The 236,223-nt window shown below is 41.8% G+C and overlaps 1 protein-coding gene and 1 long non-coding RNA gene across 6 annotated transcripts; one reads left to right on the top strand and one right to left on the bottom strand.

The window, feature by feature from the left end:
• Window positions 1-1,682: 1,682 nt before the first annotated feature.
• On the bottom strand, window positions 1,683-4,330 carry LOC306669589. The gene is made up of 4 exons (XR_013766162.1): window positions 4,043-4,330; window positions 2,670-2,726; window positions 1,936-2,041; window positions 1,683-1,834 (listed from the first exon to the last, which is right to left on the bottom strand). It is a non-coding gene; the product is annotated as an uncharacterized lncRNA (long non-coding RNA).
• Window positions 4,331-4,690: 360 nt separating this feature from the next.
• TMEM131L (transmembrane 131 like) lies at window positions 4,691-171,780 on the top strand. 5 transcript variants are annotated; one of them, XM_079153409.1, is made up of 35 exons: window positions 4,691-4,891; window positions 5,534-5,604; window positions 13,445-13,488; window positions 82,958-83,026; window positions 87,444-87,567; window positions 88,704-88,820; window positions 89,914-90,024; window positions 110,012-110,089; window positions 110,404-110,557; window positions 112,037-112,095; window positions 112,399-112,507; window positions 114,612-114,708; window positions 115,200-115,353; window positions 115,914-116,084; window positions 117,395-117,464; window positions 118,504-118,621; window positions 120,200-120,341; window positions 121,709-121,818; window positions 123,028-123,172; window positions 125,906-126,033; window positions 127,685-127,827; window positions 130,848-131,034; window positions 131,263-131,448; window positions 132,179-132,328; window positions 132,703-133,331; window positions 140,570-140,718; window positions 149,081-149,205; window positions 152,188-152,354; window positions 155,647-155,832; window positions 159,863-159,941; window positions 161,194-161,276; window positions 168,324-168,444; window positions 169,421-169,512; window positions 170,598-170,737; window positions 171,365-171,780. In XM_079153409.1, exons 1-35 carry the CDS (start codon window positions 4,768-4,770, stop codon window positions 171,638-171,640), a joined length of 4,908 nt encoding a protein of 1,635 aa, XP_079009535.1. In that variant the 5' UTR covers window positions 4,691-4,767; the 3' UTR covers window positions 171,641-171,780. The 5 variants fall into 5 exon arrangements, with proteins under 5 accessions (XP_079009535.1, XP_079009537.1, XP_079009536.1 ...); XM_079153411.1 differs by having other exon boundaries at window positions 123,028-123,100; XM_079153410.1 differs by having other exon boundaries at window positions 114,615-114,708.
• The last annotated feature ends 64,443 nt before the right edge of the window (window positions 171,781-236,223 follow it).

Below are 236,223 nucleotides of genomic sequence, written 5' to 3' on the forward strand. Positions count from 1 at the left end.
TTTAATTGATATAAATCAATGTATGATAATTGATATATTTGCACATGTAAACTAAGTATTAGTTTCTTACTGATCTCTCATGAACAAGAGGTTCATTGTTTACTTTCATTTCTGTTTTAGTTGACTATTTTCTTTCACTTGGGATTATTTTCGCTACAAATAACAGGAAACTTGGAGGGGTAAGAAGGGGTTACTTTTGCTTATAAAACAGGCTGTCTAAAGGTAGATAGTCTACAATATTATAATTCCAGCAAAGACTCAGACTTTTTCTGTTTTTCCACTCCACCATCTTCAGCATGTAACTTTCTTCATGAGGTTTGCATGGCAGCTGCCAAACCTCTGGACATCACGTCTGGGTTCCAGCAGGAAGGACACAGAGCAAAAGATCTAGTTAAGTCTATTCCTTTTCACCAGGAAATGAACAGCTTTTCTTGGAGTCAATCCTGTAGAAGTCTGCTTATATCTCACTGACCAGAACGAGGCCAGACAACATGCCAGGGTGCAAGGGAAGCTGGGAAGGTGACCTTTTTAAATTTTTTTTGATTGATTCATTTAATTATGTTTATTTATTTTTATTTTTTGTCATACTGGAAATTGAACCCAGGGCTTCATGAATGCTAGGCAAGCACTGTACTACAGAGCTACATCCCTGGCCTTAATCATAGTTAAACATTTAGTAGGATCACATGCCAGTCATCTTGTATAAATCACATAGAAACCTCCCTTTAAAATATTTTTGGTCTTTTAAGTTTTTAAAATGCTATTAATTTAAAATTTTAGTCAACTTAATTTTAATTCATATACTAAATTTTACTATTTTTATTGTACAGTTTTTTTTTTTTTTTTTTTTTTTTTGTTTCGGGTATTGGGTATCAAACCCAGGGCTGCTTAACCACTGAGCCACATCCCCACTCCTTTTTATATTTTATTTAGAAACAGGGTCTTGCTAAGTTGCTTAGAACCTCACTAAGTTGCTGAGGCTGGTTTAGAATGTGAGATCCACCAGCCTCAGCCTCCTGAGCATTGGGATTATAGGCGTGTGCCACTGTGCCTGGTTTGTACAGTTTTGAGTTTTATAAAAAACATAGAAAAAGGTGACTTTTAACTGTGAATACTCCTGCTCTCCCTCAAATCACTTGATCATCCTATAATGGTAAAGGACAATTATTTAACACAACAGGGTAGGCTGAGAAAGGAGAGAATCCTTATCCATTGCATCTAAGTGAGGCTTCATGAGATGATATGGAATAAAGTTATAGAAAGGTCCCTATCAGTCAAGGGGGCGGTTTGCATCTCATGACCGTTAATTGTTAGTTTCTGCCTTGCTTAAGACCCATCCCTTCTGGGCATTTCCTCCTGGCCACTGATGAGGCTTGAGTGGTGGTAGCTTTAATGAAACACTTGGTTTTGTTGTTTTCACTGGGGGGAGGACCAAAATGGAGGGCCAGATGGGCCAACAGACAGCTGTTACATATATATTTTCATTAATTATTCCCATTTCCAGAATGCCTGAGTGATAAATGATATGATAATGAATAGGTAATTCAAGAACTTCAATCATCAGTATCCAATGGACCATATTAATGAAAGGTTTGGCATGCTTCCACAGTGAGAATAAATGATATCATTTCAAGCATTTATTGAACACCTAATACCAAATGCATACCATACATTATCTCATTTAATCTTTGCAACCACCTTGTGACCTGCCATGTGGAATCATCTCTGGATTATAGATAGGTGATTTGAGCTTAATACTTCATAGTCAATTTTTGTAGGATGTGTTGAGACATAACTCACATTTGTAGACTTGCTTCATTTTCATCTGTAGTATCTGTACTCAAAACAAAAACAAAACCCCCACCTTTAATGGCCAAATCAACCCTCGCTTTTAAATATGCAAGATGTTAATCTTTATTTTTTAATCTACTTTACCTGTGTATGTGTGTGTGTGTTTGACTGCAGTGCTAGGACTTGAACTCAGGGCCTGGTTCATACTAGGCAAACACTCTTCCACTGAGTTACATCCCAGTCACCCTCCCTTTTAAAAAAAAATAGCTCATTTGGATCTAACTTTAAAAATTGAGATACTCAAAATCAAATAAAAAATATGAAAATAATATTGACACACTCTACTATCACTCTAGTGCTTCTTCCACACTTTGGTTCTGTGTATATAATTTTCATATTGAATTAATTCATCTAAAAATTTTCAGAAGCATTATCTTACATAGATATTTATACATAACTTGTCACTAAAATGAACTCTATAATTTGGATATTTTCACCCATTCTGGGCTTCAGTTTTTTATTCCATAAAATGAGGTGGCTGGGCTATTAAATGATATCCCCACATTATCCAGATTTAAGTCTGTGACAATATCTACTATTGAATAATAGAATATTTGGAATCTGAATAATAGAAACAGCACAAATACATAGAGAAGTCTTCTCCTTTGGAGAACAAGCTTACTCCAAAACATGGAAGCTGCTTAATGGGCCATAACTTTCCTGTTGTTCATGAGTCAGCATGAAAAATACCTCCAGAGAAGGCTAAGTAGGTCAGATTTATCTAAGAAGACAGCTGTGTAATCCTGTATCCCTCTGCAACCCCACGGCACTGCAGATACATGCTTCTGGCTTTGTGAACAACAGTCAAATAGCATTACCCATTTTGTGAAGTTCATGAAACCACAACTTGAAAAACTCAGGCTGGCGTTGAAAACCTTCAGTAAAACAAATAAGAGCAGATTTCAATATGGTCCACAGCAATGTTACTCTTAAGTCATTCTCACTGATACTGTGATACATATTAGTGTGGGAAAGACTTTATTAGTAAAATAATTTAAAAATCAGTAAAAATGTTTTACATCACTACTTTTTATTAAAACTGTTTAATAAAATCTGTTAGGCTGCCACTGTTTGATTGCTTTCCTTTCTTGGTCATAAGTCTTAAAATCACACATAGTAAATAAGAAGGCTTATGAGAACTTTCATTTAGAAACAAACTTGGAAGGTGCAGTTACCACCTAATATGGCTGTGCACTATTCTTTTTCTTCTTCCTTCTTTCTTTTTTACCGTGTTGGGGATCAAACCCAAGGCCTCACACATGCTGGGTGAGCACTGTACCAGTGCAAATATTCTTGTCATTAGAGGCCCACACCCAGCCCAGTGCAAATATTCTTGTCATTAGAGGCCACTTTAATACAGTGGGGAGCCTTCAGAGTTAAAGGGGCAAAACCTGCAGAAGCGAAATGATAAAGGAAAACCAAACAAAAACACACACACTGGGATGGGACCAGAAAGCCTTGCTAAGAATGATGTCAGCAGAAAACATAGAAAAAGGCAAGGGATACTTGGAGGAGTTCAAGTTGGATGATGCAAAGTGACTTTCCACATGGGCAATTTGTATATATGCTTATCTCCTCAAATATGAAGTCGGGCAGAGAAATTAGGCGGTTTAAGTTTGTTGAGAGTTACATCCAAACAAGGTGTTAAGACTGGGTTCACAGTACTATATTATAGAAAGAGGATCCATAATTCACTGTTTCACTCCAGCGTCTGTCCTGCTATGCGACCACCAGTTTTCCAAAGTCTAGACTGTAAGGCACCAGAAGCAATTAAATAGAGGATCAATGTAAGTGGACAGGTGTGCCCCATCACTTCCCCTCTTTAAACCACAGAGCTCATATTCTCTGAATTTCATACAAGCTACCCTGGAAATAGCAAATGAACTCCAAAGACATTGCATGTTGCACAAATCCATTCCTTAATAGGCCCTTGTTTGTAACATCACTGGCAAAGATATATTAAAAGAGATCTCAGATTTTAGACTTTATGGTTATAGACATACAAAAACAGGACTAGAAAATATATTTCCAAGTTAAATATTATCCTATTAATGTTAGAAACAGGCAAGCTAGGAAGTCGTCGACCTCAACCATGATTCTGAAGAGGATGAATGAATTTTGCAATCTGATTCCCAAAAGGATTCTGCAGGGTCTCTGAAACTCTAACTACCCCAGGAAGAGACTTTCCCACCTGTCACGACCTGGACGGTCTCCACCAAGGGTGCCAGGCGCACCACCGCCACGCGGCGCTGAGGTCAGCCTCTCGGGTCTTGGGATTGCTCTTTTTATTCTAAATTACAGACTTTGCAGTCACCGGATATCCTCGCTGCATAACTGGCAGTAGCCATGTGGCTGCACTCGCGTTTCCTGACAACCACTGCATTATTTCCACTAATATCCTGTGTAGGGCGTCTCTCGCCGGTGACTTCTTATTCCCAGCACCGCCGCCGCCCCCCGTCCCGCGGGTACTCCCCCGACCGCTGCCGCCAACAAAGGGGAAACCACCCGAAAGTTCGTGAGAACGCCCTCGGCGACACTGGGCCGGCGAGTCCTCCGACGACTCTGGGCACCCGGCCCCCGCAGACCCGGCGCTGCGGGCCGGCCCGCGGCCACGTGCTGCGCGCCGGGGCGGGGCGCCCGCGGCGGCCGCGTGCGTTCGCATTGTCCACGTCCCCCCGCGCCCCGCCGCGTTCCGTCCCCCCCCCATCTGTGGCGCACACGCGCTCCGAGCGAGCGGCGCGCCTCGGGCTGGAGCGGCGGCGGCGGCGGCGGCGGCGGGGGCGGCGCGGCGCGGCGCTGGGCGGGGCGGGGCGGCGCGCGGGGGCGGGCCCGGGGGCGAGGCGGCCGCGGCGCCAGCGAGCGAGCGAGCAAGCGAACGGCGAGCGCGGCGAGCACTGAGAGGAGCGCGAGCACAGCATGGCGGGGCTCCGACGCCCGCAGCCCGGCTGCTACTGCCGCACCGCCGCGGCCGTGAACCTCCTGCTGGGCGTCTTCCAGGTCCTGCTGCCCTGCTGTCGCCCGGGAGGGGCTCAGGGACAAGGTCAGCCTCGCGCCGCCGGGCTCGCTCTCCCTCTCCACCCCGCCCCCCCTTCTCTTTCTTTTAGGGAACTGTTGAAATCTATAAGAGGACTCGGGAGGAGAGGAAAGGGGCAGCAGCGGGACGGAAAGCTGTTGCGGTTCTCCGAGCACAGCGTCCCCTCCCGCGCCCCGGGTCCGGCCGGAGCGCTGGGAGGCACTGGGCTCGGGGACCGCTAGCCGCGCGCGCCCCGGAGCCTTTGTGCGCGGGCCCCTGCGCCCCGGGCGCAGCCCCCGCTTTGTGTGGCGCGCGCTGGTGCCCCGCCGCGGCCAGGCTTCCTGCAGCTTTGTTCCCCGAAGCCTGGCTGCCTGGGGACCGCAACCCAGATGGTCGGGCCGCGCAGCCCCGAATGCCTGGCGGGGTGGCCTCGTCCCCCCTGCGCTAGTGCCCGGACCTGCACGCCCTCGTCTTTCGGTCTGGGGGACCGCCGGCTCACGCCCCGACTATTGTGTTTTCATCCTCGCTTCGCCCCTCGGGTGGCCTCGGTTCTGAGAAGGAAAAGGAGACTGTTTTGGGGGGGCGGCTGGCACTGGGGACGGGAGGGGAAACAGGAAGCGTTTCTTTCCGTGCATTAAGAACGCGGTGTGTTTTTTGGTGTCGGTGCAGCGATCGAGCCCTTGCCGAACGTGGTGGAGCTGTGGCAGGCAGAAGAAGGGGAACTCCTGCTGCCCACTCAGGTGAGGACCAGGTGACAGGACGGGGGTGGGCGTGCGAGGGAGGAGAGGCCCGGAGGCCGCTGGCCCGCCAGCGGCACAGGCGCTCGGGCCACTTTGCAAGGCAAATAAACAGTGGGGCCGAGCCTGAACACCTGGCAACGGTGGCCCTCCCGGTCACCTCCCGCGCCATGTGACAGGCTGAGTCAGGCCGGCCCCAAGTTCAGAAGGTGGGAGCCTGGCCACCTCAGCAGCGGCCAGCGACTGCTGCGCCCGGGAAGGGCGGGCTCCTCCCCGACCAGTGGTCCCTGTGGACGAGGGACCTCGCCCTGGATCTACACTGCGTCTCTCTAATCGAGCTGGTGCGGTGAGGATGGCAAGTGGCTGGAAGGGTGAAGACCACAGAACTATTGATTTCATAAATATTAGTGGTGCCTCCCATTAGCATTAAGTAGTTTTGGGATGAAGATGTGACTTTAAAGGATTGTAATCTTGGATTTTTTCCAAGTGCCTTTAATTCCTGTTAGACTCCACCCACTTATGAACTTGAATTTCAGGTTTTCTTTTTTCCCCCTATATGATGACTGCATGTGGAAAAATAATTACTGACATTTTATTGGAAATTCGTAGCACCATGGATTTCCTGCTGCTACACATAAAGTATTGTGAAGCTTTGGTGTTGATTTTAAGGTTTAGCTTGTATAAGAAATTCTCACTGCAAAAGTACACATTTAAACATAATACTGTTGACTGTTTTTCACCAGCAGCAGTAATGACCAAAATGCATTTTCAAGGGTGTGTGTTGAATGATAAGAATATTCAGCTTATGTATGGCAAGGTTCATAACTTCCCATATGGGTGGCAGCATTAAAAACAATGTATAGCTATAACCTCACTTGGAAGCTGTGCAGTTTTAGATTTCAGCGTACTCCTCTCTATGTGAAGCATTGAGAAAGCTGGTTTTGAGATATTTGGAATATTCATTTTGACCAGGGCTAATGAATAACAGCTTGAAGGGAGAGAGGTGATTTTAGAGGAAAAATTTCCTGGACCTTTCCTGAATGCCAGCAGACTGCATGAGACCATTCCTTTGAGAAAAAACCCCATCAGCAAATCATCTTTCCTTCTACTGAATATTTACTCCCAAGTGGATTCCCCCCATTATAAATAATACATGTGTTGTAAAATACAGAAAGAGAAAAGACAGCAAAGTAGGAATCATTCATAATCCTAACTGAGAAAAGTACACTGAACACTTGATGAATTTACTTTAAAAATATGTTTATGACTATCAGAGTTGTTCAACAGTGGCAGGAGTGACATTTGGGTCCAGAGAATTCTTTGTTGTGGGGGGCTGTCCTCACCATTGTAGGATGTTGGGCATCATCCCTGGTCTTTGCCCCTGAATGCCAGTGGCTCTCTAAGTTCCCCCTTGAACCCACTAGCTCTTTGTTTTTGTCTTTTTGAGACAAGGTTTCCCTATTGTTGCCCAGGCTGGCCGGGAACTGGACTCAAGCAATCCTTCTGCCTCAACCTCCTAAGTAGTTGGGACTATAGGTGTGTGCCACTGCACCTGGCTCAACTTCCTAGTTTTAACAATTGAGAATGTCATCTTGGCCAAGAAGCCTTGGTGTCTGTGTGCATTCGAATTTTTACTGTGTTGTAGCCTCTGCCTCTAATGGTTAAGGTTGGAAGCCAACGCAGAATAAAAGGGAAGTAAATTATAGACCCTCATTTGTTAATGGTGTTAGTTGTAGTCGCTGTGCCCAGAGTTGGAATGTTAACATCTATGATAAAATTAATTATTTATAGGCTCAAAGGTTGTTTTATAAAAATGCTTACTTTCTGGTTGGATTTTGTTTGTCAATAGTTTGTTTTGATTAAAAAAAAAAACTTAGAATTGAGAAGCTCTCTTTCTGGAATACTCATCATATAGGCGTTTATAGCTGAGCTATTTTTATCAAAGCTGTAATGAAAGTGAAACTGGTATTTGAAATAATTTTCTAAATACTTCATCTCTAGCTATGTGTATGCCTTTTAGAAATGATCTTACTCTGCATGTGCCTGGGCAGGGGTAAGGAATATATGTATATCTCTGCTGCAGAGAGTTTGGGAGGAACTTATTTTTAAGGAAATAGAAATGTTTTGAATTTTCTTTGAAAAAGTTCTCCCTTGAGTGTCCTAGAGAGTATGTTGAAAAGGGAATGTTTATAGGTGTTATTTAAATTTGAGGGTTTTCTGCTTAATTACCTAGTAGATTGAGTTTCTTTCATTTAAGAGGCTTAAAGATGGCTTTGGAACATGAGAGTTACAGAGATAGGTGACATAGGAACATCAGAGGCAGTGACATTCCATAAACATGATGTTTGCCAACACTGTTTATACAGTTGTTTGTTTTAGAAGTGTTTCCTGTTGATTGTTTTCTTTTTCTTTTCCTGATACAGTTACGATTAAGAACTTGAATCATCATTAATAAAACCAAATATAATGATTGAATTGTCAGGAACTGTCAGACCCTCTGATGAGGCCTCCTGGGTATGAATCCTGGCTTTTCCCCTTTCTACCTCTGTTAACTTTGTGTGTATATGTACATGTGTGCACACTGGGGATTGAACCCAGAGCCTTGTACTTCTTATACTTTTTCTCTCCCGCTGAGCTACATCTTCAGCCTCAGTTAACCTCTTTGTTCTCCATTTTCTTACCTGCAAAATGTGTATGTGTGGGGTGATGGTGTTGATTTCAGAGGTTTGTAATGATTATGTGCCTTGAACTTAGCACCTGATGTAGGTTACCTAGCATTTTGGTGGTCTCTTCAGTTGGCCCATAGACTTGGTCATTATAGAACATAAACAATTTCCTTGCTTTGAAGGGGCTGAACCAGTTTGGATAACTTAGCACTTGTGTTCTGTGATTATATAGATAAGTTATATTGTCATCTTTTTTTGCAGTGTTGAGAATTGAATCTAGGGTCTTGCACGTGCTAGGCAAGTGCTGTACCACTGAGCTACACCCTCAGCCCTATTAAAAAGGTGATTTTAATTCTTGGGTTTACAGAATTTTTTTTCTCTTGATTATACTTTAGCACACTGAATCTAAAGTGGTGATGGTGTTGGAACCAAATAAGTATTTTCATTAGCTTCTTTGTCGAGGCAGGTATGCTGTGTGTAAGATACAGTTTGTACACCTTCTTGTGTGTACAAACAAACCTTCCCTGAGGCCAGAATAGTGTGTGATTTCCTATGATCCACACAGGTTCTGGCCTTCAGGACCTTCTGCCGGGTGACCTTCTCTGACCTTGTCTTTTGCTCTGGTTACTCCTCTGGACTCTCCCCGCAGCTTGACCGTTGCCTGAGTGAGCCCAGCACCTTATCTGCTGAATGAATGAATGCTACTGCTCTGCTAGTGGCTCAGGGCTAGTTCTTCATGATACCTAACTTGCAATGGCATTGACATAACTCCCCTCCCCACCCCCTTGGGTGCTGGGATAGAATACAGGACCTCATGCATGCTAGGCAAGGGCTCTACCATTGAGCTCCACCTCTAGCTTCATCATTTCAAACCTTTGAGTTGCTTTAGTGTCTTTCTTGAGTATCTGAATTTTTTCCTTTGTCTTGTGTGTGCCTCGTACCCCACTGGGTTCTCATTAAGAGGGTCTGGAGGCCAGGCATGGTGGTGCATGCCAGTAATCCCAGCGACTTGGGAGGCTGAGGCAGAAGGATTGTGAGTTCAAAGCCAGCCTCAGCAACTTATTGAGGCCCTGTCTCTAAATGAAATATGAAAAAGATCTGGGGATGTCGTTCAGTGGCTAAGTGCCCCTGGGTTCAATTCCAGGTATCACCCCCCCCCCCCCCAAAACCAAAAAAAAAAAAAAAAAGGGTCTGGAGGCTGCTGAATTTTGGGATCGTGTTGTGGCCAGTGTTGTGCAAACAATAGGCATTCAGTAGTTAGCCCAAGAAGCCTTCCTAGTGGAGGAGAGGCAGCTGTCAGTATCTTGCCTCCCACATTTGTGAGTTCTGATGGTGGCAGGCGAAATGCCCTAAGTATAGATTTCCTATTATCAATATCAGTTATCTATTATTTATTTTTGGCACTGGAGATTGAACCCAGGAGTGCTTTAATCACTGACATCCCCACTCCTTTTTATTTTTATTTTGAGACGGGATCTCACTGAGTTGCAGAGGGCATTGCTCAGTTGCTGAGTCTGACCCCGAACATTGGGATCCTCCTGTCTCAGCCTCCCCAGTTACAGGTGTGTGCCACTGTAAGCTCCTATTACAGTGTTAATATTTTTTTGTCAGTCCTCTCAGTAAGAAGGGTAGCCTAGAACCTTTTTTTCTAACCCATTGAGGCTTGTGTGTGAAGACTCACTGCTGATTCCCTGTTGCTGGTTAGGGATGCAGAGGTGAAGAAGGTGCTGAGGAGGAGCAACTGTCCTGACACAGGAAGCAACTGGGTCTGGGCTGGGTCGACTCAGTGCTTTACTTAGTCCTGTTTGTTCTTTGAGCAAACACTGACCATTGGCCTGGCCCTGCCGAACCCCTGGGATCCAGTGATGAATAAGAAAAGCTCTGCCTTTAAAAAGACTATGTCTTGTTGCTTTTCTCCCCTTTTAAGTCTTAAGGGTATAGATAACGGAAATTGGTAGAAAGTGAAACAGGAAATGGTAAACTGAACATTTGGGTTCTTTTTATTATTTCAGGTACTGTGTTATGTAATAACATCTTACTCCACTCAGTGAATCATTGACTAGTATTTGGAAATCTTTTGTCATCGAGGTTTATTTTTAGTTTCATGTACTTCCACTATAAACATTGGAAAAATAATAACTAATGGGCTGACAACTATTGACATCCTTTAAGCACTGTATGAGTAGTAGCTCATATCTGTACACTAAAAACTATGAAATATGACCTGTTTATACAGATGAGGAAAGTGAGGCATGGAGCAATAAGAAAGTGGCAGTGGTGGGATTTGAACTGATGAAGCTCTAGCTGCAGAGCCTGCGTCTCAGCTGCTGAAATAACTGCTTTAGTACACTCTGACCAGAGAACCAGAGTTCAAGTGATGAAGTTCATGTACCAGAGAAAATTTTCTGTGGTGCTGGGGATGGAATGCATGCTGGTCAAGTGCTCCAGCACTGAACTATTTTATTTTAATTAATTTTTTAACGTGGTGCTGAGGATAAAACCCAGTGCCTCACACGTGCGAGGCAAGCACTCTACCACTGAGCTGCAACCCAGCCCTCACATACTGTTTTGATGTTCATGATGTTTACAGGAATAGTCACTTCCACTAGTGTCTGACAGCAGGGCTGTGCTTGGCCTTGCAGGCATTTGTCGAGTTTGTGTTGTGTGCCATGCACTGTTGTGGGTGCAGGGGTGTGTTAGAGTTAGGAAAACACCTGCTGTTGTGAAGCTTGCAGTCTAAGTGGAGCCTGTGATGATAAACAGAACCTAGGATAGCAGGGTATGATGTTGCACCCTGTAATCCCAGTGACTTGGGAGGCTGGGGCAGGAGGATAGCAAGTTTGAGGCCAGCTTGGGTAACTTAGCAAGACCCTGTCTCAGAATTAAAAAAACACTTATGCACATAGCTTGGTTGTGAAGCACTAGTGGGTTCAGTCCCTAGGACTGAAAAAAACAAAACCCAAACCAAAAGGACTGACTGGGGATCTAGCTCAATGCTAGAGAACTTGTCTAGCATGAGTGGGGCCCTAGGTTTGATCCCCAGCACTGGAGGGGGGAAAAAAAGCTATAAATGATTTAGTCTCTTCAAAGAGCATAAATTTTACTGTGGTGGGAAGATGAGGTGGTGCTGTGAGTTGCAGGTTTAATTTAAGAGGTTGAAGTATGCCACTTTGAGGAGGAGGTACTTGAGGCAGCCCTGGAAAGCGGTGAGGGAGTTGAAATAGACAGTGCAAGGGCCCTGAGGCACAGTCAGGAGGGATGTGGGGGGGGGGGGAGGAGGATTACAGGATTGGGGCCTTACCCTTTGAGAGCTTGGTGTTGTCAGTGAGAACTGAGACTGGTAACACCCTGAGACAGCTTTCAAGTGCAGAAATGTAGGAACTGAGAGAGTAGCCCAGTGTGTATTTCAGGGGCTTTCCTAAAGCTTAGGACAGGAGGGAGCCTCTTAGAGATCCGTGATGGTAAATATACGTGACAGGAGCCTGCCCAGGAACCTCGCATGGTAGACAGTGCAGTTCTGTTTCTACAGTGGCCTTTTACGTTGTGACCCAGCCTGCTGAAATTGGTGGTAGGGGTGGGAGATGGCGGTTAAGGCCTGTGGCTGACCTCTGTGAAAGATCTTGGAGAGGGCTGGGGGTGTAGCTCAGAGGTGGAGTGTTTGCCCTGCATGTATGAGGCCCTGGGTTGGAATCCTGGTACTGCAAAAAGCAAACATAAAAACAGAGCTTGGAGCATGTCTGACTAGCAGGAGAGAGCCATTGTAAGTTCTGGAGCAGGGATTAACAAGGCAGGTGAGTGCTGGGTTCATACTGTGGGTGATAAGCAGTGATTGACATGGAGGGAGACAGTGGTCTTTGGTGATGCCCAGAATTGGTTGGAGGCAGCATCCATAAAGCATGGCAGAAAGCCCTGTCTCTGGGCAGTCCAGGCTGGGGTGCTGATGGTGTGGGCTACATTGCTTATGAAGGGTGGAGAAGAAATGAACAGGTCTGAGGCTGTTGTTGAAGGGGAACGGAGGGGAACTGTGCAAGGTGACCCTAAGGTTTGGCCCCTGGGGTCAAGTAAAGTGATGGTGCCCTCAGCAGGTGCGGGGGGTGGGGGGAGTTGTCAGTCAGCTGCTTTTCCTACTGGTGCATGAGATGAGGGCTTCTGAGGAGCCCTACCTCCTGTAGGCCTTGGAAATGGGACTGTGAGTGCTCAAGTAAGCCATGCTGCAAGTCTTGTGGGATCCCAGCCGTGCGCTGGGCACTGGGCTTGGTGCTGTGCCAAGCAAAACCGCATGAGTTTGAGGCTGTGGAAAGATGGGCATCCACCAGTACCTCCAGGTGTGGAGTGAGAAGTTGGAGCAGCAAATAGGGGTTTGGGCTCTGTGGTTACAACCCTTGGTTAACATGCGGTGGGATCTGGTGCAGAGGAGTCTGGGTCCAGAGCCTGGGTGAAGGGAGAAGAGGCCAGGGAGGCAGAAGTGCCCAGAGGAGGGTTGGAGAGAAGCTGCTGTGACCCCAAGGGCCAGGACCCCTGAAGCTGGCAGCAGCGAGTTTGCAGAAAATGCTATGCCTAGAGCTGTCCGTCCAGAGGAGCAGTGTGCCTCCTTTAGTGAGACCTGACCTTTTGTTTCCATTTCAGTCACCCTTTCTTTTTACCCTCACATATGTTAATGAGGTCAGATTTCTTCCTGGTAAGTCTGGCAGCTGATTTCGGAAGAGCTTTGGATTGTGGTATTTATGTCACTTATCAAATTATCAGCCTTTTTACAATGATGTCAGAATATATCAGGTATTCATTAAGAAGATTCTGAGCTCAACAGAATGCATTTTCTGTATTTGGGGACTTAATTAGCATTAAACTTTATATCTAGTGTGATTAAATTTAAATGTGAATTCAAGTGTTGAAGAGAAGTGATGTCTAATGTTGAGTTTACATTTAAGTCATGGTTTTTGAATGGGTAGAAACTATTGACTTACAGTGAATTTCTAAGGGACCACTTTGCAGTTTATGCCCTTTTAAATTTTTGTCATTATAGTGTTGGTCTTTAAAAAAATACCTATGGAATATTTGTGCCGGTGACTCTTGTAGACATTCATTACAAGATCACCCTGTGAGAGTTGAAGAACCACATCTTTTGGTGACTTTGTGTTCCTTTGAAACAGCAGTTAAAGCATTTTCTTTTTCAATAGGGTGAGTCTGAAGAAGATGTGGAGGAACCTTCTCAAGAACAGAGGTATGATGTATCAAAATGCATTCTACTGTCATGTATAACTAATTAGAACAAATTAAAAAAAGACAATAAATATTCAGAGACATTAAAAAAGAAAAAATAGAGGTAAGGAAAAGGGAGCAAATAGTTGCATGCCAAATTTCTTCGCCCTCTCTGGATGCTCTGTGAATTCATTTATGTATGCATGTGTACGTATTTTAACGTTATCTTTAATGTACCTGTTTGGCCTTTGTGGTGTCTAACAGTTAATATGACTTTGTTTTTAAAAAAGGTGGTACAGAAGGCCATTGGAAAAGCCCTTTGCCTTTGCCATACACCAACTTCACGTTTCCCAGGGCAGGCTGACGCCCTCCCCCTTCTTCACAAACACCTACTGAGGTCAGGCACTGCTGGGTGCTGAACATTAACATGTTGAGCTAGACCTGCTCTGGGTGTAATGGGGAAGTCAGACATTACTGTAAGCAAAATAATTGTGCTTATGAAAAGAACTGTCAGGCATTAGGTTCTTGTGGTCGCATTCAGTCAGGTGAGGCTCCTCTCAGGAAGTGACATTCCAGCTGACTGGAGGAAAGAGGAACAGCCACCTAACAGGCAGAGGGACTAGTGCTTGGGGCAGCAGGAATAGTAGGCACAAAGGCCTTGAGGTTGGAAGTGTGGCAGGAATCCCAGGACCTTTGGGGAAAGTTGGTGTTGGTTTGTAGGTTAGTGAAAAGAGGTGTACAACTTGAGGCCTCAACAAGGAGCTTGGGTTTTATTAAGTGTGGTATGAGTTCTTAAACGATTTTAAGCAGGGAGCTATCAAATGAAAAGAAATGTAAATTACATATTTAGGAGAATACCTTGGGGCAAACTTGATTAGTTGGGAAAGTGTAGGATTCTGGTCTCTGGAGGTACATGAAGACTAAGTGGTACGAAGGCATGAGGGTAATTTTCAAAGAATTGTTTTCCAGATGCCCAGATAGTGTTCTGAAATCAGTACGTCTGAGGTTGCAAGTTTTCATTTTCCATGTCAACTTTCACAATCTCACTTCTTTACTTTCTAAAATAAAGGCCTGACTCTCACCCAATCCTAATCCTGTTTGTTTCATCTTGGGCAAACAAAGGGACGTTTTGAAATTACTCTAGTTAAGACAAATTCTTTTGAAACTCTGGTTGTTTCCAGATCCTTGCTTTAAACAAAATTGCAGGAGGACTCTGTCAACTTGGCAGCTGATGGAACATCAAAAGTTGATAGGTCACTGTGTGGTTTTTGGAGTGTAGGTATTGGGCATTGCTGTAACAAAACTCGTTCCATTCACATCTGTTTATGTGAACAAGCTTTTTCAGTACTTAGCATTAAAAAAAAAGCACAGTAAAAACAAGATTGAATTGATGTTAACTAAACCTGTCTCATTCTAGCAGCAAATAATGTTCATATGAACCAATTAGGGAGAAAAGACACTTGTGTCATCTCATTAAAAGATGCAGGTCCTTTGTTCCTTCCTTCCTGTCCTGGGAATTGAACTCAAGGCCTCCCACATGCCAAGTGGGTGCTCTACCATTGAGCAACACCTCCAGCCCCAAGGAGTCATTTTCAGTAAGATTGTATTTATGTTTAATTACCTTTAAAATTTATTGGTTTGATCAGTTATATATTAATAAAAATCATAATGATAATTCAGAAAAAATTTTCAAAACTCAGATCCTGTGATTATAGGACTTTTCAGTATAATTCCATTGTTCTGTTGCAAAAGTGCAAAAGACTTTGGGTATAGTTTTTTTTTTTTTTTTCTTTTTTCCTTTTTTTCCTAGGAATTGAACTCAGGGCCTCATATGTGCTAGGCAAGTACTATATAGGGTCTGGATAAAGTTGCTCAGGTTAGCCTAAAATTTGTAATCCTCCTGCTTCAGCTTCATGAGTAGTTTGGATTACAGGTCTGTGGCACTGTACCCAGCTGTGTATATTGTTACAGTTCTTTGGGGGAAATGGAATGAAAATGGAAGCAACATAAAATGTCCAGATATAAAGAGCCTCTTTGTATATTTCAAAAAATGGAGAATGGTGGATATCATTGTAATGCTATTTAGATTCCATTGAATATATTTTAAAAGTGGTTATGAGTTTTATTAAAAATATCAGTACAGTATGACAGGTTATATTTTTGTAACCATTAAACTCATAAAATTTTAAACGTGGGACCACTTCAAATCCTTTTTGGATCTATGGAACAAAACCAGGTGACAGATGCTGCGGGTGGTTCAGGCTAGAGTGGTGATGGTGGGGTGGAGGGAGATGGGAAGTTATTTTGGGATGGGACGTGCTCATGACTGTTTGAATCAGTTGTGGAATGTGCGGGAAAGAGAGAGAGAGGGTTTCTAGACTTTGGCTGGAGCATCTGTGGAGGTGATGCCTGTGAAGGGAAAGGATTTAGTGGGAGGGAAATCAGGAACTTCGCTTGGTTGTCTCCTAAGAATCTCAGACTTGATGTGACTCGTCCACGTGGAGGTGGCAGGTGGGCAGCGGATGGTGTGAGTCTGGCCCTCTGGAGACCTGGCATGCAGACCCAGGTGTGGGTGTGCCCAACTGGATTGCCTGGCTGTGTGTGCCTTGGCGTTTGTTCTCTTTTGTGGATGTAGTTCTTTCCTCTTTCCCGGGAGGAGGGCTGGCATGTTAACCCAGGGCCTCACCTGTGCTGAACACACCTCTACCACTGAGCTACAGACCAGCCTTCTTTTTTCTTAATTAGAACTAGTTTCTTTTTCTTTTTCTTTTTTAGATGTTAATGGACCTTTATTTTATTTATTTATTTATATGGGTGCTGTGACTCCAACTCAGTGCCTCACACATGCTAGGCAAGCACACTGCCACTGAGCCAGAATCCCAGCCCCTAGAACTAATTTCTTTTTGTTGATTTTCTAGTGAGCTTAAAGGTTATTAGTAGATTTCAGCCTAACTGGTCTTTTGACATAGCCTCAGATAATCAGAAGGTGTGTGAGTGAGGAGGGAGCCTCCTATCAATGATTTAGAATAGTAGCTTTCAAGCTCTTTGTACTGACATTAAGACATTTTCCCTCATGACTGTGCTTACAGGCGCGCGCATGTGTGCATGTATGGATCTGTGAATATGTACGTGTACATAATCTGTATATTTACTTAAAAATGAATTAAAGTTTCACAAAATAGCATGCACCTTTATTGTCTGCAGTGTACTCTGTTATTCTATTGTGTTTTATTTCTTTAAAAACAATGTTGAGGGGCTGGGGTTGTGGCTCAGTGGTAGAGCGCTTGCCTGGCAGCATGTGTGAGCAGCATTGGGTTCAATCCTCAGCACTACGTGAAAAATAAAGAACTAAAATAAAGGTATTGTGTTCATATACAACTAAAACAAAAAGCATTGTTGAGGATCGCAGCCTGAGCAACTTAGTGAGACCCTGTCTCAAAATAGAAAATAAATGAAAGGACTGGGAGATAGCTCAGTGGCACAGCACTCTGGGTTTGGTCCTCAGAACCCCCCCCCCCCATGTTGGTTGCCACTTCTTGATTTATTTATTGGTAATAACTTTATTGGGGTATAATTCACATGTCTTGCAGTCCACCCTTTTTAACTGCTCATTCACAGAGTTGAAAACACATCACAGTCAAATTTAGAAAAATTTTTTCCCCAAAGAAATGCCTTATACTTCAGGCATTTTCCATCTTCTCCCCCTTGATTTGAAAACTCAGTAGACGGTGGTTTGTAGTTTGATCAACCCTACTTTATGTTTTATCTTCTTGATTTCACATATTCGTGTATTTTCCTGTTATTTTTGTCCTTCGCTACTTTCCTTTTGACTTGACTTCTGTGCTTCTTTGGTTCTTTTGACTTTTCGGGTTCTGCATCTGTCCCTGATGTGTAAAGGCAAGATGGTGACCTGACTGGGATGCTGCTGTTAGAAAACTTTCCTTATGTTCATTTTCTGAAAAATGCAAATTCTAGAGCTCTAAGAATTATCTGAGTGTAATGTTTTGTGATTGCTAAGTTAGTCACCAAGTACTTACTACTTATTTACCTTCTATTGCAGAGTTGAGATTTTTTTTGTCTAACTTTTTTGGAGGAGGATACTGGGATTGAACCTCAGGGACACTTTACCACTGAGCCACATCTTCTGCTCTTTTTACTAAGTTGCTTAGGGCCTCACTAAGTGCTTAGGGCCTTGCTAAGTGCCACCACACCTGGCACTGTTAATTAAATTTTAAAATTTCCCCAAAATTCACTTAGTGTTTGTGCTACTTTTAAAATAACCTTCTGCTTTAGAATAGAAGTAGATTTACAGGAAAGTTACAAAGATTATATAGAGAGCTCTGGTATGCTCTCAGTTTACCCTGTTGTTAATGTCTTATGTTACTTTGGTACATTTATCATCAGTGATAAACTAACGTTAGTACATTATTGAACTGAACTCCACACTCGTCTTCATTTTCACGTGTGTGCCTGATGTCATTTTTGGAGGCAGGTCATCAGGTGGAGTTAAGTTTCACCTACACAAATTATTTGAAATTCAGAATGGAGAGTTTTCTGTTCTCTTATTTAGGTAATCATTCATTTATATCACGGTGAACTTGTAGATATGAATACTTTGGTTTACAATTGTTTTTTAGCAAAATCCCAAAGTTCCTGGTCTGTTGATAGGATCTTGCACTTCCAGACCTGAACTCGTGCTTCTGGGGTTCTGAACCATGTTACTTTTGGTTGCCTTGTCTCCTTAGTCTCTTGGCTGTTAGTTTGTCAACCTTTCCTTGTCTTAGATGACCCTGAAAGTTTTGAGAAGTACTGGTCAGGTGTTATGTAATATGTTCTTCAGTCTGGGTTCTTGTGGTATCTTTCTCATGGTTACATCAGGGTGATGGGTTTGGGGGAGGGAGACCACATAGATAGGTTGCTGTTGTCATCCCAGCATGTCAGAGGTGTGTACTATCAGCAGGACTTATCATTTTGGTATTGACCTTTGTCATCTGACCAAGGTCCTTTTTGGAGTCAAATCATTAAGTGAAACTAAACCACATATGAACACAGTTTTTGAAATTCTTCTGTATGGGAAATTTATTTAATCCCTCTTATTTACATAGTCATTTATTTATTTTACTATGGACTTGTGAATATTTCTAATCTAATATAAGATTTGCCCTGTTACTTGTCCTTAGTCTTATTTATGAAGTCATTAGTATTTCCTTGTACCTTTTTAAAACTTTTTTTATGATATTTTTGATTTTAAGAACGACCTGACAGTGTCAGCTTTTAATGACAGTCAGTGGAGCCACCATTTATCAATCAAACAAGATAAATTGTTTCTCCAAGGACTCCTATAGAGAAGCCACTGCTCACTAGGAACTAGAGAATTAAATCTTATAATAATAATAAATCTGAAAAACAGTTTCAGTTGTTCCCCCTAACCTCAAAGTATGGGTGGTTCTGATGTATCAATGCAGAGAATCTGGTGTCTGTGCTGCACACCCCTGGGGTCTACCTAAGGTGAACCAGACCCAGATCACTGCCAAACCTGGGTATAGGCTTCTAGGGCAGCCAGCATACCTGTTACCTCAAACAGCTTGGGAAGGCTTTCAGGGTCCTTGGCCTACTAAAGACTTTGTTTATATTATCTTGACTTCATAGTCTGTGGATACATGTAATTGTATTTGGTTGAAAGCCAGGAAAAGCACTATTTTAAAAACTTCCCTCTTTCCTCCCCATCCCCCCTTTCTCCTGGGTGTTCTCAAATATCAGCAGTAATCTATTCCTTTGCTGAGAAAGATTACTGTTGGCAATTCAGTGATGAGAGCAAATGAGCGCTGACTTCAGCTCTGCCCTGTGGGAAGCGAGGCTGCTCTCTGATAAACCTTTTTGGAGGGGGTAATATTTATTAGAATATGAAAAGTTTAAGTATTGGCAAAATATGAATAGTGTATTATTTCAGCTTTGAAAATGTTAAGAAAATCACAAATACTGACCAGCTAGGTACAGTATCTGGGAACGCTTTTTGCCATGTTTCTGTGGTGCTGAGGATGAACCCAGGGCCTTGTGCATGCTAGGCTTCTGCTCTGCCACACCCTCGCTGCTTTCATTTGTTTTTAAAATGTACTTTTATTAGGAACGGCAGCAAAATAAGTTCTGAAACAGTGTAAGGTCAGTTAAAGGCAAATCCTGAGTCAGAACCTGAAGGGACTCTGGTGGACCTTTCAGTGACATGCTGAAAGATACACTTGGAGGCAGCAATGACTTAATTTTTTTTTTTTCAATATTTTTAGTTGTAGATGGACACAATTATTTTATTTATTTGCTTTTATGTGGTGCTGAGGATCAAACCCTGGTGCCTCAAACGTGCTAGGCAAGCACTCTGCCACTGAGCTACAGCCCCAGCCCTAAGCAATGACTCAATCTTGAGGGAAGCTTCCTTTTGGCAAGAAAGTTGCTTGGAGCCCCCACAGGGAATGGAACTGTTTTTCATTGTTCTTTGTTCTCCTTCAAAAATTTAAGTTCCTTATCCCTTGATGGAACCTGACACTTAACTGTCCCCAGGGTTTCATTGGGGACCATCTTCTTTTCCCACTCTGTCATCTCCCTGAACGATCTCACCTGTTTGGTTGGCTGGCTTTCTCTCTTTATTCTCTCTCTCCACTCCCCTTCCCCTCTCTTTGCCCTTCCCCTTCCCCTTCTCGTGGCCAGGGTTTTCAGTTGCCAACTCAGATCTCCCTATGGCTTTCAGGTGCCTCAAAATGAATGTGCCCTGAGTCGAGCTCCTGGACCTCCTGGTCCCCAAACACAGCCCCTCCTGGTGTATGATGGCCTCAGCTCCCTTGACTGCTTTCATACCCTTCCCATGCCTAGGAGTCACTAGATGTGACTGGTCTTCAGATGATCTCCTGCTTCCTCTGTGTAGCTACCCCAGCCAGTTCTCCGTGGTCCCACCCTAGTGGTGTATCTAAAACATACATCCTTTCCTGTCCTTAAAAAAAAAAAAAACAGTCTTTTGTGAACCATGTTAATTATGGGATACAGTACAGACTCCTGAGCATGCATAGAAGTCTTTTTGTGATTGAGGTCCTGGGCCTGTCTTCTGCTCCCTCCCCCATTGTCACTTCCTGTCAGTCATATAGTCTTTGTATGCCTCTCTCTGCCAAAACACTCTTCTCCATCCTGCCTACTTTTATTCTGCTGTACATAGTCTTGGCACTTGCCTTGGCACAAGACCCTTAACTCCTCTAGAGATTGCCTTTCTCAGGATACCAAAGGTCCCATCTGAGTCTCCTTCAGCTGTGTTCCCCAGCAAAGACGTGCTGAACGCAGGAATGAAGCTCATGCTATTAAAGTCAATTTCACGTTGATTACTTGCTATGTTTCATGTGTTCTCCGTATCCAAGACTGCAGGCTATATTGCCATTGAAACTATGGCACTAATATTAGTATTAGAGGTTGTGGTTTTTCAATTGAGTTATGGTAGTTGGCGTGTTTTTAAAGAGAATGGGTATTAGCTCCGTTCGTGTGTAGCCCCATGGAACCTTTTGCAGGGTTGCGTGGGCCCTGAGAGGTTTGCAGAATGAATGCATTCACTCATGCCATGCAGTGCTCTAACAATATAATGTGAATTTTGACTGCAATCAATTTTATAATTTAGGTTTTTCCTTCATACAATACAGGCTTTTAAACAAGGTTTATGGTATATATTAAAATTGTTCTCCAGATACAAAAACCTTTTTTAAAACTTCAAAAAAAAAAAAACAAGGTTGCGAAATTTTAGCAAAGCTTTCAACATTTATTTATGTAATTATTTAACCTTCAATTGAAATAAATTAGAAAAATAGTACCTTATGATCCAAAACCTTTCATTGAAATTTGTAACTGCTCTAGACATATCTTTTTATAGACCTTGCAGAGGTGAAGTTTGTGTCCGTCTGTATTTTTATATTGAAAAGGATATATAAACCAGTAACTCCATATCAAAGAATTTTTAATCCTTTAAGAATTTTAAAGCATTAGTCTAGAAGAAAAATGGACAAAAACTTCACTAAGGTCAGCACTACAGAATTAAAAATGTGGAATTGCAGTCTGGAGAGGCTGACTTTTGTAGGTAAATGTGGTGACTCCAGTTCCAACCAGAACTGCGATATTGCCTACTTCAGACCGAGATTACCTTTTGGAGAAGTGAGGGAGCTCAAGGCTGAAAGGCCTAATCTGCTCCCCATGCCACTCATTATTTACTGCTACCCATCACAATATTTTAACTGCAAAATAACTTCATCTAACCCATTGAGTCAGATGTGCATTCTGAAGAAAGACCTGGGTGGATTCAGCAACTCGGGAAGACATGCCGTTGGAAGTCCCAGCACATGAATGAAAGACTGTGAGAAACTTTTTCAGACAAGAGCAATATTCTAAGCAAGAGAAAGATCTGGGTGTGTTGCCCCTGGGAACCTAACTTAAATTTCTTCAGGAAAGCCCATGGCTAGATGGGTGAACTGACATTTGGTCCTTTTAGGCTGCTTTGACGTGATAGCATTATGCTTTGGCTTGCTCTCTATTCACCTATCACAGTGGGTCCCTGACAACTGACGGTCTTTTTAGCTGTGTCACAACATAGCAGCAGCGGTATTGACTGAGTTCTGTGGAGGTGTTCTAAGTGCATTATGACACCAGGCTTCTCATTGTGGGAAGTGGTGGCACAGCTTGGGATTTCAACATTCAGAGGACAAATAAGATTTCCCAAGGCAGTATCCTCTGTCTAGGAACCATGGGTATTAAGATAATGGGGTCTTCTGGGAGCTTGTTACTTGTTTTAAATGAATTGTTATCGAATTATTAATTTGTTGTTAAGAGTCTTCCACATGTGAAATATGACTCTAGGGTGATTGTGACCCTGCCCCCAATGTAACAAAAGAATGTTGTCACTTTGCAAGTAATTGCTATGATAGTGTAGACAGAATCTCACAGGTGTTGTGCTCCATGAATGTGTTTTTAGAAACCATTGTTTTAGATTGCCATTGCAACCTGTTTGACATGAAAGTTCTGTCTGCTTCTTATAGTTTTCAGTGTTATACAAAAATAGTGGGTTGTAGTTTTAAAACTACAGAAAACAAATAAGCATGATAATTCTTCAAAATTCAAATTAAATTTATTGAAGATTTTTAATCATTTAAAAATAACTCATGGGGGTGGACTGGGCTTGTGGCTCAGTGGTAGAGTGCTTGCCTGGCATGTGTGAAGCACTGGGTTCGATCCTCAGCACCACATAAAAATGAATAAATAAAATAAAGGTATTATGTCCCTCTACAACTAAAAAATATAAATTAAAAAAAAAAAAAAAAAAAAAACCTCATAGGTTGTTCCTTCTTACTATTTTCCAGGTGGTCATAGTTGATTCTTGGCATTGTCTCCTTTATCCTAGTTTTAGAAAACATGGGTTTAGGGCCATGAGTTTTTCTTCTCTCCAGTCCTTGTTTTTGTCCAGTTTGTACAAGTATTTCATTCAGAAGACTTGGCTCAGAATGACACACGACTGATGAGTTAGAATTCTCCTGTAGGAAAGATGATTTGCTTCCTGTGAAATGTCCAAAGACACTCACTACTCTTGTATGGGAGTGTGTGTGTTTATGTGTATATATACATTTTTTTCCTCTTCTTTTTTTGGTACTGTGGATTGAACCCACGGAGGGGTGCTCATCCTCAGCACTTTTTATATTTTATTTTGAAACAGGGTCTTGCTAGGAGTTGCCTAGGCTGGCCTGGAACTTGTGATCCCCCTGCCTCAGCCTCCCGAGTCACTAGGATCATAGGCATGGGCCTCTGTGCCCTGCCTTACTGCTGGATTTGGAGGTAGTTCCCAGAGCATAGCTTCAGTGAAAGCAAAGTCATTGTGTGTGGCCTTCCAAGTAAACAATTTTGAAAACATACATAGTGGGAAATTTATTGATAACATTCCTTGTACAACATTTAACTTTCAGGGTTATACTGCTTTGTGGATGTTGCTTCCTTTTGCTGCCCCTAAGTTATTTACCACAGGAAGAGTTCAGTTTGAATTGCAATCCAGTCTTCAGTTGATAATTATGACATATCTATGTAGCATGAGTTTTTGGTGAAGTAATTCTTCTGGGATCATGATTAATCTTTATCTCTTCAAATCAAGCCATGTTTAAATCCACTTAATCCATTAAAATTGGATTTAAGTAATTTCCTGGTATTTATACTTTATGGTTTACATAGTACTTTCACATGCATTATCCTTAAATAACTGGGTGGATATGTGGTAATATTCCCATTTTATAGGTGAGGAGATAAGTTCATAAAGATTAAAAAGTTTATTTAAGTTTTTAGAGCTGTGAAAGGACAAACAGGTACATGATCCTAGGAATCTTATGTGTATACTTGTCTACCTTGGTGGTGTTTGACAGTGAAATAGGTTGGAAACCCATTTTCCCAGTTAGATACATCGACAGTCTGCTTTTTGAAGGATACCAAGTCTAAGATTGATAGGTAGAGACAGTTCTTTATGAGGTCCCAGAATTTTATGATTTCTAGTAAACCCCTGAAAAAAGGAGTGTGGCTCTTGCGTGATAAACCCAGAGATAGATTTTCAGTAATATTTTACTATGTGCTCGGTCATGCCTTTAGTTTTATACTATTTGTAAGTATTGATCATCCATGAACATTCTGTTGTGGAGTTTTAAAATTATCTGGAAAATTTAAACGTGGACTTTTAGGATAACAGTGCTTTGTGGACCACATGCCTGTAATCTGTGCTTAGAAGTTGCTTTTAGTCCTTGGTGAGCTATCCTGTTAGCTCACTTTTCTTTGTGATTCTTTTCAGCAGCAAGTAACAGAAAACCCTGACTCAACTGGCTTGGACAATAAAGAACGCATTATGTCACTTAACAAGAAGCCAGGGGGCAGGGTGGTTCTGGGTTGGTTTGCTCAGCAGGTTAGCGTCAGCTCCAGCTGGGTTCTTTTTACCTGTTTGTTTGGCTGTGCTCAGTGGGCCATTCAGCTCTGCTCAGGGGAGTTGCAGGCTCCATCCAGGAGGGCAGGTTAAAAGACCTCCTCTCTTAACAGCACCCCACAGCAGACTCCCCCTTAAACATCTTCCATGTCAAAAATGGGTCTTTGCTCACTTTGATCCCTCAGGAGTAGGGCAGCTGCTGTGATGAGCTTTGCAGCAGGGGTTAGTCACTGACCACAACCAGGACTTTGCTTAAGTGGGGGAAGGGCACTGTATGGTGCAAGCTGCGTGAGTCACTGGAGCCAAGTGTGGAGTGAGCGGTTTAGGGCAGTGATTCTGGAGTATGGTCCTGGGTCTTGTGGACTCAGCATCACCTGGGAACTTGTCAGACAGGCAAGTTCTCAGACCCCACCCAGACTACTGAGTCAGAAGCTCTGAGGGAGGGGCCCAGCAATATGCATTGAGGACTTAAGGAGCCTTGCGGGGGTTATGATGCAAGCTCAGATTTGAGAGCAGTTGGTCCAGAGTAAGGCATCTGAGGAATCACATTTCAAAATATACTTTTGTTGAAGCTTAAATAGTGGGAGGCAGAAATGGTTTAGTAGGTCAAACAGTGAGGTGGAAATTGGGGGATGGAGATTGTTTTTCAGTTTTACTCACCATCAGTGGCCCAGGATTTTAGAAGATCTAGAACGTGTCTTCATATAGTATCAGGTTGCAGCTGCCTGATCCAGTCTTTCTTTCTTTTTTAAAAAGATGGACACAATACCTTTATTTTTTATGTGGTGCTGAGGATCAAACCCAGTGCCTCTACCACCCAGCCACAACCCCAGCCCCCTGATCCAGTGTTTCTGAAGGAGTTCTGTCATAGTGGGGTGGGGGCCAGGTTCCAGGGCGAGCGTGGTGTTCACCCTCAGGGTCCAGCATGCCCTGGCATGCCTGGTGAGCAGGTGGTTTGGGTTAGGCCATGGCAGGGCAGCATCAGGGGAGAACTGAGGAGATTTCTCAGGGAGAATTCATTCATTATAAGGGAAAGTGAGTCTGGCAGAAAACCTTGGCTGGATAACAGAAAGGCTCAGTTACTGGATGGGAATGGCCATGGTACAGGGGCGCTGTGTGTACCCGGGTCTGTCTCTGTCCCAGCCCCCCCGCGGGCACCAGGCTGAGTTGTGGGCTGTTGGGTGTGAGGGGAAGGGTATTAATGACTTAAGTAAGAACTAAAGAAGTGTTCTAAAAAGATCTGTGAGAAATGGGGTGGGTGAAGTAGTGCAGGAACCACCCGCACTGAAGGGGACTTCCACCTCCCCGCCTCTCCCCACAGTGAGGCCATCAGGGATGGGGGCGGGGAGTAGGGAAGTGGTGCCCAGGGGCAGGGTGAGGCCCAGAGGAGGCAGCTGGGAGCTGTACAGAAGTAATAAAATTGGGACAAGGCCTACATGTGTCACTCAAAGAGGAGAGGGGACTCCCCAACCAAACCACAGACTGGGGATTCCCTGCGGCTCTGTTGTGGTATAGCGGGAACTTTTGCCAAGTGAGGGGGCTGGATGGAGTACGGCAAGAGGAAGAAAACCCGAGTTCAAGTGTGGTGTATTAGTTTCCTGGGCTGATACAAGAGTACCACAAACTGGATGCGTAGAGCAACACACATTTGTTCTCCCTCCATCTGGAGGCCAGAGCCCTGAAGGTGTCATGCTCTTCGGAAACCAGTGGAGAATTCTTCCTTGCCTCAGCCAAGCTTCTGCAGGCCTGTTCAGCCATCAGGGTTTCTTGGCTTGCAGCTTCTCTCTCGGGTCTCTGCTTTTGTCATCCTGTGTCACATGGCCTCCTCCCTGTTTCTGTCTTCGCATGGCCATCTTCTAATAAGGACCCAGTCATATTGGATCAGGCCCATCCTGCCTTAGTGTGGTCTCATCTTAAGTCATGACATCTGTGATCACCTTTTTTCATAAGGCATGAGGGGTTAGGACTTACACATGTCCTTTTGTATATATGAGTGAGGGGAGACCACACTCTTCAAGCTGTAATAGTGAAACATTTGTGAGCCCTCCTGCATGTCCCCTCACCTTTCCCCCTGCCCTTTCCTAACTCCAGAGCTTCTAGGAAATAACTTCTCGGTACTGGGCTGGTGTTCTGAAATGACAAATGCGAAGCTTCATTTCTTAGAGCCGTGCCAGCCAGGCAGCCTCAGCTTTATTCGGCCGGCGCTCAGCTGCACAGCCAGTCCACAGATTTTCTTTCCAGCTCATTGAACCTGGTCTTTTGGTTGAATGGATTGTATTTCTAATTTTTTTTCTTTGTGTTATCTGCAGGAGCATACTCAGGAAAATTGTTTGCATAGACTTCTGAGTGCTAAGGACAAATTAAAAAAAAAAATTTTTTTTTCTTTTTCCTTGTGAGAAGTAAGTGGGAAGCTTAATGAACAAATTGGGCAAAGCCATGAAATACAGTTATGCTCCTTTGATGAGAACATAGAAATGGATGTCAGGCTGTCTGTCTGTGGTGTCTGTATCTTAAACTTGTTGCCTTACTAATTTTTTTTGCATTACTAATTTAACTTAGCCAGTGAGTACTTATGGGTGGATTCTCAGGCCTGGGCAGATCCATGTGCACTTTCCCTGTTTGGCAGGAGAATGCTGTTGTTTCTTGGAAGTGCTTGAATCCAGGAGATGAGTCTCTTTCTGCTTCCATGCATTTTAACTACAGTTATCCAAATGTGTAATAGTGCTGTCCATAGGGAATAGCTGCTATTGTGAATTTAAATACTTATTCTGTAAGTCTACTTTCAGGTGGATAAATGTCACATCCAAATTGCCTGTTAGTTGGACTTTCATGTCACTTAATTAGCAGATTCATGTTTGGGGAAAATCTGATCTGTGATCCTGAAATTGGTTACGGTTGGTGTAATTCGTGGGTAATTAGCTGCCTTCACAGTGACTACTCTAGTCATTAGAGGGTTGGGGTAATTTGAGGTTGAAATGTGAGAGTGAGATGGAGAAAGCACTTGCTCTCTATTCCTTAATCTTTTAATCTATTTAACCTGGGTTGAAAATTAGACTTCATTTTAATTTGAAAGTATGTTTAGGTAGGTGGGAAGGGGTTTCATTAATTCATCGAGTTTGGGCCATAGTTAAAGAAGGAGGACTATCCTAATTACCTACTTGGGCAAATTTAAAGGTATCCTGAGCACACCAAGGGCCCATTAAAGTTGTGTTGCTCTTTATCCAAAGCTAAAATTCTAAATTTAAAAATGAGCCTAAATCGCAAACAAAAGCACAGCAAAAACAAAACTCAGTTCAGAGATGTGTTGTGTGTATTATCCTTGCCAAGTTAAGAGATGCATATGTGGCTCATAGAATAGGGTTGGAGGAAGTACACATATCAGATAGACGGTTTCTTTTGCTGAGCTTAAGGTCCCTGTGTCACTTAAACACACACTGTTTACATTTTCTTTTTATTTCCACTTTTGAACTGGAGATAAAGGGGGAAACTGGAGAAAAAAATGAAATGTTCCAAGAGAGCAAACACCTGTAATACTGACTAAAAGAAGGTGGAGGAGGGGGAAAGTAAGTGGAATAGGAAACTAGCAAAGAAGAGAGAGGAAGAAAACCATGTCGAGAGAGTTTGGATTTCAGGAATTTTTCTTGCCCACACATGCCCTTAGGGATTTTGATCAGGTAGGTGGTAATCATAGTTGTTATTCATATGAAATTTAAGTCACCAGTCCTTTGTATTGTTTTTATAGTGATTCATACAGTTTTGTTTTTTTTTTTTGTCTCTGCAATCATTCGTGTGGTCAGCAAAAATAATTTTTATGTAAGGTTGTGTAGTGATACTTTATTTTGTTATAGTCATTTTATTTCAATTTGTATAGTTTGTGCATTGATTATCTAACATTATTGTTTAATAAAAGCCCTCTCTATATATTTAATCTCTTGGTCTCTGGATTTCTTTTTAGAGGTTGTTTTGTAAAATATGATTTTATTTATTTACTTACTGATACTGGGGATTGAACCCAGGGGTGCTTAATCACTGAGGCACATCTCCAACCCTTTTTATTTTTTATTTTGAGACAGGGTCTCACCAACTTACTTAGGACCTGCTAAGTTGCTGAGACTGGCTTTGAACTTGTGGTCCTCCTGCCTCAGCCTCCGGAGCTGATGGGTTTTACAGGCATGTACCACACACACCTGGCTTATTTATTTTGATTATTGTATATATATATTTTTTGGTGCTGAGGATTGTACCCAGGGCCTTTTGCATTCTAAACATGTGCTATATCATTGAGCTACACCCCCAGCCCTTATTATTTTTGTGGTACTGGGAACCCAGTGGTGTTCTACTGCTGAACTCTCCCCAGCCCTTTTAATTTTTACTTTGAGACAGGGGCCTAAGTTTCCACGGCTGACCTCAGACTCATGATCTTCCTGCTGCAGCCTCCTGAGTAGCTGAGATTACAGACATGCACCACCATGCCTGCCTTTGTTGTTTTTTAAAGCTTTCTTTTGGTTCCCAAAATAGATGGTTGATATCAAACATTTATCATTTATTTATTTTTTAAAAATATTTTAGTGTAGATGGACACAATATCTTTATTTAACTCATTAATTTATTTATGATGTGGTGCTGAGGATGGAACCCAGTGCCTCATACATCCTAGGCAAGCCCTCTACCACTGAGCCACAACCCTAGTCCCTCAAAAAGTTATTTAGGCTTGTTTTGTCAGCCTTTTTGAGACTGTGACCAAAATACCCCACAGGAACAACTGAGAGAAGGGAAAGTTTATTTAGGGCTCATGGTTTCAGAGGTCTCAGCTCATAGATTGTCTACTCTGTTGCTCTGGGCCCAAGTGTAGGCAGCACACCGTGGGGGCAGGGCCCAGTGGAGGGTGGCAGCTCAGCTCATGGTGGGGATGGGGGTGGGATGAGGAGTTGGAGGGTCAGGAGGCAGAGAGTGAGGGATGGGGGAGTGGCCTCAGGGAAGATGCACCTTTCCAGGGCAAGCCCCCTGACCCACCTCCTCCTGCCACGCCCCACCTGCCTACAGTTACCATCAAACCAGAATGGGCCAGTTAGGTCCCAGCTCTCATGATCTAATAATTTCACCTCTGAATAGTCCTCCATTAACAGGAGCTTTTGGGGGATACCTCACATCCACACCAGGCTACTTGATAGTAGGTTAGTTTTCTCTCAACTTTTACAGTATTTTAATTTAATGTCATGCCTAACACTTATTGAACATCTGTGTTTCAACACTGTGCAAAACAGTACCTATGAATTGGTGGTGGAGTATGTTTCTCGTAGGAAATTTAAAGGAATGTCGGTTTTGAGATGTGTGGCGGCTCTGAGCACATGTTCTCTCTACTCTAATGTGGAAGTCTGGTTGGAGGCTTCCGCATACTTCTCGTAACAGTCAACATTTAGCTTTTAGATAGTGTGTGCACGCTCAAGTTCTAGAAAGTTGTCTGTTGTGGCTTCTGGTGGGGAGACCAGGAGGAGCGGGCGGACATGAGCATCTTTCTTCATGCCCACAGGGTTGCCAGGCCCAGCTGCTCCTTCCTGTGTCTTCAGGAATCCACATGCATACAGAATCACCATATGGGTAAAGATGATCAGAATCTGCCCCCTCTTTCCAGAGTTGGAATTTTTTTTTATTATAAGAAGAAGATAATCCTTTTGTAACTTCACCAAAATATATTTTAAAACTAAATTCAAATGTTAAAAATCTTAAGCTAATAGGCTTTGAGCACATTGGTTTTTCTGTGTCCTGCTGACACCTCACCCTTTTTAGTTTGAAGCTGCCTGTCTTGTCTCCTCCCTGCATTTTCCAGAACTCATGAAGCAGATCTCATCTAGAAAACATTGGGGATAATGAAACCAGGATTCTGGGTGTAGAGGACTAATGTTTATCAAGCACTTCACATTTCTGATTATTTTTATAAGTGTTAGTTTATTTAATTCATAGAAACTCCCAGGAGACTATAGCCTCATCTCCATTTTACAATCCTGTTGGGACTCAGGTATAAGTAATTTCTGTTCTCTGGTCTCTCAAGGTTTCAGTTCTTGTCACAGATGAGAAGTCTTAGAGCTGAGACTTGAGCCTGGCTATGTGGCCCCCAAATTTCCTTCCTGGCATTTGCAGGCTAATGTCAGTGGATGTGGTTTGAACATTGCCACTTGCTTCCATTGCTTTCTCCCCTGTGCTGAGAACAGGAGAGAGAAGCAGGATGGGATGCTTCCACTTACTACCTACATCACGGTGTTGCTCATTCATGAAAACTAGGAAAATGCAAGGTTGAGTTACAGAAACTTTCTTCTAAATGTTATTTAAAACAAGAATTGAAAACAAAAATTAGATCTTGGGTGCTGAAGAAAATGTCCATGATGTTGATGGCAACTTCTCTAACATTAGTTAGACCGTAGATAAGGCACTGTCATTAAAGGCTTAGCATTCAGATGTTTTTCTCTTAATTCACCTTCAGTTAAAACATGGATTGCTCTCTTTGACAGCACATATGCTAAAATTGGAACAATTCCGCATAGATGCGGATGGTGCCAGGACATAGGCGTCATGCAAATTCACAAAGCATTCCAGATTTAAAAACAGAGGTAGTTTGTGGAAAAAATTGAATTTATGTATTCCTTGTCTATACTATGACATTTTCCAAATTAATGAAGTTTTAATTAGACTTTTTCAGAAAACATTCTAAATCTTTATTGTATCACATATATAAAACTTTTTAAAAAATCACAGTTTTGTGTCTCAGGGTAGCACAGAAAATATCTCAAATCTACCAAATTGGCCCTGGAGAAAACAAACATTCTGATACAGCAATGAGAAGACCATATAGGGCTGGGAGTGTAGTTCAGGGATAAAATACTAGCTAGCTTGTAGGAGGTCCTGTACTGGGGCGAGTGGGGGTGGAAAGGCAATATAAGGTAATAAGAAACAGGCATTTTTCAGTTTACTAGAAAGACCCTAAAGCATATTGATTAAACTAGTAGGTTATAAAAACTCTGCTCTTTAGGAATGTATATGACTTGAATAGAAGGAACAGGACTTTGGCCACACGTAAAGCAAGGTGTGTACAGAGCTGAGTTTCCAGTTGAGCTCTTCTTAGCTAAATCTTTCCTGGCTTTGTATAATTTCCTGGCTGGGGGCATAGAATGAAAGTGGGAGACTAAGGTGGGTGGGTTGAGGAGTAGTGAGTGGGTCAGAGCCGAACTGCAGGCTGAGTTGAGGTGATACTTGTTAAGGAGGATTAGGGATCAGAGGTTTTAGAAATGAGCCAAGGTCAAAGTTCTTCCTTGCAGAAACCCAGAGTGGTGGTGGGCAGGGCTGTGAAACAGGATGGTAAGGTAAGGCAGTTGTGGTGGTGATTACATAGTGCAGAATATTTTTTCCAACCTCAAGAAAAGGTCATAATCTGAACCTAGAAGATGTGTTTGGAGCCAGACCACCTTGACTTGAATGTGACATCATTCTTACTAGTTTGTGACTTTTAGCAAGTTGCCAAACCTCTCTGTGCCTTAGTTTCCCCCTTTCTAAAATATGGGTATTAATGATACCTACTGTAGTCATGTGTGGTGGCACACGCCTGTAATCCCAGGGACTTGAGAGGCTGAGGTAGGATCATAAGTTTGAGGCCAGCCTGGCAACTTAGCAAGACCCTGTCTCGAAATAAAAAATAAAAAGGGCTGGGAATGTGACTCAGTGGTAAAATACCTACCTTACAAGATTGTATGTAATATGAAGATTAAAGGGGTTAGTGTGTGCAAAGGAAGTTCACTGTGAAGAGTTTCTTAAAGAAATAGGGTGGCTTTTATTAAGCTGTGCATAGAGTGTACCCATCTGTTTATATGGGGCAAAAATTAGGAACAGCTTAAATGTACAATAGTATAGCCAATATATATAAAATAATGTAAAATATTTGTCAGAGAAAGATGTGATTTTGACTTCTTTACAGAAAAAAATTATCTGTGCAGTCTGCAAGAATACATTCCAGAATATTCAGTGTTTTCCTTTGGTATTGAGATGTTACTTTCATTATTTTGTTTTTGCTTATTATGCTGTAGATACATTAAAAAAAAAAAAAAAAGATTTCTTGACACAGAGAAACAATAACTACCCTTAACGCTCCCATATTACAGTCTCTTTGTCCTGAGTACCCCTTCAGTTTAAGGTCCTTTTTTCCAGTTGCAGACCTTGCTGGAGACTGTTTCTCCTGAAGAATGGGAAGTTGTCTTCTTGCAAACAGGAGTGTTGAGGCTCTGGGAAAGGGTAACACCAGGGAAGTTATTCACCTAACAGGAGTTGGGATTGGAGCTCTCATTTGGAGGGTTGGATCCCAAGAGAGCTGACACCTGTGGGCTGGATTAGGGTGACATTCTAGTTCTGGGTGCAGGGGCCACCAGCTGGGCCTGTCTCTGCCAGGTGATTATCTTTAGCTGCTCAGTCCCTGGGAGGTGCGAAGGGGTTCAGGGAAGGACCCTGGCTGTCTGCCCTGCAGTGATGGAACTGTTTCTGTGTGTTAACGAGGATGTGATTGTACCATGCTTAGGGAGTGGATGTCATCCCTGACTGGAAATGAAGTCTGAAGATGAATTCCTAGAGTGCCAGCAGGACCTTCGAATGCCAAGCCAGCCCCACTCCAGGGTGGTGTAACTAGAAGTCAGGAAGGTGGTTGGTTTAAGACAATCCCAGTCTGAGTCAGAGTATCAAACTAGATTAGGCTGTGGATTTAATGGATAGGAATCCTTTAGAAAGGTATCAGATTGTACTTGCTCAAGCATTACTTCAGAAGCTTACCCTAAAAACTACTTTTGAAAAAACAAATCAAAACGTTTTAAAGTCAACCACACTTTTTTTTTCTTTCTGTACGAGCCTGGTGTACAACAGGTAAGTACAGAACCGCTGTGTTACATTGGGGGTAGGGAGGCCACTGGGGCAAAGGGCTGGTTGCCTTTCGTGAACCCGCCCAGGTCTCAGTGTCCTCATCAGGGTGGTCTCACACAGCAGGGAAGGCTAACCCCTGTCCCGAGCCCCACCCACAGAGGGACTCAGCTAGCCCAGATGAGTTCCCTCTTCGTAGGTAAGTATGACCATGTCGTTGTTCCCTTTGGTTTTGTTAACAATTGATTTAGGAATTGAGTGCTCATGAAAATATTTTTGAAGGGAATAAGTTTTTTGTTTTGTTTTTTTAAGACTTTGGAGGACATTTTCCTCACTTCTAAAGGATAGTGGGGGTGTGATGGGGTGGGGGTGATGCAAGGCTGGAGAACCTACGCTGAGATAACATCACTGAGCCACTGACTCAACCTGCCCTGGAGCTCTCTGCTCCGGGGACTCTGGTCACGTGAGTCCCACTAGAGAAATACTCTTATTTACCTGGTTCTGAGTTGGGGTTTATGCTGCTTGAAGCTGACAAGATCCTGTTACACCTGTGTTTAAGCACCTCTCCTCTGGCCACCAAGACAGACCTTTCAGAAACCCGTGATTCAGAACATTTTTGGTCCTTAGAACCCTCCTCTGAGAGTTCATTTGATTGTAGGCCCTACATTTTAATGTTATTCAGACTTATTTTTGTAGTCTGCATCTTGAGCAGAGTGCTTTCCACAGTAGAGCTTGAATCGGGAGGTTTATGGGTCTTGGTGCTGCTTGGTCCTGTTCTGGAAGAGAAAGTCGTCTGGATGTGGAACTTGGAAATTAGTAAGTGACCGCAGTGGTCGCGCATACTTCTATTTTTTCAGAGACTGCTCTTTTCTGCTCTCTGCTCTCATCTCTGCTTGGAAATGTGTATCTCAAAATGAAGAGTTACTTAAATATTTCTCTCTTTTTTTATTTTTCAAAAATAAAGAAGTGAAAGACTAGTACAGTGAATTCCCAGACCATACGCCTCCCAGGTTCACTTTCTGTCAGTGTGTTTGAAACTTGAGGGCAGGAGCCGGTGTGTAGGCCATCTTGAAGTCCCGGGCTGAGGAGGAGAAAGCCTGACGTCGCTCTCTCCCTTTTTGTTTTGTCAGATTCATGGTGCAGTTCCTTTTCAGCCTGCCTGCGACGTCTTGAGGCAGGTGGGAGAAGAAGTAGAAGGATGGAAAATGAGCAGCTTTCTTTATTCACAAACCTTGCTTAGGAGGCATGGACAGAGCCAAGGCTGGCTTTTGAGGAGTCCCTGCCGGGAGCCCTATCCCTGCAGCTCCTCCGGGGAGATCTGAGGGGCCCTCCCCCCTGTGAGCTTTTCCTGAAGGCCCACTTTGGGCAGGAGGCAGAGACTGCAGCTGCGGAGCTTAGGAGGGCCGAGGCCAGCTTCGCCTGCACTCCCACTCATTCCAGGCTCACTGTTTAATTTGAAATCCTGGAACATGTGTTTTAGTGAATTGGTTCATAAAAAAATTTTTTCCCCTTCAGAGTTCTGGAATAGAGGCTGCCCATTCTTCAGTACAATATACATGGCTTAACTGCACTGCATGAGAGAGTGTGTGGGGGCGTGTGTGTTATTTTTGGAGGGGTAGGGAAGGAGGGGGAGAGTACAGTTCTTTTAAGCTCTCTTTTCACAAGAGGCAAACTGTTTTTCCCCTTCATATTTATGCAGAGTGTGAACAATGAGGATGAGATTCTGTGGTCCTTTGGTCCCCAGGGTCTTCTCACTTCTCTGAGTGAGCCTGGGCTTCCCCTTTGCCCTCAGACTTTTCTGTTTCTTTCACTTTGGAAACCAGTCATGAGAAGCAGAAAATCGAGAAGTTGCCATTTAGAAGTTTATGCAGCCTATGCAAAAGAGAACCCATTCCAGACGGCAGTTATATCAGCTTAGAGCTTTTGCCAGCCTTTCTTGGGGAAAAAAAGGAAAAACACCCCTCTGGAATTAAGAGAAACCTCACAACCCTGCACAGGGTAGCCAAATTCACATTTGTAGTCTGAGCGCCTGGAATTGTGGAATGCGGGAAGTTGCCCCTTAGCAGAGCTTCAGAATTAGTTTGTTTTTGTTGTCCTTTTCCTTGAACGTCGCCTTATGGAGAGAACTTGGACAGCTTCTCCTTTTCCAAAACCTCTTATCTGGCTTATCCTAGGCACAGCTCATTGTTCTCTTTTCTTCAGTCTGGGTCAGGCCTGAGCTCACTGTTTCAGGACTCCAAGACAGTGCCTTTGTACTGGTTCTGCACTGGTTCTGGGCCTCCCTGCAAGCGATTCTCAGCTGTCAGCCTACTGAGCTCAGACGTGGACCGGGAGGGAGGGCGAGGGTGGTGGTTTGGATACTGCCCAGTGCCCTGTCCTGGCTGTTGACCTGTAGCGTCACAAACGTGACCATAGCAAAGCCGTAGCACAGAACTTCTGCTGGTGTGCTGGTCTCCTTAGGAGTCTTCCCACTCTGCCAGGGAAGACACGTATTCCTTTAGAACGATGGATCACTTAGCTTCGGCTTGACCCCTTCCTGTGACCAGGAGGTCCTCCTCTCTGACTGGCTTTCCATCATGGAGCCTTTGTTGTGGTTGAGGTGCCCTCTGTTCTGGCTTACCGTCTGCAGCCTTCCACCCCTGTCCACGGTGTGCCTACTGAAACTGCAGAGTCTGTGTAACTGTCCGCCACGGGAGACAGTGCCTCGCTGGTTTGGAGAGTTACCAAATCTCATCTCTTGGTTGCTTTTACCTAATTGATTGGTGAACTTTTCCAAGCTAAATCATTCTTCGTTTCTTTCAGTCCTGTTGTAAGCTTGGTCAGAACTTTTTTTATTTAACATTTGGCCAGCAGTGGGTGGAGTGAGTCTGTTGCCATCTGAATGGTGCCATGTGTAGTGAATTTATTCCTTTTTTTGTTTGGATGCTACTTTTTAAAATGAAACCTAAGACTTCGTTAGTACTTCCAGCAGTTTCTTCCTGCTCGGACCATGTTGATTTTATGGCTAACTAAAAACAAAGACAGATAGCACCCTTAGGCATTCTCTTTTCTCCTTTCCTTTCCTTTTTCTTCTTTTTAACAGGAGCTGCTAAATTCTCTTTTACGGCATACATTTAGGCAATTGAGTACCTTTTAAAAACATATGTATTCACATTGGGTCTGAGGAAAGTTTTATCTTGTTCATTTGGAACCATCTTAGCCTTTTGAGCTAGAAAAAAATAAACACACATATGTGGTTATGCACAGTTGTCCCCCTGCCCCAGTTGTGAAAATTGATCTGGAATGACCACATGACCTAGTCCCTTCTTTCCCAAGACCCTATGTAATGACAGGACAGAAATTTAAAAGACTGAAAAAGCCCTAGTGAAGAAATGTTTGGGAGAGGAGCTCTCAGAGATTTCCAAAAAATTCTGAAAGATGGTAAATGAATGTAGATGGTAACTGATGAAAGAGGCAGAGAACAGCCCACGGCGGAGAGTGAAAGATGAGGAGGATTCCAGGTACCCTGCATAGTGGGTGGAAAGATTCCAGCCTAGGATGTTACGAAATTTCAGAACAAGGGTAAAGACCAGATTCTCAAAGGATTTGGAGGCCAAGGGGTTTCTGTGGGCTTTGGCAGGGTCCCAACCAAGATACCACAGTGGGACATCTGATTGACCACATGGGATTCTTAAGGAAATGGGGCTTACAACATCCACCTCACAAGGTTTTTGCGAACATTAAATGAAAAATTGCATATAAAGCCCCTATTGTGTTTTTTTGGCACACAGTAAGGATCTGTAGGGTGTGTGTAGGTGTAAGACGTATTACAACTGCTGCTTTTCCCATTACTGCTACTGCCGTGGTGGTGGTGAGGTGTTAGTGAGGGTTAGGCTCAGCTTCACGAAACAGAAAACCCAGTAGTACAGGCACCAGAGATGTACCTCTGCATTGTATTTTTCTTTTTGGGGGTGTGTGTACTGGGGATTGAGTCCAGGGGCGATTAAACCGCTGAGCCACATCTCCAGTCCTTTTTTGTATTTTTGTATTTAGAGACAGGGTCTCACTAAGTTGCTTAGTGCCTTGATAAATATGCTGAGGTTGGCCTTGAACCTGTGATCCTCATGCCTCAGCCTCCCAAATCTCTGGGATTATAGGCGTGCACCACCGCGCCCCGCTTGCATTGCTTATTCTGAGACAGCAGTGGGCAGGGACCACCCCTTGAGCATCCAGGTTGTGACTCATTCTGTCTCATTTTGAGATGACCGATCAACCTGCAGGATCATGTTCATTTCCCCTCCAGGAAGGAGGAAGGAGCTGTAGTAGCGTTTGCCCCCTCCCCTTTTCCAGGAAGCTTCATTTCCAGTATTTTTATACACATATTTTAGTTCCAGAACTTAGTTGTACGGTTGCATCTCAGCTGCAGGGCAGGCTGGGAAAGGGTCCAGTCTGTAGCCATGTGTGTAGTTAAGAATATGTTTTTCAGCCGGAGGGCAAAACAGTTCTTGGGTTTGGCATCTAGGCTTCTGTCACAGTGAGCATTTACTTATCCATACACTTGAACCTAAGCTTCCAGAATATAATATTTGTTCTAACCCTTTAAGGGTTAACACCAAGGACCATGAACATATTAACTTACACTTTAGTTTACAAGTGAATTATTATGTGTTGGACTAGGCATTACACCACCGATGCTTTTAATATAGCTCCTGCTGAAAAAGTTCAGCTTAACATTACTTTGAAAAAGATGTACAGAGAAGGAGAAAATTGGAAGTTACTGAGACTGTCTTGAGAGACTGGTATTAGTCAGACATTATCCTGGTATGGAGATAATTCATGCAGATTGCTTTGGCTGTTAGAGGATGCTTACAGTATTTGGTGTTTATAACTTCTTGTTATTTGATCTCTGTGCCCTAAAAGTGCTATAACTCGATTGTCACTCCTAGAAAATCTTGCATCTTAGGTTTTTAACATTATTCCTTTCTGTTAAGGGGATAATTAGGGACTCATGACCCTGTTCCTAGATGTAAACTTTTCTAGAAAGCCAGATACTGCAGAGCCTCATTTTGCTGGGTCATTTTTCTTTCTTTATCTCTTTAAAACTCTTCATGACCATGTTTATTTCTGTTGACCCAAATACTTGAGAGTTATTTTTAGTTGCCAAAACTCAGAGATGTCTAGAGGTTAATCTTAAACTCTATAAACTGTGTGTTAAAACAAACAAAGACATAATTTCAGTTTCTCACACTTAACTCAGAGAGTGTTTTCTCACTTAGGAAATTTCTCAAGAACCTTAACTTTTAGCAGATGCACATGGGCTGTTTCCCATTGCCGTAACTTTCTCGCTTAATTCACTTTTTCCCTTATTCATTTTTATATGTAGAAGAATTTTCACATTTCAGGGATTTGGTTATTTCTTCTTGCTCTTGGAGCAAAACATGGCTCTTTAAAATTGCACATAAACTAGAATAAGATACCCCATATTAGGATAGAATAGGGTAAGGTTAAGTGGCCCAAAATAGACAGCTATTTCAAATAGAGCAAAATGAATAGATTTTGAGTTACTGTCATTTTCAGATGTACTCTTATTTATACTGAGTTTTGTTTAGCACAATAAAGATAGAGCTTTGGAAACCTGTTAGGATATGCTGTTGGATAAACCAAAATATTGTTGTTTTAAAAAAACATGTGTTAAATTAGTGTTTTAATTCCATCTTGTGCCTGGAGCCAGGACAGGAAGTCAGAGATCTGGGTCCTGCAGTTACTAGTGATGTGATTTCGGGCAAGTCATTAACTTTTGCGTTTGTTTCCCCCCAACAAAATCAGGCAAATATCTGCCTTGTTAGCCTCATTGCAAGAATGTAATAATGTTCTGGTTGTGAAAGTGCTTTGAAAATGATTAAGGATCATGAAAACTTGAGTTTGTTAGGTGAAAATCACAGCTGAGACTTAAAACAAATCTTTAAATTAACAAGGAAAGATGAAACTCAGAAAATCTCAGTTTTGAATTTTTCAGTATGTTGTGAAATCTTTGTTTTTCAAATGTATGGGGAGTGCTAAATACATTTATTGTTTGTGTTTTATCCTAAGGAAGAGAAAATGGTCATATTAAAATCATAGTTTTTTTTTGTTAGTCTGAGTTGTACTACAAACTTTCTTACAAAGGATTTTTTTCATTTATCCACAGAACTTGCAAAATATTATACTTCTCTTAACAAAGTTTGAGACTTGTTTCCACCAAAAGTCTTCTTTCACACACTGGTGAGACCTGGAACGTGAGAAGCAGAACACTTGCCCTTTTGCTGCTTCATCTCGTCCACACGCGTGCCATTGTCCAGGGTGGATTTCAGGCTCGCTTTTCCAGAGTAACCAGCTGTGCTGAGTAGTGGCAGGGTTAGGTTTCCAGGGGTCATGTGGGAGGAGAAGATGGGGGGTTGGCTAGGTGCAAACTGTGGGGTGAAGAGTGAGTGTCCGAGAACCTTAGTGGGAAGATAAAGACTACATGCATGTATTTTATATCCTTAAATATTTGCAGTGAAATCTGGTCCCAGATGAACTCCCAAACTAAATCCATTCTTTGATTATAACATATGCGTATGTGAGTTTGTGTATCATTTGTTTATTTATTTATTGTTTTTGGTAGTACTGGGGATTGAACCCAGTTACACTCTCCCACTGAGCTACATCCCAGCCCTTTTTATTTTGAGGCAGAGTCTTGCTAGGTTGCCTAGGCTTGCTTTGAACTTGCCATCCTCCTGCTTTAGCTTCCCAAGTCTCTGGGATCATAGGATAGGTGTGCACCACCACTCCTGGTTTATCTTTTTGTTTTGTACTGGAGATTGAACTTAGGGGCACTCAACCACTGAGCCACATCTCTAGCCCTATTTTTTGTATTTTATTTAGAGACAGGGTCTCACTGAGTTGCATAACACCTCGCTGTTGCTGAGGCTGACTTTGAACTCGTGGTCCTCCCGTCTCAGCCTCCCGAGCCACTAGGATTACAGGCTTGTGCCAGTGTGCCTGGCTAAATTTTTTAAAATTCATTTTTAACCGATACTTAGAAACATAAAACATTATACATATTAGTGGGGTACCATGTAACATTTCAAGACATGCATATTACATAATGTTTAAATCAGATTAAACATATATCTGCCCATATATTTCTCTCTGCCAGAGATCAAAGTATTGACAGGGTTAATTTCTTTTCTTTTTTTTTTTTCAAATGTGTGTGTGTGTGTTTGTAGACCGCACAATACTTTTATTTATTTATTTTTTACTGTGGTGCTAAGGATTGGACCCAACGCCTCACGCGTGCTAGGCAAGCGCTCTAACCACTGGGCTACAACCCCAGCCCCAGGGTTAGTTTCTTCTGAGCACATCTCCTTGGTTCATGAACAGTCATCTCCTCCCTGGGTCTTCACATGGTTCTCCCTCCATACTGTTCCTGGGTCCTAGTATTCTCCTCTTATCAGGAAAGATTCCAGTCCTGCTGGATTAAGGTCCACTCTGCTGACCTCTTCAAACTCAGTCTCCACTTTAAAGATCCTGTCTCCAAACACATTCTGAGATCTGGGGATTAAGACTTCAACATATGGATTTGGGGGAGCACAGTTCCGCCCATAAAATATGCCGAAGGGGCAGTGAAAAATAGGAGTCAGGGTTCTCATTATTCAAGTTCTGATTCTCTTTACAGATGAGTTATAAACACTCGATACATTATGGAATTAGTACTCTAGTTTTGGTTTTCAGCTACAATGTCATAATCCCTAAAATAAGCTGGGCTGAAAAATAGGCAGAATTTGGTAAAAGGGAGGCAGTTTTGGTGCCCGAATGGTGAAAAGGGCACTTGTGGAGTAAGCAGACAGGACTTGGGAAGAGCTGGAGGCATCCATGCATCAGCCGCGAGGAGCGCGTGGCCAGGGTTGCCGAGAGACTGCCTGGCCAGAGGACAGGCCTCAGCCTGTGTCCTGTAAACTCGTGCCCGATTCTGACAGCTTGAAATCTTGCCTGAGAAATTAGAAGTTTTCTATGAAGTAAAAATGATCAGAAAGTGTATGAAATAAAAGACAGCAAAGAAGAAACGACCAATGTGTAATTGAACTGGAAGGAGAAAAATAAAAGGAGTGGCATGGAATAGTCAAGGAAACATTGTGAAACAAAATTATTTTCTACATTTTGGAAGAGGCCACCAGCTACTTGTGAAAAATGACCCAAATGATCAACTCTTAAGTCTAGTAAAACTGTGAGACTTCAGAGATAAAGAAAAAAGTTCCCATGGATTCCTGTCAAAAAAATTGAATAATTTATAAAGGTGAAAGAATCTGGACATGATCATGTATCTCAGAATGGCATGCAGAGCTTGGCAACAATGGAGCAAAGTGTTCCTAAAGTGTTCACAGCTAAGGATTGTGTATTCAGCCAAGCTGACCCTCAGTCATTAGGCCTAGAAAAGAAGTTTACATTAACTCAGGTAATTTTGTATTTTTTTGTTTGCTTGCTTATTTTACTTTGAGGCAGGGTCTCACTAAGTTGCTTAAGGCCCAGCTCAGTTGCTGAGGCTGTCCTTGAATTTGGGATCCTCCTCCCTCAGTCTTCTGAGTCACTGGGATTACAGGTGTGCACCGCCATGCCCAGCTAATTCTGTATCTTTGAGCTTTTATTGAGAAGTCTGTTAGAAGATGAGTGTGTTAGCTTTCAATCGTGACAAAATGTCTGAGATACCAACTTTAAAAGAGGAAAGATTTATTTTGGCTCGTAGTTTTGGAGGGTTTCAGTCTGTGGTCACTTGACTATTTTTGGACCTGTGCAAGGTGGTCCATCAGGTGTGGGGAGCCTGAAGGGAAAAGCTGTTTATCTTTTGGTGGCTGGGAAGCAAAGTAGAGAGGAGAGGCTGGGGTCCCACAGGCCCCTTCCTCTTAAGGCTTCTACCACCTCCCAGTTGTGCCACAGGCTAGTGACTGTGCTTTTATCAGGTGGCCCTTCTTGTGGACACTTATCCAAACCATAGTAGTAAGCTTCAGTCAGCCAGGAAATGATTGGGTAAACTGGCAAAATGACTGATGGTGAGCATTTAATCTAAGATTAAAACAGGAGGGGACCAGTAGGGAAGAAGGGGAAAAGCTTCCCTGTCACTGTAATTGGAAGCTGTTTGCTAGAGCAGTTTGAGTTTTTTGAGTGGCTGCTGAGGGAGACCCCAGCGTACAGGGTGTTTTTTAAGAATTGACACCTGCAGAAGGGAGGGTGCGGACCATGATTGGGTAGAGGGAAAACCTAGATGGGATTAAGGCCTGCGAAGCACATCAGCACCATGGGAGCTTCGGAGTGTTCTTGGCTGGTCAGAGCTGTCCAGCTTTGCACTGAAGTGGCCAGGCGCTTCAGTCTGTCTTCCTCAGTCACTGGAAGTGAACTGCCATTGGCAGGGCCTGTGTGTGTGGGCTGGTGACCCTCTGGAAGGCGGCCAACCCTGAAGGAACTGAGTGGGGGGCGCTGCCAGCTGGCCTCTAAGCAGTGGTCCTAGATCTGCCATGGGAGTGGTACATCCCCACGGCCACCATATGCTTTTTTGTTCGTAGAAGAGATGGTGAAAGTGATAGTTTAGGAAGAGGAATTTCTCCTCATTGCCGTGTACTTTTGTAACTTTATGGCTTCTAAGAATCTTTCGCACATCATCCTTGTCTTTGGATTGTTTTCTACATTGGGAGTCCTGACTTTCCCAGAAGAGAGCACAAAACAAAAATGAAAAAAGAAGAGCCCATTAAGCTACATTGCCCAGATTCTTGTTATTAGGGTATACATGCATGACAAAGTCCTGCCAGTTTGAAGTGAGGCATGTGTTTGGGAGTGAAATGTGAAAGAACAGACATGGTTTGTAGCATGGTGTTGGTGATTGCAGGGCAGCTTCCAGACCTGAGCACAGCTGAAGGAGTTCTAGAGATAATGGGGATGGTAGCTGCTCCCTTACCAGACCAGTTCTATAGGGTGAGTCTGTCCACATCCTAGGGCTGGGTATTAACCTAGTACTGTGCTACAGTAAGTGACTTTAAAGCATGTAGAATAGATTCTGTAGTTGGCACTAATATCCAAGAACCCTGACAAGGTGAAGACCTGAACTGGGATGGACTTAGAAAAACATAAAGACAATAGAAAAGAAATGGGAAGAAAGTTATGTAGCATTACCTCTGGTGACTGGATTTAGGTGTGATGTAGGAATGGGTTTTAGATATTTGGGTGTATGTGAGTAATAGGAAGGTGGACATGGTTTTCAGTCTCTACTTTTCTGCATGTTCTGTTCACTACCATAGTGTTGCATGATTTTAAAAAAGATGGGATACAGGCATGGTGGCCCACACCTGTAATCTCAGAGACTCAGGAGACTGAAGCAGGAGGATCACAAGTTCAAGATTAGCCTCAGTAAGTTAGTGAGGAAATAGTAAAAAGAGCTGGGAGTGGTTAGGCCCCTGCTTCATTACCCAGTACCAAAGAAAGAAAAGGAGAGAGAGAGGGAGGGACTGGGATGTAGCTCTGGGGTAGACCATGTGCTTAGCATGCACAAGACCCTGGGTTCAATAATCCCCAGCACCAAAAAAAAGATAGCTTTAAGGTTTGAGCCTGGAAGACCTGAATAGTTGTGGTGGCCAATTATCCACTTTTCATGTTTGCAATGTACTGGTGTATGGTCTTTTTTTTTTTTTTTTCTGATAGGAAAAGTCACAGTAGTTGATTATGAAGATGTGAAAGACTGGATTGTAGGTTAGGAAATGATGTTCCATCTGAATACTAAGTTCACAACTTTCGTACAGAGTTGCACAGTTCCTGTTGTGTGCCAGGCCGTGTGCTGGGTTCCTTAAGTGTTTTCTCATTTAATGTCACCCACTAAATAGATTCCTGGTACAGGCTGATTAATGATGTACCTCAGGTTTCCTTAATTTGGGGTGTTTTAAGTGCTTCTTGATACAGTGTCACCTGCATAGACCTATACAGCCTGTGACACAACTTGTGATGCTTTTGTTAATAAAACATCCTGGGAAGGGACAGTGACTCAGTGATAGAGCACTTGCCTAGAATCTATGAGGTCTTGGGTCTAATCCCTTGCACCTAAAATAAATAAAATCTTAAAAATTGAAATATATTAACTTCGGATGAACCTACATATTAGAACTATGCATCATCCTTTCACAATTAAAACCTGACTTTAATATTAGGTATTAGTTGGTTCAGTGGCTTCCATCCCTGACCCACACTTTAAAGTCCCTGGGGAGCTTTTAAAAAAACCTCCCGATGCTCCCAGCCCCACCCTGTGTAATTGAATGGGAATACAGGCAGCTGCAGTGGAAACCCGCTGCTTGGGGATTGCTTTTGTAATAGGGTGGCAGCTGCTTTAATGGTGCCCTTGTTTTGATCTTGCTAACTGGAATATGATCTGTCAGGAAAGGGACTGCCGTGTTCATTTGTAAAAGGCCAAGTTCCCATCTTAAGAGAGAAACTCATCTGATGAAGTGAAATGGTCTGGAAACAACCAACACCCCCCCCCCCCCCCCCCCCCCCCCCCGCCTCCCGGGCCCCTTGGTGCTGGGGATTGTGAACTCAAGGCCTAGGATATGCAGTGTTCATTCTGCCCCTGAGCTACACATGTCCCTCAGCCTAACACAAACTTTTGATAGTTACCTCTCACTTGTGAAAGAATACGTGTATGGAATAGACCAAATTAGCATCAGACTTGGGATGATTAAAACAAACAAACAAACTCTGTCCTCTGCTTCTGGGTCATCTCCATCTGCCTTTGAACTTGAGGTCTGTGGTCCACATAGGTGACTTAGAGTGGTGACCTTCAAGCCAGAGGATGCATGTCTGGAGCCACTTGAAGGCTCAAGGGGTGGGCAGGCAGGCAGGCAGGATCAGTTAAAGGGAATCAGTTGCTGATGGTGAGGACCTGAGTGGTAGCAGTCCTAAAATTAATCTTCCTGCAAAATGCCTGTGGCGGGCAGCCTGCCTGCCTGCCTGCTGTGCTCCTTTCACACCTCCTCTTCCAGAATTACCTTTCTTTAAAGGGAACACACCCCTCAGCATCAGGGTGCCTGGAAGGGGTAATTAAAATATTCCTGCAGCTGCGGGGGGGGGGGGGGGGGGGGGAATGACGCTGATGACTGGATAAAGGAGCCTTTCCCAAATGAGTCAATGAGTCTCCCATTCTTTGTTTTCAGTAAAATTTGAAGATGACTTAATTGAGTGGTCAGCTGGTAGATTATTAAACACCCAGGGGTGCATATTACTCTTTGGTGGAAAAAAAATCCTTTTCTTTTTCCATCTACTTATTATGTGAAGACATTTTCTCAGTGCCTACGTTTGTAAGGACTACACAGAACACTAGATTTCATGCTGTGCCTTGTCCTCCTCTAGTAATTAAGTAATGATCTTCAAAAAATGACTAAATTGGAGAGAAAGTCCTGTCTCAGTAAGATATGCATTTCCAAAAAGATTTCACTTATATTTAGTAATTTGGGTGAATTTTGTCTTTAAAATGGTAACTGCATTTAACTCAACTTAGAAGAAATTTATGGTTTAAATACTCATTTCATATTTTTATGGATTTTTATTGCAGAGAAATATGATAGTCTTTAAAGCATAAAAGTAGTAGGATGGAACCCTGGGGTGGGGGGAGTGGAATGGAAAGATGAGATCAAGGAGAGGGAAATGAGGTACAGTTTCCAACTCTTAAAGAGTTTGTTCATTTGTTTTTTTTTTTTAAATGGAATGGAATGTTGGGTGTGGGAAATGGTTATGGCATTTCAACTTATGTCTTAAATGGATCTATTTAAGACATTTGATAGTTTTATTTAAAAGTTTTTACAATATGTCAGAAATTATATTCTTTGCGATCTTTTAAAATTACAAGGTGAAATTTTGAATGTTAACTTAAAAAAATGTGTGAAGGGTTAGGTGGTTTTTCCATATGCTTTTTGGGATTATGAAAAAAAAAAAAAGAACCCTGGGCAAAGCTATCATGAGGGCAAGGGAAAGGAGGAAGATAGTGAGCATTTCTTTCTTTCTTTCTTTAATTAAAATACCTGGAAAGATAATTTGGCTATTTTAAGCCATACCAGTATTTTGACACAGAAGGATAGTTGTCAAAGTTTAATGTGACTTTTCAAAATGGCATGCACTCTTTTTCTAAGATCACTTTTATAGGTCCGGTCCTCATGTGTGAGCTGTTCCTCATGCCATTCCTAACATCTGGATGTCTTCTGCCTCCATCAATTTTAAGGCATTGTTTAGATATACAGATTATTTGCATTATCAGTGGATGTTCACAGTGTTTAACTCGCCAGTCTCTCATGCTCAGGTGCATCTTCATCTTTTGCTGATTTTCTTTTCTCATCTTTTCCTTTGGTTTTGAAGAAGTCTAGAGAGATTGAGATGCCTAAGGAAGGCAATAGAGCCCACGGTAGGTTCGGAAGGAGTCAGGGTCTTCATAGTGGTCTGCCTCGGCTCTGTTGTAGCAAGGTGTTTGAATTTACAGATGCTTTGCACACTCTCCTGTTCATCCAAGGGAAAAGAAGTTGATGTTTGTCTTTTTTTGTTGCCTTTGCCTGAGCACATTTGCATATTCCCTAAAGAAGCTGGACTTGACTGGGTGAAATGCTTATTTCTGTGGGCTCAAGGTCCTTACTGAGTAGACTAGGACTCCCCTTCATGAATTTTTCCCCCTTTGATACTGGGGATTGAACCCAGGGCTTCTTGTATACTAGGCCAGGTGCTCTGCTGCTAAGCTAATTTACCCAGCCCTTTTTATTTTATTTTGTGATAGGGTGTCCTTAAGTTGCCAAGGCTGGCCTCAGACCTGCCATCCTCCTGGAGTTGCAGGGATTAAAGTTGTGCACCACCATGCCCAACTCTGATTTCGTTAGTTGACACCTTAGGTAAGGTATAACCAAGAGGTGATTTATCAATTGAGTCACTGAAGATTGAATAGAGTAGAGGGATTTGGTTTGCTTTCCCCATTTCTTGAGCAGGCCAGGTGTTGGGAATGCAGAATAGCTATTCTTGTTTTCTAACTTTTTCTTCCAGTCCAGTTCTGAGGATGTGGAGGGCTATCTACAGAAGCTGTCATATCATGAAGTATTTATTGATAAATGTAACACTCATGAAATTGGCCTCCATTCAGACATGGCTCCTGCTCAATCCTAGCTTCTGTTCCTCCCATTTCCCATTTATACTGTGGCCCTTTTCTCCATGTTGGTAAATGAAGAGAAAATTGACAAGGATGATGTGTTTGATCCTTCAAAAGAGTGTTGTTTAAATCTCAAAACATTAACAGGTACCCTTGTGAAAATTAATTATTATCATAGTGGCTCTTAAGTATTTTGGCAAAAAATTCCCTCCCTGTAGCCCTGTCTATGTTGTATTATGCTAACTTAACAATTGTGTCAAGAATAATGATAAAAATTCTCAACTCTTGACTTGTTTCTATTCAGAGTTAAGACATAACTGGAATTATAACAGTTTATTTAAACCTATATCATTATTTTCACAACGTAATTTCATTTAAGATAAAGGCCCTGGGCAAACCAGCCCCCATCCCCCGCCCTGGCAAGCAAACCCAGTGCCTCACACATGCCAGGCAAGCTCTCTGCCACTGATCAGGGGGGCCCAGCCCTCATTTTTCAGCCCCTCTCCTATTGTGGATTCTGTTGAGCAGCTTTTTTTGAAGAACCAGTTTCCCCTCAGAGACTTATGCACAGCACAGGTGTTGGAGTTATAAACTTTGGTTTGAATTCAGGCTCAGCCTCTTGCCCTGACCTTGGCTAAATAAATGCCGACAAGCTTTGATTTCCTCCTCTGTAAAGTGAGACTAATAGTACCTTTTCTCGAGGGCTCTTGAGAAGGTCAGTGGCAGAGTGCACATGAAGCATGCCACGTGGAGTCTCCACAGTAGCACCTGTTCCCTCACAGGACTAATGGCTGTCAGGAGTTATTTGCCATGTACTCAGGGCTCTCAGTTGCTTCTCTTCCAGCATCTGTCTCAGCTGAGAAGAGAACTGCCTTTTAAATGATGAGAAACGAGTTGAATGTGTGGTGGTGATAGAAGGGCACATTTAGGCTTTCCAAATGGAAATCATTTTTTTTAATTATAAAGTTTATAATCATAATAGCCAGTTCCATCCCTACTTTGTCCCAGGTACTCTTTAATGTCCTCCACAAATGGTGTCTTATTTAATCATTCTAGTAAAATTGAGAGCTAGGCACCATTACATGGGTACGATTAATCTCCCTATTTTATCATAGGAAACCAGAGTTTGTATTCACTTAAGCATGTCCATCTGATAAGTGTATGCCTGTGTTTTAAAAATTACTTTTAAATGAAAATATGATAGAATATGAAGAAAAATAAAGCCACCATACTGTTTTTAAAGTAATATCTTTATTGAAGTATAACCTACCATTTGTACAGTCATACTAGTTTACCCTTTTAAAAATTTATTTATTTTGGTACAAGAATTGAACCCATGGATGTTTTACCACTGAGTTACATCTCTAACCCTTTTTATTTTTATTTTTTTGAGACAGGGTGTGGCTAAATTTCTTAGGGCCTCACATTTAAATGTGAAGACTGGTTTTGAACTTGAGATCCTCCTGCCTCAGCCTCTCCAGCTGCTGAGATTACAGGTGTGCACCACCATGCCTGGCTTAGTTCACTCTAAGAGTATAATTCAGTGGTGTTTATATTTTATTTTTATTTTGTGCACGTTGTACCACCAAGCTACACCCCCAGCAGTAGTGATGTTTTTGTGGTACTTGGGATTGAATCCAGGTGTGTTTCATCATGGAGCTACATCCACAGCCCTTTTTATTTTTTATTTTTTTGATTTTGAGACAAGTATTTGCTAATTTGCCCAGACTGGCCTTGAACTTGTGATTCTCCTGCCTCAGCCTTCTGAGCAGCTGGGATTATAGACAAGGGCCACTATACCCGTTGTTAGTGGTTTTAGTATATTCATAGTTGTGCAACCATAACCACTAATTTTAGAAGATTTTCATCATCCCATTTAAAAGAAAAACAAACCCTACCCATTAGCACTCACTTCCTACTGCTCCTTATACAGTCCCTGGCAACAACTTTCTGCCTATAGATCTGCCTGTTCTGAAGATTTTACATAAATGAAATCATACAGTAGGTGCCCTTTTGTAACTGGCTTCTTTGGTTTAGCCTAGTGTTCCAGGGTTTACCCACAGGGTGGCATGTGTCCATTTTCCATTCCTCCCTCTTTCCACGTAGCCTTCCACTGCCTGGATATACCGTGTTGTTCAGCCATTCTTCAATTGCTGCACACGTGGGTGGTTCCTAGTTGGGGACTGTTATGAATAATTCTGCTAGGAACATTTTGTATACAGGTTTTTCTGCGGACATATGATTTGGGTTTTATTTGGTATATATGTTAAGAGTGGAACTGCTGGTTCTTATGGAAACTCTGTGTGTAGTACCTTGAGGAACTGCCAATCTTTTCCAAAGTGATTGCAAAGCACTTTACTTTCCCACCAGCAAAGTGTAAGTGTTCTGATTTCTCTACTTCCTCCCTGACCCTCACTAGCTGACCTGTTGTTTATGGCCATGCAGGTGTTTATGGAGTGATATCTTGCTGTGGTTTCAATATGCTTTTCTCTAATTTAGAATATTCACGTTGAGCCTGTTTTCACATCTTACTGGCCACTTATATATGTTCTTTGGAGAAATGTCTGTTCATATCCTTTGCCTACTTTGTAGATTGGATTAATTATATTTTTTATTGTTGAGTCATTACTCAGTGTTTTACTGTATCCTGCCAGAATTAAAAAAAAATTAATATACATGCATGTGCACACTTTCTTTCCTCCTCCTCCTCCTCCTCCCCCTCCCCCTCCTCCCTCTCCCCCTCCTCCCTCTCCCCCTCCTCTTTCTTCTCCTCCTCCTCGTAGTCGTCATCCTCCTCTTCCTTCTTCTCTCTCTCTCTCTCTCTCTTTCTCTCTCTCTCTCTCTCTCTCTCTCATGCTAGGGATTGAACCCTGGATCTTGTGTATGCTATGCATTTATCCTTACCACTGAGTTATACCCCAGCTCCTACTTTATATCTTTTTAAATGGATTATGACACAAAACTTAATGTATTGTGACCATCTTCTTTCCATTCTATATCTCATTAACATCATTTCTAATGAGCACCTTGTGCATTCATTATACAAATGTTCCATAATTCAAAATCTAATTTTTTATACATGAGATTTATTAGGAAGGGGAAAAAGAAACCCTACCATATTGTATTTACATTTTGGATATTTATTCAGTTATATTTTTTGGATACATTACTGGAATTGGAATTGCAGGATCGAAAAAATATGCATATTTTAAGACCTTTGAAAAATATTCCCAAATTGCCCTCCATGATCCATTCTTTTTTATATATATATATATATTTTATTTTATTTATTCACTTACATGCAGTGCTGAGAATCGAACCCAGTGCCTCACACACGCGAGGCAAATGCTCTACCACTGAACCACAACCCCAGCCCCTCAAATTTCCCTCCAGAAGGGCTGTTCCAATGTTGCCTGGATTCAAACACACCTGGATTCAATCCCCAGTACCACAAAAACATCACTATTGGTGGTACAACGTGCACAAAATAAAAATAAAATATAAACACCACTGAACATGCCAATGTCTCAAGGTTGTCAGTTTCCCCAAACTTCCCAGCCCTGAGTACCAGTATTTTTGTTTATTTTCCCTAATTTTAATCCAAGGCCCAATTTACTATTCCATGCTTCTTTTAATTTGCATTTATTTATTAAAATGAAGTTGGTTGAAGACCTTGTTGTTTCTACTATTGGACTTGTTTCCTATGCTGGGAGATTGCTTCCTGAGTTTCCTCCAGATTTCTGCCTGGAACTCCCTTAATCTGGGAAGCATTTCCTTACCTTTCTTCCTCAACAGACACAAATCCCTTCTCTTGTCCTCACCTGCATAGGTTCTTTCTAAGGCCCTGGGAAAATTCCTAGGAATAGTTTTGCCTGATGATGGTTTTTATTAAATATGCAAAAGTAAGGTATATTGTGTATATTTTTCTCTGAAAGCCTGGATCTGCCCTTACCCAGAACTTACTGGCTGCTCCATACAATGATGGATTGAATGGAACCTATTAAGTTTAGTGTCCATTAGCTTGTTAACACTTAGACCAAGAGCTTTTTGCCCATCTGCGGTTCCTAGTAGACTCATGAAAAACAAGAGTGAAACAAATACTCTTGGAAGGTTTTTAACAGACACGATTAATCTCATATGCAGTGTGTGTGTTTATGCAGTCATGTGTTCTCAGACTCTGTTAACCAGAGGTCAGAATATCTATTTTGGTTTGGTCCTGATTTCCTGTGATAACCCAGCGGAGTAACTCAAAGTCTGTGGAGTGTCTTTCTTTCTCTCCTCCCCCCTTTCTATGGAGATTGAACCCAACCCAGGGCCACTTACACTGAGTCACATCCCCTGTCCCCCCCCCCCCCCTTTTTAAATGGGTGTCACTAAGTTGCTGAGGCTGGTTTTCAACTCACAGTCCTCCCACCTCAGCCTCCTCAGCTGCTGGGATTACAGGCATGGAGCCTCTCTCTTAACTCATCCTGTGACTCACCTTTCTTACAGCCTTTACATGGAGTTATGAGTCTTTTGGATCCTCTATCTTATGGTTTGAAAAATTTTCCTATATGAGTGATGAGCCTTCAAGGTGTTCCTAGTTTTCTGTATTTAATGAACTTAAATATGGATGTGTATTTTATAATGGAGTGGGGAAAAAAAAATCCAGTGAACTGTTTTAAATGAAATTTGTGACTTGCTTTTAGTGAGAATAGAGACCTAAAGAATGGGGGTGGATATACAGAGCTTTAATTTGATTCCAGCCAGCTTGATGCTTTGAATTGAGGTCAGGGCCAGCAGGTGTTTGCATTCTTAGCCATTCCCAGAACCAGGCATGCTCTACACTATGATTGCAGGACTGAACACTTTAACATAAAAAGGTCTTCTCTTTTCTGAGTACCTTTTGATAGCACGGTGGGATGCTGTTGAGGGTTTCAAAAGATAGTGTTTTGTGCATAATAGAAAGCTGTGGTAGCCAGAGATAAGGAGGGACTACACTGTAGAACCAAAGAGAAAATAGAACCAGAAGAGGCCAAGCCTGTATACTGAGATCTTTGAAAATAAGAAACAGGCGTAATTAGTTGAAAAACTGTTCATGGAATAGAAAAGCTTGAAAACCTAGTTGAATGCATTATTATTATTTTCCTTGTGTCAATACTAAATCATCCCAGGGAGCAAATATATATAATAGGGGGACGTGTGTGATGTTGCAGGGTGGGGCAGTGTAATAGTGAGACTTGCTGTTACGTGGAAGGGGAACATTAGGTCAGTTGTTGCAGACTTTTCTATTTAAATCCTGTGTGCCAGTTTCTAAAAAATAATGACAGGCTCTTGTATATGTTGGTATATGCCTACTGTAAAAATCAGTAGTCTTAACTGGTATTCAGGCTGCATTTTTAGTATCCCTAGGATATATCAAACCAGTTTTCAACTTTGACTATGTGTCTCTCGGGGACGCACATGCTGATTTCTTAGCTGTGTCCTGAGGGTGCCTCTTTCCTTATGTTCTAGGTCAGTGCAGTCCTTGTCTTAGGATATCTAATTGTTGGAGTGATAAAAACAAAGAGACCTTTTTCCTCTGGCTTATTTGCTGTACCTTTTGAACACCATTTGTGCATTTCCCATGATGGATCTGTAGTCTTTGTGTGTAATACTTTTCTCCCCACCTTCCAGCAGGAACATTCAGCATGTAAAGGACTTGTTAATTGGTGGTGAGACCAAGTAGCCTTAGGGAAAAGGAGAGGTCTCTGTGAGCATTGTAATCACAGAGATTTGGTAGAGGAAGTTCTCTGGGATTTCCACAGCAGTTGTTCTGATGTCATGTGTAAATGTTATCTGTCTGATTGCTTACTTGGGGCCAAGTTTTAAATGAGAGATGCTGGAAAATTATTTACTGACAATAGTAATAATTTATTTTTGAAGCTGAAGATTTTGTACCCAAATCCAGATGGATATGTGTTATGGTGTAGATAAGAGGTGTCCCCAAAAGCTCATGTGTAAAACAGTGCAAGAAAGTTTAGAGGTGAAATGGTTGGGTTTTGAGAGCCTTAACCTAATCAGTACATTAATCCACTGATAGTGATTAACTGGGTAGTTACTATAGGCGGGTTGGGTGTGGCTGGAGGGAGGTGGGTCCTTGAGGAGCATGCCTTTGGAGTTTGTTTTGTTCCTGGTTAGTGGAGTCTCTGCTTCCTGATTACTGCATCCTGCGCTGCTTTCTTTCTCCACATCTCTCCACCATGATATTCTGCCTCACCTCAGACCCAGAGCAACCAAGTTGGTAGGTCTAAGGATTGATCCCTCTGAAACTGAATCCGAAATAAACTTTTCCTCCTTGAAAATTGTTCTTGTCAGGACTTTTGGTCACAGTGGTGAAAAAACCGACTAAAAAAATAGGTCTCTCACTTTTTCTTCAAGCCTCAGCAATTGGTAAGTTTTACTCAAACTTGGGTGACATTAATATAAAAGGAACCAAGCTGGGATCAGAGAGAGACATTTTAAATTGCTGTGGGAGGAGTTTTCACATTCTTGCTTATTAACCAACACGTCTAGAATGTGGAGAAAAACCGAGCAATACTTGAGTTTACATAGGAGGGAATTTATAGGGAAATATAATTTTAAAGCAGATACATGCATTTAGTACATGTAAAATTTTGCTGATTTCAGAGACAGGGTTGAAGGAAAAATGAGACCTGTGGGCAGCAGGGTAAATTAATGCTGTTGCCATCAGAATTGAGATGCTTTGATGAAGAAATTCGCAATGCATTTTTGGGAAGAAGGCCTGGTGCTCCTTTCGTACACAGGACTCTTTGAAGAACCTGCCATATTAAGCATCTGTTGTATGCAAGAAACTGGATCAGATGCTTTGGACAAATAAGGAAGTTTGACAGCCCTTGACTACAGGGAATTTACAAATGCAAATGAAAACCAAACTACCAGGGTGAAGCCCGGTTCATAATAAATGTCAAGTGAATGATACACGCATCAGAACATTGCTCAGGGGAAGAACTTGCCAGAAATTTGCATGTGGGCCTGCAGCAAGGACCTCTTCATGCTGAGACCATTGGATTCCTTTTCTCATCTGGGCTAACTTTAGGGGTCAGGGGCCCTGCAGGCTTTGAACAAACATCGTCCACCTTTCTTGGAGCCAGCTTTACATGAGATTTAGAATTTACCTTAAGATTTTCTTAAATTTTTGTGTATGTTAAAATAAATTTAAAAGTTAGAATGTTCAGTTTGCATACATGTTAAAAATAGGCGACTAGCCTTTAAATATTTTTTTCACATGTTAGATAGCAAACTGGAAAGGCCCTGGTGCAGTTACTTATCAACCTGTCAGGGAAATTCAGGGGGAAGTTTTGAAAAGTGCTGATGGGACATTAGGACAGGCCAGCCCCAAGCTCTGCAGCTTCTGCCCCTCTCCCCCATGACTGGGTGGGTCCAGCAAGGAGAAGTTCCATGTGGAGCACGTCGGGATTCATGACTGGAATGAATTCATAACTAAGTGTGAAAAATTGGAGGACTACTTAAAGTTTGCTTGGAATTAGTCAATGGAAAGGAAAGGGGACCCTTTAGTGGGGGTGTATTTGTTACTTCTTTTTCATTTGGGATTAGCTTTTAAGATGAAACGCCCTAAATTTATAGAGCAGGTTTTCTGTGTGTCTGTTTCGAAGGGAACAAATGGGTTGGTGACTTGGGGTCCACCTGGGAAGCCAGTCTTCTGGGTGTGATTTGGGGGTGGTAGGCATGGGGCATCCACGTGGGGGAGCAGCGCAACCCATGGATTGATGACCCACAGACTCGTGCTGCCGCTCAGCTCCGGGCTTCTTTTCCTCATGTGGAATAAGGACAGTTCTTCCTCTTCTGGGCTTCTGAGGATCCAGATGTGCATCAGGTCATAGATGGCAGGGCTTCGGAGAACAGTTGTGGTGGCAGCTGTGTGGTGGATAATGGGGAAGGAGGGTGGTGGGTGTTTCTCCAGGGCACATTCTGGACCTTGCCTTCAGGCAGAACTCCCAGTACAGGCGTTCACCTTAAATGTGTTAGGAAATTAAGATAGTCTCTCTCTCTCTTTTTAATTCTATAAATGGAATTTAGGGCTTTAAGCATACAAGACAGGTGCTACCTACCACTGAACTATAGCCTCAGCTCCTAGGGAGTCTGTTGTAATTGCTGAAATCATTGTGTATTGCTGGAGAAGGTACGCGTACTGTTAAATATAGTGGGCTCTTGTTCAGATAAAATACATTCCTCAGGACTGTTTAGGTATATGTATATATGTATTTTTGAAATTGGTAAAATACACAGACTATGAGATTTATGATGTTGGTTTTTTTATTTTTTTCTTCAGTACTCGGGATTGAACCCAGGCACTCTACCACTGAGCTGCCTTTCAGCCCTTTTATTTTTTTATTTTGAGACAAGGTCTTGCTAACTTGCCCAGGCTGGTCCCAAACTCGTGATCCTTCTGCATTAGCCTTCTGACTTCCTGGTGTTACAGTTGTGTGTCCCCATGCTTGACCATTTTGATCATTTTTAAAAGTACAGTTCAGTGGCCTTAGGTAAATTCACATTATTGCATGACCATCACTACCATCCTTTTCCAAATTTTTTTCATCTTGCAAAACTGAAACTTTGCCCATAAAAAAAAAAAAAAATCCCCATTCTTCCCACCCCTTCAGCCCCTCCATTCTTCTGTCTCTGAATTTGGGCACTCTAAGTACCTCATCTGAGTGAAATCATAGAGTATTGGTCCTTTTGGAATGGCTGATTTCATTTAGCATGATGTCCTTAAGGTTCTTCCATGTTGGTGTGTGTGTTTTACACTGTAATTGTGCCCTTTAAAAAATTATGTTCTTATTGTAGAAGAAACCTGTTTTGCTGTCAAGAGAATAAAGAGGGCTGGGGTTGTGGCTCAGTGGTACAGTGCTTGCCTGGCATGTGTGAGGCACTGGGTTCAATTCTCAGCACCACATATAAATAATTAAATAGAGGTCCATTGATGACTAAAAAAAAAAAAAAAAAAAAAAATCACACACACACACACATTTAGAAAAAGAATAAAAAGGTTCCATAATTTGCTTGCACAACCTAACTCTTGGTGCCTTGGTGTATGTGCTGCTTCTGAGGCTGCACCTTTAAGTGGAATATTCTAGAGTAAAATCCCATATATATTGGGACCTCTAATTTCTCTGGACACAAGGATGAGCGAGGAATAAGTCTGAGAGCGAGAGGCGAAGTGTGAGTCTGTATCACGCTGTGGCATAGGAGTTGAGGAGAAAGTGGGACCCCTTAGCTGCATTTTATGAAATGGGACATTTCTCACCTTTGAAACTTGACTTGTGGGTTTTGAGTTCCTGTTTTGTGCCCTTTTAATTTCATCTTTCTAGGTTCGTAAGTTTGTAGTGAATAGGTGTGCCAACTTTCATTTTGCACAAATACTAGGAGATGTCTTTTTCCTTCCAAGGCAGGTGCATTGGAGGAGCCTATCAAGTAAGCACCAGGGGGCGAGACAAACCAGGGTGCAAGTAAAGGTAGACGCAATGGCAGGAGACCAGGGCTGGCCCTCTGGGCCCCAGGCTCTGCTCTGCCCGGCTTGGGCCCCTCCTGGCAGCCTGAGCCCCCAGCTCACTTCAGTGCTGCTTCTGCCTCAGCCTTTCATGTTCTGTCCAGTTCTCTCTCCTCCTGTTTGCCTCCACCTGGCAAGATGGAGTTCTCAGAGTAAGAGCCTTCTTGTATCTTTTAATTTTTGTATCTTCAGCTTACAGCTGGGTGTCTTGGTTCTACAGTCTTTCGTAGAAGTTTCTTGGAATGAGTGAATGACAGCCTGCCCAGGAGGTGGTTGCTCTTGTGTCTCATCCTGTGCTGCATCCCATTTCATTTCTCCCTTCTTCCCTCCACCCCATGGCCCCTGCCCCAGGGCCTCACCATCCTCCCACAGACCACTTTCAGTACTGGGCATGCTTGAGGCCCTCCTTGGCTTGCCTGGGGAGCTGGACAAGGCAGAGGAAATCCCCACGGCCTCTGCCAGCCTGCCAGGGCTCGGGTTTTCCCTGGCTTATTCTCATATGTGGATGGTGGGTACTCGTTTTAGGATTTAGGATTGAGTAGATTTTTGTGGCTTAGTTTGTTCACTTAACTATTGTGGAGTAGTCCTATGGTACTGTTTCTTGATTTCTAAAAATAAAATAGAGGCTGTAGGATTACCTGTATTTTTAAATTTGTGCCCTTAGCATTTCATGTCAAAATAAGACCAGAAGTGCAGTTTCCTGTGAATGTGATTCCCAAACGTTTATGTCAGGCATTGGCGAACTGTGTTACTCTAAACTGCCAGAATTGTGTTGCCTTTGAGCTAGAAGTATTTTGGTGAAACTGAGAAATTTCCTAACATCTGGCTCCATTGCTGTCTGTTGAATGAAATTCCTTCTGTAAGACGTTAGACTTATTCTCAGTTAGTCAAAGCTAGAAGTGCGATAGTTGTTTCAGAAATGACATGGAGTTGAAGGAGAAGCATAAGAAACAAAAATTAAAATTCAGGAGAAAAATAGTAGTGTGTCACGTAGGAAGAAACCAGATCTGAGCTGTAAATCTGAAGGTCAGACTTGGAAGAAGAGGGGACCTGTTGAGAAAGAGGAATTGGAGTTTTAGCCTGTGCAGAGGCTGACTTTTGCAATTCGTTCACTGCTTGCTGTTTTGAGGGTGTGTTCACTCTGTATGCCTCTAATTGGCTTCAGATTTTGTAGTTGAATTTTTCTGTGATCATTAATTATATTATTACTGATGGAATTGTAGAGAAAAGTCTGCAGGCAGCTAGTGTTCAAAGAAGGAAAATGGAAAATTAATTTCTGAATCTGTGCCACACCCAGAAAAGACAGTCTGGCCCCCACCTCTGCAGTCCACCTCATAGACGATTCAGAAAGTTGCATTTTGTCTTTTTACCCTGTACTTGGGGTGATGTGATACCTAAGGTTTGGTCCGGTCAGGGAGGACTTAATCAGGACAGAGTGTGTGTTCTGCTTGACTGTCAGTTCTGCCCTTACTTCATGACATAGTTTTCTTGTTACAGAATTCTTGTTTGTTGCAGGAAGATTAGGTAATTCAGAAAGGATTAAAGAGAATCAGTCATCACTGCTCCACTCTACTGAGAACTGATGGACTGGCACTTCTCACTTTAGGTTTGCTGCCCTGTCCTGTGTTTCACTTCTGTCTGACCTTTTCAGTCTGGCCTGTAGAAGGTCTATTGGGAAATTTGGCCTCTGACTGCTATAGAGTATCATCCTCAGAGCTTCATATCTCAGGAGTTCCCTTCCAGTGCATATGGCAGGGAAGGCCTCTGAGTGTCCTGCCTTGGGTCACATGCTAGTCCCTATGTTCAGGATAAGTCTCTTATCAAAAGAAGGACTGTAGCCAAGTACCATGTGTAGGGTGGGCATCCCAAATCTTCTCCTGCAATGCTCTGTGTGCGAGTCAGCTTTTGAATACTGTAGCAGACACCTGAGCTAAGTCAACTTGTAGAGAGAAAAGGGTTATTTTGGCTCATAGTTTTGGAGATTTGGTCCATGACTGATGGGCCCTGTTGATTGGGGCCTGTGCTGGCCCATCATGGCAGGAGCATGTAGTGGAGCAATGTTCTTACCTCATGGCTGAGTCAAGCTGGGGTCCCAATATCCAACTGAAGGGCATGTCCCTAATGACTGGAAGACCTCCCACTAGGCCTACCTGTTAAAGTTTCCACCACCTCTTGTCATCGTTACTGTTACTTTATTTGCTGCCTTTGACTAGGATGTAACCCTTCAATTATAATATAGTTCCCATGGGTAGATGTGACTGTCTGCGTTGTGGCCTCTAGCAGTGTGCTGTGGAGATAAAGCAGCAGCTATCTCTGTGTAATTTCATTGGATGACTCTTTCTTGGAACTACATCACTGTTTTGGATAATGAGACACACTTCATGATGCTAATGTGATAACAGCATACTGGCCAAGTGTTCGACAGGTGTCCCTCTTGGTTCATAGACTGATGTGTCTTCACGTAGAATGATTATTCACTCTCAAGAGTACAAGAGTTAGGCGACCAAATCATGTAGACATGTGTTGGAAAGTTTTATAGGAGTTTTTAATTTTTTTTTAATTTGTAGATGGAACAAACTTTATTTTTATGTGGTGCTGAGGATCGAATCCAGGGCTTCACAAGTGCTGGGCGCATGCACTACCACTGAGCCACAATCACAACCCCAATTTTTAGGGGTTTTTAAAAAAGAATTTTCTTCTGGGTTTCTTAAAACAATGATTCTAAGAGCATCTCTAGGTCCAGCTTTTTTTTTTTTGGGGGGGCGGGTGGTGGTGCTGGGGATCGAACCCAAGGCCTTGTGCTTGCAAGGCAAGCACTCTACCGACTGAGCTATCTCCCCAGCCCCCTTGTTCTTTCTTCATAGGTTGGAACAGCCTCATCAATAAATCCTTTTCCATTTCATTTCTTTTTACTCCTGCTGCCGCCTGAGTTTCAGTAGTTCTCATTGGTTTCCCACCCAGCTCTTCTCTAGAGCTGTGTTCCTCAGACACGAAGGTGCACCATGTGGATCATCTGGGGGTCTTGTTAACTTGGAGCTTCTGAGGTAGGAGGTCAGGTTCTGGCAAACTCCCAGGTGATGTGATGCTTCTGCTGATGGACCCTATTTTGAGTAGGGCATAGAGCATATGTAGGCCAACACTGGTTCCACCTGCCCTCCAGCCTGAGGCATCTTCTGTCACTCACTGCCTTATTATTCACAGGAGGCTCACTCACTGGTCCTGACTTCAGATACTCAGGAGCACTGCATGCTCCTGAGTGCTTCCTCCTTTAGGTCCTGTGTTGGACTAAGAATAAGGCACCCTCCCCACCCTTGGGGACCATGCTCTTTGATGCTGAGGGTGGGATGCTTGTGGACAGTTACTGTCATGTTGTGAAATATAGGGTAATTGAGGTTGATGTGTAGTGCTTCAGAAATGTAGAGGAGGGAGGGATTGTTTTGGTGGAATAAGTTCTGTTAATTAGGGTTTTGTGTCCTGTTTTGTTGAGAGTATTTGTAGGTTCTTGGCTATGTGTCCCTTTTGTTTGGGATAGTGCCCATGACATGGTAGGGTTCAATAAATGCTGGTTGAATGAGGTTATTTGTTTAACCCTGGAAAAGTTGAAGATCCTTTTTCTAGGCCTTAGATTATAATCTTTTAAAATTTGCATGTCTGATATAGTTCATAGGTTGTTGGCTTTTGGTTTATTTAATTATTTTTATTACTACTACTATTGCTATTATCAATACTGGGAATTGAACCCAGGAGCACTTTACTTACTGGGTTACATCCAGAGTAATTTTTCTTTTTCTTTTGGTACCAGGAATTGAGCCCAAGGGTGCTATTACTAAACCAAATATTATTTTTATTTTAGAGACAGGGTCTCACTAAGTTGCTGAGGCTGGCTTTGAAGTTGTGATCCTCCTTCCTCCTGGGTTGCTGGGATTACAGGTGTGCACTGTGCCCAATTTTTTCTTTCTTTCTTTTTGAGACAGGGTCTATCTCCCTAAGACTGAGGCCGGCCTTGAATTTGTGATCTCCTGCCTCAACTTCCAGAGTCTCTGAAATTATAGGTGTGCACTACTAAGCTTGGCCAATTTTTGGGTGAATTATTTTAGATAATGCTTATAACTGAGGGTAGTAAATGAATCTCATGTGGGGAGGTCATTGTTTCCTAATTCTGTTTTTTCTTATGCAGGGCTCAACTGACGGAGCGTATGATCTCTCTTCTCCTGCTTGTTCCTTCTGCATCCTCATATTAGCTTTTCTTCAGAGTTTCATAACTTGTGGCCAACTAGAGATTAGACTATGGGGCCCTTAGAGGCAGCCCCAGGGAGGATAATTGACACGTTCACCTTGCCAAGCCTGGTAGTTGTGGATCCCCAGACCTGCGGTGCAGTACTGCTCATTTGTTAGTTTCTCATGCATTTTTTTTTTTTTTTTATCCTTTGGTACCATGTATTTACAATTTTGAGAAGCTTTGATGGCTGGTCCTGTTTGAGAGTTGTAGCCATGCCGTTAACTGAGCAGCTGCTTTCCTCCATAGCCTGCTCTGCACTTCCTTGCCATGCAGAAAGACATTTCCCGCCATGACCTCAACCTGCGTCTTTGGGACTGTGAGTGGAGAACTGTATAGACACAGACGAATTTTTAAACTGGGAGCAAAATATTGTAGCCTCAGCGTACTTACAGATTTTGGCATAGGAGTATATAAAACAGGTTGCAGCTCATCTCTTCAGGTGGGTTATTTAGTTGTAAAAATGGAAACTTAGGGAAAACCCAACACTCAGAAGCAGAACAGAGATCAGGGCTGTGTTGGAGCTCCTAGCAGTTGGCATTGTGGATGGCGTGGGTTGTGAGACATAAGCTTTACATTTACGTGTGCTTTTCCACTGACTGGAGAACACTGTGTGGCATATTTTAAAATATTGAAAAATATTTAAAAATAGAGTATGCAGTCTGGTTGTAGTAATGTGGCTAAATCATTCCCCTGTGGAAAAGCAGGGGATTTAAACACAGCAAACAACGTGGAATAATGGGAGAAAAACTGTACATTTAAAAGCAGGTAAAGGAGGAAACTGTTTACTTTTGAACTTAAAGAGGAAATAGCTTTTTCACTTCCATTTTCTCTAAAGTTCCTTCTCCTTTCTTGAAAAGGACTGCCTTACTTCCCACAGGTCCCCTGCCTGGCCTGTCTCATAGTGCATTTGTATCAAAGTTGCTTCTTAACAAGCAGAGCAGTTACAGTGACGGACCTCAAGTTTCAGAGCTCCCAAGACTAGGGCGGATAGAAAGGGCGGAGGGCAGAGGGTTTGGGTTGGAGTTGGGGAAGCCAGCCCTTCCCTGAGCATGTGTGCTGGAGAGAGTAGAGCATGGGAGTCGAGAAACATCAGCGGCACGGTGTCTTGTGACTCCGTGTACCGTGGGTCACAGCAGGCTTTGGATTTTTTTGCACCTTTTCTGCAAGGGTAACTGTCATATAGGGTCTGGCTCAGGAGGGGTGTAGCCTGTCCATGAGCAAGGTGAGATCCAGGAGAGCAAGGTGAGATCCAGGAGGTGAGGAAGAACCTTCTGCTGATTCTCCTCCCCCATGTCCAGAGGGCTCCAGAGAGTTTCATGAGTTGTTGTTCTGGAACCATTGGTGACTTCTGGGATGTTTTATACTTAATTTTATCATGGTGCTGTTAAGAAATAACACTTAACAAAGTGTCTGTGAACTTGGACTTTAATTTATAGAAGATGGAAAGATGGAAATGTTCCGTTCTGTATAGTCAGCTGTACTTGGGGTAGTACTTGGGGTAGATTGATTACTTTGAATTTTCTATGTAAGAATTGTATAGAACATACTTCTGAAATGTGGTGGGTGGGTGGAATCCCTTTACTAAAGAAAGTGTAATTTCCACTTAAATTGGCAGGCTTTTGTGGCTGTATCCCTTTCACCTTCAGTATAACTTGAGACACTTGCTCAATGTACATGTTTCCACTTACCGAAAGTGAGTATGTAAAGTGAGTATGAAAGTGTACATGGACTCCTTATTTAGAAACAGATGCTGCTGCCGAGGAGGGCAGTGGATTCAAAGAGGCAAAAAGCCACCCAGGAGAGAAAACACAATCCTTACTGGGAAAAATATCAACGCAGGCACAAATAACAGCCCCAGATCAGGAGGAAAAATAGTTTACTCACAGAAGAAAATAAATTAAGGAATTTAAAGGCATGTGTACATCATCTATCTCATTGTGCTACATTCCTGAATCCCTATGTTAGGAATAATTTAATTTGCTTTAAAGACATCCCTTTATTCCCTACCTGCTCCACACTAACCTGTGGTAGATTTTTGGTATGTGACACATGGCCATGTTTTGAAGGCACATTGTGAATTGTATTAAGTAAGATCCGATTGCAAAGATGGACTCCGTGGGTTGTTTCACAAGATGTTACCATATGTTCATTTTAGGAGACCTCACATGTGCTTTAAAAACAGCAGGTGCCAGGGGTGTAGCTCAGTGGTAGAGTGTTTACCTAGCATGCACAAGACCCTGGGTGTGATCCCCAGCACCACACACACGTGAAGTTAGACAACCATCATTATTTCAAATTGGTGTCAGATACCCCATTCGCAGCATCTGAAATTCTTGCTGTCTCTCTTGTTCTTTTTTTCTTAGATTTCTGCTGTTCTCCTGAGGGATACAGACTCCTATAGTCAGGGGTGACGTTTTATGCTATTTACCCATTCTTCATATCTGATGCTGTGTTGAACGTAGAGTTCAGATAATACTGTGTTAAAAATGCTGGCTGAATTGCAGATCTTGATAATGTAGTTAGAATTTTCCATTGAGGGTTGTGGTAGTGTATTTGAAATATTAATCTCATCACTTCAGTTGAAATAATGTTAACTTGGTGAATGACAGGACTTGGAAAGAGCCAGTTTATGAGCAGAACCCAAAAAAATCTAGACAGGCTGTATTAGCTGAATTAAAGAAAAAGAAATTCACATGTTGTGAGGTACAATACTTGAGTCCGAATTAGCAGTTTTCCCATAGGAAAGGGAAATAGAAAGAAAAAACCTAGAGGAAGTTATGAAGGTGAAGATAGACTTTGGGGTGTTTGCAACTGGTTGAAAAGAAAATGCTGCAGAGGTCTGTGTTGGAGTTGAGATGTCCTGGACTGCTGGATGCGGTTCTGGTGACCACTAACTTATAAGGTATTCAGTGGAGTAGCATCAGAAGCACTTTTAACCCATGCAGGGTCAGCCCCTGGAGCATAGCAAAGAGTGCATGAGTGTCCCAACCAGTCGGCTTGGTGGACATCTGATATGGGACCAACAGTGGCGACAGAGGCAGCACTCAGGTCTTGAACTCAAAACTGACTCAGTTTTGGGATGTTCCTGAGGCCCTCCACCTTCCTGATGTGACAGGGCACTGACACCCCTCATGGGCCAGTTCCTTGTGGTCCTGAGAGTCTTTCATGGAGGCCTAGCGGAACTTTTTCCTTTGAACTTTTCAGTGATCTTGTAAATGCCTAATTCTTTGTATTAAATCCCTTTCTGCTTAAAATAGGTAGTTTGTTTCCTGCAGTATGACCTTCACCAAGGCTGAGGAATTTTAAAATGGGAACAAGCTGTGCTGGAAACAGAAATATCATGAAAGTGTTCTGGAATTTGTAGCAGACAGATGGATAGATCTATGGATGGCATGAATAGATCTGTGGTTCCCAAAGCACATACTTGGACTTTGACTCTCCTGATGGATGCACGTGCAGTGGAGTTGCTCGGGGATGTCTTCCCAGCACATGCATTTTCCAGACCCTGTCTCCAGAGATTCTGATTTGGGAGAAATTATTGGAGCCCTGGAATCTGTGTTTTTAAAAAGCCCTAGTTTTCTCTGAGAGATGGCTAAATCGGATGCCAGTGGACTAAATTATTTTCTAACACTTAAGTAAATGCTTATGAGGACTCAGTTTTAGTAGGGAGAACATGTTGAGCAGCTACATATTTTTCAAGATTCCACTACCTTTTCTTGAATTTAAAGAGATTTTGTCAACACTGCAAACATGTGGCAGTATTTCTGATATGGAGTGTACAGGATTTCCCTCTTTTGTTTATTGTTAGAGGAAGAACATATTTCAAAAATGTTACTGAATAGGGATTAAAAATCAAGTTGCTTGTAATGAGAGTTAAAAGTCCAACTGAATACTTCATTAGTATTGTATAAGTGCAGTGTTTTGTTGTATAAAGTGCTATTAGTATAATTCTTTATCTTTGTTTATAGTTAAAGTAAAACAACAATGGAAATTATTTAAAATATGGAAATGCTTCCTAAGAAGATAGGTCAAGGGATTAGTTGGAGAACTGGTGAGTTCAGAATAATTCAGTAGTAGTGGATTTCACTGAGCTCTGGAGACCTGGTGGTTGAAGGGGTCCATGTCTTGGTGTGGGCTCTTGTTCTGCTTTTCTTTGATTTCCTCACCTCCTTCCCCGCTTCCCCCAACCCCCAACCCCCAGCCTTGATTTCCGCCCCTCTCTTCATCTTCTCCTTTTGGCTTGCTCACAGATGATGAAGGATGTCACAGTGGTTCTTTGGTCTACAGTGCCTGAATGATTGAAATGGATTAGCCCTAGAAGATCCAGAGTCCTTGTTGCAGCAGGGGTTGTGTGTCAAATGAGTCTCCACTGAAGAGCAAGGCTGTTCTTCTGCCGCAGCTGCCAGGCTGCTTGAGATTAGGCAGGATGATTTTGCACTGGGATAATAGGCAGGAATTAACTACAGCTTACAAAGTGCTGCATAATGATGGGAAATGCAGACGGTGCTAATCAAGTACATCTGCATATGGCATTTTCATTATGTGCAGGAGGCGTGTGCACAGAAAGGGATGGAGCCTGTAGAGAAGGCGCATCTGCAGAAATGGCCTCCTCTTTCCTTTCCCACACAGGATCCAGATAGAATGATTGAATTAGGTTGGCATGTGTACTTACTTGCTGTTTTTTTAAAGCTTTATTGAAATGTAATTCACATGCTAGAACAGAGTGCAGTTCAGTCTTATAAAATATATTTTTCAGGTTGTGCAATCACCAATACAGTGTAAATTTAGAAAATTTTTGTCCCTTCTAAAAGAAACTGTTGATTCTTTTATAAAGAAATGTAGTCCCCCCCTTTCTTTCTTTTTTTTTTTTTTTGGTGTTGGGTATTAAACCCCAAGGCCTCACACATGCAAAGCATGTGCTTTATCAGTAGGTGGAAATATATCCCCAGCCCAGTTTACATTATTTAAGAGTTACTTTCTTTCTTAGTGGGATTGCATATTATCTTAGACCGTTTGAAAACTCATCCTGTATCCCAGAAAGCGTTGGTTTTCATGAATAGTCAGAGAATGTATTTTAATGTTCCAGTGGTCCCTGCTTTTCTTATGGACCCAGCCTCATGGTGTTTTACTGGGTTCATCTGCTTACTGGTTGGTACCTTTTCAGCTTCAAGTGACAGATTCCACTGGAGGTCTTGTACCTCTACGCCAGTCACATTTGGCCCTGTTACAGTGAGGGGACTAGTGAGAGTGGGAGGCACATCTGCACAGAGGTGAGGCTGCCCATGAGCTCGCCTGTGTTTTTGTGTAACTGACATATATAAATAATATTAGATTTTTATTTTTTTCCTTCATTCTGGGATTACAAATCTATTCATTAAAACAGTGGGACCCAAAGAACCCTCATGGGTGTGTTGCAGGAACTGGTGTTGCTGATGGAGGATTTGAACCAGGCTCAGACCCTGGGTGCTACTTTCCAGTGGATTCTCCCCAAGCCAAGGGTTAGCAACCTGGACTTCCTTTGAACAGACCAGATCTGCCTGATCTCTTATTTTCCGGCTTAAGTTCTTCCTTAACTTTTAAATGCCTGATTCAGGTCTTATTTTCCTCAGTATGATCCTGTATATTCTCTATTTTTGTTGTTAATTGTCTTGCCATCTTATTAACAATCACTCTTAATTTTGAAAACCATTGCCATGATTAGACCTAGCATTTTTAAAAGGCTCACCAAGAAATGTAACTAACCTCACATCGGTTTTAAAAAATATTCTGTGTCCACTTTCCTTGTTGTTGAAAATTAGATTTGATAAGGTTGAGGGTCGAAATTTGGGAATCCTTTTTCATGATCCTATGGTTTCTGACATGTTTGGATGAGGCTAACTTTATCCTGGATAATTAAAAAAAGAGGTATTCTGAGGGCTGAATTTTGATATGATAAACTCATTTTCTATTTTTGGTACCAGGGATTAAATCCAAGGTGCTTAACCACTGAGCCACATCTCTAGCCACCCCCCCCCCCCCTTTTTTTTTAAAGACAAGGTCTCACTAAGTCGCTTAGGGCCTCACTAAGTTGCTGAGGCTGTCCTTGAATTTGTGATCCTCTTGCTTCAGCCTCCCAAGCTGCTGGAACAACAGGCATGCACCACCGCAACCTGATATGATAAAACATAACACCAGTTTTCTTTTTTCTTCCCCCATTGTGACAGAAATTGGAAAAGGTACCTTTTTTCAAAACTTTTATTTATTTATTTTCATTAACTTTTTTTGACTAACATATTTTTTAAAAAAATTATTTTCACATATATGGTAATAATGTCTGTCTCACAATCTACCTTTCTTCCCTTCCCTACCCACCCCACCTCACCCCTCCTCTTACTTCCCTCTGTACACTCCAAAGTTTCTTTATTCTTCCTTACCCACTCCCCACTATGGATCAGCATCCGCTTATAAGAGAAGACATTCGGCCTTTGGTTTTTTGGGATTGGCTTATTTCACTTAGCATGATACTTTCCACTTCTATCCCTTTACCTGCAAATGCCATAATTTCATTCTTCTTTAAGGCTGAGTAATATTCCATTGTATATTTGTACCACATTTTCTTTATTCATTCATCTGTTGAAGGGCATCTAGGTTGGTTCCATAGGTTCGCTATTGTGAATTGAGCTGTTATAAACATGATGTGGCTGCATCCCTGTAGTATGCTGACTTTAAGTCCTTTGGGTATAAACTGAGGAGTGGAATAGCTGGGTCAAATGGATAACACCAGTTTTCTTTCAACAGACATTACCGAGTTATTGTTCTCTGAATGCTTGGGACCCATTACCAAGCAGAAAGTAGCACCCATTACCAAAATCCCTGTCTAAGTGGACCTTGCAGACTGAGAGGGTGTGGGAACCAGACCAGCAGCAAACCTGAATATCATAACCAAACTTTGTGGTTGTCGGAAGGTGCAGTATGTAGAATGGAAAAAGTTGTGTGTAGGGTTGGGGTGGGGAGGAAGAGCCAGGAAAAAGGATTTGGGGGCAGAGGTTGTAGTTATGAGCAGGAGATTGAGGCACAGGGACGGGAGATTTCACAAACCTTTGAAGGAGGTCAGGGAGTTTGCCAGGAGGCTGTGTGAGTGGGAAGCGTTTCAGGTGCGAACAGCAGCTGCAGAGACCTCGAGGTGGGAACTCATGTTTTCCTGCAGTGTTCACGGAGCAGCCAGCAGACCTGTGGCTGGAGCAGAGTGTCCCAGAGGGTAGGAAATTGAAATGGTGAGGTGCCTGGGAGAGAGTGGTGTGGAGTTCACATAGAACCTTTGAAGGGTACTCATTCCAGGAATTTCGAGCAGAACAGTGACAGGATCTGAAGTAGTCTTAAAAGGCCAGGCTGTTCCTGTTGCGCCTTGGCTTGAAGGGAGACCACTGAGGCCATTGTGGCCTGTAACCAAGGGATAAGAGAAGTGATGGCGCTTGGACTGGTTTGGGTAACTGGACCTGGGAGGATTCTTACTGTTTTGGGTTTTCTTTCTTTTTTTTTGGGTGGTACTGGGGATTGGACCCAGGATGCTCTACCACAAAGCTACATCCTCAGTCCTTTTTTATTTTTATTTTGAGGTAGGGTCTTGCTAAGTTGCCAAGTCTGGCCTCGAACTTGTGATTCTCCTGCTTAAGCCTCTAGAGTCACTAGGATTACATGTGAGTGCCACTGTGTCCTGCTTTGGCTGTTTTGAAAAGAAGGGCTCACAGATTTCCAGTGGATTGGAGGTGGAGTGGGGGCTGGAGAACAGGCAAGAATGACTTAAAGGCTTGACTGTCAGAGAGGACATTGTCGTGGCAGAGTGGGTTTGGGTTAAGAGCAGGAGCTCTCATAGCACAGGGGGCCATGGATGGGCCGCTGGAGGACTGGGACGTCTGAGAGGGCTGGACTGGAGGTGTGCGTTTGGAACGATGTATGAGGCCTAGGAACAGTTTCTCTGGGCAAGAGGAGGGCCCGGGTGCAGCCTGGGCTGTCTGCACTGGGAGTAGAGGAGTAGGGGCCAGAGAAGTAGAGGAGACCGAGAAGCCACTGGGGAGATAGGCGAAATGCAGCAGAATAACAGCATAAGCAAGTATTTTGGAACTGAAACAACTGTTAGCTTTCAGAGAATTTATAAGTGTGGAACTGTGCTATTCAAGTCCATAGAATGAAATAATTATAATCTGCACTTAGGAAGAATGTGTATCTTCCTGTTGCTCTTGAGTTTTTAAAAGCACTTTGAACACTTTTGATATTCCCAGAGACTCTTCTGCACTTCACAGTTTTGGAAAATCCAGCGAAAGGGACATGTTACTGATACTCCTGTCATCCCACATTGCTGTGAATATTTTGGTAATTGCCTTCTCATTTTCCTCTGCACATTTTATTTTAGTTGTAATCAGGTTGTGCACAGCAGTTTGTTTCCTTTTCTTGTCATGGTATTGTTTTTTTCCCATGTTGCTATACTAATCTTCAGTCCTATTGAAGAGCTCTACTGCTTTTGGAATTGGTTGTTATTGATACAAGGATTGGTTGGTTCAAACCATGTCACCACTAGCTGGTGTTCCTTTTCTGGCTGCCTTTGGTGTTTGCGTAGGACGCATGCTGTGCCTTTTCTGGGATGGAGAGTGATGGAAGGAGAGGGGAGGCTTTGAGGAGGTGGACTCTAAAGGAGATCCAGACTGGGGCAGACCTGGCAGTGGGAGGACAGAGGGGCTCTGCCCAGGGCACTCCTGGGCTCCAGGGACCAGCAGGGCCATTCTTTCTTTCAGGCCATCTTCAGCAATTACACTTTAGTGCCTGGAGGGTTTGAAAGAAAAATTACAATTTAAAAGGAAAACCCTTGGTGCATGATTTGCATGTGAGTGGCGTCTATATAATTAAGAACACTTAAATTCTCTGGCAGAATTGAAAGGGAGGCCCCTGCTAACTGTTGCCAGGTCCCATTGGAATATTCAGTTAGTGGCCAATCTGCCACCTTCCCTGACTCCACCCTAATAAATTAGGGGACCCTCTAATTGGACCCTCTTTGGCCTTTCCCTGATTTGCTTCTCCCTGATTTGCTTGTGTCCAGGGATATCAGAATATGAATCCCTCCTGTTGTACTTCTCTGCTGACTTTCCCTCACTCCTTCCCTTCTTCCAGCCAATGGTGAACACTCAGCTGGGCACTTGGCAGGGCTCTTTTTTTTTTTTTTTTTTGGTGCTGGGGATCGAACTCAGGGCCTTGTGCTTGCAAGGCAGGCACTCTACCAGCTGAGCTGTCTCCCCAGCCCGTGGCAGAGCTCCTGACAACACATTTCATCTAATCTTTCCAGTAGATGTAGGGGTCTTACTTCTGTGATAATGGAAACCACAATTCTGATTTTAAGAGCCAGATGATCTCTTGTACCATCTTTGTAGTTAACTCCACATGTGAGTTGGTCCGTGATGGGTCCTTGGAATTTAGCCATATTCATTCTTTCCCTGGGCCCTTTTCTCTCAAGACTGGCAAGGAAGCAAGACAGTTGTCCTGGTTGTTCCTCTTTCTGGTTTACAAGCGTTCTGCAGGGGGACACAGTGTTGAACAACTTCAAATAGAGTTGGAACACAACTGTTTCCCATTTTAAGTTTCCTGTGAGCCACACCAGTCCTGTTTCCAAGGAGGTAATGACTACCAGTAATTGAGGTAGTTCTAAGCAATCTTTGAAAAGTAGAGTAAGTTTTTGCTCCTTGCACTTCCTGCACTGTAAAGTCGAGCGGCCTCTAATTGATGAAGCCTCTTCCAGGACTTTGTTCCTAGAAGGCCAGTTGGGACATCATCTGTGTGTTCCTCTCAGTGTCTCTTCTGCTTCTGGTGTGACCATGTTGGTCTAGAATTCCTTTTACCCTTGGCTCCGGGAAGGGTCTCACAGAGGTCCTTGAATGTCCCTGTGTGTCTGGTCATGAGGCAAAACACTAGATTCTGAAACAGTTGTATACAGGCATTTCTTGTCTGTGTTGCATGAGGCTAAAGCCACCATGGGCCATCACCACAGTAGTGGCTTTTTCCAGGGAAAGGCAGCAGAACTGTGCTTTCCTTGCTTAGAATTTTGTTTACTCTCGGGTTGGAATAATGTTTTGGTCACTGTTGAGGCTTAGCCATTCAGCTTCCTGGTTTGTTGGGAAGCTCTGGTTGCAGATGCCATGAAAGGCATACTGGAACTCACCTCCCCTGGAAGAGGCAGAGGCTGAACGAGGAGCAGTTGGTGTGCAGTGGCTGCTGACAATTTCTGTTAGAAAAGGTTGAGAAACAGTTGGTATTGAGTTTCTTGGTCACATCTCTCCCCCAAGAGATATGTAGCTGCTGGCTCCAGGAAGTGTTCAGGAACCTGGCTCCTTGCAGACCGCTGTGGTCCCTTTCCAGGGCACTGGACCTTGCACCCATGGTGTGTCTGTGGCAGCAGATGGAGGAGGGATGGAGAAGAGGACGCAGGGTTCCTGGAGGCTGCCAGACGATGTTTGTGCTTCCATGCCACTTACCGGAACTTAGGCCCCCGGGGTTGCTCAGAAGTAGGAGCGTCTCAGAAATGTGCCCAGCTACAAATCCCATGTATATGGAAGACGGAGAGGCAGGATAGGATCGAAGGGCCCGAAGGGCAGTCTCTGTCACAGATCCCTGAGAAAGAAAAAATAAAACCTCTACCCTCATGTCTCAAGAGAACATTTTGACACTTCTAAGTTATCTGCCTAGTGCTTCTGACTTGTGTTAAGGAATAGTTTCTTGGCACGTTCTAGGCTGGTTTCTTTAGCATGGGTATCCCTTGGGTTTTGTGTGAGAAAAATCAGCTTTTAAGCCATTCTGACAATGGGATTGTGGCATTGAAGAAGTGAGCTTGTCAGTAGTAAGTCATGCTCTGTGCCTCAGTGCGTTTAGTGGGCAGCTTGAGAGCTGTGTTAAGGAAGCTTCTGCTGTGGTCCGTATGCTGTGCTCTGTCACTGAGCTGCACTCTCCCGCATTCCTTTTTAGGAGATTATGTTCAGAGGGTAGATTTTCCTCCCACCTTTTGAAGAGAGAAGATTGGAACTTTATGAATAATACCATATTGTCCAGGTGTTCTGAGAAACAGGAGTGGCCCCAGCAGTGTGGAACGCCAATCCACATGTTAGAGTGGCGAGAAACTAGAGCAACTGTTGTGAAGCCCAGGACTCCAGGACTCCTCGCTCCCTGCGGTCCACAGGGCTGTGAGGCTGGCCCTGAAGGGAGCGGTGAAAAGGCTTAGAAAAATTTCATTACATTTTTCTGGCAAGATTCCTAACATCCTTTATATTTGTTGTTTTGATATTTTTGCTTATATCTTGATTTTTTAAAACAGTTCAGTGTGTGAATTAATGTTGTTCTCAGACATGAAGTCAAGAAATTATTTCATGTACTTCAGTTTTTATCATATTAGTGTTTTTTTTTTTTTTTTTTTTGGGGGGGGGCAGCTTGTATGTCTTAATTTGAGCTTTTCCTCAGCTCCTTCCTTCAACTTTATCTTAAGAGGGCTTAGCCAGTCTTCTAGACCCTACTCAAATGAAATGTCTTCCAGAGTGCTTTTCCTACCCTACTGTAGAAGTACCGCATGATCTTTTTCTTCCTGGGGATACTAGAAGTAGTGCCTGTGTTCTGCCTTGTGTTGTCTGTGATGCACGTCCCAGCCGTGGAGGCTGTATGTGTGGTACTACATGCACCTCAAAGTTTGGCACTTGTCTTAGTTGTATTTGGATCTTTAATGTCCCCGATTTGGCTATCGTGATATGTTAATTCAGGCAGGCAGAAGTGAATGTCAGTGGGAGTTGGCATTCCTGCTTTTATAATATGAATAGGACCAGCTGTGGAGTTGTTTAAAGGATTTTAAATGAGTTTTTAAAATGGCTGGCTCACTCTTATTGTAATGTCTGCTTTCTGTTAAACAGTAAGGGTACCTGAGACAATCACCTTGCAAAAAGTTTATTTTGGCTTAGTTTTGGAGGTTTCAGCCCACAATTGGTTGACCCCATTGTTTTTTGGCCTGTGGTGAGGCAGTGCATGACAAAACTGATCACCTTGTGGCCAGGACATGAAAAAGAAGAACAGGAGGGACTGGGGAGCTAGTATTCCTTTAATGGCACCAGGCCCAACCTCCTAAAGGTTTCTACTACTTCCCAATAGCGTCACAGACTGGGGACCAAGCCTTCAATACAAGGGACTTTGTGGGGAGGGGGAACATATATCTAATCCTTAGCATTTACTCCCAAGGAACTCAGAGTTGGTTTCTAAATACAGCTACAATATTGTATGAACTTACATTGTTCATCTGTGATCAGGGAGGAAAAAGTTCATTCCTAGTCTTCCTAATGCCCTTATTGTCATGTGATTTTTTTTTTTTTTTTTTTTGTGGTGCTGGGGATTGAACCCAGGGCCTTGTGCTTGCAAGGAAAGCACTCTACCAGCTGAGCTATATCCCCAGCCCTGTCATGTGAATTTCTATACTGGCCTCCCCTTGCGTATGCTCGTCTCTGGAAAACTCTGTTAACACTGCAGACATCTTATACTGAGGGATTTTTCATACTAACTTGCTGTCCTAGAACTGAAAGGAAAGAGAAAATGGATTTCATATTTTGCACATTTTAAAATCATCTTTCCTCAGAAAGGTATCAAATCTTTAAACCACAGAGGAGATACCAGAAGTTGAAGTAAGGAGAAAGTTGGAATAGAAGTTAGGGAAACAAGAGCTTAACTGCTGCTCTCTTCTTTTATAGGTTTTTGCAAAGTTATTTAACCCCTTCACTGAAAGAGTTCTTTACAGACTATGGTGTGAGTAACTGGGTCAAGTTAATGACATATTTTAAAATTCTTCAAATTACAACTACAGTGCATTTTGAATTTAAGTTCCTGATGTTTGGAGTGGAGAGGAGGGGACAGATTTAAATCATACAAAAGTATAAAGTTTCAGGAGAGTCCTCAGCATCTGTTGTCTGCGGAGTTAAAAAAGGCACAGAAGTCAGGGTATCCACAAGGTCTCTGACAGGGTAGATAGCAAGTCACTCTCCAAGATGGGGAGCCCAGTACAGCAAACTCATGGGGGGCTGCATGAGGTGTTGAACTTCATCTTGGATTCCCTCTGAAGGTGCCTGTGGACCTCCTATCCACAGTTGTCGTCTGGTACTGATGGGAACATGAGTCAGGAGCTCAGTGGGGAGTCTAGGCCACAGATGCACAGGCTTGGGAAATGAATCAGTCAAACCACAAAAACCAACTCTGGCTGATTTAAACAGAAAAGAAGTTTATTGAAAAGATATTGGGCAGCTGACAGAGACTCTAGGAAGATTTAAGAACCAAGGCTCAGGAAACAAACAAGCTAAAAGGGTTCTTAGCAGCTAGAGCTATTGCCAGAACGATGCTGTGGAAGTGGGCTGTGCTGGGGGATGCTGCTGCCCTCGCTGCTCACCCGGCTGCACTACTGCTGTGGTTGTCCCCAGGACAGATTCTCCTTCCTCTCTCCTTCCCTGGCTGCCCTGCCTCAGGTGGGTTATTCTCGCCAAGTCTTGGTCATGTGCCAGCACCCTGCAGGTGGGGCTGGTGAGATTTGTACCTGGCTCTTTCCAAATCCAGAAGGGATGTCTGTGGGAACTCCGCCAGGGTAGCCAGGAAGATGCTGACAGCCACAGAATAGCAAATGACTGTGTGGGAAGCATCAAACTATTGGAGGTAGTGAGCCTGCAGGTGGGTGGATGCAGTTGGCCAGAGTAAAAAGAGAATTGAGGCAGAGCCTAGCAGAGGGGAGCATGGCAGAGATTGGCAGCAGAGGAGCTTGAGGGGAGAGGTTTCCTAGAAACCCAGGGAGGGCAGTTCAGGAGAGGAGCCAGTGGGGAGATTAAGGCAGCTCAGTACTTGACTTCACGGCTTGTGGTCATTGATGACCTCAGCATAGCAGTGTGGTGGAGTGAGAAGGCTGGGTGCCAGAGGAGAGAGGAGGCAGTGTAGGCAGGGGTTCCGGGGGTGCGCTCAGATCACACTCGCCCAGCCCGTAGCTGAGAGGGCTTGGGCAAGTTGTTTAAACCCCCAGAGACCCTCTTTACTTATTGGTGAAAATGGGATGGTCGGTCAGTCAGCTTTCTGATGGCTCACAGTGTTAGAGATTTCAGTCCAAGATCTGTGGTCCCAATGCTTGCAGGCTTCTGTTGGTAGTGCCCGGTGGCAAAGATAGGGCAAAGATAGGGAGCGTAGGTGGAACAAACCGCTCACCTCAGGGCCAGGACGTGGAAAAGAGGAAGAGGAGGGGCCTCTCCCCTTCAAGGGCGTATCCCCCATCAACCTAACTTCCTCCCAGAGGCCCCACCTCTTAAAGGATCCACTTCCTCTCAGTAGTGCTACTCAGTTATCAGGTCTTAAACACATGAGCATTTGGGGGACATGCCAGGTCCAAACTGCAGAAGAAGATAAAAGTGTCCACAGAGGTTCTTGCGATAAAGTGCCTGGCTTTATACTCTTAAGTACTCAATACATTTTAACTATGAAGGGAAGAGAGCTTGAAGGAGCAAGAGAAGGTCAAAGGGTCTTTTCTAAAGTGCATGAATCTTTTCAATGTATGATTGTGGGAGAAAGATCAGAATGGGAGATATTGAAAATTTCAGGGAGGGCAGGATAGGGCCTGTGAACTCAGGATCCATTCAGAGGAGTGACTGGCTATGGATTAGTTTTTGTCAGAAGCAGCGTCTCCTCCATGGGACTTAACAGCGGGGAGAAGACCATCAGTAATTTTAGGGACAGGTGGAGAACTTTTATCATATTTAGGAAAGCCTGGCCATCAACACACTGGGCTGCCTTCAAACCCAGGTATGCTGCAAAGTGCCTCCAGCAGACCACTGTTGACATTGCTCCCTTTGATCCGTCTTTCAGTTTGTTTAATTAATGCTTTGACCTTGAGAGCTGAAGCTTTCTACGTTGGAAGAAACTAAGAAAATCAGGTTCTGCCAAATGACTTTTTTATGACATTCCCCAACTCTGTGGAATGGATGGATGGATGGATTGTGGTCCAGGGCTTTGTGCATGCTAGGCAGGTGCTGTAATTGAGCTATTGCCCAATTCCTTTTAAATTTTTTTATCTGGAGACAGTCCCACACTAAGTTATCCAGGTTGATCTCAAAATTGTGATCCTCCTGCCTCAGCTAACTGAGCAAGCTGGAGATTTTAATGGGGAAAAAATACTGTTTTTTGCCTCCATTTTTAAGTGGTTCTTTGCTGCAGGCACAGTAGTTAATGAATACCTCTTTGTTTTTTTCCTATCAACAAACTTCTGGGGAGAAGTAATTTTTAAATTGAAAATAAGAACAAGTATGTGGTACTAAGATTTTGTGATGTAGAGTTTGGTTACTCATAGAGTCGATACTTCATTTCTGACTTTTTTTTTTTTTTTTTTTTAACGGTGCTAGGGATTGAACTACATCCTGGCTTACAACTCACTTCACAAATCATGAAGTTTATTTAGTCTCTTTGTAGTTTAATGAAGACCCTGAAGCTCAGTGCCTTGCCCTGGATCACATGGAGTCTGGACAGGCCTAGTGCAGAGAACCCAAGGGAGGCCTTGCCCTGCAGTCGTCGGTCTAGCTGTGGACTATCCCCAGGCTGGGGTTTTTGTACCTGTGCAGGGATTGATTTGAGACCCACCTGCATAATGCAGAAGATATAATTCCTCTAAGGACTGTGGGATGGCAGCTGAGTCCTAGAAGTACCTGTTTCTTGCTCAGGGGAAGGTTATGAATGACCAAGTAGCCTGATAGAAGTACTTTTTAGAAGAATGGGTGAAAGGGATTTGGGAATGGGTACAGGAGTGCCTACCTTTGTGAAGTCCACAGATTGCTAACAGCATTACTGGCACTGGGATCTCACATACTTGTGACTAATGAGGGCAGCCCAGTAAGCACCTCATTTACATAACATGTCTTTCCTGGGACACTTGAGTCAGACAAGAGCATTATTTTGGCCTGGTCTAGTTTGTTAGCTTTTTTTGAGGCAGAGGGGGTTTGAGAAATGGGTGTGAAAACTCTGATCCTCACAGCCTTTTTGACTGCATTCAGTGGCCAAACCACTGTCTTGGCCTTGAAGAATTATTATTATTATTATTATTATTATTTTTAGTTTTGGGAATACATGCTGCTCTCTCCAGTATTGGAAGTGTTTGTATCTAAAAGGCGGCAGTTAACATATGCTGGGGCATTGAGAGTGATTAAGCAGAACAGTCCATCACAGAATGTGGAAAAGCAGATAGTTCTGCCCTCTCTATGAATGTCCGCTGTTGTGTCCACCCATTGCCAGGCAAGCTATTTTCCACGTGTTCAGAAAAGGTGGACCATCTTCTGATATGGTACTGTGATCTCTGGAAAATGGTTGACCTTCAGGAGTAAAGTCAGCACAGATCCACAGCATAGGAGACTCGTCTCATGGTGGAGCCTCTGTGGTACAGCAGAGCCCTCCTGGCGAGCTTCTGTGGGGGCTCAGGACTGCCTCTGTCCTGCTGCACCTTTCCTCCCATTCACTTCTCCTTACTCCCATGGTGTTTTCCACCCGTGGCCCATCCTTTCCCCAACTTCTGCATCTTCACTCAGGCTGTCAGCTGCACTAGACACGACCTCTGTCCAGTGTCCACCTCTGGTGACTGTTCATTGAGGCCCATCTCATGGACCCGTTCTTCGAAATCTTTGTTGGAGATTGGTGTGACCTGGTGTAGCATGCAAGAGGCTACCACAAAAAGTTGCTGGATTTTTCAGGGGGATTTCACCTCTTCTCTCTCCAGACCTTCTGAGCTTTGAATTTTGCTTATTAGCCTCTAATCCTTGTCCCACATTCTGCATTATAACCCACGGAGAGTGTGTTCTCCTGTAGCTGACCACCTGTCCTAGATCCTCTTGGATGGCTAGGGCCAGTGAGGTTGGGGCTGGAGTTACTGGTTCTGCCATTCACCCTGGAGAGGTGGAGCGTTGCCTTTGAAGTGACCTATTTTTGTCGGGAGCATCTGAATAGCCAGAACAGTTGGTTGTAGTTAATTTGTTTCCATATCTAAGATACAGTACTGATGTTTTTAAAAATGGGTGTGCCTGATATCAACAGATAGTTTAATTTTCCTAGGAATAAGGAGTCTCAGCATACAGATGCTTTTCCAGGGATGTCACATCCATCTAGCCTAATAACACATTCATTCTGCTTAAGAGAGAACTGAAGCCCTAGGTCATGTGGGAGCTCCTGTCATAGCTGGCACCTGACCCTGGTTTTCTTGTTTCCAGAGAAATTTCTTTTGTACTAGATACTTTTTCAAACTGTTTCTTGGTTTTATATGACTAGAGAAAAATGCAGTTCAAGTTTAAGAAAAAAAGTCAGGTGATATTAGATAAATATATTTTCAAAACAGCATGTATAGAATTCCATGTCCTGCTGATGAGAAGCGCAATTCTTTGCAGAAGATGAGCATTTTTAAAATAAGTCCTAGAGGGGGCTGGGGGATGTAGCTCAGGGTGGAGTATGTGCTTAGCCTGCACAAGGCCCTGGGTTCAAAGAAGGACAGGAAGAGAGTGTGGAAGAAAGTCCACACGAACACGAGCTTACATGCTCTCAGGTTACTGTTGATTATGTGTATTTTTATTAGTGCATTTTAATAATACAGAATACTGGGTTTAATTGTGGCATATTCATAGAGGCAAGTAACATACTTTGATCATATACATCCCATTACTGTCCCTTACCCTCCCTGCTCTCCTCCCTCTGATCCTCTTTTTGCTACGTTCTTTTTTTCCTCCCTAGATTCCATGTAGGAGAGAAGACCTGTAATACTTGATTTCCTGTGTCTTATTTCAGTTAACATGATGCTCTCCATGCAGTTCCGTCCATTTTTCTACAGATGACATGGCTTCATTCTTTATGACTGAATATTACCCCGTGGTGTATGTGTAGCACATTTTCTTTATCTAGCCATCTGTTGATGGGCACCAAGGCTCTATCCATAACTTGCCAATTCCATAACTTGGCCATTGTGAATTCGGCTGCTGTAAACATGGGAATGCAGGTATCTTTATAGTTCGCTGACTTTAATTCCGTGGAGTATGCTCAGGAGTGGTGTAGCTGGTATGTGATAGTTCTCTTTCAGTGCATTGAGGCGCCTCCATGCTGATTTCCATAGTGTACTAATTTGTATTCCCACCAACAGTGTGTGGATGTTCTTTTTTTTGGTGCATCCTTGTCAGCATTTGTTGGTTTTTTTTTTTTTTTGTATTCTTGATGGTTGCATTCTGACTGGGTTGAGAACCTGGGTTGTGAACCCAGGGCTTCACGGAAGCTGGCCAGGCACTCTCCCACTGAGCTCCGTCCCAGCCCTCAGTGTCATTTTGATTTGCATTTTCCTGATGGCTAAAGATGTTGAACAATTTTTCATATAATTATTGACCACTCATACTTTTGAGAAGTGTCTGTTCAGTTCATGTGCTCATTTATTGGGTCATTTGTTTTTTGGGTGTTAAGTTTTTTTGGTTCTTTACATATTCTGGATATTAATCCTCTGTCAGAAGAATAGCTGGCAAAGATTTCCCCCATTCCCTGGGTTGTCTCTTTACCCTGTTAATTATTTCCTTTGTTGTGCAGAATCTTTTCAATTTGATGTAGTCCTGTTTGTCAATTCTTGCTACTATTTCCTGAGCTATTTGAATCCTATTCAGGAAGTCATTGTCCGTGTTTATGTCTTAAAGTGTTTCTGCTATGTTTATTGCTCATTTCATTTCTTATCCTATGTGTCTCTCCTGTTAGAGAAGCAAAATTACTCCTCTATTTTTTTAAATAAACATTTCCTTATAATTATAAAGAATGAAAATTAGAATTGTGTGGCATAAATTTATAATTGATTTTTATAAGATGCATACATTTATTTTATGCCACTTCTAAGCATGAAAGAGACCCAGTAGACTGTGACATACCCGAATCATTCAGTATCATTATCATCATTATCATTCTGGGGATTGAACCCAGGGAGTACTTTACCACTGGGCTACATCCCCAGCCCTTTTTATTTTTAAAAAATTTGAGATAGCATCTCCCTAAGTTGCTGAGGGCCTTGTGCTCAGTTGCCCAGGCTGATTTCAAACTTGTGATCTCCCTGCCTCAGCCTCTCAAGTTGCTGGGATTACAGGCGTGTGCCACCGCACCCTGCAGTCATCCATATTATTAAGGATGAATGAAATGTATGAAGGTTGATGTTGACTTTTGAAAAACAGGGACACAGGGAGAGAGTTTCATCCTTCATTGCTCCAGCCCTTGATTGAGACTTGTTATATCTTTGAAGCTGTTGGTTTAGATATGAAAACTGTCATTTCAGACGGTGTAACTTCTTAGCTAGCACTGATATGTGAGGGTGATTTTTTGATGTTCATAGTTAGGTAAATTTCGGCTGTTTGCTGCTTACTTCCTTTTGGAAAGGTCAATCACTGTCACACCTTGGCTCTTATACCATGGCAGTCAGCAGAGAAGACTTCTGTCCCTTAGAGTTTCAGTGATGCACCTTGGGGAAGAGAGGTTCTGGTTTGGGGGACCTGCCCTGGGAGGAAAGTAGGATCCAGGAATCATGGAGAAAACCAAAATACGGACATCATAACATCACACACCCAGACTGAGGTTGCGGCTCAGTGGTAGAGCACTTGCCTAGCATGTTGAGGCACTGGGTTTGATAACTGAAATCAAGGTATTGTGCTCAACTAAAAAAAGAAAAATCACACACCTTCTTAAGTCTTTAGAAGCTACTTGAGAGCATGTGAGTCTGGGAGTGCTCTGCAGGTCAACACCTGTCAATGGTTTTGTCTATAATGACAAATATTTTAACTTACTTAGTGATGTTAAACCTCCTTGTAAAGGCAGGTGAGCTAAAATCTACCGATGAGAAATAAAGAATCTATTCTGTGACTCCTAGGAACAAAAAAAAGGCATAGTTTTATTTTTTCATTTGGGATCCAAAAAATAGCATTTTCTTTGAAGTCAGGGAAATCCAGTCTCTTTCTAAAATAATATTTTAGATTGACCCCAGATGTCTGAATTTTGTCGAGTATGTAAAACTTCCTGATTGTGAGATTTAAAAATTGCTCTGATGTGATGGTTCAGTTTGCGTTTCATTTGTTCTATTCAGAGGTATTTACACTACCCCATTAGGGGCTTCTAAACCAGAGGTCAGCTCCCACAAGAAGCTCAGCTGGCTTCTCCATCTGTCCTCATTGCTTTTCTTGTTAGATGAGTGTCATCCTCTTTGTAATACGATCTAGTATTTATTGCCCTTAACTGTGTGTCAGGCATAAGACAAAGGGAGAATCATCTCATTTTCTCCTCACAGTGACTGTAAGGTAGGTACCACTGTCATCTTTGTTTTTCAGATAACAAGCCTAAGATTTAAGAGATGTTAAGTGACCAGCCCACTCTGGTCTGGAAAGAGATGGCTGTGGGCCTAGATTCCAGGTTTGTCAGGCCTACAGCCCATGCGGTCACCCAGCAGGCTAGGCATGCTTCCCTGGATAGGTCATGCAGTGCTTGAACTTGATACAGCATTCATATTTTCGGCCTCTACAGATCTGGGTTGGAATTTTGGCCCTGCCTCATAGTAGCTGTGTGACCTTGGGTCAGTTACTTAAATTCTCTAAACTTCATTTCTCCACTTGGAAGTAAAGGGTAAAATCTGATGGCAAATTCACTTTTTAGGGTACAGGATGGGAAAGGACTGTCATTAATTGTTTTGCTCATTATTTGTGTAACAGCCTGATCTTTCTGAAGATTTTGCTCGTATGTGAAGCTGCCTGTTTTTCTTTTTCTTCGGGAGTGCCGAGCTCTGGCCAGCTTGGTCTGGAGTGGTGTGCCTGGTGGGCCCTCCGTCCTTTCCTGTGCTCTTCTGGAGGCAGTGTGTGTTACCTTGAGGAGCTTCACACATTTGGATTGTGTGCCTTTAAAAATGTCACAGGGCAGTTGATATTTTCTGTATCTATCTACATACATATGTAATGTTTTAAAAATATGTTTATAGATTGTATATCTTTATTATGTTTTTCTTTTTATGTTTTTGATGTTTTTCTGCTATATTGATTTCTGGCCTTTGATTCTGAAAGAAAATTAAGTCACTATAAGGATTAACAACCGCTGAAAAATGTGACTTGTCATGTGAGATTTTGTGATTGTACTTAAAGATACAAACCTGGTAATAGTTTAGCCTTCCAAGAGCTGGCCTGGCCAAGTCGCTCTGGCCTTTCCCTGCTACAAGTAGTCTAACCCATTTAGAGGCCAATGTCCTCTCTCAAACCCTCCTAATGTGTATACCTTTTCTTGATTCAGGATTTATGAAAATACCATGTTAGTCTGAATTCATCCAGATTGAAGCCTATAAAAAGTTAAATCCATTCCCATTTCTGTCAGAATGCTGACGAGATTTAGACATTTGGTATGAAGTTACAATCACCATAATCTAAGAGCGGCTTAAAATTTGCGACCCTAGAATTATACTAGATTTTGAATAATTCAGTTTTCTCATTTAAAATCTGGTTCAGATTCACCTCTGAGAGTAAAATTATATCTCATGCATCAAGTCACTGGCAGTACCCTTTTTTAACATAGCAGCCAAACTTTAAAATCACAACAAAAGTTAATTCCTCTCTTCTCTTCTTTTTTTTTTTAGTTTCTCAGAAAAACTGTTTAGTGGAAAAGGTTTACATTTTCAGCCATCAGTTCTAGATTTTGGAATACAGTAAGTACCTTTTATTTATAATTAATAAAAACTCATTTGTGCTATTTACTTTCAGTATATCTTTTATATTACATATATGTTAATTGTAAGTATATCAGTAGTATGAAGAGATATTAGTCCTGGAACTTGTTAAAAGGAGTATTTTCATGAAAGGAGAATGTAAGAGTTGCTTTAGCCATTTCTTTAGTTGTTTTTTTTTTTTTCAATGTTGCTGGGGGTGGAACCTGGTGGGCCTTTTGCATGCTACGCAAGTGCTCTACCACTGAATTATACCCTACCTCCTCTTTCTTCAGTTTTTTAAAAAAGTTTATTTTTAATATTCCTTATGATTATACATAGTAGTTGGGTTCATCCCAACAAACTCGGACATTTATGGAAGTTAATTTCTCTTCATGATTGTCCCTTTCCCTCCCAACCCCTGCTTTCTTCAGTTTTTAGTAAAAATATCTTGTACTCTTGTAAAAAATTAAAATTTAGTGAGAACTCAGTGTAAGCCTTCAATTTTCTTAAACAAAATCAGGTTATTTTATAATGAAAAGCTCTCACTATTGATGGTTTCTGAACTCTTTTAAACTATATTCAGGTGTTTTACTTGTTTTGCCTTTGGGACTCCAAGTTGCACTGTGATAACCTTTATTAGGATTAAGATTTGGGACACTCAGCTAAGGGGATGACTGGGTGTAAGCCATAATGATGTATTATGGTGTGTCAAGTTCAGAACCACAAAGTGAAGGAGATGTGATCTGAGGGGTCAGCTGAGGGCCTAACCTAGGACTTTGGAGATATTAAGGAGGAGGCGGGTAAGCTGTGTGGATATGGCACTTTAAGGATTTTTGTTGTCTATGATGAGCAGTTTGAAACTGAAGTGTTACAAAGCTTCCTGGCTGCAGAGTATGGCAGCATTGAGCAGATACAGCTTCAAGTCAGTAGTTTCAAAAGTAGGAGGAATATTTGAGATGTGAGGAGTTTGCTTATTTCAGCAGCCTGGGTTCATCCCTTCATTTCATGAAGAGCTTTCTTGAGGTATGGGCCAGGGCAGGTGGTGAAATGCCATGGCGATAGGTGAGCACCTGGGGCAGGGGTGGTGTGGTCACCTGGGTGCCTGCCTTCATTCACCTGGATACCTTCTCTCCATTGCTTCTGATCATCCGAAGGTTAGAGCTGCCGTGGAGGAGAATGTCCCCGAGACTTACAAATACCTTGTTGATTCTGTGAAAGGAAGAAAAGATAAAATAGTGAAGGAAGTTTGCCGACTTTTCAAGATTCTATGTGTCTGCTTTTAAAAAAAAATTATTATATTTATTCTTATGTAAAGGAATTATTAGAAGTTGAATTTATAGTAATTTAGTTAATAATATAAATAAGCTCACTAATTTCAAATTTTGAGAGAATGCTTTTGTGCAAAGTCTTTACTTTGAAAAAGAAACAGAGGGCTACTTTGAAGAGTATATATTATAGATTGGGAGACATACTAAAATGAATGGTAGTATAGCTATATTACAAGAGCAATTCCAGTTCATAGGATCCTAATCTAATGTATTTAGTCAATAAAAAAGTACCATAGCATGAAGGTTCTATAATCAATGCACATGTGATATGTATAGATTAGCCACACTTGTTTCAATTAACCATATACATTAGTTAATGGTCCTGATAGCTAATAGCATGTTGAAAGTTTAAGGTTTTTGATTTGAAAAGGATTGCCAGTGTTTCGATATTAATCACCTCTAGGTGATGCAGTTACGCGTATGGTTGTATTCTTTTCAACGTGTAATCCTTTCTCTTGACATTTGAGTTTTATATTAATCCTACAGGCAGGCACTCTCTGAATGTATCATTTTCAAGTATCTTTGTATTTGTGCCTGTGCCACAAACGTGTTCCTACATTTGTTACTGAAAAATAATAGTTTGCTCAAGGTCATTTCACTGGAAATGGAGAAATAAGTCTTTTGATTTCAAGCCAGCACTCACTCTGTTATTTTTCATATTAGTAAGATGCAGGCTATGATCATGGGAATACTTTGTTTTGTTGAAGTTAAAAAATTTCATTAAGAACAAACTTCATGGGCTGTGCTGGGGCTGTCGCTCAGTGGCAGAGCGCTTGCCTAGCACATGTGAGGCACTGGGTTTGATCCTTAGCACCTCATAAAAATAAATAAACAAAGGCATCATGTCCACATATGACTACAAAAGAAATTATTAAAAAAAAAGTCTAAATTTGAGCACGTTTAAAGTTAGTCAGATTTTACCTTCTACCAAATAACATAAATTATAGTATTAGAATAAAACTCTAGCTAGAGAGTTCTCTTATTTCTTTACTGCTCTAGTTCTGGTTCTGCTTCTGTTTACTTTGATGTTGATGTTGACCTTGAGCACCCCATCCTTCTTAACAGCTTTGGTTTTCCTCTGGGATGCAAGAGCCAAATGGTGGTAACTCAGTCGCCTTCTGCCTGCTTATTAAGGCTTATTTTCAGGGTTAATATTCTGCTGTTCCCAAGAATTAAAAGTGCTAATCATTCTTAAGGGATTTTAATCATTCTTTTATAGTATTAAATTAATAGAGTATCTTCCAGTTGTCATTAGTGAAGGAAATTCATATCCTCGCAACACTTTTAAAAATAGAATGAAAAATAGAATAAAAATAGCACAGTGGTGGTGAGATTCCAGCCAGCATTCTGTCTGCTGAGGCTTCTGGTAGGTGCAGGCACTAAGTGCTGTAGTGTGACTATTTTGCAGTCTTATTTTCTGATAGGCATTTGTGTTCTTTGAAACCAAAAATCTTGAATTTCAATTATGTGAATAGTATGTAAAGCTTTGAAGATACATGTTAATAATTTTGCTGATGGATACATATTATTTACTTAAAACCTAAAACCATGGAAGTCCTTATTTACTTAATTTAATCTCAGGGAGAAAAACACATATAGGCTTAGTACTCTGAGGTAGGGCTTTCTGAGGTGACTCTTTATGGTAGCATTAAAAAAACTTTTTTAGTTGTATTTTTTTATAACACCAAAAGAATCAAGGTTTCAGTCATACTGATGTTTATTATATATAACTGAAGATAAAGACTTATGTTTTAAAATGCATATTTGATACACTAAAGCTTTCATTAAGACTAGTGATTAAAAATAGTGAAAGCTTGAAAATTTTCAGACTTGATATTAGTAATATAGTATTTTAGAAATCCTATTGTATATGAGATAAACATCAAGCATTTAATTTTTTCTAAAGCACACATTTTTAATATTAGAGAAATTGGAATAAAATCAGAGAAATATGTAAGCATAATGACTATGAGTTTTTTGCTTAGATGAAGTATCATTTTATTTCTGGACCATACTAATGAGAACTGTTTGAGTCTCTGCCACTAAGGGTAATAAAACTGAGAAATGACAGCAGTGAACTTTTTCCTGGCTTTCTGTTATAATCTAATGGAACTGGAGGGAGCTTGGGTAGTGGGAATCAGAGTTAAGTGATTGGAGGGAATGAGGGAGGTGGGTCCAGCGGGTGGGCCAGAGACCAGCTCCTGCCCTCTTGCAGTTCCTTTGTCAAAGCTGATGTTGGAGGTGATGAGCGTTGCTGGAAAAGAACTGGTGAAGACCCTGCTCAGGAGTGGGTTCACTGGGAGACCATAGAAAGTTTTGAAATTATGCATAAACCTTTTTGTTTGTCCATGTTGGAGGAGGGAGGAGCCAAAGCTCTCAGTGGAGTTTTCCAAAAGGCTCATAATTTAAGTGGGTAAGAATCACTACCGTAAAGTGCTGCAGAGTTTTCATTTTTTCAGACTGGCCATAAGTAGCAATTAAATTTTCATTTTATAAGACCTAATAAAATAGTCTCTTTTTGAGTTGACAATACAGTCTCCCCAAAAAAACCTTTTTAAATTTATTACTCAGAAAATAAACGTAATAGGGGTTTTCTTTGAATACTGTTTCTTATCTAAACAGCTTCATTTGAATGAGAGACCCTAGACTGAGAAATGCTAGTATGTACCAAATGTGGTTTTTTTTTTTTTTAACAAGCTTTTAATGACCTAAATGGGTTGAACTCTTCCAACAGAGAAACCAGTGGGGTCTTATTACTGTGGGTTGGCCTGCCATAAAGTTTTGTTTCTGTATTTTTTTAAACTATTGTGAATTGAATATTTTATTACAGATAGAATTTAGTATTTGTTGTTTTTACTTTGTAATGAACATCAACAACTTTTCGTGTTCAACAGTGTGTAGGCTGGGAGTGTAGCTCAGTGGAAGAGCATGTGCTTTGCATGTGTGAAGGCCTGGGTTTCATCTCTAGCATCAAAAAATGTTTTAAAATTATGTGTGTATATATATATAAATATAAATATGTATGTGTATATGTCTAGGAGTGTGGATAACCATGCAATACATTGCCTTTTCTTTTTGTTTATCCTCAGATTCCTAGGGCATCCTGCAGCAAAGATTCTCTATGCTTACAACCCCAGTAGGGATAGTGAGGTGGTGGTGAACTCAGTGTTTACAGCTGCGAGACATTTCCATGTGCCTCCTGTTCATTGCAGGGTGAGTGTTGATGTACTCCTGGAAACTGCGCTGTGGCAGTCTGCCAGCTTCTCTTGCTTTCTTTGGCCTCAAGTTTTAACTTTCTGCTCCCTGTCTCCCCTTTTTCTGCTACCCAGACTTTTTCCTTCTGTGTGTTTGCTTTAGCATGTATTTTTGCAGTTGTTCATTTTCATAGTTTTGGTGGCTCTGGATACTTAGAGTGGAAAAAAAAAAATGTTTAAAGAAACCAGGGAGTAACACAACTTTATCTTGGTTAAAAGAAGTTTGTCTTGAAATTACTACAAATACTGAGACATTTAGTAACATGGATTTATTGTCATGATCTCTCCCACCTCTCAAACCTAAGAAAGTTAGAACTTCTTTCTAAATGTAAGATTAAATGGTAGCAAATGGCTTCTTACAAAGTTCATTTACACTATCACACAAAGCTCAAAACCCCAGTCTTCTAATAATTTTTTTTTAGTCATCTTTAACTTTTTTTTTTTTTTTTGGTACCGGGGATTGAACTCAGGACCACTTGACCACTGAGCCACATCCCCATTCCTATTTTGTATTTTATTTAGAGACAGAGTCTCACTGAGTTGCTTAGCACCTCACTTCTGCTGAGGCTGGCTTTGAACTCTCAATTCTCCTGTCTCAGCCTCCCAAGCTGCTGGGATTACAGCTGACTAATGATCTTTAACTTTTAATGAAGATCCTCATTGCTAGTAAATTTTTACTTATTTGCTTACTCTGCCCAAAATTATGAATTTTTTAAAAAATACAACATACTGGAATTAAAGAAGCACTGAAAGAGAAGTCCAGTGCTTGGTTTATGGCAGTTTGATCAGGCAAACATTGTCCCTGATTTTTATCATGCATTGGTGTGTTGTACATCAGCCATCCTCTGTATTTAAGTAGAGACTAAGCATGTGGATGTGGAAGAGAAGGGAAAGGAGAAATGTTGCTCTAGTCCTTAGTATGTTCTTAGGTTGTTGGACGTTGGTCAGTTTGGATATGCTCAGGGATTTGTGGTACTGATCCATCAGGGATGCAGGATATGCAAATCTCTGTTAACCCAAGTTGTCAAAAGCCTGTGAAAAACAAGTTATCAAAAGAGAGTGTCCCACGTGGCTAATTAGGTACCTTTCTTTCAGGTAATTCCAGCAATGGGGAAAACTTCCTTCAGAATTATTTTCTTCCCTACTGAAGAAGGAAGCATTGAAAGTTCTTTATTTATTAATACCTCTTCATATGGAGTTCTTTCCTATCGTGTAAGTGATTTTTTCCTTTGCCACATAATTTGATTGTCGACTTAACCAATGATTTGGCTATTTTCCAAAAGACTTTTAGAAACTTTGCCACCTGTTTTATGCCATTAAAATACAAGCATATTAATAATGTTAAGTTCCTTGGCCTCCACCCTTCTTGCCTCACTTGCCCCAGTTGACTGCCCTCAGGATATCTACAGAGCTCTAACCCTCCATGGATCTTTGAAGGGCACTGGATGGAAATCCAGACCTAGTTTTCTAATATAGAGCACAACAGGCTCTCACCTCACCAGCAAGTCAGAGGGCAGGAGCTCTGATTATGACTCTGGTGGCTTTGCCTGTCTCCCCTCCTTGGCTCCAGGATATTACAGGTCAGGAGACCTTGGTGTGTGCTTGCAGGTCTGTTCCCACTGAGCATACTGTTCACACCACTGTTGATACCAAGATAACGAGGAAGGCCATGTGAAGAGTCCTGCAGGTGTTCACAGACATGGTTAGGAATGTTCACCTTGAGGGTGGTACCTGTGACATCTTTAACAGGTTGTGGCTTCAGGTGACTCAAGTGCCAAGATCAGTTGTTTTGTGGTTCTCACCAGATTTCATTGAACATGTGATCCCACATCAAAAGAGTTGTCTACTTGTAAAAAGAATTCTACATTCAACTTACACATAACATTAAATATAACACTCATTGTGTTTTTTTTTTTTTTTTTTTCAGGGGGAGGGAGTAGTACTAGGGATTGAACTCAAGGGCACTTAACCCCTGAGCCACATCCCTGGCCCTTTTTATTTTTTATTTTTTATTTCTTTGAGACAGGTCTCATGAAGTTGCTTAGGGCCTCACTAAGTTGCTGAGGTTGGCTTTGAACCTGAGGTCCTCCTGCTTCAGCTGCCCTAGCCTCTGGGATTACAGGGTGGGCCTTGCTCATTGTGTTTTTTGTAGATAAAGATAAACATAATAATAGGATTAATAGTCTTAAAGGCCATGGTGATGAATATAGATTTCCTGTGGGGAGGTATTTTAGTGTTATGGCCAATGTGTTTTTCAAGTGTAACACAGGAGGGCTTCTCTCTCTCTCTCTCTCTCTCTCTGCAGGTTTCTGGAATTGGCACTCGCAGAATCTCTACAGAAGGGTTTGCAGAGCAGCTACCAAATGCTTATTTTCTGCTGCCGCAGGTCCAGAGTATTCAGCTTTCACAAACACAGGTCATTTTTAATAGATTTACTTTGAACAAACTTTGTAACCCTCTCCACTTATGTCTTTAACAGCCAGAGTGTGTATAATTCTATAATTCTTTTCATATAGTTGGCTATAGGGTTTTACTATTTTCTGCTTTTTGAAAAGTCCCGAAATATAGAAATTTATATACACACACACAAACACAAAACATCATACATCATACATAAAGTGTCAGTGGAATGAATCCACATACACTTACCACCACTTTTTTTTTTTTTTTTTTTCTTTTTCTGTTTTTCTGTATCAGGGATTAAACCCAGGTCCTTGCACATGCCTAGACAAATGTTGTACCACTGAGCTACATCCTGAGTCCTACATACATCTTTTTCATGACTGTGTATAGCCCAGGGTTGATATTGTGTAGTTGGCTTAATCATGTTGATGGTCATTTGCAATGTTTCAAGTAATTACTACCATCAAGCCATGTACCTAAGTTTCTTTATTTCCCTTTTGGATCATCTGTTTCCTCGGGGTATATTTCATAGAGAAGAGCAATTCTATAGTTGGACTATGAACTGTTTTATAGACCTTGTTAAATCTTGCTAGTTGCTTTTCAGGAAGACAGCCACCGAGGTCAGCAGTAATGACATGCCTGCAGGGTGTCTTACTGTCTCCTCCCTTGCCTTAGGCCTGCTGGATAGGCTTAGTAGAAGAAACAGTTTTGATATTTTAGTAGGCACTTAATGAAAACTTAAAATTCTTTTAATAAGTATGTCACTAGTAGCTTATAGTGCTGAACACTGTTTCCCTTTGGTTATATTTCCTTGTAAAAATGGGTAACATTTGAAATTGAAAAAAAACTTTGGAAATAATATATTATGAACCTTACTTACCCTTTCTTTTTGATTGGCAAATAAAAACCATTGCTCAGAATCTGTGGTCAGTAATACACAGTACCTGGGGCTTTCAGTCATTCAGCAATTTTATTGAGCCTCTGCAGCATGCCAGGCCTTGGAAGCTTAGGTTCTAGTGGTGGAGACTAACATAATTAATATACCTGCAATATTGTGTCTGGGAGCTTCATAACCAAAGAGATGATTTGTGGGGATTTTAAATTTTTTATTTTAATATTAATAGCATCCTTCCAGGATCTAAGGGAAATTTATTTTTTTCTTGTTTTGAGATGGAGTCTTGCTATGTTACTTAGGCTGCCTCAAACTCCTGGGTTCAAGAGATCCCCTGCCTTAGCCTCATGAGTAGCTAGGGCTATAGGCACATGCCACTGCACTTGGCTTAAGGAATAATTCTTTTAATTTACAGATTTGGATTTGGTTATGCCCTAAAGCCAGGGGGAATGTGTTGAAAGATTATAAGCATTATACATTACAATGTGATTTGCCTTGTTTTCAGAAAATGGTTTGAAAGGGGCTAGAGTAAGTTGAATTTGCGTAATTGGCCACATAGACTTCACCTACTGAACAATCCTTAGCCCTAATCTTCAGCACAGAGAGGTAGCTAAGAATGACCAGGTTTCTCTGGTCCATTTATTTGGACTTGAGTGCCAGGTGTCCTGTGGCAGTGTTTTAAATATTGAAGTGCTCAGATTACCTTAGTTAGTGGGGGTTAATTTAAGACTGTGTGGACTGAAGTGGGACAGGAAGCGGATCCTCAGAGAACTGGAGCAGCCTATCCACTCTGCCTGGCGGATAATTTGCTTCCTGTGATGCCCCCTGCCTTTTCCTGGCCTATTGTAATAGCCTCTTAACTGCTCTGCCAGTGTCTTCTTTGGCCCTGTCTTATGTCTTTCTCCAAGCCATATCTGACACCTGCTTAAAACGTCAAGTGCATTTCTATAAGTCTTGGTGTGGCTGTAAAGCATGTGTGTGGCCTGGCTACCTCTTGCGAGGCTTGCCCCAATTGGGGATTGAACCCAGGGCCCTGGTGCATGCCAGGCATGTGCTGTACCACTGAGCCACCCCTGGGCGCTGGCTGCTGTCTTTTCTGTCCTGCTGCACACCAGTCTCTTATTTTTCAAAGCCTCACATCACACTGGCCATCCTCTGCTGGTGCACATGTGAATTGCCTTCTGCCACAGTCCTTTGTGTGTGCAGTTTCCTCAAGTCTCCTCCCCCCTTTTCTTCACTTTTCCCCTTATTTCATCCTTCCTTTTTCAACTCAGGCTTGAGGTTTTCAGGGATTCTGTGCTCTTACGGTACAGGTACTTTGTTAAACTGCCCTAGAACTGTGTTCCTTGCCCTTAGAAGATTTATCTCCCTTACATAATCACATGCCCACATGTTGTGATTACTGCTCTTTGCTTCACTCCATGGGCCGTCTGATTCAGCATGGGGCTCCCTGAGCCTCACCCAGTAGGCGTTGGTCCCGAGGTCACTCTGGGTATCTATAGGGGAACAGGTTTCTGTTGCTCCCTGCCCTGTGGCCTGCCTTGCTGATGACGTGGCTTTTCTTTATCTGTTTCTGCTTTAGCAGATGCAAGTTGAGCATCCTTAATCGAAAAATCTGAAATCCATAGTGCTTCAAAATCTGAACTTTTTTGAGTGCCAATCTGATGCTACAAGTGGAAAAGTCCACAAAACTCATGTGCACTAAAAATATTGCATGGAATTTTGTAAGGTATATATGAAATGTAAATGAATTCTGTTTTTAGGCTTGGATCTCGTCCCCAAGATATCTCATTGTGGATATGTGAATATTCCAAAATCTGAAAAGAGCCCTAATCTGAAACACATCTGGTCCCAAGCATTTTAGATAAGGGAATTTCAATTTGTTCTGAACTCTTCTTCTTTTTTGCATTTTTATTTATTTTTAACAGCCTTATTGAGATATAATTCACACAACATAAAATTCACCCATTTAAAGACTGCAAGTGGGTTTCAGTATATTTGCAGAGTTGTACAGTTATCACCACTGTCTAACTTTAGAACATTTTCATTGCCTCAGTCCCTGGCAACCACTAATTTATTTTTTGTCTCTGTGGATGTGTCTATCTGGACATTTCATCTAAAGGAAATGTGTGATCTTTTGTGAATAGCTTTCATCCATGTTTTTTCATCCTTTTTATTGTCAAACAGTACCATTGTATGGACATACCATATTGTGTTTAAGCAGTCATCTAGTGGACATTTTGGTTTTTTCTACTGTGGGACTATTACAAATAATTTTACTATGAACTTTTTGTTTGTAAATTCATATGGACCTGTCTTTTGTACTCCCTTGGGTGTATTCCTAGCAGTGGAAGTTTGCTGGGATGTGCATTTTTAGGAACTATCAAACTGTCTTCTAAAGTGCATACATTGTTAAGAATCCCATCAGGAATGTGTGAGGCTTCCACTTTTTCCACAACTTTGCCAGCACTTTTAATCTTCTGATTTTGTTTGTGGTGCTAAGAATTGATCCCAGGGCTTCACACACAGTAGCCAAGCACTCTACCACAGAGCTGCATTCCCAGCACAGATTTTTTTCTTTTTTTTTAACTTTTTAAAATAGTCATTCTAAGGAGCATGAAGCAGGTAGCTCGTGTGGGTTTGATGAGCATTCCCAGTGGCTAACAACATTGACCTTTTCTATGCACCTTTGACCATTTCCTTCTTTGAAGTGTCTGTTCGTATCCTTTGCCCATTTTTTAAATCATGTTGTCTGTGTTGTTGAGAGGTAAGCGTCTTTATCCTGGACACTGGGCTTTTGTCACATATACAGTGTCCAGCCCCTGTTCTCTGGGTGGTGTTTTCATTTTCTAAGTGGTTTTGTTGAAGTTCAAAAGGCTGAAATTTTGATGAAGTTCAATTTCCCTATTTTTTCTTTGGTTACTTTTATTTTTAGTTTTATATCTAGAAAGACCCACGGTTATAAAGATTTACTTCTGTGTTTTCCTGTGAGGATCTTGTAGTTAGCATCTAGGTATATGACCTACTTGGACTTTAAATTTTAGTAAGTAACGTGAGGTAGGGGTCCATATTCGTTGTTTGGCACATGAATATCCAACAGTCACTGTACCGTGTCTGGATAAGAGAATTCTCCCCACCCCCATGATTTTCTGGTGTCCTTTATTGGCCCCATCATCTTTTGCTCCATTCCTAGTTGGAGATTTTGCCCTTCATTTTCCATGGTGCTAGCATCAGTGAGTTAAGTCACTTTTTAAGGCTCACTCTGAGGGACATGCTCTACACCATTGGTCAGTCAGTCAGTCAACAAATAGTTACTGAACATTACTTCTTAAGTATGCCAGTAAATGATAGGGCATAAACACTGCTCTTGTGATGTTATGGTATAGACTGCATTTCCGAATTTGAAGATGAACTCAACTTTTTTGACCAATCTTTCGTTAGAAACTAGTTATTTAAAAATGAGAAGCTAATATTTAAAAAATTTTAAAAAGTCTCTTAGAAAGTAATTATTTCAGTTTCTTTCATTTTAATCATGACAGAGAAAACATAAATATTCTTTTAATTTTAAGACTTACTGTACCTAAAAAGACAAACCTATAAGATTTAAACCTAAAATAATGATGACCTTCTTTAAAAAATTCCTGACTATAATATTCTGCATCTGAACTGCATACATTCAGGTGTTCCTTGGCTAACATGGCTGTTTAGGTTGTCAGCTTTCTTGAGAAAGGGAAGTCTTTATTTTGAATTCTGTCAGTCACGGGGTTCTTTGGTTGAGAACCCATCATCTGGGGTGGGGGGGATAGGTTCAGGAGGACAGAGACCCTGTGGCCTGGGGGCATGGAGGGTGCTCAGTGTGGAATCAACCCTCCTCCAGTGTGTCTGATAGAAAGCCAAGAGTGAGAAGGGTTAGTTAGGAATAAATACATTGTCAGGGATTCTGTATCTTATCTCCTTAGTTCCACTTGAAGAGAAACAACTTTATTTTGTTTAGGAATTAAGTTTGAAGTTGAGAGAAGAAATAAAATTGTTTTATGTGTGTCAGTTGAGTCAAGAAAAAAGCAGTAAGAATGTCATAGTAATTTGAAAGTATTTGCAGTAAAACAGGGGGATTATAGAATTCCTAGGGTTTTTTCCTGGAACATAGGTAAAAAGTGCAGGCTGGTTATGTGTTCAGGTCTGCCTTGCATGTAGTTCTAAGCTGATTTGGATTTTAGTGTATTCACCAAGTATTAAACATTTAAAAATGATCTGACTTAAATATAGTCAGAATGATAAAAAGTATCCCTGAACAGAGTCTGAAAAGTGAAGCCTCCACAATTTTGCAGGTGTTGTTTGACTCTTCCATCCATCAAATACAGATCAGAGAATCACACACAGCAGGAATATTTCATAACACTGTGAGCACGAATTGGAAAATGGCAGATGCGCTTGATGCAGTACATTAAGGATGCATGATTCAAAAGGCATCTTTAAGATGGTTATGAGCTGTTTGAAAACATGAAAGCAGCGTGTGTTGTCAGAATGATCACTGAAGGTATCAGAAGTTTTATTCCTGCAAACCCAGCAGTGTCCCATCATAGGAAATGAAATAAAAAACATTCAGAAAGCAGGTATGTACCTTAGTGCAGTGTTGGATGAGAACTAAAAGGCAATGCAAGGTTCCCATCTTGGTGACTCAAGTGTAAGGAAGCAGAAGCAGGTTCTGGTTAGAAAACAGGGCGATGAGAGGCTGGGACTTGAGGCCAGTGCCTGGAACCTAAGTGCTCGGGGGAAGGCTGTTTATTGCCTGTCCTGCACTCGAGTATCAGCTTCTTAGTGCAGGGGTTTTGTTTTGATCCCTGATTGTCACTTGGTGGGTGCTCAGTTATTGTGCATTGGCATGAATGAGTGGAATTTCTTATATATCCAGGGATAGACATTTTTTTACTGAAAAAGTTTTAAAGCATGAAATATACATAGTTACAAGAAGACTTTAGAGAGATTGTTAGAAAAAGGTATATAAATAAGTCAGGGGGCATTCTCCAACTTGAGGTTCAGTTGCATGAGCACAAAGTTTATGTCCATACCAAAGACAGTGGGACCATATTGAGTTTCTCAGATATGGGGGATTTTCATAGTCCATTCATCATATTTCCTTGGAATTGTTTTCTAAGGTTATAACTGGACGTTCTTTATGTAATTAGAACACCTTGGCTCTATTACCCTTGCAACTTGCTTCAGACTACCTCCTGTGGATATTCAGGATCTACCCAATTAATTCTTTTGTTTCTTAAACTCTTAAAAAATTTGGAGATGTATGGCAAAATCGGGTTTAAATATGCCTAGAAACCATCTTGGATGTTTTTCAGGGATACAGACTGGAGGAAAAATTAATTGCTAGCATGAAGTCAGAAACCTTTCATATCTGAGTGTGTGTGTGAGTTAGGCCTGTGTTCCTTCTGCCAAGCAGCACTGCACTGTTGGAAGTGTAAAGCGAGCCTGTCAAACCCCCCAGTGTGGCGCTTAACCGAAGTCACATTAGGCTTTCCTAATGCATTCTGAAGAGGAAAATGTTCCTTTTGTCCTCCTTTCCTGAAAGAGCATATATATAGAGAAATGGTCAAGTGAAATAAGTCCATTTTATCTTATTATTAAGGAGAAAACATTTTTAATATTTATAATGTCATATAGATTGTGATGAATTCTGCTTTCTTAATATGAATCCTAAATTTAATGTCCCAGTTTTTTTTTTTTTCAGAATAACAATAATTTGTCCATCTTTTAAAATGAACTAGGGTGTCAGTGAATAATTATTAAGAATATGTAATTTTGTTTTGCCGTATGGGCTCATTTTGGTCATTTTCACTTCTGTATCTTAACCCATTTGTATCTCATCTTTTTTTCCTGTTCTGTGTAATTCGTTTTAATGTCTTGCTCTCTTCTGAAAACAAGAATGTATTTGTGACTTGTCTTTGCTCTAAGTTCTTGCTGGCCCCATTAAGAAAAAAAAAAAGAAAGAAAGGAGCCATTGGGTTCAGTGGAGAGGAGAGTGCTTTTCTGTTTGTGGTAGATGTGAATCTGCGATTAGGAGGAAGTAGGTCTGAGTGTTTGAGGCCTTCCTCCCCAGTGCAGGTGTGTTAAGTGGTGCCTTTGGGAGGTGGTTAGGCCAAGGAGGACAGAACTCACCTGAATGAGATTACTGCCCTTAATAAAAGAGGACTGAGGGAGCTTGCTCACAACTTCGGACACATGGAAGGTGTCATCTGTGAGGAACAGGCCACCCACTAGACCCTGAAACTCCTACCACTTTGACTTTGAACTTCCCAGCCTCCAATACTGTGAATGATAAAGTTCTGTTATTTATAAATTACCCAGTCTAGCCAGGTGTGGTGGCTCATGTATTTAAATCCAGCAACTTGGTAGGTTGAGGTAGGAGGATCACAAGTTCAAGGCCAGCCTGGGCAACTTAGCAATACCCTGTCGCAAAATGTAAGTACAAGTTAATCAATCACTTGGACTGGGTGAGTAGTTCGGTGGTGGAGCACCCCTGGGTTAAATCTCCAGTACCTGATCCCCCACTCCAACCACTACCCGCCCCACAAAAATTACCCAGTTTGGAGTATTTTGTTACATCTATATGGACAGAGATGGTAGGGAAACATGAAAAGCTAAGGTTGCTTTTTAAACCTTTTTCTTGGCTCTTTCTGTTTCATTGTTTTAACCTTCATAAAGGGGGAATTCCTGGCCAATGAGAAGTCACTGTTTCAGTGGGTCTAAATGAGAATCAGCAGTTTCTTTGCTTTTGCCGCATCTTGTCACCATTTGTCACCTGGGTTATTCTCTGACCCATTCTTCATTCCACTCCACGTGTCATGCTGCTGTTGCTACTGTCTTCTTAAACACAGCTGGTCATTATTTTCCTGGTCATGGGATAAGCTGGGTCCCCTTTTGGTTTCACAATGAAAATCCAGGCTCCTTAGTATACAGGCCCTTCATAATCTGGGGCCAGCTTCTCTCTCCAGTCTCAGAGCTCCTACCCCTTTCTTCTGAACTCCAGCGTCAAAGGTTTTAATCCTTCCCAGGACATTGTCATCCATTTTTATCAGGTTCACCCTCTGTGAGCTTTTATCCCATTGCGAGTGTCCTTCTAGTTCCACCCTTCAGGACCCAATTCAGATACCAGCTCCTCTGCAACCTCCCCAGGTCCCCAGGCAAGCCTATGCCCTGGTCTTCATGGCATTTGGTCCACACCCTGCTGTAACATTGTGCAGGGTGATTGTCCCGGTCTCCTGCTTTTCCAGTGGGATCTCTGGGTCAAGGGTCTTTTTCATTTTTATAACCTTTATATCAGCTCTGAGTTTAGTACATTGAAGGTCCCAGGAGTTTTAAATAGATAGATGAGTCAGTGGAAATCTGAGTTGAGATTCCCAAATAGCTTATCTACCAGTTGTAACCTCAGAGATTTGTAGAACTTCACCTTTTCACCACATCAATCAGTTTGACCTTCAGCAAATTTACTACCAGGGCAGGTGGCCTTATTCTTATTTTAGAAACCATAGAATGGACTTAAGAGTTTAAGTTACTTGGTAGAGTTCAAGATCAGAGCCAAAGACTGGCAGTGCCAGCTCAGTGTGCTTTTAAGTTCTCCCCAAATGTCATAATGATTTTCCTGTCCATTGATGTAGTCACTCATGATCCAGAAAAGATAAATGCAAGTAAAATGTTTGCAGTATTTTCATTATGGCAGAAATGCCGAGGCATCTTCAAGGCTTAGCATTAGAAAAAGGATTTGATCAATTTGAGTTATTGGCATGGCAGAATATTAAGTAGTTCTTCCAAAGTATAATTATGGTTCCTTCATGGCGATGTTGGACAAGTGGTAGTACGTACACACACACACACACAGACACACACACACAGACATACACACACAGACATATATATGCTGGGCTGTAGCTCTGTTTAGCTGATGAGAAAGCAAAAACTTTTTACTCTTCATGCCTTGTTGGATCTAAACTGTTGCAATTTGTTTTATTTGAGCAAAAGAGAATCTTTGAAATTGCCACAGTCTCAGAATCTGGTATATAGGTTCACTAGCCATAGCTTGCCTGAGAGATTAAAAAAATTTGTTATCTTATTGAAACATTATTATTGTTTAAAATATACTTATCAGACAATGTGGGAAACCTAGAGAAATTTTAAAGTTAGAGGAAAATGTGTGACACACAGTTGTACCCCATGAAGGTGGTTTAGTGTGTGAATATGTAAGAGCGAGAGAGAGAGGGCCTGGCAACCTATTATTGAATTATCTAAAAGAGAGTTTATCTTTTCAAGATTATAAGAAATTATGAGAGTATAAAAAAATGGAAAACCCAGAAAAGTGACAATTAGGCAAGGGTGGAAAAGAAGGGTGGTCAGATTGGACCTGTGCTCAGTTTGTGTCTGTGGGAACACCACACTGAACCCCATAATGTACAATTTATTTATACATACATGCACACACACACACACACATTTATTTATTTATTTATTTATTTATTTATAAAATAAAATAAACCCAAGACCCGTCACACTTGGCAAAGGGTCACCATGAATAATGTTTTGTGGTCTCCTTTTTGTAGTCTTTCTGATTTGTATGGATGAGGAATTCTCTCCCCCTCCTCAGGATCATGTCGCTGGATTGCATAAAGGAGAGATTATCTCTGGGTATTCTGTGTGATACCCAATACCTTTCAGACCAGGAGTCCCTAACCTTTGAAGTTGGTATGGCCTCAGTTTGGAGGGGTGATATCAAACCCTTATGCCTGCCAGGGACAGGTGTTAGGCAGGGCCTGGTAGAGTCTGCAGCCTGGAGCCTGCCAGGTTTGGGGGAGGATGGTATGAATCTTTACCTGCAACTTGCCTTCACAGGTGCTGATTTCTGTCAATTAAATGTGGCAGCCAGGGAGGCAGGCTGTAAAATCAGCGTGAGGAGAAGTGCAAGAGTGTAACTCTTTCAGTCACAGTTTGACAGAGAAGAAATGGAAAGGGGCACTTTTCTTCCTAACAAATAAGTTGCAGAAGTTCAATAGGGTTTGGAGGTGGACAGTAGAGAAGAGGTTAGGGGCCTTTGTAACTGTGTTGTTTGCCTCTTATCTGGCCATAATTAGTTCCCTAGAATGAAGAGTTATTCTCAGTGTGATAGCTGAGAGTCCCTACAGATGTGTGGCATCATAATGTATTGAATAATTTTTTGCACAAGAAAAGAAGTCTTTTGATCTTTTTTACATGAAAATGATAGGCTGTCAAACTCGGGAATATTATTACTATATGTCTGGTGAATATATACTGTTAATTTCCCCCAATCAACCTGCCTCTGAATCTAGCTCTAAAAAAAAAAAAGTCTTTGCTTAAAAAGCTTAAAGTTTATCTTTTTCCCATTTCAGCCTCAAGAGGGAATATTCTATGGAGTAGGAACTTGGGGAGAAGATAGGGAAGAGGAGGGTGGGTGGACAAAGAGAAGATAGCATGGTGAAGGTTCTAGAAAGAAATACCAGGTGTGTGGCTGTGGGTGCCCTTCTTCCCTCTTTCTTCATGTTTTAGTCTCTGAAATCTCTTTACTTTCTCCTTTTTGCTTCTTCAAAGTTAGTTTTCTTGGTTACAGTGACACCAGTTTTCTGGTCCCTTTTTAACTCAATGTTTGTCTTTTTTTTTTTTTCCCTCCTGAGAGAATTGACTAGTTCTTACTGAAAACCTTGAGAGATCTCTGTTGTAGGAAGTACAGGCTGAACATCCTTAATCCAAAAATCTGTAATCTCAAATGTTACAAAAATCTGAAATTTTTGGGATGCTGACATGCCTGTTTTTAGAAAATTTCATCCCTGACAGCATGTGGTAGGTTGCAGTTATGAATGTGGAGACACTACAGCTGTTACATCAAATTACCTTCAGGCTATGTGTATAAAGTGTATTTGAAGCATAAATGAATTTCATGTTTAAACTTGGGTCCCACCCTCAAGATACCATATGTTGCATATATGCAAATATTCCAAAGTCTAAAGAAAATCTGAAATTCCAAACACTTCTTGTCAAAAGCATTTTAGATAAGGGTAAGTTGTGTGTAATACCAAAGCTCTTGTTTTATGTGTATATTTCCTTTACTAGCCTGTAAGTTCTAGCAGGAATCATTCTGTAAGCAATATTTGTTTTCCCGTTACATGGCAGAGTCTGACACTACAATGTTATAAATTGATTGATAATCAAATTCATTAACAAGTTGGTAATTGCATAAATCGATCTTAAAGAAAATACTTATAAACTGAAATTATGAGACAGATCTTTTTTTGACTTCTTGTGAACGTTCATCATATGAGAATATTCTAGAATCTTCTGTTAGAAGACTTAAGGATACCCAATCAATACTTCTCTTCCTGAGTTTTAACCAGTGACTATGTAAGAATCAGCAGTTAGAGAACTAAAACCACCTTTATATTACTGGTGAGCTATATTCTCCTGTTTCAGCTGAGGTAGGAGTCAGTAGTTACTACCTCTCTTCCCCCAGGTTAGACCTTGCATTCCACTGGCAGGGAGGAGGCTTGAGTCTCAAGGAAAAATCCTTAACCCTAGGATGTAGAGAGAAGCAGGAAGGAAACCACCTCTTCCTGCAGCCCCCAGCTCCTTCCTGCAGCACAGGGGCATTGTCTGTCACCCACTAACTAGGAAACCCCTTGCCTCCAGGGACAAAGAAGGCCTGGAACGCTCTGAAATGGATCAGATAAATTTAGTCATAGTCAGCTACAGTGCCATTCATTTCCTTGTCTCTCTTCCCCTCCTAATTTCAGCTATGATATCCAGTACAGCTCATCAGAGCTTTCATGGTAGGATCAAATCCCAGTGTTTAGGTACTCCAGTGAAAATGACCAGCCCTGTAAGGATGCTTCATCATGGTGAGGAATGGAGGTCGTGAATGAGAAGTGGAATCCCAAACCTGACACCTGAGTAATACTCTTGGTGCTGAGTGACCTTGGCCCAGTTACCTAACCTTCTTGTGTTTCAGTTTATCCATAAAAATAGACAATAATAGCACTTCATGATAGGATTGGTGCAGCTAATGAATGAATTAATTCGTACAAAGAGCTTAGAACTAATGCCTGGCTCATAGCTAAATGCATTCATCACAACTTTAGGAAAAGTTTTTAAAAATAAATCCTCTCCTATTATGAAATTCTCAGGGAGTTACTTAAAATTCAGATTCAATTCTCCTGGCAGTACATGAAAGTTCAAGGCTATAGACCCTTATCAGATTATCCTGGCCCATAGTTAACATTCAGATAATGTCGATGTCCTTTCTTGTTTTCTTTGTTGTACCTAGAGAGGTTCTCCACGCCAGGCAGGGGGCAGCTAGGGAGCCTTCCACAAGCTGTATCCTGGGCTCACTCTCACTAGAATGTGTGTGGTTTTCCCAGGATTCCAGAAGTTCTAGTAGCTTAGTTGTAAGACTCTCTGAGCCTCACTTGAATCTAAAATCTTAATAAGACGCCCAGGAATATCAGTGTCGACCTGAAACCCACCAGATTTGGAAAACACACTTCCCTCAGCTCTCCAGGTGCTAATTCTAAGCAACAATTGTTCCCAGAATTTTGAGCTTGTGTATGAGGGAAGGAGAGTATTAGGCTGGTTTTAGCTTCCATTGGTGCTGCTTGTTTAAAGTGCAGGACCTGACACTTGACAGGGAGAGGGCACCATTAGCCAGGAGGCTAGTGTGGGGAAGAACCACCTGTACAGATTTACCCTCTTTCAGGACGCGGCCCCGGGACACTGGCCTTCCCCGAGAGCTTTAGAAAGGTGCACTGGTGACAGTCAGGTTACTTGTTTTTCCTTTCTTCCCTGCACGTGTGGGTTTCTGTTTCTTCCTGAAACCCTTGCTTCTGGCACTCTTGGGCTGAACGGTGTCTGTGCTTCGAGCGTCAGAGCGTCTGAAATGCCTGGGGCTGAGACCTTGACACTGGTGCACGGCGTGGCTTCCATCACTGTGGACTCCAAGAGGCCCTGGAATCTACTTCTTAGGGATGGTGTTTTCCTTTTTATCCCACTTATTTTAGCAGGAGCATTTTCTTCAGCATCCTGGAGGGCGCTGTGAACGCGTGTATTCTTAACGGCTTAGTGGGGAGGGTACTTGGCCCTGTGTGATGGCCATCTTCCTCAAGGGTTGACTGTACCCCTTCTCCGCAGGATGGGTTGGGCCTTTAGGGTTTGCCAGTCCTCCTCTTTACCCTCTGTAAGGAAGGCTCAGTTTAGGGTCAATTTAATCAGCTTCTTGCACTGGTCTTTTTCCTTAAGTTCCTTGGTGGGTTCCTTCCTTTACTTTCTGGTGTATTTTTTTCTTTTATGTGTTTCTTTAGTTTTTTTTTTTTTTTTTTTGTCGGGGAGGGATGAGTTATTCCATGGTGAGAGAGAAAACCATTGCATTCCGGGACTCCTGAGGACAGCTGTTGTTCAAACAGATCCTTTTGTCTTTGCAGCATTGGGTGATCTCACACAGGAGAATCTCGTCTGGCCTGGCACAGTCTGTCTTGCCCCGCTGGGTTCTCCTTTAACATTTTTCCTCTTTACTTGTTTCTTTGTCTTGATTGAGTCCTGATCCCACAGGGTTCCCAAGTATATTTCCTCAGAGCGCAAGCAGTGATTGTGTTTCTGCCTGACATTGCTCTGAGTGGTCTGCGCCTCCTGTCAGGAGCCTGTTGGGTTTATGTCAGCCTTGGTGTAGCTGCCTCAGGTTTTGAAGGTGCAGCTCTTCACTCACTCTTCCTGTGTATGAGTCAGCTCTCTGCCACTGTGACAGATACCTGAGACAAACAGGAGGAGGGAAGATTGATTTTGGCTCATGGTTCCAGGTGGGTCAGTCCACAGTTGCTTGGTCCCATAGCTTTGGGCCTGTGTATGACAAGGCAGCAGATCAAGTGGAGCACACAGCCAAGGAAAGCTGCTCTCCTCCGGGCAGCTGGGAAGCAGAGAGGAGGGGCTTTCAGGGCCCGCCCCCACTCGCCCGACTCCTTCCCCTGGCCAGCTCCTACAGGCCCTTCCACCTCCCAGTAGTGCCACAGGCTGGATGCCTTCGTTCTGGGGCCTTTCAGGACTATTTAAGATCCAAACATAACACAGCAGGAAACTTAAAAGTATGTTTCTCCCTAGGTCATAGGACTGGATCCGAGTTCTGCTGGAAGGGACACTTCTAGTCTGCTGATATCTTTCCTGTCTTCCTTTATTAGCAGGTTTTTAAGGCTCCAATAAGGACAAAGATTTAGCCCCCTCCCCCCTTCAAATACTTTCTCAATTGGAGCTCAGGGTGTCTATCTTTTTTTTTTTTTAAAGTCTGTTTAACCTGACCTTCAAGGTTTCTTTTTCCCTTCAGCTTTCTACTTTTCCCTTTTTTCCCTTTCCTCTTCCCTTTGTGGTGAAATATATACTACCCCAAATTTACCATTTTAACCAATTTTATGTTAGGTGTTAGGTACATTCCTGTTGTACAGGCCTCACCACCGTCCTTCTCCAGACCTCTTTCATCTTGCACACTGTGGCCCCACACCAGTTAAACACTACGCCTCGTTCCCTTGTCCTCCAGCCAGTCTACTTTCTGTCTTTACAGATGGGTCCTTTGTATAAATGGGAACATGTAGTGTTTGTCATAACGTTTTCAGGATTCATCTGTGTTACAGCATGCATTAAAATTTCCTTTCTCTGTAAGGCTGCATGCTACTACAATAGTATGTATATTCTGTTTTCTTTATCCATTATTCATTGATGGACATTTGGGTTTATTCCACCTTTTGGCTATTATGGATAATGCTACTATGAACATGAGTGTACAGATATCTCCTTGAGGCCCTGGGACCACTTTTGAGCAAATATCTAGAAGTACGGTTGCTAAATTATATGGCAATTTTATGTTTAATTTTACTGTTTTCTCCCACAATACCTTTGCTGGCCTCATCCTTGCCTTGGCCATGTCAGCTGAAGTACACGCTGTGCCCATGTTGGTCAGAGTTAGACTTTAGTAGCCTGCATTATAAAGCTTGACCTTTTCCTGAGCCAGAGCCCTGTTTCAGGGCCTGAGCCCGACCTGCAGGATCCACTTGCCATTTGCTTATGGGCAAGCAGCATCCAGTTGTATAAAAATAGCTCCATGCCTTTGAACAGATCCATGGTCGCTGCATGACCTGCCAAGGTCCCACACAGCTATTCTTAACCTGCCCGCCCAGGTCATAGTAATTAAAAACTAGTTATTTTCCCGAGGGTAGGAACCAAGGTGTTGTACGACACGGGTCACTTTCCACCAGAGTCTCATTATCTAAAGGGTTAACTTACTCTCTAGGTTGCTTTTTGTCTGTCACAGTTTCTGGCATATTTCAGTGGGTGGGAAGTGGTGTGCAATAAATGACCCTTCTTTTTTTTTTCCCCTTGGGTCCTGAACCAGTTGTGAAATTACATGAAAAGAAATTGAAGTGTTTCAGGGGGGAAAAATCCCTTTTCTTAGAAACCAAAGGAGTGAGGAAGAGGAGTTTCCTTCTGACAATTTTAATATGGGAAAACATGCTTCCCACATTTGTTGTAAATGCATCACTTGTGAATAATCAAATAAAAATAAAAATCTCCCATTGAGGCGTGTTGGTTTGTGTATGTGGCTCACTAATGCTCATATTGCTGTGAATTCAGTAACTCCATTTTATAGAAGCGGAAGTTTAGTCTTAGAGTGGGAAGGGAATGTCCCCAGGGATTTATGGCTGGGGTTTGACCTTGAATCTGTGTTGACCACAAAGCCACTGCTGCCTTTTCTAAAATGATGTGGATAAGAAAAAATGTTATACATATGCATTAATCCCTTTTTTCCCCTTAAAACTAAAAAGTTGATTCCAGCCAGTTCCTAGTTTTTGCAAATATTTTTATGAGTGGTTCTGGCAACACAGGCAAATTTTGTTTCAGTGGCTAATGTCAGAATAGAAAGGGCGGTGGTGAGACAATCATTGTTTCATATCAGGGCCAAATAACTGTGCAGTGCTCGCTAAAGTTCAGCTGAGCCTGTTTGTCATGCAGGAAGCACTAAATTAGGGGATTGGTTATAGAGCCTGAATGTTATGAGGAAGGGACCTGAAAGCTCTCATTTTATACAGATCTTCGCTGTGCAGACTCCACAGGACACAACCCTGTGTGTGTGGGACAGAATTTGTGCTCCTGTTGAAACAGGTTAGGGAAGAGATTTATGAAGAACTCTAAAATGTAACATTGGGGACTGGCAAGGAGAAAAAAGTATGAGAAAGATTGACTGTAAGGTTGGTGCTTGTCTAAGTAATTCTTTTAGATTTCATAAGTTACATTCCTCAAATAAAAGGTTTTCATATGTGGTTATTACCTTGAAAGCGTGATTCAAGTGCCTTGAGCATTGTGTTTGGAATAATATAGTATAGATTCTTCTATATTTCTATTAGGTTTAGTCTTATTAATACAAGTCATTTAAAATGACTTTCTTCTCCATTTCTTTTTGCACTCAATTCCCCAAATTTGCCAGAGACCACCAGTTCTTACCAAGTGGAGGGAGATGATTTTTTTCTCTTAATATCCAGTTCCCCAAACTCCTACTCCTTCACCCCAAAACAATGGGAGTGTGTGCCTTACAAAAGGGCTTTTAGCATTTGTTCTCTCGTCTGTTGCTTTTTATCTGCATGAGTTTCAATTATGTGTCTCCATGTTGGTGAGTGTTTAGGCCTGTAAGTACCTAGGAGGAGTAGACTTGGTATATGCCTCAGTTTACCCAGACAAAGTCTCAAGTACTGACTTTTGCATGAAAAGATCCGACCCACCCCCTCCTGTTTTCCTACTAACTGGCCCTTGGATCTTTGATAAGTCACTTCCTCGAACTACATTTCCTCCCATCTTCTAAAAAGAAATACTTTCACATACTTTATATGAAGACTATTAAGAGAATATGAACTATTGTGTTAAAGTCGTATGTGAGGTTTCAAAAACAAAATTAGTTTTTTATTTTTTTCTTTCATAATTTGCCCAGGTACACTGTGGATTAGGGGTTGTACTGCTATAGCAGGGTGCTCAGTTGGCTACTCTCAGGGGAACTTGTAATCCTAGTCTCTGTAGTTGCTTCACATGGCTCATGTTTTGTTCATAGTTTCTTTTTAAAGGTTCCATTCTTTTGAGAAAAGCATGAACTTTTAGATTTCTCTTAGAAAATTCAGCACACTGCGAGTGCAATTTGGAGGTGCTAGTACTCCCCCTTGTGGGATTTGAAGATGTACTCTATAGCAAATGAGGTGAAGCCTACGGTGAGCTTCCCTGCCCTGGAAGTCTGGAATTCCAAGTGCTTCAAGATTTGAGACCTTTTGAGCCCCATCGTGACATCATAAGTCAGATGGTTCATTGTATACAAACTTTGTTTCATTAGCAAAATTATTTAAAATATTATATAAAATGACTTCTAGCCATGTATAAAATATGAAACAAGTAAATTTTGTCTTTAGACTTGGGTCCCATCTCCTAGAGATCTCATTATATGTATGGAAATATTCCCAAGTCCCCTGGAAATCCAAAATAGTTTTGGTTCCAAGCATTTTTAGTAGAGTTTATTTTTGTTATGCTTCTAGCTAATGTAAGAATCTTGCTTAAAATGGCACATTATAAATTCATACATGTAAGAAATTCACCAAAATGACAAAATATTAGACTTCAAATCATATCAGATCACTGGAAGTAGAGCTTTTATTCATATTCAAAATCAGAATTTTGAACTTTTACTGTTCTCTCGCTACCCAAAGAATCATTTAAGGGATAAGACATTTGCAAATTTCTTTAAAAGAATCTCAATTATAAGTATATACTTTGATAGCATGCTGATACATTTTTTAAAAACTTTGAATAGTTCAGATCAGAAGTACACCAAATGTCAGGTTTGATGTAATCTATTATAGGTATTTTAAAATGATTTTTAGTTTCTTCTCATTCCCCCACAGTGATTATAACTGCGTGCCAACTATACTGTTCATTTCTAACTGCATGTTGAGTGCCTATTGAGTGAGAGACATCGTGATAAAAGCACAGGCTGGGTGCTTGTGATCTGCAGGGGAGGTGATCCTGACCAGTTTGTCACATTATTATAATGAGGAGTGTTACAGAAGGTCAGGTGAGAGGTGCTGTAGGTGTGGCAGTGCCAGTGCTGTTGTAGTACAAAGCAATTCTAAGCGGTACAGCTGGGTTTCAATAAAACTTTGTTTACAAAAACAGGCAGTGGGCCAGAGTTAACCTGCAGGTATAGTTTGAAAGCCTGGCATCTCCAGTGTATTTAAGAATGAAGACACAAGGATGGCTTTTAAGGGCTTCTGAGGAGGAACGATTAGTCTAACTTGGTTATGGATTTAAAGGTGAAGTGAAGTTGGTGTTCAGATTTCTGGCTTACACAACCATATGAATAATGATACAGGTGATGAATATTGGTGGTAAGATAAGGACATGGCCAAGGTGGCCACTTGGAGTGTGTGAGCGTTGAGGATGTTGGACTCTGGGTGTGCAGAAAGGTCTGAGCTGGAGAAATAAATGCTGGAGGCCTCAGCTTGTCCGAGAGCTCCCCTAGAAGAGAGGAGGGTTCAGAATGGCCTCCAGAATAACTCCAGGGCCTGATGATTGGAGGAGGAGCTGAAGAGAGGGCCAGTGGTTAATGGAATAACGGAGGGAGAAGGCAAAGCAAAAGGGAGAAGCTGCCATTGGATGCGGCTTCTTGTAGATCATTTGTAACTGGTTAAAGCTTTTTCAGAAAGTTATGGACTTTTTTTTGTGGTGTATGTCCTTGGTGGAGGAATTTGGTCACAGAAAGAAAAATTTAAAAAGTTGAGTTCTTAGAATTTTAGGTTTGTTTTATAAATCGTACTATTCTCTTTAAGAAAACTAGCAGATACTAGGAACTTTTGAAAAGTGCCTTTGACTAATGCTTGGTCCTATTTATAGACTTGGTCAAACTATTGTACATAGTTTTATTACATTTTAAAATGTTTGTTTTATTCTTTTCTGTACTTCAACTATCTGAATGACAACTGAAGTAAATTTTTTTTTTCCCCCTTCTGGAGCTGGGGATTGAACCCAAGGACTCACAGATGCTTAACACACATTTTACCACTGATCTATACCCTCAGCCCCTAAAATGTTTTTCTGTATATGTACTTGAATTAGCCTTACAGTCCTGACAAGCTGAACGTGATTCTGAGTTTGCTTCATTATGCGTCTTCGTGGAGTTAGCAGATGTCACACACAGTTACTGTAAGGCAGCCTGGGTTTGGGGACTATGACTTACCTTGCTGAGATTTCCTGATGCTCTGACTGTGCCTTCCAGGTGAAGTACATATAATCACAGTGCCAGAGACATCAAACTTGAGCAAAGAGGAAATCTTACAGGCAGGTTCTTCAGACTCACATGCTGCACTTGCTATTCTGTGTTTGAATGTGTCGTAGCCCTACCCTCCTACCCAGATGGCTGAGTTCCTAGATTGGATTTTTCATTTCCTTTTCTTGAAGATATTTTGGGATCATTCACATGCCTAAGATCTTTGAACCTGACAAAATCCTGCTTTCTTAGAGTTTTGTCACTCCCCTCCATAGCACTTCCACATATTAAAAATGATAGTTTGTGGATATCTTTTATAGTTCCGTCTGACTTGAGGGTCACGGCTTCTAAAGGTTGTTGTACAGATTGAAGGCACACATAAAAACAATTATTTGGCTATTACTGGGTAAATCTATTTTAAACTCCAGTGTTTGAACAACATGTTCAACATGCATTGGAAATGCCTAAGTACAGTGTGTCATTAGAATGTATTCACCTGCTTATTACCATGCTGGGAATTTTCATGTTGCCCAAGGGAAAATTTGTGATTTCCTTTAGAAAGTAAACCCCATGACAGCACTGATTTTTCTGTTTTGTTCACTGTTATATTTCCAGTAAATAGAATAATGCCCAGTATTTAGCAGATGCTCAAATATTTGTTGAATAAATGAATGAATGGTTTCTGAATAAATGATGAATAGTTTATTATTAATGCTGGATTGTGTGTTTTGCATCCTTTCAAGTTCTTTCCCCCCCTTTTTTTCTTTTTAGGCAGAAACCACTAATAGTAGCCTTTTGCAGGTGCAACTGGAATGCAGTTTACATAATAAAGTGTGTCAGCAATTAAAGGTAAAATAAAATATTTAGTATTTCCTCTATCTTCCTTCCTGCCTCTCTGCTTAAAAAACAACAGAAAACCAAAACAGTATGTTCTTTTCTCAGAAATGAAAATGCCATCGCCTTAAGTGCTTTTCTTGTGAGGCATTAAGTAACTCCGTGAGACTTGTCTCTAAATGAAATACAGGATAGGGCTGGGGATGTGGCTCAGTGGTTGAGTGCCCTTGAGTTCAATCCCAGTTGCTTCCCCCACCCCCAAGAAAGAAATTGCAAAGTTCAGATAATTTTTTGAGTTTTCCCTTTTCCCCCTTTTTCTCCAATTGCAGAATTGTTATCTGGAGTCTGATGATGTTTTGCACTTACAAATGAACATAATTATAACAATGGAAAACTCCTCAAAAGAATTTGAAGAAAACACACAAGCTTTGTTAGATCAACTCTCTATTGTTTATGTAGCAACAGATAAATCTGAGACCTCAGGTAAGGTGAAATCTTTAAAAATTTTTATTATGGGGTTGGTGATGTAGTCAGTGGTAAGAGTGTGGGCTGACGGTGCTTGAGACCCTGGGTTCAACCCCAAGCTTTGCCAAAGGGGAAAAGAAATTCATTATAGTATATTTTAATTTAACTTGTATCATCATTTGATAGCATTTACTTATAGACTGTATCATAGCAAACCAAGAGAAAAGAGCCTTTGCTTTAATTAAGAGATGGTGGTAGATGCCCAACTACTCAAGAGACTAAGGCAGAAGGATTGCAAGTTCAAGGCCAGCCTGGACAACTTAGTAATACCCTGTCTTAATAAAAAAGGTTGGGGTTGTAATGCAGTGATAGAACACCCCTATGTTCAATCCCCAGTACCAGGTGTTGCAGGTGGGGGAGATTGTAACAGTAACTGGTTCTTAGTCTTCAGCTGTTAATCAGGCTGTATTTTTTTGAGGGAGGGGCTTAGGTGACCATTGCAAACTGTTCTGAATCTCCTTGTATATGCTTTTTCTTGATGTTTTGCGGATAGTAACCAAATTAAATGGCCATGGTAGTCTAAATATTCATAGCGTTTGAAGTCTTATGTCCCTTTCTTCCAGTATTCCAGTCATGCTGTTTTGTATCTTAATAGTTGGTAGTTGTTTATTCCTGGATGCCTGACAAGTTAGAGTAGAAATTTTGTATTCAGTTCTGTGAATACATACATACTTTTGGATGTATGTGTCCTGTTTATCAGAAACAACCTAATTCATTAGTTTAACTTCTTAAAAACTTAAATTGTGGGATTTATAATTCTTTGGTTATGGTAGTATGTGAGTATATGTATGTATTCATATTTTTTTAAAAATGGTATAAAAATATATAAAAGCATAGCTTTTTATTATTAGCAGTTTTTTTTTTGGGGGGGGTACTGGGGGCTGAACCCAGGACCTCAAGCATTCTGAGCATGTGCTCTACCACTGAGCTGCACCCTCAGTGCTGTTGGCAGTCTCGTCAGTCAAACATCGCTTACCTTTCAGTCTTCAGAATTGGCTATAATAGCGATGGCCAGGTAGACGCTGATGTGAAGAGGGCCTCTGTCCTGCAGGGAACTTTTCTGTTGATAAAGGATAAAAGGAGGCACATGTTTTAAGATGCCAAGAAAAGTTTAATTCTTTCTGAATATAGTTGCCTAAGTAAGGAAATGCAAAGCCTTGCATACAGTTGCTTAGTTTGATCCAGAAGAGCCAAGATGAAATGCAGTATTTCTTTCCTGACTCTTGTTAATCATTTAAAGAGCTGATGGTATTGGGTCAGTCTTTTTGTAAGAATCTTTTTCTTGTAACTTAAAAGAATAACTAAAAGAAAATGGCTTCCAGTTTTGATTTCCATGTTGAAAAAAACATTAAATTTTTTGTTGTAGGAATGATTAATGTGATCGATTATTAAGGTATAGCTCTGTTTTAATCTCATTGTTCTGATTCTTTTGAACAGATGATTCAGCAGTAAATATGTATATATTACATTCAGGAAACAGCGTTATAAGGATACAGGTAATTATAAATGCTTATACAAAGTAGAATTTGAAATTATAAGGATGCATCAAATTGCAGAACATGAAGGTTTTTCAGGACAGATGCAGAAGCAGTTGTACATACTCTCTTTTTCTTTCCTTTAAACCCATTCTTTTGCTTGAAACCTTATTTGGAGGATGGGTTCCAGTACCCCCTCCCTGCTGTTACAGCCACATCTGCTGAGCAGTTGCTAGGTATACTGGTCTCTGCTGTTTACTTATTCTAACAGTGGATTTGGAATGGGTAAATATTCTCCTGGCTAATGTGGACTTGTCGTTACAGGACATATACCATTTCTCACAGAGAGATGCTTTGTCTCTTCAGTTTGAACCAGTACTATTACCTACTTCTGCAACAAACTTTACAAAGATCGCCTCTTTTACTTGCAAAGGTACACATTTAAAAAATACTGGAGAGTGTCTTTTTCTTTTGTTATCTAGTTATTTGCTGGGTAATTTTTTCTGTGCAGTGACTTAAAACTACAGTGGAGGCATGGTTTTAAAGCAAATGGGTTTGATTTTAATAAACCACAGCCCTAATGTTTCTAAGAGGTAGGATCACATAAAAGCTCTTGTTGATGACACCTGTATTCTGCTGTATCGATAGGATTTTGAGTTTAAAGCTTAACTTGGTGATTCGCAGGACCTGGATGTTCATGTTTATTGGAGGGGCCACTTTCACAGGTAGTGCAGTTGTGTTACTCCAGTTTCGCCTTTTTGTGTAGACTGTGATACAGGATGTCTAGTGACATAAGCGCAGTCCTATTCTTTGGGTTCCTAAGATTAAAAAGAGTTCTGAAGTGGGTGCAGTGGGGCACACCTATAATCCCAGTGGCTTGGGAGACTGAGGCAGGAGGATTGAGAGTTCAAAGTCAGCCTCAGCGAAAGTGAGGTGCTAAGCAACTCAGTGAGACCCTGTTTCTAAGTAAAATACAAAAGAGGCCTGGGGATGTGGCTCAGTGGTCTAGTGTCCCCGAGTTCAATCCCTAGTACCCAAAAAATAAAAAATAAAATTTTCTATAAAGGGATTTGAAACATAGGAAAACATGCCCAACCTCACTCATAGTTAAAGAAATGTAGTTTAAAGCAACAAATGAGATATAGCTTATTACTTAGATCAATGAAGATTAAAAGGCCATTAATATTCTGTGTTAATAACTAGGAAAGAACATATTTAAGTTTTAATTGAAATACAAGGTAATACAGGCTGTTTTGGAGGGAAAATTGACAGTCTCTGAATATTTAAAATGCACATATGTGCTCTTCCATCCTTAATTTCAGTTCTAGGAATGTATTCTATGGATAATACTCATCTGTGTATTCAAAACTGTACCTAGACTGCCCGTGACAGTGCACACCTAGAGCCCCAGCTACCTGGAGGCTGAAGTGGGAGCATAGGCTGAGGCCAGCCTAGGCCATAAAGCAAGACCCTCATCTCAAACCATGTCAACAAAAACAAACCTGAACCTACAGAGATGCATGCTCTTTGTGACAACAGAACAACCTAAGCATCCTGTGTTATGTGACTCCTGAGCTCATCTATAGAAGGGTGTACTCTGGAGCTGCTGAGAAGTGTGCACGGATACATATGTGGACACGTAGATTTCTGAGTGTGTCTGCATACTTGCACATACACAGAACCCTTGGAGGGTGCTCAAGAAAGTGCCAGCAGTTGCTTCTCCTAAGAGAATTGCAAAGTCAGGAGCAAAAGTGCACTTTAGAGTCACATTTTTTGTTTGAGTATTTGAATGTCTGTTTTTGAACTCTATGTATAGCTTTAAAAAGGAGAGTTAAGGTTCAACATCGGTGATTTAATATTATGACCTAACTCAAGAAAAGCCTTCAAGTCTTATTTTGATCAGCATTGTTGTGAAGTGCATGCCCACTCTTCACGGTTAAGCTCCTTTTCGCTGTTTTAGATTTATTCCTGTCTTACCCGTGCTCTTCCCTCTAGCCAGTGAGCTTCATTTTTCACTTTTGTCATCTGGCAGACCTAAGGACTTTCCTCTTATTTATGATGAAGACAAATCTTTGTAAATGATATCCACAAGTAATGACCCACCCCCCACCAAAGAAAAAATTAGAGATTGGTTTCGAGAGGGAGAGGGGAGGGATGTAGACACATATCCCAGACAATGGGCAACAAGCCAGTGGATATAGATAGGAGCATTTGAGAAAGCAGCTTACCATATGTATTTGATTCATTATTTTAATGGTGATAGAAAAGTGAATTAAAAGTTGTAAATAAAAACTTGGGCTGAGGTTGTAGCTCAGTGGTAGAGCACTTGCCTAGCATGTGTGAGGCACTGGGTTCGATCTTCAGCACCACATAAAAATAAATAAATAAATAAAAATATTGTGTCCATCAACAACTTAAAAAAATTTTTTTTAAACTTCAAGAAAAAGTTGTAAATAAAAAAGCTATACCTTATTTTTTATTTAGGTTTAATGAAAGAAAAGATATTTATGCTTTTTTTTTTTTTTTTTAATCTATAGCAGCTATGTCATGTGGCAGTGGAATGAAAGAAGATGTGAAGAAATCAAAAAACACTCCAACACTAGAAGCATGCCTCTCCTCTCCAGTGGTACAGGGGTAGGTTCATTCTGCTTTTCTTAAAGTCATATGGGATTTTTCCTCTTCTAGAAGGTCTTCAAAAATATAGCTCAGGTGAGTTGTACAGGTATTTTTCTGGACTTGCCTTGCTTTGCATCCACACTGCTAATAAGCAGGGAGAGGTTTCTTGGCAGAATGGGAAAGAGGAGCTAAGTAATTCATTCTATGAAGTAGCTTCAGAGCCAGGCAGCCAGGTGTGTGGGAAGAAGTGCTCAGATGGTGTTTTCTGAGTACAATTTGGGTCCTGCTTTTTGCCCTTGCAGTCTCTGCAGGCTGCCTTGATCTTGGCCAGGCCACTTCGCCCTGGCCTTCAGGTGCTGCAGGTGTGAGCAGATGTTGAGGAGGTGATTGCTGTGGTCGTTTGCAGTGTCCGTAGTGTTTTGTGGCGCTCCCCCGTTGGCACTTGGAGCTCCCTGGATGCTCCGGTTCTCTGTACTTAGGCCGATGGCATGCATGTCTTCTGTTCCCAGGTATTTCAGAGTGGACCCTTCTGCTGCCCAGTTTCACGTGGAGAGTCAGGAGAACACGTCAAGAGTGTGGTCAATATGGTACCTCAACCATTTTGACCGTAACATTGTGTTAAGGGATGTGTTTGTTTCCAAGGAGGCTAGGCATGTTTTAAAGGTATATTGGTGTTTTGTTTTCTTCTCCTAGTTTTAACCTGTTTCAAACTTCATTCAAAGTCAAAAGACGATGAAATTCATATCTATAAAATTTAATTTTGACTTATTTTAAAAGCAGACCTTTTTCTTTAAAAATTTTTAGAATTACTTTTAGGATCTCTTCTTTTATCTGTTGATCAAGGAACTCAAAATGACCATCATTATATTTTGTAAGAATATTTATTCTTAACTATTACTCAAAAATGTTATAATACATGATTTCTATAGAAAAGATTATATATAGTAAATATAAGTCTTATTTGTGGTAAAATATAGTAGGCTTTTGAAAATGCCATTTGTAAAAACTTCAGGATTACTTTTGTGAGATTTAAAATAGTGGCATATTAAGCAGTACTTGAAACCTATCATTTCTATAAGAAATATTTCAGTCCTTGATCTGGAACTAATTGAGTAAAATTATACTTTCCAAAATATGGAAGAATTTCAGCATCATACTTTGTAGTGATTTGAATCATAATCAGTGTTAGGAAAAGTAATCTTTCTTGCTTCTTTTCTTTTTAGATTCTGAATTTCACTGGCCCTTTATTTCTACCTCCAGGCTGTTGGAATATATTTTCTTTGAAACTTGCTGTTAAAGACATTGCCATAAATCTATTCACCAATATATTTTTGACTACAAACATAGGTGCCATTTTTGCAATACCTCTACAGATTTTCTCAGCACCAACCAAGGTATTGTTTACAGCACTGTTTGTGTTATAATTTTCTTGATAATTATTGTTTCTTTGTACTTATGGTTCTTGGGTTTTATTAACAGGGTTTAAGTTCGTGTTCTGTAAGGCTAAGACATTGAAGGCTATTTTCAGGCCAATCTTAGATGATCAGTTTGTTCAGACTTGGAAATCTTTATTTGGAATAAAGAGTCTATTTTTCACAAAACAATTGATTAATGAAATATAAGAGTATAAATAGATTTTATTTTCATTTGTTTCCAGAAATGTGTTTTTTTTTTTTTTTTTTTTTGTGGTGCCAGGATGAAACTCAGGGCTTTGTCTTGAAATAAATCACATTGGTTTAAGTGTTTTAGTTAGACATCTTTTAAGTGACCTTGAGTTGCTTGTAATCCTTGAATTTCTTTAATGGGCCAAATCTAAAGCCCAAAAGAGTTCACAAGAGAATGTTTTCTAAAATCTGGGCAAATTGTATTTAATTTAGATATCTTAAACATGTCTCATTTTTTTCCTTAATGTTTTATTTCTTTTCATTTAGTTATTATTGCTTCCTTTTGATCCAAGCTATTGTATATAATATTGGGTTCTAATTTTTCACTATGAGACATTCATGCAACCATCTTTATGATTTTTCTCACTTATTGGTGTTGATATTTTATAGTTAGAAGTGCTCATGTTTAGCTGTAAGTGTGAAGATAGGACTTTGCAAATTAAACTCAACACAAATGTAAAGTTGAATTTCATTTATCCATATTTTGAGGAGGGGAGATTTCTTAGAAATTTCCTTAACAAGAGATGCATATGAGCCTGAGTGACCAAGGGAGGGAGCAGGAGGCAGGTTTCAGGTGCGTGAGGAAGTAGCAAATCTGTACTTTCCAGAACTGGGAAGTGGGGCATTAAATACCCTGAGTAGTGAGAAGTTCCTGTAGGTGGATCTACGGTTTCTCAGAGGATTAGAATACAGTTGAAAAACAAACTAAAAAGACAGAAACACTAGGAATGTCCTGAGAGACTACTTTCATCTTTAATTCATGTGATAGCGCTATGACTTGTGGGCCCAGCAGTTGACATTATGGGCCATAATGGTTGTTCAGGTTCCACTGTAGTGGCCCTTCTGGGAGAGATGGCTCTGAGTTCTCAGAACAGATTCAGGGAGAGAGGAAACCAAGACATCACTTTCTAGTTGCTTGACTTGTGGTTAAAGGGAGTTTGCAGAGGTGGAGGCCAGTGTCTGCTTCATATTTTAGTGCATTAGAATTTTTATGTTGAGTGTTGTGTTTTAAGTTATTCATATATTACTTTTCAATCTAGGAAGGGAGTCTGGGTTTTGAAGTGATAGCACATTGTGGCATGCATTATTTCATGGGAAAATCAAAAGCAGGTAAGTATTTTACCCTTAGGCTTTCTGTAGAACTCCAATTTGGGGGAAGTGGGAAGCAGTGAAGGATATTAGCATTTGTAGATGGAATAATATTTTTAAAAGTAATTGTATCATATTCTGTTCTTAGCATAATCACTGACAGATGGCCTGATATTAAGAGTCCTCCAGAGACACACAGGGTACTGTGTAAACAATGCCCTCTTATTCTTTAATAGCTTATGCTTTTTGTAAGGGATTTAAAAAACAATCCTGTTTGATCATCATATCAGCCTTATCACCAGGAAAAATTAAAAAAGTATGATTTTTTTGTAAAAGAGTAGTTTGGAATTGCATTTGCAGACTTAAATTATAGGGTCATTAACATCTTGTAGGCAGTGCTGATCATGGTGTGAGACAGAGGCCATTAGTGTTGATATGGAAGCAGTTTCTGACTTTGGGTTTCATTTATTTATTTTTTTTTGCACTTTAATTTATTAAGATAATTAAGGAGAGTTTTAAAGGATAGACATCTCTTTTGGGAGAGTCCCACCTTTTCTTACTGATCCCCTCTTTAGCCCAGACAGGACAGAACACATGTGTAGGGTGAGGTGAACAAGAGACCAGCTTGTAAACATGCACCCTGTACAGGATCAGCTCCTGGTCCTGGCAGTCTTTTCCCTGGGCACTCTACAGTATCCAGAAAGACTCAGATGATGATGATGAGCATGTACATGGAAACAGTTTTGCATTTTAGATTTAAAACTGTTAAAAATGTTGCAAGTATAATTTTAACTTGTCCCAGGCTGTGTTCATGAACCATGTGTCTTTTATGTTAATGCCTTTACATAATTGATTTAGTTTTGTTTTTTACATGTTTGTTTAATTTGATGTATCATCTGCCATTGAGTTAGAGGGACTTTTAGTAAAGAGGAGAGAAGAGTGCCATTGAATCACTGTACAATCCTCTCAGTTTGAGGAGTTTAACAGTCAGTTCTTGGTATTTGCTAATTGAATCAAACTTTCTGTAAATCTTAAATATTGAATCTGATCTAACTTTTAGAAAATCCTAATTGGAATGGGACCCTTTCTCTGGATTGGTCTACCTGGGATGTGGATTCTGAACTTGCAAATAGCTTGTATGAAAGTTGGAAGAAGTATAAAAATGGCAATGTTTGCAGGTGTGTCTTCATCTTTCCTCTCTTGTTCAGCAGTGGGGGAACCTACTATGTGGTCTTTTTTTGAAATTGTACTCCTGAATTTTCAGTGATTGATGACCTTTTTTCTTTTTTTTAAAACAAGTTTCACACCTTAGAAGAACTACAGGGTTAGTGCAGTGAATACGCACATGGTCCTCTACTTGAGTTTGTTCCCCCATGTTCCCATTTTACCTCCCTCCCCTCCCCTCCCCTCCTCTCTCCTCCCCTTTTCTCCTCTCCATGTACACCTATATTCCTATATTCAGACTTTTTTGCTGAGTCAATGGAAATTGAAGCTGTAAATATCACCATACTCCAGCCCTCAGTATTTTATTGGGAAAATCTTCATATATCATCATACTTCAGTCCTCTCTACTTTATTAGGAAAGTGCTATTATTCTACTTCAACCCTCAGTGTTTTATTAGGAATTTAGTTCCTAAGGAGGATATTCACTTAACCATTCTATACCTAACACACTCAGCTTTGACATAATTGTGTTGTCTTATAGGCAGTCCATACTGAAATTACCCTGATTGACCCACCAACACTGTTTTTTCTTTCTTATAGTCCAGGTCCATTTAAGGACCGTGCGTTGCATCTGACTGTCTTGTTTTTTGTAGTCTTAGACTAGTGCCCACCTGTGTTCAATTTTCATGTTGACAAGTTTTTTTCAATCCAGGCCACTTGTAAGAGGAGTTTTTATGCTTGGTTCCTCAAGTTTACATTCAGGTTAAACATTTTTAGCAAGAATATGAATTATCTGGTTGGTCTTGTATGTTATTGTGTCATATCAGGAGGTATGTAAATGTTAATTGGTCTCTTTTGCCTGGTAGGTTGAATTGTTTGGTTTAGGTGATGTGGGACAGGGGTCTCCACGTTTGGCACCTTTTTCCTTTGCAGTTAATAAATAAGCTGTGTTGTGATAGTTTGATATCATTTGCACTTGCCGTTCCCTAAGAAGGTTTCATTCCAGGGTTTTAGCTTTCCTGGAACCTCATTGTCCGAGTCAGTTGTTAGACTGATGGCTGAGGAATGGTGATGTTTCCATGTATTTATTCTACATTTATTGTCAGATATTGTTTTTAAAAAAAAGAGCTTTTTTTTTTTTTTTTGAGTGTCACTACAGTTTCGTTAGCATGTTGTACTCTAGTTACTGTCATTATTATTGCTGTTATTTTTTGAATTGCTGTCATTGTTATTTTTGATGGTCAGTTGTGTCAAATTTGGCATGGGGGCCCTTCAGGATGGCTTGTGTGTCTTTTTGCTGTTATCACCGTTCTTTGAGCTCTTCTTGCTTTCCATTGGAACAGAACATTCTAGGTTGTGTTTTGGGGGGATTGCTGGGAATTGAGGCCATGGCCTCACGCCTGCTAAGCACCCGCTCTGTTGCAGAGCTGTGCCCTCGGTCTCTGTAGAGAGTCAGTCTTACATGTCCCGCTCCCCAAACCTAGCACAAGCCTTTTTCCCCAGAAGTCTTTGTTCCTTTTAGTGGGAGTGGTATTGAATGATTTTCCTTTTTTAATGTCAAAATTATTTTCCATAATAATTTCTTTACACAGGAGGAATGTTTTAGGAATGATGCGTTTTGCCCACTCGAAGAAACCCAAGGAGTCAGAATCCTTTGTTTCCTTTTTGCCTCGTTTGGTTGCGGAGCCTGGCCTTGTGTTAAACTTCAGCGCAACTGCCCTTAGGAACAGTGTGGTGAGGATAGTGTGTTCTTTCCGTCTCTTTGCCAGTGACACCACAACTCTTGGGTTTTCAGAACACCAGAGTGTTCCACCTGGAGATGTTTCAGAACCAAAATTAATTTAAAGTCAACACGTATGCCTTTAGGGTACTTTGAGTAGGTCCCTAAAGAACAAGAGGAGTGAAATTTCAGGGAGGCAGAAAATGCATTGAACACATAGATTTTGGATTGAATATGAACTTCCTACATAAAATGTTTGAGTTAAAGCATTCAGCTACTGAGAACAGAGCTGACACAGGACTTGGTTTCATAACGAGAAGCTCCAAGGAAGTCCAGAGTGAACCAGGCTGCTCTGTGATGACGGTGGGGACTAGGCTTTGCCCCCGTTTCCTTTTGTCCTTAGTGTGTTACCCTCCTTCCTTGCATATGCTACCTTCTATCTATCCAGGGTGTCAGGAAGTGGAGCAAAGGGAAAGAGGTGCCACCAGCAGACTTCCCATCATGCCTCATGGCCAGGAACTGCCATCACACATGCTCAGTGGGTGCTCGTCAAGTTCTTGGGGATGACAGCCTGACTGCTTTTGCTTTTCCTTTTCACTTTTTGTTTGAAGTAATTTCTCCCTAGAGAAAAGTTACAGCACCAAGAACCCCCAGTGGCTCTTTGCTAAGATTAATCAGTAATGTTTGCCACCCTTGCTTGGTCGTTCCCTCTCTTTCCACATGTATGTATTTTGAGAGGATTAGACAGAGGCCCCCTGTATGAGTATTTTCTTACATAACCAGAGTATAATTATCAGAATCATAAAATGAAATAGTAATGATAATGTTACCTACTGTACAGTCTGTATTCTGGTTTTTCTGATGAGCTTACTATCACAATTGACGGTGACTTCTCCCCTCCTGGCTCATGATGCACCCCAGGATCTTATGGCACTGTCATTTTTGTTTGAATCTTTTCTAATATTCTCAGCATGTCTTTGCCTTTCATGACATAGCATTTTTAAAATTTTCTTTCCCCTTTGGTGCTGGGGATCAGACCTTTGCAAAACATGCGCTCTACCACTGGGCTACACCCTCAGCCCGGATGGACATTTTTAAAAAAATATTTTTGTAGTCGTACATGGAGAGTATGCCTTTATTTTATTTGTTTACTTTTTTATGTGGCACTAAGGATCAAATCCAGTGCTCCACATGCACTAGGCAAGCGCTCTGCCCCTGAGCTACAGCCCAGCCCACATGTGGACATTTTCTTGAAATGTTCTGGCCATTTATTTCTAAGCTGCCCCTCCGTTTGAGCGTGTGTAGTTGCGATTAGATTGAGGGATGTCTTAGGAGGGTGCTGTGTCCCTCGCTGTGTTGACCCTCCTTTCCTTGCTTCTAGGTGAAGTACTTTGTGGTGAGGAACCCATCCTCTCTGCCTGTCTCCTTGCAGCTCCTGCCTCTCTCCTTGTACCCGAAACCAGAAGCCGCAGGGCGTCTGCTGCACAGATGGTAGGAGGACCCTCTGGTGGGTGGTTTGGGAGACACCCTGAGGACTCAGAATTGTTGAAAAGCCTGTGCTGCTTTCTCCTGGGCTCTGGATGTGGACATAGGCACTGTGAACCCGTCAACCTGTGTACCTGGGGTGCCAGGCGCCTGGTCAGGTGTTCAGTGGGTGTTCCTGGCTATGGGTGTTACCTGACACCTTCACCATCACTGCCTTGGGCCTACAGTCCAACAGAGCATTCTTGATTTGGGGAACCTTTATCATTATGCTTTTTCATGAATACGGAATCTAATCACGATGATCTCTGGGTAACTCAAGAATGAGTTTAAAGCGGGGGCAGTGGCACACCCACAATCACAGCTGCTCAGGAGGTTGGGGAAGCAGGATGGAGAATTCCAGGCCAGTCCGGGCTACTAACCAAGACCCTGATTCAAAATAAAATAAAAGGGCCATGGATGTAGAGAGTGGTAGAGTATTTGCCTAGCATGCACAAGGCCTGAGTTTCAATCCCTAGTACCACAAAAAGAAAACAGAAATTTAGTGTTTTTGTATATTCTAGTCTGGAGTTAAACAAAATGAGAGAATGACAGTATTCATTCCTATCTGTTACATCTTGTTTTCACATAATCACAATTTTATGTAGACTTTTAGTTACTTTTGGTTTAGGAAGATGTGCTGCGATTTCTCAACTTCAGCACTGTTGACATTTTGGACCAGATGATCCTTTGTTGGAGGAAGATCTGCTTGTAGAGTGAAGGCTGTTCAGCAGTCTCCTAGCTTCTACCCACTAAAGGGCTTCCCCAGCCACAGCATCCAAAATGTCTGCAGACATTGCCAAATGTTTTGCGGGGGATGAAATTGCCTTCAGTTGAGAATCACTTCCTTTTGGGCTTCATAGCTCTGAACCATTTGGAAAAAAAATAAATAGCTTCATACTTAGCGCTTTTGTCCCCATATGTTTATTTACTGCCAAGGAACATGCCAAAGTCACTCACTGAATAAGATTTATTGAGCACTTAGAGTATACCAAGTATGGGTGGGTGTGGAATGGGGCCGAGACAGGGTAGTGACAGGATAGGATGAGTTGTTTATGTGCACACAGGTGCCGTCCCTGTATGTAAGCATGCACATGTGCATAAGCATGCATTGTTGATGTATTCTTCATTGGCAAATCTCAGTGCTATTTTAAACTTTTTTTTTTCTTTGCTTTGTAGGTTTGGCACTGATTTGCAGATGATTAATTTCACAACTGGTGAATTCCAGCTCACCAAAGCTTGCCCTTACCGGGTAGGATGGCATGTTCAACAGAAAAAAAGATTGTTGACAAACTGGCCACAGAAGCGTGTGGCCTGCGTCTTGGTGTTTGAATGTCTTACATACTGTGTGTGGCTCTCTTATTTTTATTCTCTAGTCATGAAAGATGCATAGCAGGTTTTTCCAATTAACTTGCTTAGTAGAGTCAGATTCATGTTAGTCTGTAAATCTTTTATGATTTAGATTCACGTGAATGAAGAAATAACAATGGAGTCAGCTATGTAGAAAACCATAAAACTTGAGACCACAGAATTTAGGATCTTGGCCCTCTTAAAATTTTTTTTTTTTTTTTTTTTTTTAGGGCAAGATAAGGTAAAGGCAAATACATTTTTAAACTCTTCTCTTACTAAACTTTCTTAACGTTTTTTAGCAAGTCACCCAATTTCTTTGATACTCATCTCATTTATAAAGGGATGTCTAGTCTTAGGGGGCAGTCATGAGGTCTTTTCAGATACTTAGAAGTAGGAGTAAAAATTTCATGTGGCAAGGGCATCATTTGCTTGGAAACTCAGCAGCCTGATTTCTTACTTTTCACTCAGTAGTTCTGAATACCGCTGAGTCTTGGTTTCACAGGTATTGTATGTTTGAAATCAGTTCAGAAGTGGAGCATCTGTTACCAAAAGATTGCACACACACACGTGCACACACACACACACACTTAAATATCTTAGGTATTTTCTTCTTTTTTTCTTCCCTTTAAAAGCAAACGGTTGCTCTAGCTTAACTGGAATAATAGGAGGAGGATCACAGATGACCTATGAGAGTTCAAACAAAATAAATGAAAGCATATTTTCAAGAGCATTTTTGACAGAGACTTATTAATAGTAGTAAACACATGAAGTGGTCTAGGCAGCACTGCCAGAGTTGGAACCTGCACTAGGATATGTCTTTTTCTCCTTGGGAAGCCCTCTCTGTTTCTGTCATTCTCTACCAGGAAGTGTCCCAGGTACTGGGGGCAGTTAGTCCAAAATACTAAGTGATATTTTGCCATACTGGTGTTAAATTATATGTAGTTTGAAATTGAAAAAAATAATGCCAATTTCTTTTATATTTGAATATTCTATTCATATTTGAATATGTAGTATAACTCAGTTGGAAACTGCAGCTGTACGGACTTTTCCCAAAAATATCACACCTTGCTGGGGTGGGGCAGGAGGATCACAGGTTTGAGGCCAGCCTTAGCAACTCAGCAAAACCCTTAGCCAGTTGGTGAGGCCCTCTCTGAAAATAAAAAATAAAAACGACTGGGGATGAAGCTCAGTGGTAAAGTGCTAATGAGTCCAATCACCAATACCAAAAAAGAATAAAAGAGAATATCACACTTTTGCAATAAGGAAAAATTTGACCACTGTAAACTTGCTGAATTGACAAAAAGAATAGTATCAGTGCCGTGAAGACACTTAAAAAATTTAATTCAAAATTGTTAAAACTCTTTGTGGGGTAAAGATGGACTCTTCTTATATTGTAATTTTGTTGGTTTGCTTTAGAAATACAGTTCTTTTGATTAATTTCATTATATCCCAGTATCCTACATATAGGGCACCTAGAAATACCTAAATTGAGCAAGTTTTTATAAGTGTTCTGTGTGAAGGATCCTGGGACTTAATGGGTTGAGTGTGTGGAATTGGACACTGAGGCTTCTGCATCCTGGTTCTTCCATGCTTTACCTGTGTACCTTGCTTGGACAAATTATTTAACTTCTCTGAGCCTCATATTTCATACTCACAATGAATGTTTGGAGATTTCCTGTCAGGTTTATAAAAAAAATGGATTGCTTGGTATTTGTATATTTTCTTAAATCGTCCAATACCTGGCACACAAAAAGCATTTATTTAAATGGTGTTGTAATTACTATAAATTTAATGCCAGAAGTCAGCAACATTTTTGTTTAGTGTTTAAATTCTGTGTATAAAGCAGGGTTTTCTGCTCCATGGAGTTCGTAATTCTAATGAATAAATCAAATGCCATCACCATCTATTCTTCCAGATAGCATGGGAAATGATAGCAAGACTTGACCACACATTTAAAAATTGAAAACATAGGAAACAGAAATATTACTGCAGCTTCTATGAGGACAACTCTAAAAAAGTTTTTAGAGAGAAGGCAGCAGGAAGATAAAGAAGTAAATCTTGAATATTAAAATTTAGAACATGAGATTATCCAGAAAAAGAAATCTTAGAGAAAGTAGAAGAGGATGTGAATAAATAAAGATCTTTCTCTTATTTGGAGAGAATATAAAAAGATGGTTTCTATGTGTAAACTTTTAAGTACAGTATTAAGATCTCTTAGGTTGTCCAGCAGAGGGTGGATGGTCTTTTCAGATTGCTCTAGTGTTCAGGCAGACATTCTGGATAGTTTTCGGATCAGTGTTTTACATTTGAAGCATCTCTGTATAGAGGCTTCTAACCTCAACTCCCATCCAAGTCAGGAAGCAGAGCCCCTTCCCAGCGTGGGTGTCAGCTTGTCCAACAGCCTCTGCCTGACAGCTTAGGAACTATTTTATTCATGTCGACTCATCAGGATAAACAAGTTCAGATAGGTGGATGAGGGCCTTGGAGGGCAGCTTAGGTAGAGTGCTTACCTCACATGTGTAGTGCCCTGCGTTCATCCCCCAGTGCACCACACACACACACTCTCATGCACACAGTTGATGATGATGGTCAGATCTGGATATGAAAGCAAAAGCAGTCATGTCTGCTCCATGATGCATGTGATGAAGATGGAAACTTGCTGTGCGGGACGATAGAGTTGTTTAATTCTGTTGTTGGTGATTTGCAGGGTGTGCATTCTGAGGAACCCAGGTCTGGCACCCTCCACTTGCACTTGCAGCCTTTGGAAATGAAAAGGGTTGGTGTAGTCTTCACACCAGCTGACTATGGAAAGGTTTCCTCACTCATACTGATCCGGTAGGTGTGTCCCCGTCACAGGGTGTCTCGCTGACTCAGTCTTTCTAACAAGTGATTGACAGACACTTCTCAGGCATTCTGTAGAGGTGAGGTTGTGCTGCAGGATAGAAAGCAGCAGTAGCAAGGGAGAGGGGCCACTGAGGTTGAACACTTAATACCTGGTACCTCAGTTGCCCTCTCCTAATAGAGAGAGTGTGCTTGTGTCTCTGAGGGGCTAGTGCATTTCACTCAGCATCTCGTCCCGTGCAGAACTCACACACACACACAAACACACACAGAGATAGACTGTTCTGTCTTTAGCATAGAAAATGACTGAAACATTGCCCTCCATCTTTCCCTCAACAGTATTTGAATGTAAACCACTTACTCTCTGCATCCCTAAAGGACAACAGAAGATGTTTCACGGAGTGCCTTAGCTCTTGTTCCTCCTCTAAAATGTCAGTTTTGCTAACTGATTTAAGCAGCTAAATCTGTTTCGTCTTAAATTTTCTTATCTTCAAATAGTCTTTATGAAAGTCTTCTTTCAAAAATTTACAGTAAATAACAGATCTGTGTTAGAGCTCTCTGTATTGGTGAGAAGCTGAACACAAATGTGACTTTGAATAAATGACATTTGAATACTTTTTAGTTTTTCTAGTATCAGATCAACTGGCAAAAAAATAAAATCTTATTTAGAACTTCCCTTAAGGTTTGTTCTTCTGCAAATGAATGTTACTAAAAAGAAAATGTGCTAAAATAACTTGAGTTTGTTCTTTTAACTCTTAACTAGGATTCCTTCATGCTGTGTTGACTTATGTCAGTTTTAAACTAACTTGTGTTGAAGAGAAGTGTAGAGATAAACTTTACTGTCCTGGACTCAAAAATAAAGTCTAAAAATTTCTCGTAGAAGTTCTTTTACTTTGAGTGGTTTCTATATTGATAGACAATGTTTTCCCATTAATAGTATCAATCATCTAAGGGCTCATCACTTTAAGTCTTTTAAATGGTTAAACACATTAAAATATTTCAGTGTTATTTTGCATAATTAGAAAAATAAAAGTTTTTCCTCCTTTCTGTGGCATCTACATTATACTGGCTTGCCATTCAGTGTGCATAATTTAAACATCATTTTCAGTTAAGTTTTTCATTCTAGAAATTAGGATTTCAATTAATGAAAAAGCAAACACTCATTACTATTTGACAAGTAGGAATTTGACTTTGATATATGCTGTTCGTGGGGTGAAATTTTAAATCACGGAATCAAAAGAAACAATGGCATCTATTTCTAGAATCATCTCTAAGGCAGAATGTTGTATTGTTTCACCCTGAAAACAGTTTTTGTCATTTTGTCTAAATTTGTCTGTATTTGTGTCTGCCAATTTATTTCTTCGAATTTTTTCCCTTGGATATCTGATCACTACCCTGGTACCTGTTATTACAAACATCGGAGGTTCCATTTGTGGCTGGTAACTGAGGGTAATCATGATTGCTCACCCACTCCTGCTGTGGTCAGCTTACGTGGGCTCTGCTGACCTTGGCAGTTTCCTGTGCCTGGGACCCACCCTTATTCTGTGAGATGGCAGGGGCTGCCATGCTCTTTGATTCTTTTTGAGTGCACTGTACATGGTGACTTGGAGGTAATGCCTTTTTATTTTATCTCCTTTCACTGTAGGAATAACCTGACTGTTATTGACGTGATTGGCGTAGAAGGATTTGGAGCACGAGAACTACTGAAAGTGGGCGGAAGACTTCCTGGCGCAGGGGGTTCACTTCGATTTAAGGTGCCTGAGTCCACGCTGATGGACTGTCGTCGACGTGAGTTCACATGCTTGGCTTTCTGATGGGAGGCCTGGTGATAAAGCCAGGGTTCTTCTAAAAATGTGTAGTGTAGTGAATTCATTCTGTTGATGAAAATAATTAAATCAGGCCAACATTTGAGGCTGGTACCCTGGGTCAAAACAGTAGCTCTAGGTGTTTAACTTAAATAATGGATATGATAGGTATAGATAGATATCCAGCTTAAATAATAGATACAGAACGGGTGAAGAACATATGATTTAAATAATACTGCTTAATTACCAATATACTTTCAAATATTCAAGATAAACATATGAGGCCCTTAAATTTGGCTAAAGATTAATCAAGCCAGTGATGAATGGAGAGAACCAATAGAACTTTCTGTGATGATGGAAATATTCTGTGCCTGGGTTGCTGGTGAAAGGGAAGGGAAAACCAACTCAAATTCAAGGTCTCCTGCCATATATCCCCACCACAGGTCACTTCTGTGACCTCAGATGGTGTGAGATTTCTGTGCTTCAGCAAGCAAGCATTCTGCATCAGACAATGTCAGGTCCCACAGGTTGAAGGCTCAGCTCCCAAGTCTGTCCCCACTTTAGACCCACAAGACCAGGCTTCTGGAACTTCTGCCTGCCTAGCCACACATGGGGTTTCCACAATACCCTCCTCAGGTTAGAGTAACTTGCTGGAGTGCCTCCCAGAACTCAAGGAAGCCATGCTGTTCTTAATAAAGGATGTTATAATGTATACATTTAAGTGGCCAGTTGAAGAGATGTAGAGCGAGGTCCAGAAGGGTTCTGAGTGCAGGAACTTCTGTCCTTGTGGAGCGGGGGTGCACTGCCCTCCCAACACATTGGTGGTCTTGTTCCCTTCCCCACAGCCTGTGTTCAGCTGTCCAGAAGCTCCCAAAACCCTGTCCTTTTGTGTTTTTGTGGATACTTTGTGGATGTCCATGATTGAAGGCTGGACACTGGTGTCAAAATTGCTTAGACAAAGGGTATGACCTCATGCTAATGGGCAGAATGGGGAAAGCCAGTAAGGCATGTGTGTTCAGCCGCCTCGTTGCCTCTCTGCTCAGCACTCCTCAGGACCCTTCTGGAATGAGGAGGGTCTTAGGACCTACTCTTGGACATGGGTTGTATTAGTACTTTCCTTCATGGCCAGCTCAGAGATAGAAAGGCACAGAAGAGAGAGAAATTCTAGTTTCACTGGCCTTCCTTGAGCAGAGAAGTTATGAGCCAGGATCTGTAGTTTAAAAAAATGGTTATCACAGTAATGTCATGGTGTCATTCAACATAGTAGCGACTAACCATAGGTGGTTAATGAGCCCCTAAAATATAGCTCGTGGGGCCGCCCTTGGTCAGGGGTCCCCTCTTGCCCCTGCAGGAGTTCTGTTCCTGTTCTTATACACTTGAATAAATCCTACTCCTTCCAAAAACTAAACAAGTAAAAATAAAATGTGATTCTTATGACTGATGAAGTCAATTTTAAAACTTATATATTATTTTTTTGGTACTGGGGATTAAACCCAGGGCATTTTAACACTGAACTATATCCCCAGTCCCTTTTATTTTTTATTTTGAGACACGGTCTTTCTAAGTTGCTGAAGCTGGCCCTGAACTTGGTGATCCTCCTGCCTCACCCTCCTGAATTGCTAAGAGGAGAGGCATGTGCCACTGTGCCTGAGAGTTTATTTAATTAAAATTGAATAGCTACATATGTTTAATGGCTATTATATTAGACTACGCATACTTAAAGATATAGGGACTGGGCGTGTAGCTCAGTGGCAAGCACATACTACTGAGTAGTATGTGTGAGGCCCTGTTTAATTTTCAGTGTTCCCCCAGAAAAGAAATGTATTGACATTTTTGCCCTAAAAATTTCTAAATTACTCATTTAAGTTAAATGCCTTAAAACCATTTATTTTGGGGACTTCCTGAATAACTAAAACAAGTCAAACAAACAGTAGATGTAAAGTAGCACATTGTTCCTATTACTTTTTTAAAGTTTGAAAATACTAAAAGCATTTTAGTGTAACAGTATTTTCTACAGAGAAATCTGGTTAATGAAACTGTTGGATAATTTGTAGCACCATTAATGCTTAATTTGAATTGTTTTCTTTAAGAAAACTGTTTTGTAAATGAGCACTGACTTCAGAAAGATTTGCTAACAATTTTGCATTCAAAATTCTTCAGAGTATTCATTTTTCCATTCAGTAATTTAGAATTGACTTTGAATGATTGAATTAAGAAGTGTCAGAAAAATGATGGAACCAGATAAATATTAGTCCTTATGTGGAATAGACTTGATAATTTATAGGTATATTTTAAAACTGTGACTTCTTCAAACTCCAGATATAAAATATGCTCTCGTTTATTTGCAGAGGTTTAATTACATCTTAATATTGTGTTTGCACTGTTTCTAGTAACTAATGTATTTACATAAAAGCACATGTATGTACTTTTACTAGTCCTTGGTTGAGTGTGAGTGAAAATCACAGGGCAAACAGTACGTGATGACTAGAGGTAAATCCAAACTGTTTGGCTCTGAGAATAAACATTTAACCTTATGTTTTTGTTTGTTTTTGGTAGTGGAGATTGAACTCTGGGGCACTTAACTACTGAGCCACATTCCAGCCCTATTTTGTATTGATTTAGAGATAGGGTCTCACTGAGTTGCTTAGCACCTTGCCATTGCTGAGGCTGGCTTTGAACTTGCAATCTTCTTGCCTCAGCCTCCTATACCACTGGGATTACAGGCATGCACTACCACGCCCAACTTAATCTTTAATAATTACATAGGCACCTAGGCTGAATGATCAACTTAAAAAAACATCTTCCATTGTATCCTGGTTACATTAACAGAACCTAGATATAACAGAATCAGAAATTCTGATTCTAGAAATCAGAAATTATACTTGGAGCTTATATTGAACTTTTCTTACATTTAAAAATGTAGGTCATTTTTAATACAGTAAATTATTTTAAATAAATTTCACAGTTCATATACACTAAATAATACTTTTTTGTCTTCATCAGAACTTAAAGACAGCAAGCAGATTTTATCTATTACAAAGAACTTTAAAGTTGAGAATATTGGACCTCTTCCTATAACTGTATCTTCGCTGAAAATCAATGGGTATAATTGTCAAGGTTATGGCTTTGAAGTGCTAGACTGTCATCAGTTTTCCCTGAACCCAAACGCATCCCGTGATATCAGCATTGTGTAAGTGCTGGGTTTTAATTTCATCTCAATTTTGTGGGACTTGAACACTGGAGGTGGGGGTTGGGAGCCTTTCCCATTATTATGACTTCTTTAGTTAATTTTAGAAAAGTATTTGTTTTGTAAAAGTAAGAAATATTATGAGTTTTTTTGTTTGTTTGTTTGTTTGTTTGCTTTGTAATTAAAATTAAATCCTTTACAAGTTCATAAAGGAGAATCACTTGTTACCAGGTTTACACCAGACTTTACCTCTTCCTGGGTCATCCGTGAGCTGACACTCGTAACTGCAGCAGACCTGGAATTCCACTTCACTCTCAATGTGACTCTGCCCCATCACCTCTTGCCCTTGTGTGCAGACGTGGTTCCAGGACCCAGCTGGGAGGAGTCGTTTTGGAGGCTCACAGTCTTCTTCGTCAGGTAGACCGCCACCTTCTCTGCTGTTGTTCTCTCACTGAGCAGTGAAGTCATACAGGCAGTTGCATGGAGATACAAATTGCTTAAGAACAGTTAAACCATAGGAATTGAGTGATTTTTTTTTTTTTTTTTTATTACTGCTTCAATAACTGACATGTGAGGTAGACAAGGTCATAATAAACCAACATAATAAACCAGATAATAAACCAACTATCAGAGATTCAGAGGACTTAGAAGGGTAGTAGTTATGCTCCATATATGTTCATTGGCAGTCATTGTGTAATATTTGAATGCTTATTAGTTTCAGTACAGTGACAATTTGAGATTACAAGACACAAATGACCCTTTTAAAGTGATTTTGTCCTAGAATCACTCTTAAAATTGAACTGTAATGCCAACCTTATAAATTTGCACATTTTTACCTTTAAGAAATATGAGAAATTATGAAGTTATATGCCTCTTGGCATTTGAATACCATGTTGTTCCATCAGTCATTCATCACCCTTTTGTAATAAAGCTAGTCTTTCACTTTTTTTTTTCTTTTTTTAACATGCAGTCTCTATATATTGCCCAGGCTGGTCTCAGACTCCTGGGTACTTTCAGGTGATTGTCCTGCCTAAGCCTTCCATGTAGCTGGGACTACAGGCACTTAGTACCACATCCAGTTTAAACCTGGTCTTTTAAATGCAGTTCAGAACCACACAGTAATGACTGTCACTGCTTTCTTTCTCAGTTTGTCCCTATTGGGTGTGATTTTAATAGCCTTCCAACAAGCACAGTACATTCTTATGGAATTCATGAAAACAAGGCAGAGGCAAAATGCTAGCTCCTCCTCACAACAGAACAACGGTCCAATGGATGTAATCAGCTCCCATTCTCACAAGTAAGAACTTTTGTGTGTGTGTGTGTGTGTGTGTGTCCGGGGAGGGCTGATCCCATCTTTGTTACTGTTCACTCTGATTTTATTTGAAGGTAATATGAATCAGATTCCAAATTTGTTTTCATAGAATTATCTTCCTGTCATTGTATGAGCAGCTGCACCATTTCCTTTCTTCTGAGATGATCTTCACACAAGGGCTTAGTTCATGGGTGTCATCGTTGGCAGAAACCCCACAGGCATTAGAGAAAGGGGAGGTAGAATTCCTTAACACATGCAGTACGTGCATGGTTGCTTCCTCTTCCTCATGGTGCAGAAACAGAGAAGTATTGTTTAATTTGGTTTGCCTTCATGTAAAATGTTTTTCATCTTAAATTCAGAAGCAATTGCAAGAACTTTCTGGACACGTACAGCCCTTCTGATAAAGGCAGGGGAAAAAGCTGCCTTCCAGTGAGCACTCCCCAGAACAGGGTCCAGAATGCTGCCAAGAGGAGCCCAGCCACCTATGGTCACTCTCAGAAGAAGCACAAATGCTCAGTGTACTACAGTAAACATAAAGCCAGCACATCGCTGGCCAGCAGTGCCAGCAGTGCTACTGAGGAGAAACAGACTTTGACCCTGGGCAGCCCTCTGTCTGCTGCTAAAGAGGACGTGTGCACGGATGTCATGGGTGAGAACTGGGTCAGCCTCAAATATGCAAATGGCATGAGTGTCAACCTGCAGAAGAATTTAACCCTCCCCAAAAACTTATTGAATAAAGAGGAAAACACACTGAAAAACACAATTGTTGTCAATAATACTTCTTCAGAATGTAGTCTGAAGGAGGGAATACAGACATGTATGTTTCCTAAGGAAACTGACATTAAAACTTCAGAGAACATAGCTGAGCTCAAGGATCGAGAGCTCTGTCCCCTGAAGACCTCTAAGAAACTACCTGAAAATCCTTTGCCAAGAAACTCACCTCAGTTCCACCAGTCAGACTTGCCAGAAATGTCCAAGAAGCATAATGGTAATCTTTTCCTCCTCCTTAATTCTTCTCTCCTGTTTTCCCCTCATCGTTCTGGATGGGGTTTATTCTCACCTGTGACCTTTAGTTTTAATTGTGGATGTCAGGTTTTCTAGTTCCCACACAGAGTTTTAGCAAAGGTATAAATGTTGAAATGTGACTTGTAAAATGCCAGGTTTTAAAATGAGGCACCAAGGTTTTAGAATGTTGTGGCCAAGAGGTTTTGTTTTTAGTACATAAGTTTAGAGGGGTGTGAATGTCATATTTTATTGTTGGGAGGATATGGACACCTTTTTCTAATTATTTGTTCTTAGCTTCTCAAACTGTTTGCAGAAATTATTCAGTCCATGCAGTGTTTCTGACTAAACTGAACCTCATCAACCCAACCAGCCAGCTGACTAATTTATTTATCACCACTGTCTCATGGTCCCTGGCCTTGGTTCTTCTCCGATAGCATCCATCTGTTAAAAGAAGACAAATGTTCTCATGTAGCAAATAGAGTTAATGGAAGGAAGTACCAGGAAAGCTAAACTACATTAACATTGGCATTATACCTTGGCCGATCCCTTGGCCTCTGGCAGAAGGTCCTGTGTCCCTTTCCCTCTCCTTCTCCTTTGACCATTTTAATATACACATTCTTGTACTTGTTGGGAAAATCTCATTTGCCTGGTCTTAATTTGAAACACGTAACTATAATTAATCATGTTAGCCAGCTTCATGTTATTGCAGTGAAATATCTGAGGCAGTTAACTGAGAAAAGATTTATGTAGCTCAAGGCTCTGGAGCTTCCAGTTTTAGATCAGACGGCCCCGTTGCTTTGGGCCTCTGGTGAACGTGCCAGTGATGGGGAGTGCTTATCAGAGCAGATTGCTCATATCATGAGCCAGGAAGCAAGAAGGATAGTGGGGTCCCATAATTCCTTTTGATTTTTTAAAAAAATATTTTGTAGTTGTAGATAGATGCAATAAATATCTTTATGATTTTTATTGATCGATTTATTTTTATGTGATGCTGAGGATTGAACCCAGTGCCTCACATGTGCTGGGAAAGTGCTTTACCACTGAGCTACAACCCTAGCCCCCATAATCCTTTTAGAGGGCATGTTCCCAGTGACCAGAGGCCCTCCAACTAAGCCTCACTTCCTAAAGGTTCCACCACCTCTCAATAGTGCTAGACCGGGGGACCAAGCCTTTATTTAACACGTGGGCCTTTGGAGAATACTTTATATTCACACAATAGTGATAACTTCATATTTTTCACTACTTGATATTGTAGAGAAAGGTACAGAAAGGTCATGTATTGACTGATTCTGACAAGCTTTATGGATTTGGTGAAAAAAAAAATTGAATTTTGAATGTTTCATAAAAGGACATTTCTAATGTAAAAGAAAGTTGGAGTCTTCCGGAATGTGGTTTAGGCAGCTGTACTTACCCTCTCGGCACCTAATTCTAACCAGCTGGTACTGTTTCCCCTGTCAGCAGGGTGCACATTCAAAGTGGGTGCTTGTCTGCAGGGTCAGCACTGTGTCCTGTGTCCTTCCACCTGCTGTGTGAGTTTGCCCCCAGATAATGCAGTTAACCAGATCTTTAAATCAAACCAGATGACTTGTCTGCAGACACTTTATGGTGGGTAGTTGGGTGCCTGTTATTCTTTTCTGACTCACACCCTCTCTAGGACCTAGACTACAAAACCTTTGTAAAAAGGTGAGATAATGGAGAAAGACCAGTAGGACTCACTCTGTGGGCGTGAGTATGGTCTTTGGCGTAGGCTGACTGTACACACTTGAAATAATCGTTGTTTGAGGGAATCACCCTCCAGAAGTGCTGCTTCTGTGGTCTCTCGGACCCATGGAGTTAAGTCTGGTTGAGCATGCCTGCGTGTTAGATGACTGGGAGGGACCTTCTGCTACATCATAGTTCTTTGAAATGGATGAAATGTAGTGCCAGAGTGGGTCAGAGAATTTGCTTTGTGCTTTAAGTTTCTTCTGTCTGATGTTTGATATTTAATACCAGCAGTTGAGCCACAATTACCGTGTGTAACAACATTTCAGTAGGTGTGAGTAAATTTAATTTAAACGTCTACAAACAGGATTTGCTTATATCGTTGTGGATGGTAAATTTACCCAGAATCCTTCCTGTGCAGATTACTAGTATATTTGTAATGTTTGAAATGAAAAAATTCTCTCGCTTCAAGAATCTTTTAATCAGTTTTTTTCAGTTGAATCAACAACATGTTAAGTGGTATCATGGTGACTGTAGATCAGACCAAGTAAGAGTTGATGAAGGATTTTGTCTTTCCACTGTGTTCAGACCAGCAAATCCAAAGGTGCTAATTCACAGGCCCATGTTTTTCTATAGAATTAATGTGTCAGCAGGAGAATCCTCATAGTGAAGTATATTCATGGACATGGACAGTCAAGTCTGCCTTCTACATCTGTGGGTTCTGCATCCATGGATTTAACCACCTGCACAGTCAGCCAACCATGGATTGAAAATACTGAAAGCTAAAAATACTGCATCTGTACTGAATTCATACAGACCCTTTTCTTGTCATTGTTCCCTAAACAGTGCATTATAAATCTACATAGCACTTACATTGTAGATAATTCAGGGGTGACTTAAACTATGTGGAAGGATATGCATAAATTATGTGCTGTTTTGGGGAACTCGAGCATCCTTGTAGTTTGTTACCCGAGAGGGTCCTGGAACAAATCCCCTATGGATACTTGGGAACAACTGTATTTTGTTGTTTTATGTTTACAGCACTATTAGGAAAATATTAAAGATGCTAGAAAATGAATAAATGACCTGCAATCAATTTACAATGTAAAAATTGTAAAGAGTTCGAAATGTTAAAAATGAATATGGACCGCAAAATCTAGTCAAAGATATAGTTTGAAGGTAGAATTTGTAGTTTCTTGGTAATATTAAGGGTTTGTGGTTCCTTTGCCAAAATTTGAAGGAAAAGTGTAACTCGACAGATGGTAAAGAGTTTTCTAGTGACCATGAAACCACCGTAGTGTGAAAGGTTGCTCAGAATGAGAAAACTGTATATATGAGAACCTTCTGAGCTTTCACTTTCAGCTTTGAGCATTAGTTCTTTTTTTATTTTGGAAAGTATTTTACTTTGTGAAAAGTAAAGATCCAACTCAAGATCCTTTCTAGTATCTGAGGAAAAGAGTTTTGGTCTTTTTGAGCTGAGCTTAGCTGACCTAAGGATCCTAAGTTCAGGTTTCGTCCGTTTCCTGTGTTGTTCAACCGAATTGTAAACGTCCACTCACACTGTTGAAACTGGGTAATGTGCTTGCTACATTTTATCCATTTCTTCCAGGGTGTGAGACTGTTCTGCCGAAGCAATTTTAGTGGTCAGATTGCCTTTGAGGAAGGGGTAGATAAGTGATTTTCTTAACCCGTCAGAACTCCTGGGGGCCCTGGGAGAATTGCACCACCCATTCTGAGGCTCCCCACCCCCACCCCAGAAGAAAATGTTCCAGGTTCTCTATTAATGGCTCTGACTTCATTCTTCTTGTTGAGAAACAGAATATATTCTGAAAAACAGAAGACATGTCTTGTTCTGTGCCTGCACCTTCCCCCTGCTCCTCCTCAGGGGCCTGCAGTACAGCATAAATTTAAATTCCTGATAGAAATGAAGTCTGTGGACCGATTCTCCCAGGCTCTGTTTTCCCATACTTTTTTTCTCCCCCTCTTTTGGCATCAACCTGTCAAACATGATAAACAGCTAAAATCTTCAAAGGTTTGTTACATGTTCCAGAATTTCTTGATCATCTCCCAAGGGGTGAGGCTCTATGTGTAAAGTAAATGATCTTTTGAAATAATATTCAAATATTCAAATATTTATAACTATGATTTTTAATTATATGACTCAAATAATATAGATTTAGAATTATGGCTAAAGGTAGACTGCTCTTGATCTCATCATTACCACATAAAAATAGTTAGCAGATTACCACATTGCTTTTTTCTTATAATACTGTAAAGGAAAGTAGACTTTTCAACTTAATAATGCCTTGGGATCAACAGTATCTGGAAGTTCTTACTGAAGTAGACACCTCCAAAATCTCTGAAATACCTGTATTTGCAGAAATCACAAAAGATATTCTTGTTTACTTTATAGATACCAATAACTTGAAAGGAAGATCCAGTAGAGATCCATTATTCAGCATAGATCAGATTATTAGATTTTAGATAGCAAAACTTTAAGCAAGGTGCTGGCTAGTTTACATGTTCCTTATTCTTCCATTTGCTTTTGCTTTTTGTTACAACTATTTTTTGAAATATGACTGACATATAGAAAACTCTGCATATTTAATGTATACATGAGTGTGTGTGTGTGAGAATTACTGGGGATTGAACCCAGGGCTCACATGCTAGGCAAGTGCTCTACCACTTAGCAGATTTCTCAGCCCTTATCTGTACATCTTGTTGGGCTTGGGAATAAGCATGTGCCCGTGAAATCACCACCACCATGAAGTCCATAAACATCCATTACCTTCCAGAGTTTTTTCCTGCTCCCTTTATTGTTGTTTCTTTCACCATCTTTGATTTTTACCTATAGCAAAAACACTCTTACTGTGTGGTCATGGGAATATTGCAAGCTTAATAGGAAGACATGGATTTGCTCCTTTTAAAAAGTATACACTCAATATTTCCATATTCTTGAATAATTATTATTACAGAATTTCTCAATCACCAAAGAACTTGTTACTAGCATTCATTTTACTGTTCATCCTGATTCTTGACCCTACAGAAAGCATTGTTAGTTTTCTAAGAATCTCTGCCTTGCCACTTTCTTTGGATGGTTTAGTATTGGCTGTTAAATTTGGGTCCTTCTTAAGAAACTCTGGGAACTAATACTTTAGGTGCTGAATTCTTGACATGAAGAAAATGTAAGGAAATCCATTTGCTCAGTGAAATAAGATGCTAGGGAAGTCACAGTACATTTCTTTAAAGGAGGCTTTCTATGTTCTGTTGCATACTCTTGTCTCCCAGAATCCAGAGTGACATCCTTCTTCACAATGGCATTTTCTGTCATGGACCCTGTTTCCCTTGCTTTTGACTATTCCCTTGACTGATTGACAGTGTTGGATATTTTCCTTTGTGGAGGTCTAACAGCCAGTGTGTGTTGTAGAAGGAATTAAATTTGAGACATCATCTCTGCAAAAAAATGACTTTTACTTTTGACACCTGTGAAAAAGTAGTCATGATTCTGCTGGCCTGCAGTTGCATGTTTGTTTCAGAAATGTGCAGCTTACGAGGGAACCTGAAAGCTGTGTCCCCTCTGTCCTTTAAAGATCTGCGCCCCTCTGCGTATGGTCGACTGTCCATCCTGTAGGGACAGAAATTCCTTGTAGAATTCCTTAATTGTCTTTGATTCAGATTGTTTTAGAAATCTGCTATTTAATTTACTGACAGCTATTGACAGTGATCATGTTTCCTTTGGACTTCCCAAGACTCTCTTCATAGCCAAAGGTATGAAGATTCTGTTTTAGGTAATGAGTTTAGCTATAAGATTCACTTTGCTTACTCATGTATTCCTTGCAACATTTAGAGACTATAACTTCAAATTAACTTTTTGTCCTTTAACCATAAAAACCTGTGTCACTTTTCACGGTATGTGCCATTTACTTGCCCATTTTTTATAGTTACATGATATTTATGGAACTTTGAGTTAACAGAGGTATGCTTGCTTTATTAGTGCTATTTGAAAAAACAAAATTGTGTATCTTGCTTTGAGTTTCATTTGAGGTGTCAGAATCAGAGGGGTCTTGACTGCTCCTTTCATCTCTCGAGCTGAGAGATTTGCCTGCCCCAGGCCCCACTTTCTGGTCAGGCATACATCCTCCCAAAGCCTGCTTTGCTGGGAAGCTTTTGCACTGTGGTGTCTGAACTTTCTTAGATTTTCAAGATATCATTAGGGAGTCTCAGTTATGGGGGGAAGTATAGAAGGCATTGAAATACTTTAATTAGAAAACTGAAGCCAGTTACTGTGGCTTTCTGCCTTCAGTGGGAAGTAAGGGCTAGAAGTAGTTCACTTATGAAATCACTTGAAAGAAAAATGGCTGGAAGTATAGCTCAGTGATAGTTCTTGCCTTGCTTGTTTGAGGCTTTGAATTCCATCCCTAGCACAGCCGCTGCAAATGGAAAAGACATGCTTTCAGGTAATGTTCTTACCAGGCCAGATCATCCACTGACTGTTGGTCCCTTGCTTGGCCTACGGGTGCTATTCACTTGCCCAGGGAAAGGGCCTTGTGTGAAATGACTCGTGTCCCTTGGTGGTGACGCTTTTTGCTTATATTTGTATACGTGTATACAGACAGGAAAGGAGATGCCATGTTCCTGTCATCCAATAAGGGACCTGCAACTCTGACTGCTTACATGACATTTCATCTCATTGTACTCTAATTAGTGGTGGAGACATGAACATAACCCAGCCCTTTTCTTGTGTCACCCCAACTTTTTAAAAAATTGATTAAAATATACATACAATGAAATTTCCCACTTTAACTGTTTTTAATTATAAAATTCAGTGGCATTAAGTATATTCACATTGCTGTGCATGTGAACTGTCCATTTTCAGGACTTTTCCATCATCCCAAACAGTAACTGTGCTCACTAAATAACACCATTACTCCCTTTCCCAAACTTCTGGGAACCGGCATTCTACTTTCTCTCCTTTTCAATTGGATGATGCTGGGTCCCTTATACAAGTGGAATCATAAAGCATTAGTTCTTTTGTGACTGGTGCATGTCACTTAGCATAAAGTCTTCAAGGTTCCTCTGTGTTATAGCTTATATCAGAATTTTCACCTTTTTAAAAATCATCCTAAGCAGTTCAACTGTTCAGTTCAGTATGTTAGGTGTACTCACCTTAGGGGATGAATCAGGCCGAACGGTATTCCCTTAAATACGTATGCTGCATTTTCCCCCTCATCCATCAGTGGACATTCCCCCTCTTCACTATTATAGTAATGATGCTGCTGTGAATATTGACCCCCACCCCCACACACAGTTTTTTCCTAGACGACTTTTAATGATTGTAGAACTCTAAATTTAAGTGCATTTTTACCTGTAAACAAAAAATAAGTTTCTGGAGCATCATCGATGTCAAAAATAATCTTTACACCTAAATCTCATTAAGCCAAATGAGATGGCTTGGTGTAGGAAAGAGGAACATGAATGGAAAAAATTAGCTAGAAATTGAATTGTTTTTATTTATTCAAGGGAATAATCAGCAAGTGCCTGTCAAGAACGAAGTAGACAGTTGTGAAACTTTGAAAAAGGTCGACACAAAGTCATCTTCAGAAAAGAAGATTCACAAAGCTTCTAAAGAAGACATATGTTCTGAGAAACAGGACATACCTTCAGTGGAGGTCTGTATTCCTTTTTTTGGTGACTAAAAGGAATATAACTTAATGTTTGGGGTATAGGATGTAAATATTTGTATAAGAAATGTTATTTTCAGTACATTGGAATCTATGTTGGTGAATTTGGTGTGTGTTTTCAGAAAGTTTTTATCTTCTAAACACTATATAGAGGATAGTAAATAATTTTAAGTGAAATTAGGTAACTTTTTCTCCCTCTAAGCAAATGGATTAACTCCTAGGTAGCAAGAGTAAAGTAGGACCAGACCAGGACTCCTTCTGTACAGTTGGTACCAACATCTTTTTTTTTAGGGCATACCTTGTTGGGTCACCTTCTTTCTTTGTCTCTCTGTTTATCATCATATTCTCTCTAAAAAGTTAGAAAAGTATTCACGATATAATAGAAGAAAATTCTCCTGCATTGAGAAAAAGGCTCAATTTTTGTAGGTCAAAAGAGCCCACTGTGCACACAAAGAAAAATTGACTTATAATAATGAACACTGGCACATTTTATGTAAATTTACTGAATATGAAGCATAAAGAGATGTGAAGGCAGGAAAAATCAAGAAACCCAAACTTAAGCTTGCCTCATACTCTCCATAGGAACATCTAGTGCTAAAAAACAGCAGTGAAAATTGGAACAAAGAATAGTGTCTAGCCAAGTTGGCACTCTAATTCAGAGGCAACAGGTAGACATCTGTAAACACAAATGAACTTAAAAGTTTTACTTGAAAAGGCAAGTTAATGAAATTTAGTCAATTGGGATAGAAGTAAAAGTAAAGTCTCAAGATGAAGGTCTTTTGTGAGGTTTCAATCCATTTTATTTCCAGAACTAAGACTAGACAATGACTGTTAAAAATGCAGAGCAGATTGCATATATTAAAACTTCAGCCCCCCCCCCCCAAAATAGTAATTTTGTAAAATATAGGAGGTGGGATTGAGAGGTAGGTGAAAACAAGTTTTTATTTTAATCTTTTCTGGTAGAGAGCCAATACTATTTAAAGTGAAACTTAGATTTTCAAAGTTTAAAAGAACGACTTAAAATATTTTTACAATCCTCCTTTTGAGGATCTTGGTAATCTTAGAACCTCAAGAAGTTACTATATCACATGGAAAAGAAACAATTATTGGCAAGTTGTCAGTTCCTGTGTTCTATTTCAGTTTTCTTATGTTAAATTAATATAAAATTAAGCCTGAAGTTTTTATTTAAAAAGTAATGCATAGTCTCATAATATCTCCACCATCCTTACATATGTTCCTGTAAAACTATTCAATGTTGAGTTTAATGTAATGTCAGTGGGTGACCTTAGTTATTTTGAGGGGGGGAGGTTGGATGACTTCTTTTCTCCTTCACATTCCTCTGTTTTCACTTGAACTTGGTAATAAGCAAGGGTTTTTTCGTTTAAATAAAAATGTAAGTGCTATAAAATGTTAGACATTCTTCAGTAGGCATTTACAGCATGTTAAGAGAGGTGAAATTTTTCCGTAATCAGGCACCAAGATGAACACGTAATAGAGGGCATTTCAGAGATTAAAAAGTCAATTTAGGGCTGGGGTTGTGGCTCAGTAGAAGAGAAAGCTTGCCTAGGATGTGTGAGGCACTGGATTAGAGTCTCAGCACCACATATAAACAGTAAATGCAGATGTTGTGCCCATCTACAGCTAAACAAAAAGAAAAGGAAAGAAATAGTCAACTTAGGCCATAGCAGCCCTGGGAAGCCCCTGGAGGAGGAGGAGGAAACTTGTACAGGTAGTCATGGAAAGGTGGAGGAGGAAGGGTGGGCAGAGGGACCACTGAGCCCCAGAGGTAAGGAACCATGGAGACACAGTGGGGAACAGGTAGTGAGTCATCTGCTACTCAGAGTAATGGCCTGGAAGGTCAGAGTCCCACCAGATGGTGAAGGCCTTTGAATGCTGATGGAGAGTTGAGATTTTATTCCCTCAGTCTCCATGGGAAACACGGGAGGTGGGTGGTGCCTGTAGAGAACTGGGGAACAGTTGCCTGTTATGGAATTTCACAATCATAATTTTTTTTTAAAAAATTATGTTTTTAGTTGTAGATGGACACAAAACCTTTATTTTATTTATTTTTTTATTTATTTATTTGTCTATTTATTTATTTTATGTGGTGCTGAGGATAGAACCCAGTGTCTCTCACACGCCAGGCAAGCGCTCTACCACTGAGCCACAACCCCAGCCCACAATCTTAATTTTTTTTTTTTTTTTTTTTGTGGTGCTGGGGATTTGAACTCAGGGTCTTGTGCTTGTGAAGCAAGCACTCTACCAACCGAGCTATATCCCCAGCCCACAATCATAATTTTTAAAAACACATTTGTACAAAGCCAAAGTTGTTTTAGAGGATTTGGCCTAAGGATTGCCAGTTTTGGACCTTTGCTGCAGATCACAGAGAACTGCTGAAGGTCTGAATTGTGGGGTGGAGGGACAGTGGCTAACCAGTGGCAACAACCTGTAGGCTGTGATCTTCTTTAAAGGTATCAATTGGATATTTTTCAATTCAGTTTCACAAAGACTTGACAGATTGCCTCTTACATAGAACGGATGTGGTGGTTGAGTAAATGCTTGAATGAGCGTGTGAATAATGCATTTTGGAAGATCAGCCTGGGTGTTTGGGAGTGTGTGGTGGAGAGGGAAGAAATGGATATCCGCTTTCTTCTAGCATGGATGCTGTTAACTCTGCTAGGAGACATGATGTTGCCAAGATCTATATTTAGGCAGGAACAGGGATAAAAGGATAGGAAGAGTAGAAGAGAGACATTTAGAGAAGAAACCTTCAGGACTTCTTAGCACTTGGTAGCATAAAGGAGAGGAATCGCTTTTTTTTTTTTTTTTTTTAAACATAGCCATCGGCCACAGCAACCACAAGGTTTAACACCCAGTAACTCGAAGATGAGAAATTAGGATTTATGTAATAAACTTCCTTTCACATCTTTCAGAACAGTGTTGCATTATAGTTAGGAGCATGGACTTCACAGCCAGGATTCCCGGGTTTGAATCCAGCTCGTCATACTCACTCAGTAACTTTGGGCTAGTTACCTAATGTCCCAGCGCCCTCCTATTGTAAAATGAGGATAATAGTTTTCCTGCGTCATGGGGTTGTGAGGATTAAATGAGTTACTATAAGAAGTGCTTAGAATAGCAGGCAGCCAGGTAGTGAGTACCAAAGAAGTGATGGTTACCATAGCGATTGTTAAAACTGAGGTGGATTGCTGGCTTTGGGGGCCAATCATGTAGTAGATGCTGGGCGTGGGGGACTGACTGCCATGACAAGGAGACTGGAGGCTTGAGCTGGGGGAGTTAGCCCTGTGGAGGTTAGGCCCAAATGTTGCCTGGAGTTCTCTGTTGCATGTGTAGCAAGAAGATGGTGGCCTGACTGGACCTCAGGCAGTGTCCAAGTTGCCGATGGGTCATGGGTACAGCTATAGCAGAGGAACAAAGAGCTACGTCAAAAGACGAAGTAGGGCATGCTGTCCAGAGCAGAAGTGAAGATAGGAGAGAACCAGTGAAGTTAAGATTTGAATCTCTCAACCTTTTTGATGTGGCTTCAGAGACTGACCCATTGGCCTGCAAGGAAATGGAAGTCAATGCTGAGATTGTATGCTGGGAGGAAAGGTGGTAACTGATTACTCCAGGGTCCCCGTGGTCTGAGATGGTCCTGAGGAACAGCAGTGCGGCCAGACTTAGCCCTCTAACTTCTGTCCTTTGTTAGGGCAGTTTTCTTAAATTGAAGTGTTGAAGTTTCTGTCTTCCCTGTGCTGCATCTTTGGCGTTACATGCTTGAGGACGTGAGCCCTTACCTTTTCTCTCTCTCCCTGGAGCTGTGACAGTCCTTGCACCCTGTCTCTGAGGCTATGTAATCCCTCCCGCTGCTGGTCTGTGAGCCTGTTATTACAGACATCTGCACCTAACAGTGGCTGCTGGCAGGCAGGAAGGATGCCAGCTTGAGAGATTTAGGGGACTCAGGATAGACTGTGTGGCCCAATGTTAACCAAGGTGGATTTTCTGGTGCACAGTTGGAGGCTGTCCTTTGCCATTTCTGTGTGTGTGTGTGTGTGTCTGACTCACTCCCTTTTTCTTAGAACTGTACTTTAAGGTCCCAAGAGTGTACTTTCCATTTCATTGTTCGTTTAAAGAAAATCATTCTCAGTAAACACATTCCCAAGTGCAGTGCTCAGTGTTTGTTTTTCTTGTACATTCTTAGGGCCTAACTTTGCAGCTTAGAAAATTATATAAATCTGTCTATAGTACATGGAGAACATTCTTCCACATTTATTGGCAAGGAAGGTTGAAGCCCAAGTTTGAGAGCCATAAACTAAATTTTAACCCTAGCTCTGGCTTTTCATTTTCTTTTAAGCAAAATTTTCCCTCTTAGAAAAGTATTCCATGGTTCTTACAGAAACAAAAAAAGAAGGGGGAAACGTCTGTGTAAAATGAACCACTTCTAGAATTTTCTTTCTTCTTTTTAAAAATATTTTTAGTTGTAGATGGACACAATACCTTTATTTTATTTATTTATTTTTATGTAGTGCTGAGAATCGAACCTAGTGCCTCACATGTGCTAGGCAAGTGCTCTCCCACTGAGGCACAACCCCAGCCCCAGAAGTTTATTTCTTTTTTATGCAAATTTCAAAAAAGTTTATTATTTCACTATCATAAAATAAAGGGAATAGCTTTTATTATGTGTATGTTTAATGTCATGATTCTTATTCTCAAGTGGTTGAATATGAAATAGCTTTATTTTTAGTGGGTATATTAACAATCCATCATTTGTGCCATATTTTAAACCATTCTCCTGCAGGTGTATGTTAAGGTTGTGTCCAGTTTTTTTTGACTTCCATAAGTAACTCTGTGATGAGCAATTTTGTTCATAATTCTTGCGTTTATTCCTGATAGATCCTTATTTATGAATGTCAAGAAATAGTTAAAGGATATCAACTCTTTCTCTGGTGGGCTACTGGATTGCCTTACAGAAAGTTGGTACCAGTTTACATTCACGTGTGGTATATGAGAGTGCTGGCTTCATTCTCCTCCCAGTCGCACCAGTTTGCAAAGAAATTTTTTTCTTTCTTTTTTTTTTTTTTTGTACTGGGGATTGAACCTAGGACCTCACGCACACTAAGCTGTGAGCTCTACCACTGAGCTGCACCCCAGCCCCTATTAGGAAAATTGTGGTCATGTGGTAAGTGGGCCATCTTGTTTGGCTTTTCTTTGAATTTTGCTTGCTTGCCTTTTGGTGCTGGATGTTGAGCTCAGGACCTCACGCGCTAATAAGCGTATGCCTACCACTGAGCTACACCTCCAGCTCTAAACAACTGTGTTTGGGTTGTCAAGATTCAATTTGCATCTTATTAGGGAAAGATGAACATTTTCTTTCACTTCATGTTTTGTTAAATTCTGATAAAAAAAATTTAAATACCCAAAATCCTACCACTGCAAAGAAATTCTATAAATTAAGATGTGAATGTCCAACCAGAGGCTGACACTATTACAGTATCCTGCTTCCTGTCATTGCCCAGTATTTGCAAATGTAAACATGCATTATAGACACGTTCGCATTTTCTAAAACCAAAATGGAAAGATGAGCCACAGGCTAGTCTATAATTTGCCTTTTCTAGGAAATATTCTGGGTGAACTCATTTTTTTTCATTTCTGTTCCTTTTGTGAAATGCTGTTTTGTGTGTTTTCCACTTTTCTGTTGAATGTTAGTGATTATTCCTTTGTTTTCTGTAAGAACGTTCTGTATGTCAAGGTTCATCAAACATTGTGTATCAGAATTTTTTCTTAGTTTGCCCTTCTTTCTTTTATTTATTTTTACTTATATAGTGGCTTCAAGAATGCCTTTGTGCAGTCAATCTGTGGTTTCTGCTTGTGCTTTTATAAGAATTTAGGATCTCTTTTCTTCACGCTGACATCCCTTAAATTGTCACCTCTGTCAGGGAGATCACAGAAGTTAGGTAGTTTGTATGGTTTCGTAATGAGGATGATAGCATAGCAGCCTGCTTACTCTGTGCCTCGTAATTGAATCCTTACAACCAGCCACCCTTAGGGAACTCAGGAGCCTGAGGCAGAGAGGCTCAGTGACTTGCCCAAGATGATGCAGCGAGGAGGCAGGGAGCAAGGTTCAAGCTGGCAGTTTGGCCCTCAAGACGGTGATCTGAATTGGTCTCTGTGTGGCTCCTTCTGTTTCCTGGCCAGCCCTGCCTTCCCCATGTGTGCCTTCGCTTCCAGCAAACAGTCTGAATGCCCCGGCTCTGCCTGTCTTTCTGGGCAAGCCTGCAGCTTCGTTTCTCTGGTTTGCTTTCTTGTCACTATCTGCATTTCAGGCCTGTCCTCCTCAGCCTGGCTCCCCTGGGTCCCTCCTCAGTTCCCAGTGCTTAGGTACACTCACCTCTCCAAGAAAAAGGTCATCTGTCAGCTTTTCATTCCTTGCTGCATCCCTCTGCTTTCTTCTCTATACCCTCATTCTGTCCCATTATGGGACTTATGGGCTTTGCTTCTTGGTCGTTCCACTCATTGCCTCTGAGTCCACTTGTCCAGCATGCTTCTCCTCTCCTTGCTGTGAATCTGGTAATGCTCTGATCTACCTCTCAGTCACCCAGAATTTACTTACCCTCCTGCTTGCCCAGGATAACAGTTCCAACCAGATTGAATTGAGAAAGACAGCCCTGTGTCAGAGTGAATGACCACAGACCCACATACACTTAGGAACTGACCCTTTATTTTGTGCCTGACCCTGGAGGGACAAAGGCTCAAGTACTTGGGTTGACAAGCCTTAGTTGACTTTGAACAATCTGGGTAGGAGAGGGACACCCCCCCCCCCCCCAAATCCATAAAGGAGCAGCATGTGAATAAATGGTGCATGTCTGGTGTTGCATATGGGTCACGTGTCCGTCTTTCAAATGTCTGTTGAACATCAAATTTGAGTAGTTAGCACAAGGCCTGTAGGATATGGTTCTGTGTGTTGGACTTGTCAGGATTTTAAAATACCTTGTATCAGGGGGAAAGAAGTTACTGTGTTCCTACTGGGAGGAAAATTAAAATGAGTATAAAGAAGGAAGTAAAAATTCCATAATCTGAGGACATGGTAGTTAAAATTTCACATTATCTCTAGCCCTTGTTTATGCACATTGCTTGAATGAATGGAAGATTCTGATCTCCCAGGCATAGGACATGTAGGGAACATGGGTAGAAAACCCTTTTCCTTTTCTTCTTCCAAGTCCTGTGTCTTAGTCATGTATATGCTAGAACTATGTGAATTCCTTATCTAATCTCTGCACCAACCTTCTGAAAAAGGAGGTAAAATGAGCCAGTCTTTGCTTTTCATGGAAGGTGAGTGTCTAGGACCAGTAGAAAGAGGACTCGTGGATCTAGGGGATGTGCCTCACCCTACGAGGACCTTGGAGGAGGCAGTTTTCTCCTGAAAGGACCGGACACACTGGAACCGTGCTTTTGTTTTTGTTTTTTTAATTTTATAATTTTTTAAGATGTTGATGGACCTTTATTTTATTCATTGATTTATATGCGGTGGTGAGACTCAAACCCAGGGCCTCACACATGCGCTGTACCACTGAGCCACCACCCAGCCTTCGAGCCGTGTTTTTAATCCCTCGGTGCACAGGCTCCCACTGGCTCTCACCTGCTGTCAGCGCCTCTGCTCTAAGGCCAGCGGGTGGAAGGGAAGACGGAGGAGACTTGGGCTACTTTAAAAACAAAAGCCAGGGCATTTGAAAAAAGAAAAAGCACATTTTTTAAAGTATAGACATTTATCTATCACTACTTCTGTATGCTGTATATGCATCGCATGCTGGGTTAGGTTTTTAGAATCGCATTTCAGAAACATAAAGCATATTCTTTATTTACCCAAGAAACTTAAATGAGTTTGGGACCTTCTATTGGGATCTGGCTGTTCTCCTAACATTCATCTATAAACAAAAACAGAAGTACACAACTTACTCCTCAGCTGAGTTTTAATCTGATTTCTCTCTAGTAGTAATTCATGTGAGTTGCACATACCAAATTAACAGGTGGAAGCTGGAGGATTTATTGCTGCTGAAGCCAACAGCAAGCCACCCGTAAATTGCTAGCAGATGTTTTTCCTTTTTAGCCCCCTCAGGAATTTTATAGGCAACAATTCTTTTTTTCTTCTCTTTCTGTGGAGCTGGAGGGAAATGGAGAGAGGAGGGAAATGAAAACAAACTAGAGATTGAGAAACATATGTCTCAGTTGTCACCAGTGCTGGGTCATTTTGAACGCAGATGGAGTTGGTCTTCAAAAGTTAAAGCAAAAACAGTTTTGGGTTTCTCTTCATGTTTAGTTACTTTAAGCCACTGAACATTTTCTTTTTCCTCTTTAGCAAGAGGATCCTTACAGGAAGAAGAAGCTTCAGGAGAAACGAGAAGGAAATGTACAGAATCTAAATTGGAATAAAAATCGAACATGTAGAAAAAACAAGAAGAGGGGCATTGCCCAGGCCTCCAGGTGTGTAATGTTTACAATTTCTTTATGATTTTGGTTTAATTTCTCACTTTATAATCGTGCATTTTGTTGTTTTATTTAAGGTTGGATAGATGATCAAATTAGTGTAGTACTTCAAGATTGAAGTATATTTGTAAAATTAACACATTTTCTCATCATATTTTTTATTAAAAGTACCTTAAAGGGGCTGCCGCTGCCTCCTCTGCCTCCTCCTCCTTTTTATTTATTTATTTATTTATTTATTTATTTGTTTTTAAATAAATAGTGCTGGGGATTTAACCCAGGTGTGCTCTACCACTGAGCTTCTTTCCCATCCTGACACAGGGTCTCACTAAGTTGCCCAGGCTGGCCTTGAACTTGTGATCCTCCTGCCTCGGCCTTCTGAGTAATTGAAGTTACGGATGTACCACCACCACACCTGACTTCAAAAATTTATTTTTAATCTGTCTTTTACAAAATGCTAAAAGCCACGAAAGTTTTAGAGAGAAGGGCTAAGCATTCCTCTGTGCCAAGGCCTTGTTCTGTCTGTGGAGCGTAGGAGCATTTGTGGGACAGGTGCTGGAGAAAACTCTGGACACAGGCAAACCCACCTGTTCCTAGCCTGGCCATGGGCACAGTGAGATGGAATAGTCACCTCCCAGTAACCCTCACTTCACTCCTACATAAAGTAGGTCCTTCCACTGCAGGAAGTGAAGTGCCCAGCTAGCAAGTGACTGCTGATAGCCTCACAGTTGCCAAGGGCAGAGCTGGGATTGAACCTGGGCAGTTTGGCACTGGGTTTTGGAAACCTTGCTTCTTTAAGATGCTTAATTGCCCTGCACTTAAATTTTCTTGTCTGTAACGTAAAGGAGCTGCATCATGGTTTGTGAGAATTCTATATTGCTGTATTGCTGAGGTTTTAGAAATAACCTCCTAAATCTAACATATAAATTTCCCACTTAAAGATTAACAAACAAACAAACAAAACAGGTCAGTTGTATGTGTATACAGACTAACTCCAAATCTACCTGTTTGAGTTCTGATTTCTTCCCCCTCCTGCTGAATGCTGGGATTGAACCCAGGGTCTTGTGCATGCCAGGCAAGTACTCAGGTTCTGATTTCTTGTATCACTCTTCCAGCACCTCACACACGCACGTTGGAGAACCTGTAGCAGACACACACTCCCTTGCCTCGTCCTCCCTAGGCCCCTGGGTGGGCCTTTTCAGGCTCCCCCTTGCATCGAGGATGTCCCCTTCCAGGACCTCAGTTTTATGTAGGAATTTCAGTCCCAGCTCCCCGAAACCTGTCTGCAGCTATCCATGAGTAGGCATTGAAGCTCTTTCCTGACCAGCTTCCCTCTCTTCTTTTTCTTTCGAGTTCTAGCATCTGCAGAGTTCTCTTTAGTGAGCTCAGCTAGGCACTTTGATATTTTTGTTAAATTTTTCACCAGAAGTTGAGCATTTGTGTGGGGAAAAGGCTCCACTTGGTTGCACTTTAATGTGACTGTCACAAGGAACTGACAGGAGAGCCTGTGCTGTGGCAGGGATTGTGGCTGCAGAAGCACGTGTGCCTGCGTGTCTGTCTCTAAGCCTGAGGAGGCTGCCCTGGGGAGCGCAGGGTCCTGGCGCAGCACTGTACGAGCTCCCCAGCGAGGCGACGTGCAGTCCTGGATGATGGACAGGGGCAGCTGTAGGGTTGCTTCCAGGCTCCGGTCCACACCCAGCTGCCAGGGAGCCATCACAGAGTGCAAATAGGAAAGAGTAAACATGCCCAGTATTACTTTGTTAATAACACTGAATTCTAGTTATTGGTAGGTCATTTTCCTTATTTAGCCTAGATTATTTAGACTAAAATTATTTGAAGGCTGAAGAACAGTATTCTGTAGAAAGGAAATGAGACAGACCTTGTTGTGTTTTTACCTATGTATTTTTATAAACGTGATCAACCATGAGGTCATTTTAAAGTAGTCTATTTTCTTGGATATGAATTTATAGCAAGATATGAAAATAGAGTGCAGTTTCACTAATGAAATGTTAGGATACATTTTTAAAAGCAGATTTGTGAGATGCTGAAGAAATAATTGGATTGTTAAAAAATTACTTCCAAGGCATCTGTAGCTGCTTATAAGGTTTTGAGAACGTGATGCTTAAGAAGTAGTAGGTGGTGGTTATTGAGTTGCTTTTGCCTGGGTTCTTGTTTCTGCCCATGTCCTCTTTGTGTCTTGATCAGAAGAACCAGCAAAATTGTCCACTGCACCTCACATATTTGATCTTCTTTCCTGCCATCCTTTGAACCCAACACTAGGTACTGAAATTGGACCGTGCAGGAGGTTCATCTGGTTAATCGCAGAGCATTCTCCATATTTCTGTAACGATGCTTATGAAGCCGTATTATAATTCCTCCCTGGAAGGGTTTATGGTCTAGTAAGAGAGGTTTGTTCAGCTTCATAACCCTTGGGGTGGGGGTGGAGACTGTATTTGCCTTCCTCATAAACACATCACCTCTCTGGACAATGCATAGAATGTAGTGCATGCAACAGATGTTTGCTAGGTGAATGAGTGAGGATGTGTCTAACACGGGTACCTTCTGTTAGACACCAGGCAGCAGGTTCATCTGTAGAAAAACAAGCCAACAGTCCTGAGATCCCTGCTACTTATCAGTTAACCTTGAGTGACCTTGCAGTCTTATTCTTCTCACAGTAAAATTTTAAGTAAAATAAATGACCTACCAATGAATTCTAGTCCAAAAATGGCAACTTAGTTTAAAAATTTGGTGCTGGGGCTCAAACCCAGGGCCTGAAGCATGCTAAACACAAACTCTACCCCTGAACTATGCTCCCAGCCCCCAGATCTCTTTCCCTTCCTTGCTCATCATATTCTCACACAGACCTGAAGAGAGGAGGCCTCAGCTTGTTGGAGGTTCGTGTTTTCCTGAGTGTGATGTCTCATGGGAAGGACATGTGTGTACACATGATAAAATGTGGATGCGTTTGGTTTTTTTTCCCAGACCTTCTGAACAGAGTGAACTGAAGCTTGTGTGCAGTGACTTCGAGAGGTCTGAGCTGGGCAGTGACACTGACGTAAGAAGCTGGTGTATACAGGAAAATGCTGGGGAGATTTGTAAAGCAGACACAGAGATTGTAAGCAGTTCACCTACCGCACAGAGAGAGGCAGGTATGTGATACAAGGAGCTGCAAATGGGGGTTTTGTTGGAAGTTTTATTTCCTGAGGGGTCCAGCAGGAGAGAAGTGCTATTTTGATTGACACTTTACAGACATAATGGCTAAGGCCCACATAGGAGGCCGTAGGGTGGGACTAGAAAGCCAAGATTCTTCTGAACCTGGATGGGCCTCTAGTGTTGCTCCCCTCCCCCACCCCTCAAGCATGGCCATTCTCACCTGTCCTCGTGCATATTGCCACGCGAGCAAGGGTTGCTTGCCGTAGACTGGGACACCCTTGGTGGAAGAAGAGAGTAGCCAAATGAGAGTACCCCTCCCACTCGTGAGCCAGATAGTTTCCACAGAGCCACGACACTGCCCCACCCAAAGGCTGCTAGGTGGACCCTCAAGTGAGAGATACAGGGGCACCCAGTGCCAGGGCCAGGCTAGGATGGAGGACATGGGCCTGGAGCACTGAACCTGGCGTGGGGGTGGGGTATCGGCAGTGGGGGTTGGTAACCCTCTCAGCCCACACCCACCCGGAGGTGAGCCCCACAGTGCGCCCGCAGCCGCCAACGTCAACTGGACTTTTATTTTTTATTTTTTCATTCCTTTAACAGGTATATTGCTTTCTGGTTTTACTGGAGATTCTTCCTACCATGTTTATCAAATACTTTTAAAATTCTTAGTGGACATCTTAATAAAAGAGGGTTAATTAACTGCAAATTAACTGAAATTAATTTCAAATTTGCAGAAATTAACTGCAAATCTCTAGTCCAATAGAATAACCTCAGTTCTTGATTGAAATTGTTTGTTATTTCTAGACTAGAACCATTTTTTTTAGTTTTGCAGTGCTGAGGATAGAACCCAGGACCTTGCACATGTGAGCCAAGCAGTCTTATCACTGAGTTGAGCTCCAGCCTCTAGAACCATTTTTATTTTTTTTTTGGTGGGGAGAATGGCAGGCAAATGCCCTCGTTATTTAAAAATAAGTAAATAAATAAAGTTTTACTTTATTTTAATTTTGGTGCCAGGGATTGAGCCCAGGGCTGCTTAACCACTGAGTCACATCCCCAGCCCTTTTTATTTTTTATTTAGGAACAGGGTCTTGCTGAGTTGCTTAGGGCCTTGCTAAATTACTGAGGCTGGCTTTGAGCTTGCTATCTTCCTGCCTCAGCCTCCTGAGCCTTACTTTTAAATACACAGGTCCTTATCTTCCATGTTATTGTCAGTATAAACCCCACTTAATTACAGAGAATTGAAATAAAGTTTAAAACCTATAATTTAGAAAAAATTAAACATTTACAAAAACCATTTTTTGTACATCTCTTGGTTTCTAAAATATTCTTAGTTCTTCTATTCTTCTGCTATTTGTAGGAAAATTAACATGGCTGGGTGTGGTGTGTATGCTTGTAATCTCAGTGACTTAGGAGGCTGAGGCAGGAGGATTGCAGGTTTGAGGCCAGCCTCAGCAAGACTCTACGCAACATGACGAGACCCTATCTCAAAACAAAAAATAAAAACAACTAGGTATGTGTGACTCAGTGATTAAGCACCCCTGGGTTCAAGTCACAGTACCAAAAAAAAGAAAAAGTTGACATGACTGAACATTACCTGTTCTTTTACCAAAACCATGGTAGTGATGCATGTATACCCAAAGGACTTAAAATCAGCATACTACCGTGATATAGCCACATCAGTGTTCATAGCAGCTCAATTCACAATAGCTAGATTGTGGAACCAACCGAGATGCCCTTCAATTGAAATGGATAAAGAAACTGTGATGTATATACACAATGGAATATTACTCAGCCATAAATAAGAATAAAATTATGGCATTTGCTAGTAAATGAATGAAGTTGGAAAATATCATGTTAAATGAAATAGGCCAAGCCCAAAAAACCAAAAGCTGAATGTTTTCTCTGATAAGTAGACGACAATATATAATGAGGTGGGAGGTAGGGGGGCGGAGAGAAGAATGAAGGAACTTTGGATGGTGTAGAGGAAAATGGGGTGGGAGAATGTGGGGGATGGAAATAGAATGAAACAGGAGTACCCTATGTATATGTATGATTACATGAATGGTGTGAATCTACATTGCGCACAACCATAGAAATAAAAAGTTGTACCCCATTTGTGTACAATGAATTAAAACGCAGCCTGTAAAAATAAAAAATCTAATTAAAAAAGATGTTAAATATATGTTCAACTATGTCTATTATATATATTTAGGTATGTACTTTTTTTAGTAAACGGCAAAGTTTTCATTGTGAACTGAGTAAGACAATCATGGAACCTATTTTTGTATGGTTTTCACCATCCTTAGATAGCAACTAAAATCAGACACATAAAGAACAGGACATGACTTCGATTTTCTTTTAAAACAATATTCTAAACAATAGAGACACAAGATGATTGCTTACCTGGTTTTAATAATATGGCACAAAGCACCTAATCTTGATGTAATAGTTATGCAAAATACATAGATGGATGCTCTTTTTTAAAAAAATATAAACAAGACATGAAAATAGTCAAGTTTCCATTAAATAAAAGTTTAAAAAGATAAGTTTTCCTTTCTATCCCATTTGAAGAAGGGAAATTATCATTTTAAACTTTAAATATTCAAGTTTATTAAACAAATTTTTATATAAGTATTATAAAATGTTCAACTTTCATCAGCTTCAAGGTCTATGTCGAATTTTCAAGTCTGCTAAAACCTGCTGAATTGATTCCAGTCTGGATTCTAAGATTGCAAATTTTTCTTTGTGTCCTCTAACGTTTCTTGTGTTTATTCTTGAGACTGGCTAATGAAAACAGTGCCAATTTGATGAAGTACCTTTAAGTAGTCATCATCTGTAAGCATGATGTCATCACAAGCATCTTCTAGTTTTTAGAGTTCTTTTTTACTTCCGTTTCCTCCTTTAGCTCTGTGATTTTACTGTATTCTGTGCAGATTTGTTTATCTTTTGTTGATCTTCAAAAGTAACATTGACATCTTCTGGAGTGGTTTTTTTTTTTTTTTTTTTTTTTCTTAATGCCATCTTAAGACTGTCCCAGAATGATTTTTAGAGAAAGGTTCTACTTGCTGCTGACTCTTGGCCCCAAATGAGTTCAGTTGTCCTTCCTGTAGGCAGAGTAGACTCGGCTCCTCCCCTGCTGTTCTTTGGGTCCTGTGGTTCGGGTCAGTGAACTTCTTTGTTTTTCTTGCTAACTGAGTCCTGGAGCTCACTCCGACCTTGTTCCTGTTAGAAGCAGCATCAGGTTGAAATCGTGTGAGTGAAACATGGTTTCTGTCTCACCTGCTGCAGATGGTTATTACCAGAAGCCTGAGAAGAAGTGTGCCGACAAGTTCTGCTCGGATTCCAGCTCTGACTGCGGAAGCTCCTCGGGCAGCGTGCGTGCCAGCCGGGGCAGCTGGGGCAGCTGGAGCAGCAGCGGCAGCTCTGATGGCGACCGGAAGCCTGCGGTGGACCCACAGCACTTCCTGCCAGCTGGTGAGTCCCAGGAGTGGCTTCCCTCTGCCCTCTGGTGGGTCCAGCACAGGGTCTAGGTCCGCCTTGAGAGGGCAAGAGCACAGACGGGACTTTGAGTCTTTGCTTTGCTCTGACCTTTATTCACTTTAGTTTTCTTTCCTCCCTCTCCCTCCTCCTTTTCCTCTGAACCATGGTTGTGACTGTTACTTAGCGTCTGTCTTTGAAGCAATTGAAAGAGCTATACATTTTTATGTTTTGTTTATTATGGTAAAATATAGGTAATGCCAAATTCACTACTGTAACCGTGTTTTGTTATTTTGTGGTGCTGGGGCTGAATGCTAGACAATGCTCTACCACTGAGCCACCCCCCAGCTATTACACCTTTTTTTGGGGGTGGGGGGGTGGGTACCAGGGGTTGAACCCAGGAACACTTTAGCACTGAACCACGCCCCCAGCCCTTTTATTTATTTTATTTAGAGACGGGGTCTCACTGAGTTGCTAAGTGCCTCACTCAGTTGCTGAGGCTGGCTTTGAACTCGTGATCTTCCTGTCTCCGGAGTTGCTGGGATTACGGGCGTCTGCCACCACACTGGGCAGATGGCATACCATTTTTAACCGTGAAATGCGGTGGCATTAAGTTTGTTCACATGGTCTTGTGGCCATCCCCGCCCTCCATCTCTGGAATTCTCATTCAGCAGCTCCCGGTTCCTCCCTCCTGGAAGCCCCCAGTTACTCTCTTCTACTGTCTGTCCCTGTCAATTTGACTACTTTAGGTGTCCCATGTGAGTGGGGTCCTACAGTGTCACTGTGTCTTTGTGGCTAGATTATTTCATCCTGCATAAGGTCTTCAAGGCTCATTCATATGTAGCATGAGTCAGAATTTCCTTCCTTTCTAAGGCTTAATATTCTATTGTGTGTATGCACAGTGTTTTATTTATTCATTTCTGAAGTGACAGACACTTGGGTTGCTTCTGCCTTTTGGCTATTGTGAATCATGCTGCTGAGAACACTGGACCTTGTTTATTTTTGAGAAATTTAATAATACAGGAGAGATTGAAGAAACGTGTATTTTTATCATTCAGAACTAATAACTCCTAATTTTTTATATTTGCTCTTGGCATTTTTTTTAAAGGGAAAAAAATGCTCGGTCATCTGTCCACACCCCCCATCCCCAAGAAAGTCACTGTCCACTGTCATGATTTGGTGTGTACTCTGTTTTAAATTTTACATTGGTATATTCATCTGCAGAATATAGTTATTCATTTTTAACAATGTAAATGAAATCCTACTTCAAGACAGCATTCGGTGCCTGCTTTTCCCCATCAGCCTTGTGTTTTATTGTTCATGTCTGTATAAAGATGTATTTCGTTCCTTTCACTGTATTTTCAAAATAGTAAACTTAACCTTTGTAAAAGCAAAAGTCAGGGAGATTCAGTAACATGCATCTGTCTGATGCCTCGCATTTGTCATTCACACTCTCACTGTGCCCATGCACCTTTTGAGCTGGTGGGCGTCCCTGCTCCCATCTTGGAGGTGCATATGAGCTTAAAGAGGTTCTTAGCTTGTTTGGCACCTTGCCATTTCCTGGGCTTGTACCCCTGACTTCTCCCAAAGCCCACTGTACCCATGCCATGGATTTCCTTCCTCATCCTGCTGTCTGCCCTCTTCCTCTTCTCTCTCCTTCCCGAGGGATACCTACAAAAGAAGGTCTAGTCTGAAGGGCAGGGCAGTGGTAGCCGGGGATCCTGGGGGATCCACAGCCTGTGTTGCTCGGCCTCGTTTCCGTGTCCCTCCCCCTCCCCTGAACTTTTTTAGACAGTGTTTTCTTAGTGCCTCACCATAAGATTTTAAAACCACTGATATATGCTTTATCTGTTCATACCAGGTACTGTGCTTTATGCATAAAAAGATGAAATTTTCTTCCAAAAACAAACAAGGCTCCTTACTTGGGGGCAGAATCACCCCATGGGAACACATGGACTAGGTGAAGGGCAGGCACTGGGCATCCCGCTCACGATGGGGATGGTTTTCTTGTGCAGAGGAGGCCTGGTCTGCACAGCTTACAGCCTGCACAGTGTCCATCTGCCACTGAGGCTTGAGGGTTTGCTGGTGATGCTGACATGAGACTTCTAAAATCAGTACTTAGCATTAGGAAAAAGGTTGGAGTAAAGCTTTTGTTTGTAGGGGAGAAAGGTCAATGTTAGAAAAATAATAATTATTAATGATTTATAGTGGCAGAGTATACTGTCTTCTACCAGTTAAGTCTCAAGTTTTCAATTCTGTGACTATTTCAGAGACCCAAGTGCATTAAAATAGTTTGGGAATCATAATTTTCAGCTTGTATTTCCTTTATTATCAGAACAAACGTACAGATGATCCTATAAATAGGACACTGAGACAGTATGTTATCTTTTACATAAATAAGCTATCCTGTGAATAGGGACATCTAACACAGTATACCAGGAGTGACTTTCATGACCTGTTCAACAATTATTTTTGATGGAAAGGAGCAGGACTCTTCAAGGGAGGAGTCTTGCTACAGTTTGGGCCCCATGCTGCTGGCTTCCCAGGGTCTGGGTCTGGCGGTGTGACGCTGTCGCTCAGGTCGCAAGGTATTCGCGTCCCAGTGTTCTCCTCATTGCACGGCGGTTTTTCACTGTCAGTAATTTGAAATTCAGTGCTTTCCTCAAGGTAAAAATGACAACTAGTTCTAGAAAATACTTTCTTGAATGCATTTCCTATGCTCCATTTCAGTTGTATGTGAATATTTTGTCAGTTAAACATTTAATAGAACTTTTGCAGCAAAGTTTGTGCCACTTTTACAATGAACTTAAATATTTTCAAACACTCTAAACATTCACCAGTCTTCTCAAGAGAACAGACATAATTCTCAAGAGAACAGCATAATTACTGCAGAGTTACCATACGTGGTATGTTTGTTGCTCAGTTGAAGTTTTTATAGGTGTTCCAGATTGGGACAATGGGAGGGGATGGGTTAAGTTGTGATGTGATGGCTGGAAAGTGTCCTCAGTGTAATGACTGGTGAGAAAGGTTGAAAAGACAGGCACGGTGCGACCTCAAGAACGGGAAGCTGTACTCCATGTGTGTACAGCGTGTCATGTCTGCCTAAAAAGGACAAAATTTTAGAAATCCATTAAAAAGACAAGTATATATGGAGGATGATCCCAATTTTACATGCATATATATGTGTGTGTATATATATATATGTATGTATATACACATGAAAGAGATACCTAAGTGATCATACCAATAGTATTTGTAGGTAATTTAACTTTTCTTCTTTGAACTTCTATTTCTGGCTGTCTGTCCCTCTGGAGATAGCCTGTATTCTCCCTGAATATGTATCAACTTTCCTAAATAAATCTGTATCTCTGGGGGAAAAAAATTATCATTTCTTTTTATCAATTTACTACAATGGACATATACTACTTTTATAAACTAAGGCAATGAGCACTATAATTACATAGCTAAATTTTTATGTCAGGTAAATAAAACTATTAAAAAAATTACATGATATTATTGATGATTTTAACTTTTCCCATAATGTAACATGTCATTATGACAATATTCCTTTCTTTCTTTTTTTTGGTTTTTTTTTGGGGGGGGGTACCAGAGATTAAACTCGGGGGCACTTAACCACAGAACCACATCCCCAGTTTTTTTTTTTTTTTCTTGTTTTTTTTTTTTTTATTTTTTTTTATTTTTTGAGTCTTACTAAGTTGCTGAGGCTGGCTTTGAACTCATGATCCTCCTGCCTCAGCCTCCTCAACCACCGGGATTACAGGTGTGCGCCACCACACATGGCCTATACCAAAATTCTTAAATTTAATGTTGAGTTTTATTTTAACTTTTTAAAGAAACAGTAAATTATTAAAGGCCTTTTAAAAATGAAATGATTGTAAATATCAGTTTAAAGTGAACACTGAACATGCTCATTAGAGTTAATAATACTGATAATCTGTGTCTCTTGATACAGTTGAATCATATGTTTTTAGAAGACTTGTGATAATGTGTTATTTTTTGAATGCAGGAGACAGTGTTTCCCAAAACGATTTTCCTTCTGAAACTCCTCTCTCCTTGAACCTTTCTCATCACATCTGCAATCCCACGTAAGTGTTTATTTTTTCAGCCTTTACAATACGTTTTATGTGCATTTTCTGTCAGTGTGTTTTCTTAGTACTTGGTTCTGCAGATTAAAATATGAAAACCTTTAAGGATGCAGCAAAGTAAAACCCTGATTGTTTTAATAATTCAGAAAGAATGATCTTTCCAAGTAAGCACAATTCACATGGTTGTCTCTGGTGTCACTGCCTTCTCAGCAATAGAGCCACAATAGAAAGTGTGTTATTTCTGAAAGAGAAAGAGGAGGCAGGAGCTACTATCAGGGTGGGAACTGTCTGCCCTTTGCTAAGAGTTGAAGCAAAGCCAAACATTGATGATTCAAACAAGTTTTAAGAACCTAGTAGATGTCCACATGTTTACAGCTCCTCTGTATAATGTATTCTGCAGCACTGGGCAAAGTAAACAACTACAGGCGTCCCTCAGTGTGCTCGGAGGATTGGTTCCAGGACTCCCCTGTGGACACCCCTCTTACATAAAATGGTGTGTGTTTGCATATAACCTGTGCCTCCTGTGTACTTTGAATCACCTCTAGAACCTCTAGATACTTATGATTCTTAATGCAGTGTAAATAGGTGTTAGACCGTATTGTTTAGGGAATAGTGACAAAGAAAAAAGTCTGCACACATTTAGGACAGGCTTGGCCTTCACAGGCCTGTGAAGCCTCAGCATCTTCCTGCACAACCCTCAACAACAACTACATAACTTCTTTTTCCAAATATTTCCAACCCGTGGTTGGTTGAATCCACGGATGTGGAACCTGTGGATTTGGAGGACTGATGTAACTTTAATGACAGAGCAGGGTGAGCAAGGAGAGAGTTTCAAAGTGGCACATGTAACCAGGTTTCCTGGGCGCCTTCCTCGCGAGAGGGTAGGAGGATGTAACTAGATGGGTGAATGTGAAGAAGGAAACACAGCTGTCGGCGAAGGAAAGCCTCGTGAACCTTCAGTCTGAGGTAGAAGGTAAACTCCAGCTAAGAATTGCAGCTCCCTGGCAGGAGGCAGATTGGAAACCGCAGGTTCCCTTAGTCACCTTGGTTTGATTTTTATTGTTTCGTAAAAGCAAAACTTCACAAGATCTCAGGAATTTAGTATTTCTCAACTCTTCTGTACCTTTTTGTCTCTGTTATGTTTTTGAGAGAAAGGATTTTTGTAAAACCTCAATTAGACTTGGTTATGAAATTTCAGTACGTTCTTATACAGAACAATCAGCGGTTCTTCCTTTGCTTGCTTACCCCACAGAGACGTGAGTAACGTCCCACAGTACCCAGAGCCCTCCCAGCCCAGCCTTCCTGCTGGACCCACAGGTGCTGAAGAAGACAAAGGTGAGGCACAGTACTCTCAGGGCCTGTATTCCTGGCTGGAGAGCTTGGGAAGATAAAGCAGGGGGCAGAGGGGAAGTGGGGGCGTGGGGAGGCGTTTCCAAGCTGTACTGGGCATCACGAGGGAGGTGCCAGCTCTGTGGGTGTGCGACATCAGGGCCTCTGCCCTTGCCTGCAGCTCTATCTTCTGACCTTCTGCATTGATACTAAATGCCCTCTGCGTAGCTGAGGCAAAGATGCCCCAGCCCAGTGGCTGGGTACAATCCAGGTCCCTGCAGGAGCTCATCGCCCTAGTCAGAGATGAGAGAAAACAGAAGGGCCCGAGAAGTGAGGCCCACTTGGAGAGCAGGCCAGGGGTGAGGTCTCCACACTCCCGCCTGCTTCCCCTTTCCCTGGCCCTTTCCTCTTCCTGCTCACATCGTATTTAAGGAAAAACAAACAAACCTGTTCATCTAGCCTCGGTGCCCAGGTGACCAGCCTTGCTCCTGCACCAGGCCTGGAGCCAAGAGCTGAGCTCCCCGAGGCTTGCCAGTGGGGAGGACAGAGCCTGGAGTGCGGGAGTGGGGGTGTCAGAAGGAAGCCCCTCCAACGCGGGGTTCATTACCAGGCCTCCCTCAGGCGCCCTCTCCTCGACCTCTCTCTGTCTTTGTCTTCAGTCTCCTCTCTTACTTAGGGCTTCTTTCTTGCCAAGTCAGGGCCGGGAATCCTGGCAGGATACTCCTGATTTTTACCCTCTGTGGTATCATTTAGCTGTAATGCACATACTTGCAAATTATTTGCAAATTGGATCAAATGGTGGGTCTAGTAAAATAAATGTTTGTAATAAAAGAAAATTCTAAAATTGAATAATTCATAATTTGCTAAGGCAAGATGAGGGGAGGTTTAGATGGTTCTACATTTGTTTCTGTGAGATAATTGAGGAAAGAGGGTTTGATTAATGGCAGAGAATTTTTAAAAAATTCAGAACAGACACCTGGGGCCAGGGGTGTGGCTCACGAAGAGCACATGCTGGGTTCACTCCTTGGCACCAAAACCTAATAAACCAGAAAATCCTTTACTCACTTTGGTTTTTTTTTTGTCACCTAGGGGCGTATATGTAATCTAGTGTTCTGATCCATGCTTGTGCGTGTGTGCCAAGTGCCTTAACCGGGTCCTCAGTCATAATCTACCTATTACACCTGGGTGGCTGTGACAATCCTTGGTTAGGTCCTGAAGTCACAAAACCAGCTTCTGTCCACCGTCTTCTGCCTTCAGAGCCTTGGTCCCATCCCTCAGCTCCACCCTTACTTTCTTGCCTGGCAGAAGTGCCCTCGTCCACGGTGCAGTCATTTCCTTGACTCTTCTCTCTTCATTGCAGTAGAGTTGCAAAACCTGTCTTCACCCTTCCATTGCCTTCCGTCTCATTCTCTTAGTTGAGCTTGCTTTCTGTCTTCCTAGAAAAGAGAAAAGCCATTCAAGACCTTTCCGATAGCTCCTCCCACCCCCTCCTGCCCGCCCTTGTCACTCCTCCTCTGCTTCCCTCCTGTTGCAGCCTGTGGAGCTGTTGGTGCAATTCTCTCCAAGGCTGCTGTCGCCTGCCTCCCATCCCTGCTCCATCATCAGTTTCTGTCTTAACAGGTCTCTCCCACCAGCTCGCAGATGTACTGTAAGAATCCAGCAATAGCCCAGACCCCTTCTCCCCACCCATTTCAGTTGCTGCTGCTCCATTTCTCAGCTCCTGTTCTTGGGGGACTCCTCAAAAGAATGATCGGTATCTGCAGATTCAGATTCTTATCCTCCTGTGCTCCATAGAAGATCCTGCACCCTAGCACCTGCCACCTCCTCTCCACTGAAGCAGTGCTGCCTGGTCCCTAGTGTTTCCACATTGTCCTTGGCCGGCTCTGTCTTTGGTTTCCATGTGATGTGTTGTAAGTTCCTGATTCAGCTGCTCCTCGCCTCTTATGATCCTGGCCCTCCAGAGCTCATCTGTATACCCTCTTGCTCTCTCATCTGTTTTCAAGGCTTTAAGTGTCACTGTGTACCCTGAGTACACCCAGATTTATGTCTTCAGCCTGGATCTGCCTGGTGCTCTGGCATCTTATCACTGACTGCCAGTTGATATCTTTTCTTGGGGTTCTAACAGATACCCCAAACTACTTGATCATCTCCCTCAGAACTGCTCTGGCAGTTTCCCAGTCTTTCTAATTACTCAGGCCCCAAATTTAGGAGTCACCCTTGACTTTTTCTCTCTCGTGTCTAAGATATGATGCACAGCTGTCTTCTGTTAGCAGTCCACCTTCCAGATAGCCCAGCCTCTGGCCACTGTCTACCACCTCCACCATAATTTTCCTGGTCCAGGTCATCCTTGCTTCTCACTGTACCGTCACAATAACTTCTAACAGGTCTTCCTGTTTCTACCCTTTCTCCAGTCTACGATCATTTTTAACACAGTAGCCGGGGTGACTGTGTTAAACACAAGTCAGATTGCATCACTGGCAAGAACCTCAAAGCCTCTGAGGTTTTTCTGCTACTTTCAATTTCACACGTCAGTCTGCTGCTGTTTTGTATGAGCTGGTAGAAGACAAGAGCCTCCGGGGTCAAGACCCAGGACTTTAGCCCAGCAAGCTGCATGAGCATCAGCATGTTCATGCCGGTTCCCCTTGCCCCCAGTGCCGTGGGGGTGACGCAGGCAGGAAGAGAACCTTGAACTCAGGGAACCCAGTCTTTTACCATGGGTAGGAGACGTTGTCTTTATTTTATTGGCCATTAAGCACAAAAGGAGATACTTCTTTTATCTTTTGAGGCTTTGCCTAAAAGTATCCTTGTAAATACAGGCCAGAATAAAGGGGTTTCTGTTGGCAAACAGTACAGAAATATGCAGGACCCATAGAGAATCATATTTTATAATATGCACACTTCTTGTTTCTATATGTAGTCTTGACTCCTGAAAGATTTCCTCCTGAGTGCACTGTTCTACTAGCAATTCTTTTTTTTTAAATATGTATTTTTAGATGTTGATGCACCTTTATTTTATTCATTTATTTCTATGTGGTGCTGAGACTTGAACCCAGTGCGTCACACATGCCAGGCAAGCGCTCTACCACTGAGCCACAACCCCAGCCCCAGCAATTCTTTTTTTTAGTTGTAGATGGACACAATACCTTTATTTTATTTATTTTTATGTGGTGCTGAGTATCGAACCCAGTGCCTCTCATGCTAGGCAAGTGCTCTCCCTCTGAGCCACAACCCTGCCCCAACAATTCTTGATTAACCTGACCAACAGAAGGTGGGACCAAATCTGTCTGATTTGTCACATTGAACATTATGGCAGCTGCTGTCAATAGGACTCTAAGCAGCAGGATGAGGCTACTCTGCCCTTCTGACTTTAGTGTGCCCCAGAGAATCCCAGACCCATCCAGCTGAACACAACTCGCATAAACCACTGAGGTCAGCCATTGGCCTTCCATTTGGCAGGAGGTGTTACTTTGGGTATAGCAGAGTGTGTTTATGATTACGTAGGTTCTGCCTTGGCCTGCAGGATGGCAACTGTATTGTCCCTGTCATCTCTGAGCAGTGAAATGCCTTCCAGGGTCAACATGATATCTTTGGTCACTTTGGCCTGACCAGTACCAATAGACAAATGTCATACCACCTTTGTTTTTTGTTTATTTTGTTTTGTTTTGTTTTTTGTTTCTAAGTTAGAGTCTCACTGTGTTGCCCAGGCTGCCTCAAACTCCTGGGTTTAAATGATTTCCCACCTCAGTCTCTCAAGCCTCTGGGACTATAGGCATGTGCCACCACAGCCAGCTGATGTCACCTTTTCTAGTTGGATGACTCTTTCTTAGTGATTACTACTCAAGCATGTATAGGAACAAGAAGTTGTCACAAGGGCAGCCTCATTTTTGAGAAATTGTCGTTTGTAGGCTGTGTGGTCTACTGGCGGTATTTCTTCAAACGCTGAAAGGTCTCTCAGACCCACCCCCAAGGAACAAATCTCTGTTTTTTTTGGGAGGGAGGCCAAGTTCCCACCTGGCTTCCACACAGGAACAATCCTGGGGCACTTGTGTTATCCTGGGAGGAAGGTGTTGTTTATGGTTGTTGAACTTCCTCAAGGGGGACCTCCATGAGTCAGGGGCACAGGTGGACAATGTCTCCGATGTGGCCTGGTTGGCTGGTAAACTTGGGTTCAAAGTTCAGATGGAAAACAGTCTACTCTGTGTTAAGGGGAGACTAACATAGACCTGTTTCCATGCCACCAGCCCAGTGACATCCGTCTGTCCCACTTGTGACTGAGTGGCGGCTGTGGCAGCAACAGCAGGAAGACACACACAGGTCCCAGCAGGGAGGCACAGGAGCCAGGCCATCCCCTGGAAGGGGGCAGCGCAGAGGTGATCCCTTGACTTCAGAGCCCTCTGGTGGGCCTGGGGAGTGGCACCTGGCTGTCAGTTAAATAGACGCATTTCAGCGACTGGAGGTGGCCTCGTCCTTCACAGGGTCAGCTCCAGAAGCAGTGCTGGAAGACGAGCCTCTCTAATGTCCCTACCCTGGTGTAGATCCTGGGGTCTACGGCCTCCCCTCCCCAGGGCCGGGTGCTGCTCTCCTGCACTCCCTTCTCCCAGGAACTGTAACTTCACCCTACTTCCAGCCAGATCCTCCTCTTCCCACCTTTTGTTCTAAATAATCAAGTACAAGAGGTCGACAAGACGTTTTTGAAACAGGCCCTTATGTTTCCCGCTTTGGCCTGTAACAGGCACTCGGCAGTGTGCTCCTCCAGGTGGTCATGAGCCTGTGGCAGAGGACCGTGTCAGTCCAAGGAGGAGAATCCAGGGGCCAGAACCAGAACCAAGTCTACATACACTTGGTGCTCCTTTTGCTGGGCTGACACTGAAGTGTACCACCTGGCTCAGCCACAAGCATCATGCTTCTAGAAATGTTCAGGGTGGAATTCTGAATGTTCAAAATAGATCTACATTATCTCCCACCCACCCATGTGGTTCTGATCATTACCCGGGAAGCAGCCAGGAGGTGATCACTTCCTGGGGAGAGCTGCCTTCCGTGTCCACACCATCTATCAAGGTATGGAAGTCACAGCAGGCGAGGAGGTGGAGTCAGAAATCTTTCTGAGTAGATACTCGAGGAGGCTGTTCCAATTCCGAGCAATACCAGAGTGCAGGAGGTCCACCAGATACTTTGGCTGTCAGCCCATTGGCAGGTGGCTTGGTTCTGGAAAGTCAAAGGTCACGATTCAGATTGTCTTTAAAGGCTACAGGGTGGGGCCTGCTTGGCCATTTTGGCTAGAACTACAACACTGTCACCTGAAGTGCGTTGGCGCTGGTGAGCCCACTCAGCCCACGGGGTATCAGGGTCAGTATAGTCCATGTGCCAGGAGCGGACAGCAGCAGAACTGTGTGATGTGGCCTCCCTGACCTGAAACTGGTGAGCCTTCAGCAGTGGTCCCATTCTGGAAGGCCACGGCAGAAGCGTGTAGTCCTCCTCTGTGTGCTGGTCTCTGAGGCAGGAAGTGCTGCCACGTCCAGGGCAGGGATGGACCAGCAGCAGGATGGCAATCTGGGTGGTGCAGACTCCACCTGGTCCTAGCAGAGGATGGGCCCCACCTTGGGCCTCTGCTTCAGCGGCTTAGAAGTTTCATGAGAAGCCAGAATTCTGTTGTGCATTTTGCAGTCCCATAGAGTTTTTAATCTGCTAGTTTGTGGCTTCTCAGGTGGCAGGCTGAACTGTTAGGCACTCACTCTAAAGTTCGTGAAGATACAGCGAGGTTTGTCGCAGGGAGAGCTTGCCAGAGCTGAGCACCTCCTTGGGTTCTGTCCACGGAGTGGCCATGTGGGTTTTTGTGTCTGTGTAGCAGGCACTGAGGTTGGGTAGCTATGGTAGTCCAGGGGACTCTGTGAGGTTTCAGCTAAACCCAAACATGAGTGAGCCAGACCTGAGCATTTGGGGAACCTCGGGGAATGGAGGGCCCCACGGAGCCAGCAGCTTTGCTCAGATGGCAGAGTGGGGCACCAAGGTGACCCAGAGAGACAGTGGCCCTTTATCCCATGAAGCAGAGATATAGGTAGGCCCAAACCAGCTACACAGGCATCAGCCTATTGCCACCAGGTGTCATCACTGGCCCCAGATGGACACCTGTATGGTGGGGACGTGCTACAGGAGAGGAACCGTGAGCTTAGGGAACCCAGATCTTGTAAGGGGCAGTAAGCCTGCCTGCCCCCTGCCCTTTGCTCCAGAGGGAGACCCTACATTCCCCAAGGGTTTCGCTTAGCAAAAGTCCTTAACGATAGTCCAGAACAGAGGCTACCAGCGCCTCCACTCGTAGGATACACAGAAGTGGGAGAGCCCTGTGGGGACTAGTGTCCTGTAGCCATGCTGCCCAGGACCTTCCGTGGCTTCCCATCTGACTCAAAGGAGTGCCCAGATGCTTCAAGGGGCCACAGGCCATGTCCTCACAGTCAGTTCTCTGGCCTCACCCCACATCCTTCCACCCTCTCTTTGGCCACACTGGTACCCTTTATCTGGGTACTCTCCAGGCACACTGCTTTAGGGCCTTTGCAGACTGTTCCCAGTGTGGGACACGTGATTCCCCTTGCCTGCGAGGATCCTTCTGCATATCTTCTCAGAGGGGCCTTCGACTGTCCTGGTTAAATTGCTGTTTGTCATCATAGTATGTGGACCTTCTGCCATGCTGTGCTTCTTTCTTCTTTGCTATATATCTCTCTTCACTCAAATGTACTTTGTTCATGGCTGCATCCCGGTATCTATAATGGGGCCTTGCAGAAAGTTGGTTCTCTCATACCTGCCGAGTAGTGAATGCACCCTGTCACCCAGGTTTGGGAGGTAGTCGTGCATCATCTGAAGCAAAGACCAAAGCAGCATGCTGTATTTCAGCATCTATCCTGAAATGATATTCCAAAAGGGGTCTGGGAAAGTCAGTATGTGTGAGTGGTATTGGGTAGTATTTTCTGGAAATAAGAGACGTTGAACTGGGTGTTAGGGGAGCGGTAGCCCAGAGCCAAGTGGAAAAGGGTGAACTGAGGACCTTGTTCTTTTCTGCAGGTCTGTACCCACCTGGAGACCTGTGGCCCCCACAGCCAGTGTGTTTGACAAACAGCTTGAGCTGCGCTTTGGAGAGCAGGGCATCCGGAGTGCTGCAGGAGCCCGCCCCGGTCCACAGCAGGTGCGGCTTCCCCGCCCACCACCTGGCCCCGCCAGGACCTGCAGTTGGAATCTGAGCTGTGTGCTAGGGAGTCCCCACAAGTATCAGAAGGTGGCTGCTGCTTCAGGGGACTTTAGCTGTGTGTTTTCTCCTGCCTTTTGGAATTGTGATATCAGAAAATAACAAACCAGGCATTAAGAGAAGCATGAGTAAAAGTTGGCGGCCCGTCATTACTTTCTTTTTTTCTAGATTGAAAAGATGACTTATTCTCACAAGGCGAATTTAAAAGGCACTCACTTGATCCTGCTCCCTGAGTAGAGACTTCCATTTTTTCATAGCATCACTCTTGAAAACATTTAAAATTTCAAAGAATCAAAAGAACTTGAACATCAAAAAGTAGTTTACATAATGCTGATAACTTTGCCATTTGGTATGAATGTCACTCGATTTGGGGATTTTGAGAAAATGTTGATATCTTTGTTTAATGACAGAATCCACTGGAAGGCTTTTGGGTCAGCATATTACAACAGCATTTGCTGTCTTTTTTCTCTAATGAGAGACATTTGGCAGTTGTGATCAAAATATTGTGAACTGTAGTCTTTATGGGGGTGTCTGCCCTGTGCTGGTCCTGTTCCCGGTGAGAGGAGGACATCTTGTCAGCCAAATCCTCCAGGTGTACGTAGGAGTGATTCTTCACAGGCCTGGTAAAGCCCAGGCCTTGGATTCTGTGTCTGTCCAGACTTGACATGGTGAAAGAATCGCACACCTTGCCCATGCCGTCCATCCTGCAGAAGGCAGGTCATTGGCAATGAGCGTTTAGTAAATCCTAGATTCTGTGGCTGGAGAAAGCACATCTTTTTTTTTTTTTTTCCCCCTAAATTGGGCAATTTGCAGGGATGAGGATGTTGGGAAATACAATGGTTTTCCTCTTTGACTCTGATTTTCCACTTGACTGTTGGCATCCCATTTCTGAAACTAGACGTCTTGTGTTTTGTAGTAGTTTCATCGACTGGAGTGCAACTTGCGAAGGCCAGTTTCCCAGTGTGTACTGCCCGTTGGAACTGAACGATTACAATGCTTTTCCAGAAGGTAAAAGCTGAAATGGTCCCCATGACGTTATCTTATGTGACCCTCCAAAAGTTCTCAGTCTGGGTGTCTGGGGGCTTCTGCATATTACCCTACTCTGTTTAGTTCTTTAAATGAACAGAACTGGGTTATTTGTATTTATGTAGGCCAAACAGTGTGGATTGTTTGTTGGATGGCTGGGGCCCTAGTTGTTTGCTGGTTTATTCTGTTTTTAGGCAGGCAAGTCCCGTATGAAATAGATTTGTTCTTCCAAGTGTCCTAACTCTTCTGCCCCTGGGGGGGTTGGTGCTATAAAAGGAAGGAAAGGAACCCGGAGAGAAAATGGTGGACAGTTGCAGATGTCTGCTCTGAAGCGTCTGTCCTTATCAGTAAGAGCGATGGGATTTCCTTGCTCTTATTTTCAATTACAGTCTGATCATGATTTCTCATACTAGAGCTGAGAGCTGCCTTTTCCAGGAAGGGCTCTGGGTGCACGCACTGCTCTTTGCTAACCACAAGAGGGTGCTTTGGTAGCTTTCTTCCTAGGTTTGTGAGGCTTCGTATTATTTTGTTGATGTCTGAGTGGTTGGTTCCCACTTGCTTTATCACACCTTCATGTGCAGGTGGCTGAAATTGGCATGAAAGATAATTTTTTAAATGGGGGGGGTGTGGCTTAGTGGTAGAGCACTTGCCTGGCATGTGTGAGACCCAACATCACCAAAAAACAACAACAAAAGAACCATTTAAGAACTGGTAAGAATCTTGTTACTATTCAAATCCATAGTAATATATAAAGCGTGCTTTGTGTATTAGGAAGATTACCATCAAATACAGAAAAACAGGACCAAGGAATACGTTCCCCACTGTGGGGCCCACAGACCGTGGATCTCATAGACAGGTTTAACCTTGAGACTGACTGACAGTGAAACAGCCCCCTGGTCCACACAGAGTGAAGTTATGTCTGTCACTTGACAGTATTATAAGGCCTTGACTTGGTGTGTGTGTGTGTGTGTGTGTGTGTGTGTGTGTGTGTGTGCATGTGGCTAAGACCAAGAATTCAGTGCTCTCTGAAGATGTTCACCCATGTGGCTGTCTCCCATTCTCTGCAGAAAACATGAATTATGCCAACGGCTTCCCTTGTCCTGCAGAGGTTCAGACCAACTTTATCGATCACAACTCTCAGTCAACCTGGAACACCCCACCCAACATGCCTTCTGCCTGGGGACATGCCAGTTACGTCAACTCTCCGGTAGGTATTGCTCATCCTCTGCTCTTGTCGCGGGGACAGCTCGGAGTTGTTCAGTCCTCGAGCATGGCGTTCAGATCAGCCAAGGCTTGGCAGGTTTTAGGTCACAGAAGCCCAGGCTGGCTACCTTCTGGAGGAACCTAATATGTAGTCAGACAGGTGGGTGCCTGCGGACCGTGGCATTCTGACCTCCTCCATTGGAAAAAGTCCTCAGCCTACATCAGGCAGAGGTCGCAGCTAGAAAGCTCTACGTGACACAGCTGCCTTTGTGTGTCCTCCCTGACCTTTTCCACTATGGTAACGAGATGGAATAAAAGTCCCAGGAAATCAGTCAGGGGTTTGGGTCAGTGACAGGGCCCAACACCTTCTTTTTCACATCACTTTATCTATCTTTTTAAATTTATGAAAGGTATTTGACTGTGAAATCTTCCCTAAGATTGCAAGTAAGTTTACCCAGTCAGGTGAGGATTTCACAACAGTCCTCTTTGAGAAAAAGTAGTAGAAGCAGTAATTTCTAGGTGACTGGGTTGATGGATGGTGGTATCCTCTGGTGCTTGTTCAGCCATGAGGCTGCCTTCCCGAAGCTGCTTTTTTTCTTAACCTTTTCTTCCCTCCCTCTTTATACTCCAGCCCTACCTCACCAGCACCCGAAGCTTGTCTCCAATGTCTGGACTGTTTGGTTCCATCTGGGCCCCACAGAGCGACGTGTATGAAAGTTGTTGCCCTGTCAGTTCCGCCACAGAACACTCAGCCCACATGGAGAGCCAGGCGGTTGTGTGCAAGGAGTACTACCCAGGGTTTAACCCGTTCCGTGCCTACATGAACCTGGACATATGGACTTCCACAGCAAATCGGAATGCAAACTTCCCACTGTCCAGAGACTCGAGTTACTGTGGGAATGTGTGAAAAGAATTGGATTTTTAAACAATGTGAATAAAAAGGCTTGTGTTTTGATTACTAGTGTAAACTGGTTGTTGAGATAGAGTGTGACATTGGCGGATATTTTGGCACTTTTATATGAGAATAAATTTTTTTTACAAAATCTGGGTGCTCTATTTTTTTAAAACCCTTCATAAATCAGTGGCAGAGACTCGCATCAAAATGTCATAACTTTAACCATCCAAAACGTGTGTCAGACATGGCCAGCGTTTTAAATCAGAACAAGGGAGACTTCTGAGAAGGTTAAGGGTCGTGAACAAGTGACCCCCTGAGTTTCCCCTCCCTGAGCATCCCAGGGAACTTTCAGAACATGGAGGTGCTCATTCTCGGACTTTCTAACTTAACTGGTCTGTGGCTCAGGCAATCAGGGTTTTCCCGGAAGTTCTCCATGGGTTGTCATGTGCACTCAGTATTGAGCACTTGCCCAAGGGACACACAGGGCTGCAGGAGTGCTGGCCTCTTCTTGGCCCTGCCATGTCTTGGCCCCTGGAGTAAAGCAGAGAGCCTCGTGCTGTTCGTCAACCCCCCTGCTGTGGCCAGGACTCTTCCTGCCCCTCCACCAGGCCAGTAACTGGGGCAAGGCCAGCAACTGGCACATTCTGGTAGGTGTTCAGTTTCCCTCCCAGCGAGTGGGCTTAGGGGGCATTAGGTAGTAATGCATGTTTGCCGGACCAGTTTGTATCTGCTTGTCATTGACGTTAGAAGTTCATTGTGGTGGAATCATCTATTTGCCATGTGTAAACTTGGAAGCCATTTTTACCTTTTAATAAAAATTTGTTATTTTTACACATAGTTTGTCTTTATTGGAAATTTCAAGTTGGAGTGATGTCTAAATGGAATGCTGCATTTTACCTGCTTGGAATTAAGTCCTTTTTGCCATGATCAAGTTGGGGGCCTGAGAAGAAGAACAGGTGTGCTGTAACCGTAGGACTGCTGTTCTGCAGGGAGCAAATCCAAGCTTGCTGAGCTGCTGGAGAATCTTAAGGTTGCCAATTTAGAGTGAAGCACCCTCCTTTCTGTCCCCAGTATTGAATAATGTCTAAAAATTTTTTTGATTCTAGGGGAATTGAAAACAGAGTATGGAATAGCTACGTCCACACTGGTGTTCATAGTTGTTCATAATAGCCAGAAAGTGGAAACAGCTCAAATGTCCACTCACAGGTAATGAGTAAACAGACTGGTATATCCAAACAGTGGAATATCATCTGCCTTAGGAGTGAAGTTCAGATTCATGCCCCAACATAGATGAACCCTGGAAACATGAAGCAAGATATATTTAAGTGAATGAACACTGACTTCCAGTTTCCTTTTTAGTTAATTTAGTCCTAGGGCTAAAGGTAATATGCCAGTACAAGTGAGGATTTGTATGTATAGTGGAATTAAAATGTGGTTTTTATTTTCCTGATGGGGGTTGAGGGATAATGAAAGTAGAAAAATTAATTAAGAACAGTAGTCTGAGGCAGAACTTTTATCTCATGTCTCTCAACTCTGGTTGGAAATCAGAATTTTATCCTGAAAAAGATTTGGAATTTCTTTTTCAGCGACCTGAATCATATTTATTGTGGCAAAATATGTATAATGCATACGTTACCATTTTAATTATTGCCAAGTTCAGTTCGGTGGCATTCTTTCTTTTGTTATTAACTCATTATTGTAAGCAACTTTCAAATGGATTAATAGCACTTTATAATGGAAACACAAATACAACAAAGTTTTTCAATGTGAATTATATTTTAAAATTCACTTTTAAGCAGGAAAATCAGAACTTCAATTCTCAAGGTATTGTTTTCTTTTTCTCTGATTCTGGTCAATTACTCTACCCTTTTTTGGGGTGGGGTGGTTACTGGGGATTGAACCCAGCGATGCTGCACCACTGAGCCAGGTCACATCCTTTTTTCATATTTTATTTAGAGACAGGGTCTCACTGAGTTGCTCAGGGCCTCCCTAAGTTGCTAAAGCTGGCTTTGAACCTGTGATCCTCCTGCCTCAGCCTCCCAAGCCACTGGGATTATAGGTGTGCCACCATGCAGGGCTCGCTCTCCCCATTTGGAAACTCCCTTCGTGCTTTTAAACCTGAGCAATGGCAAGATAAGTCCCTGTAAAATGAGGTAAAGAACAAAATCAAGCCTCACTGGTGGGCGCTGTACGGGAAGAAGAGGAGGGGCTGCACTTCTGTAATTGAGGCATCTGCTTGAGAAATCAAGAGTGACTCCATTTTTCATGACTTTAAGGAATTTTTTATAGCCTGACTTCCATTTGACAGTGACTATGTCTGCTTCATTTTTTTCCAAAAAAAATTGCGAGAAAAATCTGCAGACATCATTCAGTACTTTTCCTACGAGAATAACTAATTGTTGATGGTTTTGTTCAGTTACTTATGACCTCAGCAGAAATGGTAGCTGCAGCTTTCCTCTTTCTGATTTCTACCGGTTTGCTCTGGTCCCACTCGCCTGCCTCTTCAAACTGATATCTGATTGTGAAAGGATTGTGTGTGGTGCCCTCTAGGGAGTCGCAGAAACACAGGAAAAGTCAAATCGACCCCAGACCTTTGGATCTGTGTGTAGGTTTCGTATGACATCAGGCAAAATCTGTAATACCACTTCCATTTTATTAAGTTCTTTAGTAGCTTCAGTTTGGACATTTTAATTTGTTGTTACACAAATCCAAACTATGTTCTCTATGCTTTAAAAAAAAAAAAAAAAAAAGCAAACCAAGAAAACATAATAAATGAAGTATTATCAAACAACTAAAGAAAATATTCTCTTCAGTTATTTTTTAAAATATTTTTATTAGTTGTTGATGAACCTTTATTAATTTTTATGCAGTGCTGAGGATTGAAACCAGTGCCTCACACATGCTAGGCCAGCGTGCTACCACTGAGCCACAGCCCCAGCCTTCTTCAGTTATCTCTAACAACATTTTTATGGAGTGCTTTTAACCAGAGAAGTCATTAAGAAAAATGCATGGTCTGTGGAAAGTTAATTGCTTTTCTTACTTTAGAATTTTCTGAATATAAGAAATGACAAGCCACATGTGGTGGCTCATGTCAGTAATCCCAGTGGCTCCGGAGGCTGAGGCAGGAGGATCGTGAGTTCAAAGCCAACTTTAGCAAAGGTGGTCCCTAAGCAACTTAGTGAGACCCTGTCTCTAAATAAAATACAAAATAGGGCTGGGGGTGTGGTTCAGTGGCTGAATGCCCTTGAATGCAGTCCTTGGTTCAAAAAAAAAAAAAAAAAAAACACGAATACATCATGAAAAAATCTGAAATAATCTGTATTGGTGTCTAAGTACTACTTCTAGCAGAGTTTTGTTAATTCTCCAGTCCTGTCAAGCTTTCATCAAAGTCAAGTTTTTCCTTACCTTCTTGGTTTTTTAGTTTTTGTTTTCCAATAGGAAAGAATTTGTAAGACTGTAAATCCTGATTTAAATACTTCTTTTGAGTGAGGGTAGGTATTGTGTTTGGTTTGGTTTCCCTTTTTGTTCTGAGTTGTATGGTTTTGGGGGACGTGTGTGTGAGGGGAAGGCTACATGATTTTTACTTTTTAAAATATATATTCTGAGGCTATAAGTAGTGAGAGACTTTTTCATAGTGGATCAATGTGCCATTTCTTTTAGGCAGTTTGTTGAAAATAAAAATTTCTCCTTGACTTCAAGGAAGACCAAATTAAAATAGGTGTTAGTTTTCCATTTGCTGCCACAAAAATTCCCACATAGAAGCTTAAAACAATACAAATTCATTTTTTTACAGTTCATAAGTTGGAATTCCAACACAGATCTCACAAGGATAAAATCAAGGCGTTGCAAGGAGACCTTCCTTGCTTCCAGCTTCTAAGAGGCCGCCCCCACTCCTTGGCTTGAGGCCCCTTCTCCATCTTCAAAGGCAGCAACGTGGCATCTCTCAGACCTGGTTTCCCTGGTCACATCTTTTACGGCAACCTGGCAAGGTTCTCCTATCTTAAGGACTCACATGATTGAAGTGATCCTCTATGATAATCTCCCCATCCCAAGATCCTGAATTGAGTCCTGTCTTGTGTTACAGTCACTGATTGCAGGGTGTAGGGTGTGGTTCTCTGGAGAACTCATCATGCTGTATCATCTACACATGACATAACAACATATCCATTCCACATTTAAAATGGTGATAAACTGGGCGTGGTGGTGCACACCTGTAATCCCAGCAGCTGGGGAGGCTGAGGCAGGAGGATCCCAAGTTCAAAGCCAGCCTCAGCAACTTAGCGAGGCCCTAAGCAACTTAGCAAGACCCTATCTCTAAATAAAATTTTAAAAGGGCTGGGTTGCGGCTTAGTGGTTATGTGCCCCTGAGTTCAGTTCCCAGTAGCAAACAAACAAAACGGTGATGACCTATAAATAAATGCTTTACATAGGGCAGTGTTTCAATTATATAGTATTTGCAGATTTGGAGTACACTAACCCCCTTATCCAGTTTTTCTCTGTGTTTTCAGTTACCTGTGGTCCATAGTCTGAAAATATTAAATGGAAGTTTCCAGGAACTGACAATTCATGAATTCTACATTGCACACTGTTCTGGGTAGCGTGATGAAGTTTGCGTCATACACTCTGTTAGGAACATGAATCATCTCTTTGTCCAGCATGTCTACGCCACAGGTGCCACCCACCCCTTGTGGCTCAGTGGCTGTCTTTACAATGCGTGCACTCAAGTAACCTTTATTTTACTTAATGGTGGTCCCCAGACCCTACTGCGGTGATGCAATGGAAGCATCCGGCATAAAACAGGGAAGGGCAGATTGACCCTGGTCCTGTGTGGCAGCACTGAAGAGCATGCAGGGGAGAGAGGCGGGTACAGGGTGTGGTCTTATCTGCAGTTTCAGACATTGGGTGTCCCTTGAGGATAAGGGGGGACTCCTACACTAGGAAGCCTCTAGAAATCATGATAAGAGACTGATACAGGCAAGAAGCAGAGCACAAGGCTTACATACAGTAGGACGCCATGCTGTGGATGGTGTGGGGTGGGGACACACCACTGGGGCAACAGGGTGGTGACTTTCACTTCCTTTTTTGTATTTCTCTTTTTGCAGAGAGGGTATTATCTATTATAAGCATGTGTTACTCCCTCCTTCCCCAAAACTTTCAATTAAATCTTAAGGGAAAGTATATTTTATTTGACAATGGTGAAAAGTGTGATGGGCTGACAGATCTGACTCCATGAGAATGTTCTAGGCCAGACTCTAAGGGAAATGACTAAACAGACTCCATTTTGCTCTGAGACTCCATGTTATGTAGGAAATAAGCTTCTCCCATGGGAACACCCCACCTCTGTGCCCATCATGTTACTTAGTGTGACATGTTTAATAATATACAATGGTGACTCCTACGTAGTAAAGAATTGCTCTCCTTTGATTCCTATTGCTCCTAAACAATGTACCATGTGAACAGTGATTGTGTGGATGTTAGTAACCATTCTTTAGTTTGTACCTAGGTAAGGGTCATTTTGACCCACTTCCCCCTCTGTCGATGATCTCATGATGTTAATGTGTAATTTCGAATCATAGCAACAGACACTTAAGATTAATGTGATTTTTGGTATAAGAACCCCTACAACCCTGTGGTCGGGGCTGTTCTCCCAATAGCCATTTTTTGGGGCAATTGTGTCAGACAGTCAGTCGGCGGCTTAATAAAGACTCTCAAATTTGGACTTCTCAGTGGTGATCGGTCTGTTCTTAAGTTGCGCCCCGTAACAAAAAGTATCTTTTTTTTTTTTTTGGGGGGGTGCTGGGGATCGAACCCAGGGCCCTGTGCTTACAAGGCAAGCACTCTACCGACTGAGCTATCTCCCCAGCCCCACAAAAAGTATCTTAATGAATGACAAAGTCTAAATAAAATTTACATCATCCTATAAAAGGTCATAATTTAAAGGCAAAGGGAAGGTGAAAGTTTCAGTCAGCATTCCCTAATAAAAGTCCTACAAAATGAAGTATATGTGATGACTTGGGCTAGGATTAAAGGCACATGACAATGTCTTTAAACATGAGGATAGCCAACATACAAAATGCAGGGCCATCTAATTGCAATTAATTGAAGTGGTGGGTAAGTGTTATGTAAGTCACCTTTAAAAATCAGCTTTGTTAAAAGACATACACCGTGATATTTATGCAAACTTGATTGAGCATTTTAAAATTGGTGCTGGGGCTGTAGCTCAGTGGTAAAGTGTTTGACTTGCACGTGCAGGGCACTGGGTTCCATCCTCAGCACCACACAAAAATAAATAAAGATTGTGTACACCTACAATTAAAAAATAAAATAATTATTTCTGTGTGACCCAGGCATTTGAATGATTTAATGTTCCTACTGGAGTAAGAAATGCTTGTGAAATAGAATGTGTTTGGATTTAACCAATTATTTATAAGGCCAACCTCAGTTTTGGAAAGGAAGCGAATGCACACGCATGCACACACACACACACACACACACACACACACACACACACTTTACCCAGTGACATTTCATCTGGCCAGTTGGATGTTTATTTGTTCATTGTAAATGTAGAATTTACTTGAAATCTTTTTTTTTAATTTATTTTTATTGTAAACAAATGGAATACATGTTGTTTCTGTTTGTACATGGAGTAACAGCATACCATTTGCGTAATCATACATTTACATAGGGTAATGAGGTTTGATTCATTCTGTTATTGTTCCCTTCCCCCCCACCCCTCCCACCCCTCTTTTCCCTCTATATAGTCCCTCCCATCCCCCATTAGGTGTCATCATCCGCTTATCAGTGAGATCATTCGTCTTTTGGATTTTCGAGATTGGCTTATCTCACTTAGCATGATATTCTCCAATTTCATCCATTTGCCTGCAAATGCCATAATTTTATTATTCTTTATAGCTGAGTAATATTCCATTGTATATATATACCACAGTTTCTTTATCCATTCATCTATTAAAGGACATCTAGGTTGGTTCCACAATCTGGCTATTGTGAATTGAGCAGCTATGAACATTGATGTGGCTGTATCTCTGTAGTATGCTGATTTTAAGTCCTTTGGGTATAGGCCAAGGAGTGGGATAGCTGGGTCAAATGGTGGGTCCATTCCAAGTTTTCTAAGGAATCTCCACACTGCTTTCCAGAGTGGCTGCACTAATTTGCGGCCCCACCAGCAATGTATGAGTGTGCCTTTTTCCCCACATCCTCTCCAACACCTATTGTTGCTTGTATTCTTGGTAGTCACCATTCTAATTGGGGTGAGATGGAATCTTAGGGTAGTTTTGATTTGCATTTCTCTTATTACGAAAGATGGTGAACATTTTTTCATATGTTTGTTGATTGCTTGTAGATCTTCTTCTGTGAAGAAGATTTCTTCATTTCCTTAGCCCATTTGTTGATTGGGTTATTTGTATTCTTGGTGTAGAGTTTTTTGAGTTCTTTGTAGATTCTGGAAATTAGTGCTCTATCTGAAATATGAGTGGCAAAGATATTCTCCCACTCTGTAGGCTCTCTCTTTGCATTGCTGATAGTTTCCTTTGCTGAGAGAAAGCTATTTAGTTTGAATCTATGCCAGTTATTGATTTTTGCTTTTATTTCTTGTGCTATGGGAGTGCTGTTGAGGAAGTCTGGTCCTAAGCCAACATGTTGAAGATTTGGACCTACTTTTTCTTCTATAAGATGCAGGGTCTCTGGTCTGATTTCAAGGTCCTTGATCCATTGTGAGTTGATTTTTGTGCAGGGTGAGAGATAGGGGTTTAGTTTCATTCTGTTGCATATGGATTTCCAGTTTTCCCAGCACCATTTGTTGAAGAGGCTATCTTTTCTCCATTGCATATTTTTGGCACCTTTGTCCAGTATGAGAAAATTGTATTTATTTGGGTTTACGTCCATGTCCTCTATTCTGTACCATTGATCTACCTGTCTATTTGGTACCAATACCATGCCGTTTTTGTTACTATTGCTTTGTAATAGAGTTGAAGATCTGGTATTGCGATACCCCCGTTTCATTCTTCCTGCTAAGGATTGCTTTAGCTATTCTGGGTTTCTCATTCTTGCAGATGAATTTCATGATTGCTTGCTCTACTTCTGTGAGGTACGTCTTTGGGATTTTAATTAGAATCGCATTGAATCTGTATAGCACTTTTGGTAGTATGGCCATTTTGACAATATTAATTCTGCCTATCCAAGAACATGGGAGATCTTTCCATCTTCTAAGGTCTTCCTCAATTTCTTTCTTCAGTGTTTTGTAGTTTTCATTGTAGAGATCTTTTACCTCTTTGGTTAGATTGATTCCCAAGTATCTTATTTTTTTTTGAGGCTATTGCAAATGGAGTTGTTTTCCTCATTTCCCTTTCAGCTGTTTCATCGCTTGCATATAAAAGTGCTTTAGATTTATGTGTGTTGATTTTATAGCCTGCTATTTTGCTGAATTCATTGATGAGGTCTAGAAGTTTTCTGGAGGTGGTGTTTGGATCCTCTAAATATAGAATCATGTCATCAGCAAATAGTGACAGCTTAAGTTCCTCTTTTCCTATTCATATCCCTTTAATTTCTTTGGTCTGCCTAATTGCTCTGGCTAGAGTTTCGAGGACAATGTTGAATAGAAGTGGTGAAAGAGGACATCCCTGTCTTGTTCCCGTTTTTAAAGGGAATGGTTTCAGTTTTTCTCCATTAAGAATGATGTTGGCCATGGGCTTAGCATAAATAGCCTTTACAATGTTCAGGTATGTTCCTACTATTCCTATTTTTTCCAGTGTTTTGAGCATGAAGGGGTGTTGTCTTTTGTCGAACGCTTTTTCTGTGTCAATTGAAATAACCATATGATTCTTATCCTTAAGTCTATTGACATAATGGATTAAGTTTATTGATTTACGGATGTTAAACCATCCTTGCATTCCAGGGATGAACCCCACTTGATCGTGGTGCACAGTTTTCTTCATATGTTTTTGGATATGGTTTGCCAATATTTTGTTAAGGATCTTTGCATCTATATTCATCAAGGATATTGGTCTAAAATTTTCTTTCCTTGATGTGTCTTTGCCTGGTTTGGGTATGAGGGTGATATTAGCTTCGTAGAATGAGTTTGGTAGGGTACCCTCCTTTTCTATTTCCTGGAATACTTTGAGAAGTGTTGGAATGAGTTCTTTGAAGGTCTTGTAGAACTCGGCTGAGAATCCGTCTGGTCCTGGACTTTTCTTGGATGGTAGATTTTTAATGGCTTCTTCTATTTCACTGCTTGATATTGATCTGTTTAAATTGTGTATGTCCTCCTGGTTCAGCTTGGGAGGAGCATATGTCTCTAGAAATTTGTCAATGTCTTTGGTAGCTTCTATTTTTTTGGAATACAGATTTTCAAAGTAGCTTCTCGTTATGTTCTGTATCTCAGTGGTGTCTTTTGTGATATTTCCTTTTTTATCATGAATTTTAGTAATTTGAGTTTTCTCTCTCCTTCTCTTTGTTAGCGTGGCTAAGGGTTTGTCTATTTTGTTTATTTTCTCAAAGAGCCAACTTTTTGTTTTGTCAATTTTTTTGTTTCTTTTGTTTCAATTTCATTGATTTCAGTTCTGATTTTAATTATATCCTGTCTTCTACTACTTTTGCTGTTTTTCTGTTCCTCTTTTTCTAGGGCTTTGAGCTGTAATATTAGGTCATTTAGTTGTTGACTTTTCATTCTTTTCTGGAATGCATTCTATGCAATGAATCTTCCTCTTAGTACCACTTTCATAGTGTCCCAGAGATTATGATATGTTGTATCGTTACCTCTAAGAATTTTTTAATCTCCTCCCTGATGTTTTTGTTATCCATGTTTCATTCAATAGCATATTATTTAGTCTTCAGGTGTTGGAGTAATTTCTCTTTTTTATTTTGTCATTGATTTCTATTCTGAGTCCATTATGATCTGATAGAACACAAGGCAGTATCTCTATTTTTTTGCATTTCCTAAGGGCTGCTTTGTGGCATAACATATGGTCTATTTTCGAGAAGGTTCTATGTGCTGCTGAGAAGAAAGTGAATCCACTTGTTGATGGATGGAATATTCTATATATGTCTATTAAGTCTAGGTTATTGATTGTGTTATTGAGTTCTGTGGTTTCTTTGGTTGGTTTTGTTTGGAAGATCTGTCTAGTGGTGAAAGCGGTGCATTGAAGGCACCTAGAATTATTGTGTTGTGGTCTATGTGATTCCTGAAATTGAGAAGGATTTGTTTGATGTTCAGGGATGCACCATTGTTTGGGGCATAAATATTTACTATCATTATGTCTTCCTGATTCATGGTTCCCTTAAGCATATGAAATGTCCTTCTTTATCCCTTCTGACTAACTTTGGCTTGAAGTCCACTTTATCTGATATAAGGATGGAAACCCCTGCTTTTTTACTGAGTCCATGTGTGTGGTAGTTTTTTCCCATCCTTTCACCTTTAGTCTGTGGATATCTTTTTCTATGAGATGAGTCTCTTGCAGGCAGCATATTGTTGGGTCTTTCATTTTAATCCATTGTGCCAGTGTATGTCTTTTGATTGATGAGTTTAGGCCATTAATGTTCAGGGTTATTATTGAGATATGATTTGTATTTCCAGTCATTTGGCTTATTTTTGGTTTTTAACTTGGCTTGGTTTCTCCTTTGAGTGGTTTTTCTCTAAGGTAGTTCCTCCCTTTGCTGACCTCCATTGTTGTTTTTCATTTCCTCCTCATGTAATATTTTGTTGAGAACATTCTGTAGTGCAGGCTTTCTATTTGTAAATTCTTTTAACTTTCGTTTATCATGGAAGGATTTTATTTCATCTTCAAATCTGAAGGTAAGTTTTGCTGGGTATAGGATTCTTGGTTGGCAACCATGTTCTTTCAGAGCTTGAAATATGTCGTTCCAGGCCCTTCTAGCTTTTAGAGTCTGGGTTGAGAAGTCTGCTGCTATCCGTATTGGTCTCCCCCTATATGTAATCTGATGCTTTTCTCTCACGGCTTTCAAAATCCTATCTTTATTTTGAATGTTAGGCATTTTCATTATAATGTGCCTCATGTGGACCTGTTGTGATTTTGTGCATTTGGTGTTCTGTAAGCCTCTTGTATTTGATTTTCTATTTCATTCTTCAGGTTTGGGAAATTTTCTGATATTATTTCATTGAATAGGTTGTTCATTCCTTTGGTTTGTATCTCTGTTCCTTCCTCAATCCCAATAATTCTTAAATTTGGTCTTTTCATGATGTCCCATAGTTCTTGGAGATTCCGTTCATGATTTATTACCATCTTCTGTGTTTGGGCAACTTTATTTTCAAGATTAAATATTTTGTCTTCATTGTCTGAGGTTCTGACTTCCAAGTGGTCTAGTCTGTTGGTGATGCTTTCCATTGAGTTTTTTATTTGGTTTATTGTTTCCTTCACTTCAAGGATTTCCATTTGTTTTTTTTGAGAATCTCTATCTCTTTGTTGAAATGATTTTTTGCTTCCTGCAGGTGCTCTTTCAGCTTATTGGTATTATCATTCATTGCCTGCATTTGCTCTCTTATCTCATCCTTTGCTTCACAAATCATCTTAATCATGTATAATCTGAAGTCTTTTTCTGACATTTCTTCTAATATACTGTCATTGGATTCTATTAATATAGAATCTAGATTTGTTCGGATCATTTTCTTCCCTTGTTTTTTCATGTTGTTCGTGTATCTTCCCCTCTAGCAGTGCAGATCTGGGGTATTGCAGATTTCCCCCTATAGGCTTATAGAGGCCCTATAGGTTTCCAAAACCCTTTCTTTAAGGGGAGATCAATATTAGCAGTGCCCAATTCAGACACTATGCAATCCTAGACCAAATAGCCCCTATGAGGACAATAACAAAATTGTCATAATAAACAGAATGAGTTCAAATATTATCTTCAGTAAAACAAACAGATTTGCAATAAGGTCTGCAGTTTCAAATGGAGGACAAAGAGGATGCAGAGGGATGTAGAATGTGGCTGTTAATGGGATAAGAAAAGAATATACAGAAGTTCTAGATAATAGAAAGGGTGAGAGTGTAATTAAAAGAAATTGGATGTTAGCATGCAAAAAAGGGAGAAAGAGACTCTGAGGGAACAGGTAAGCAAAAGTTAGAGAGAGCAAGAAAAGTAAAGAAATAAAAACTTAAACTTTTTCAATAAGGAGAAAGAAGAAAATCTACAGTATAACAGTCATATAGTAATGAAACTTCCCAGAGTTCAGTTGCCTGAATCATGAGAGGTACCTGACAATGAGCTTCAAGCCTCCAGCAGGCGTTTCAGGATGGGATTTGCCCCACCTAAGGATCGGAGCTCTGGCTTCCAGGATTATCCAAGATGGCCACTCTGGCTTCCAAATGTGTTGGCAAATGGGGAGCTGCAGCTCGGGGTGTTGACGTGGTCAGCAGGAGGTCCTGGAGGCGGGATGCAGTTTGTCAGGCAGGGGTCCTGGAGGTCCGGTTGCAATCAGTCGGTCTGGGGTCCCAGTGATAGGACATAGTCAGTTGGTCTGTGGGGCCTGGCGGCAGGGAGCAGTCAGTCGATGTGAGGCAGGGAGTGATCAGTTGGGCTGAGGGATCCTGGAGACAGGACTCAGTCAGTCTGGCCAGGGGTCCTATGGAGCCTGGCTGTTGTCTCAAAATGGCAGCAGCCACATGTAATCAAACCTGCAGGTACTGTAACAGAGAACTTCCAGGCGACAGGAGGCAGCTGGTGCTCCACTGGCAGTCGGTGATCAGTTTGCTGACTGTTGTCAGAGGATCAGGAGGTGAACCTCGTGTGTTGGGTGATGGATAAGTGTAAGGCGGCCGATGGACAGGCAAGAGGCAAGCAAATGGTGGATGATAGTCGCCTGACAGTGAGCAATCAAGAAACAGATATCCTCTGCTTGAAACCGGAGTTACGAGCGACAAGTAACGCAGCCTCCCTCTAGTCCGCCATCTTGGATCTCTCCCTTGAAATCTTAAATGGAAGGAACAGACCTCATGCTGTGACCTTGAAGAGGCTGCAATACTGGGGTTCAAAACATCTACTGCGACTCAAAGTCCTACCATGAGAGGAGCACGTAGCTCTGGGCAGATCAGGTTCAGGAGTCCGTCTGTATTCTAGACCCACAGTGCTACTGAAGGGAAGCCAACTTCTTGTTTGCCTACTTATTTTGTTTTTAAAAATTCACTCAGTCAATAGTGTACCTCCAGGTCTGCTTTTGTACTAGTGGGTAAATAAATGAGGTGTCTTAGACACAATCACAAAACCACAGACTTCCCCACGTCCAGGAGCCAGGTGCCGGCATCCAGCAAGAGCCTTGCTTTGGCGTCACATGGAAGAAGGTGGAAGTGCAAGAGACCAAACAGAAGGAAGCCCTTTCCATAGTGGCATTATGATCTAGTCATGAGGATGGGGCCTCGGGATCTGAGCGCCTCCCACTGGGCACCCCCCATAGCACTGTTGCGTTGGGGATTATGTTTGCAACACATGCACTTCTGGGGGACACAGGCTAACCCAAGTTCTCAGTCATGGTGCAGTAACACATGAATCCCTACACAGGCCCAGATGATGCTCCAGGGCAACTGTCCCCTGCTGTGACTTAGCAATCCAGACAGCTCAGCTCTTGTGACTTGGCATCTCCACAAGAAGGCTCCCTGTTGCCCTGTGGAGAGCGGGCCATGCCCTGCACTGAGTTACACCACGATGTGTACAACAGCAGTGCCAAACCAGAGTGGATCCATTTTATAAAGCAGCAGTCTGCTGTGAGCGACTCCATTTTGAGAACAAGCGCTGAGGCAGAGTGACTCTAGGCTTCGTACCAGTAGACAGCCACCCTCAGCAGAGCACAGTCACGAGGCACAGACTGGCAAAGCAATGACTTGTGCTGGTGAAAAATGACCACCTGTGAACTTACTAAATTAAATCAAAAGCACGTGGATGGCTAGGTGCATGTGCCACATCAGAGAAACCAGGCCCATGAGCTTATCAGTCTCACCAGATGTCACCTCTGTGCCTAAAAATACATAAAAGGCAATGGGACAGTGGCACACACCAACCCATCATCATGACAGGGGACAGACAGATGAGAGTGGTGGGAACATGAGGTTAAGAGGTTGCTTCTATAAAACGGGCCCACTGGGCTGACTCCACCTGCTTTATTTTCCAAGAAGCAATTTACCTGCATCCTGCCTGGCTCAAGTAGACAGGATATGTCACATTGTTTAGCAAACTACCTATTATCTGCAGGAGAAATGCAGACACAAAATAATGTTGCCAAAGGGAGCCCAGGTTACCCTGAAGGGGAACTATTTTGTGACTCTTTTCATAGACCAGATCCCAAAACTCAAGGAGATAAGGATAATTCCTCCTTACCATAAAATCTGTAAGAATTTATTGTTAAGAATCCAATTAGAACAAGTCAGCATGACCAAGGTGACCTAGAGTTGTCATGGTAGTGGGGACTTGAAAGTGTGATGTCACCCTGCTTCAGTCAAAAGTTAAGGAATGAACCTGGGATACTCTCTGGAAACTTCCCTGGGACCTCAATAAAACTGGAGTGTGTGAAAGGCATGTGGTCCCTTCTCCTCTCTGAGAAGACCCTCTCTCTCCCTTGAGAGATCCCCTTTCCCTTTCCCATTACCTTCAATAAACTCATGCCTGTTACTCTGAGCAACATGTCCGAAATGTTTATGATTTGATCAGGAGAATCAGGGTTTGGGGCAGGGGTCTTCATGCTGCCCAGTTTCCCAGGAGACCCCAACCCTGTAACAGTCAGACCATTTGGTGAATGCCTCACAAGATTGACAGGCAATGGACTCCCAGTGACTCGAAGCTCAGCTCCATCTCCCTGCTTGAGACGGCCCACTTTGAAATTGCCTCTATCTTCCATCTGGACTGTGGCCTCAGATAAGCATATGTACCCTGATAGCTTTGCCCCCTGAACAAGTTGTTTGGAGGACTGGTTTACTATCTGATCTGATGATCTGCAGGGATCATATCTGCTCTCTACTTTTGCTCTCCGTGCAACCTCCTGAAACCCTTTCTGTAACCTGTAGGTACCAACGTGACTTGAGTGTTCCATATATTAGTAATGAAGACTGGAATAAAAGATGTCTCAGTTCATGGTGACTAAGGGACTCACAAGTACTTGGGAATTACAACTGATGAAAGTGCTATCATTTGTGAATTAATCGTTACGCAGTAAATTCTGACATTTTAGAAATGTCACAAACGTGTAGTCTGTTAATGGCATAACTCACTTGTGACATTTCCACCATAGGGGAAAGAGCTTAGAGTACTCAGCCCACTCTTCTATGCTGGGGCCAACAGTGACACACAGTGTGTCTCCTCTGCTCACAACCCATTGGCTGGCACTGGCCATGTGGTACCACTCACCGGGGAGGGGAAAAGGGCTGGGAAACAGAATCATCCACCAGTCATGAAAAGAAGAACTGGACCTTGCTGAGTAGGAGTGATGTTTAGCTACATTTGTAGCGTCGTGGAGAAGGCGTTTCATGTTTCTCTTCTAGCTGAGGTGATTTGAGCCTCTAAATCTCCAGGTGGGTTAGGGATGTGACTTGCCTAACCTGGGGGCGGTCCCGGGTTCCATCCCCAGCACCCAGAAAATAAAACCAATAATAATGGATATGGAGAATGAGAAATTCCCAAGATGATGAGGCCTGACAAGAAGGGAGTGAAAAGAAGGCCCTGCACTGAAGCCTTCATCGCCCAAGATGAATGTTTTCCAGGTGCCGGCTGTAGACAGGGCGGAGGTGTTTATCACCCTTAAACAGTCTCTAGGAGGCGATGATCTTCTCCCCTCCCGACACTGCCCACAGACCTCCGACCAAAAAAAGCTCTAATTCCTGAGTGCCCAAGGACACTGATATGTCCACTAGACCACCCTTCAAAATAACCTGTATAAACCCAGTCCCTTTCTTGGTTCAGTGGCTCATTTTCCACCAGGAAAGTGGATCCACAGGTGCCATTTCATCCCTGCATCCCCTGCTCCTGAACAAACAGCTGAGATGATCCATGAGGTTTGAGTCCTGCCTGGTCTTTTTGTGCTAACAAATAACAAAAACAAAACCCCAGGGTAGCCAATAAGACCCCAGCCTCCTTCTGGGTGAGGAAAAGGTCCTAAAGTTGCAATGGAAGGCTGACCCAAGACCCTCCATGTTGGCTATGCCTCTGGGGTGATTCCCTGTGGTACCTGGCACCCAGCCCTCCAGGCTTCCATATACTGAGGGACTAGATTCATACCACTGCTACTGCAGTGTATGTCCCCACCAGGAACCTAACCTGGCTCCACAGAGTGCGCTCCCTAGGTTTTATCTCAGAAAAAACAAATTGAAGATAATGGGGCAAATAGACGTGTGCCGCTATTCAAACCCAGTCTGCCAGGGTAACTACTGTGCCTGAAACCTGCGTAGCAGAACTTTGAAAAATAAGTGATGGTTATTCTGGAGGTAAAAGATGGCTTCCTGATGGGAAGTGAAATGTCCATCCGGTCCACTGGGAGATGAGAGGCTCGTGATTTCACGCCCTGGCTAGGATGGGGAGAATGGGGAAGCAACTGCGGGTACACTCTTAGTTTTTGACTATGAGACACCCTTGGGGGATGGAAAGGCTGGAGGCTGGCGGGAGGCAGTAGACAGAAAGATCCAGGCTGGACCTGCATACTGACAGGAAATGGATCTGAAGAGGGTTTGAGAATGTGTCACAGGAAGAGAGCGTGAGGAGGGGGACAGTGAGCATGGCAGCCTGCGATGTGGCCATGACACTGACTGTCAAAAACAATGCTGGGGCACATGCCGGATATCCCAGCAACTATAGAGACTGAGGCAGGAGGATCACAAGTTCAAAGCCAGTCTCAGCAACTTAGAGAGGTCTTAAGCAATTTAAAGAGACCCTGGCTCAAAATAAAAAATAAAAAGTCTGGTAAAGGAGGCCGCTCGGCACAGCGCTGGGACTCGGAGCAACCACTGGGGCTCCGGCGGCTGCCCAGGGGAGGAGTGGCGAGGAGAGCTGTGTGGACTCAGGACACCAGGGCCTGCCCTGAAGAGGAGGAGGAGGAACGTGGCCGCTTGGATTCGGAGTGACTGCACCAGAGCTACAGGCGGTTGCGAGAGGAGAAGCCGCGCGGCGAGCTGTTTGGACTCAGAACGACTGCTTCTGAACACCGGGGCCTGCCCTGAGGACGAGGAGGAGGAAGAGGAGCGCGGCCGCTTGGATTCAGAGTGACTGCACCAGAGCTACAGGCGGTTGCCAGAGGAGGGGCTGCGTGGTGAGCTGTTTGGACTCAGACCGCTTCTGAACCCTGGGGCCTGCCCGGAGGAGTAGGAGGAGGAGGAGGAGGAGCGCGGCGGGTCGTTTGGACTCGCAGTGACTGCATTAGTGCTCCAGGCGGCTGCTCAGAGGAGAAGGCGAGTGGTGAGTTGTTTGGACTTAAAGTAACCGCTCCTGAACACAGGGGCGCTGCCTGGAGGAGAAGCGTGGTGGGTCGCTTGGTCTTGAGTGGCCGCACCAGAGCTCCGGGCGGTTGCCCAGAGGACCCGTGCAGCAGGTCACGTGGATTCAGAGCCACTCAGAGCGACCGCTCCTGAACACCTGGGGGGTTATCTGGAGAAGGAGGAGGAACGGGGAGGGCCACTTCGACTCGGAGTGATTGATTGCCCAGGGCTACGGGTGGTTGGTGGAGGTGGAGGCACGAAGTGAGTTTCTTGGACTCCTAGTGACCGCACCGGAATACTGGGCGACTGTCTGGAGGAAGAGGCGTGTGGTGGGTCTCTGGGACGCAGAGCGATTGTTCGGGGCCCCAGGTGGCTGCTCAGAGGAGGGGCCGCATAGCCAGGCGATTAGATGCAGAGCAGGGTCCCAGGATCTAGGAGGCTTCTTGGTGGAAGAGCCGCACAGAGACAGGCTTAGGGTGGAGCGAAGGTTCCAGGCCTGCGGGCAGATTCTCTGAGGAGGGGCAGCCTAAGGAGATTCATCTGCGAAGGGTGAGGCTCCCAGGCCCAGGAGGTAGGGCCGGGCACCTGGGAACTTTGCAGAGGAAGGCAGCCCAGCCCAGGCGGTAGCTGTAAATTGAGGGGAACCTCTAGGAGGGAACGGACCAGTGAGACCTCCCCACCGGGTGAGTCTTCCCTGCTGGGTGAGGTTTCCCCACAAGGACGGTAAAACCAGAGACTCAGGCCCAAACAGGCCTTGCCTCAGCCCGCAGCCTAGGTCCCCTTTGGATGACCATTGGTCAACAAGTGGAGGCACCTCTGCCCACTAGCAGGGATTATACCCCACCTGAAGGCCACCACTCCTAGAGAGGCAGCTTCCTTGTGGAGCATCGCATTATCAACTTCCTCCAAGACTTCAGCCTACTGAAGGCTAAGGGGGGATATATATAGAAATCTTCAGGGACATTGTAAGTCAATAGAGGAAATCTGCAATATCTCAGCGGTCCTCTGATACCTGAACAATATGAGAAAACAAGGAAAGAAAATGCTGCAAACAAATCTAGATGTTACATCAATAAAACCCAATGACAGCATGGCAGAAGAAATGACAGAAAAGGAGTTCAGAATGTACATAATTAAAATGATCAGAGAAGCAAACGATGAGATGAAAGAACAAATGCATGCACTGAATGATGAGATGAAAGAGCAAATGCAAGCATTGAATGATCGCACCAATCGACAATTAAAACAGCAAATACAGGAAGCAAAAGATCATTTCAATAAAGAGTTAGAGATATTGAAAAAACAAACAAACAGAAATCCTTGACATGAAGGAAACAATAAACCAAATTAAGAACTCCATAGAAAGCATATCCAATAGGATAGAACACCTGGAAGACAGAACCTCAGACATTGAAGACAAAATATTGAACCTTGAAAACAAAGTTGAACAGAGAAGATGGTAAGAAATCATGAACAGAATCTACAAGAACTATGGGATATCATGAAAAGGCCAAATTTAAGATTATTGGGATTGAGGAAGGCCTAGAGAAACAAGCCAAAGGAATGAACAATTTATTCAATGAAATAATATCAGAAAATTTCCCAAATCTGAAGAATGAAATGGAAAATCAAGTTCAAGAGGCTTGTAGGACTCCAAATACACAAAATTACAACAGACCCACACCAAGCCACATTATAATGAAAATACCTAACATACAAAATAAAGACAGAATTTTAAAGGCTGTGAGAGAAAAGAACCAAATTACATTCAGGGGGAAACCAATACGGATATCAGCAGATTTTTCAATCCAGACCCTAAAAGCTAGAAGGGCCTGGAACAACATTTTTCAAGCCCTGAAAGAAAATGAATGCCAACCAAGAATCTTATACCCAGCAAAACTTACCTTCAAATTTGACGATGAAATAAAATCCTTCCATGATAAACAAAAGCTAAAAGAATTTACAAAAAGAAAGCCAGCATTACAGAACATTCTCAGCAAAATATTCCATGAGGAAGAGATGAAAAACAAAGAAGCAAATCAGCAAAGGGAGGAATTATCCTAAAGGAATTGTCAAATAAAGGAGGAAACAAGTTGTGTCAAACAAATAAATAAATAAAATTTAAAAAATGAACCAAATGACCGAGAAACCAAATCATATCTCTATAATAACCCTGAATGTTAATGGCCTGAATTCATCAATCAAAAGACATAGACTGGCAGATTGTATTAAAAAGAAATTTCCAACAATATGTTGCCTGCAAGAGACTCACCTCATAGAAAAAGATACCCATAGACTAAAGGTGAAAGGATGGGGAAAAACATTCCACGCACATGGACTCAGCAAAAAAGCTGGGGTATCCATCCTCATTTCAGATAATGTGGACTTCAAGCCAAAGTTAGTCAGAAGGGATAAAGAAGGTCATTTCATACTGCTTAAGGGAAGCATAAATCAGCAAGACATAACAATCATAAACATCTATGCCCCAAACAGTGGCTCATCCATGTATGTCAAACAAATCCTTCTCAATTTCAGAAACCAAATAGACCATAACACAATAATACTAGGTGATTTTAACACGCCTCTCTCACCACTGGACAGATCTTCCAGACAAAAATTGAACAAAGAAACCATAGATCTCAATAACACAATCAATAATTTAGACTTAACGGACATTTATAGAATATACCATCCAACCAAGAGCGAATACACTTTCTTCTCAGCAGCACATGGATCCTTCTCTAAAATAGACCATATATTATGCCACAAAGCTAATGTTAGCAAATACAAGAAGATAGAGACACTACCATGTATTCTATCAGATCATAATGGATTGAAGTTAGAAATAAATGAAAGAGTAAAACACAGAAACTATTCCAACATCTGGAGATTAAACAATATGCTATTATATGATGAATGGATAACAGAAGATATTAGGAAGGAAATTAAAAAATTCTTAGAGGTAAATGAGAACAAAGAAACATCATATCAAAATCTCTGGGACACTATGAAAGCAGTACTTAGAGGGAAATTTATTTCCTGGAGCGCATTTAATAAAAGAAGTAAAACTCAACAAATAAACGACCTAACACTACAGCTCAAAGCCCTAGAAAAAGAAGAACAGAACAGCACCAAAAGTAGTAGAAGACAGGAAATAGTTAAACTCAGAGCTGAAATCAATGAAATTGAAACAAAAGAAACAATACAAAAAATTGACAAAATAAATAGTTGGTTCTTCGAAAAAATAAACAAAATTGATAAACCTTTAGCCACACTAACAAAGAGAAGACGAGAGAAAACCCAAATCACTAAAATTCGGAATGAACAAGGAAATATCACAACAGACAGGATTGAAATACAAAACATAATGAGAAGCTATTTTGAAAATCTATACTCCAACAAAATAGAAAATTTCGAAGACATCAACAGGTTTCTAGAGACATATGAATTGCCTAAACTGAACGAGGAGGACATACACAATTTAAATAGACCAATTTCAAGTACTGAAATAGAAGAAGTCATCAAAAGCCTACCAACAAAGAAAAGCCCGGGACCAGATGGGTTCTCAGCCGAGTTCTACAAAACCTTTAAAGAAGAGCTCATTCCAATACTTCTCAAAGTATTCCATAAAATAGAAGAGGAGGGAACCCTCCCAAACTCATTCTATGAAGCCAATATTACCCTGATACCTAAACCAGACAGAGACTCATCAAGGAAAGAAAATTTCAGACCAATATCCTTAATGAACATCGACGCAAAAATTCTCAACAAAATTTTAGCAAATCACATACAAGAACATATTAAAAAGATAGTGCATCATGATCAAGTGGGTTTCATCCCAGGGATGCAAGGTTGGTTCAACATCAGGAAATCAATAAACGTAATTCACCATATTAATAGACTTAAAGTCAAGAATCACATGATTATTTCAATAGATGCAGAAAAAGCATTTGATAAAATACAGCACCCCTTCGTGCTCAAAACACTAGAAAAAATAGGGATAGTGGGAACATTCCTTAACATTGTAAAGGCCATTTATGCTAAGCCCACGGCTAATATCATTCTAAATGGTGAAAAACTGAAAGCATTCCCCCTAAAAACTGGAACAAGGCAGGGATGCCCTCTTTCACCACTTCTATTCAACATCGTTCTTGAGACTCTGGCCAGAGCAATTAGACAAACCAAAGAAATTAAGGGGATACGAATTGGAAAAGAAGAACTCAAACTATCCCTGTTCGCTGATGACATGATTATATATTTAGAGGAACCTGGAAATTCCACCAGAAAACTCTTAGAACTCATAAGTGAATTCAGTAAAGTAGCAGGTTACAAGATCAATGCCCATAAATCCAACGCATTTTTATACATAAGTGATGAATCTTCAGAAAGAGAAATTAGGAAAAACTACCCCATTCCCAATAGCCTCGAAAAAAATAAAATACTTGGGAATCAATCTCACAAAAGAGGTGAAAGACCTCTACAATGAGAACTACAGAACACTAAAGAAAGAAATTAAAGAACACCTTAGAAGACGGAAAGATCTTCCATGTTCTTGGATAGGCAGAATTAATATTGTCAAAATGGCCATACTACCAAAAGTGCTATACAAATTCAATGCAATTCCAATTAAAATCCCAATGACGTACCTTACAGAAATAGAGCAAGCAATTATGAAATTCATCTGGAAGAATAAGAAACCCAGAATAGCTAAAGCAATCCTTAGCAGGAAGAGTGAAACAGGGGGTATTGCAATACCAGATCTTCAACTCTACTACAAAGCAATAGTAACAAAAACGGCATGGTATTGGTACCAAAATAGAAAGGTAGATCAATGGTACAGAATAGAGGACACGGACACAAACCCAAATAAATACAATTTTCTCATACTAGACAAAGGGGCCAAAAATATGCAATGGAGAAAAGATAGCCTCTTCAACAAATGGTGCTGGAAGAATTGGAAATCCATATGCAACAGAATGAAACTAAACCCATATCTCTCACCATGCACGAAACTAAACTCAAAATGGATTAAGGACCTCGGAATCAGACCAGAGACCCTGCAGATTATAGAAGAAAAAGTAGGTCCAAATCTTCACCTTGTTGGTCTAGGATCAGACTTCCTTAACAGGACTCCCATAGCACAAGAAATAAAAGCTAGAATCAACCACTGGGATAGATTCAAACTAAAAAGCTTTCTCTCAGCAAAGGAAACTATCAACAATGCGAAGAAAGAGCCTACAGAGTGGGAGAATATCTTTGCCAATCATACTTCAGATAGAGCACTAATCTCCAGAATCTATAAAGAACTCAAAAAACTCTACTCCAAGAATTCAAATAATCCAGTCGACAAATGGGCTAAGGAAATGAATAGACACTTCACAGAAGATCTACAAGCAATCAACAAACATATGGAAAAATGTTCAACATCTCTAGTAATAAGAGAAATGCAAATCAAAACCACCCTAAGATTCCATCTCACCCCAATTAGAATGGCGATTATCAAGAATACGAGCAACAACAAGTGTTGGCGAGGATGTGGGGAGAAAGGCACACTCATACATTGCTGGTGGGGCTGCAAATTAGTGCAGCCACTCTGGAAAGCAGTGTGGAGATTCCTTAGAAAACTTGGAATGGACCCTCCATTTGACCCAGCTATCCCACTCCTTGGCCTATACCCAAAGGACTTAAAATCAGCATACTACAGAGATACAGCCACATCAATGTTCATAGCTGCTCAATTCACAATAGGCAGACTGTGGAACCAACCTAGATGCCCTTCAATTGATGAGTGGATAAAGAAACTGTGGTATATATATATACAATGGAATATTACTCAGCCATAAAGAATGATAAAATTATAGCATTTGCAGGCAAATGGATGAAATTGGAGAATATCATGCTAAGTGAGATAAGCCAATCTCAAAAAGCCAAAGGACGAATGATATCGCTAATAAGTGGAGGATGACACATAATGGGGGGAGGGAAGGGTTAGTGTTAGGGTTAGATTTAGGGTTAGGGAGGGGGGCAAATATGGAGGAAGGAAGTACTGTATAGAGGGTAAAGAGGGGTGGGAGGGGTGGGGGGAAAGGAAAAAATAACAGAATGAATCAAACAACACTACCCTATGTGAATTTATGATGACACAAATGGTATGCCTTTACGCCATGTACAAACAGAGAAACAACATGTATCCCATTTGTTTACAATAAAAAAAAAAAACCAAAAAAAAAAAAAAAAACCAATGCTGTGTCTCTGTCCCAGTCAGAACTCTTGCCTTAGAAATGACACGGGTTTCTCTGGCAGCAGTCTCTGCCCCCTTACATCTCTCTCTCACTGGGTTATCTCCTCTGCTCCTGTAGCTTCAATAACCTCTTCTCCGATGCTGACTCTGAAGTCCATTGTGGACTCTTCTTTTGCTTTTTGCTCCTTCCTCCCATACTGTGGATGGAACCCAGGGGTGCTTAACCATTGAGCCACATCCCCAGGCCTTTTAATATTTTATTTAGAGACATAGTCTCGCTGAGTTGCTTAGATCCTTGCTAAATTGCTAAGTCTGGTTTTGAACTTGTGATCCTCCTGCCTCAGCCTCCCCAGCCACTGGGATGGCAGGCATACACCACCACGCCTGGCTCTTCCTTTGCTTTTTAAGAATTTGAGGGCTGGGGAGATAGCTCAGTTGGTAGAGTGCTCACCTCACAAACACAAGGCCCTGGGTTCAATCCCCAGCACTGCAAAAAAAAAAAAAAAAAAAAAAAAAAAAAAAAAAAAAAAAAAGAAAGAAAAAAAAAAAAGAAGTTGAAATATCTTTATTGTTTGTAGAAAATAGAAAGGATGGAAAGGAAAAACTTAAACATCATTGTTATACACCCACCCACCCAAAAGCACTTAACATTTTGGTGTACAGTCCTGCATTGCTTAATGATGGGAACATATTTCAAGAAATGCATTGTTAGCGGTTTCACTGTTGTGTAAACATCACAGGGTGCACTTCCACAAACCTAGATGGTCTAGGTCAATCACTCGAGGTGGCTTCTTGCTGTAACCAGCAGATGCATGAGAATGCAATATACGAGGCTGCTGCTGGTGGAACATGGAATACTGTTTTACAGTGGACATTTTTCTAGAAGTAGCAATGCATTCTCAAATAATGATAAAAAGTATAGTATAGTCAATATATAAACCATAACAGTCCTTTATTATCACTGCCAAGTATGGGTACCAAACATAACTGCATGTTAGGCAGCCTACTTATATAGGAGGGGCACTGTGGTGGGATCCTTGGCTCCCCACAAATTCATGAGCAGTGCATTTCACTACACTGATGTTACGGCAGTTGCAATGTCACTAGGCATCTCTGTTTTAATTGCATGGACCGTAATATGGTTATATACAGCCCATCATTGGCAGAAATGTCAGTAGGTGGCCCATGACTTTGGGGTTTTTACAAAACAGGATATATGCACTCTTCCATGAACTTCTTTTTACACTTAATAGTTTTTGAAAAGTCAGATTTATTTCAAGTGCCTGAATAACATTTTTGCAGCATTTCACATTCCATAGACCAACACCATCCCTGTCCTTTCCAAGTTCTAACCCAAACCTATGCCTGATTTGTTCTTTATTAACTCCTTCAACATCTTGTGAGCCCATAGTAGGGTTGTAGGCACTTGATAGTTAAAGATAAACTCAGACCAGACATGCCTTCTTTTCCTTACCCTTCACACATTTGTCTCTAAATCATTCATCCAGCAAATATTTATTTATTTAGATGGGGTGTCACTGTATTGCCCAGGCTGCTCGCGAGCTCCTGGGCTCCAGTGATCCTCCTGCCTCAGCCTCCTGAGTAACTGGAGTTACAGGAATGTGCCACCACACCCAGTTCAGATCTTTATGTCATCTGTCCTTACATGCTCTATGTACACACAGCCTGTGCCCTTCTGTGACTCTATTTTTGCTCTGAGCGATCAAATAGAAATAGATGCAAATGGTCCCTTCTATCATGAGGCTGATATTCTATAGGCAGAAATAAAGAGTACATCATTGTATTCGTTACTGATTGCTGCAAAGCAAATTACTGTAACACTCAGGGACTTCCAACAGGAATATTCAACACTGTACTATTTCTGTGCATGAATGGGTTCTTGGCTTTAGGGCTTCTCGCAAGGCTGCAGTTGCCTAAGGGTTGGATATAGGGTGAATATGGCTCTCAGCTCATCTGTGTGGTTGTTGGCAGGATCCAAGCTGCCGTTGGTCCTGGCCGCACACACACACCTTTCCATCTGGGGCAGTTCTTCAATAGGAAGCCCATACATTCAGAGCAAGCAAGTAAGATGAGCCAGATGGAGAGGGGGACAGTATACTGGGAAGAAGGGCCACGATCTCTTATGACCTAATCTTGGAAGTGACATCCCATCACTTTACCAGGTTCTGGTAGAAGCAAGTCCATAGGTCCTGCTCATGTCAAGGGGAGAAGATGACAGGGTGCATGAATAGCAAGAAGCAGGGCTGAGAGCCATTTCTGAAGGCTTTACCACAGTCGAGAGGTAAAGTCGTAGTGATTCTCAGAGGCTGTGACGGTGGGGTGGGGGATGGAAGGAGGTTGAATAACAGGTACCAAATGATTGGATTGAAATAATAATTTCTAGTGTTTGACAGCACAGTGGGGTGGCTGTTGTCATGAATAACTAGAAGAGAGGAGCTCGAAGGCTTCAAACACAAAGTAATGATAAGGGGATGAAAACATTAATTACCCTGATTTGATCAATACACATTGTTGAATTATCGCCCTGTCCCTATAAATTACATGCATAATTATTACTCATTATTTTTCAATTTTAAAGAGATGGAAATGTTAACCACCCTGATTCCATCATTATATATTTGATCATTATTTATTACATACATATATCAAATTATCACTCTATGCCCCACAAATGGTTGCAATTAAAATAAAGACTTTTTAAAAAGAAAGAATAGGAAAACAATTCCAGATCATGTTTGATGTCAGGAAGAAAATAAAATGGGGATACAACAAAGACCATCTGAGTGTTGGATGAAGACCTTGTCGCTGGCTCTTTGCGGTACAAAACCCGTGGATATTTGTCACCGCTTGCAGCAACAACTTGCACGGTTCTTATGGGTGGTGGACTGGAAACTGAGCTACTTCTATCTTTCTCTTTAGTGCACTGTTTTCTTGCTTGTTTGTTTATAAAGGATAGAGGAAATGAGGTTTACTTGCTTTGAGAGGAGAGAGAGAGAGACTTTGCTTATCAGAGAGAAAGAGACTTTGCTTAAGAGAGACCTTGAGAGAAGGACAGGCTTTGCTTGGAGCTTAGAGGAAGAGAGACTTGCTACGCCTGCTAGCTGCCGCCGCTTTTCCCTCTAGCTGCTGCCGCGTCTTCTTCTACTAGCTGCTGCCGTGTGTTTTCTTCTAGCTGCCGTTCTGTGTGTCCTTTCATCTGGCTGCTGTGTGTGTTTTGCTGCTTCCCTGCGTGTCTTTAGCTGCTTTTTTTTCTGTCTCGCTCTGCCTACGCTTATATCACCTCCAGGAGGCGGAGAGCAGGGCCACGCCTCTTACGCAAAGATTAGCAAGACACTAGATGTCCGAGCAGGCACAATTAGGAGCGCTGGAGAACACATGCCCATACCTTGTGTATGTGGAGGATAAATCACCTGAGTGTGCTTATGTCAATTAACCTCCTCGCTGCCGATGTGATCAGACTCCGCCCTGGCGCGGTCAACATGGCACAGCCCCCAACAGGCCTCCCCGAGGAGGTAGATGTTAAGAAAAGACCCAAGAGACAAGAGCCCACCTGCGAAGATCCAAGCCTTCCAGACAGAGGAACAGGTAGGGTGAAGTGGAAGGAGCTTTGCAAATTTGAGGAAGAGAATGGTGGCCAGTGACATGGAGCAAATGAGCAAGAGGGAAGGGTGGCTAGGAAGGAAGAAGCTTCTGTCGAGCATATGAAGTAAATATCCATGTTTCGTAATACTGAGCAACTTCCCCAAGACCACGCAGCTTGCAGACGACAGCACATACACAGATTTGAACCTGAGTTGATCTGACACTAGAGTCCACATTCTGGCCACACTAGTGCTTTGAAGATCATTGCAGAACCTCCTCGGAGGGATGATATTGGGTGGTGATCAGTCAGGATGTAAGATAATCACAGTAGCGCTGAGGAGATATCTGGTCACTCTGTGGTGAAAACAAGACCACTGAGCTCTCTGATGTGATCTGGAACTTAGACTGAGCTGGCAGCCACACATCTCCCCTCAGGGATTCAGCTGTCATTGCCAGGGGACACAACCCCCACCTCGTTACTAAAATGAAGCATTGAATACTTCTGTTTTGTTTTGTTCCTATGAGAAAAATAACATAAAAGAGTTGTCAGGGACAGGGAGAGGGCTGGTCTCTGTCAGCCCTGGTCACTGAGGTAAGATCCAGGGGTGCTGGGAAGGGCTCCTTGTTCCCTTAGTCATCGTTCCCTCTGGGGTTTCTGCTTCAGGCATGGTCATTGATACCAGCTTCTCAGGTCCCTTCCTGAATTATGCATACTGCATCCTCCTCCCAGGTCCTGCAGTTGATTAGTGCAGCGTTCATCCATGGGAGGACCCGCATGCAAGTCCAGGGGCTGGCCGACTGGACAGTGAGCTGTGCACAGCAACGCGTGACATGATGAAAAGGCCACACGAGCAGATGACGGAAGCTGAGTGTAGACATTTCTTTGTCTGGCTCGCTTTGCCATATCCTGGAGTACTCAGAACAGGAAGTTGGAGACTGTGAGATATTCCCAGTGGCAAGGGGCATCTCTCATCAAAGCAACTGAAGACGCTTTGTCCTTCATGAGACCAGCCCTCCTCTTTGAACACATTCTGTGACCTGAGGCTCTCCTGTGCTCCATGTAACCCTCTTCTTCTGACTCCTCTCTTGGCCTCCCGCTCCTCTGAGAAGGAGTGACACCATGGCAGGTTCTGGGCCTTCTCTCTCCCTCTGTGGAGAACAAATCCTCACCTGTGTTGACAACCCCCCGAGAGAGTTCTGACCATGGCAGATGATACCAACTGCTTCCCCGCCCCCTCCTGAGGTGCCAGCCTCAGGCACCCTCAGAGGGTGCCTCACAGAGGCACCCTCACAGAGGGGGTGGTTCGCGCTCCTTGCCCCATCGTCAGGCTTGGCCCAATGTCGTGCTTTGGCCATGGAATTGCCAAGAGACAAAGTGCCAGCTTCTGAGAGAAGCTTTCACGGGCCCTGAGTTTATCTCTTCCTCTTTCCTTCTGCTATAGAATGGCAGTTCCGAGAGAGGCTGCTCTTCCAACCTGGGATCCAGAATGAGACACCGAATATCTACACTCTTTTCCTGTGGAAAATCCAAAGCTGATGGTGTAATAATATGCAATAATAATAACAAAAGCACATCACTGGAAAGTGTCATTTGCAAGTGGATTTGAAACTCTAAGAATTCTTGGATAGGTAGTTTCTGCCAACTGTTCAAGGTGAATGAAGAATGAAAACATTCTGAAAGTAAAAAAAGAATGTATTCGAGATTTCTAGAGGAACAGAACCAATGGAAGGGATGATTATTGAAAGGGGATTTATCAGATTGTCTTATACAACCAGAAGCTGGAGAGTCCACAATGGCCATCTGCAGCTGGAGAGATGGAGGAACCAGTAGCTGTGTAGTTCAAGAGGCGGAAGCCCCAGAACAAGAGTGATCAACAGTGCTACCCTAGTTGGAGACTGAAGGCTTCTGGAACTGCCTGGAGAATCACTGGCAGAGTCCACTTTGGAGGAGTGAAGAAGCGAGAGTCTGATGTCCTCAGGTGATCGCAGGAGCGATCAAGAACCCATTCGAGTGGAGCTTGCATCTGCAGATGCTTCCTTGTTCTTCCAACTTTAGTCCACCCAAGCCTCCAGACCATTGGACTTAGGGTCTCCACTTCAATTTGCAACCCCACATGCTAGTCATTTCTAGACCCATGGACACACCCAGAAGCCTCTAAATCTTGGCATCTCTTCATCCAATCAAGTCGACAATTCAAATTAACCATTACAAAGAATAACAAAAAAAATCTGATTATCAGAAACCAATTAAAAAGGACTCCCTGAGGGAGTCAAGTGTTTTAAGAGGGCTCTGCTGCCCCACCCAGTGGAGGATGGATCATAGAGAGTGGGGCTCTAGATTGAAAGAAATTATCGAGACATGCTGTTCTCAAGAGAGCAACCAGGAATGTCCTTTTCAGTATGTGACACTTCCACTCCAAGACCACCCACGGCTCTCCATGATGTTCAAGTGCCACGTCACCCAAGACCAGGCATGATCTTGATTTCCCACCTGCCCGTCTCCCACCATTGTCCTCCTTTCTCACTTTATTCCAGCCAGACTGCCTCCTGGCCATCTCTCAAATGCACCAAGAATGCTCTGCTTCCAAGCCTTCCCATGTGCTTTTCCTCTGCCTGAAACACTCAGTCCCTAGATGTCCACATGGCCCTCGCTCCCTTCAGGTTTCTATCAGAATATCCCCTTACCAGAAGACTTCTCAGATTGTGGCCACAAGGAGATGACATTCCCCTGTCCATTATTGCTTTGGGCAGCAGCCTCATGATCAAAAGTCTCATGTGCCCCTTCTGGGTTGAAGCATTTAAGACTGTCTAATACTGAGGTTTGCCCCCAATGTATCCCAGAGCAGGCCACATGTTCTAGATGTTGGATCACAGAGTGGCGGAGCTGACATCAGCCTGAATTACCCAGTTAAAACCAGGAGGAAAATTTCCCTGGAGACTTGCCCAGACTCTCAATGGACACGGGTTTGTTATAGTAGAAAAACTTAAGCTGATTGATCCATGTTATGATTTGGATTTAGAAATGTCCCCTGAAAAGCTCATGTATTGAAAGTATGATCCTTAATACAGAAAGGATTGAAGGTGGGGCTTTTAGGCAGTGATAAGCACTGTAACCTTATCAGTGGATTAATCCATTTGATGGGTTAATAATTACAATGGACTACTGGGTGGGTAACTGCAGGCAGGTGGGGCATGGGTAGAGGAAGCAGGTCATGGGGTGGGGGAGTCCTTTGGGGATTACAGCTTGTCCTTGGCTCCTTGCACACTCCCCCCACGGGGCTGTCAGGACCTGAGCAGTTTTCCCCCACCATCCCTTTCTGCCATGATGTTCTGCCTCTCCTCAAGCCCAAAGCCATGGAATCAGCGTCCATGAACTGAGCCTCTGAAACTGTGAGCCAAAATAAACTTTTCTTCCAACTCGTTCTTATCCAGTGCTTTGGGCACACCCATGAAAATTTAACTCCCACAACCCCCGTGCCCACATGCTACCCTCTTTTCCCCTTGCACTACTTTGTTTTCTCCTGGTACTTATCACCATTTTATATATTGTATGCTTATTTGTTAGTTTGTAGAGATCGTTAATGCTGCTCACCAGCCATGTCCATCTCTTGGGACACGTAGTAGGATTATGGTTTGGTGGGGACATAGTTTACATTCTCCCTTGTGCACAGCAACTGACCCCTTCGGGTCAGCCTGGGTTCTTGAGTTTAGCAGGCCCTGGGGCATTTCCCATGATCCCTGCTCCTGGCTGTGTAGGCTGTCATTTGACCCCTCCCCTTGGCAGTGGATGGCATCTGTGACTTGCTTCTAACTAAATAGAGTATGGCAAGGTGATGGCATGTTGCCCCCACATTTATGTTACCTTGTCTAAGACCCGTCTTGGTAGAAAACTCTGTTCTTGGCTTTGAAAAAGCAAGTCATCATCAAGTAAATGGTCATTTTTGGAGAAGCCCAATAGTAGGTCACTGCAGGAGATAACAGTAACTGTAAACAAGAAACTGAAACTCTTTTCCTACAGCTTCAGGAAATGAATTTTGCAAAACAACTGAGGAAGTTCAGAAATGAATCATTTCCAAATTTAGGTTCTGATGAGCTCACGGCCCCAGCCAGTGCCTGCAGGGATGGCAGCCTGAGACTTGAACAGAGGACCCAGCTAAGCCCCAGCTGCTATGTTGGTCTCCTACCTCCCTGGCTAGAATAAAGCCCCATGAGGAGAGTTTGTTTTGTGTGCTTTTTATTAAAAAAAAAAAAAAAAAAAAAATATATATATATATATATATATATATAAATAAATTTTTAGTTGTAGATGGACACAATACTTTATTGTATTTATTTATATGTAGTGCTGAGGATGGAACCCAGTGCCTCACACAACCCGGTTTGTGTGCTTTTATATCCCCAGCATCTAGACCACTGTTTTACACATAGTATTACCTGATGAGTGTTTACTGAATGCATGAATAAATGGGAAAAACTTTGTTTGCTTGAGGGAGAGTGAGTTGACTATAATGAATTCATTAATATATATAAAATGTGTACATATTATTTTTTTTAATGAGATGGCGTCTCTCTCTCTATGTTGCCCAGGTTAGTCTTGAACTCCTGAGCCCAAGCAATCCTCTTACCTCAGCCTCCCAAGCAGCTGAGACTAGAGGCATGAACCACTGGGCCCAGCAGATACTAAATATTATACGTAAAAATATAATATATATCAAAGGGTTAATTTTAAAAATCCATTAAAATAATTTTAAAATTAAAATCTGTCATCTTATTATTACTGAGTAACAAATATCATTATATTCAAGAGGATATGATTTGACCCATGATAAGACTAAAGGTATGCTTAAGTTAAAAAAAGGATAATATACAGTAAAAGGAATAGTTCTCAACCTATATAAATAGTTAAACAGAACTTCTCATGGGTTTGAATGTATCATGAAAAATTAGCTTTTAGTTCTGTCACCAAACTTGGAGAGAAGGTCTGGAAAAGTTTTACCTAAAATGCATATAATATACACAAAGTCAGTTAGTAAAATCCCAGGGTTTTGAACATGAACATCAAAATGAAAGTCACATTGTGTTAGTCAGCTTTTCATTACAATAAGAAATACCTGAGATAAATCAACTTATATACAGACAAGGTTTATTTTGGCTCACAGTTTTGGAATTTTGGGTCTGTGATTGGGTAAATCTATTGCATTTGGGCTTCTAGGGTTGCAGCACATCATGGTGGGAGTGATAGTGGAGCAAATCCCTTCAGCTCATGGCCAGGAGGAGGAAGAGAGAAAGAGGGAAAGGAAGGGGCTGGGATTCCAATCTTCCCTTCCGGGGCCTGCCCTGGATAACCTGAAGACCACCTCTAGGCTCCACCTCTAAAAGTGTCCAGCACCTCCCAATGGAACTAAGCTGAGGACTAAGCCTTTAAATGTTCCTTGGGGAATATTCTAGATCCAAACTATAGCAACAAGGAAATGTCCTGATTTGCAGCAGAGTCACTTCCCATACAGGCAACTTCATAAATATGCTATAAGAATTTATTACACAGTGATGGCTTGGATTCTCCTCAGCAATGGAGAAGATTAAGAGACAGCTAAGTTCAAATATTGGATGTTTTGTGGTAAATGTTATATTGAAGATTGGCTTCCCTGTGTCAACTATCATGCTTTGGATTCCTTTCATATCAGTTTTTTAGTAGGCAGAATTACGGTTTCCCAGTCCCTGGAAACTAAATATGTTATGCTACTTGGTATCTTAGTCTATTTGTGCTGCTATAACAAAATACCATAGATTGGGTAATTTATAAACAGTAGGAATTTACTTTTCATGGTTCTAGAGACTGGGAAGTCCAAGGTTGGGGGGCCAGTCATCTGGTGGGAGATGTTCTTCCTTCCACCATGGCACCTTGTTGCTGTGTTCTCCAGAGGGGGCGAACTCTGTGTCTGACATTGTGGAAGAGCGGAAGAGAATAACCTCATGTCCTTTTATAACAACTCTAATCTCAAGGACATACGACAGATGGTTTCTGATTTATGGTTCCTAACTTGATTTTTTAGCTTTACAATAATTTGAAAACATACCTGTACAATAATTTTTTCACTTTGAGTACAAAATTGAATAATGAATTGTATAAGATTATGTGGCACTTTATTATGAAACAGGATTTGTGTTGGATGAATTTGCCTACCTATCAGCTAAGTGTTCTGTGCATATTTAAGGTAGGCTGGGCTAAGCCAAAATATTTGGTGGGTTAGGGGTGGCAACACGTTTTACTTTTGATAGTTTTTGCTTATGATAGGTTAGGATGTAGCCTCTTGTCAGCCAAGGAGCACCTGTATACCTTTTAAAACTGTGAAGTAAGCTTGTCCTTTGCCTTTGGGGACACTCTCTATCTTCCAAGGCTGTTTACTATGTGAACATTATTGAGCATATAGTCCAAGGAAAGTGCTGGCAAAGCCATCTCAAAGCAGATCCATTAAGTTGGATGGAGGCTGTCTAGTCATTTAGTAATATCTAACTGCAAAGAGAGCTGAGAACTGCATTTCTTTTCATTTTTGAATTTTTAAAATTTGTTCTAATTAGTTGTACATGACAGTAGAATGCATTTATACGTTTTGATAGATCACACATAAACGGAGTGTAACTTCTCATTTTTTTGATTGTACATATTGTAGGATCACATCGGTCATGCAGTCATGTATGTTCATGAGGTAATAATGTCTGTTTTACTCTACTAAATGCATTTCTTGTTTGTAGTTGGGTTCATAGTTCAAGGTTTGTTTCTGGGTAGAATGAATCTTAGGAGTCAAATTCCCAATACTTTCTAGTATAATCAAAGTTTGTTTATCCAGACGCTCAGGGGACCTTCGTTTGTTTAGACTGTATTTCCGAAGGAATAACAAGACAATTAAAGGTAGCAACAACTATGCCCTTACATGGCACAGAAAATCAGGAAAACTGGGAATAACCCAAAGCCCAATAAGAACTGGATGGCACTGCATACACAAAAAGTACTATGAGGAGTCATGTGTATCTATAAAACAGACTCGGTTACATAAAATATATTTGCATAGTTCGATTTGACTCCAGAGAGAACATAAAGGCACATTGTAGCATGATCTATTTCTCTGTAAAGCTTCTGAAGTATCTGAAGTACATGTGCATTCAGCAATGTAGCAACTCCTATTTGCAAATTTACCTTCTCAACCATTCAATGTTTTTAAATTGTTAGCTTTAGTGAGGTATGATTGACAGATAAAATTACACATTTATTTAAGATGTACAATGTCACATTTTCATAAACATACACACTTTAAAATGATCACCACAATCAAGCTTACATAGATCCACCACTTCACCTGGTTACCCTTGTGTGTGTACAGGTTACAGTCTTACTAACCGTAGTCACCGTGCTGCACTTAGGTCTGCAGAACTTACTCATAACTGCAAGCGTGAACCCTTTGATCAGCATCCTCCCATTATCCCCAGTCCCCAGCCCCTGTTGACTCTGTTCTACTGTTTCTGAGTCTGACTTTTTAAGATACCACACATGAATTCTCGCAGTATGTTTCTCCCTGTGCCTGGCTTATTTCACTTAGTGTAACATCTTCCAAGTTCATCCATATTGTTTCAGATGGCAGGATTTCCTTCTTTAAAAAAAAAAGACTGAATTTTATATATACAAAAATTATAATTTTCTTTTTCTAACCATTTAGCAGTGAATGGACACTTAGGCTGATTCTATATCATATTTGTGAACAGTACTGCAATAAACATGGGTGTGCAGACGTCACTTTGAAATACTGATTTCATGTCCTTTGGATATATGCCCAGGCATGGAGATCACTGGGTCATATGGCAGATCTATTTTTAGAGGAACCCCCAAACTGTTTTTCATAATGATAATTTACATTGCCCCCAATAGTGCACAGGGTTCCCCTTCTCCACATTCTTGCCAATACCTGTTGTCTTTCGTCTTTTTTATTGAGGCCCCTCTAACAGGTGTGAGGTATTAGCTCATCATGGTTTTGATTTGTTTCCCTTGTGATCAGCAACGTTGAGCATCCTTTCATATACTTGTTGACTGTTTGTATGTCCTCTTTTAGGAAAATGTTTATTCCACTCCTTTGTCCCTTTTAAAATCCAATTATTTACTTTTTACTATTGAATTGCATAAATTCCTTAAGTATTTTGGATTTTAACCCTGTATTGGATGTATGGTTTGCAAATATTTTCCCCTTCTTCTACAGGTTCTTTAACTCTGTCTGTTGTTTCCTGTGCTGTGCAGAATATAATGCTTTTTTTCAAAGTGAGGAAAAGCTGCTCTCTACTTAGTTAAGAAATCAAAATATTGAAAGTCAAGTAGCTCCAGCAGAAGTAAAGGCAAGATGGGAATTTGAAGTCTGATCTACATTCTCTCTGCTTTCCCATGTTTACCAACAATTTGTAAACTGTGTTCAATTGCCTAACAGTAATAACAAAAACCACAAGACTACTGGCCATTCATTCAAAGACTATTTCAGTTTTAGTGAGGCTGCTTTAGATGGCTTCAGTCTTAGACTACTTTAGTCAAATCTCTTCTCATCTCAATCGTCTAATTTAGTTTCTTTAAGCAAGTCTTTAAAAAGGCCCAGAAACACTGAGTCCCCTGCTAAGACCTCCCACCTCTTAAGCCTGAGGCCACAATTTCTTGTGGCTCTCTGCTCTGCCACTCTGGGTTAATATATCTATTTGTGCAGCTTTTTACCCTTTGAAGGTATGGCAGACACTTGGACAAGAGTAACTTGTCACTCAAGCTCTCATCCTGGCAACCAGGTATCTCAAGTTCAAGGCCTGACTTTGCTTCTTGCTAGCTCTCTGAGCCCCAGGTTGCCCATGGTTCTTGCCAGGAGTGCTGAGACATGTGAGCAGTGTTACTCACTTGGCCCCTGTGGAATCATTTGTTCAGTTGATCACCTCCCCACAGAACTGTGAATTTCTTGAGGGAAGGGACCACGACTTTCTTGCAACTAGCTCCATTCTCGACCAGGGGACATGAGGAATCAATGCTGGCACCTAGTATGAACTCGATAGCTGCTGCTCCTTCCCCATCCTCCCTCTGCCACCAGACCTGTCTGAACTGATTTCCTGGGGTTGGGGGAGGTGGGCTCTGACGTGGGGCCAGGCATGGGGCAGTTCTTAAAATGGGAATTTCTGTGGAGTGTATTATGCAAGAGTGGAATTTTAATGCAGTCACTCACTGGAGAGTTAGCCTTGTGTCAGTTACTGACACAGCCGGCCTGGCTGTTATGCAATTTCTGAGGTTTACAACAGAAGACTTCTTCCCTTAATTCTCTGAGTGCCAGAGAATGCCTTCTCAGCAGACTTCCTTATTCCTGGAAATGAGAGGAATGTCCCTGTTTTTCCTAAGCCAAATGCTATGTCTTATCTCCTGTGAGAGAGACGAGATCATTTATCATTTCAAGATGGGACAAAGAGGCAAGGCCCCTGCACCAAGGAAGTTGCATTAATGGGGTTCTCAAGACCCTTTTCTTAGTCCCCTCCACTTTCCTGAACTCTGTTATTTTCTTTCTAAGGGGACCTCCTGCTCCCCTTCTTTCCAAACTCTTTCCCTTTTACTGTCCCACCTGAACCTTGGTTAAGCTATGCCCTCCCATCTACCTAGGCTATCAATACTCCCATTTGCTGGGAGAAACTGAGCTCATCTGTCAGTGAGAAGAAAACAGCATGATTGACCTAATTCATATGAAAGTGTGAGTGACTGAAAGCCCAATGTTTATATTCCCTGGTTGGTGTACTTGCCTTTTTACCAAAGGGGCTTAGAAATCCAAGGCAATGCTTTCTGTGCTATAATTTTCATAAAGAATTTTTGTCCAGTTAGTCTCTTTCAGACCCCTCAAAGAATAACTCTTTCTTTCTTTCTTTTTTATTTGTTGTTTTTAGATATACATGACAATAGAGTGTACTTAAAGAAAATTTTTTTTTAGTTGTGGATGGACCTTTATTTTAGTTATTTATATGTGGTGCTGAGGATTAAACCCAGTGCCTCACACATGCTAGAAAATGCTCTACCACTGAGCCACAACCCAGCCCCAATAGGGTGTATTTTGACATATTATACTTAAATGGAGTACAACCCATTCCAATTAGGATCCCATTCTTGTGCTTGTACATGATGTGGAGTTACACGGGTCTCTCACTCATGTATGAGCAAAGGGAAGTTATGTCCGATTCATTCTACTGTCCTTGCTATTCCCTGTTGGGAGAAATCCTAGTTCTTGGCTGGCAGCAGTGAATGTCTCAAGTGTGTAAGGAAAACTTGCAGGGAGGAGTGTTCCGCTTCTCCTACCTAGGAAAGTAAACAACTGCCCCAAGTTGACCTAGTGTTACCAAGGGAACCCATATAGGAACCTGGTGGTCTGATCCACCATGGCACATTGTGATTGGGCAAGAAAACTATAAAATGTATAGCTATTCCCAAAATAAACGAGTTTTCGGGCTACTCGCCACAAGCCTGCTTCCACCCAACTCCTGGAGTCTGGGTTTTGACTCCGCATCCTTACTTGTGTCTGAGCTAGCCTGGTACAATAGACAAACTACAATTCCCATCCCCCTTCCCTTCATTCTCCTTGTCTAATTCAATGAACTTCTGTTCCTCCCCTCCCTCCCCTCCCTTCTTGTGGGTTAGCATCCACATATCAGAGAGAACATTCAAATGCGGTACATATATACAATGGAATATTACTCAGCCATAGAGAAGAATTAAGTAATGGCATTTGCCAGTAAATGGATGGAGCTAGACACTATCATGCTAGTGAAATAAGCCAGTCCCCAAAAAACCAGCGGAATAACTCTTTTTTGATGATGTCTGTCTCTTTAAGGATAAAATGACAGGGAGGGTCAGATACACAACAGATTTCAGAACTGATTTTCTGAGAGGCAATCATGACCTGGGGACTTTTCTGACCATCAGATTATGATCTTAGAAGCAATTGCTTCTTAAGAAAAAGTGGGGGTAAATCTGCTTAGATATCTGCACTTACCCATATTATTTAATTTTTTTCAGAATTTTTATTCTTTGCCGACATAGCTTTGAAGCTCTGCAATTTTAAGTTCATCTGCCCACTGACCTGAATTCACCCTTTCTTATCTCCTTCTCCCTGTAATTACATACTTTTGTCAACATATTATTATTATTATTACACCTCATATTTCTGCATGCATATGGACAGGCAGCTTTGCATTCCCAACTCAGTTTTCCATAAAATAAATACATCTATTCATTTGTCATTCCTTACAAATCAGCTCGTATCTAGCACTTACAAACATCAGGCTCAGTCTGTGCTTTACCCAAGATTCCTTGTGTAACTTGCACAATGTCCCTATGAAGTTCATTTCACAGATATGGTCAAGATCATACCCCTAGACAGATGGACCAGGGGCTCCATTCACAATCACGGTGCTGCACCATCTCTGTTTCAGTCTTCCGGTTGTCAGAAGTGTTTTGAAATTACTTTGGAATGTTATTTCTTGCAACAAACTCCAGTTTTGGCTCCCGAGCCTTTGAAAGCCAATCTGAACAGTTTAAGAAAATGAAACACTGAGGTAAGACTAAGACCACAATATCCCCCTGGTATGCGCAAGGTGTGTGAGGTGAGGTTCCTGGTGTGCCCTAGTTGCCTGGCAACGCCATCACTGATCTCAACAGATTCTGGGGGGCGGAGGGTGGTGGCTCTTGAATCAGGAAATAGGTTTTCTATGACTAGAGAGTCATAGTGATTATATGATATACCTTCCCCCCAGGACAGATGTCTCCTTTGTTTTCTTCCTGATCCACCAACAATTTGAGGAGACTGGTGGGATCCACTGAAAACTGAGATGAAGTTAAGTGCCCAGAGTTCAGATCCTAAGTTCTTTTTTGAAAGTAGTAGCTAGCATTGAACATTTACCCAGTTCATGGCACTGTATTCTGGATAAGAATTATCTGCATTTAACAGAGTGAGAAGAGTCTTGTGATCTGCTGTCTTAGAACTAACGTGTGGAAGATTTGAACCCAAGTCATCTGATGGAAACTCTTGCCTTTCCAAGTCACGCCGCAGTGCTCCCATAATGCTGTAGAGGACGGATGCGATTGGATGATATTGGGTCCTGAAAACGATGACTTCGGATCTGCAGCGTATGGACCCTGCTGATGGCAGCTTGAGTCAATCCAGATGCTGATTTATGGCAGTGATTCATAGTGAGGCTTTTACAGCCAGCAGATTTTAAAAAACTGATTTTTTTTATTGCTGAATTTTTTAAAACTGATTTTTAGTTGTAGATGGACATAATACCTTTATTTTATTCATTTGTTTTTACGTGGTTCTGAGGATCAAGCCCAGTGCCTCCCATGTCCTAGGCAAAGCCCTCTACCATCGAGCCACAACCCCAGCCCTCCGTAGAGCACATTTTGAAGATCCTGTGTTTTAGTGTGCATGCAAGCAATAAAGGAAAATCTGCAATGGAGATCTCTTACTGTGCTGCAGGCCGGGGATAATGATGATGATGGTGACGGTGATGAAGGTGATGATGACAATGGCCATCCGTTATAGAGCGCCTTCTGTGGGCCCAGAATTCTGCTGAGCACAAGATCCGCATGAGCGGATTTGAAAAGGAAGCAAAGTCAACTGGCAGTGGAGTGGTGCTCGTACTTGAGCCATTATTTCATCATCATTTGACTTCCTTGTTGGACTTAAAACAATGAGCGACATTGTTTCAAGTTTCGCTTAAGGTTCTCCTATGAGGCAATCGTACTCGGATTGCGCAATTCATCTGAGCAACATTTGTATTAAGAAACCTTGCAACAGGTGGGAACATAAGCGCGCGCGCGCACACACACACACACACACACACTGTAAAAATTTCAGCCTTTTGTGTTGTTTGAGCATTTGATCATGTTCCATAGAGTAACAAGATTATGAAGCATGGCAAGGGGGTCTATGGAGATCTAGTGAAATGCCTAATAGACTTGTTAGAGGCTTAAACAAACGCATAAAACACCCTGCAGAGATGTCAGCTCAAGGTGAGGTCTCAACAGAAGTCACTACATCCCACTTCCCTACCCCCACTGGGGATTCTCTCTGCAAAACTTTAGAGTCCTTATTCATTATTTTCTGCTCAGGTGTCGGGGTTAGCGCTGAGGAGGCAATGGGAAGCTAAACCACGCAGGATTGCTGTTCATGACCCGGTGAGAGAGACAGGCATTCATCAGGCAGTGCAAGGAGATTTATAAACAGCCATCGCCATGAAGGAAAAAGGCGCATATTTAGACTGAAGAGTAAGCAAAGAAAAGCTGACTGGACAGTTGACTATGAGACTGAGATGGCGCTGGTGCTGGTGGGGGTGGCGGCCATGGTGGAGTTGATGGCGATGATGGCGGGGATGGTGGTAGAGGGTGGCATTCACTACAGAGGGAACAACACTTACAAAAGACCTGTAGTGGGTAGAAGCTCTGTCTCAGAAGCAGAAATACTCGTGTGGCTGGCACAGAGATGGCCTGGGGAGAAGAGGCAAAGACCAAAAGTAAGCAGAAGCCACACCACGGATCTGTTGGCAATGCTGAGTATTTGAACCCTAATCCAAGAACGACCGGATGCCACAGAAGAACTTTTAACATGGGGGTGGGGGTTTGAAAGGATCTGATTTGCATCGTAAAAAGATTGTTCTAGATCTCTATAGTAATAATGGTAGCTACTAGGGACACATGGCTACTGACTTAAATGTTGTCAGTCTTAGTAGAGATTGTGGTGTACATGTAAAATACACACTGGATTTCAAAACCAGTGTGAAAAACAAAAAGAAAGTAAAAATCTCTCAATTTTTTTTTGGTACTGGAGATTGAAGCCAGGGGCACTTTACCACTGAGCTACTTCCCCAGCTTGTTTTATTTTTAGTTTTGAGATAGGGTCTCTCTAAGTTGCTTACAGCCTCACTAAAATGCTAAGGCTGGCCTCAAACTTGTGATCCTCCTGCCTCAGCCTCCCAAGTCACTGGAATTCCAGGTGTGCACCACCATGCCCAGCTCCCAAAAATCTTTCATTAATGTTTAAATATTGTTTATATCTTGAAATGATAATATTTGGAGTTAAATAAAATATAATTAAAGTCAGTTTCATCTCTTTTTTTTTGGTCAACATTTTAAAATGTACCTACTATAAAATTTAAAATGACATACGTGGCTCATATTTGTGGCTTCCGTTATATTTTATTTACAGGGTGCTGGGCTAAGATACAGTGCTGAGAAGGGATATAGAGAAGGCCAAGTAGATGAGGTCCGTTGGGTTTTTGTATCCTGGGCAAGAGGCAAGGGCATCTTGAACTAGGATGATGGTGGAATAAAGTCAAGGCAAAACCAGCAGCAGACATATCTGGATGGTTGGTGGTGCCAGGTGTCAAAATCAAGAGCACTAGACGGGGAGCAGCATTGGCAAGAATGTCATGAGCTCCCATTGGGATGCTGGGTGGGCAGGCTTCAAGACACCCAAGTGGGCAAATGTCTCAAGTAGGCCCTCGACCACCAGGTCCAGAGCTTGGATGAGATATCAGGGCAGGAGACTTACATTTGAAAGTTAATGGCATCTACATGAGGCTCCTTAGGAAGGAAGTTGACAGCAAGAAGTGGCCTGGGCCAGGACTTGGGAAACAAGGTAGGGAAAAATGAACTTGAAGAGGAGAACTGGAAAGAAAAACTGTGTGGGGTCATGGAAGCAAAGGCCGAGAATGTGTTCCAACAGGAGTGGTGAGCAAGGGCATCTGCTTTCCCAAGTCAGCAAGCGTGAGGGCAGGAGACATCTGGGAGGGCTGGCAACATGGTGGTCATGATGGTCACTGCAAGTGGAGTGACGGGTGGAATCCAGACGGGAAGAGAATGGGGAGAGAGACAGGAAATGCAGAGAAGTGTTTAGAGAAAGTGTTCAGAGGAGCTGGGTCTCCTGGGAGATCTTGGGGAGAGGAAGACTATGAGCAGATGCCCAAGTCTTCAGAAAATGAGAGGAAGTAAGGAAGAGGTCAACAGGAGGGCATGAGGATGTTATGGTCAGAGCCTCAGAGGAACTGGTTTTCTTACAAAAGACTGAAGAAGTAACAGTGATTTTTTTTTTTGTACTTGATCAGGGAGCTGAGTTCCTGGCTCAGATGCTGCTCTTTGTGGACATCATGAAATACCATGAGAAAGTACATTTAATCCATCGTATAAATTGTGGTTTAATAGGAATCATCTGGTAGTAATCGAAGTGGGCTGGGATTGTTAAACAGCCAAAGACATACACACAATTGTATCTGTACCAGTGGTTGAAAGTGCAAGGAAACCCTGGTTGAAGGAAGGGCAGAGAAGACGTTGGCAGGACACACAGGAGCAGACAGAAAGACGTGGCGTGGCTGCTTCCGGCTGTAGGAGAGGATGGGGATGGGCAGAAGGGAAACAGGAGTAGGATTTGGCCAGTTTTTCTTTAGAGAGAGACTCGCATTTAATCTTGTCAATATAGGCTGTTTTTTAAAAATGTTTTTTGAACATTTTCATTGGCAGAAGAGATAATTCAAGTTTGCTTTGGCCTTATGATTTAATATCTGAATTACTAAATTTACATTTTTTTTAAATTTAAATTTTAATTAAAATTTCTTTTTTCTAGTACTGGAGCTTGCACCAGGGTCTCCCACATGCTAGATAAGTGCTCTATCACTGAGCTACATCCTTCCTTTTTTTTCTTTTAATTTATTTTTATTGTAAACAAATGGGATACATGTTGTTTCTGTTTGTACATGGAGTAACAGCATACCATTTGCATATTCATAAATTTACATAGTGTAATGATATTTGATTCATTCTGTTATTGTTCCCTTCCCCCCCACCCCTCCACCCCTCCCACCCCTCTTTTCCTCTATACAGTCCCTCCTTCCTCCATTCTTGCCCCCCTCCCACCTCCCATTATGTGTCATCATCCGCTATCAGTGAGATCATCCGTCCTTTGGATTTTTGAGATTGGCTTATCTCACTTAGCATGATATTCTCCAATTTCATCCATTTGTCTGCAAATGCCATGATTTTATTATTCTTTATAGCTGAGTAATATTCCATTGTGTATATATATATATATATATATATATATATATATATATATATATATATATACCACAGTTTCTTTATCCATTCATCAATTGAAGGACATCTAGGTTGGTTCCACAGTCTGGCTATTGTGAATTGAGCAGCTATGAACATTGATGTGGCTGTATCTCTTTAGTATGCTGATTTTAAGTCCTTTGGGTATAGGCCAAGGAGTGGGATAGCTGGGTCATATGGTGGGTCCATTCCAAGTTTTCTAAGGAATCTCCACACTGCTTTCCAGAGTGACCACACTAATTTGCGGCCCCACCAGCAATGTATGAGTGTACCTTTCTCCCCACATCCTCTCCAACACCTATTGTTGCTAGTATTCTTGATAATCGCCATTCTAATTGGGGTGAGATGGAATCTTAGGGTAGTTTTGATTTGTATTTCTCTTATTACTAAAGATGGTGAACATTTTTCCATATGTTTGTTGATTGCTTGTAGATCTTCTGTGAAATGTCTGTTCATTTCCTTAGCCCATTTGTTGATTGGGTTATTTGTATTCTTCATGTAGAGATTTTTGAGTTCTTTTTATATTCTGGAAATTAGTGCTCTTTCTGAAGTATGAGTGGCAAAGATGTTCTCCCACTCTGTAGGCTCTCTCTTCGCATTGCTGATAGTTTCCTTTGCTGAGAGAAAGCTATTTAGTTTGAATCTGTCCCAGTAATTGATTCTTGCTTTTATTTCTTGTGCTATGGGAGTCCTGTTAAGGAAGTCTGATCCTAAGCCAACAAGTTGAAGATTTGGACCTACTTTTTCTTCTATAAGATGCAGGGTCTCTGGTCTGATTTCAAGGTCCTTGATCCATTGTGATTTGATTTTTGTGCAGGGTGAGAGATAGGGGTTTAGTTTCATTCTGTTGCATATGGATTTCCAGTTTTCCCAGCACCATTTGTTGAAGAGGCTATCTTTTCTCCATTGCATATTTTTGGCAACTTTGTCTAGTATGAGAAAATTGTATTTATTTGGGTTTGTGTCCGTGTCCTCTATTCTGTACCATTGATCTACCTGTCTATTTTGGTGCCAATACCATGCCGTTTTTGTTACTATTGCTTTGTAGTATAGTTGAAGTTCTGTTATTGCGATACCCCCTGTTTCACTCTTCCTGCTAAGGATTGCTTTAGCTATTCTGGGTTTCTTATTCTTCCAGAAGAATTTCTTGATTGCTTGCTCTATTTCTGTAAGGTACGTCACTGGGATTTTAATTGGAATTGCATTGAATCTTTATAGCACTTTTGGTAGTATGGCCATTTTGACAATATTAATTCTGCCTATCCAGGAACATGGGAGATCTTTCCATCTTCTAAGGTCTTCCTCAATTTCTTTCTTCAATGTTTTGTGGTTTTCATTGTAGAGATCTTTTACCTCTTTGGTTAGATTGATTCCCAAGTATCTTATTTTTTTTGAGGCTATTGCAAATAGAGTTGTTTTCCTCATTTCCCTTTCAGCTGTTTCGTCGCTTGCGTATAAAAATGCTGTAGATTTATGCGTGTTGATTTCATAGCCTGCTATTTTGCTGAATTCATTGATGAGGTCTAGAAGTGACGCCGTCCATCGGAGTCAATTAGGCGCGGGAGACAAACGAGTAGCGAGGCTCTTGAATTTGGAATGGTTTATTGTAGATTCAGAAAATCCGGGAACCCTGGTGCTCGAGAAGAGCCGGTTTATATCCCCTCCAGGAGGCGAAAGGTAGGGCGACGTCAATTATGTGAAGATTAGTCGAGGAGCTAGATGTCCCAGCAGGCACGATTAGGAGCACTCAGGAACACATGTGCACGCATTGTGTGCGTGGACTTAATTGGATACGGCCAGTGACAAATCACCTGGGTGTGCTTATGTTAATCAACCTCCTCACCGCTGATGTGATCAAAGCAACCTCTGGCCGGCTGCCAGGCACCATCTTGGCGCAGTCCGCACGGCATTGCCTCCAGCAGCTCCCCCCTTCCTTATATGAAATGAAGATGAAGCTGGCAGGGATCGTGTCTGTCTTAGGTCCCGGGAATCAACATCCTGTCCTTACCCGTCATCAAAGGATACCAAAGCGGGGTTGGCCCTTCTGTCTTAGGTTGGTACAGTGTTTTCCCGTGGTTACCCGTCTTTGACTACCAATCCAGCATACTAAGCCATATACTGGGAGATTGTCCTGCTTCAAGGGCGGCCATGGCCTATTTTATGATCACATTATGAGCCTGTTGACTGGCTTTGAGGCGTTTGTAAATGTAGAATAGAATCAACACAAGCATACCCAAGCTTATTAGTGTGGGACTTAGGAGTCCCCCAAATTTGGTGCCAAATTGTGTCGGTTTATCTAATGCTCCTGTGATAAGCCCTCCCGGTTTGACCTCCACCTTAGTGGTGTTCATGGGGAGGATCTGCCGTCGAAGCCCTGTCACCAGCTCGACGAATCCATCCGTCCATTGTTGTGCAATCTGTGAAAATAACTGTCTAGAGAAGTTCTCATTAAAAGTCACAAAAAGGAAAGGGAGAGCTAGGCACATGGAGTATATGAAAAAGTAATTGCTGCACCCTCTCTACATATTTCAGTATTAACTCCATTAACCTTTTGATCAGTGCACTTTCCTTTACTTATAGACCCTCCTTTTACAAAAGCCAGGGGGCTTATATCCGTACATGCCTTAGGCCCGCATAAGGACCAGATGGATAAGGGGTTGAAATTACCTTTATATTCCAAATTTTCTATAAAATCTTCTGTGCTGTGAGATGTGATATATATCTGATTAGGTAAATACCAAGGTCCAAAAGCCAGATTACTGGAGACCCTTTTATCAGGTCCTAGGTGCTGACAAGCTTCCCATAAGGGAGGCCAAGTAATAGGCTTTTTGAAGGACTGGTGATGTCCATACCAATGGATATGAAAATCAGTCTTATTACTAATGGCTTTGGGCATGTAACCGGTGACATTGTATTCGAGTTGTTTTCTTTATTTAAGGTAATATCTGCCAAAGTATGATTGATCAACTGACACAAGGTGTGCCACTGCCAAAGGCGAGGCATAATGCTTTCTCTAGTGACAAATTCAGGATAAACTTGGAGTCCAATGGTGGTGTGTACCTAAGGGTAGCTTGCCCAGTAGATTCAGTAGTGGAAAAGAACTGAGGAAAGACTGTACCACCTTGAGAGACTGGAACCAGCCAAGGCAATACCTGACTATTGTCCAGAACTGTTCACCCTGGACGAAACTCACCACCATCATCAGTAGCGGCAGGATACCCAGAGGGCTCAGCTGCATCTTGACGAACCCTCTTAACTGCTCGGACTAGCCTTTCTGGAATCCAAATTGGCGTTTTTTTCTTCCTGTGGAAATACACACACATGCCCTCTTCCCCAAATCAAGACCAGGAAGGTCTTTTTCATTCTCCTGTTACAACATCTTTCCATAAAGCTTGTGGCTTTATGTCAGTGTCAACTGCAGCCTGTCGATCCGCTGCTGATTTTCCTGATTTATCCAAATTCAAAAAATTTAAGGTGAAAAGGGCTATGGATAATCTGTTCTTATGTGGATATGACTCCCCTATTCCCCCTTTTTGTTTTGTTAATAAGGTCTTAATGGTTACATGGGCTCTTTCTATAATTCCTTGTCCCGGGGGGTTATAAGGAATACCTGTGACATGATATATACTAAATGTAAAACAAAACTGTTTAAAGGTTAAGGATGTATAGCCTGGATCATTGTCTGTTTTTATTATTTTTGGAATGCCCAGAATAGAAAAGGTATATAGGCAGTGATTTATAATATCTTTTGTTTTTTCACCTGACTGTAAGGAGGCCATAATAAATCCTGAATAAGTATCTATGGACACATGCATGTATCTAATCTTTCCAAATTCTGGGATATGAGTAACATCCATTTGCCATATATGGTTGGCTCATAATCCTCTAGGGTTAACCATTTTGAGGTACTGGGAGATAAGTGACACAATGTTGACAATTTTTTGACAATAGTTCTAGCTTGTTCTTTAGACAATATAAAACATTTTTGAAGAGTGTTAGTGTTAACATGGAAATTTTTATGAAAATTTTCTGCTCCTAAGAATGTGGAAAAAATATGTATGTCTCTAGTAGCTAAGTCTGCTAAAGCATTACCCATACTGAGGGGTCCTGGTAACCCAGTATGAGCCCTAATATAGCCAACAAAAAATGGTTCCTTACGGTCCCAAATTAACTTTTGAATTGTAGATAATGAGGAATGAATGGTAGACGCAGAGGATATTTTTGGTACAATTTCTATGATATTTAGAGCATTGACTATATATTTGCTGTCAGAGAACAGATTAAATGGCTGATTTGGGAACATTTGGAAAATTTGACAAATGGCTAGAAGCTTTATCTCCTGGGCAGACTGTGAAGGATAAAGAAAAGTAAATGTCTGTGTTGGCGTGACTATAGCAGCTGTTCCATTACTGGACCCATCAGAAAAGCAAGTTTTACCATTTGGTATGGGATCTTTTCTAGTGACCTTAGGAAATATGAATGGGTGTCTGATGAACATTTGGATCATCGGGTCCCCAGGGTAGTGGTTATTAAAATTTGGATTATAATTACATATAATGGTAGCCCATACTTCTGATTCTTGTGCGAGCTCAATTATAGTTTCTGGTTTATAAGGAGTGATAATTTTTTTTTGGAACAATGCCAAAAATTCCTATAGCATTAGTTATTGCCTTTTTTTATTAACTTTCCCACTAATTCTGGATAACTCGCTAGAGTTATCTTTTGGCTATAGTGAAGATGGACCCAGTAAATAGGTCCTTGTTGCCAGAACACTCCTGTAAGACTTCCTATGGTGGCTATGATTATCAGTAATATAGGCTTAGTTATATCTACCCGATCTAAATGTGCTTTAGTAATGGCATCTTCTACCTGACATAATGCTTTTCTAGCTTCTGTAGTAATTTTCCAGAGTGAGGCAGGATCACCACTTCCCTTAAGAATATCAAATAATGGTCCAAGGTCTTCAGTTGTTAATTTTAAATACGGTCTTATCCAGTTTATATCTCCCAAAAGTTTCTGGAAATCGTTTAATGTTTTTATCTATCCATCCTAAAGGTAACCTTTTGAGGTCGTATTAAGGTTTTGTCAATAATGGCACCAAGGTAGGTAATGGGGCAGGAACTCTGTAATTTATCCTCTGCTATCTCTAATCCGAATCGAAGAAGATTTTTGACCAGTCCATCATATACTCTGAAAAGTTTGTCTTGATCAGGATGAGCTAATAAGACATCATCCATATAATGATAGATCTTTAGGTCTTTATCAGATTTTCTAATAGGTTGTAAAGATTTGTCTACACAGACCTGACACATAGTGGGGCTATTGGCCATGCCTTGGGGCAATAGTGTCCATTCATATCTTTGATCAGGTCCTTCGTGGTTAGTAGCTGGTACAGTAAAAGCAAATCTACAGGTATCTTCCTCATGAAGTGGTATAGAAAAGAAGCAATCTTTTATGTCTAAAACTATAATTCTCCAATCCTTCTGAATAGCAGACAATTGAGGGAGGCCGGATTGAGCTGTTTCCATTATTACCATTTGATTATTAATTGCTCTAAGATCTTGGAGAAGTCGCCACTTTCCTGATTTCTTTTTAATTATAAAAATAGGTGTATTGAAAGGAGACGTAGAAGGTTGTAGATGGCCTAAGGCCAGTTGTTGTCTTACTAACTCTCTGGCTGCTTGTAACTTTTGGGCATTGAGGGGCCAGTGAGGTATCCAAACAGCCTTTTGTGATTTCCATGTAATTTTTGTTGGCTCAGTGGCCCCCTCTGAAAACCCAGTCCCTCTTTATTACTTCTCCTCATAACTTGGATGGGTTCAGTTATTCCCTGTGAATGTGCTCCCAGTCCTTTTCCAGGTATGAATCCCTGGTTCACCATGATATTACAAGCTATCGGGTTAATATGCGTATGTTCATTAGTCAACTTGATCTGTAATTGTCTTAATTTGTCTCTCCCCCATAAATTAATGGGTAAATCTCTTAAGACATAGGGTTGGAAAGTACCGTAATTTCCTTCTGTATCTGTCCATTTCAATAACTGTGCACTCTGGAGTGGGTTTGAGGCAACCCCCAAACCTCATAAGGTCTGGTCAGCCTTTTGAAGAGGCCAATCTTTTGGCCATTGGGTCAATGTTATGATACTAAGATCAGCTCCAGTGTCTAATAACCTATTAAATTCCTTATCATTTATTCTTATAGTATACATGGGGTGAGTGTTTAGATCTAAGGCAAGCATGGTCATAGGTTCCCCTGTGGATCCAAACCCCGATTTATTTCTTTTATTCTTTTTTGCCAAATATTTGTCATGTTCACTGGGTATCACCAGTATTTGTGCTATTTTATCCCCCTGATTTATAACAGAAATACTTTTTGGGGAACTGACCATTATTTTTATTTCTCCCTCATAATCTGGATCAATCACTCCCGGTGTTTTATGAAGTCCTCTCAGGGCAGCAGAATTGCGCCCTAAGAGTAAACCTACTGTTTCCAATTAAAGAGGTCCATAGATACCCGTAGGTATTAATTGAACCCCATCTCTGGAGTTAGTACTACTCTGGCAGCAGCACAGAGGTCCAATCCTGCGCTTCCTGTTGTATGTCTGATGAGGGGATTAATGGATAATGGGTTTGAGGAATCATTCTGATGGGATCTGCTGCTGGCTGTCCTTCCTTCAGGGCTCCAAATATTTGTGGGGCCCAAGCCCAAGGGCCCCTCATGTCATTCTTTGGGAGTGGTTTTCCTTCAATGTTAATTACAAATTTACATTCACTTGCCCAGTGTTTTCCTTTTTTACATTTTGGACATACTCTGGCCATTTTTTTGTATGTACTATGACTTGGGTTTAGACAGTCCCTTTTAAAATGTCCTGGCTGTCCACAGAAAAACAGCTTTTGGTTTTGGCCCCCATAGCTTGAGCTACTCCTTGAGTGACAGCAGCTACTAGTACTCAACCAAGTATAGCTGACTCATTAATATCTCTGCATATTTTAAAATAGGTATTGAGATCCTTATTTTTCCATGGCCTAATTGCTTCCCTGCACCATTTATTGGCCTGTTCATATGCTAACTGTTTTATTAAAGGCATTGCTTGTTCTGAATCCCCAAACACTCTGCCTGCTGTTTGTAACAGACGGTCTACAAAGTCTGCATATGGTTCATTTGAGCCCTGTATAACTTTGGATAATTGCCCTTGCAAGTCCCCACGACCTTGTAATGTTTTCCATGCTCTAACAGCGGCAGTAGCTATCTGAAGATAGATCCCTGGATCATACGTAATTTGTTGCTGTTGTTCAGCGTATGGTCCTTGTCCCAGCAACATATCTAGGTTTCATTGATGGAAACCTGCAGCTGCATTTCCACGAGCCTTCTCTGCACAGAGCTCTTGATTGGTTACTTTCTACATTAAATATTGTCCACCATGCAAAACTGCTCGACACATACTCGCCCAATCACTAGGAGTCAGATTAAGTGTTGCAATGGATTCCACCATACTCACAGTAAACGGAGCTTGGGGCCCATAAGTAGCAACTGCCTCTTTAAGATTTTTTACTGTTTTAAATTCTAGGGCCTGATGAAATCGCTGCCCCTGACCGTCCAGCAAGACTGGGCAGGACAGTCTTAATGGGCCTTCCACAGGGTCCCAGCAATCCCTGGTATCACTTGGGACTCCTCCACAACATGGCCAACAAGAGTGCCCACAAAATGTCAGGTTCTCCCACCTTTTATCATAAGGAGGAGCTGAGGGGGTAATTATCTCATGGTCTTTCCTGCCTTTTAGCAACTCTGCAGTGTTAACTCGCCTATTTTCCAGTTCCTCCCCAGTATCTCCTTCCTCCTCAGAACCTCCTTCTTGTAATATATTTTTTATGCCTCCTTTTTGAATTATTCTTTCGGATTGACCTCATGATATTTCCGAACCCATCTTTTACTACTAAATAAGTTTGATACAGGACAAACAAAGACCACACTAACAGTAGCACAAACATACAAACAACACTAAATACATGCACTCCGGAGCTCCTTTATCATCCTCTTTGTATTTCATCACCTGGCCAGCTATCCTGAGTACCTAACTGCCCTAGAGACAGGGGTTAACTGCCCCAGAGACAGGGTCTCAGCTTACCTGAGTACCTAACTGCCCTAGGGACAGGGGTTAACTGCCCTAGAGACAGGGCCTCAGCTTACATGAGCACCTAACTGCCCTAGGGACAGGGTCTCAGCTTTCCCTGGTGAGCTATCCTGAGCACCTAACTGCCTCAGAGAGACAGGGCCTCAGCTTACCTCGCTACTTACCGTTTGGGTAGAAAAACAAGTAGCAAGACTCTTGAATTTGACAAACACAGAAGCAACACAAAATACACGCACTTTTGCACTTCACTACCTGGCCAGCTATCTTGAGCATCTAACTGCTTTAGAAACAGGGGCTGCAGCTTACCTCGCTACTCACCGTTTGAGTTCTTGTGAGGGGAGACAAATAAAAAGTTTCCCGTACCAGAGTCCCCCATACACAGAGTTCTCCATAGTCCCCGTACGTTCCCTTTCCCCATACTGGCCACGATTTGACGCCGTCCAGCGGAGTCAATTTGGTGCCGGAGACAAACGAGTAGCGAGGCTCTTGAATTCGGAATGGTTTATTGTAGATTCAGGAAATCCGGGAACCCTGGCGCTCGAGAAGAGCCAGGTTATATCCCCTCCAGGAGGCGAAGGGTAGGGCGACGTCAATTATGCGAAGATTAGGCGAGGAGCTAGATGTCCGAGCAGGCACGATTAGGAGCACTTGGGAACACATGGGCATGCATTGTGTGCGTGGACTTAATTGAATACGGCCAATGACAAATCACCTGGGTGTGCTTATGTTAACCTCCTCACCGCCGATGTGATCAAAACAACTTCTGGCTGGCTGCCAGGTGCCATCTTGGCGTAGTCCATATGGCATAGCCCCCAGCATAGAAGTTTTCTGGAGGAGGTTTTTGGATCCTCTAAATATAGAATCATGTCATCAGCAAATAGTGACAGCTTAAGTTCCTCTTTTCCTATTCATATCCCTTTAATTTCTTTGGTCTGCCTAATTGCTCTGGCTAGAGTTTCGAGGACAATGTTGAATAGAAGTGGTGAAAGAGGACATCCCTGTCTTGTTCCCATTTTTAAAGGGAATGGTTTCAGTTTTTCTCCATTAAGAATGATGTTGGCCATGGGCTTAGCATAAATAGCCTTTACAATGTTCAGGTATGTTCCTACTATCCCTATTTTTTCTAGTGTTTTGAGCATGAAGGGGTGTTGTCTTTTGTCGAACGCTTTTTCTGCATCAATTGAAATAACCATATGAATCTTATCCTTAAGTCTATTGACATGATGGATTACGTTTATTGATTTATGGATGTTAAACCATCCTTGCATTCCAGGGATGAACCCCACTTGATCATGGTGCACAATTTTCTTCATATGTTTTTGGATATGGTTTGCCAATATTTTGTTAAGGATCTTTGCCTCTATATTCATCAAGGATATTGGTCTAAAATTTTCTTTCCTTGATGTGTCTTTGCCTGGTTTGGGTATGAGGGTGATATTAGCTTTGTAGAATGAGTTCACTAGGGTACCCTCCTTTTCTATTTCCTGGAATACTTTGAGAAGTGTTGGAATGAGTTCTTCTTTGAAGGTCTTGTAGAACTCGGCTGAGAATTCGTCTGGTCCTGGACTTTTCTTGGATGGTAGATTTTTAATGGCTTCTTCTATTTCATTGCTTGATATTGATCTGTTTAAATTGTGTATGTCCTCCTGGTTCAGCTTGGGAGGAGCATATGTCTCTAGAAATTTGTCAATGTCTTTGGTAGCTTCTATTTTTTTGGAATACAGATTTTCAAAGTAGCTTCTCATTATGTTCTGTATCTCAGTGGTGTCTTTTGTGATATTTCCTTTTTCATCATGAATTTTAGTAATTTGAGTTTTCTCTCTCCTTCTCTTTGTTAGTGTGGCTAAGGGTTTGTCTATTTTGTTTATTTTCTCAAAGAGCCAACTTTTTGTTTTGTCAATTTTTTGAATTGTTTCTTTTGTTTCAATTTCATTGATTTCAGTTCTGATTTTAATTATTTCCTGTATTCTACTACTTTTGCTGTTTTTCTGTTCCTCTTTTTCTAGGGCTTTGAGCTGTAATGTTAGGTCATTTAGTTGTTGACTTTTCATTCTTTTGTGGAATGCACTCCATGTAATGAATTTTCCTCTTAGTACCACTTTCATAATGTCCCAGAGATTTTGATATGTTGTATCATCGACCTCTAGGAATTTTTTTTTTATCTCCCCCCTGATGTTTTTTGTTATCCATGTCTCATTCAATAGCATATTATTTAGTCTCCAGGTGTTGGAGTAATTTCTCTTTTTTGTCATTGATTTCTATTCTGAGTCCATTATGATCTGATAGAACACAAGGCAGTATCTCTATTTTTTTGCATTTCCTAAGGGCTGCTTTGTGGCATAACATATGGTCTATTTTCGAGAAGGTTCTATGTGCTGCTGAGAAGAAAGTGAATCCACTCGTTGATGGATGGAATATTCTATATATGTCTATTAAGTCTAGGTTATTGATTGTGTTATTGAGTTCTGTGGTTTCTTTGGTTGGTTTTTGTTTGGAAGATCTATCTAGTGGTGACAGTGGTGCATTAAAGTCCCCCAGAATTATTGTGTTGTGGTCTATGTGATTCCTGAAATTGAGAAGGATTTGTTTGATGTACAGGGATGCACCATTGTTTGGGGCATAAATATTTACTATCATTATGTCTTCCTGATTCATGGTTCCCTTAAGCAGTATGAAATGTCCTTCCTTATCCCTTCTGACTAGCTTTGGCTTGAAGTCCACTTTATCTGATATAAGGATGGAAACCCCTGCTTTTTTACTGAGTCCATGTGCGTGGTAGGTTTTTTCCCATCCTTTCACCTTTAGTCTGTGGATGTCTTTTTCTATGAGATGAGTCTCTTGCAGGCAGCATATTGTTGGGTCTTTCATTTTAATCCATTGTGCCAGTGTATGTCTTTTGATTGATGAGTTTAGGCCATTAATGTTCAGGGTTATTATTGAGATATGATTTGTATTCCCAGTCATTTGGCTTATTTTTGGTTTTTAACTTGGCTTGGTTTCTCCTTTGAGTGGTTTTTCTCTAAGGTAGTTCCTCCTTTTGCTGACCTCCATTGTTGTTTTTCATTTCCTCCTCATGTAATATTTTGTTGAGAACATTCTGTAGTGCAGGCTTTCTATTTGTAAATTCTTTTAACTTTCGTTTATCATGGAAGGATTTTATTTCATCTTCAAATCTGAAGGTAAGTTTTGCTGGGTATAGGATTCTTGGTTGGCAACCATGTTCTTTCAGAGCTTGAAATATGTTGTTCCAGGCCCTTCTAGCTTTTAGAGTCTGGGTTGAGAAGTCTGCTGCTATCCGTATTGGTCTCCCCCTATATGTAATCTGATGCTTTTCTCTCACGGCTTTCAAAATCCTATCTTTTATTTTGAATATTAGGCATTTTCATTATAATGTGCCTCATGTGGACCTGTTGTGATTTTGTGCATTTGGTGTTCTGTAAGCCTCTTGTATTTGATTTTCCATTTCATTCTTCAGGTTTGGGAAATTTTCTGATATTATTTCATTGAATAGGTTGTTCATTCCTTTGGTTTGTATCTCTGTTCCTTCCTCAATCCCAATAATTCTTAAATTTGGTCTTTTCATGATGTCCCATAGTTCTTGGAGATTCTGTTCATGATTTCTTACCATCTTCTGTGTTTGGGCAACTTTATTTTCAAGATTAAATATTTTGTCTTCATTGTCTGAGGTTCTGACTTCCAAGTGGTCTAGTCTGTTGGTGATGCTTTCCATTGAGTTTTTTATTTGGTTTATTGTTTCCTTCATTTCAAGGATTTCCATTTGTTTTTTTTTTTTTTTTTTTTTTTTGAGAATCTCTATCTCTTTGTTGAAATGATCTTTTGCTTCCTGCAGGTGCTCTTTCAGCTTATTGGTATTATCATTCATTGCCTGCTTTTGTTCTCTTATCTCATCCTTTGCTTCACAAATCATCTTAATTATACATAATCTGAAGTCCTTTTCTGACATTTCTTCTACCATACTGTCATTGGATTCTATTAATATAGAATCTAGATTTGTTTGGATCATTTTCTTCCCTTGTTTTTTCATGTTATTTATGTATGTTCCCCTCTAGCAGTGCAGATCTGGGGTATTGCAAATTTCCTCCTATAGGCTTATAGTGGCCCTATAGGTTTCCAAAACCCCTTCTTTAAGGGAGATCAACATTAGCAGTGCCCAATTCAGACACTATGCAATCCTAGACCAAATAGCCCCTATGAGGACAATAACAAAATTGTCATAATAAACAGAATGAGTTCAAATATTATCTTCAGTAAAACAAACAGATTTGCAATAAGGTCTGCAGTTTCAAATGGAGGACAAAGAGGATGCAGAGAGATGTAGAATGTGGCTGTTAATGGGATAAGCAAAGAATAGATAATAGAAAGGGCGAGAGTGTAATTAAAAGAAATTGGATGTTAGCATGCAAAAAGGGGAGAAAGAGACCGAGCGAACAGGTAAACAAAAGGAAGCGAGAGCAAGAAAAGTAAAGAAATAAAAACTTAAACTTTTTCAATAAGGAGAAAGAAGAAAATCTACAGTATAACAGTCATATAGTAATGAAACCTCCCAGTGTTCAGTAGCCTGATGTATGAGAGGTACCTGACAATGAGCTTCAAGCCTCCAGCAGGCGTTTCAGGATGGGATTTGCCCCACCTAAAGATTGGAGCTCTGGCTTCTTGGATTATCCAGGATGGCCACTCTGGCTTCCAAATGTGTTGGCAAATGGGGAGCTGCAGCTCGGGGTGTGGCCGTGGTCAGCAGGAGGTCCTGGAGGCGGGATGCGGTTGGTCAGGCAGGGGTCGTGGAGGTCAGGTGTGTTTGGCGTGGTTGTGGGATCCTGGAGGCCGGTTGCAATCAGTCAGTCTGGGGTCCTGGTGATAGGGCGCAGTCATTTGGTCTGGGGGTCCTGGTGGCAGGGAGTACTTAGTCGATGTGAGGGCCCCAGAGGCAGGGAGTGATCGGTTGTGCTGAGGGCTCCTGGTGACAGGGCTCAGTCAGTTAGACCTGGGGTCCTACGGGGCCTGGCTGTTGTCTCAAAATGGCGGCATCCACATGTAATCAATCCTGCAGGTACTGTGACAGTGAACTTCCAGGCAACAGCAGGCAGCTGGTGCTCCACTCGTGGTCAGTGATAAGTTTGCTGACTGTTGTGGGACGATCAGGAGGTGAACCTTGTGCGTTGGGTGATGGGTAGGTGTAAGGCAGGCGGTAGACAGGCAAGAGGCAGGCAAATGGCGGATGATAGGTGCCTGACAGTGAGCAATCAAGAAACATATATCCTCTGCTTGAAACCGGAGTTACGAGTGACAAGGAATGCAGCCTCCCTCTAGTCTGCCATCTTGGATCTCCTAAATTTACATTTTTTAAAACTTTTCCTTCTTTAAACTTTTGGGTTTAATTTGCTATTTTAAAATCTACCAAAAATGTAAACATCACTTTAAAAGGGACTCAGGCTTACTGAGTCCCTATCATAACTAAGGGCAAACCTAAATAAAATCTCTTGCTTCATTGGCTTTTAGTTGACTTTAAAAGTCACTAATTTTGACTAGACATGGTGGTGCATGCCTGGAAATTGCAGTGGCTTGGGAGGCTGAGGCAGGAAGGAAGGTGGCAAGTTCACATCCAGCCTCAGCAACTTAGCAAAGTCCTAAGCAACTTAGTGAGACCCTGTCTGTAAATAAAATATTAAAAAGGGCTTGGGATGTGGCTCAGTGGTTAAATGCCCCTGAGTTCAATCTCCAGTACCATAAAGTAAAATAAATAAAATAAAAGTCACTAATTTTGGAAGTCAAATTACATACATTCCATTATTAGTCTCCCACTGGCTTCGCTGGAGATCCCACCTCTGATGTGTGGGTTATGATGGTAACAGTTACATTGGTTAACCTTTCAGGGACTTGATGGCCACTTTTGCAGAAAACTCTTGACTCTTCACTTGGGCCTGCAGATGTTCCATGGGTTACTAAAATCAGTGAAAAAACACGGTCTCTCTGCTGTCATATTATGTCTGTTTCCTTTACTACCTTAACCTTTGGGCCAGATTTCTGTTTAACTTTGCACATAGACATATTAATTATTTAAGAGGTGCTTTGTCTGGAACTCTAATACAGGTGGATGTGACCTTAACTGCCCTAATCTCTCTCCTCCTCTTTCAAGGCTGAAAATTCAAAGATACTATTTAGTCCAGACCACTAAAGCAGCACCTAGAAGTCTCCAGTCGTGGATTCATTCCTGCCCATTACTCCCCTTTCCTCCCCTCCCTATAAAACCGTTTCCCATACCTGACTTCCCTGAGATGGTCTTTGTTGGCGATGGCCTCGCCATCTTTGGCCTGCTAGACTCTCTAAGAGATCTTTTCCCTTGTCTCAACAACTTGACCTCGAGTCATTGACTTCTCCACTGAAGAGAGTAAATGAATTTGGTTCAGTAATGCTCTTTATAAACTGAACTCATTAAACTTTTAAATATTTTAGCTGCATTTATAAATGAAATACATTTGATATCCTTTTAAAGAATTTTGGTTGTCAGATTAAATTTTTCCTTTTTTCTTAAATAACTCATTTAAGTAATAAACTCATAAATATGGTGAATTTTAAGCTCTTTTAAACATCTCAATATATAATATAAATGTTTCAATTCTTGTTCCTATAAACAGAAAATTTTTGACTTAAAATTATAAGTTTAAATGATGTCCAACTATCCCTCAGCATCTGCGGGGAGTTGGTTCCAAGACCCCTGAGGATACCAAATTCCAATGATGTTCAATTCTTTTATATAAAATGGCAGAGTATTTGCATTTAAGCTCTTCACATCCTCAGATCATCTCTAGGTTACTTACATATCTAATGTAATATAAATTCTATATAAATGGTGGTTATGCTGCATTGCTTAGGGAATAAGACACAAAAAATCTTGTACATGTTCAGTATGGATATAATCTTTTTATGAATAGTTTTGCTCTGAGGCAGGTTGAATGTGAAGGAGTAGATGAGGAACCCACAGATAACATGGTATGTGGCAAATTCAAGTTTTGATTTTTGGAAACTTCTGGAAATTTTTAAAAATGTTTCCAATCCATAGTTGATTGAATTCATGGATGTGGAACCTGCAGATATTGGTAGGCCATCTGTATAAATTTTAAATTGGAATTTGAAGTCTAACCTTCACTCTAATTGGTCAAATTCCTTTAAACAGGACAAGTGTTTTTTAAAAAATTAAGTAAGCAGATTGGGGATGTAGGTCAGTGGTAGAGCACTTGCCTAGCATGCAAGAGGCCCTGGGTTCTATCCCAAGCACAGCAAAACAGAAAAAGGGGGAAAAAAAAGGATGCAGAGATTCAACACAAAATATTAATATAAATACAAATTATATTATATTAATATAAATTATAAATAATATAAATATTAATATAAATCTTCCAGTGGTTGCACCCAGAAACTTTTAGGGCCAAATACCAAGAAGATAGCTACCTTCCAGGTTTTGGAAAATACTTGCACACATAGCAAATCATTATATCATCACACATAATTTGGGGAATTCCTTTTGGATATGGTCATTGACCATCTAAGAATGGCCAATGACTTTGGCTAGGAAGCTGGCAGTATTCTCGTCTGTAACCCTGACCAGCACTCACTGATCCCTAGTTACAATGAATAATCAGTAAGGAACTGGACCTAATGAAGGCAGTGGTCACAGAGCTTGTGTCCTGGGTTCGAGTCATATCATGACTCATCTTTTCCATCTAGTTGGCAGTCAGCAACCCCTGCCCACATGGCCCTACCACAGGGTTGGACTTAGCAGTTATTTGGCTCTTAGGGTATTTCAATGTATTTTCTAGGGAGCTGTACAGAACTTCAGAAAATTCTGCCTTCTTTTCATACTCTTCTATCTGAAGAGGGCATCCAACACTGACAGATATTAAAATACCAGTCACTCATTTGCCTGACAATATGGATAAAAATAGCTTGTGGTCTTTATTTTCATCTCCAAATGGGGTCAATAATCGTGTGGCAGGAACAAGATGTCAGTACAAGGGTCGTCCAGCTTCTCTCTCATGCAGTCCCCGTATCTGCCAAGGGCCACTTCAGATCTTCGCGTTCCATTCCTCCAGGCCTGTTCTGAGAAGGTGAGTCAATCCATCACTCAGTCAGTATTAGTGAGTGATTATTATGTTCTAGGGGCTGGGGATAATTCACTACAGAAAGGAGAATAAAATCCATGACCTTATGAGATTTCCATCCACTCCATTTGGCAGATAAGTGAATCTGGAAGCTCCTTTTCTACAGCCTAATAAAATTCTTGCAACAAATGAAAACTCTTTGCCTTGTTTTTGGAAGTCTTCCCTATTTGGATCCAACCTGTATCAACTCACCTCATTTGTTCTCCTCATGGTTTTGCCCTTTGCTTCTAGAACAGTTTATCAAAGACTTGAGGAAAAGTCTCTTTCTCTTTTTCTTTTTCTATTTTCCCAAACTTTAGATTCTTGAAATATTTATAAGTCCCTTACAACCCCGCCCGCCCCCCCAAAAAAACCCAACTGTTCGGTTAGGTTTTTGTTGCTCTGACCAAAATACCTGACCAGAATAATGTAGAAGAGGAAAAGTTTATTTTGGCTCATGGTTTCAGAGGTTCAGTCTATGGTCAGCCAACTCCATAGACTTGCTCTGGGTCCAATGTGAGGCAGAACATCATGGCAGAAGGGCATATGGTGGAGGAAAGTTGCTCCATCCATGGTGGTTTTGGGAAGCAAAGAAAGGGGAATGAGCCACAGGGAAGATGAACCCTTCCAGGGAACATGCCCAGTGATCCATCTCCTCCAGCCATGCCTCACCTGACCGCAGTTACTACTTAGTCCATTTGAACTAGGGTTGGACGGATTAGGTTACAGTTCTTATAATCCAATCATTTCACCTCTGAATATTCCTGCATTAACCCAGGAGCTTATGGGGGAAATTGTGCATCCAAACCATAACAAAAACCAATCAAACGTTGAAGCTAAGGTGTAGCTCAGTGGTACAAGGTGAACTCACTATGTACAAGGTCCCAAATTCAATTCTCAGAAAACAAGACAACAGTACTAAATAGAATTTTATAAGTTTTCTCTTCTAAATTAAGATTGACATTTCTGAGATATGAAACAAGAAGCTTGAAACAGAAGTAGATCAGTCATTTGGGCTGACATATGAAATGGTCATTTTCACCCTGAGAGTTGGGTACTTAAGGAAAAAGCATCATGGGGATGGGGTGGTGGGGGGACAGCTGAGATCGGACCAGGCCCAACAGAGACTAATAAAAACAGCTTAGCTAAGGGGATTTTCCACAATGATGACTTGAATAGAATGCTTATGCTTTTACATTAACTGAAGAGATTCACAGTTGAAAGTTCCCAGATCTGCTTAAGAGTGTATCTTCATGGGCTGGGGAGATAGCTCAGTTGGCAGAGTGTTTGCCTCGCAATCACAAGGCCCTGGGTTCAATCCCCAGTACTGAAAAAAAAAAAAAAAAAAAAAAAAAGTGTATCTTCTGTCATGATATCTAAAATCACCAGGCTTCTTAGATCTCAATGGAAATTTGATGGTTGGAAAAAAATTGAAGCATTCAGTTCACAAGAATGCCTGGTGCTTACTATATACCTTGAGTTTAATACAAAATCATGTATAAGCTCTGAAAAATACTACTTACTATAGAAAAACTAACATTGACTTTGGGTAGCATACACTTGTTTCTTGACTACATAACAGTGGTCAGAAAGAGAGGAATACTTGAACTTAGCCAACAGAAAAATACACAATTTAACTCAGTGTTTCCCAGACAGCAGGGTTATCTGACATCAGCAATATAATGTGTTTTTTAGTCACAATTTAAAAAACTTTACATTTTCAGATATGCTTAAAGATTTTACCAGATGCATTTTTCCTCCATAAGAGTAAGCAGGAAAATCGCCAGGCCTGATGGCGCACACCTGTAATCCCAGCAGCTCAGGAGGCTGAGGCAGGAGGATCGCAAGTTCCAGATCAGTCTCAGCAATTTAGAGAGCTCCTGTCTCAAAAATTTAAAAGGGGAGAGGGGTTGGCGATGGGGCTCAGTGGCTAAGCCCCCCGGATTCAATCCCTGGTACCAAAAAAAAAAAAAAAAAAAAAAAAAAAGAAGTAAGCTGCAAAATAAAACTTTCGCTCTGGAGGCTGATGGCAACAACTTCATCTGCTCCTGTGAATTCCTGTCATTCACTCAGCAGCAGCCAGCTCTGGCCCAGGTTCTGGTGGACTGGCCAGCCGCCTACCTGTGTGACTCTCCATCCCACGTGCGGGGCCAGCGCATCCTGGACGCCCGGCTCTCCGTCTCCGAGTGCCACAGGGCGGCGCTGGTGTCTGGCGTGTGCTGCGCCCTTTTCCTGCTGATCCTGCTCACTGGGGGCCTGTGCCACCGTTTCCATGGTGTGTGGTACATGAAGAAGACGTGGGCCTGGCTGCAGGCCAAAAGGAAGCCCAGGAAAGCGCCCTGCAGGGACATCTGCTATGATGCGTTTGTCTCCTACAGCGAGCGGGACGCCTACTGGGTGGAGGAGCTCATGGTGCGGCAGCTGGAGAACTGGGAGCCCCCCTTCAGGTTGTGTCTTCACAAGCGGGACTTTGTCCCTGGCAAGTGGATCATCGACAACATCATCGACTCCATCGAGAAGAGCCACAAAACCGTGTTTGTGCTTTCTGAGAACTTCGTGAGGAGCGAGTGGTGCATGTACGAACTGGACTTCTCCCACTTGCGTCTCCTTGATGAGAACAGTGATGATCTTCTGGAGCCCACTAAGAAGCCATTTGTCCTAGTCATATGGGCTGCTGCGACAAAAATCCCACAGACCGTGTGGCGGATACACAACAGAAATAGATTTCTCACAGTTATGAGGTTGAGAAGATTCAGAGTCTGGTGAGAGCTGTCTGGTTCAGAGCCTCTGGGTCAGAGTCAACTGCTTCTTGCTATGTCCTCAATGGTGGAAGGGGCAAGGAGTTCTCTGAAGTCACCATAAAGGCGCTAAGGGATTTTAGGCTCCTTCCTGGCCTAATTGCCTACCAAAGGCCAGCCTCCAAGAACACCACCACCATTCCTACCCCTGAATCTTTTTGAAGTGTGGGAGGTTACAGACCTTCATTCTACAGCACCGTTCCCCAAAGCTTCTGTAGGCTGTAGAAGATAATGAACATGACGACCTACTTGGAGTGCCCTATAGATGAAGATCAGCAGGAAGAGTTTGAGTTGAAGAAAAAATTCTGCTTTAAAAAAAAAATTAGTTGTAGATGCACATAATACTTTTATTTTATTTATTTATTTTTATGTGATGCTGAGGATCGAACCCAGTGCCTCACACATGCTAGGCAAGTGCTCTCCACTGAGCCATAACCCCAGCCCTAAAAATTCTAATTTTTAAAAGGAAAATATTTATAAAATGGAATATTCTGAGTTTTCATATCTTGGGTCTATGTAGACTTTGAATTTTTCTATTTTTACTTCAGGAAGCTCATAAATATTAAAGCAGTTTGATTTTAAAAGTAGTGTTTTCCTTTATAAATATACAATACTCACTGCATAATGATGTTTTAGTCAATGATGCACCACAAATACAAGGGTAGATACACTGTCCAGCCCATGTATGTAGTAGCCACACTGTGTATTCTTGTGTTAGTGAGGGAGACGGAGAAGGGCCTAGGCAGCCAGGGCAAGATGGCCAGTGAGGAGATCGGGGTAGGGCCAGAACAAAGGAGTGTGCAGAAAGTCTTCTAATGAGGTCAACTTCCTGCTTGATGAAAGTGCTCGTGGACACAAGCAGGGGACTCAATCAGAGAGACGCTTCCTTCCTTGCAGTGCTCCGAAGTGCGGAATCCAATAAAAAAAATTAAAACAGATGCATGGACAGAGGAGGCACCAATCACTAATAGAGGCATGTGGACAGGGCAGGAGATAAGGAAAGGAGGAAGTTCCAGAAACCATAAAAAGAACAGGCCAAAACTCCCCCACCAGATTCCCAGCTTGGGAACCCTTTCTCTTTGGAGAAATCTGACTCTGTCACTTTCGTAATTGTCTGTATCCTGTTCTTCAATTCTTTGCTGAATGAAGACAACAAACATAAGCATACTCTACAATGTTCACACAATGAAGAATCACCTGAGGACGCATTTCTCAGAAGGCGTTCTCGCTGTTAAGCAATGCATGCCTGTATACTACAAGAATTACCCTTTTCTCATTGTGTTCATTTTCTTTTCTTTCTTTTTTCTTCCCTCCTTCCCTCCCTCTTTCCCTCTCACCCACCTACCCACCTACTTTCCTTCCCTTCCTTTCCTTTTCCTTTTTTTTCCCTCATTCCTCTTTCACCAGGGATTGAACCCAGGGGTGCTTAACCACTGGGCAACATCCCCAGCCCTTTTTATATATTTTTTTATTTTGAGACAGGTTCTTGCTAGGTTGCTTAGGGTATTATTAAATTACTGAGGTTGGCTTTGAACTCACGATCCTCCTGCTCTAGTCTCCTGAGTCTCTGGGATTACAGGCATGTGTCATCGCATCTGGCCTGTGTTTATTCCTAACCATTTTTTTAAAAAAGTATTTTCAGAGAAGGGAGTTGTAGGAGGTCTTGTATCAAGCAGAAAAGAAGGTTGACTGGAGAGGATTAAGGAGATTTGGAATCTAACCTGGGATGTGCCACTTGTTAGCTGTGGGCCACATGACTCAGGGCTAGTTGTCTAATCACTTGAACAGAAGGGGTAATAACCTTTAAACTTTTTATTTAGTGTATTATTGTGAAATGCAGATAAACAACTAGATGTGAAAATGCTTTGAAAATGTTAAGAGAATAAGTATAGGACTGCCTGTTAGTGCTAACAGCTCTGCTGAGTGTGTAGGATTGACTTCACTGTATATAAACACTGCTAATAATTTGTAGGTGAAAATTGATTTCTCTGATTTTGCCAGAATATTCTATTGACTTTAGGTTTAAAGCAATAACATCAAAGTCAATCTAGGCAGTTTAGAAAACATACATAAAGAACATAGGTCCCTAACTTCAG

This window comes from Sciurus vulgaris, assembly GCF_902686455.1.
Source record: "Sciurus vulgaris genome assembly, chromosome: 9".
In the NCBI taxonomy this organism is placed as follows: domain Eukaryota; kingdom Metazoa; phylum Chordata; class Mammalia; order Rodentia; family Sciuridae; genus Sciurus; species Sciurus vulgaris.

What these genes read in the sequence shown, in the direction of transcription:
- TMEM131L (XM_079153409.1), top strand. Translation starts at nt 4,768, where the DNA reads ATGGCGGGGCTCCGACGCCCGCAGCCCGGCTGCTACTGCCGCACCGCC. An exon ending in AGATAAATCTGAGACCTCAG is followed by an intron (nt 110,558 to 112,036) that starts GTAAGGTGAAAT and finishes TCTTTTGAACAG; the next exon opens with ATGATTCAGCAGTAAATATG. An exon ending in TTTTCTCAGCACCAACCAAG is followed by an intron (nt 116,085 to 117,394) that starts GTATTGTTTACA and finishes TTTTCAATCTAG; the next exon opens with GAAGGGAGTCTGGGTTTTGA.